The sequence below is a fragment of the Delphinus delphis genome, chromosome 2 (assembly GCF_949987515.2).
Source record: "Delphinus delphis chromosome 2, mDelDel1.2, whole genome shotgun sequence".
Classification (NCBI taxonomy): Eukaryota; Metazoa; Chordata; class Mammalia; order Artiodactyla; family Delphinidae; genus Delphinus; species Delphinus delphis.
The window spans coordinates 84,856,791-85,059,869 of record NC_082684.1 but is presented as its reverse complement, the minus strand read 5'-3'; the positions used below and the strand labels follow the sequence as shown (position 1 = coordinate 85,059,869).

The 203,079-nt window shown below is 42.0% G+C and overlaps 2 protein-coding genes and 2 long non-coding RNA genes across 5 annotated transcripts in view; 2 read left to right on the top strand and 2 right to left on the bottom strand.

Moving 5' to 3' along the window:
* Positions 1-22,197: 22,197 nt before the first annotated feature.
* Positions 22,198-36,623, bottom strand: LOC132420531 (uncharacterized). 2 transcript variants are annotated; one of them, XR_009518384.1, is made up of 4 exons: positions 36,552-36,623; positions 35,182-35,245; positions 34,129-34,259; positions 22,198-22,286 (listed from the first exon to the last, which is right to left on the bottom strand). It is a non-coding gene; the product is annotated as an uncharacterized lncRNA (long non-coding RNA). The 2 variants fall into 2 exon arrangements; XR_009518383.1 differs by lacking the exon at positions 22,198-22,286 and having other exon boundaries at positions 33,025-34,259.
* Positions 36,624-36,638: 15 nt separating this feature from the next.
* Positions 36,639-168,473, top strand: INO80 (INO80 complex ATPase subunit). Its single transcript, XM_060005019.1, has 36 exons — positions 36,639-37,177; positions 66,294-66,479; positions 66,738-66,907; positions 66,999-67,066; positions 69,125-69,298; positions 71,487-71,607; positions 72,695-72,909; positions 81,654-81,707; positions 83,331-83,534; positions 86,192-86,387; positions 87,290-87,357; positions 88,447-88,656; positions 89,136-89,216; positions 90,094-90,189; positions 96,459-96,518; positions 96,960-97,102; positions 98,265-98,349; positions 99,330-99,447; positions 100,370-100,455; positions 103,157-103,324; positions 103,554-103,687; positions 104,706-104,773; positions 105,509-105,602; positions 106,373-106,544; positions 120,272-120,412; positions 127,559-127,784; positions 131,925-132,052; positions 141,930-142,024; positions 148,130-148,202; positions 158,590-158,748; positions 159,384-159,486; positions 160,299-160,387; positions 162,511-162,666; positions 162,971-163,130; positions 164,219-164,434; positions 166,878-168,473. Exons 2-36 carry the CDS (start codon positions 66,337-66,339, stop codon positions 167,093-167,095), a joined length of 4,692 nt encoding a protein of 1,563 aa, XP_059861002.1. The 5' UTR covers positions 36,639-37,177; positions 66,294-66,336; the 3' UTR covers positions 167,096-168,473.
* An 18,954-nt stretch (positions 168,474-187,427) lies between these two features.
* Positions 187,428-189,914, bottom strand: CHAC1 (ChaC glutathione specific gamma-glutamylcyclotransferase 1). The gene is made up of 3 exons (XM_060005020.1): positions 189,562-189,914; positions 189,118-189,153; positions 187,428-188,684 (listed from the first exon to the last, which is right to left on the bottom strand). Exons 1-3 carry the CDS (start codon positions 189,781-189,783, stop codon positions 188,283-188,285), a joined length of 660 nt encoding a protein of 219 aa, XP_059861003.1. The 5' UTR covers positions 189,784-189,914; the 3' UTR covers positions 187,428-188,282.
* Positions 189,915-190,172: 258 nt separating this feature from the next.
* Positions 190,173-203,079, top strand: part of LOC132420527 (uncharacterized) — a 42,066-nt gene continuing 29,159 nt past the window's right edge. Inside the window, exon 1 of the long non-coding RNA XR_009518382.1 lies at positions 190,173-190,753. This is a non-coding gene — a long non-coding RNA (uncharacterized lncRNA). The remainder of the gene's footprint in view (positions 190,754-203,079) is intronic.

Genomic DNA, 203,079 nt, shown 5'->3' with positions numbered 1-203,079 from the left:
TTTTAGGTAACATAATATGGAAAGTAAATGGTTATAGCTCATTGTGGCTTTAATTTGCATTTCCCTAAATACTGAGATTGAACACTGCTATACATACTAATTGACTAGGAATTTTTTTTATGCCTGTTCAGATATTTTGCCCATTTTTCTCCTACTCTGTTGTTTCCTTTTTCGCTTATCAAGGTATCCTTTGATGAACAGAAGTTTTTAACTTTGATGATGTCCAGTATATCATTGTTTTCTTTCAGTTAGTGCTTTTTTGTCTTAAGAATGTTTTTACTCCAACTTTCTGAAGATATTTCCATTGTTATATCCTTTTGGTTTTGCCACTCACATTTAGGTCTATAATACACCCGGATTCACTTTTTATTTAATTTAATTTTATTATTTTTTTCATAATTAAAAAAAATTATTTATTTTATTTATTTATTTTTGGCTGCTTTGGGTCTTCATTGCTGCGCATGGGCTTTCTCTAGTTGCAGTGAGTGGGGGGCTACTCTTCCTTGCGGTGCTCTGGCTTCTCACTGTGGTGGCTTCTCTTGTTGCAGAGCACGGGCTCTAGGTGCGTGGGCTTCAGTAGTTGTAGCATGCAGGCTCAGTAGTTGTGGCTTGCAGACTCTAGAGGGCAGACTCAGTAGTTGTGGCGCGTGGGCTTAGTTGCTCTGCGGCATGTTGGATCTTCCCGGACCAGGGCTTGAACCCGTGTCCCCTGCATTGGCAGGCAGATTCTTAATCACTGTGCCACCAGGGAAGCTCCTGGGATTGACTTTTAAATATAATATGAGGTATGGATCCAATTTTACTGGTTTTTTTAATACAGATTCCTGATTATTTGGCACCATTTATTGGTAAGGCGCATTATTCCCACTATCAGATATCCAGTGTTGATATACTCTGTGCATCCAATGTCAATGTCTGTTGCTGAGTTCTCTCTTCAGTTTATCGGGGATTTGTCTGTCTTATGTCAATAACACACTGTCTTAATTATTATAGCTTTATAATAGATCTTGGTATTCCAAAACAACTCATTCTTGTTCTTCTTCAAAAGAATCTTTGCTCTTTTTGGCCTTTTGTATATCCATAAAAATGTTAAGATTGTAAGTGCCACAAAACTTTTAAGAGTGTTGATTGGGATTGCATTGAATCTACAAATTGCTTTAGGGAGAACTGACATTGTTACTAAATAATAAATTCTAAACCATGAATTTGGCATACCTCTCTATTTAGGTTTTCTTTAACACCTCTCTAAAAAGGTTAATACTTCATCCCATAGAAGTCCTACACATCTTTTGTATCTAGAAGATTGTGTGGCCTATAAGAGGTACTCTGTGAATGTTTGTTGAATCAATGAATAGGTAGATCCACAGAGACAAAAAGTGGATTAGTGTTTGCCAGGGGCTCATGGGGAAGAAGAATCAGAAGTGACTGCTTATGGACACAGGGTTTCTTTTGGGGGTGATGAAAATGTTCAGGATTTAAATAGTGGTGATGATTGCACAACCTTGTGACTATACTAAAACCCATTGAATTATACATTGTAAAAGGGTGAATTTTATTTATATCTAAAATTTTTAATTTGAGAAGTCAACAATAATATGAGGTATAAAGATGTTTGAGCCCTTTGGTTCTGTAATTCTACTTTAAAAAATTAAATCTAAGAATTTAAACTGAAATGTAGGGCTTCCCTGGTGGCGCAGTGGTTAAGAATCCACCTGCCAATGCGGGGGACACGGGTTTGAGCCCTGGTCCAGGAAAATCCCACATGCCGCGGAGCAACTAAGCCCATGTGCCACAACTAGTGAGCCTGTGCTCTAGAGCCTGCGAGCCACAACTACTGAGCCCATGTGCCACAACTACTGAAGCCAGCGCGCCTAGAGCCCGTGCTCCACAATAAGAGAAGCTACCCCAATGAGAAGCCCGCGCACCACAACGAAGAGTAGCCCCCGCTGGCTACTAGAGAAAGCCCGCGTGCAGCAATGAAGACCCACCACAGCCAAAAATAAATAAATTTAAATAAATAAATTAAAAAAAAAAACTGAAATGTAGACACATGTGTTAACCACAGCATTATTTTTAATTATGAAAAATTTAGAAATAGCTTAGGCATTATAAGAAGAGTTAAATTAATTATGGTAAATCTACATGATGCATCTGTTAAAATGCTTATGAAGAATTTTTAATAATGTGGAAAAATACTCATACTACATTATGTTTTAGAAAGCAATAATCAGCATTACAAATTAAATTTGTTTTTGAAAATCTATAGTAAAACAAGATGGGAAGAAAATGCACCCAAACACTATCAGTGGTCATCTCTGTGTTGTGGGATTATGGCTGATTTTTTTTTTTTTTTAAGCTCTTTACCCAATTTTCAGTAATGAACACATAGTAATACTTTTTGAATTCGAAAAAGAGCAGTGTGTACTGAAAAAAAAATTCATGTCTCTTGCAGGTAGTGTTAAAACCTGGAAGGAAGTGTATAATGTCAAGTATGTATTCTTAGTTCCCCATTTCATTACATTCTGAGAAGGAATTCTTGTCATTGTAGAGTATGTTCCAGAGAGACCTCAGGATTGGAACTGCAGCTGTTCTCTTCTACACTTAGGATGTTTATGATGGCTGATTTGCTAATGTTTTTCAGGCTGGTAAGTCTCTTTATCTGGGTTGAGAGAACTGAGGTAGTTCTTGAGTAAGAGTGATATAGTCGGTTTTCTAAAGTGATTTCCCTGAGGAAGAGGGAGAACTGACAACTCCTACTCAGGTATTCTGTCCTTCAGGAGAACTCTGATGTCTTCCCCCACCACCACCCCAAATTGAGTTAGGAGTGTCACTTAGCTCCCCATGCTTATCACTATCTTTGCACTCACTGCATTGAGTCATACTGATTGGTTTTGGGGTCTGTCTTCCTCAAGCTGCAATCTTTAAGCAAGAACCAGGTCTTGCTCAACTTTGTAGGCCAGTTGTCTGGTACATGGTCAATATTTGATATGTTTGATGAATAAAGAGGGAGCGAATGAATGAATGATGAACAGGTTGTAGGAGATGGCAGGCTGGTACAGTGGAATGGGATTTGATGCTATATCAGAGAGGGGATTTGGCAGGTGGTCACACTGGGGAGTTAAGGGAATGTGTATCAGATTTTAGAGGTGAGACTCTCAGATGGACCAAATGACACAAGGGAAAGCATTCCTTGTGATGACGCCAGCCAAGAGGGAATGACAGGAATTTCTACTGGTGAAAAGATAATTTCTCAAGTCTGTGTTTTTCACAGTCTGTCCCAGCACTGCCAGCATCACAACCACTGTGTGCTGATTTATCATACAGATTTCTGGGCCTCCTGTCAAGCCCTTCCAGTTTTCAGAACTGGGCTTAAGGAATTTGCCTTTGAAAAGCTCCCCAGGTGGTACCCTAAAATGAGGGGGCTCTGGAGTAGGTGATTTAGTGCTAGCATCTGAGCCCCTGTAATAATTTGCTCTGTAAAACTGTGTGTGAAGCCCCTACCCATACAACAAACACTGTGATTTTACCCTCAGAGATTGCTCCTCAGTGAGTTTAGGGTGAATCCTGAGAATACATGTAGTTAAAAAGTAGGTGTAGGGACTCCCCTGGTGGCGCAGTGGTTAAGAATCCACCTGCCAGTGCAGGGGACACGGGTTTGATCCCTGGTCCAGGAAGATCCTACATACCACGGAGCAACTAAGCCCATGTGCTACAACTACTGAGCCTGCACTCTAGAGCCCGTGCTCCACAAACAAGAGCAGCCACCACAATGAGAAGCCCGTGCATTGCAACGAAGAGTAGCCCCTGCTTGACACAACTAGAGGAAGCCAGCTTGCAGCAATGGAGATCCAACGCAACCAAAAATAAAAGAAAAAAATAAAAAATTTAAATAAAAAAGGTGTAGGACTTCCCTGGCAGTCCAGTGATTAAGACTCTGTGCTTCCACTGCAGGGGTCGCAGGTTTGATCCCTGGTTGGGGAGCTAGGATTCCACATGCCGCACAGAGCAGCACACACACACAAATAAAGTAGGTGCAAGCCCAGCAAGCACAGAATGTATTTGGACATACCTAGGTGTCCAGTTTGACTCGGGGTGAGAATTTTTTTCCCAAGCAATTGATGAAAATATTCTTGGAACCCTCTAATTTGTTATTTATTTTGGCCAGTCTGTGATTTATTTACTCTATGCAAAAAATGTGCTAAGTATTGTGAGAAATTAGACATAGCTTTTACGTTAAAGGCTCTTATAATTGGAAAAATAAGATGTTTGGAAATAATTGTTGTAATAACACAGCTCTCAGATTCACATGCTGGGACCTTCTAGTAAGGATCTAAGAATGGGGGAGATCAGGATCAAGCAGGGGGTGCTGGGATGAAGCCCCATCATTGAGTCCAAAGAACATAATTTTGGGGTTGATCTCTGAAGATCCCAAAGTGAGAGTCAGGACATGGTTGCAGGATTTCTTATCAGTGCAGATACTGGCCAACAAGTAGAAAAGAGAGAATCATATAAGTCAGTGTAAGCAATACTGCAAGAAATGATAGTTTGAAACTGTGTAAGGGGTCAGAGCTTCGGCTGAGAAATATGCTCCAGGGGCAGGCTGCAACCCTGGCAGGAAACTGGAGTGAGAACCAGGGACCTAGGCCAGAAGTCTTTGTCTAGACTGCACATTGGAGGAGTAAACAGGAAGACTCAATTCAGTGTTCCTGCAGACATCCGAGACTGTTCACACAAGGCCGAGGGCAGAAGACACATCCCTATTGGAGGAAAAGGAACAGAAATTGTGCCAGGCAAGGTCCTCATTAGTTTGGGGCTGGTGGGGCAAAGTCTGCAAGTAGCAGGCTCTCAGTGCCTACAAATGTCCAGAACGGGCTGGAACAAGCAGGAAGAAGTTCATGTAAGAATGGGACTTTTGCATAAGAGAGGTATAGATCCAATTTGACTGGAGTTAACAAGAGAGATGGGGGAATCAAAAAGAGTTTCACGGAGGAGTGAAAATTTGAAAAGAGCTTGAGAAATCAATGCTAAGTTTGAAAAATGAAACTTACCGGTCTGAGTTAACAAGGTCACATCTGGAGCCCTTCTTATGATTAAAATTATGTAGCAATTCATCAAAATTGTGGCCTAGTGACAGAGTTAAATTATTTTCATTATTTGTATGTAATTGAATCGTAGAATTTTTCAAAAACCTGAAACTGAGCAGGACCCCATGGGGCCCTCCTGGGTATAAATCCTCTCTGTGTTCCCCATTTCTTGTTGGAAATAGGCTTCAGCCCCCTAGACTTTCCCTGAGTTCCAAAGGGCAGGTTCAAACAATTGCTAATCATGGAAGTGAAGGGATGCAGAAACAAAGGAGGAGCAGTCAAGAAACAATAGTACATGATGGGGCAAGGTCGTGGTTCCTCCCAAACGAATATACCTAACAATATCTTTGAGTTCTGCAGCAACTAAGGCCCCCACCCAGGTGGAGGATGGTAACTTCAGGCTGAGCACAAGATTCCTGGAACACCGCCTTGTTACCTCACCACTAACCAATCAGAAGAAAGTCACACACATCCTGCAGCCCTCACCTCAAATTTTGCCTATAAAAACTCCTCCCTGAGAACCACTGGAGGCGTTTAGGTTTTGGGGGCCTGAGCCAACCATTCTCCTTGCTTGGCCCTGCAATAAACTTTTCTCTGCTCCAAACTCAGTTTGGACAGTTTGTTTGGCCTCACTGTGTAACACAAACTTCTGTTTGGTAACAACTTCTGAATATGTACTCTTTTATTCTAGTGACTTTTTTTTCCTGGTATAGAGACAGGAAGGAAGGGGGCAGGACACAACAGTTAAAAGAATGACACAGCTGCTGAGAATATGACAAAAACTGGTTAGAACCAACTAGGTCCAAGATGGCAGATTTGACTTCCAGTAGACCTTGAGACTCATTATAAGTTCACTGTAATATATTAGCATGGTAAATGACTCACCCACAGGTGCCATGACAGTTCCAAGGCTGACCATAAAAGGCCAAAAAGTGGGCGGTGGCCCAATTGCTGGAAATCCCTGCCCCTTCCCCAAAATAGTTAAAATAATCCTCCCACTCGTTACTGTATGAAATTACCCAGCTCATAAAAACTAACAACCCCATACCCCAGGGCCCACTCTCACCTTCTGAGAGGGACCACATTCTGCCTATGGAATGTGTATCTCTCTAAATAAACTTGCTTTCACTTTACTCTGGCTCGCTCTTGAATTCTTTCCTATGTGAAGTCAAGCACACCCTCACTTGGTGGCCCATCCCAGGAACTCACCTGAGACCTGGGAAATGACCATTCTCTCGCTCCCCCTTCTCCTGTAATAGTATCTTACTATAAAAATATCAAACATATACAAAAGTTATTTTACAATGAATACTACATACACCACCTAGATTCTACAACTGCCACCTTATATATATATATATGTATGTGTATATATATATATATATATTTTTTTTTTTTTTTGGCTGCGTTGTGTCTTTCTTGCGGAGCACGGGCTGTAGGCACATGTGCTTCAGTAGTTGTGGCATATGGGCTCAGTAGTTGTGGCTTGCGGCTCTAGAGTACAGGCTCAGTAATTGTGGCATGTGGACTTAGTTGCTCCATGGCATGTGAGATCTGCCCGGACCAGGGCTCAAACCCGTGTCCCCTACATTGGCAGGCGAATCCTTCTCTTTTTAAAAATAAATAAATAAATTATTTATTTATTTATTTTTGGCTGCATTGGGTCTTCATTGCTGCACATGGGCTTTCTCTAGTTGCAGCCAGCGGGGGCTACCCTTCGTTGTGGAGTGCCGGCTTCTCACTGCAGTGGCTTCTCTTGTTGCGGAGAACGGGCTCTAGGTGTGTGGGCTTCAGTAGTTGTGGCATGCGGGCTCAGTGGTTGTGGCTCGCAGGCTCTAGAGCACAGGCTCAGTAGTTGTGGCGCACAGGCTTAGTTGCTTCACGGCATGTGGGATCTTCACAAACCAGGGCTCAAACCTGTGTCCCCTGCATTGGCAGGCGGATTCTTAACCACTGCGCCACCAGAGAAGCCCGCCACTTTATATTTTGATGGTTTTCAGAGTAAGTTAAAGACAACAGAACACTTCACCCCAAACACTTGAACATACATAATATTAAGCAGTGTTCAGCATTTGGTTATTTATTTATGTTTAGGTAAAATTTACATACCATGAAATGTACAATCATAAATGTACCATTTGATGAGTTACAGCAAATATGCACAACTATGCAACCAAAATCCTCTATCAAGATTCAGAAGATCCAGAGCATTAGTCCAGAAAGTTCCTTCATACACCTTCTCAGAAACATTGCCTCCACCTTCCAGAAGCAACTTCTGTTTTTTCCATCAGAGATTAGTTTTGCCTATTCTAGAACTTCATGGAAATATATCACACAACATGTGCTCTTTTTTTTTTAAATGAATTTATTTTATTTATTTATTTATTTTGGCCGCATTGGGTTTTCATTGCTGCACACAGGCTTTCTCTAGTTGCGGTGAGCGGGGGCTACTCTTTGTTGTGGTACACAGGCTTCTCATTCTGGTGGCTTCTCTTGTTGCTGAGTACAGGCTCTAGGCGTGTGGGCTTCAGTAGTTGTGGCATGCAGGTTCAGTAGTTGTGGCTCACGGGCTCTAGAGCGCAGGCTCAGTAGTTGTGGCACACGGGCTTTGTTGCTCCGTGGCACGTGTGATCTTCCCAGACCCGGGCTCGAGCCCGTGTTCCCTGCACTGGCAGGCAGATTCTTAACTACTGCGCCACCAGGGAAGCCCTATCATGTGCTCTTTTGTGTAAGGCTTCTTTCATTCAGTGTAACGTTTTTGAGATTTATACACGTTGTCCTATGTAATTTGTTGCTTTTTGTTGAAGAACAGCATTTCATTCTATGTTTATACCACAGCTTATATTTTTTGGTTTGAATATTTTTTTATTTTGACATAATTTCAGGTTATAGAAAAGTTGCAAGAGTAGTACAAAGAATTCTAGATATCCTTCACCCAGATTTTCCAAATGTTAACATTTACCTATACTTGCTTTATCCTTCTCTTTCGCTCTCTTTTTTTCTGAACCATGTCAAGTTGCAGACATGACATCCCTTTACTCCTGAATACTTCAGTGTATTTTACCTAAAAACAAACAAGAAATTCTCTCATATAACCAGAGTGCATTTAACAAAATCAGGAGATGAGAGTAGTATAGTACTATTTTATAAGCTAAAGACTTTGTTCAAATTTTGCCAGTTGTCTTAGTAATATCTTTAATAGCAAAAGAAAATCTAAAAATGTGTGTAGCATTTGTTATCATGTCTTTTTAGTCTTCATTCTGGAACAATTCCTGAGTCTTTCTTCGTATTTCATGACATTGACAGCTTTTGAAGAATATAGGCAAGTTATTTTTAAATTAGCCTTTTATTTTGAGATAATTGTAGAGTTGCATCAGTTGTAAGGCATAATACAAAGAGATCCCATATATCCTTTACCCATCTGGCCCAATGGTAACATCTTGCAAAACTATAGCACAATATCAAAACCCAGATATTGACACTGATACAGTCAAGATACAGAACATTTCCAACATGAGGAAAGATCCCTCATGTTGCTCTTTTATAGCCACCCCCATTTCTCTCCCACCCCTACCCTGATAAGCAGTAATCTGTTCTCCGTTTCTATAATTTCATCATTTCAATGAGGTTATATAAATATAACTACCGTACATCGTATGCAGCCTTTTGGATTGGTCTTTTTCACACAGCATAGTTCTCTGGAGGTTCATCCAGGTTGTTGTATGCATCAGTAGTTCCCTCTTGCTGAGTAGTGTTCCATGGTTTGGATCTACCACAGTTTGTTCAACCATTCACCTGTTGACAGACATCTGGGTGGTTTCCAATTTTTTTAATGTTATGAATAAAGCTGCTATAAACATTTGTGTTCAGGTTTTTATGTGAACATTAAGTCTTTACTTCTCTGGGATAAATGCCCAGGAGTGAAACTGCTGGGTCGTATGGCAATTACATATTTAGTTTTTTTTTTTTTTTATGACCGCACGGCATGTGGGATCTTAGTTCCCTGACCAGGGATCAAACCCGCGCCCCTTGCATCGAAGTGCGGAGTCTTAACCACTGGACCACCAGGGAAGTCCCACATATTTTAGTTTTTGAAGAAACTGCCAGATTGTTGTTGAAAGTGGCTATACCATTTTGCTTTCCCAGTAGCAATGTATGAGTAATCCAAACTGTCAATAACACTTGGTACATACTGTCTGTAGTTTTTATTTCAGCAGTGTGAGTGGGGTGAGGTAGTACTTCATTGTGATTTTAGTTTGCACCTCCTTAATGGCTAGTGATGTTGGACATTGTTTCATGTGTTCATTTGCCATCTGTGTGACTTCTTGGTTGAAATGTCTCTTCATGTCTTTTGTCCGTGGATTGTTTGCTATTTGGATTGTTTGCTTTTTACTGTGGAGTTTGTTGTTGTTGTAGGAAGAGCTAGCATTTTTTCTTTTGACTGGTAGATGTTTAGAATGATCCATTCAAGGAAGATTGTTTATTCCAGGTTGATGAAGTCCATATCCTTTGTGTACTGACGTAGACACTGGTGGGACACATGGTATTTCCAGATCAAACTATGCAGGTTTAGGGAGCCCAGCAGCAACAGTGAGAATCTTGGCTGAATTTTCATATGTAACTCCAGTAGAACTGCTGCCGATACATCTTGTTTTCATGGATGCAACAAGACAAAAGGCTACTGGTGGGTTTTGAGAATTTTTTTTATCGTCTAGGAACTTGTATTTGTCGGATATATGGTTTGTAAGTATTTTCTTACAGTCTGTAGCTTGTCTTTTCATCCTCTTAACAGGGTCTTTCATAGAGCAAAAGTTTTTCATTTTGATGAAGTAAAATTTAAGTTTATTTTATGGATAACAATTTTGGTTTAAAGTCTAAAAACTCTTTGTTTTATTTTATATCCCAAAGATTGTCAGCAATATTTTTTCCTAAAAGTTGTATAGTTTTTTTTTTTTTTTTTTTTTGCCGTACGCGGGCCTCCCACCGCTGCGGCCTCTCTCGTTGCGGAGAACAGGCTCCAGACGCGCAGGCTCGGCAGCCATGACTCACGGGCCCAGCCGCTCCGCGGCACGCGGGATCCTCCCAGACCGGGGCACGAACCCATGTCCCCTGCATCGGCAGGCGGACTCCCAACCACTGCGCCACCAGGGAAGCCCAAAGTTGTATAGTTTTACAATTTACATTTGAGGGACTTCCCTGGTGGTCCAGTGGGTAAGACTCTGCACTCCCAATGTAGGGGGCCCAGGTTCAATCCCTGGTTGGGGGAACTAGATCCTGCACGCATGCCGCAACTAAGACCCAGCAAAGCCAAAATAAATAAATAATAAATAAATATTTTTTTAAAAACCAATTTACATTTGAGTCCATGATATACTTTATGTTAATTCTTTATGTGATGTGAAACTTAGGTCAAGGCTCATTTTTCTACCTATGGATGTCTAGTTACGCCAACACCATTTGTTGAAAAGACTCTTTCTTCCATTGATTTGCTTTTTGCAATTCAGTTGGTGTTTGTGATCTTGGATTAGGCAATGCTTGCCTAGATATCACACCAAAAGCACAAGCAACAAAAGAAAAAATATATAATAATTGGACTTTATCAAAATTAAAATCTTTTGTGTTTCATAGGATAAAATGCTAGATTTACACCGAAGTATTTCTTTTTTTTTTTTTGAGTGGTTTAAATGGTATTGTATTTTAATTTCAGTGTCCATATGTTTATTGCTAGTATATAAAAATGCAGTTGAGTTTTTTATGGTTTTCTTGTATCCTGAAACCTTGATGACCTCACATATTGCTTCTTAGATTTTTTTTTTTTTTTGGAGATTCTTTGGTTTTTCTATATAGACAATCATGTCATCTCCAGTGGGACAGTTTTTTTTTTTTTTTTTTTTTTTTTTTTGTGGTACACGGACCTCTCACTGTTGTGGCCTCCCCCTTTGCAGAGCACAGGCTCCGGAAGCGCAGGCTCAGCGGCCATGGCTCACGGGCCCAGCCGCTCTGCGGCATGTGGAATCTTCCCGGACTGGGGCACGAACCCGTGTCGCCTGCATTGGCAGGCGAACTCTCAACCACTGCCCCACCAATGAAGCCCCAGTGGGACAGTTTTATGTATTCCTTTCCAATTGGAATGCCTTTTATTTTCATTACTTGCCTTATTGCATTTCTTGAACTTCCAGCACTCTGTTGTCTTATATATTTCCTCTACATATATTTAGAACATCAGACAGTGATTGTCTTAGCCCATTTGTGCTGCTGTAAAAAAATACCATAGACTGGGTGGCTTATAAACAACAGAAATTTATTTCTCACAGTTCTGGAGGCTGAAAGTCCAAGATCAGGGTGCCAGCATGGCTGGGATCTGGTGAAGACCCTCTTCTGGGTTGCAGACGCTGGTTTCTCACTGTGTCCTCCCATGGTGGAAGGGGCTAGAGAGCTCTGTGAAGTCTCTTTTATAAAGCTTTTTTTTTTAAAAAGTATTTATTTATTTATTTAGGCTGCACTGTGTCTCAGTTGTGGCATGTGGGATCTTTTAAGTTGCGGCATGCAGACTCCTTAGTTGCGGCATGCGGGATCTAGTTCCCTGACCAGGGATCAGACCCAGGCCCCCTGCACTGGGAGCGTGGAGTCTTACCCACTGGACCACCAAGGAAGTCCCTATAAAGGTTTTTATAGAGCTCTTTTATTCACAAGAGCTCCCCCTCATGACCTAATCACCTTCTTCTGCTAGAGCCTAAAGACTCTACCTCCTAATACCATCAACTTGGGCATTAGGTTTTCAACATAAGAGTTTTGATAGTTTTATTTATTTATTTATTTACTTGGCTGCTCCAGGTCTTAGTTGTGGCATGTGGGATCTTCGTTGGAGCACTCAGGATCTGTAGTTGAGGCATGCGGGATCTAGTTCCCTGACCAGGGATCGAACCTGGGCCCCCTGCACTGGGAGCTCAGAGTCTTAACCACTGGACCACCAGGGAAGTCCCTCAACTTAAGAACTTTGGGGAGACACAAACATTCAGCCCATAGCAGTGATATAATTTTTGCTTCAACTGTGAAACATAATCAAGAGAAATATGTATGACAAACATACAACAAAAGCTGAGTCAAAATCAAGAGGAGAAAGAAAGCCTATTGTATTTACCTATATTTTTAATTATCATAGTTTTTTTCTTTTTCTTTCTGAGTTTCCACGTTTCCTTCTTTTATAATTTCCTTTGTTTAGAGAATTCCTTTACTCATTCTTTTAGGATAGGTCTGGTGACTACAAGTTCTCTTAGTTTTTCTTCATCTGACAATGTCTTGATTTCCACTTCATTCCTGAAGGGCATTTTCACTGGGTATAGGATTCCCGAGTTGTCAATCTTTCATCACTGGAAAAATATTGTACCACTTTCTTCTGGCCTCCACAGTTTCTGATAAGAAATCCACTCTCATTCGAATTATTTTTTTCTGAAAGGTAATGTGTCAACTCTGTCACCGTAGTGTTGGCTTCTATTGATTGTCTTTTTTCATTCAGTTTGAGATCTTCTTGGTTCTTGGTGATTCTCCACTGAAACCTGGACATTTTCATATTATGTCTTTAAATATGATTCTGGGTCTTATCTAAACCTATTTTATTTTTTAAAATTTATTTTATTTATTTATTTATTTTTGGCTGTGTTGGGTCTTCGTTGCTGCGCTCAGGCTCTTCTCTGGCTGCAGCGAGCAGACTCTTCGTTGTGGTACACGGGCTTCTCATTACGGTGGCTTCTCTTGTTGTGGAACACAGGCTCTAGGCACACAGGCTTCAGTAGTTGTGGCTCACAGGCTTAGTTGCTCTGCAGCATGTGGGATCTTCCTGGACCAGGGCTCAAACCCGTGTTCCCTGCACTGGCAGGCGGATTCTTAACCACTGTGCCACCAGGGAAGCCCTAAATCTATTTTAGTTGGCCTTCTCTGACACCACTCCAGGAAGGGAACATAGGGGGTGCCATCTTGTTACCGCCAGGTGGAGGTAGAAATCCAGGTTCCTCACTTGGTTTCCATTGATATTAAATGAAGGGGCTCATCATTACTGCTGATTGGGGGGTTGGAGTTCCAGATCTTCTCACCGTCTCCACTGATGCCTTGGGGTAGTGATCCTTGTTATTCCCAGATGGGGATGAAAGTCCTGGCTCCCTACTTGGCTTTCTCTGATGTCACCCTACAGGGTTGTTGAGGCACCTTGTTACAGGCTGCAAGGGTGGAAGTCTAGACTCCCCACAGGCTTTGCTGGCAAGAATATAGGCCGGGCCACGGTTTTCTTCTGTGGTATTTGGCTGGAGTTAAATGGTTACTGCTTAAAATTTTTCAGTCTTGCTAGGTGGCCCCTTTCCCGGTCCTTTAGCTACGAAGCAGGCTTTTGTTGGGTCTTTCTTATCTGCACCCATTGGTTTCACGGTTGCCAGCTTCTTCAGATCCATGTCTGATCCATGAGACAAAAAGAAAATCCAGGGAACTTGCCAACATGTCATTCCTTGGGTCCTGAGGTTCTCTCCACGTTTTAGAATCTTATGTTTGTTTTCTATATAGTGTTTAGGGGTTTTAGTTGTAATTAGCACAAGGAATAGGGAAATTTATCTATTCCACCTTTCTGGGAATCCAGTTATTTTGTGAGTTAATGTTTCTCTATCTGAGTTTCTCTGATATTCTCTCGTGATTACATTTGGGTTACACTAATTTAGCCACAGTTCCACAGAAGTGCATCACAGCAGAAGGCACATGCTGTCAATTAACATTGTTACCAGTGATACTAACTTTGTTAGCTTTGATTGGTTCGTTAAGGTGATGTTTGCCAGGCTTCTCCACTATGACATTACTTTTTTACTTTTTATACTTAATAAGTATTTTGTAGGGAGATATTTTGAGACTGTGTAAATATCTTCTTACTCTTCAAACTTTCACCAGCCAGTCTGAAAAACATACATTGATGACACTTGCCTGAATCAATTATTATGATGGGTTTTTAAAAAATGTTTATTGAAAAATAGGTGATTTAAAATGTGTTAGTTTCAGGTATACAGTAAAGTGATTCAGTTATACATATATATAAATATAAACATACATATATATTCTTTTTTATATTCTCTTCCATTATAGGTTATTATAGATATTGAGTATAGTTCCCTGTGCTATACAGTAGGTCCTTTTTGGTTATCTATTTTATATATAGTAGTGTGTAATGATAGGTTTCAAATGATGATTTTCCAATTCTATCATTCTTTCTTCACTTATTAATTTACATTTAACTAAAGAAGAGCTTTCCCTTCTCCACCATTCATTCACTCATTCCCTCATTTATCTATATATCCATTTATATCAGCTTATTTATTCTTATATTGTAAATAATAATCTCTCACTATTATTATTTATTTTGATGCTCAAATTGTCCCATATTTGACCAGTGGGATCCCCCCTTTAGTTACCTCCTCTCTCTCTGCGACGTATCTTTATTCAAAGACAACATGATTGTCTATGTAGAAAATCCCAAAGAATCTACCAAAAAGCTACTAGAACTATAAGTGAATATTACAGTGTTGTAGGACACAAGATTTATATATAAAAATCAATCATATTTCTATATAATAGCAATAAGCAACTGGAAATTAAAATGTTAAAAATACCATTTACAATAGCAAAAAATCACAGAATACTTAGGGATAAAACTAAGAAAATATATACAAGATTGGTATTTTGAAACTACATTAATGACAGAAATTAAAGAAGACTTAAATAAATGGAGAGACATACTTTGTTTATATATTGGAAGAGTCAATATTGTTAAGCTGTTAATTCTTCCCAAATTTATCTATGGATTCAACATAAACCCTATCAAAATCCCAGGAGCCTTTTGGGATGGAAATTGGTAAGCTGACTCTAAAATTTAATATGAAAAAACAAAGGATCCAGAATATTGTGGAAACAATTGGAAATCCATATGCTAAAAAATAAACCTTGACCCTTGCCTTGCAACAGATCAAAACAAACAAACAATCTGATATTAAGAATGGGCAGAGGAGCTAAATAGACATTTTTCCAAAGAAGACATACAAATTATCAATAGGTTCATGAAAAGGTGCTCAACATCACTAATTAGCAGGAAAATACAAATCAAAACCACAGCGAGAGGCTTCCCTGGTGGCGCAGTAGTTAAGAATCTACTTGCCAACGCAGGGGACACGGGTTCGATCCCTGGTCTGGGAAGATCCCACATGCCGCGGAGCAACTAAGCCTGTGCGCCACAACTACTGAGCCTGCGCTCTAGAGCTCACGAGCCACAACTGCTGACCCCGCATGCCACAACTACTGAAGCCTGCGCACCTAGAGTCCATGCTCCGCAACAAGAGAAGCCACTGCAATGAGAAGCCCGCGCACCGCAACGAAGAGTAGCCCCCGCTCACTGAAACCAGAGAAAGCCCGTGCACAGCAATGAAGACCCAACACAGCCAAAAATAAAAATAAATAATAAAATTAAAAAATTAAAAAAAAAACACAGTGAGATATCATCTTACACGTTAGAATGATTATTATAAAAAAGACAAGAGCTAACAAGTGCTGGTAAGGGTGTGGAGGAAAGGGAATATGTGCACTGCTGGTGGGATCAGAAATTGGTACTGCCACTATGGAGGGGCTTCAAAAAATTAAAAATAAAACTATATTATCAGTAATCCCACTTCTGGGTATATTCCCAAGGGAAATGAAAATGGGCTCTTGAAGGGATACCTGCATTCCCATGTTCAGTGGCATTATTCATAATAGCCAAGATATGGAAACAACCTAAGTGTCCGTTTGATATTTCCTCTTAGTTAGCTTAGTAGTCAGCTTACGAGTAGACAGAGAAAACTTTAAATGCCTTGAACCTATAATCCAGACCTTTCCAAAGGGCTGTGTGTGTGTTTTGAGGTATACCTCCAGTGTTCCAGCTTGGTCTTCTGGCTTACATACTGTCACTGGCAAAGCCCATTAACAATTTCCAGGAAATAAAAATAGAATCTGGGTAATAATATAAAACTAACTTTTTTTTCCCTTGTGCTTAGTCTAGTTTCACTTGCTCATTGTGTGCCATGTGCAGAGGCCTCCGTAAAGGGGACGTATACCTGGATGAGCCCTCCTTCTCCATCAGGGACCTGCCTCAAGGGGAATCCTGGAAGGTTGATGGACCCTGGCTGGGAATTTAGTCACACAAATACCACCAGATTCGACCCAAATAAGATTTCTGTTCGGGAGATTTGGAACCAGCCCCAAACTGTTAATGGATTGCTCAAAAGACCAAAATAGGAGCCATCCAAATGGTTCAGATCTGATATAGCTGGGGGTCTGCCTTGAATTTGTAACAGCCTGTGCTTAAGACAGTCCCTCCTCAGTCAGAATATCCCACAGGAGTTAAGATTGGACTGCCTCTGGTCCAGAGCAGCGTAGGCACGTTAGTTCCTAACCAACTTGGTCTGTTAGGGAGTGGCACAGCTCTCTGAATCAGGGGTCTTCTCTTTCCTCCTTTCAGCCAAAAAGAAGGTGTTTCAGACTTCCTACCAGGTGAAAGCTAAAAGCACGAGGGATTCCCATGGGGTACTCACCAGACCACTGGGGCAGCTGGTATTCTGTGCTGATACCAGGAGGAGAGCTCGTGGAACCTCGGTCGATAATCACCCAAGGTTCACCTCACAAGTTGCGGTGCGGGGGGGGCAGTGGGTGTTTCTTGTTCTGGCCAGCAGCTCACAGGTCTTCCAGATATTGGGGGTTCTGGTCTTACAAAGGGCTCACAGGGCTCCCCTGCCTACTTCAGAGGAACTAGCACCAGGCAGTAGGAAAAAAACCTGTCAATTGAAATAAGATAAAGGAAATCATCAGGAGCCAACAGAAGACCTTTCAGCATTCCTAGAGTGCCTCAGGCAATGCCTCCAAATGTATACCACCACTGACCTTGAGTCACTGGAAGGGAATGCAATCCTGAGGTTCTATTCAATTTCTCAAAGTGACCTGGACATGAGGCGGCGTAAGCTTCAGAAACTGGAAATAGAACCATATAGCCCTGCCTCTCGCCTGGTCGGGGTTGCCTACCAGGTGTTTAATAACCAAGATACAGAGGAGGAAAAGTCAGAGGATAAAAAGGTCTGGAGGCAAGTCCACTTGCTGGCTGTTGCCCTCCAATGTCAACTGGTCTGGACTAACTGCCCTCAGAAACTCTCAACTCCAGTGAGTGACTGCTGGCCCACACGGAGGGATAGCAAGGCAAGGAAAGCAGACCCAATCAGTGTGCCATATGTAAACAAGAGGGACACTGGAAGGGAGAATAACCTCGCCGCCCCAAAAAGCGACAGAAATGCCAGGTACCAGCCATTACCTTCGAAGGCAGATGATCCAAATAGGTGAAGAATGATGGGGCCAGGGAACTCCTAAGCTGGAACTCCAACTGACCCCTAAGGAACCCCTGCTGACATTGGACATAGGGAGAAAGCCCATCAACACCTGTGCCACTTACTTGATTCTGAGCACCAGATCAGGCAAACTCAGTCACAAGAGTTGTAAAATTATGGGGGTATCAGGGAAGGCCCAAGAATGAGCATTCATAGAACCATTCGAATGTAAAGTGGATGAACACATTCTCACTCATTCCTTCCTGTATGTCCCTGAATGCCCTATACCCCTGCTAGGAAGAGATGTCCTACGTATGTTGGGGGCTAACTATCCACCTAATGGGAGACAAACGAGATGGGTGTTCCCCTAGACAGGGGCACAAGGTGATAATGGTAATGGCTGAGGAAAAACCTCCCTAGACAGAGCAAGCAACCTCCTTGGAGTAAATCCTGAGGTCTAGGCACAGGGATGGGTGGGACTAGCTGTAGGAGCCAGTCCCATGATAGTCCATCTAAAACCCGGACATACGCTGCCGTCCCAGATTTAGCTCAAATATCACAAACTAGGGTGTCCTACCTAGGCTTCATTCTCACAAGTCAGAGAAGCCTACCCTAGAAAATAAAAGAAGCCCTTTGCAGCCTCACCCATCCTAAAACTGGAAGACAGCTTAGGGGTTTCCTGAGGATGGCTGGGTTTTGCCGCATCTGGATCCCTAAATATGGTCTAATAGTGAGGCCTCTGTATGAAGAGTTGAAAGGAAAGGATGATCCTTTTGAATGGAATTCAGAATGTAAAGGGGACTTTCAGGAATTGAAAAAGCAGTTACTTCAAGTCCCTGCCCTGGCCCTCCAAGATTTAACTAAACCCTTTGACCCTTACATTCAGGAGAGAATGGGAATGGCCCTTGGGGTATTAGCTCAAAAACTGGGACCTCTTACTCAGGGTTGCATTTCTCTAAACAATCCAATCACTATATGGAAGTGCATTTGAACTCATGTGTGGTAGACCCCTTCGCCAAGCCTGAAAGGACACCTTAACTCCCTTGAAATGGAACAACTCAAGTATGCCCTCCAGGTAGGAGAAACCATGAAAGCTCTCTTGGAATATGGTAACCAGGTACTGTTCCTGCCCACCAGGAGACTAAGTGTATCTAAAAACCTGGAAAACTGGAAGCCTGCAAGATCAGCTCACTCCTTAGTGGAATGGACCCTATTTGGTGATTCTGAGACAGGAGGGAAAGGGGCAGGACACAACAGCTAGATAAATGAAGAAGGGGCGCAGCTATTAGGATGCAATAAAAACTGGCTGGAACCAAGGTGACTTCGAGAATAGTCCAGTCATTGACCTTTAGCTCATTATATCTTCATTGTAATACTAAAAAATCATACCCCTTTTTATGCCTTGACAGTCCAAGGCAGACTATAAAAGGCCAAAAAGTGGGTAGTGGCCCAATTTCTGGGAAATCCCTACCCTTCCCTGAAATAGCAAGAATATTCCTCCCACTCATTAGCATATGAAATTACTCAGCCCATAAAAACCAACAGCCACATGCCCTGGGGCCACTCTTACTTTCTGAGACAGACTGCATTCAGCCTATGGAGTGTGTATCTAAGTAAACTTGCTTTCACTTTTCTTTGGCTCACTCTTGAATTCTTTCCTGTGTGATGCCAAGGACCCTCACTTGGTGGTCTGTCTTAAGGACTCTTGTGGGTCCCAGGACATGACATTTTCCTCTTCTGCAACAATGCTAACCACCCATTCTTTCCTGAAGTTGCAGGTTATCACACTGTGGTTACATCACCCTCAAGTAAAGAGGACCCCGAGCCCCAAACTCTGGAGAGACAACCTGGGGCAACGGACCCCTTTGGCTACTCATGTGAACTTCTCTCTGACCTGAAGCTTCTCTTCTGAAAAACAACAGAAGTGTTACCAGGGATATGCAGGCCATAGTAGTGTGCCTCAACATCAGGGCACACTTGCCTACAGTCAAAAGACCTAGATACCTGCATTTTCAGGAAAAATTTGCTCTTGCTAATACTTGAGCCATGTATCTTTAAATTTTTTATTTATTTATTTATGTATTTTAATTGGGCCATGTACCTTAAATTGTCTGGTGTCCCTTGTCTCCAAAAGGTTAGACAGGGAATTCCCTGGCAGTCCAGTGGTTAGGACTCAGTGTTTTCACTCCTGGGGCCCAGGTTCAATCCCTGGTTGGAGAACTAAGATCCCGAAAGCCGCGTGGCACAGCCAAAACAAAACAAGCAAACCCAAGGTTAGACAAATGGTGGTCACTCAGGGATATGCACAGTCAGGGCAAAGGCTTGGTGACAAACATATGTAAAGGTAGCTAGGGAGAAGTTCTGCTCCTCTACCCAGGGTTATGACGACTCCCCTGATCAGCAGAAAGAAGCTACATAAGTCGGACCTTCTCCCCTTAGCACCCCTCAAGAATGAGAAGCAAGACAAAAATCAGAGGAGGGATTTGTCACTGGCAAAGACCATTAACAGTGCTCAGGAAATAAAAATAGAGTCTGGGTAATAAAATAAAATCTAACTTTTTTTCCCATTTGTCATTACTCTAGTTTCACTTGTTCATAGGCTGCCGCATGCAGAGGCATTGCACCTGGCATTTCAGACCAGAGTTCCTGGTGCCAGATGGCTTCGATGGGCGGGCTGTGAGCAGAAGCCCTTGCCTGCATGACACGGCAATTCAAGATGGTGGCAGCGACAGCGGGCTGTGTGCAGAGACGCTGCACCTTACAAGTCTGGAGGCACAGCTGCGACCAACAGGAGAGAGCTCCGCAGCTTCCCTGCTGGCCAGAACCCTATAAAGCAGCCCCGCCCATGGCCTGCGGGGAGAGCCTGTGCTCTAGAGCAGAAGCTTGCACCTCTCCATTCTCTGATCAAAGAATAAAGCTTTCTTTTGCTTATGAACCAAACTCTGTCTTTTTCAACTGTCCCAAATGACACCGGGCAGGAGGACACTTTTTGGGGCCCGACTTGAAAGCATCGGTAATAATACCAGGTATGAAACAACTGACTGATGGTATTAACAAAATTGATCCCACTGAGCCACCCCACAGCCAGAAGATAAAATAGGAAATTGTTGAAGCCAGTACCTATGCATAGTAAGAAAACTGGCTAAAACCCAGATCCAGTAGCATTTCTGGTTGAAGTGCGGACAAGTTGCCCTAGTCAAACTCTAACACGCCCTGGATCAAGGCATAGAAAGTCACCCATAAGGGCTCTCCACTGAAACAACACTGTTTGAAGCCTTGCGTTGCCTCTACAGCCGACTAGTCACGTTGACAATCCCTATGTCTTATCCTCCAGGGGAAGGGTGGATTGGTCCCATCACTGTAGGTTGAGTGAAGACTGAGTTTCCAAGAGCAGTCACACACAAGTAGAGTGTGCTGAAACATACTAGACAGTATTTTTTTCCATTTTAAAAAAACCTTTTCTACAAAAATAAACAAATGGGACCTAATGAAACTTAAAAGCTTTTGCAGAGCGAAGGAAACCATAAACAAGACGAAAAGACAACCCTCAGAATGGGAGAAAATATTTGCAAATGAAGCAACTGACAGAGGATTAATCTCCAAAAGTTACAAGCAGCTCATGCAGCTCATGCAGCTCAATATCAAAAAACAAACAACCCAATCCAAAAATGGGCAGAAGACCTAAGTAGACATTTCTCCAAAGAAGATATACAGATTGCCAACAAACACATGAAAGAATGCTCAACATCATTAATCATTAGAGAAATGCAAATCAAAACTACAATGAGATATCATCTCACACCGGTCAGAATGGCCATGATCAAAATATCTACAAACAACAAATGCTGGAGAGGGTGTAGAGAAACGGGAACCCTCTTGCACTGTTGGTGGGAATGTAAATTGATACAGCCACTATGGAGAACAGTATGGAGGTTCCTTAAAAAACTAAAAATAGAACTACCATACGACCCAGCAATCCCACTACTGGGCATATACCCTGAGAAAACCATAATTCAAAAGGAGTCATGTACCAAAATGTTCACTGCAGCTCTATTTACAATAGCCAGGACATGGAAGCAACCTAGGTGTCCATCAACAGATGAATGGATAAAGAAGATGTGGCACACATATACAATGGAATATTACACAGCCATAAAAAGGAACGAAACTGGGTTATTTGTAGTGAGGTGGATGGACCTAGAGACTGTCATACAGAGTGAAGTAAGTCAGAAAGAGAAAAACAAATACCGTATGCTAACACATATATATGGAATCTAAAAAAAAAAAAAAAAGGTCATGAAGAACCTAGGGGCAAGACGGGAATAAAGATGCAGACCTACTAGAGAATGGACTTGAGGATACGGGGAGGGGGAAGGGTAAGCTGGGACGAAGTGAGAGAGTGGCATGGACATATATACACTACTAAACGTAGATAGCTAGTGGGAAGTAGCCGCAGAGCACAGGGAGATCAGCTCAGTGCTTTGTGACCACCTAGAGGGGTGGGATAGGGAGGGTGGAAGGGAGGGAGATGCAAGAGGGAAGAGATATGGGGACATATGTATATGTATAACTGATTCACTTTGTTATAAAGCAGAAACTAACACACCATTGTAAAGCAATTATACTCCAATAAAGATGTTAAAAAAATAAAAACAACAAATTATATGTTTGAAATTAAAAAATAATATAAATAAATAAAATGCATAACCAACAAGGACCTACCATATAGCACAGGAAACTCTGTTCAATGTTACGTGGCAGCCTGGATGGGAGGGGAGTCTGGGGGAGAATGGATACATATAATGTATGGCTGAGTCCCTTTGCTGTGTACCTGAAATTATCATAACATTGTTAATCGGCTATACTCCAATATAGAATTAAAAGTTAAAAAAATTAAAAAACCTTTTCTTACGGAAAATTTCTAACATACTTAAAAGTGCAGAAAATAATATAATAAACCCCCAGACATTACATCAACATTCTATCATTCTTGTTTCATCTATTCTTTTTTTTCTGAAATATTTTAAAACAAATTCTAGACATCATATAATTTCCCTGTAAATATTTCAGTGTATATCTCTAACAAATAAGGCCTTAAGAAAATAATCACACAGACTCTTTCATAGGACAAAGAAGACACTTCTAAATCATTTTGTGAGGGCAACATTACCCTGATGTAAAAATCTGAAAAGGACATTTCAAGAAAAGAAAAATACAGACCAATATTCCAAGCTCACCAGTTTGCCCATTCCTTGAAATATTTAGTATTCACCATTATCAACAGCAATAATCAGAACAACAGTGTCCACCCGAAATGTTCCTGTAATCATGTTTTCTGTGAGGAGCCTGTGGTCCCTCAAATTTCATAAGGGAGATATTTATGATGATATCATGTTTACGTTCAGCCTTCAGTTTCAGGACTCAGGTGTCTTCCATCTCAGCAGCCTCCTCCAATGCTCAGTGGTTCCCTTCTTGATTTCACCACATTGTAATTCAAGTATGGTGGCCCTATCTGAATCTACCTTTCTTCTGACTTTGATGTTAATGTATTCTTTTCGTTTCCCATTTGTTTATTGGGTGGCAAACCCATGAGAAGAAAGACCCCTCTCATGAACTGGCTTAAATATCTCTCCTCTGGAAAGTTTTCTCTAAAGTCTGTTGACAGTTATTGATGCCTCCTGTCTGCTTCCTAAGTACTTTGTACATACTTCTTTTGTTGCACTTGTTATGCTGTGATTAATCTGATGTCTCCCTCATCAGACTAAATAGCCAGTGATTAACACATTGCTTGGCATAAAGCAGTTAGCTTAGTAGATGTCTGCTGAATGAAAAAGTGAATAATAAAAATGCAGAGCTAGAGTTAGTGTAGATTACTTAAGCCCAGAAGAGTGTGCCTCTATAAGTAAAATGTCTTCTAACTTCAACACACATAGAAATCAGAAAGCTTCAAAGGCCCTTACAAAAGGATAGGTATATTTTATGATTTCATTTTTAATATAATCCTTTTAAATTATAAAGGTTAAGTAGATCCTTGTTAAAAAAAAAAGACTCAAACAAATCAGACGTGTTAAAGTGAGAGGTAAGAGTTCTCTAAAAGGATGCTGCCAGTTTAGACTTCTTCATTAGTGTATAGTGGTGTGTATGTCCCTTGGACAGTGCCTGTACTAAGCTTAATCTTTGCCAATTTGGTAAGTGAAAAACACTATTTCAATTTAAAAAAAAATTGTATTTATTCTAAGTGAAGTTGAGAATCTTTTAATATGTTTACTAACCTTTGATATTTATTTTTCTATGTTGTTTTTCTCAAAGCCACATCTCCAGTGCCTAGAACCATGCCTTGAATACACTAAGCATTCAGTAAATACCTATTGAACAACCGAATTGATTTCCTTTTTCGCCTCTTTTCCTATTGGGCTGTTAATTTTTAAATTTTGGTGTATAAGTGCTCTCTGTATATTAAAGAAATTGGCTTTTTTATGTGACTTGTGGTGATTTTTAGGTTGTTACATTAACTGTTTCTGTTATATTTATCAGCCTTTTCCCTTATTTTATTTTTTAAAAATTCATACTTATCTGTTTATTTTCAGTGAATTTTTAATTCTGGAATAATTTTATTTATTTTATGTTATTATTATTTATTTTTTAAATTGAAGTATAGTTGATTTACAATTAGTCTTTTCCTTTATGACTTCTGGATTCTATGGCAGGCTCAAAAGGGATCTTTCACTCCAAGGTTAAAAAATAATCTATGTTTCTTCTAGTACCTTTATGATTTTATTTTTCCATTTGACACAGTTTTGCTGCTTTGGCTACCCAGAGGAACACCCCATCTTTTTGAAAATCTCCTTCCCCCTCTACAAGCCCATGTGCTGGTAGTGGATGTCTATCAGAATCCATTGTTCCAGTGACTTCCCTGGTGGTCCAGTGGCTAAGACTCTGCACTCCCAATGCAGGGGGCCCAGGTTTGATCCCTGGTCAGGGAAATAGATCCCACATGCATGCTGCAACTAAGAGTTCGAAGGCCGCAACTAAAAGATCCCGCATGCAGCAACTAATACCCAGCGCAGCCTAAATAAATAAATATTAAAAAAAAAAAAAAAGAATCCATTGTTCCAGTTCAGCCAGCTGGGGACCAGAAGATCCTGTACATATATAGGAAAAGTACCCCAGCATAACTATAGATACCCAGTAGTTTCCAGTCAGCTTCTGGGTTTCTCCCTGAATGCATTAATGTATACTTTAACTATTTTTTAATGGTATAGCTTTGTTCTGTGTCAGAAGTCTTGAAAAATTAGAGTAAAGGTCTAAACCAAGGCTGCACTGACCTTTCAGTCTGCTGGATAGCCCATTACCAGCATGAATTCAGTGTCTCCCTGTGCCTCTCACTCCAGACCTGGTTCTCATTGACTGACTCCTTTTCACTAACTTTCCCTCAAATTTACAAGTTGAGTCCAGAGGCAAGAAAACAGAGAACCACAGAACCACAGTTCCTAAGGAAAAAGATGGAACACACAGATGCTTCCTTCTGGTTAATGTCCCCGTCCTCTGGGAACTCTGCTCCAATATGTTTTTACAATCCCAAAAATGGAGTTTGGTAGGGCAAAGGGTACTGTGGAAAGTGTGTTGTTGACTGAAATGGAACGAAGTGTCTCCTTGAGTGGCGAGGCCTAGCACTGCCATCTCTCTGGTGAAGGAAGAGCCTGAAAAACAGAGAGGACTTCTAAGAGTTGACTGTGGTGGAGAGGATGCTGGAAAACTGCCTGAATGTTTCATGCTTTTCACTTTTTTTTTTTAATTGAAGTATACTTGATTTACAATGCTGTACAGCATTGAAGTATAGTTAATTACTGCTGTACAGCAAAGTGATTCAGTTCTCTGTGCTATACAGTAGGACCTTGTTGTTTATTATGCTTTTCATAGAATAAGTGGACCTGTTAAGAGCTAGCTGGATTTGGTCCTCTTGGAGCAAGGGGTTTGCTCTCCCTGGGACTTGGCTTGAGCACATATCAATGGGAGACAAGCACATGGAAGCTCTTCTAGACCCTGCCCAGTATGCTCCCGACATGGGGAAAGAAAACAGGCTGGTGGTAGAAACAACCTAGAACCCTTGATTGAGTTTGTCTCTTGCTTTAAAACTTGAGGGGAACCTGTCTTCTCCTTCAGAGTCCATTGTGCCATGCATGGTTCAGTTCCAGCCTTCTTTGTCATGTCACTTCTAGCACTGGCATGAAGTCAAACTGGTTTCTCCCCTTTGTTAGATCTGACACACAACATTCCCCAGGCATACATTGCCTGCACTGGCAAAGAGAAGAGATGATGAGTAGTTATTCATCCTGTCCCTGACATCTGTCCAGATATGGTCCAGATTTATGGGGTATGAATTCAGATAAGGATAGGCCTGGGACATGTACAGGTACTTAAGGTTGCTAGGGACCAACTGAGGAATACTCTCTCAGCCTCACAGGACCTTTAGATTTGGGCTAGAACCAGACTGGTCTCTGGGCTGTCCTATTATCACTTTCTATTTGAGTTCAGTGATAACCTTGCTGGGATTATTCTGAACAGCTAAAATGTGGACACATCCACTAACAGATAAATTTAAGAAAACCTCTAGTTTTTGTTTTTGTTTTTTTTTCATTTTGTTTTGTTTTTAGCATTGTCTAGGAAAAAGAAGGGGGCCCTGGAGGATGCTGCTGGGGAGATCTGGTCTGTTCCTTTTCTTTTCTATTTTACAGCTTTATTGAGATATATTCACATACCGCACAATACATCAATTTAAAGTGTACAATTCAGCAGTTTTAGTATATTCACAGTTACATGCAACTATCACCACAATTTTATTTATTTATTTATTTATTTATTTATGGCCGCTCAGCGCCGCATGCAAGAACTTAGTTCCCCAACTAAGGATCGAACCCGTGCCCCTTGCAGTGGAAGCGCATAGTCTTAACCACTGGACCGCCAGGGAAATCCCCACAATCAATTTTAGAATATTTTCATCACCTCAAAAAAGAAACTCTGTACCCTTTAGCTATTACCGCCTCTTCCCACACTCTTCCCTGCCCTAAGCTATCACTGATCTACTTTCTATCTCTATAGCTTTTCCTATTCTGGACATTTCACACGCATAGAATCATGTAATATGTAGTCTTTTGTGACTGACTTCTTTCAGTTAGTGTAATGCTTTCAAGGTTCATTCATGTTGCAGCATGTGCCAGTACTTCATTCCTTTTTATTAATGAATAATATTCCATTGTATGGATATCCCACATTTGTTTACCCATTAATTGGTTGATGGACATTTAGGTATACCTTTGGCTATTATGAATAATGTTGCTATGAAAATTTGTGTACAAGTTTTTGTGTGGACATATGTTTTCATTTCTCTTGTGTCTAGACCTAGGAGTGGAGTGCTGGATCAAATGGTAGCAATGTACTTAACATTTTGAAGAACTGCCAGAATGTTTCCAGAGTGGCCCCACCATTTCACACTGTTATTGTCCTTTATTTCTTGTGTCCCACTTACCCACATGGTAAATTTTCATATTCTTCGGACTTCAAGGTAGAAACTGAGGCTACCACTTCAGATAAGATATATGAAAGCTCAAACTACATGGAAGACATTATCGGCATCAGAACTATCCGCTGCACCTACCTCTAAGGCAATATTAAATATTATCCTTCTATAGATATTTGAACACATCCTCATAACAATCTAACTCTCCTGGTTATATCTTTCCTATTACGAAATAACCACAAAGGAGAAAAGAAGCTAAATATGTAAAACTACTTGTAAAACTTTCTGTCAGTCATGTTTTATACACTCATGGCTAAATTTATTTATCCTTTTTACATCATCCTTCTTGCCAGGCTTCTGACTCTAGCACCAACTTAAAAGGGGTCTGTTGTCATTACCACTAAATATATTGAATTTTTTTTGTACTTTGTTTTACCTACTGTCTTAAAATTCTGGCATGCCCTAAGGAGTTAAAAATCTTTGTATTGTGCCTCAGAGCTTTTCACCAGAATGCTCTGAATTTCTTTCACATATCTTGAGTCAAGTCCTGGATTTACTAATGGACTAGTTTTGTGATTTTAGACTTAATCTCCTTGAGGTTCTTTTTTGTCATCTATAAAGCAGAGATGTTCATACTATCACCTTTATAATATCATATGAGATGATGAATATAAACGCAAATATATAACATTAATACCAGATACATGTGAAGTTTTTTTTAAATCTCTCCTTGCAATCAGTTTAGCTCTGCCTGTCTTATCTGTAGATGTTAAATGCTGAGAAACTTAATGTGGAAGATACTATTTAGGGTTAGGGTTAGTAGTTATTTGCTATTTCCCTCAACTTGGCCAAATTGCTTTTCTAGAAAGAAAACAAATATTTTTAGTAATGAGCTTCTCTAATTAATTCTTTATATTTCTCAAAGATTCTCCCACAGCTGCTTTGTTTTCCTTTTCAGAGGAAGGACTTTCCTGATGACACTCATTCTAAAACTGTCAGGACATTCCATCCTCCACTCTGAATATGCCTCTCTTCCAGTATAACTTTGGCTGTACCATGATTACCATGTGGTAAAATTCATTTCACTATTTCAATTGGGATAGTTCCTTCATCAAATATTTCTTAAGTGTTCACTACCAACTTACATTTGTGTGGAGTTTTTTTTGGCTGTTATTATTCACAGAGCACTTTTAGTTGAAGATGCATATACCCTATGACTCAACAATTTCAGTAGTAAGTGTATACCCTAGAAAGACTCCCGTAGGTGCACAAGAAAGATGTGCAATATAAAAGAGAAGACAACTCTTAACAGTTTGTTTATTACTATGTAAGGTTAAATAATATTTGAGAATGTCAAGTAATTAAGAATAAATCTAACGAAAGTGGTCTGAGGCTCCTACAGGAAAAACTATAAAATGTTATTAAGAGGTAGTAAAGAGGGTCTAAACAAAACTAATAAATGTAGAGCTACTATGTTCACAGATAGGAAGATTTAATATCATGAAATGTCAAAGCTCTCTGAATTGATCTATGGATTCAATGAGATACAATAACACTGCCAACCACATTTTTCATTAAAATTGATAAAATGATATTAAATTTAAATGGAAGAATAAAGGACCAAAAAATAGCTGAACATTTCTGAAGATGAAGGGAGAATGACTTGCCTACCAAGTATCAGAACTTATTTTGAAATTGTACTAATTAAGACAATGTGACATTGGCACAGGGACAGACAAGTTGACCAATGGAATAGAATAAGTCCAGAAACAGACCATCATAATGTAGAACTTTAGTAAAAAACAGAGACAGCATGTCAAAGCAGTGAGAAAGGAACAATCAACATTTCAATAAATGGATTTGGAAAAAATGGATCTCTCTATGCAAAAAGATGAATTGGATATTTACTTTTCAACATATTAAAAAATTCCAGGATAAAAGATCTAAGTGTTGAAAAAAAACACCTCAGTAGAATATACTGGTGGATTTTTTTTTTTTGATTGTGGAATAGGGAAAGATATCTTAAGCAAAACATTAAAAACATTTGATTTAGAAGAGAATATTGATAAATTTGGCTATTAGAATTGAGAACTTTTCTTTAAGGGACATTGAAGAAAGCCAAAAGATAAGTAGCAAACTGGAGAAAGATATTCACAATAGGCAGAAATAGCAAAGGATTTGTATCAAGAATAAATTAAGAACTCTTTCAAATCAATAAGAAAAGCGTGCGCACACACACGCCTAATAGAAACAGAGGCAAAAGACATGAACAGGGATTTCACAGAAGAGCAACACAAATGGCCAATAAACGTTTGAGGAGCTGTTCAACCTTATAAAATTTTGGAGAGATAGTAATCCACAATCTCTCTTTTTTATTGCTGGTGAGAGTGTATAATTGCACAACTACTTGGGAATATAGTTTCCAAATAGTTTTAATTATTTTCTTTACTTGAGCACTTGCATATTTATGATCCTGTAAGTCTACTATTATGTATATGCCAAAGAAAACATCTTGGACATGCATGCGCAAGACAGGACAGATACAAGACTGTTCAGACCAACACTATTCATAACAGTGAAAACCTGGAAAACAACCCAAATGCCCATCAGTGGGAGAGTGGGTAAATAAACTATGGTATAAACAAGGTAATATTATACAACAGTAAAAATTAATTAAATAGGGCTTCCCTGGTGGCGCAGTAGTTGAGAGTCCGCCTGCCGATGCAGGGGACGCGGGTTTGTGCCCCGGTCCGGGAAGATCCCACATGCCGTGGAGCGGCTGGGCCCGTGAGCCATGGCCACTGAGCCTGCGCGTCTGGAGCCTGTGCTCCGCAACGGGAGAGGCCACAACAGTGAGAGGCCCGCGTACAGCAAATAAATAAATAAATAAATAAATAAATAAATAAATAATCTATAGAGACAGAAAGGTTAAGTGGTTACATGGGTGGAGGTGGGGCTTCGGGATGGGGAGTGAAGCTCATAGCTCATGGGGATGGGCATTTCTTTTCCAGGAAAGGAAAATGTTCTAAAATTAGATTATGATGACGGTTGCACAACTCTGTGAAGATACTAAAAAACATTGAATTACACACATTTCAGTGGATGCGGTTTTGGGTATGTGAATGAAATCCCAATAAAGCTGTTTTAAAAACTACCAGCTCCAGTGACACCTAACAGTTTTATCAACATTAAGTGGAAAAGGTAAGTCCCAAAAGACTACGTATAACAGGATACCCAGACTTCCCTGGTGGCGCAGTGGTTACGAATCCGCCTGCCGATGCAGCGGCCACACGTTCGAGCCCTGGTCCGGGAATATCCCACATGCCGTGGACCAACTAAGCCCGTGCGCCACAACTACTGAGCCCGTGTGCCTAGAGCCTGTGCTTTGCAACAAGAGAAACCACCGCAGCGAGAAGCCCATGCACTGCAACGAAGAGTAGCCCCCGCTCACGGCAACTAGAGAAAGCCCGTGCACAGCAACGAAGACCTAATGCAGCCAAAATAATAAAAAATTTTTAAAAATTAAAAAAAAAGTAAACTAAATAGAAAGAAGCCAGTGACAGACTTCTGATGTGTCATGAACCAAAGATTATGATCAATCTGTTTTTGTGAATCTGAAGTCCCCCCAAATTAAAAAAAAATAAAAATATAAAATAAATTAAAGCTACACATATTAACATGGATAAGCCTCAAAAACATAATGTTGACTGAAAAGAGCAAGTGAAGATATATATAATTTTTATGAAGATATATATACATATAAAACATGGATGGGTATTGTTAATAACAAATTCAGGATAGTGGTTATCTCTGGGAGTGGTGAGAGAGGAGAAAGGGAATAAAAAGGGCTACATATGGCATCAGCTATATTTGTAATGTTTTATTAATAAAAACAAATATGACAAAATATTAAGATTTGACAAATCTGGTGGTGGGTACACAAATGTTTGTTATATTTTTCCCTATATTTTTCTTTGTGCTGGTATATATTTCATAATTTTAAAATAAATGAGTGATAGCATCAAAGATTACAGATAGACAACCAAGTCAGTAAAGCAAATTAAATTGATAAGAGCAGACGTTTGGTATAGTGTAAGAATACAGAACTTGGCCTCTGAAGACCTGGGTTTGAGTCCCTGCTTTATCACTTACTATCTGTGTGAGCTTGAACAAGTTACTTAATTATTACCTAATCAAGTTAAGCCTCAGTGCCCTTTTCACAAAATGGAAATAAAGGGCTTTCATGAAGGCTAAATGTGTATTGCTCCTAGAGCACTGCCTATAGGTGCTGACAAAATGTTAGCTATTATTATGTTTTTGTGCTTTCAAAACAGCATTTACTCACCCATGCTAATTAGAACAAAAACCATCTCAGCAAGAGTGACAAATTCAAACAAATAAAAATCTTTTATTGTAGGAACTGCAAGCTCAAATATCTGCAGAAGTTGGGCAGTTGTGGAAAGTGTCAGTGGATTGGGTTTAAGTAGTGTCACCAGTAGTAATAGGGACTCTGGTGAACAGGAAAGCATATACCATGCTTAAAGGGAGAAGCTACAGTTCACTTCCATTCAGCTATTGGACCAGTGTTGTTATTCTTAGTTTTCAAAAAAAAAAACCTCAAACAAAACAAAACACACACCTGGAGGCTGGTTATGGCCAAAGACCACCAGTTTCTGGCCCTTGCTTTAATGTTTAAAGTGTGTATGCTGCAGATACCAGGCAGAATGCACTTGCTCTTCACCTCCCTGTTTTCCCTGGAATTCCAGAGAGCAGTTAGGACGGTGGGAACTCTCCCTTTTCCGGATGGAGCTGATGGTTGGTGGGGGCAGTTTCACGGTTATTACTGCTCATATAGTGGCCATCTCCGCTACATCTGAGAAAAGGTTATGTTGATACTTCTGGCTCCTCTCAAGTGAAGTCCCCCTATGTCTCCTGTGATTTCAACTTAGCTAAGGAATTTGAGAAGAGTGTGTCTTAAAATAGTTTTGTACTCTATGTAAGTTCCTGCATATCCCTAATTTTATCAAGACCAGAATCCATGAACCAGTGGACTAGTTGCTGTGGTTATAAAAAACTGTCCAAAGTGAAGAAAACCAGGAGAACATTGTGATTCCAAAGTTAAGGGAAGACGGTATTTCAAGAATGGAGATGAATACAGTTGAAAAGTTAAGTGGAATTAAAAAAAATTTAACTTTTTATTTTGAACTAATGTTAGGCTTACAGAGAAGGTGCAAAAAAGATTTCCTGTATTATTTTTCACCCAGCTTCCCCAGCGTTAACATCTTACATAACCTTAGTATAGTTATGGAAACAAGGGAATTAACATTAGTACAATATTACAAACTAAATTAGAGACCTTATACAAATGTCACCAGTTTTCCCACCAATGTCCCTTTTCCTTTACAGGATCCTTTCCAGGACTCTACATTAGATTTACTTGTTATTTCTTCCCAGTCTCTAGCAGTCTGCAGTTGTCTTCAGGTCTTTCCTTGTCTTTCATTATCTTGACAGTTTGGAAGAGTATTGATCAATTCTCTTTTGGAAAGTCCCCCAATTTCAGATTGTCTAATGCTTTTTTCATGATTGGAATGAGATTATACATTTTCAGCAAGAATACCACAGAAATGATACTGTCCTTCTCAATGCAAAATATCAAGGGGTTCATGATGTAAATATGTCTTGTTACTGATGATGTTTATCTTGATCACTTGGTTAAGGTGCTTTGCTGAGTTCCATCATTATTTTTTAAAATTAATTAATTAATTAATTTTTTTGCTGCTCCGGGTCTTCGTTGCTGTGCGTGGGCTTTCTCTAGTTAAGGTGAGTGGGGTCTACTCTTTGCTGCGGTGTGCGGGCTTCTCATTGTGGTGGCGTCTCTTTTTTTTTTTTTTTTGTGCGGTCCGCGGGCCTCTCACTGCTGTTGCCTCTCCCGTTGCGGAGCACAGGCTCCAGACGCGCAGGCTCAGCGGCCATGGCTCACGGGCCCAGCCGCTCCGCGGCATGTGGGATCTTCGCAGACCGCGGCACAAACCCGCGTCCCCTGCATCGGCAGGCGGACTTTCAACCACTGCGCCACCAGGGAAGCCCAATGGTGGCTTCTCTTCTTGAGAAGCACAGGCTCTAGGTGCGCGGGCTTCAGTAGTTGGGGCATGCAGCCTCAGTAGTTGTGGCTCATGGGCTCTAGAGTGCAGGCTCGGTAGTTGTGGCACATGGGCTTAACTGCTCCGTGGCATATGGGATCTTCCCAGACCAAGGATCAAACGCATTTCCCCTTCGTTGGCAGGCAGATTCTTAACCACTGTGCCACCAGGGAAGTCCCTCACCATTATTAAGTTACTATCTTTCCCTTTGTGCTAAAATGTATCTTGGGTGAAACACTTTGAATCTATGTAAATCCTGTTTCTCCTCAAATTTTCACCTACTAATTTAGCATCCATCTGTGGATCGTGTCTGCAAGTTATTACTGCAATGTTTGCCTAGTGGTGATTTTTGTTATCCCTCTTTCCTTCTCCATTTATTAATTGGAATTCTACTCTAAGAAAGAGTTGTCCCTTTTCTCCCATCCATTTAAATAACCAATTATTTGTTTGTATCAGTATGGATGCATGAATATTAAAAATAAATACCATGGGTCCATGGGTCATAATGCAATATTGTCATTTTTATTTTGTTGCTTTGGCCATTAGGAGCTCTTTCAGATTGGCTGCTGTGTTCTTGTGACATCCTTTTTTAAGCATTATTTCCTGGCACCACAATATATTCCAGGCTCATCTGGTAGTTTCCCTGCCTCAGCCTAGGAATCAGTTATTTCTCCAAGGTTCTCCTTGTTCTTTTTATTGGAAAATGGTGTTTAGAAATCAAGATCTGGATGCTAGGTATCCTCATTGCTTCTAAATACTCTCAGCAGACAGAACTAGGAAATATGTTTATTAATTCACACATACACACCAATCTATATTTCTGTACCTATTTTACATATATTAAAAACCATGAGTTTATACAGATACCTCAGAATCCAATCCAACACCACAGCCTTCATTTTAGCTTTCCCCTCTTCCTTACTTAATAACTTTTTTCTCCAACAGTGAGAAACACAGCTTATGATCTACAATATATTTGCTTAATTCTAACATGCATACTGGAGAGAAATACTTACGATGTGGATCACAGAATTTATGTACAGTTCAGTTGGTTTATTCTTAGGTATCCAGTCAAGATACTGTTTCCCTCAGTACTTAGGTGAGTTCTTTTCCTCCCCACCCCTTGTAGAGTCGCTGTGTTACTCATCTGTAAAACAGTCAAGTTCATTCCTTAGTCTTTATATTCAGTTTTGGGTCTTTCCTCTACCCTGACACATAGTGGGTTTTCTTTTTGTTTATTGCTTTATTATTGGAAATAAAATACATATCCTAAATTGCACAGTTCCCTCAAAATTATCATTAAATGATCTGTTTCCTTTATTTTCTAATGTATTTTAAACATTACCCTAATAAAATTAAATATTGCATATTGAATGATTTTTCTTAATATTATGAACAGTTTTTAAAGAAAGCCAAAGAGATTCCTTTATTTGGATAGAAAACAGAAAATGTTACAATGAACTGTAAAATAAAATCAAGATATTTCTAGAAAACATTAAATCTCAATTTAAATCCAAATTACAAAGAAATTGTGGATTAAACTTTATGTGAGGTACTAAATCTCTGACGCAAAGAATGTACAAAGACCTTCAATCAATAATGCAAGATTAGGGAATTCCCTGGCACTCCAGTGGTTAGGACTCCGAGCTTCCATTGCAGAAGCCCGGGTTTGATCCCTGGTCCGGGAATTAGGATCCCACAAGCCACGCAGCAAGGCCAAAAAAAAAATAAAAAAAAGAATGCAAGACTGTATTAGAGATTAGAAAAAACTGGACTTTAATGTGAAAGTCATAGATGAAAGATGAGAGTTGTACATCAAAAGTTCTAGAACAGAACTGGGGGGGGCAGGCAGAATAATAGCCTTCCCCCAAGGATGTCCACAAAACCTGTGAATATATTAGGTTACAGACAAAGGGGGATTAAGGTTGCAGGTGAGCTAAAAGTTGCTAATCAGTTGATTTTAAAATAGGGAGCTTATCCTAGATTATCTGGGTGGGCCTGTTGTAGTCACAAGGATCCTTAAAAGGGTAAGAGTTGGTCAGATATGACATGAGAAGGACCCAACCTACCATTGCTGGCTTTTAGATGGAAGAAGGGAGCCAGGAGCCGAGGAATGCAAGTAGCCTCTGGAAGCTGGAAAAGGAAACAAATTCTTCCCTTGAGCCCCCAGAAAGTAAGGCAGCCCTGCCAACACCTTGATTTTAGCCCAGTTTGAGACCCGAGTCAGACTTCTGACTTACAGAATTGTAGGATAGTAAGTCTGTGTTAAGCCACTATATTTGTGGTAATTTGTTAGCACAGCAACAGAAAACAAATACAACAGACAACCTATACGTCTGAACTTTAAAGGACCATACAACTTGGTCCCTCCGCAGCTCACTGACTTTTCCCCCTTTATTCTTTTCTTTTTGATTTATGCTCCAATCAGCTGGTTGTTACTCAAATATTATCGTAGTTGGTTTTAGGTGTTTATGTTTTTGGGTATGTGAAACATATGGTTCTAAGAGACAGTCCTATATAAAAATATCTGCCACTCCTTTGTCGATCCTGCTACCTTGTTCCAATCCTCCCCTTCTTGCCACCCTTCTCACATAGGACATCATTCACCTTAACTTCTGGTTTATCCCTCCCCTGACAAATGAGCAGGTATTTGTGTTTTATGTCCCCTTCTTTCTTTCACAAAGGGTGTATATTATACTTTTGCCTTTAAGCAAAATTAACTTCTCAAAGTCCAGCGAATTTGGCACAAGAAGGCTACTTAGTGACCTTAAGCAAATGCTGTTCTGCTTACGTGCTAAGGGCCAGGCTGAAATGAATTAAAACATGAGACATGAGGGAACAGAAATAGAATAACTTTCAGTAAGTTCTTCTAATCCTTATCTGCAGTTAGGCTCTACACTAGGTACTTCTCATCACAGATGCTGGTAATTGAATTGCATTAACTTTAGTAAATGTGGGTAGTAGGGGTCGCAAACTATGGAGTTGGCACAGACAAGTCAAATTATTCCCTTTTCAGAGGCTCACTGGGTGAGTGTTAGAATAGGGAGGCATTTCTGATGACAGGTCTGTGTGTTCCCAAGTACTTGAATCCTAAAGCCTTCACCTTGGCGCCTTGCACAAATATGCCACAGCATCGCAGTCTTGGTCGCTGAGCCTAAAGTGGAGCCCCAAACTACTGTTACGAGAGGTTCCACGGAGCATGCACTTCCCCACAGTATACAACCCCACCCAAAGGGGCCAAAAACAGGATAAAATATCACACCCGAGCCTATACTTTCCCTCAGGTGAACTCAGCAGTGTTTGGTAGCCCCTAACAAACTAATCACAAGCACCCCCCACCCCAAGCTCCTGCCTGAGGGAACGAATATTCCCAGGATCCCGGGCCGTTTCGACTGACGTTACTTCCGGGAAAAGTAACCTTTCTTTGGCGGTTGCAGACCTGGAGAGGTCTCGCGACATTTGCTCCCGCGAGATCTGCTTGCTCACTCTAGCGATGACATCCTCCTCCTCCTCCCCGCCGCCTTTCGGCAATCTTCGGCAGTCCCAGCCCCGACCAATCTGCACTCAGATGGCATGGATCAGGATCTCCCCCCGAACCCCGGTCCGCGCGGGGCGTCAGGCTGTAGCGGCGGGGTGCGAGCTCCACGAGGCCGACCGCAGCTGCACTGCGGACGGCCACGGGCTGGCGACGAGCAGTGAGCGTGGGCGGGGCAGCGGTAAGCCCGCTGAGTAGCGGCTCGATTGTTCTGGCCTGGCTATGGCGCCTCTCCTCCCCCCCGCCATGGCTCCCCGTGTCCCTGCTCCGCTCCTCTCAGTGAGTGAAAGTGGCCGCCGCCGCCGCCGGCCCAGCGCCCGCAGCCGCCTCAGCGCCGCCGCCATCTTGGGGTCCCAGGAGCCGCCGAGGGAGCGAGCTAGGAGCGTCCACGCCCAACGCAGTCACCGTCCCACGGCCTCAGAGAGCGAACCGCAGCTCCATCGTCGGCGGGGCGACCCCCCCCTCCGGACCCCGCCCGCACCCCGCCCCCCCTCCGCCGCCGCCGCGGCGGCGGGGCCCGGCGGCCCGAGGTGAGGCGACTAGACGTGGGCGGGCAAACGGAGGGGGGGGGGTTGTGTAGGCCCCGTTGCGCCCCTCTCTGTGGGCGACGACTGGGCCGCGTCTTAAAGGGGCCGTCGCCCCCGGCCCTTGGATTTGTTGGGGTTAGTAGGGAGGATGGGTGTGGACACTCCCCGAAGGCTTGGGACCTCAGGGACCTGGGCCTCGTCCTTCCCCTCTCCTACCTCTGGAGACCCAGGGTCACGCGGTGACCTCAGACAGCTGAGGAAGCCCGTGGGGCGCCCACACGTGGGGAGTGTGTTAGACCAGGTGCACGTGGGACCCGGTGGGGCGGTGTCGGGCTAACACGTGTGTGGGTTTGGGGTGGGGAGGGGCAGGGCGGGGGCTGGTTGGGCTCGAGTGGGAACCTGGTGAGGGTTGCTGTGTCTGTCCTTTTAAACAAATGAGCCAGAGGGCTTGATAGTGTGTCAGTTTATGGTGAGCAAGTTGGGATCTGGGTGAATGGTGCATGCTGCTCGTTGGTGTTGGGTGGGGGCAGCCTAACACGTGCACAGACTTAGGAGTGTGTAGGTGTCACCCCTTCTAGTGTTTTTGGCTTTTGTAGGGCGTCTAGGCAAATGTCATCCAGTTTGACGTTCCTTCTTGAGCTTGCTGTTGAAAACTACTTCCGTAAGTGGAAGCCCCCTACAGTTTAGGAGTGGGAGATTCTAAGAAGGCACTCACTATTTTAGTTTAACGGCCAACTGTGCCGAATTCTTTGATTCGAACACTGTCTAGTTTTATGTTCGTGTACTTGTTGGTAGAATGGGAGAAAAAATAGGAGGTTGACTTTGCTAACATCACAGGTAACCAACTTACTTTTCTAGTCGATGACTTTCATAATTTCCTTTCCCAAGGAAATTTTCACTGTGGTTTACAAGTGGTGGCTTTTTGTTATTTATCTTTAAAGTAACACCTTTATTGAAGTATAATTCATATACCGAAAAGCTCAGCCTTTTAAAGTGTACAGTTCCATGATTTTTAGTATACTGATAGATTTGTACGGCTGTCACTGCTCTGTAACATCACTCCAAAAAGAAGGCCCCCTTAGCAGTTACTCCCCACTTCCCTTCCCCCAGCCCCTAGCAACCACTAGTCTCTTTTCTGTCTTTGTAGATTTGCCTATTCTGGATCTTTCGTATAAACAGAATCATACAATATGTGTCCCTTTGTGGCTGTCTTCTTTCACTTAACCATGTGTTCAAGGCTCATCCATGCTGTAGCATGTATCAGCACTTCGTTCCTTTTTATTGCCAAATAGTATTCCAACTCTGGTTGTGTTTTATGCTTGAAATTCTCAAGCTCTTCCTATAAAACATTAAGTTGAGATTATTATATATGGTAAACGTTGCATACTTACCAGATTCTAAAATGAATTTGTACTTTTAAGGATTAAATTCCATTATTTTAGTTTACTATGTTCTTTTCCTCTACATTTTGTTTCAGAAGAATCAGAATCAATTTTTAAAGGTCTGTGTTTTTTAATAGGAAATAACTAACTGTAAAGAACACAAATATTAGAAAGTTTATGACTAATAACGTTTTGAGTACATCAAGGTGGAAATGTGATTAAGTCTCAGCAACAGAGCATAAACTATGGTGTTACAGCTTCACTTAGTGAAAGTTTGTCATAGTACTACCAAGGGAAGGTATCATAACAGCCTTTGACTGCTGTTAACTTGTGTAGACATAGGACTAGGGAAGTACTAATAGACGTCTTTTCTGCCCACAATGTTAAAACTGGCTTGGAGATTTAACATGTCAACATAAAAGTTCACAAAAAATACAGATGCTGGGATGCAGTGAATTTTAGAGTGGACAGAATGGGATAAGGTTAATAGGAACCTTTGTGAAGGAAAATAAGTGAAGTTGATGACAAGTTTTTTTTGTTTGTTTGCGATACGCGGGCCTCTCACTGTTGTGGCCTCTCCCGTTGCGGAGCAACAGGCTCCGGACGCGCAGGCTCAGCGGCCATGGCTCACGGGCGCAGCCGCTCCGCGGCATGTGGGATCTTCCCGGACTGGGGCACGAACCGGTGTCCCCTGCATCGGCAGGCGGACTCTCAACCACTGTGCCACCAGGGAAGCCCGATGACAAGTTTTAAAGTTGCATCTTAAGCATAAGGATTTTGATACGATAGGCTGTAGCTTGCAGAAGATAAGAGCTTATTTGTTAATACTTACTAAACACCGTAAATGGGCACTGATCCTAATCATGAGGGCCTTTGTTCTACCTAATACCATCACCTTGGAGGTTAGGATTTCAATACATCAGTTGGGGAGGTGGGGGGGACACAAACATTTGGACCATAGCTGTACATTAAGTCAAATTCATTTGTACAAGCACTGGATTCACTTGCTAATCGTAATATAGTAGGTTTGCTTAGGGTTGAAAAGTTGGTCACAAAGAAGTTTAATGTCTCGGTTTAATAAGTACATAAGAGAGATTTCCATGTGTGTTAGGTTAGAAGTAGGAGATCAGTAATAGCAAATGTAATTGACAAATTAGATACGAAAAAATCACTGGGTCTAAATGCTATCCTTTTTGCTGCGCCGTGCAGCTTGTGGGATTTTAGTTCCCTAACCAGGGATTGAACCTGCACCCTTGGCAGGCAAAGCGCAGAGTCCTAACCACTGGAGCACCAGGGAATTCCCCATATTTTATTTATTTATTTGTTTATTTTGCGGTACGCGGGCCTCTCGCTGTTGTGGCCTCTCCCGTTACGGAGCACAGGCTCCAGACGCGCAGGCTCAGCGGCCATGGCTCACGGGCCCAGCCGCTCCGCGGCATGTGGGATCTTCCCAGACCGGGGCACAAACCCGTGTCCCCTGCATTGGCAGGCGGACTCTCAACCACTGCACCACCAGGGAAGCCCAGGAATTCCCCATATTTTTAACAAACTAGAGGACAATGAGTAAACTGTGTGACATGCCTTTGTAAACCTTCGTTACCAAGGATTGACAGATTGTGTGATGGTCTCTGGAGTAGCATTCTTACATTATTTATGTGCCCTAAACTCCTTTGTAGTCTAAAGAAACCTGTGAACCCCTTTTCATAAAAAGAATATGACTTTTTAACTGTGTGAAATGTAGTTCACCTTAAAAAAAATTTATGATGTAAGAAATTTGCTTTTTATTACTAAATAACAACTAGTGATAGTCCTGCTAATACTACATTCAGAATTGAAGGAATGTTAGTTTCAATTATAGGTTAGTGAAAATAAGGATGTAAGTTTTTTTCCATCCAAATTCTTGGACCCCAGTTTAAAGAGCCTTTGCCCTGGCGAGTCCCGGACACATAGCTAAGTCATTTCATATGCAGCAAACCAGGGGTTTCCGTAAGAAGTAGTAGGATTATTGGCTTAAAGACTTGAGTTAGAGTCCCGCTTAGCACTGGGTAAGTCAATGAACTTTTTTTTTTAAACAAATTTATTTATTTTATTTATTTATTTTTGGCTGCGTTGGGTCTTTGTTGCTGCACGCCAGCTTTCTCTAGTTGTGGTGAACAGGGGCTTCTTTTGTTGCAGAGCACGGGCTCTAGGCACGTGGGCTTCAGTAGTTGCAGCACATGGGCTCTAGAGTGCAGGTTCAGTAGTTGTGGCGCACGGGCTTAGTTGCTCCGTGGCATGTGGGATCTTCCCGGACCAGGGATTGAACCCGTGTCCCCTGCATTGGCAGGCGGATTCTTAACCACTGCGCCACCAGGGAAGCCCTCAGTGAACTTTTTTGAGTTTCACTTCTCCTTATGTGTAAAATGGGTACGATAATTTTCACTTCTGAGATTAAATGACATCAACTATAAGACAGCATATTGAGGAATGTTAGTTTATTTTCATCTTTGAAGAACATATCAAAAACTTTGACATACGTTTAGTTTTGATTTGGAAGAGGGGAGACTTACAGTAGGAAAGAACAACATGTATGTCATATAGGGTTTTCTCAGAGTATTCATGTATAGTGTTCAAGTTTTTGTAATGATACTAAAATTATTCATATTTCTTGTAAATATGAACAAGTAAGCTGCCTCTGGTTTTGCATGTGACAGCTACCTTTTCTGGGCAAGAAGTTAGTAGCTGGGTAGGATAAACTGTGGGTAAATCTTTCATTCCTTGTGCATAAACAGAAAAATGGCTAGTGAACATCAATGTGGTAAAAAGCATACTAGGCCAAGTGGTCAGTTTATCGCTGAGATTGTTGCCTGAATATTACCAGAAAGTCCATCAAAATGTTAGTCACTCCTGAGAGAGGTATGAAAAATAACATTTAGAAATGGACTGTGTTATCTTGGTAGGAAACCACGGTACATCCACTCTTAGACTATTAAATTATTGCACCTCAATGAAGAACAAATTAAGCAGGGGGGGAGGTTTCCAGTATAAATGATGAAGGCAACGGTGATGCTTTCATATGAAGATAAAGAAATTTGACTCCGCAGTGGAGTGATGAAGACTGAGATGGACTATGATTAAATTGTATTAAATTAGGAAAAACATGAAGAATAATCTGAAAATTAGCTTGAAAGATGAATATTGTTTGACAGGTGTGTAATGAGTGGTTTGTTTATGAAACTTAATAGCACAGAGAGTGGTTAGAGCTCAAGAACAGACCAGACCCAATTTAAAGGTTGCAAAGCCAGAGACTTTTTTCCAGCCCTAGTTCATTTCAGGTCAACAAACCATTTAATGATACTTGAACCTAATGGTTTATGAAACTCCTTATTCTCTTCATTCACTCAATAAATATTTATTGAACACATAGTGAATGCTCTTTGATCTCCCGACAGTGATTTGTTGAGCATCTACCACACTCAAGGGACTGTGGTAGACTCTGTGAGGGGTGTACAAATGAGTTAAACCAGTTGTATGTATATGTATGGAGAGTACAGAGTTGCTCTGCAAAGAGAAACAGAATTATGCAAACTCTAAGTGCCATAGAGAAATATAAACCTAAATGTTTCTCTTGAAGTGCTGATATAAATTACACTAGTACTTAGTTTTGTTTGTTTTTTTTAAATATATTCAGATATTCTTTTCATTTGTTTAAAGGCCCTAATCTGCCTTGTTAACAGAAGCATTGTAATCCAGTGGCCTTTTAGTGTAGCCAGACCCCTTCTAGGTTCTAGAGCCAGATGACCCGGGTTTGAATTTTAGCTCTTCCTCTTATTAATTGTGTGGCCTCTGGAGAGCTGTTTAAGCCTCAGTTTATTCATCTGTTAATTTAAGGTAATAGTAATACCTACTTCATAGAGGCCTGAAAATGGTTAGAATGGTACCTGGCACATAGTGCTCTCAACAAGTGTTAGCTATAATTATAAGTACTATTTTGTTTTGACAGTTTGATCTAGAGTTTTAGTTTGTAAAGTATTGAAATCAGAACCTTTTTATTATGAGTAGAAAATAAATCTTTTTTTAGATAATGCAGGTAAAAATACATCAATAAACTTATTATAATGCATTAACCTTTGTGTTTATGTAATAGATAGAAATGTCTCTCTATTTAAGATTATAACTGAAAGAGGTGATGGTTTACAACATTAAACTTTTTAGTTCAGGGTTTAAATATTTCTGTCCAGGTTGTCATTCTAATGTTAGTAATAGTTTGCCTTTTTTAGAATCATTCTTAGAATATACTAGTAAACCAGACTCTGCAGCAGGGCTTGCGAAAAGTTTTCTATAAAGGGTCAAATAATAAATCTTAGGCTTTGCTGGTCATGCCTCCTCTGTTGCAGCTACTCAACTCTGCCATTGTATTGCAAAAGCAGCCATAGTCAGTATGTAAATGCATGAGTGTGGCTGTGTTCCAATAAAACTCTATGGGTACTGAAATTTTAATTTCATATAATTTTCATATGTCCTGAAATATGTTTTCTTTCCAATTATTTCTTAGCTGTCAGGATTTATAAAAATGGGCGGCAGGCTGAATTTGACATGCCGGCCATACTCTGCCAACTCTTTTTTTTTTTGTGGTACGAGGGCCTCTCACTGTTGTCGCCTCTCTCATTGCGGAGCACAGGCTCTGGACGCGCAGGCTCAGGGGCCATGGCTCAGGGGCCCAGCCGCTCCGTGGTATGTGGGATCTTCCCAGGCCGGGGCACGAACCCGTGTCCCCTGCATCGGCAGGCGAACTCTCAACTACTGCGCCACCAGGGAAGCCCACTCTGCCAACTCTTGCTCTACAGTCTTGGCTTTGCAACTCCCTGACTCGGTGATCTTGTGCTAGTTAATATTATTAAGCCTTTAATTCCATCTTTTAAATAGGGATAATACATAATAGTGTTTACTTTATATATAGAGTTGTTGGAATAAATGAGATAATCCATGTGAAGTGCTTAGCACCATCCCTGACACAAAGTAAGTGTTTAATAAATGCTATAAATTATTACTATCTAGTTGAATCTCCCTCATTTTACAGTGAGGCTCTTGGGACTCTGAAAGGATAACTGTTAGTCCTAAAGTCTGTTTGTGGCTTGTTAATAGCATTAAACTTATAGCTCTTCAGCTTCTCTTTCTACCCAACCATGCTGCTTCCATAGAGGATTGTAATACCATTTAATTAAATTAAAATGCTGCTTGATAAACTATTCTATTGGATATAGTAGTGGTGGATGGATGACATTATGCATTTGCCAAACTCATAGGGCTTTATAGCACAAAGAGTCAAGTTTAATGTGTCCAAATTAAGTGAAAATCATTTAGGAGGTTCAAGGATTCCAGGAAGGAATGCAGATTGTGACAAGAGAATCTAATGGTATTACAAATGTATGAAACAACCTTACTAAAATGGGGAGGAAGGGAGTCCTGACCTGAGTAACATTGGAAATGAGTGGAATCTAAGACAAGGGACTGCACATGAGCACTGCAGTCTAATTCATAAAATTGTGTTCTATGGGATTGCCACTTAATTCTGATACTGAAATACATATATACCACAATTGAACAATTAAGTAAATGGATGGCTGGAGACAGGCTTCTCACTGTTAGAGTGAGAATTTACAGATAAGCAAGGGGAGGAGGCTACAGTGTTCCTTGTGGTGATGGATTAGAGTTGGAGACATCAGTATGAAACCGACACAGATGGTTGTGTATTGAAACATTTATAGACATGTACATACATGGGTTTATATACACACAGGTGTATTTCTGTACTCTGTCAGCTGAGAAGGTTAAAAGAAATCCAGGAGCATACCTATACCCAAATCTTGTTTTCTAATACCATTATCCAATAGAAGGAGCTAGAGCTCCTTGGAGAAATAGCTAATTGTAGGTTTGGGACAGGAAATATACAAGATGAGCCCGGAGCATCTTGTGCCAGAAGGTAAGGAAGTGCTCCAGCTACTACCACTACCACCACAACTCCACATTGAAGAGGATATGTCAGAGGAGCACAGGGGCCAACTGAAAGAGCTCCCAGTGGCCCAAACTGGAACGATTTGAGCAGCAAAATGAACAAAGCATCATTGAATTATAACCCATAAAATAAAATCGATATTTATGAATCTGTGTTGGTCTAAATAAATGATTGAATAAATGAATATACTGCTTGGAATATACTTCATTAGCATGGCTTTTTATGCCCTGGGAGCCTCTGGCTTGTGGGAGGTCCTTCAGATTAAATATTGGAGTAGTTAAGTATGTGGGACTTTGGAGTCAGACTTCTTGGATTCCGATCCTGGCTCTGTCACTTTTGGCTGTGTGACCTTTGGGGGGACCTTAAGGTTAACTTTTTTGTCTGTAAAATAGGGGTTACAATAGTATCTATGTCATAAAAGGATAAAATATGTGAACGTATATATGAAGTGTATATGCAAATAAAATATTCTGGCATGTGGCTCGCCATAGAAAGTGTGTACATAGTCTCCTTATTACAGTTGCATTTGATACAACAAAATCAAAAATTTGGATTCCCAGTTGGAATACTTTGTGATAAAGTCCCCCCACCCCCAGGCTTCTTGAATAGTGGAAAAAGTGTTTATTGAATGCCTAGTTTGATGTAAACATACCTGCCTTGTTCAAATTAACTGTGTATATTATACAGTGAAGACAATGAGAGTAATTATATATGGTGTTAATAAAATCATCACATGTCTAAGTGACCGAAATATCTGACAATTGAAAAGCAAGATCTGTTTAGTGTACAATTCAACTCATGCTTATTTACAGATGCTTCATCCCCAGGATGAATTACCTGAACCTTGATTTCTCAGACTTCCTATGGAGAACACAGTTTTAGACAACTTCTCTGTTACCACCCACACTAGTTAGTGTCTTCACTGCAAAAATGAAAACTGACTGTTAGTATAGGAAAACTAAATAGAAAAGTGAATTTTGTAATATTGGCTGTTTATGAATGTCTCTTAGTTTTTATTCTCAATAATAAACTCTGACCATCACTTTTGTAATAGTGGACAGTTAACTATATGGAACTGATAACTAAATGAGCGCAGCTCTTTGTGTGAATCTGTATTTTCACAAATATCTATCAAATAAGCTAATGTTAACTTCACTGAGGAATGAACTGATTTGCTCAAGATTTTTGGGCTGTGGATTCAGTCCTTTAGTTTCTCTTTTACAGGAGCATTTTTCTCAGCTATCTCATTCCCTGAAAAAGGTACGTGTTTTCATGCGTTTAGCTGTACAAGTTGTTGAAGTCACTGATTCTTCAGTAAGAGGGATCTTTAGCAGTGTTTTCAAATTTTTAATTTGATAAATTGTTATTAATTCAGATTGGGTGCTATTCACCAGAAGAGTTATGAAATACACTAGGGACCTCTAACATAGCCTAACTTAAAACAAGTTTTAAAAAAAAAATTATCATGTGAAAGGTCCACTGGCTACCTCAGGAAACATTTCCTCCCTTTTATATATATATATATCTATATATATATTTTTGGCGGTACGCGGGCCTCTCAGTTGTGGCCTCTCCCATTGCGGAGCACAGGCTCCAGACGTGCAGGCTCAGCGGCTATGGCTCATGGGCCCAGCTGCTCCACAGCATGTGGGATCTTCCCAGACCAGGGCACGAACCCGTGTCCCCTGCATCGGCAGGTGGACTCTCAACCACTGCGCCACCAGGGAGGCCCTCTTTTATATTTTTTGATTTAATAATATTTACACCCTAGATGCTTAATTAATGGAGATTAAACTTGATGTTGTGTCTGTGGTGTATACTACAGAACTCCCTGGAGGCAGTTGTGCTAGTAAGCTATTTCTTTTATTATTCTGATAAAAAGTAATTTGTTCTCCATCTTGTTGAAGATACTCTTCTAGGAAGTTGAAATTGTTCTTACCTAGAAGAAAGCAAATGCATTGTAATTGATTTTTTGTTGTTGTCATCCTTGGAAACATATTTCATTTGGTATGTATTCTGATTTCAGTGAGGAAAGAAAAGTAGGGAAGGGAAAATGTGGATAAGCACTTTTTTCTTTCTCACAATGTACCTATGAGGTAAGCCAAAATATCTTCTCTTTGCCATTTTAGAACTCACTGAAAGGGCCATCCTTTTTTAGCCAGGAGTTCTTCATTCCATTTAAAATGCAGGTGTAGGGACTTCCCTGGCAGTCCAGTGGTTAGGACTCTGTTTCACTGCCGTGGCTGAGTTCAGTCCCTGGTTGGGAAACTCAGATCCTGCAAGCCGTGCAGCGTGGCCAAAAAAAAAAAAAAAAAAAAAAAAATGCAGATGTAATTTTTGTCTCTGAAAACTTTGTGCTTGGGCTTCCTTGGTGGCACAGTGGTTAAGAATCCGCCTGCCAATGCAGGGGACGCGGGTTTGAGCCCTGGTCCAGGAAGATCTCACATGCTGCGGAGCAACTAAGCCCCGTGCCCCACAACTACTGAGCCTGCGCTCTAGAGCCCGCGTGCCACAACTAGTGAAGCCTGCGTGCCTAGAGCCCGTGCTCCGCAACAAGAGAAGCCACCGCAATGAGAAGCCCGCGTACCTCAACAAAGAGTAGCCCCCACTCACTGCAACTAGAGAAACTACTCACACAGCAGTGAAGACCCAACATGGCCAAATATAAATAAATAAAATAAATAAATTTTAAAAGAAGAAAAAAACTTTGTGCTTTGGGGAACTCTGGGCTTATTAAATTGTTCCTATGCTCTTACAGTAAGGAACCGTTCCTTTGGTTGAGGAGGTGGTTTCTGGCCTCCAAGTTGAGGGCTCTATCAGCCTATGCTCTTTGAAGGCAAGGTTTTCCCTCCTGCTGTTTAGTTCAGTTCTTGTACATAGTAGCTTCTTAGTGAATATGGATGGTTTGAATGGAAAGTTTAGGTTCAGCTAGAATATTTAAAGAGTGCTTAATGATTTATTTACCTCTTTCCACATGTAGGGTGACCAAAAATTTATTGTTCTAACAGGAATGTGCTCAAACAAAACGTGGATACTTTTGGAAGTGAGAAGAGAGAGACTATTAGTAATTATGTTTCAGACAACAGGCATAAACTTGAACTGTCTTGGGCAAACCAACTAGGAGGTAGGGTCACCCTAGTCTTTTTGTTGTTTTATCATAGCAGAGTCTGTGGTAAAGAATTGGGTGGTGAAGAATTGGGGCTTTTGAGTCACTGATAATACATCCGAGTTCTAATTCTAGCTTGGGCAAGTTAATTAACCTAACTAAAATGAGAACACGGTTTAAATTACTGTGAGGATTAAACGATCTAGTATTATTATTATTATTTTTTGCGGTACGCGGGCCTCTCACTGTTTTGGCCTCTCCCGTTGCAGAGCACAGGCTCCAGACGCGCAGACTCAGCGGCCATGGCTCGTGGGCCCAGCCGCTCCGCGGCATGTGAGATCTTCCTGGACCGGGGCATGAACCCGTGTCCCCTGCATCGGCAGGCGGACTCTCAACCACTGCGCCACCAGGGGAGAACCCAATCTAGTAGTATTAAAGCACCTAGGACAGAAAACTCACACTAGTGTGCTCTTATTCAGTGTTAAGTCCCTTGTCCTCTCCTCTCATCATGCCATAACGAGACTTTTTACTTTCAGCTGAGACTGGCTTTGAAAGCTTTTTTTATGGTTAAGATTATGTGAAACATTTCAGTGAATGCAGAACTGTTTTTTGGCTGAGCCATTGAGCTTATTTTTTGTTAAAGTTGTATAATTATGGTGGGCAGGAAATAATAGATCCTAGTTACTCTTTCTCAAAACATTCATGAAAAACTTTTTCCCTGATTATTTTTTGTAGAATTGCTAAAAGATATTTTAATAGTTTATAAAATATAAACTGTCTTATATAATATTTAATAGCAATAGAAAGAAGTCAATGGAATGATACAAGTAAGTTTTTTTGGTTAGAAAAAAATGATTTAAATGAGAATTTTATTAAGTTTCTGGTCAATATTTATACCATACAGAATTACGTATTTTCTTTTGGAATTTGAATTATTTTTCCCCCTGTATTTTTTATAGATTTCTAGTTTAATCCATTTTAATTACTTTTGATTTTAAAATTTTATTTATTTATTTATTTTTGCTGCGTTGGGTCTTCGTTGCTCTGCGCGGCTTTCTCTAGTGTGGTGAGCAGGGGCTACTCTTCACTGCAGTGCACGAGCTTCTCATTGCAGTGGCTTCTCTTGTCACGGAGCGTGGGCTCTAGGCACGCGGACTTCAGTAGTTGTGGCACGTGGGCTCAGTAGTTGTGGCACGCAGGCTCTAGAGCACAGGCTTGGTAGTTGTGGTGCATGAGCTTTGTTGCTCTGCGGCATGTGGGATCTTCCCAGACCAGGGATCGAACCCGTGTCCCCTGCATTGGCAGGTGGATTCTTAACTACTTTGCCACCAGGGAAACCCTAATTACTTGTGGTTTTTAAAAAAGGAAACTAAAGCAGTTTTTGTTGTACTTTGTGCCTTAATACGAAGATCTACATTGTGAACCAAAGGGAAGTATTGTGGTACTAAAACTTCCAACTACTTCTGGTATTGCATGTGATTCCTTACTTAGTAAACAACAGATAATAAGGTAATGCAGAAAGACCTAGGGTAAAGAACAATCACAAAGGTAATAGATACAACTAAGAAAACTAAGAGAAATGGGGATTATTTAGTATGTCCATTTAAGTATACAATAAATTGTTGCTGCCTGTAAAATACTGGAGAGTTAGGGAAGATACTCTTGCTAATTTTAACAGCAAGGGATGCTGGTTTAAGCACAGCATATGTTATGGGAGCTTTTAGTGTCTACTTACTTTTAGTACGTAGTAGCTTTTAGTATCCTGGTACTGGAGAAATACAAAAACTACTTTTAAGTGCCATGGCTAGAAATTGAATCCTAATCTAAGCTGCAAAAGGGAAAGTGTAATCAGGATCTGCTGGAGTAATTCTGGGTGGCCTTGGAACCCAGCAGACTTCATGAGAATCCTGGTAAGGTTACAACGTTTGTGTTAAAGGGAATTTGCACCTTTATTTGGCATGGATATAGCAGAGAGCGCCACTACCCCTGATTACATATAATTTGCCATAATACTCTCTCTACAGACTGATTTTTTTAATACCCTTGCAAACTGATAAAGAAAACAAGCAAAGAATGATTAACCATTTTTTTAATGTAGAAGTTTTTAATTTTGATGAAGTAGTTTATCAATATTTTCTTTTATGGTTAGAGCTTCCTGCGTCCTATCTAATTTTTACCTACATCAAGGTCACAAAGATATGTTCTTACGTTTTCTTTTAGAAGCTTTATCATTTTAACTTTTTATTTAAGTCTGATTCATCTCTCACTTCACTTTTGTGTATGGTATGAGGTGTAGGGGTTTCAGGTTCAATCTCTCCCCCTCCCCCTCCTCCATGTAGATGTCAAGTGTTCCAGCACCATTTGTCAGAAAAACTTTCCTTTCTCTGTTGAATTGTTTTAGTGCCTTTGTCAAGAACAGTGTCACTGTGTAACTGTGGGTCTCTTTCTGGACTCTATTCTGTACCATTGATTTGTCTATCCTTACACTAATGCGGTACCATCTTGATTACTGAAACTTTTAGTTAGTCTTGAAATCAGTGTAAACTCCAACTTTGGTCATCTTTTCCAAACTTGTTTGGACTATTCTAGATCCTTTGTATTTCCATAAAAATTTTATTTTATTTTAATTTTATTTTATTTTTGGCTGTGTTGGGTCTTCGTTGCTGTGCACAGGCTTTCTCTAGTTGCGGTGAGTGGGGGCTACTCTTCGTTGCAGTGCGTGGGCTTCTCATTGCGGTGGTTTCTCTTGTTGCGGAGCACGGGCTTGGGCTCAGTAGTTGTGGCTTGCGGACTCTAGAGCGCAGGCTCAGTAGTTGTGGTGCACAGGCTTAGTTGCTGCGCGGCATGTTGGATCTTCCCGGACCAGGGCTCGAACCCGTGTCCCCTGCGTTGGCAGGTGGATTCTTAACCACTGCGCCACCAGGGAAGCCCTGTTTTATTTTACGTTTAAAAATATTTATTTATTTATTTGGTTCCACTGGGTCTTAGTTGCAGCATGCAGGCTCCTTAGTTGTGGCTCACGGGCTCCTTAGTTGTGGCATGAGACCTCTTAGTTGTGGCATGAGACCTCTTAGTTGTGGCATGCATGTGGGATCTAGTTCCCTGACCAGGGATTTAACCCGGGCCCCCTGCATTGGGAGCATGGAGTCCCAACCACTGTGCCACCAGGGAAGTCCCCATATAAATTTTAGACAGAGCTTGTTCGTTTCTTCAAAAACCCTTCTGGGAGTTGATTGAAAAATCTATACGTGAATTAGGGGAGAATGTACATGAAGGACGTAATAGTAATACATATATCTGGCAAAAGAATTACATCTATGATACATCAAGGACTTCTATAACTCAGTAATAAGAAGACTAAAATTTTCTGAAATGTGGTCAAAAAACTTTAACAGACATTTCACAAGGGAATTTATACAAATGGCCATTAAGTGTGTGAAACGGTGCTCAACTTCATCAGTCATCAGGGATGTACAAATGAAAGCCACAGTGAGATATTATAATACCAAGTGTTGACAAAGATGGGAAGCAACTAGAATTCTTGCTTGTTGGTGGGAGTGTAAAATAGGAGAACCACTTTGGAAAATTGCTTGGTGGTTTCTTATAAGGGTAAACATATACCTACCTATGACCTAGAAGTTCCATTGCTAGGAATTTACCCAAAGAGAAACGAAAACCCAAATATCCATCAACAGGAGAATAGATAAACAAATTGTGGTTATATTCATTCTTGTAATGGAATCTGATTCAGAAACAAAAAGGAGTGAACTATATGTAGAAACATGGATGAATCTCAAAAGCATACTAAAAGAAAAAGAATCCAGACACAAAAGTATACATGCAGTATGATTCCCTTTATATAATAAATTTCTAGTCTTACAGCGGTTACAGGTGAGGACTCAGGAGTCAGATTGTCTAGATTCAGATCCACATTCCGTATTAAGTGGTATGACCTTGAGTAAGTTACTTAACGTGTAAACCTTTGGTTCCTTATCTGTAAGTGGGATAATAATAGTAACAGTCCTTTTAAACAGAAAATTGTTGGGTGGGTTCTATGTGTTGGAGGTATTATGCTACTGTTAGAATTTTGTAAGAACCCTCTATATGAGATTTAAATTTGTAAAGTGTTGCAAATATTTTTCACAATTTATCATTTACTTTTTTTTTTTTTTTTTTTTTTTGCGGTACGTGGGCCTCTCACTGTTGTGGCCTCTCCTGTTATGGAGCACAGGCTCCAGACGCGCACCGCGGCATGTGGGATCTTCCCAGACTGGGGCACGAACCCGTGTCCCCTGCGTCGGCAGGCGGACTCTCAACCACTGTGCCACCAGGGAAGCCCTATCATTTACTTTTTTTTTTTTTTTAATTTATTTATTTTTGGCTGTGTTGGGTCTTCGTTTCTGTGCGAGGGCTTTCTGTAGTTGCGGCGAGCGGGGGCCGCTCTTCATCACGGTGTGTGGGCCTCTCACTATCGCGGCATCTCTTGTTGCAGAGCACAGGCTCCAGACGCGCAGGCTCAGTAGTTGTGGCTCACGGGCCTAGTTGCTCCGCGGCATGTGGGATCTTCCCAGACCAGGACTTGAACCCGTGACCCCTGCGTTGGCAGGTGGATTCTCGACCACTGCGCCACCAGGGAAGCCCCATCATTTACTTTTTAACTGTATTTTTTTTTTTCTGTGCAGAAATGACACAGTTTAACATGTTTATTGAGATATAATTCCCAGTTGATAAAATTCACTATTTAAAATGTATATGGTTTTAGTATATTCATTGGTTTTAATATGTTCACAGAGTTGCAACAATTAATCTCAGTGTCAGTTTAGAACATTTTCATCAGCCCCCAAAGAAACTCCTGCTTATTAGCAGTCACACCCCGTTCCCCACTTACCCCTGTCCCAACCCTCTGTCCCACACAACCACTGATCATTTTTTTGTTTCTATAGAGCTGCCTTTCTGGATAGCTCATAAATGTAACCATACAGTATGAGGCCTTTGTTTACTGGCTTGTTTATTTAGCATAATATTTTCAAGGTTCATCTATGTTATAGCATCTGTTAGTATTCCATCTCTTTCTATTGACAAATAATATTCCATTATATGGATATACCACATGTTACTTATCCATTCATCAGTTCGTGGACATTTGTGTTGTGTCCACCTTTTGGCTATTGTGAATATTACTATGAAGATTCATGTCTAAGATTTTTGGGGACCTATGTTTTCATTTCTCTTGGGTATGCCTAGGAAGTGGATTTGCTCTGTCAAAGGTTAACATATGTTTAACCTTTTGAAAAACTGTCAGACTTTTCCCACATGGCTGCACCATTTTACATTCCCACTAGCAATGTATGAGTGTTCCAATTTCTCTACATCCTTGTCAACCCTTGTTACTATCTATCTTTTCTATTATAATCATTCTAGTGGGTTTTATTGTGTTTTTTTTAATATAAATTTATTTATTTATGGCTGTGTTGGGTCTTCGTTGCTGTGCGCGGGCTTTCTGTAGTTGCGGTGAGCAGGGGCTAGTCTTCGTTGTGGTGCGCAGGCTTCTCATTGTCGTGGCTTCTCTTGTTGTGGAGCATGGGCTGTAGGCACGCAGGCTTCAGTAGTTGTGGCACATGGGCTCAGTAGTTGTGGCTTGCAGGCTCTAGAGCGCAGGCTCAGCAGTTGTGGCACACGAGCTTAATTGCTCCGTGGCATGTGGGATCTTCCTGGACCAGGGCTTGAACCCGTGTCCCCTGCATTGGCACGTGGATTCTTAACCACTGCGCCACCAGGGAAGCCCTTTATTGTGGTTTTGATTTGTATTTCCCTGATGGCTAATGATGTTAAATCATCTTTTTATGTGCTTATTAGCCATTGAAATAGCCCCTTGGGAGAAAGATCTATTCACATCCTTTGCCCATTCTTAATTAATTAATTTCTTAAAAAAACATTTTTGGCTGTGCCGTGTGGCACATGGGATCTTAGTTTCCTGACCAGGGATTGAACCCGCGTCCCCTGCGGTAGAAGTGCAGAGTCTTAACCACTGGACCACTAGGGAAGTCCCCTTTGCCCATTTTTAAATTGGGTTACTTGTCTTTTTGTTACTGTGTTTTAAGAGCTTTTAAAAATATATTCTGGGAGACGCAAGAGGGAAGAGATATGGGAACATATGTATATGTATAACTGATTCACTTTGTTACAAAGCAGAAACTAACACACCATTGTAAAGCAATTATACCCCAATAAAGATGTTAAAATATATATATATATATTCTGGGTATCAGTCCCTTATCAGATATGTGATTTGCAAATATTTCCTCCTATTTGTGAGTTTTCAATTTCTTGATAGTATCATTTACAGCACTAAAGATATTAAGTCCAGTTTATCTGTTTTGCCATTTTGATTTTGCTATTGGTATGTATCTAAGAAGCCGTTACCTCATCCAAGGTCATGAAGATTTGCCCTTATGTTTTCTTCTAAGAGTTTTATAGTTTTTGCTCTTAAATTTAGGTCTGTGTTCTCTTTTGAGTTAATTTTTGTGTGTAGTGTAAGAGTTCCAACTTCATTCTTTTGCACGTTACTGTACAGTTGTCATGGCACCATTTGTTGAAAAGGCTGTTCTTTCCCCATTGGATTATCTTGACACCCTTGTGGGACATCAGTTGACTATAAATGTAAGGGTTTATTTCTGGACTCTCAATTGTTCCATTGATTTATATTTCTAGCCTTACATCAGCACCACACATCTTAATACCTACTACAGCTGTGTAGTAAGTTTTTTGTTTTTTAAGTGACTTCTGTCTCCACCTGTTTTTTTCTCTCTTTTTTTAAAAAATTTATTTATTTTTGGCTACGTTGGGTCTTCGTTACTGCGCGCGGGCTTTCTCTAGTTGCGGTGAGCGGGGGATGGCTAGTCTTTATTGCGGTGCGCGGGCTTCTCATTGCGGCGGCTTCTCTTGTTGCGGAGCTCGGGCTCTAGGTGCTTGGGCTTCAGTAGTTGTGGCATGCGGGCTCTAGAGTGCAGGCTCCGTAGTTGTGGTGCACGGGCTTAGCTGCTCCACGGCATGTGGGATCTTACTGGACCAGGTCTCGAACCCGTGTCCCCTGCATTGGCAGGCAGATTCTTAACCACTGCGCCACCAGGGAAGCCCCGTGTAGTAAGTTTTGAAATCAGAAGTATGAATCCTCCAACTTTGTCGTTTTCAAGATTGTTTTGGCTGTCCTGGGTCCCTTGCATTTACATATGAATGTTATTTTATTTTTATTTATTCTTTTGGCAATGCCATGGCTTGCAGGATCTTAGCTCCCTGACCAGGGATAGAAACCAGGTCACAGCAGTGAAAGTGCTGAGTCTTAACCATTGGACCACCAGGCAGTTCCCTGAATTTTATAAAAATTTATTTATTTATTTTTGGCTGCATTGGGTCCTTGTTGCTGCGTGTGGGCCTCCTTTAGTTGCAGTGAGCAGGGGCCACTCCTCGCTTTGGTGCACGGGCTTCTCATTGTGTTGGCTTCTCCTGTTGCGGAGCACAGGCTCCAGGCGCGCAGGCTTCAGTAGTTGTGGTTCTCAGGCTCAGTAGTTGTGCCTTGTGGGCTCCTGAGCGCAAGCTTAGCAGTCGTGGCGCACAGGCTTAGCTACTCCACAGCATGTGGGGTCTTCCCACACCAGGGCTCGAACCTGTGTCCCCTGCACTGGCAGACGGATTCCCAACCACTGCGCCACCAGGGAAGTCTCTCCCTGAATTTTAGAATCAGCTTGTCTATTTCTGCAAAAAAGGCAGCTTGGATTTTGTTTTGTTTTGTTTTGTTTTTTGCGGTACGCGGGCGTCTCACTGTTGTGGCCTCTCCCGTTGCGGAGCACAGGCTCCGGGCGCGCAGGCTCAGCAGCCATGGCTCACGGACCCAGCCGCTCCGCGGCATGTGGGATCTTCCCGGACCGGGGCACGAACCCGCGTCCCCTGCATCGGCAGGTGGACTCTCAACTGCTGTGCCACCAGGGAAGCCCGCAGCTTGGATTTTGATATTTTGATAAGAATTACATTTGCTCTGTATATTTTTGACATGTTAAAAATGTTAAATCATTTGATCCATGACCCATGGGATGTCTTCATTTATTTAGTTCTTTAATTTCTTTCAACAATGTCTTGTAGTTCTTTGGTTAAGTATTTTGTTCTTTTTGATGATATTGTAAATGGAATTATTTTCTTAATTTCATTTTCAGATTGTTCATTACAAGTATATAGAAATGTAATTGATTTTTGTATATTGATATTGTATCCTACAAGATTACTGAGCTTATTTATTAGTTCTAATCATTTTTTTTAGTGCATTCCTTAGGATTATCTATTTGTATACAAGATCATGTCATCTGTAAATAGAGATAATTTTACTTCTTTCTTTCCAAGCTGAGTGCCTACACTCCTTCCCTCCCTCCCTTCCTTCCTTTTCCTAATTGCCCTGGCTAGAATTTTTAGTCAGTTTTGTGGGGTTTTTTTGTTTTGTTTTTTGTTTTTTGTTTTACACGGACCTCTCACTGTTGTGGCCCCTTCCGGACGCGCAGCCTCAGCGGCCATGGCCCACGGGCCCAGCCACTCCACGGCATGTGGGATCTTCCCGGACCGGGGCACGAACCCGTGTCCCCTGCATCGGCAGGCGGACTCTCAACCACTGCGCCACCAGGGAAGCCCCTTAGTCAGTTTTGAATAGAGGTTGTGAAAGCAGACAACCATGTCTTGTTTCTGATCTTAAGGAGGATAGCATTCTGTCTTTCACTATTAGGTCTGATGTTAGCGATGAGTTTTTCATAAATGTCCTTTATCAGGTTGAGGGAGTTCTCTTCCTTTTTTTTTTTTTAATTTTATTTTTTGGCCGCACCGTGTGCATGTGGGATCTTAGTTCCCCAACCAGGGATCAGACCCGTGCCCCCTGCAGTGGAAGGGCAGAGTCTTAACCACTAGACCACCAGGGAAGTCCCGAGGGAGTTCCTTTCTGTTCCTAGTTTGTTGAGTGTTTTTATTTTGGAATGGTGTTGGATTTTGTCAAAGCATTTTTCTGTTTCTGTTGAGATGATCAAGTGGGTTTTATGCTTTAATGCAGTATAGCACATTGACTGATTTGCAGATATTACACCAACCTTGCATTCCTAGGATAAATTCTACCTTAGTAATGGTGTATTATTCCTTTTATATGCTGTTGCTTTCAGCATATGATACAGTTGACCCTTGAACAATGTGGGTTTGAATTGCATGGGTCTGCTTATATGTGGATTGTTTTTCAATAACTGCTTACTGCACCATCTATGGTTGGTTGAATCCATGAATGCAGAACTGTGGATATGGAACCTTAGTTATGGAACTGCACATATGGAGGGCTGACTGTAAAGTTATATGTGGATTTTCAACTGCAAGGAGGGTCAGTGCCCCAAACCCCCATGTTGTTCAAGGGTCACCTGTATTTTGTTGAGGATTTTTGTGTCTATATTAAAAGGGATATTAGTCTGTATAGTCATACCTCGGTATCCATGGGGAATTGGTTCCAGGACCTCCTGTAGATACCAAAGTCTGTGGAAGCTCAAGTCCTTTATATAAAATGGTGGAGTCAGCTCTTCATATCTGTGGGCTCTACATCTGTGGATATGGAGGGCTGACTGTAGTTTTCTCTTGATGTCTTTGCCTGGTTTTGAAATCAGGGTAATGCTGGTGTCATAGAATTTTTTTTTCTGTTATTTGGAAGAGTTTGTGAAGGATTGGTATTAATTCTACGTTAAATGTTCAGTAAAATTCACTGGTAGAGCCATTAGGCATGGGCTTTTCTTTGTGGGGAGTTGGAAGCATTAAATTTTAGATGATTGTATGCATCACACTTCTCATTTTCTGTTCATTTGATCATACAGAAGGATCCATATCCTGACCTGTTGTTTCCTCATTCAGAGTTGTAGGTGTTTGTAAATAATGCAGATTCCTCACTTAACATTAAACATAGTCTGACACTCATGAGTAATACTTTTTTTTTTTTTTTTAACCAGTACATGGGCCTCTCACTGTTGTGGCCTCTCCCGTTGCGGAGCACAGGCTCCGGACGCGCAGGCCCAGCAGTCATGGCTCACGGGCCCAGCCGCTCCGCAGCATGTGGTATCTTCCCGGACCAGGGCACAAACCTGTGTCCGCTGTACCGGCAGGCGGACTCTCAACCACTGCGCCACCAGGGAAGCCCAATGAGTAATACTTTTTTCCTGAACTCCCATGGCACTTTATCTGTATGTCTCTTAAGTGACTTCCCATGTGTGCTTTTTATTGTGGTTATTTATGTTTGAGCCTTAAATTCCCTATTAGACTAAATTCTCTGAAGGAAATATGTTTTTCTACACTACACTTAGAGTTGAGCAATTGAATAGCTGAATGAGTGAAATGTTGCTTTAATATTCATGTGAAAATAGCATCTCCATTCTTTTTTTGGTCTTATTTCTGTCTTTTAAAATCTTATGGAGTTTATTTATTTGGCCTGATCCTACTATTTGTGCCATAGCTCTGCAAATTATCAGTGTAGCCTGTAGCTCTGATTCAGTAAATCACATTCAGTCGTAATAGGTTTGGGTTACAGATTGCCTGAGTTATGGGGGAGTGCAGGTGGGAATGCCAGTTATTTTGTTACCTTAATACTTGGCCTTTTATGTGAGCTACAGCCTATAACCTGCTACAGACTGTCTTTAGTCCTTTAAATGCTTTAAAGCTATAGTTGTTCCCATAAGAGCTGTACCTTTACTCAGCCTTTTCTGTGCTAGTATTGATAAATTTAGGAATTACTTCTTTTTTTTAAAAATTTATTTATTTTTATTTAATTTATTTTATTTTTGGCTGCACTGGGTCTTCGTTGCTGTGCGCCGGCTTTCTCTAGTTGCGGAGAGCAGGGGCTACTCTTCCTTGCGGTGCGCGGGCTTCTTACTGTGGTTGCTTGTCCTGTTGCGGAGCATGGGCTCTAGAGTGCAGGCTCAGTAGTTGTGGCACATGGGCTCAGTAGTTGTGGCTCGCGGGCTCTAGAGTGCAGGCTCAGTAGTTGTGGCGCTCGGGTTTAGTTGCTCCGCGGCATGTGGGATCTTCCTGGACCAGGGCTTGAACCCATGTCCCCTGCATTGGCAGGCGGATTCTTAACCACTATCCCACCAGGGAAGCCAGGAATTACTTCTTAAAGGCAGTTATGATTGAACTCTCTTTAGATATCTGACTAATTCAGTGATTCTCAATCTGCTGTTCTCTGAGATATTTCAATGAATATTTTGCTGTAGAATGGTCAAATAAGTTGGGAATTTCTCTTGGAGAGAGACTAAGAGCACATTAGCATATTGAAGACTAAAGAATCTTAAGTCTGACTTCAGTGCATTAATATTTTTAATATTCATGGTCATTTGTTAATATCTTGAGGTCGTACTCAGAGAAGCAAACTTTGGGAAATGCTTCTCTAAATGATTGGTATGAAACCAATTTGGGGTAGCATTTATAAAGAGAAATCAGAAGTGAAAATAGAGTTAAGTATGGAAAGTCTAAATGTGTAGGTCTTAAGACAGATACTTAATGGTCATAATTGTGACTGACTATTTTATTAGGTGGTCATGATATATTATGTTCTTAACCATTGCTGTTAGGAAAAAAAGATTAAAAAAAATTAAAATCCAAGCTAAAAACAGTTTCTTAGACTAGGCTACCGTTTGAACGGTGCCTCTTAGCTCATCTCTATTCAGAGATACGGTGGATTTCCCTCCAAGTGGGTATCTTTGTTAGACTTTTCATTTGGAGGAAGATGGAAATTCTGTCCTCAGCTAAGAATTGGCAGTTGACGCAGGTGTCCTTCAGGTTCTTGTCTAGAAGTAACACCTTGATCTCTCACCTCCCTATATTTATCTAGGCTTGCCTGAGAGACAAATTTTAAGGAGGATTCCCTGAAAGATACTCAGTTCATGCAGTCTCCTATTCTTGTTCAACAAGGATGGATAATGAATGATTGAACACATTCTGCTTAAGTTACCCGACTTTTGTTATCTTTTGATTTGTCTTATTTAAACTTTTGTCCCCAAATCATGTGTCCAGGATATGAGTAGAGACCTATGGTCATTGACTACAGATTGTCTTTATACAGAAAGTAACATTAGAACTAGAGTTTTGTAGCCTTGACATTTAAGACTGTGCTTTGAAAAGCAAATTAATATGGTCATTTGTAAATATCAGAACCAAATAGATTCATGAGATAGGGACTCTTTGCCCAAATAGTTTAGTAAGTTTGTTTAGTAAGGGAGCTAAGGTGTGCATGTATACAGTTAATTGACTGTAAGATCATACAAGTGTCATGCTTTCCATAAATAACCATGCAGATGTTCAAAGAAGAGAATAGTCTTAGCTAAGAATAATCTAAAAGTGTTTCCTGGAACAGTGTATTTCACTCATTTTGTCTTTGAAGGATTTCATTTCAGCTTGGTGAGACTTCTCTTTCAGAGATGTTATTCATAGGATAAGGGCAAGACAGCATCCATAAAGGCATAGCAGTAATTAGAGAGTGCAAAGCAGTTCAGTCCAGGACCATATATGGATACAGGTAGGTAAGTTTGAGTATGATTTGAAGGCAGATACTTTACCATGGATATCAAGCTTAGTCAGGGGACCTAAAGGGTGATCATAGTCCAGTTGCAGGATAATCAGGATTAAAGAGCCAGAGTTCAGGGTATGGACCAGGCCAATCAATGGTGAATTGCTCTAACATCATGTATTAATCCTTTGAAATGGCAGTAAGAGCCTGTGGTTGGAGGAGTTTTAAAGAGCTCTTCACGTGAATATTGGGATGGATCTGAGAGGAAGTTACGAGACATTTTCAGGGTATTCTTAATTTGTGTCAAGTATAGGGAAATAGTAAAATTGGAAAAGTAGCTTGAAGCCAGATGATAAAGGTCTTTGAATCTCTGGTTGAGGAATTTAGACTTCATTGGATTTTGGAAAGCTATTGTGGGATAACAACATAATCAGAGTGATGTTTTGGAAATACTGATCTGGAAGTAGCTGCAAAGATGGATCAGAGGGAGAAGTACCTGGAGGTGGGAAGCCAAATTAGGCAGCAGTAGTCTGGGTGTGTGAGTACATGTGAATGTACTTAATGGCACTGAATTTTCTACTTACAAATGATTAAAGTGGTAAATTTTATGTTATGTATATTTTACAACAGTAAAAATCTAATCAAACACTTTAAAAATATTCCTTGACTCTCCAGATATCATCATAAGACTTATTCTTGTGGAGATATGTCATGAACTTCATGCACCTCCTCCTTTAGCCTTGTGGAAATAAGAAAGTGCTATTTTATGATTGCTATTTCAACTATTAATGGTGATATGCTACAGAGGTGATTCTGGGAGAATCAGACTATAGGATTGATGTGTACTTGGTGTCACAGGGGGCACATTGAGCATTGTAAGACCATACAAGTAACTCTGATCTTTCCTGGACAAATTGGTTTTGACTTCATGTTATTATGCAGCCCAGATACTGAGGAATTATTTTAAAAAGTAGTTCCTTTTGGGCTTCCCTGGTGGCTCAGTGGTTGAGAGTCCGCCTGCCGATGCAGGGGACACGGGTTCGTGCCCCGGTCCGGGAAGATCCCACATGCCGCGGAGCGGCTGGGCCCGTGAACCGTGGCCGCTGTGCCTGCGTGTCCGGAGCCTGTGCTCCGCAACCGGAGAGGCCACAACAGTGAGAGGCCCGCGTACCGCAAAAAAAAAAAAAAAAAAAAGAAAAAAAGTAGTTCCTTTTGAATCACCCAGTATTTCTTTGTAGTCATACCTTCATACCGCCTTAATTAGGACCATTTTATTATCAGCTAAATTAAGTAGAGCATAATATCAATTTTTAAAAATAAATTTATTTTATTATTATTTTTATTTTTGGCTGCACTGGGTCTTTGTTTTTGTCACGCGGGCTTCCTCTAGTTGTGGCAAGCGGGGGCTGCTCTTCGTTGCAGTGCGTGAGCTTCTCATTGCGGTGGCTTCTCTTGTTGCGGAGCACGGGCTCTAGGCGCGCGGCCTTCAGTAGTTGTGGCACGCAGGATCAGTAGTTGCGGCTTGCGGGCTCTAGAGCACAGGGTCAGTAGAGGCACACGGGCTTAGTTGCTCCATGGCATGTGGGATCTTCCCGCACCAGGGCTCAAACCTGTGTCCCCTGAATTGGCAGGTGGATTCTTAACCACTACGCCGCCAGGGAAGCCTGAGCATAATATGAGTTATTTTGTAATAAAATCTTAGGAGGGTGCCAAGCAACAATTTTTTTTCATTTTTTCATTCAACTACAGATGATTTACAATATTGTGTTAGTTTCAGGTGTACAGCATAGTGGTTCAGTTTCACACACACACACACACACACACAATAAATCCTGGTTGTTTATCTATTTTAATTTAGTGGTGTGTATCTGTTAATCCCATACTCCAAACTTATCCACCTCCCCCCTTTCCCCTTTGGTAACCATAAATTTGATTTCTATGTCCCTTGCCCCTTTGGTAACCATAAGTTTGTTTTCTATGTCTGTGAGTCTGTTTCTGTTTTGTAAATAAGTTCATTTGTATTATTTTTTAGATTCCATGTGTAAGTGATGGCATGTAATATTTGTCTTTCTCTATTTGACTTCACTAGTATGATAATCTCTAGGTCCATCCATGTTGCTGCAAATAGCAATATTTCACTCTTTCTGGCTGAATAATATTCCATTGTTTATGTATACTACATCTTCTTTTTTTTTTTTTTTTTTTTTTTGCAGTACGCGGGCCTCGCACTGCTGTGACCTCTCCCGTTGTGGAGCACAGGCTCCAGATGCGCAGGCTCAGCGGCCATGGCTCACGGGCCCAGCCGCTCCGCGGCATGTGGGATCTTCCCGGACTGGGGCACGAACCTGTGTCCCCTGCATCGGCAGGTGGACTCTCAACCACTGCGCCACCAGCGAAGCCCCGAATCTTCTTTATCCATTGATCTGTTGCTTCCATGTCTTGGCTATTATAAATAGTGCTACTATGAACATTGGGGTGCATGTATCTTTTTGAATTAGAATTTTTGGCTTTTCCGGATATATGCCCAAGTGTGGGATTGCTGGATCATATGGTAACTTTATTTTTAGTTTTTTAAGGAACCTCCATCCAACAGTGTAGGAGGGTTCCCTTTTCTCCACACCCTCTCCAGCATTTATTATTTGTAGACTTTTTGATGATGGCCATTCTGATGGGTATGAGGTGATACCTCATTGTAGTTTTGATTTGCATTTCTCTGATAATTAGCATTGTTGAGCATCTTTTTGTGTTCCTGTTGGCCACCTGTATGCCTTCTTTGGAGAAATGTCTATTTAGGTCTTCCAAGCAGCAATTTTATATGCTTTAATTTGTATGTATGTGTATCAAGATGAATTATATGTATTCTCTAAGGTAGTTTTGCTTTATTTTTAAAACCAAGTTTCTTTGAAATCTTCTGGAATGGGTACCTGTTAGGTCTCATTTTGAAAAGTAGAATTTATTGAAGTCCTTTATAAAAGACTTTTATTAAAAAGTCTTTTATAAAGACTTTTATAAAAAGTATTTAAAGTTTTTTTTTTTTTTAGTTAGTTTTGGCTGTGTTGGGTCTGAAAGGCTGCGCGTGGGCTTTATTTTTAGTTGCGGCAAGCAGGGGCTACTCTTCCTTGCATTGTGTGGGCTTCTCATTGCGGTGGCCTCTCTTGTTGTAGAGCATGAGCTCTAGGTGCGCGGGCTTCAGTAGCTGTGGCTCATGGGCTCTAGAGTGCATGCAGGCTCAGTAGTTGTGGCGCATGGAGCTGCATGTGGTTTCTTCCCGGACCAGGGCTCGAATCCATATCCCCTGCATTGGCAGGCGGATTCTCAACCACTGCACCACCAGGGAAGCCCTAAAGTATTTTTTAACCTCTTTTTTCTTTAACTGTTCCCAAGATTGATATTTTATATACCATGAAATTCACCTCATTTAAATGTACAATTCAGTGATTTTTAGCAAAATTACAAAATTGTGCAAACATCACCACAATGTGGATTTACATTTCTACCTCCCCTAAAAAAGATCTCTAGTATCCATTGGTAGTCACTCCCCCTTTGTACCCCCAGTGAACCACTGATCTACCTTTTGTCTCTATAGATTTCCTTTTCTGGATATTTCATATAAATGGAATTCTACAGTATGTGGTCTTTTATGTCTGACTTCTTTTACTTAACATAAAATTTTGAGGTTCGTTCATGTTATTGCATGTATCAATTGTTTATTCCTTTTTATTGCTGAATAGTATTCCATTGTCCAGACATGCCATATTTTATTTATCCATTCACCATTTGATGGACATTTAGATTATTTCACTTTTTGACTATTATGAATAATACTGCTGTGAACATTCACATAAAAGGCTTGGAGTGGTGGACATGTGTTTTTATTTCTCTTGAATAGATAACTGGGAGAGGAAGTGCTAGGTCGTATGGTAACTATATTCAAATTTTCAAGCAACTACCAAACTTGTCTATAGTGGCTATAATATTTTACATTTTCACCAGCAATGTATGAGGGTTTCAGTTCCACATCTTCCCCCAACAATTGTTTTTGTCTTTTTACTGTAGCTGTTCTAGTGGGTATAAAGTGGTATCCCTCTGTAATTTTAATTTGCAATTTTTGATGTTGAGCATCTCCATGTGCCTGTTAAGCCATTTGTATATCCTCTTTGGTAAAATGTCTGTTCAAAGTCTTTTGCCCATTTTTTAGTTATCTTCTTACTGAGTTGCAAGAGTTCTTTATAAATACATATCTAAAGTCATGAGGATTTTTTTTTTCTTGTAGAAGTTTTATATTTTGGGGTTTTACACCTGGGTCTCTGATCCATTTTGAGTTAATTTTTGTGCATGGTATGAGGTAATGGTTTAAATTCAACTTTTTTTTTTTTTTAAAGTGAGAAAAGGACCTATTTCATTGGTCACTGTGCAGATTTTTTTTTTTAATTAATTAATTTATTTATTTATTTTTGGCTGTGTTGGGTCTTCGTTTCTGTGCGAGGGCTTTCTCTAGTTGCAGCAATCGGGGGCCGCTCTTCATCGCATTGTGTGGGCCTCTCACTATCGTGGCCTCTCTTGTTGCGGAGCACAGGCTCCAGATGTGCAGGCTCAGTAGTTGTGGCTCATGGGCCTAGTTGCTCCGCGGCATGTGGGATCTTCCCAGACCAGGGATTGAACCTGTGTCTCCTGCGTTGGCAGGAGGATTCTTAACCACTGTGCCACCAGGGAAACCCCTAAATTCAACTTTTATATGTGTTACATATTCAGTTGTCCAGCACAGTTTGTTGAAGACTGTCCTTTCCCCCATTGAAATTGCCTTGGCACCTTCATTGAAAATTAATTGACCATAAATGTAAGGGTTTATTTCTGGATATTTCAGGTCTATTTCATTGGTCTGTATGGTTATCCTTATGCCAGTACCACACTGTCCTGGTGACTGTAGCTTTATGATATATTTAAAATCAGAAAGTATAAGTGAGTAAGCCCTGTACTTTTTCAAAATTATTTTGACTATTCTAATTCCTTTGTGTGTCCATATAAATTTAATAATCAGCTTGTCAATTTTTGGGGAAAAAAAGCCTACTAGGAGTTTAATAGGGATTATGTTGAATCTGTGGCTGAATTGGGAGAGAATTTTTAACATTCTCTTAAGGAGAAAGATTGTATTAGGAAATTTTTAAAATCTGTAATAAAAAGAGAAGACAACTCAAGATAAAGATGTTCTGGTTTCCTTTAAAGATTATACCTTAATTTATTAGATTATGAACTTTTACAAGTAATTTACTATTTATTGAGTACTCGCTGTATGTCAGATGATGGGCTGATTGCTCTGTGTTATCCCATTATTTAATCTTGGCTCGGCCCCTTAACTCTTTAAAGATAACCAGTTATAAGGAAGAAGATGCTACATGAAAGACAGTTGGGGGGAAGGTTGTTAACACTGATTGATTCTCTAGTGAAGATGTTCTTAGTCTAACATTGTCCTTAACAACATAAGGTAGCAAAGAGAATGCTCAGGTTTCTCACCCTCACTTTTATTCTCTTTGTTCCAGTTTTCTAAATCATCTCTAAATCTTTATACTATATGACATGTTTATAAGGGATTGTAAAATACTCTGCCAGTATATCTATTCCCTTGTAAGTGGACTACCTCACACATATGTATGAATGTAAATACAAAGTGAAAAAGGGAGCAGCTGTTTTGAAGGGTGATGCTGAGAACATGTGCTCCTCTGTGAGGTGTACAACAGTGAACTTGTGGTACAGATTTGGATAGTTGTGAGTAATTATTAATTGTAAGATGAAAGAGAATTGAGTATATATTTTAAGGCACTGCTTCAAAAAAGTATCAAGAATTTTCATTGTGACAGGTGACAGTATTTCTAGTTTGGTGTTTTTCTCATCCTTTTAACGTCTGCATTTGCATTAGGAGGCAATGCCTAACAAGAACTTCATCATGGTCTTTCTGTAGACTGCTGTATTCTCTTCTTGTGTCTAGAAGGTCTGATTTCTCTTCATATTGATAGCAAGCAGGCAAAATAAAGGGAGAATGAATAGCATTTCATCTTTCACTACTTATCTCCATTCTGCAGCCGTGCAGTCGGAAACCCTTGTGCATGAAGACAGATTTGTTCTATGGCCTCGGAGTTGGGTGCCGGGGACGATGGCGGCTTCACTGAGCTGGCAAAGCCCCTCTATCTTCAGTACCTGGAGAGGGCCCTCCGGTTGGACCATTTCCTGCGACAAACATCAGCCATCTTCAACAGGAATATTTCTAGGTATGGTATCCCATATTCCCAATATAACGTTTCACCACATTTCTGATTCCCATCATTCCTGTAGATTTTATGGTTAAAGTATCTTTTATGGGTTTTGGGATGTTTGATTTTTTTTTTTCCTTCTTTCTTTCAAATAAAATACAGTCAGCTTAATCAGAGGATCAATTTCTTCTGTAAAGTGTTCAGTCTGCTAACCATAAATTATAATATTTTGCTGGGTCGGCTGTTATTGTGGATTCACCATTCTTCAATTTATAGTGATGAAAGTGAAGATGGACTGGATGACAATAATCCTTTATTACCCCAATCTGGGGATCCCTTGATACAAGTTAAGGAAGAACCTCCAAATTCATTGCTTGGTGAGACTTCTGGAGCAAGTAGTTCTGGAATGTTAAACACATATTCATTGAATGGAGTTCTACAGTCAGGTCAGTGTGGTGTGAGATCCCTCTTTGGACTATCAGTTCTTTTGGGGCAAGTGTCCTTTCATTTTTTTATTCTTTATGTTTCTTTACACAGAAACAAAATCTGACAAAGGGAATTTATATAACTTCTCTAAGTTGAAGAAAAGCAGAAAGTGGCTAAAGGTAAGAGATAAGGCAGAATGTTTATAATTCAAATAACCTACTAAAATTACAAATAGAAGGAGAGGTTACTGACTAATTATGGCACATTGGCAGAGATTTTCCTAGACATGAGTCTTTTATTCTGGGTGTGGTTGGTTTTTTTTTTTGTTTGTTTGTTTTTTGTGGTACGTGGGCCTCTAACTGTGTGGCCTCTCCCGTTGCGGAGCACAGGCTCCGGACACGCAGGCTCAGCGGCCATGGCTCACGGGCCCAGCCGCTCCGCAGCATGTGGGATCTTCCCGGACCGGGGCACGAACCCGTGTCCCCTGCATCGGCAGGCGGACTCTCAACCACTGCGCCACCAGGGAAGCCCTGGGTGTGGTTTTTTAAGAGATTATAGAGAAAAATCTAGAGGACTCAACGAAGTTCATTTTAGCAAACATTTTTGGGAATGAAGCCCTATACTGAGCAAGGGAGTACAGAAATATATCAGATAAGATCCTTGCTCTCACTGGCTTGTAATCAGGATTATTAATCTGTTTTTTTTTTATTAGTCTCTGAGTAGTTCATTCATTCAACAGGTGTTGATTGGCACGTACTGCCTTGGGAGATACTATTGTAGATAGATAGAGTTCCTGCCCTGAGGAGCTTACATTCTAATGTAGGGAGGCAGTGAGTAAGCCTGTAAATAAGAAATAAATACAGTTTCTTTAAAGAGGTAACATTTCAACTGATTGCTGAATGATCAGAAGGAACTATGTGAAGGTTTAAGATAAGAGCATTTCAATCAGAAGGAACAATGGCAGAAGTCCTGAGAAAGGAAGCAACTTGGTATGTTTGGGGAAGAAAGGAGGTTGGTATAGCTGGAGCACAGTAAATGAGAGGATAGTAGAAACTGAGGTTATTAGCTGATCATGTTGGGCCTTGTACACTATGTTACGGAATTTGTATTTTAACTCTTGTTACAGTGCTAGGCAGTTGGAGTGTTTGTAAGCAAGGCAGTGACAATCTCATTTATACTCTTACAAGATTACTGTCATTAGCTAGACTGAATTAAGGTTAGCATTTCTTTTATTGAAACTAATTATTTCTCTATTTTATACTTTTCTTATGAAGAGCTCAAAGTAATTTAAAGGTAGTCTATTATTTTTATCACCAGCCCCTTTAAAACGCTCATGTGGAAAAGGCCTGATTAGCTTCACATCAATGAGGTTTTAAACTGTTGGGAATGCAGTAACCTTATGCTTGGCCATCACATTTTAAAAAATTGAGATGTAATTCACATGCCATAAAATCTGCCCTTTTAAAGTGTATAATTTAATAATTTTTAGTACTTTCATAAAGTTAATACAGCCATTACCACTATCTAATTCCAGAACATTTTCAACACTCCAGGAAGAAACTCTGTTCATTAACAGTCACCCTTTCTCTACTTTCCCCAGCCCTTGGGAGCCACTAACCTGTTTTCTGTCTCTGTGGATTTGCCTATCCTGGACATTTCATATAAATGAAAACATAAAATATGGCCTTTTATGTCTGGCTTCTTTTACTTAGCATAATGTTTTCAAGGTTCATTCGTGTTGTGGCACATGTCGGTACTACTTCCTTCATTTTAATGGCTGAATAATTCTTCGTTATCTGGATAATACCACATTTTGTTTATCCATTCATCAGTTAATGGATTTTGGGGTTGTTTCCCCTTTATTAGGCATCACAGCTTGTTTTCTGTATTATATCTTTATGCCCTATAGTAGCTTTTTAGGTTTTGTTTAGTTTTTTGCCTTGGTATTTGACATTTATTTAAATTACCTTATGTGTAGCGTATGTACTAAGTGAAATTTAGCCTTGTTGCTGTTGATAGCATTTCTCATGTTTTGGCGCTCTTTCATTCGTGACTACTAGGTTTAATTGGTATCTTTTTGTTTTTTAGATGAATTGGTAAAGAATAGTATAAGGGAAACTGGAATGACTATCCTCCAGCTGTTTTTGTCATTGTTTTGGGATCTGGAAAAAACCCTTGGATTATAAAAGGAATTGCTTCATATCAGAGGTTCCATTTCCATTTCCTCCCTTTTTCAGAGCATTCTGCTAAGTGATGAATCCAGTGAGGCAGATTCTCAGAGTGAAGACAATGATGAAGAAGAAGAAGAAGAAGAAGAAGAACTCAATCTCAGCAGAGAAGAACTTCATAATATGTTGCGACTGCACAAATATAAGAAACTTCACCAGAATAAGTATAGTAAAGACAAGGAGGTAAGGGTTTCAGGAGAAATCTCAGATTTTCATGCTGGGTATTTACCCTCTGGTTTATATTAATTGAAAATACATCATTTTAACTTTATATTTAGGTGGTGGTTGTGGTTGTTCTGATAATTGAAATATACTTCACATACCAAAAAAATTCAGCCTTTTAATGTACACAGTTCAGTTGGTCTTAGTATATTCATAGAGTTTGTAACTATCATCACTTTCTAATTTTGGAACATTTTCTCACCCCAAAAAGAAATCTCATTTCTCTTAGCTCTTGCCCCTCATTCTCTTTCTTTCTTTTTTTTTTTTTTTTTAAATTTTTTACATTTTTAAATTTTTTGCTGTGTGGCTTGCAGGATCTCAGTTCCCCTACCAGGGATTGAACCTGGGCCACAGCAGTGAACGTCTGGAATCCTAACCACTAGGCCAGCAGGGAACTCCCCCCCTCATTCTCTTCATTCCCCTCAGCCCCAGACAGTCATCAGTCCACCATTTGTCTCTATAAATGTGCCTATTCTAGACCCTTCATACAAATGGAACAACATGTGTCCAGCTTCTCTCACTTAGCATAAGGTTTTCAGGGTTCATTCATGTTGTAGCATGTATTAGTACCTCATTCCATTTTATTACCAAATAATATTCCATTGTATGGACATAGTGCGTTTTACTTATCCATGCATCATTTGATGAACTAATTGGATTGCTTCTACTTTTTGGGTTTTATGGATTGTAGCTATGAATAGTGACTTGTTTCACTTTTTGGCTCGTATGAATAATGCTGCCCTGAAGATTTGTGTGCAGATTTTCGGTGTGGACAGGTATTTTTATTTCTCTTGGGTATATACCAAGGAAAAGAATTGCTGGGTCATATGATAAAACTATGCTTACCCTTTGGGGGAACTGTCAGGCTGTTTTCCAAAGCAGCTGCACCATTTAAAATTCTTGTGGTTGCTTTTTAATGCAGTTGTTCTTTGGAAGTGTTCCTATCTTGGAAAAACTCCCTTTCTTCACATACTAACATTAGATTGATGATAGTTTTATGTGGCAACTATTTGAATGGTGTTACAAACGCCTTCTGATTTTTGTCAGGAGTGTAGCACTTTGTACATAATGAGCAATAGAATATTTGAAGACCTAAAACATTCCAGCAATTAGTTAAAGTCCAAAGTCAGTTCAGAAAGCTTTGAATAATATGCTAAAAGTTATAAACCTGTAGAAGTAATAAATAGTAAGATGTATGAAGATGTATGACTTTTGACTTAGACAAGGAGTTCCTTTTTAAAGTACAGTGCTAAGGCAGTTGGTGCTCAAAATACTTGGTCTTCTTAAAATTGAAGTAAAAGCCACATGTGGGAAAGTCCACAGATTTTAAGTTTACAGCTGTGTGAATGCTTTAACAGAGGACCTTGTAATAGTTCTCCATGTCACTCTTCTATCCTAGTTTCAGTCTTTGAACAACTCATTTGCCTGTAATTCAGGAAAGAGATTCTGCAGTGGACTATCTAATTTTATTTATCTTCGTATTTACCCGTTAGTAATAGGTCAGACAAAATTTGAGCTTTGGAGGTCAATTTGAATGAAATGTTTGAAAAGATTAAGTACTCTCTAGACAGAAAAAAAATAGATTATTCATATGTTAGAATTCTGGTAACAAAGACACTATGTATAATATTGTCAGACTCTTAGTGGGAAATGAAGAGAGAAGACTTCAGAGATTGAAGAATTGTCATGGCTGGGGACTATTCAAACTAAATATAAGGCTAAGAGCTGGGAAAGCAGGCATTAGAAACCTTAGTAAATCTGGGGACCTATCGGTAGTAGAAGTATGGTTTATTTCTTGTTGATGAATTGAAGAGGAGACCTTTCTGCAATGATAAATATGTGTCAGGACAAAGTAAATATTCTGGTGGAGAATCAGAATCATGAAGGTTTTTCTTTTTTGTTTATTTGTTTTTTTAAGTTATTTTCAACAACTTTCCATGTGCATAGCTAATGAACCCATTTTGTTCTGAAGTTAAGGAAATAATTCACTTTGATGTATTAAACGTTTATTGGTCTCTTTGTGGGAAGGATACTGTATGTAGGAATTATGTTTTTTCTCTGGATCAGCTTTCTTTAGTAAAGATAATTTGAAGGCTGTGCTGTAGGAAAGACAGGCCCTTCTAAACATCACTGTCTTTGCCTACTTCAGTTGCAGCAATACCAATACTACAGTGCAGGACTGCTCTCCACATATGACCCTTTCTATGAGCAGCAACGGCACCTTCTTGGACCTAAAAAAAAGAAATTCAAGGAAGAAAAGAAACTTAAAGGTGAGGATATTGACTTGCCTTCTACCTTTACTCATTCTTAGTTCCAGGTACGTTTGGGCTTTGAACATAATCCATGTAGTAGAAATTTGCTTTATCTGAAAAACCCTAGTCTCCCTTATCCGATTACTAGTTGTAAATAGTATTAAATTTATTTTGTATTTGGTTTATGATCTATTCTAGAATTATGAAGACATGAGAACTATAGATTCTTTGCCAGAGATTTAAGCCAATTAGGTTATTCCTTTTTTTCTTCTACATACTCTCCAAATATTGAAAATGTTCTGGGACAGAAAGAAGTTAGTTATACACAGGGAAGTATGTAGAGTCACCTGAAGTATTTGGAATAAGTTATCATTGTTGCTGTATGTAGTGATTTAAAATAGACACCTCCTGATGATCTTCTGTAGTGCTTGTTTGCACGTTTGCCAGGAAATGTGTTTTCCTCTCTGAGTTCCAAGCAGCTGGAAGTCAGGAAGGAAATAGGAAAGGAAAGTTTTAGACTATCTGTACTAGGCAGATTTTATTCCCCTAAAGGCATGAACTCTGTACAGAAACACTCTTTTCAGCCTTCTTCCCTTATTTCTTCCACATCCTCCTTGTTTATCTCAGTATTTTCTCATCCTTCCACCCTCCCTCTCAAACTAGATTTTTGTTTCATGTGCAGTTTTCTTTTCACAGGTCTCAGTGTCATATCAGTTAATGCATTTTTTTTCTTTCTCTGTTATTTTTCTTTAGTCACCTTACATTGCTACCAAGTAGAAAAGTTCCTTCCTCTGATCATGACTTGAGCTCATGATACTTCATAAGCCTCCTTTCCTATTGTTGGGTTCAAAAGAAATACAGTTCTTAGGTTCTCTTCTATTTCTCTTTCATGTAAACAGAGGGAGTATCCAGTGTTCTTTTTTGAGGTAGTGTTAGCTTCTTCTTGGAATATTCATGGACCTGAATAGATAAAAGGAGAAACATTGCCAGTCTCAGTGGAATGAGAAAAGAACCTTGATTTTTCTTAAAGTGATGAGGTTGTTTTGTGACTTTCTCCTGTGGAAGGGAAGAAATGCAACCTTCTGAGAGTCTGTTTCCTTTGCAGCTAAGTTGAAAAAAGTGAAGAAAAAAAGGCGAAGGGATGAAGAACTTTCCTCTGAAGAATCCCCTCGTCGCCACCACCACCAGACCAAAGTCTTTGCCAAGTTCTCTCATGATGCACCTCCTCCTGGCACCAAGAAGAAGCACTTATCCATTGAGCAGCTCAATGCCCGTCGCAGGAAAGTATGGCTCAGCATTGTGAAAAAGGAACTACCAAAGGTAAGTGAGTGCCTCCAGATAGAATGTTTTCTCTGCCTGCCCTCCAAAGAGAAGCTGTGAGAGGTAGATACCTTCACACGGTTCAGAAAGAAAACTAATCTTTTGGAATTAGGAAAATCCTGAATAGTACTCTCTTCAGTTAACTGATTTTCTAGAATTTTATCAAAATACATGAGATAATTGTTGTGTTATGCTCCTTGGCCAAACAAATGGAGGGAAACCTCTTTGAGGAATGCAGTTTTCTTACATAAAGAAATAGAGATTTGACAGCAAATTGATAGGTCATAATGCAGGAAATTAAAATAAAATGATGGACGTGTGTTTCTTAGACTTTATAAACATTTGGATGTTACTGAATAATCACAGGTATTAGAAGAAAATGTGAATGATTTAGGAAAAACATGTATAAGCATTCATTTTGCTCTTTTAATTTGCTTGAATGTTTTGATATACTAATTTCAAACTTAAAAGTTGCAGGAATAATGTCTGTATACCCTATTTATTTATTTATTTGTTTATTTATTTATTTATGGCTGTGTCGGGTCTTAGTTGCAGCATGCGGAATCTTTATTGTGGTGCGCAGGCTCCTCTCTAGTTGTGGCGTGCAGGCTCCAGAGTGTGTGGGCTCTGTAGTTGCTGCACGCAGGCTCTCTAGTCGTGGTGTGTGGGCTTAGTTGCCCCGAGGCATGTGGTATCTTAGTTCCCTGACCAGGGATCGTACCAGCGTCCCTGCTTTGCAAGACCAGTTCTTAACCACTGGACCACCAAGTCCCCTTATACTGTTTACTTAGATTCACCAGTGGTTTGCATTTTACCCAGTTAATTGCTTCATTATAAATTGAGTGCAATCTTAATAGACATATGAACAGGATATTTTATGAATTTAGAGAAGATGATTCTAAACTCAATGTGGAAAAAGTCAGTATGCGAGAATTGCTAGGGAAACAGTAAAAAAAGCCTTCCCAAACATTAAAACATACTATAAAATCTCTACAATTAGAACAGTATGGTACTGACACATGAATGGGCAGATAGATCAGTAGTACCTTTAATAAATGGTGTTGGGACAACTAGGTAGCCATTTTGTAAAAGATAAAATTAGGTCTGTATCTCACACATATACTCCAAATGGATTTGGCATCTCAGTGTAAAAAAAAGAAATCATACAAATATTAGAATAAAACAACTGCATTTCTATCTAACGTTTGTGTAGGAAAAGAGTTTCTAACTATGATTCAATATCCAGAGGTAATAAAAAAAATACTCTTAAATCTGGCCGCATAAAAATAAATTTTTGCATGACAAAAGACAACTGACAGGGGCTTCCCTGGTGGCGCAGTGGTTGAGAGTCTGCCTGCCGATGCAGGGGACACGGGTTCGTGCCCCGGTCTGGGAAGATCCCACATGCCGCGGAGCGGCTGGGCCTGTGCACCATGGCTGCTGAGCCTGTGCGTCCGGAGCCTGTGCTCCGCAACGGGAGAGGCCACAACAGTGAGAGGCCCGCATACCGCCAAAAAAAAAAAAAAAGACAACTGACAAACTGGGAGATATTATTTTTTTTAATTTTTAATTTTTAAAATTTATTTTTGGCTGTGTTGGGTCTTTGCTGCTGCATGCGGGCTTTCTCTAGTTGCGGCGAGCGGGGGCTACTCTTTGTTGCGGTGTATGGGCTTCTCGTTTTGCAGAGCACAGGCTCTAGGTGTGCGGGCTTCAGTAGTTGTGGCACACAGGCTTAATTGCTCCGCTGCATGTGGGATTTTCCCGTACCAGGGCTTGAACCCATGTCCCCGGCATTGGCAGGCGTATTCTTAACCACTGCGCCACCAGGGAAGTCTGCATTATTTACATTGAATACTACAGTCAAAGGGCTGTTACCTCTAATAATATGGAAAGAACTATTAAAAATTGAGGGACAGGGACTTCCCTGGTGGTCCAGTGGGTAAGACTCTGTGCTCCCAATGCAGGGGACTTGGGTTCAATCCCTGGTCGGGGAACTAGATATGCCACACTTAAGAGTTCACATGCTGCAACTAAGAAGCCCACATGCTGCAACTAAAGATCCCACATGCCACAACTAAACATGCCACAACGAAGATCCTGCATGCCTCAACTAAGACCCAGTGCAGCCAAAATAAATAAATATTAAAAAAAAAAATGGAGGGACAAATGACCACAGATTCAGTAGACAAATGGGAAAATGTCAAGAATAGACAGTTAGCAAAGAGATATAAAAATGGCTCTAAAACATATTAAAAAGGTTCAAAGTCTCTCATAATTGGGGTAATACAAATTAAAATAACACTTAGACACTATTTGTCACCTATCACACTGGCAAAAATTTAAAAATATGACAACACATTCTGTTAAGGAGCCTGTGGGGAAGCAGGTGCTCTCATAAATTACTGATAGGAATACAAATTAGGACTGTGTTGTGGGGTAAGTTGGCAACACCTAGCAATCTACAGATGCACTTACCTTTAAAATCAGCACTACCAGTTCTAGGAATCTACCTTAAAGCTAAAGCAACCATACACGAATACATGTAAACAAAGTTATTCATTGTAGCATTATGTGTAATTGCAAAATAACAGAAACAATCTAAATGTTCATACATGGGCCTTGAATTAAACGATGGTAGATCTCAGTGGATTATTATACTGCTGTTAAAAATAAAGAATGAAGAAGACCTCCCTGAACTGATTTGAAGTAATTTCGAGGATATACAGTTAAGTGAAAGAGGCAAAACACAAAAAAGTAAGTATACCCTTCATGTAAGAATAAAGGGAATACAAGAAAGTACACAAATATCTGCTCATTCATTCAAAAGAAATTCAAGAAGGATGAAGCAGAAATTAAAGTGATTGATTCCTTATAGAGGGCAAGTGGGAAAAGGGTGGAAAGGAGGGAAGGAATGGGAACAGGGTAGCAAGGATGAGGAGGAAGGAGTCTTTGAGTATATTTTGTATGAGGCTGACTTTTAGAACCATAGTAATGTTTCACAGATTTCTGATATACCTCCAGTATTAAACCAACCAGGATGTGGGTGGAGAGGGAGGTTGGGGGGATGTGTGGTCAAAATGGAATAAAAGTAGGAACAAATGAACTTAACTGTATTAGAAATGAGTAACATGATCAAGTTGCAGGGAGTGGGGAAGAAAGAACTCATCTAAGTAACTGAGGAGAACATTATTTTGATTGGGTATGTAAGGCTAAAGACTGATGGAACTATGCGTAAATGCCATGATTGACATAGTAAAAGTGTTTCTCATAGGGTAATGAATAGGTTAGCAATTTTGAAACTACTTTATGTGTATACTAGGATTGAACAAATAAGTAAATATATTGTAGATGAGCCAGTTTCTCACTGCTGGAGAAAGAAGTTATAAGTAAGGAGAAGGGGAAAGCTAAAATGAAGCCCATGAAGTTTGACTGGGATCAGAGGTATCAGTATAAATTCATGGTTTCATATATATATACACACATACAGATAGATAACTGAAATATACTTGGGTGTGTATGCATGGATTAGCATGCATATGTATATTTTTTCTGGTTCTGTTTGCTGAGAGGGCCTAGAAGCAGTGACACCCCAGTAACAATGAAGATACCTGGCAACCAGGTCGTGATTTCTTACTTACTTATTTATTTGTTTTTGGTTGTGTTGCATCTTCGTTGCTGCGAGCGGGCTTTCTCTAGTTGCGGAGAGCGGGGGCTACTCCTCGTCGCGGTGCGTGGGCTTCTCATTGTAGTGGCTTCTCTTGTCACGGAGCACGGGCTCTAGGTGCGCGGGCTTCAGTAGTTGTGACACACGGGTTTAGTTGCTCTGTGGCATGTGGGATCTTCCCAGACCAGGGATCGAACCCATGTCACCTGCATTGGCAGGCGGATTTTTAACCACTGCACCACCAGAGAAGTCCCTGGGTCTTGATTTCTAAACAACTTTTATTCTCTAATAAGAGGAACCAAGGCTCCTTGAAGAAGTACCGTATTCCAGAACTCAGCAGGGAAAATACAAAATGAACCTTGGGGAATTTTCTGGCGGTCCAGTGGTTAGGACTTTGTGCTTTCACTGCCGGGGCCCGGGTTCAACCCCTGGTCAGGGAACTAAGATCCCGCAAGCCGTGCAGGGCAGCCAAAGACAAAATGAAGAACATTTTTAAGTGGTGCCAGAAAGTAAAGAAGTTCTGAAGAAAGATTGGGGGGAGGTGGGGCTTGTCAAAAGAACACAGGAGGCAACCTGAAGGAGCGCCTCATGGCGAAATTTAGAATAATTTGAGCAACAAAATAAATAAGAATAATACTGGATTTTGACCCATAGAATAAAAGAAATATTTGTCAGTCCATACTGTTATAAGTAAATACTTGAATAGACAAAGTGTAGAAGGAACAACTCTTCCTTTCAGTAGGAATTCCAATTAGAAAGTGTAGAAGGAAATAAAATTATCTTTATGCAAATACCACAGTAATAATTGTTGCAGACTACATCCACTTATGAATGCTAAAATTAGAGGGCAAAAGGTAGAGGAGAAACAGAAGTTGCATAGCTTCAAAACTGGCAGAGTGGACCTTAACCAAATGATCAAAGTAAACATCACTAGTAATATAAATTTTGATATCATGAACTCCTTGATGTGATGCACTGAGAGGAGCACATCATCAAAACATCATTTCTCTGGTATTCTTGCCATAGTAAATGATGTCATTCCCATCATGAGGAGACAGCGGAAAACCACACATTTTGGGACACTTTACAGAATAACTGATTGGTGCTTTTCAAAAGTGTCAAGGACATGAAAGAGAAGGATTGAGGAAATGTTACATACAGGAAGAGATTAAGGAGAAGAACAACTAAATGAACGCATTGTGAGATCCTGTGTAGGATCCTGGAACAGTGAAAGGATATTAGTGGAAAAGTTGTTGACATTCAAATAAGATCTATATATAATTTGGTTAATACTTTACTGGTGTTAATTTCCTTGCTTTTTTTTTTTTTTTTTAAATTCGTAAGTGTCAAGAAGCATCACTTTTTTATTATTTTTTAAAGGGAACTTTAATTAATTTATTTTTGACTGCATTGGCTCTTTGTTGCTGCATGGGCTTTCTTTAGTTGTGGTGAGTGGGGGCTACTCTGTTGAAGTGCGTGGGCTTCTCATTGCGGTAGATTCTCTTGTGGCAGAGCATGGACTCTAGGCACATGGGCTTCAGTAGTTATGGCGTGCGAGCTTCAGTAGATGTGGCTCACGGGCTTCAGTAGTTGTGGCTCATGGGCTCTAAAGGGCAGTTAATTTCCTTTCTTAATAATTGCACTATGGTTATATAAGTTGCTAAAATTAGGGAAAGCGTGGGTGGGAAGTAGTAAGGGAACTCTACTATTTTTTGCATGTTTTCCATAACTCTAAAGTTAGTTCAGTTTCCTCACACCGTATACAAAAATAAACTCAAACTGGATTCAAGACCTGAGAAGATCTGATAAGATCTGAAACCATGAAACTCCTGGAAGAAAACATAGGCAGAACAACCTTTGACATAAGTTGTAGCAGTATTTCTTTGGATCTGTTTCTTGAGGCAAAAGAAGAAATAAAAGCAAAAGTAAACAAATGGGACCTAGTTAAATGTAAAAGGTTTTGGCCAGCAAGGAAAACCATTGACAGAACAAAAAGATAATGTATAGAATGAGAGAAAATATTTGCAAACGGTATGACTGGCAAAGGATTAATATCCGAAATATATAAACAGCTCATACAACTCAGTATCAAAAAAGCAACCTAATCAGAAAATGGCCAGAAGACTTGAATAGACACTTTTCCAAAGAAGTCATGTAGATGGTTAACAGGTACATGAAAAGATACTCAACATTGCTAATCATCAGAGAAATGCAAATCAAAACAAAAATGAGATATCACCTCACATCTGTCAGAATGGCTGTTAATCAAAAGGACCACAAATAACAAATGTTGGAGAGGATGTGGGGAAGAAGGAACCCTAGCACACTGTTGGTGGGAATGTAAATTGGTATGGAGGTCCCTTAGAAAACTAAAAATAGAACGGTAGTTCCAACTAGAGAAAGCCCGTGCACAGCAACAAAGACCCAGCACAGCCAAAAAATAGATAAATAAATAAATTAACTAAAAATTAAAAAAAAGAAAAAATATGGCAAGAATAATGCAAGGAACTGCCATGTGTCTTTTACTTGTATTTAGCACCTGTTTGCCTCATTTTCTTTTGCCATATAAATGCATAGTTTTTTCCTCACTCACTTTAAGGGTTAGTTTGAGATTTTGTGCTAAATTTACTCCTAATAATTGTGTGTTTCCGAAGAAAAAGGAAATCATCTAGTGCATAACCACAGTGCAGTATTAAAAATTATTATCTGACCCATAGGTTTTCATATTTCATCACTTGTTTCAATAATGTCCTTTATAGCACTTTCCCCATCCCTGAATCAATCTAGGACTATATGTTGCATTTAATTGTCATGTCTCATTAATCTCCTTTATTCTGAAACAATTCCTTAGCCTTCATCTTTCCTGACATTGTTATTTTGAAGAGTATATAATTTTGTAGAATATTTTTGAATTTGGGTTTGTGTGATGTTTCCTTGGGATTAGATTTGAATTATGCATTTTTGGCAATATTACTAGAGAGTGATATGTTCTTGACATACCTCATCAGGAGGCACTTGACACATCTGTCCCTATATTGTGATACTAGCTTTGATCCCTTAGTATGATGGTGCCTCTGCATTGTGCAATTACTTCCCCTCCCTCCATTGCAATTATATTTCTGGAGAGAGAGTATATGTTTGAGCATTCTTTTTTTTTAATTGAGATATAGTTGATTTATAATATTAGTTTCAGGTGTGCAGCATAGTGATTCAAAATTTTTATACATTATACTCCATTTAAAGTTATTATAAAATATTGGCTAAGTTCTCTGTGCTATACAATATATCCTTGTTGCTTATTTATTTATTTATTTTTTATTTTATTTTTTATACATAGTAGTTTGTACCTGTTAATCCCATACCTCTATCTTGTTCCCTCTCTTCCCTCTTCCCGCTAGTAACCACTCGTTTATTCTCTATATCTATGAGACAGTTTCTGGTTTGTTATATTCATTTGTTTTATTTCTTAGATTCTACATGTAAGTGATAACATACAGTATTTGTCTTTCTCTGACTTATTTCACTAAGCATAATACCCTCTAGGTCCATCCATGTTGTTGCAAATGGCAGAATTTCATTCTTTTTTATGGCTGAGTAATATTACGGGTGTTTGTGTGTGTGTGTGTGTGTGTGTGTGTGTGTGTGTGTGTGTATCACATCTTCTTTATTCATTCATCTGTTGTTGGACCCTTAGGTTGCTTCCATATCTTGGCTATTGTAAATAGTGCTACTATGAACATTGGGGTGCGTGTATCTTTTTGACTTAGTGTTTTCGTTTTCTTTGGATGTATACCCAGGGGTGGAATTGCTGGGCGATATGGTAGTTCTGTTTTTAGTCTTTTGAGGGCCCTCCATACTGTTTTCCATAGTGGCTGTACCAATTTACATTCCCACCAGCAGTGTGCTAGGGTTCCCTTTTTCCATATCCTCTCCAACATTTATTTGTGGTCCTCTTGATGGTAGCCATTCTGACAGGTATGAGGTGATATCTCATTTTTATTTTGACTGAATTTCTATGATAATTAGTGATGTTGAGCACCTTTTCATGTGCCTGTTGACTTTGTATGAACATTCGTGATGGGAAAAGTTACAGAAAAACTTGTTTCATACTTGAAGAGGCTTCAGATGATGCCCTCTGATGATAAGGAATTCAGTGGGAATATTTGAGATTTTTATCTTTAAAGTGGCAATAGTTGCTTTAGAATTAGAGAAAGTTTTTATTAAAAGCCCTAAAAATTCCCTTAGTCAGACAGTCTGAGGTGGGATTATTATCGAAATGGCTTTCAGGCCCTTTGTATAACTTCGCACCCATTGTTTCTTTACAGTCTGGGGGAGATCTCTTTAATAGTCAGAGAGCCACTCAGCTCTGCCTCTTCTTTCCCATATCAAATAAATGGACCATCATGGTTAAAATCAGGTATCTTTATTGAAGCTAGTTTTTTTTTAACTGAAGTGGTAGACATAATAAGCAGCTTGGGACTTGGTTGTGGGCTGCTGAGTCATATTGTGTTAGGTCTGCCTTGGAATTTTTGTTGAAGAAGATGAGGTCAAGTGGTGGTAAAAATTGAATAATAGTGGCAGTGGGTTTGCCTTGGCTGGAGGTGGGGCTAGAATCACAAACTAAGAAGCTAGTTTACCTTTCTCCTAATGATTTTTGTATCTGAGTGCCCTGCTGTCTCAGCTTCTTTGCATATTGGCCCTAGAAAGCAGTGTTCTAAATCAGGGTGGTGCTAGGATTAGGGTATGTTGTTACATTTTCCTAGTTCACTTCAAGCCTTAAATATAGCTTAAATTCTTTCCAGAAGGATACAGAAGACTCAATTTAAGGCAGATACAACACCAGTTTATTTTTTTTAATGAGGCTTTAGGAGCTTTATGTGTGGTTCTGAGTTGGTACATTTGGGTGACTCTTAGAAGTAATGTATTTTATTTTAATTGAAAGAAGTAATGTATTTTGACTACGCTTGGTTTGGCATTTTATTTTTTAATCTTTGAGGAGATCAGTAAAGTACGGTGCCAGTCTACACAATTGTATTTCAAAAAAGAATCCTAAATGAATTATTGTTTTTAACTATTTTAGGCCAACAAGCAGAAAGCTTCAGCTCGTAACCTGTTTCTCACCAATAGCCGCAAGGTACGATTATATTTCCCATTTTATGTTTTGCTGGAATGTGTTCTTATTATTTAGATCTATGGTTGCTGCTCTTGTCTCTTGTGACCTGTTGATACTTAATCTAATAGTACTTAAGAGAGTTTCTAAATGTTCTCAATCTATTTTCTTTTAACATCTTTATTGGAGTATAATTGCTTTACAATGTTGTTTCAGCTTCTGCAGTATAACAAAGTGAATCAGCTCTATGTATACATATATCCCCATATCTCCTCCCTCTTGCGTCTCCTCCCACCCTCCTTAGCCCACCCCCTAGGTGGTCACAAAGCACCGAACTGATCTCCCTGTGCGATGCGGCTGCTTCCCACTAGCTATCTATTTTATGTTTGGTAGTGTATATATGTCAGTGCTACTCTCTCACTTCGTCCTGGCTTACCCTTCCCCCACCCCGTGTCCTCAAGTCCATTCTCTACGTCTGTGTCTTTTTCTTTTTTAAAAAAAAATCTTTATTAGAGTATAATTGCTTTACAATGGTGTGTCAGCTTCTGCTTTATAACAAAGTGTATCAGGTATACATATACACATGTCCCCATATCTCTTCCCTCTTGCATCTCCCTCCCTCACACCCTCGCTATCCCACCTCTCTAGGTGGTGACGTCTGCGTCTTTATCCCTGTCCTGCCCCTAGGTTCATTAGAACCTTTTTTTTTAGATTCCATATATATGTGTTAGCATACGGTATTTGTTTCTCTCTTTCTGACTTACTTCACTCTGTATGACAGGCTCTAGGTCCATCCACCTCACTACAAATAACTCAGTTCCATTTCTTTTTCAATCTATTTTAAAAATAAAATTGCTCTTCCTCGCATTTCTGGTTTTCAAATTTTGGGGGGTAAGACCATAGCCAACTGCTAATTCCTTGGGCAAATCATGCCGTCATCCTGTGCTCAGTCTCTTCATCTAAGAAATGATGGTATTAATACTTTCCCTTAGAGGGAATTAATGCAACTTTCTTTGGGTATTGTGAGAATTAGATGAGGTAACCTTACTAGTTGTGTATCCCTGGGCTAGTCACTCATCCTCATTTCCTCATCTATATATAAAATATCAACTTCACAGTGTTTTTGTGGAGAATGAATTAGTTTAATATATGTTAAGCTTAGAATGGTGCCTAGCATATAATAAACACTGACAGCTATTATTATTATTATTATTAAAAAATTTTTTTTGGCCATGCCACACGGCTTGTGGGATTTTAGTTCCTCAACCAAGGATTGAACCCCCGGGCCCTTAGCAGTGAGTGTGCAGAGCCCTAACCACTAGACTGCCAGGGAATTCCCGAAAGCTTTTATTATTAATGTGTATGATAATATTTCAAAACTTCCCAGAACATCTTAGGTTATTATACTTTTTTTTCATCTTCTAAGGCAATGTATCTGTAGATTTCTCATCCCTGATATTACTTTGTGGTCTGGGACTGGCTCATAGGACTGTATAGAGACGTTAATCAGATTAGGGAGAAAGAGATGTGGCCATAGGAGGACTATATGCCCTGAACAGGTTGAGGGATGTTGTGGTTTAGAGTCCAGGGAGAACTGGCCCTGGTGTTGATCCTCCTCCAATGTGATAACATTGTTGTCACTTGCAGCTCGCCCACCAATGCATGAAGGAGGTGCGTCGAGCTGCCTTGCAGGCCCAGAAAAACTGTAAGGAGACCTTACCTCGTGCTCGCCGCCTCACCAAGGAAATGCTTCTGTACTGGAAGAAGTATGAGAAGGTGGAGAAGGAACACCGCAAACGTGCAGAGAAGGAAGCCTTGGAGCAGCGGAAGTTGGATGAAGAAATGCGGGAGGTAGGGCAATAGCATGAAATTTTGAAAACCATAATTGCTGCAGCCATATTAAGAGATTGGTTAGCATTTCATAAGTTATAAATCTAACTAATGAAATGGTTGAAAACATATTTTAAGACATAACTTGATTTTAGTCCAGTAAATCAGTTCTGTTTTTATTCTTTTAGTAAGGCCCTCTCCCTGGCCTTCACCCCTCTTCTGTGCTCACTTCCTCCCTTCTTTTTTTTTTTTTTTTTAATTTTATTTATTTTTGGCTGTGTTGGGTCTTCGTTGCTGAACGTGGCCTTTCTCTAGCTGCGGCAAGTGGGGGCCACTCTTCGTTGCGGTGCGTGGGCTTCTCATTGCAGTGGCTTCTCTTGTTGCAGAGCACGGGCTCTAGGCGTGCAAGCTTCAGTAGTTGTGACACACGGGCTTTGTTGCTCCGCGGCATGTGGGATCTTCCCAGACCAGGACTTGAACGTGTGTCCCCTGCGTTGGCAGGCGGATTCGTAACCACTGCGCCACCAGGGAAGTCCCCGTTTCCTCTATTCTTTGTAGCCTTATTCTTTTGAATATTTCTGGAGGACACCCTTCCCCAGCCTTCCCCCACAAAAAAAGAAAAGGAATGAAAGAAAAAGAAAACAGCTTAGAGCTTATCTGGGCTTGGTTCCAGATGCTGGCTGTAATTTCGATTTGTTGGAAGATGAGGGCTGGTTGCCAAATTTAGGGCCAGATAGGGACAATGGACAACTAGCTCAGTTTTCTGAGACACCTCCCCCCTCCCCACCTGCTGCCGCCTACTTTTCTGTTTTAACTTGCAGTCAGTTCTCTTGCTAAGCTTGGTATCAGCTGAGAGTATTATTCAGGGAAGCAAGAGGAGAGATTAAGAGGACAGAGTTATTATGTTGCCATTGGTAAGCCCATTGGGATGAGTGGAAGGACAGTTGAGGTCTGGAGGAGGAAGGGAATCAGGATTGAATGTTTTCTTTCGGGTATAGGTAGTACTCCTGTCAAAGCAGAGCCGTGGAGACTCTTTGGAGTTCTCTTCCCTCCTGTCTCATGCCTTTGAGGGGGAATATGGATTTTGCCCAGTTCTCTTAAGTCCCTGGGTGACTTGTTTCTTTGCCTGGAAGATAAACATATTATTGAGTTAGTAAACTTTTGATGCTAATGGAAATATTTGCTCACTGAGTTTAGAGGCATTTGAGTTAGTCACAGATCTTGAAGTTTTGAAACTGACTTGGCTTATGATCTAGGTTTGTGAGACATTCTCTCAGTTATGTTGATAGCTAACTGATGAGGCTTTCATCTGTGATTATGTTGACTTATGTGTCTTTTTCTCTGAATTTTTGAATTAAGACATTTTTGATGTATCCTTGTTCCCTTAATTTGCCTTCTTCATTTAGGCACATAGTTGACTTCCTTAAAGTTAAAGAAAATGTTACTTTTTATGGTTTAATTTAGAAAGGTTTTCTTTTAATTTTTGGCTGCACTGTGCCTCTTGCGGGGTCTTAGTTTCCCCACCAGGGAATAGACCCGTGCCCCCTGCAGTGGAAGCACGGAGTCTCAACCACTGGACCACCAGGGAAGTTCCTAGAAAGGTTTTCTTGACAGTACTTTAGCTTTAGAACATGAACATCTGTATCCTTTATGAAAATAAATCAGTTTTCTCTCAAACTCTCAGATTTTTTTTTCTAATCTGAATTTGGCTAAAGTGTTATAAAACCTTAAGGAGAAAGTCTAGTTTTGCGTAGCATACTTTGGGACTTATGTCCTTCCTGGCCATGTTCCTTATTTTATTGTTGTTTTTCTCTTGTGGAGGTGGATCAAGGATAAATCAAGTATACTTCATATGAATTTTATTATAAAATAGTTCATGCAGAATAATGATTCTTTGATTTGGTATTTATTGTGTATGCTGTATTTCATATAATTCAGTCTTTTGAATCATTTGCTTACTCATTTTATTGTTTATCTTGAAGAATTATTTTTACTGACAATGATTATTTTTCTTACTAGGTTATTTCAGAGGCACTTTGAATTTAGCTTTCTCATATTTTAAAAAAAGGTATATGTGCTTGTGATTTTGTATTTGGTCTATATTCATGTTTTATAGCTATCATTATCACAGATGAACAGTTGGCTGTTTTGGGGAGCATTTTCTTTTTTCATGGGCTTCTTATTCTCATATACCTCCTTCATTGACTTTCAGAATAATTTATAGCTCTTCGTCATTTATTTTGCCTTTCGGTGTTAGAGAAGATTTTTGGACACATTTATGTTTTTAAAAATAATAAAGCTGTACACGTGTATTTATCACCCAAGTTATTAAGTAAAGCATGTTGTTTGAATTTAGTTGGTATCTCAGTGCCATTAAAGAAAAGTAATACAGTAAAGAAATAAGCATTTTAGACAGAAGCCTAGTGGAAAAAAGATTTTATTTTGTAAAGGAGAGCAAAACATAGGTTATTATTAGGCTATAAATGAAGATTATTCCTTGCGTTTAGTACCACTGACTTAGTTATAATAAAATTTGTTCATTAACAATTTTTACCTTTCTAAAGGTAAATACTTTGTAAAGGAATTGTTTGCAAACTATGTATAGTGAATTCTGTTGACTACCCTTGTATGTGATTGGTGATTTGACTCTTTTCACTTTCATCTTTTTTCCCCTTTAGGCCAAGAGGCAGCAGCGAAAACTGAACTTCCTCATCACCCAGACAGAGTTGTATGCCCATTTCATGAGTCGCAAACGAGACATGGGTCATGATGGGATCCAGGAAGAAATCTTAAGGAAACTGGAAGATAGTTCTACACAGAGACAAATTGACATTGGTGGAGGGGTGGTAGTTAACATCACACAGGAGGATTATGGTGAGTCCTGAATCAGGAATGGGAGGAAGGAGATACCCAAAATTTTTTCATATCTCAGGTTATACTCATTAATTCTTGCACGTTTTGTCTTGATCAATAGGTAATATTGATCAAAAGGGGGATTTATTTTACTGGAGTAGGGGAAGTGTGAATGTTTGTATAAAATAAGCATATAAAAAAATTTTATTAAAGAATTTGAAAAAGAAAGGGTGTGGTTATAAGATCTTGCAAATTTGGGAATATTTTGTGTGTTGATTTGTTCGTAGAAATAAAAGATATTGTATCAGAAGAATTCAGTGAACATATCTAATTAGAGAAAATCATCTCTCACATAACAGGATTCTTGGTGATGTGAGTAAAGCATGAGAAGAGACTGTTTTGGTATTTTTGTGACCACACAGAGAGGGAGGAATTGGGGTAAAGTTTGAGAGGAAGTTCGCAGAGAATAGTGGTCAAGATCATGTTGAGTAAGAATAAGAGAAAATGAGAGTGCTTCAGATTATGTTGGGATTTACACAGTCTCTGTTTCTTCTTTTGGAATCACCTGGTGTAAATATATTACAATTTTGAATCCTCATTGTCTTGCTTTTCCCGGCATCGGCATTGCTTCGTGCAAGAAACGCAGGATTGGGAGACTGGGGCTCAGTCTCCTGGTGGCTTTTGTGAGGTGGCTTTTGTGAGCTGGCTTTGGCTCCTAGAGACCATGGCAGCCCTCTGCCTCCATTGCCACTTCCAAGTCCTTACCTCTGTCAAGTAATTTGAGCCTTTCTTCTCCCTCACCCTCTGTGAACTTAGGGATAAATAGAATGTGGGCGTCAGGGATCCACATATGCTAGTATAAATTGCATCCTTAAAGGAGATCAGTTAATGAGGTGTTATAATCTACACGTTTCCCTTTTCAGATAGTAACCATTTCAAAGCCCAGGCCCTGAAGAATGCTGAAAATGCTTACCATATTCATCAGGCGCGGGTGAGTCTTAAAAATGAAATGTTGGGCCCTGGAAATACAACTTTTTACTTAGGTGGTCTTCCTTTAATCTTAATCATATTTTCAGTTAAAAACATTAATGGATGTGTACATGTGTATGTGACTGCATTGGGGGTGTGTGTGTCTCTATTTACTTTAGAGTAATAGAGGAATACCTGAGGAAAGATGGGAAACGAGCATTCACTTGTCTGAGCTTTAAGAATGTGTTGATTGACGCTAAGACAGTTTGCCTATTTTTTTTCTTCTGTCCTTCCTGGTGATCATGGGTAATATAGAATGAAGTGGATCATGGTTGTTTAGTGAAAAAGTCCACACTGTTGCATGTTAAGAAAGTTATATCATGTATTAAAACTGCTAAGTTAGCACCTTCTTTTACTTTAGTAATAACTTGCTTGTTCATGATATAGTGACATTTAATGAAATCAGAAAGAAACTGCAGTTAGATCAAATTAAGTAAGGAAAATACAGTTTAATATACTGCATAGGAGCCCCTGTGTAACTTTGACAGGGTCCAAATCAAGGATAGAGACAAACTCAACCTATTCCTCACCAACCCCAACCAATCAAACAGGTTTTATATCAAATCTTAGTAAATTCATTGATGAAGCAAGTAATTGTGTAATATGGCTTACTGCCTGTCTATCAGAAATGTATTCTCAATATAATTGTTAAAATAATTTTAAAGTATTAGTAATATACTTTACGCTTGACCCTTGAGTAACTCTGGGAGTTAGGGGTGCCGACCCACCCTGCAGTCAAAAATCTTTGTATAACTTTACAGTCAGCCCTCCATACCTATGGATCCACATCCACATATCCAACCAACCACAGGATCAAGTAGTACTCCTGCACATACTTAGTGAAAAAACTTCACGTATCAGTTGACCCACACAGTTCAAACCCATGTTGTTCAAGAGTCAAGTGTATTATGCTTACATGTAATATATTACATTATATTATCAGAAAGTTTGTTCGAACTAGCACAAGTTAGATATATTGGCATTATGAATTTTATTTGAATTTAATTATTTTCCTCTTATATATTTCTTCTAATATATTTTTATTTTCCAGACAAGGTCATTTGATGAAGATGCAAAAGAAAGTCGAGCAGCTGCCCTACGGGCAGCAAACAAGTCTGGCACTGGGTTTGGGGAGAGTTATAGCCTGGCAAACCCATCTATCCGGGCTGGTGAGGATATTCCACAGCCTACAATTTTTAATGGCAAATTAAAAGGTTATCAGCTGAAAGGCATGAATTGGTTGGCAAATCTCTATGAACAGGTAAATTTTAGAACTATTCATACCCACTCTGTTTTGTTATCTGTTTTCCTAAAGTCGTTGGTTCAGTGTATTGTGAAATGAGCACAAGATAATGTTTTAGATTTCATCCTTTTTAAAAAGCTTTATCGTTTGACAAGAATCAGAAAGATGTCTGTATATTTCTAACCTGGAGATTTTATTGGGGATTATTTGCATCATGTATAAAGTTTGTCTTAAGTAGTCTTAGTAATAAACCTGATTACTTGTACCTGGATTAGATTAGCTGAAAAACTGGCTTTGGCGTGTTTGTCTCATGATTCAGAGTTGTAGCTGTGGAACTGGCAAAAGGAATCATTACAGTAGTAATAGTGCTGAAGCTGGGTATCTCTAGTCACTTTCGTTTGAACAAGTCTGACATTTTGGGTAGTTCTTTTTGGCAGTAAGTTGAACCCTGTGTAATGCAATGTGAGAGGTGTTGACTATGTGTATTTTTTTTCCAGGGTATTAATGGCATTCTTGCCGATGAAATGGGACTTGGTAAGACAGTACAGAGCATTGCCCTCCTTGCCCATCTGGCTGAGGTGGGTAGATGCATGCAGTCTTTTCTTCTTCCTCTCTGTCCATCCTAGGGTCATTTTCTATTGAGAATCAGCCATTATCAAGCAGTATGCTAGACTCCGTAGCATACCAAGACAGTAGGACTTGCTCCTTGCCTTCAAGGCCTTTACAGGGTGGGTGATACAGTGTGGTGAAACATTCTGGTTTTCAAGAAGACTAGGACAGTTTCTAAGCATGTGTGTTTTCATTCCCCATCTCCCACTTCTGTAGAGAACCACCATTGTAGTGGCAAAAACACTGTAGTTAGTTAGATCAGAAGACCTGGTTTCACATCTCAGCTCTGTGCTTACTAGCAGTGTAAACTTGGACAATTCACTTAGCCTCTTTTGACCTGACTTCACTTTAACTCTGTGAGGTTTAGTTTCCACTTCTGCAAAGTGGGGATACTATCTGCCTTACAGGAAATTTGTGAGAATTAAATGAGAAGAAATGCGTGAAAGCATTTTGAAAAATGCAGAAAACTCTATACCAATTAAATAATAGTAAAATAGTTGTGATCATCTAGTATAAGGAAAAGCAACACATACAAGTCAGTATGTCATAAGTGCTTTGTGAATGATATAAACTAAGACCCGTAAGGGCGGGTGGGGAGTAATTGCTTGGTTTTTTTTTCCTCAAGGTGTGTGCGAGCAACTTCCTTGCCTGTGTTATTATTAACATAGAATATTATTTTTCTTAACATAGGATATTATCATTGAGTGTGCAGGTATGGGAGATACGAACCATTTCTCTTGTTGTAATGCATCTCCTATTCTTAAACTCCTCTTGTCGTTAATTATAATTTTGAATTAAATTTCTTCAGTTTTCCTGCAGTTGGCTGACCCAGTTTTTCTGTTTCAGAGAGAGAACATTTGGGGACCTTTCTTAATAATTTCACCTGCTTCTACACTTAACAATTGGCACCAGGAGTTTACTAGATTTGTTCCTAAATTTAAGGTAAAAATCAACAAAATTCTCTTGCTTTTTAAAATAAACTTTCTGACTCCTTTTTTGCTGCCTTACTTACTTAATTGCTCATAATAGCTTTTAATTTCTTGCATTTTTTTTCAAAATAACCTTGCATACATTTCCTATCAAAGTTACTGATGGGAGCAATAAAAGAGCATATTACATCCTTATGTTTTATGAGAAAGACAAAGTCCAGTTTGAGTGATTTGCTGCATTGACGACATGAATTGTAGCTCCTAGTTGTACTGCCATAATAGAAAATGTCTGCGTTGCTAGCTTAATATAGGTTTTGATAAATCAAGGTACATATACTGTAATTTATGGCATTGTTGTCCACACTCCTCCCCCTTCAAATTTATTCATAGATTATCTATTTTCTTGACACTCCAAAGCCAGCTCTTCAGTCTTGGTCCAGATTATAATGTCTAAGGTAGATAATGTGAGAGTTGCATTTAACTAATTCAGAGGAAAAGAATTGAGATTTAGGTAGGATGTGATCAGCAGGGAAATATGCTGCATCAAGTATGGACAAGATTTAAATAGGGATTTAATTATGCAAAGTTGTTGGGATGTAAGAAAGAATGGGTAGGATTTTTTATATTATTTGCAAGTAAAAAGAAGGAAATGAGTTAAATATTTGTTTTGTCCCTAAAGGAATATAATGATAATGAAGTTGCATGGTAAGGAGGATTTTTTGGAGATATGTATCAAGAGATATTGACATAATCTCTGATCTTGGGTCTCCATAATAATCATGGGTTCTATGCAATTTAAGAGGTCATGGGGGAGGTGTTTTTCTGGCTTATACTTTATAAGGAATAGGGACATGTCTGGGATATTCCACTTTGGGGCACCTTTGTGTCTGTGGCCCCACCTTTGCGGCTGAATTAATAGACTTAGGAACTGTTTACAAGGCACATTAGGTATATGGCTTTTAGCTTGGCTGACTCATTCTTAACTTTCTAAGGAGGTGAGATCGTTCTAAGGCAATTTATTGAATATTTTCTCCAGGGTTTTTTCACATTGAATAAGGAGCCCCTCATCTTTTTTCTGCTTTCTTGTTGTTGTTATTGTCGTTTAGTACATGTCAAACAATTAGGAGCTTGAAAAATTGTCTTAAAATTTTCTTCCAAACCACTAAAGTTTTCAGTATTTCCTTCACTGGCCGATAGATGGCAATGTAGTACTACTTACGTCATTGGTACCTCTCCTTTGACTTTATACCCATGCCTGACACTGAGTTTTCATTTGCACGTGGAGTTTCCTTTTGAAGCTCTAGTCTAGGGGTCAGTAAAATATGGCCTGTGGGCCAATTGAAAGTGTACAATTCTGTAGTATTAAGTACATTTACAGTGTGGTACAATAATCACTGCTATCGTATTGCAGAATTTTATCATTATACCAAACAGAAATCTCCTTCCCATTAAGCAGTCACTCCCTATTTCACTTTCCCTCTTGTCCCTGGCTACCACAAATCTGCTTTATGTCTCTGTGGTTTGGTTATTGTGAATATTTTGTATACCTGGAATGTGGCCTTTTATGTCTGGCTGCTGCTTTTCACTTAGTAGGTTTTTCAAGGTTCATCATGTTGTAACATGTATCAGCACTTCATTCCTTTTATGACTGAATAATATTTCAGTCATAATATTATAACATATAATATTATAGTGAATAATATTTCATTATCTGGGTATACTGTATTTTGTTTATCCATTCATCTGTTGATGGGTATTTTGGTTGTTCCTTTTGGCTATTGTTAATAGTGCTGCTATAAACATTCATGTACAGGTTTTTGTTTGAACACCTGTCCTGTTTTCAGTTCTTTTGGGTATAGACCTAGGAGTGGAATTGCTAAGTCACTTTATATTTAACTTATTGAGGAATCCACCACGTGTTCTTTTGTGCAGCTTATGAGCTAAGAATAGTTTTTACTTTTTAAAATTGTTGATTAAAAAATATTTCGTAGCAAATGATATATGAAATTTAAATACATGTATATTGGAATACAGCCACACCTTTGATTATTTATTATTTATGGCTGCATTCACAGTACAACAGGCACAGTTGAGTAGTTGTGGCAGAGACTGTGTGGCCTACAAAACTAAAATTCTTACTATCTGGCCATTTATAGGAAAAGTTTAATGACCTCTGCTCTATTGATTCATTGTTTCTATTACCATTACTCCTTTGAATTGTCAGAAATGTGTTTGCTTCCCTGTAGAACATAGTTAGAAGTAGACTCTGCTCAGATTTATAATCTGGTTACATTCAAAAGATACTTAGATCTATGATGATAACATCAGAAAGTTCATTTTATTTGGCAGGTGTCTGAGTAACACTCATTTTATGGTTCTAGTATGATTACTGCCTCTGACCTCCTTTTCCTCATGAAATAAGATTTACATTTTTTCTCTAGTTAATGTACCACTTTTCATTCCTGAAATTGGCTATTCTGTATGTTTTGTATTTCATTTATTTCTGCTCTTCTATTATTCTTGTCTACTTTTTTTGTAAACTTTTTTCTTTTTCTGTCATCTTGAGATGGAGCTTAGATTGTTGATTTTCAGCTTTTTCTAATGTATATTTAAGGGTATTGCTTTCTAAGCATGACTGTAGCCATCCAAAGGTTTGATGTGTCACATTTTCATTATCTTACAATGCAAAATACTGTCAGCTTCTACTGTAAGTTCTTATTTGATTCACGGGTTATTTAAAAGTGTTGTTTTTACTCTCTACACAAAGGATGGTTTTCTAGGTATCTTTTTGTTATTTATAGCTTAAATCCACTGATAAGAAAACATGCTTTTTATTATTTTAATCCTTTGAAATTTGTTGCTTTGCTTTCATAGCTCAGCATATGGTCAGTTTTTATAAATGTCCTGTGTGTGTTTGAAAATAATAGTTATTCTGTACTTGTTGAATACAGTGTTGTATATATGTTGATTAGGTCAAGTTTGTTAACTTGTTCAGCTCTTTTTTATCTTTACTGATTTTTTTGTCTGCCTCTCCTATTACTGACTGAAAGAGGTGTGTTAATATTTGCAACAATTATGGATTTATCCATTCTGTTTTCTTTTGTTTTTGCTTTGAGGCTGTGAGATGTATACAAATTTATAATTTTATCTTCCTGGTGAATGAACCTTTTATTACTATGAAATTCCTCCTTTAAGACTTTTGCCTTAAAGTCTATTTTCTCTGATATTAAATAGCTTTCTTTTGGCTAGTATTTGCATGGTATCTTTTTCGTCTTTTTACTTTTAACCATTCTATAGCCTTACATTTAAGGTGTATTTCGTGCCTTTTATTTGGAATATCTGTGCTTACTTTTAATGTAATTATTGATATATTGTGTTTAAAACTGCTGCCTTGCTCTTTGCTTTCTACTTCTTTTTTTAAATAGGGTTGTTATTGTGTTTATGGTTTTTAGTTTTTAGTTTTAAAATATTTATTTATTTATTTGATAGTGCCAGGTCTTTAGTTGCGGCTCACCAGCTCCTTAGTTGCGGCATGCATTTGGGATCTCTTTCCCCAACCAGAGATCAAACCCGGGCCCCCTGCATTGGGAGTGCAGAGTCTTAACCACTGTGCCACCAGGGAAGTCCCTGCTTTCTGCTTCTTTCACCTGTTCAGCTTTACTTTTTTTTCCTTTTGAATCCTTTTGGATTGATTAGATTTTATCATTCCTTTTTTTTTCCTCTCCCTTTTAAACTTGCTAATTATATATTCATTCTGTTATTCAGTAGATACCCAGGAGAATACCACATGCACCCTTAACTTTTTCAAAAGTAATATAAATTAGTACTGTTAATACTTTCCAGACAGTACAAAGACCTTAGTAGAGTACTGTAACTACATCCGCCTTCTCTAGACTTACATGCTGTTGTTTTTGTATATATTTTATATTTTAAACCCCAGAAGACATTATTATTTATACATTTAAAACTTACTTAGATTTATTCATATTACTTACATATTCATTGCTCATTGATCTTCATTCCTCCTTGCATATTTGTGCTTTCATTTGGCTGACATTTTTCAAAAGAACAAAGGACATCAAGCTACGGATTCTAGAAGCACTTTGAGCCCCATAACAATAAAAAAAATGAAAGTCACACTTAGAAACATCACAGAAAAGTGCTGAATTTTGCATTCTTTTGTTTCTCCATGCTTTAGTCTGGATATTTCCTTCTGACCTCTCTTCAAGTTCACTAATCAGCTCTTCAGCTGATTCTATCTGCTGTTAAACTCGTCACTGAATTCTTTTTTTTGTTTTTAATTTTAAAATAAATTTTTGTACTTTAAAGATGTTCTGTGTTTTCCAGTTCTACTTCTTATGGTTGTTTTTCTGTATGTTATGTGTCTTCCCCGCCCCACCCCCGGCTACTTTTTTTGTTTGTTTGTTTGTTTTATTTATTTATTTTTGGCTGCGTTGGGTCTTCATTGCTGCATGCAGGCTCTCTCTAGTTGTGGCGAACAGGGGCTATTCTTTGTTGCGGTGCGTGGGCTTCTCATTGCAGTGGATTCTCCTGTTGCCGAGCACAGGCTCTAGGCACGTGGGCCTCAGTAGTTGTGGCACGCGGGCTCTAGAGCGCAGGCTCACAGTTGTGGTGCATGGGCTTAGTTGCTCTGCAGCATGTGAGATCCTCCCAGACCAGAGCTCGAACCCGTGTCCCCTGCATTGGCAGGTGGATTCTTAGCCACTGCACCACCAGGGAAGCCCTCGTCATTGAATTCTTAATTTTAATTATATTTTTTCAGTTCTAAAAATTCTCTTTGATTCTTTTATAGTTTCTAGTATACCACTGAAATTCTCAATCTTTTAATTCAATGAACAAACTTGCTTTTTTTTTTTTTGGCAGCATTGGGTCTTCATTGCTGCACGCAGGCTCTCTCTAGTTGTGGCAAGTGGGGGCTACTCTTCATTGCGGTGCATGAGCTTCTCATTGGGTGGCTTCTTTTGCTGTGGAGCACAGGCTCTAGGCACGCAGGCTCAGCAATTGTGGCTCGCGGGCTCTAGAGCGCAGGCTCAGTAGTTGTGGCGCATGGGTTTAGTTGCTCTGCGGCATGTGGGATCTTCCCAGATCAGGGCTCAAACCCGTGTCCCCTGCACTGGCAGGCAGATTCTTAACCACCGCGCCACCAGGGAAGCCCAAAACTAGCACTTTTTTAAAAGTTTGTTTCTAAAATTTTTGTTATCTAGATCTCCTGTGAGTTTGTTTCTTTTATCTATATTTCATGTTGGTTTTCAGTTATGTGGTCTAGTCTTTCCATATCTGATTTTTTGTTTTGTTTTGTTTTTGTTTTAATGCCAGACATTGTATAGGAAAAATTGTAGAGATAATTGTGGGCTCTGGATACTGTTTTCTTCTTCCTGAGAGAGGATTAATGTGTGTTTGGGGTTTTGTTGTGGATTTTTTTGCCTATAGTAATTTTTTTTCTGGGGCAATAATAATCCAAAGCCCCCTTAATCTAGTCAGGAATTGAGATGATTTGAAACCAGGATTCAGTACCTGATAAAGCAAGTGTATGTATAGTTTACCTTTACTACAGGTGTGTATCTATCTTTTTTTTTTTTTTTTTTTTGTGGTACATGGGCCTCTCACTGTTGTGGCCTCTCCCGTTGTGGAGCACAGGCTCCGGACGCGCAGGCTCAGCGGCCATGGCTCACGGGCCCAGCCGCTTAGTGGCATGTGGGATCTTCCCAGACCGGGGCACGAACCTGCGTCCCCTGCATTGGCAGGCGGACTCTCAACCACTGTGCCACCAGGGAACCCTGTGTATCTATCTTTTGATTCCCAACTTAAGGCCAGGGAGGTGGGTGGTTATCAGAATCCCTCCTCCTTGAACTACAGTTTTTGTTTTGTGGTCCTGTGTCTCTTTAAAAAAAAAAAACAAAAACAAAAACAAAAAACAACTTTTCAGTTTCTCAGCCTCAACTAGAACTTTTGGGAAGGATCAGTACCCACAGGGGGAACATGTTCCAGATGCCAGGCTTTCCTCTCTTTTCTAGATCTGGGCTGTATAATTCTCCACTGACTCAGTAGCTCTCTGAAGCCTTCAAACAAATGTTTTGTATCTGTGTTTTAACTTGGTCAGTAGGAGGAGTGCTAGTCCAGCACCTAGTGCGGCAGTGACAGAAGAGGAACTCTTATATTCATTCTATTAGGTTTTTAAAAAATCATTCTGAATAACGTATTTGTGATGATACTTTTAAGATTATCACTAGGAAATAATCTGTATATTGGTCCTTTTTCCAGGTGCTACCATATTGGGGAAATCCTCATGATAGAAAAGTTATCAGGAGGTTCTGGAGTCAGGTAACTTTCAGCTTACTGTACACGCATGCACACACACATATACATGTTCACACATATGTGCAGTCATTATTTCTCCAGTTGATTTGAGTAATTTCACTTACATAAAATCTTCTTATATGTTTCTGGACACTAGGCAAGTGTACTTTTTTTCTTTTACAATGCTTTTCCTGTTATAGACAATCAGCTGGACTTGAAGTCCAGGATTAAGTAAGAACTTTTTTCTTTAATAAGCTGAAGACTAGTTTTTAACAAGGTTTGTGGTTAAGGTAACTACCTTAAAAACAGTTATGCTTTTAATTCACTGCACATCTCCTACATTGGAGAAGTATATCTTTAGAGCTATCTTAAACTTCTTGGCCTTAGAAAATGAATTCCATTCCTCATTGTCTTATTATGACTTGTTAGGTATCTCTTTTCACCCTTGCCCTCTTATGTTTGCAGAAGACCCTCTACACTCAGGATGCCCCCTTCCATGTGGTTATCACCAGTTACCAGCTGGTGGTGCAGGATGTAAAGTATTTCCAGCGAGTCAAGTGGCAGTACATGGTATTGGATGAGGCTCAGGCGCTCAAGAGTAGTTCCAGGTAACATGAGTAGTAGAAATAAAGCCTGTGGACTGAGGATATATAGATATGTGTGTCTCATATACACACACATGTGAATGAAGATCAGAGAGATTTGAAAACATGGTATATGGCTTATATATGGTCTTAGGGTCTCTGCATAAGCCATATATCTGACCAGAAGACATAAATTCTCTTTTGCATTTTCATGGAATATACATATTAATGTTTAGAGTATAAAGATTTTCCTCAGCTTTTTTTCTCCCTATTCAATAATTATGGCATTTTAACCGATTTTTGTTCTTCAAGGAAATTTTCTGTGGAGGAAGGGGTGTCCGCTCATTGCTTCAGGGCTTATTTTAGACAGGAGGTCTTAGTAGGAAGTAGAATGTTACATTATGTGGATTGTAGCTTCTACTGTTTCTACTGTTTTATGTCTAGTCCCTGAATGGTTATTAGACGCCCAAGAATCCTTTTATTGGAAGTTACATGTTTAAAATGTTCTAATACCTTTAAGTTCCCAAAATGAATAGTAAATGAGTGGTTGACTAGAAAGTGTTACTCAGTGGTATTAGACCTTGGGTTTGATGGATTTTTATTAACTCTTGGTGAGCCCATAGGGCTTTCTTAGAAGTCCACGTTAACTGGCAGGATGGTATTTTCCATGGAACTTTCCATCCTCTAAAGAGCATTATTTCATATTTTACTCTTTTGAAGTAGGGCATGCTTGTGGCCAGGAGCAGTAGACTCACATTGCATTTTCTTCTCACACCCTTTCTCTTTCTCCATTGCTCCCTCCAAACTCACACTGGAAGCGCATAGAGTAATAATTTTAAAACCTACTACTGTAGATAATACTTTATAATTATATGGTCTGTATCAACAAAACTGACCAAAGGTAGTAGAGGACTTTTATCAAGCCAGAAAGGATCCTACTCTGCTATTCGAGGGCTTTTTTTAATGTATACCCTAATACCACGTTTTCAGTATAGAGTCAGTTCCTTTGAAATTTCCTGTCATCAGCTTTGTTGAGTAATATTTTTCAATTGTGTTCATGGTAGAGTATTGATACTTGATTTTGAGTGTTTGTTATTTTTTTGAAAAGCATTTTTAGAAATAAGGGGTCTCAATAGGGTGAATATTTACTGCTAACTTGGAATTTGTAATTCATCTTACTGGACAGTGTTCGTTGGAAGATACTCTTGCAGTTTCAGTGTCGGAATCGGCTTTTGCTAACTGGGACCCCCATTCAGAACACCATGGCAGAGGTAGGCACTAGTAAAGACCTCAGTTTTATGTCTGCATTAAACAGAGTGGCTCCAACACAGAATAAAATTCTTTACCCATGCCTACCTGGAGTGTTACGGCTTTGTATAAATTACAATCCCCACATAAAAGGAAGAATTTGACCATGGCTTGCCCTAAGTGGTTTTTTTGGGGGGGGCATCATTACTATTTTCTTATTCTCTGGCAAAAGGCAAATAAATTTCTTTATTCCTTTGTTTCTTATATAATAAATCATAATCACATTAAGAATGCTACTCATCTAATGCAGAGATATTTTTATACTAGAATAAAAAGGTAATATTCTTTGACACTGAGAGGAGCTAAAATTCTTTCTTTGGGGAAGATAATTTTATCTTCTAGAATAGGGGTCAGAAAACTTTCTGTAAAGAGCCAGATAATAAATATTTAGACTTTATAGGCCATATAGTCACTGCACAGCTACTCAACCTTCTATTGTAATGTGAAAGCAGCTATATATATATATATATATATATAGATATAAATGAATAGGTGTGACTGTGTTCCAATAAAGCTTGATTTACAAAAATAGATGGCAGACCAGACTTGGCACCACAAGGCGTAATTTGCTGACCCCTGATCTAGAGTTATTATTAGCAAGTTATGCTGCCTCAGACTGTGTTCAGTTGTGGAATGGATCTTTATACAAGATCTTTTAAACTATCTCACTGCACAAGCTGAGCAGGACTTGCGCTTTCAGACTTTCAGTGGGAAATTAATTGAAAAATAGTTTTTTGCTATAGTACCTTATAGAATTAGAGTTGGTTGATGAGGCAGTGTGCTTACACACTCATTCTCTCTCACTTACTCACACATACACATGCTCCTAGACACAGATACACAGACCTGCAACTTCACTCTTTCTCTCTCCAAACTCTCATCATGTCTTCACATACTGTCGTTTTGTTGCTCTATAGTTATTTTGCTTTTTGTTTGTTTCCAGCTCTGGGCTCTGCTGCATTTCATTATGCCAACATTATTTGATTCACATGAGGAATTTAATGAATGGTTTTCCAAGGACATTGAGAGCCACGCTGAAAACAAATCTGCCATAGATGAGAGTGAGTACTTTTATGAACATTCATTCTTTCTACCTATTAGTGTAGGCAACTACATAATTCTGTATTTTCTTGTATATGAAGAATTTTTCTTCTGGTATGCATAGAAGGATCTGAGAGAAAAGTTTTTTCTCTTTTAAAATAATTATGTGCTTTGTACATATTTAAAAGAGTCCAAAAAGGACTAACTCAAGTGATGCTCCTGTAGTGTTGACTGATCAAGGCAGAACAGGCAAAATTCACATTTTGGATTACGAAATCCTCATTTTCCACGTAGATCCTGAAAAATTTTATATTCTTTGTGGAATGGGGTAAGACTTTTTGCCTGTGATAAAACCAGAAAATATTAGAAGGATAATTTTTGTTATTTTCTCTATATATTAGGATTTGTTTCTTCTATAAACATTTTTTAACCTTGTTTATCAATTTCTTTTTACCTCTTGACTAATATTTTAAGAGAGTTATGAGGTATTATTACATAACATGAAGTGCCACCTACTAACTATTAGAAAAGTCTTTAAGTAATTTCTTACACTACATGTTGTTCATTTGCTGATATACATTGAAAAAATGACTTTTGGGGAACACTGGGAGTCCCAGATAGCTTGCATTAGACCTGTCTGAGAACCCTATTATTGATAGAATGTTCCTAAAACACTGTAAAGGTGAATTCTAATAAAAACAAAGCCATCCTTACTGGTTTGAGTAAATGAGAGCAAAATGCATTTGCACAATTGACTCCAGGAAGACGTTGTGGAAAGTTCAGATCCCTTGGCTTCCTCCTTGCGATTGTTTGTCTTCTTGTAGAAAATCATTGAGCCAAAAGGTGTTAGAATGGTTTAGTGAAGGGTGGTCATGATATTTCTTTTGTTTGTGTTAAATTGATATAATGTATTATTTGTCGGTGGGGCTCCTGGCATTTCAGATCAACTCTCTCGCTTACACATGATCTTGAAGCCATTTATGCTGAGGAGAATCAAGAAAGATGTGGAAAATGAATTGTCTGACAAGGTAAGGAAAGAAGACCTTGTGAGTTTATGCCTTAATAGGCACCAACCTAGGGTTCCAGGGTGAAAAGAAATTCCTCGGTAAATGTTTAGTTGAAGGGTAATTAGTTTGATTGATAGGAGACCTTTAAACTTGAGAGGGTCAAAGAAGACTTAAAATGAGTCAAATAATGAAGGCAAGTAATAGTTTTTTTCTTCTTCTTGTTTTATACTTTTTATTACAGAGAGTTTGAAACATTACAAAAGTAGAAAAAAGAGTATAATGAACTCCATATAGTTTAAATGATCAACTCATGACAATTTTTCACCCCTCTGCATTATTCTGAAGCAGATCCCAGTTGTCTTTTGTTTCATTTATAAATATTTTCATGGGTGTCTCTAAAAGATTTGGTGTTTTTTAAAATACATATTCACATATCATTATCACCTCTACTAAAAAAGGCAGTTATTTCATTGTAGTATCACATACCCAGTCAGTGCTCAGATATTCCCAGTTGTCTTTGTGTATGCTTTTTTCTTTCTCTCTCTTTGAAAAAGTATTCAGCTTTTGAAACCAGAATCCAAGCAAGGTCCACACATAGTATTTGGGTGCTATGTCTTTTAAGCATCTTTTAGTCCCACCCTACTTTTTCTCCCCTTGCAATTCTTTGTTGAAGAAACCGAGTTGTTTGTCCTGTAGAGTTTTCCCACATACTGGATTTTGCTGGTTGCATCATTGTGGTGTTGTCTAACATGTTCCTCTGTCTCCTGTATTTCTGCAGACTGAGAGATAGATTTAGAAGTTTAATGTGTTTTGGGTTGTAATATTTTTTCTCATAAAAAGTCAGTAATTTTGGTTTATAAATAATGTTTTTTTGGATCTTACCAGACTTCTGTAGTTTTCTATTATCTCTTGTGAATCCTCCCCATATTTTCCTTCCTTCTTTTTTCACCCAGTTCCCAGTCCTTTGGGGTATTTTCCCATCTCCCATAGATTGCACCTGTTCCTCACAGTTCTGCTGTCTATATAAAAAGCATCTTTCCAAGTTCTTGATAATATCAGGTGATTCTCTCTGTCACTGCCAGAAGGCTGGATCATTTTGAAATTAGTAACTCTCTTACAAGATTGTGGTGGAGATGTACACCTTCAAAGAGAGGAATAAAAAAATATATTAAAAAAATAAAAAAAATTAAAAAAAAAGGAATAAAAGTGTACCTTTGTTTTATTCCTTTTAAAAAAATCTTTATGGCTGCTTTGTGAAACTGGCTGATTTTAACTGAATAGTAGTTCACACAGATGTGTACCTGATAGAAAGCACTTTATAAAAAATGGATCCTTGAGGCCTTTATATCAGAAACAGCTTAAAAACAATAGCAGTATCATAATGTCTGTTATTTAGTGGTCATTAGGGAGGTGATCAAAAGACGTATGGTTCTTAACCACTGTGCAGAGTATAAATTTCTTAAACATCAGTAATGTTTCTAATCTGTTATTAAATAGTATATTATTTATAATACAATAAATAATAGTATTCATAGTATAGTTCAATAGTATTTATAGTATAGTTCAGTAGTAGTATTGAACTCTTACTGTCTGCCAGCAACTGGTCCGTAGAGATGCAGCTTCCAGGTTCTATTCAGATTTCCAAGGGGGATGAATACATAAATAGCTAGTACTGTATCGTAAGATATGCAATGATTATCTATGTGAAATATAATGGGAACATAGATAAGGGAGTAGTTCTATTAGGGAAGGTTAGAGAAGGTATCAAAGCAGAGATGACATGTGAGCTAGATCTGGAATAATGAGTTGGCATTTACTAGGAAAATATGGTAGGAAGGGGTGCTAAGCAACAAGAGTGAACAAAGGTAGAACAATATTCAAATAGGCAGCATGTTTGGCAAACATTATTCAGACTGTTGTAGCTAATATATATAGGAGGACTTGATGAGATTGGGATAATATGGATAGTTAGATTATGGGAGGCCTCTGCCTACAGGAGAATTTTTAATATTTTACTATAGGCAGTAACTTACATTGAAGGTTTTTCAGCAGTTGAGTACCTTATAAGATTTGTATGGAAAGTTTCTTGGAACCAGGAGAGACTAGAGGCAGGAAGCTCCCACAGTAATAGTATAGATTAGATATGATGAGATCCTGTATTAAAGCAATGGGAATGGTCAGAAAAGGTGGTTAGAGGTAGATTTCCAGGTTGAGTTGAGGGACTTAGGAAATGATAGAACATGGGGTATGAGAGAGAAAAAATCAGAGGTGACTGAAGTTTCTGTTTGGGCAACTGAGTGATAATGCTGTTAATAAATTAAGTAAATTGTGAAAGAGAATTTTTTTCTGATATGTCACAAATGCAATTGCTGCAGACTCTGAGTGATACTATTATGGTAGGTAGTTGGAAATATTGGGCTGGGGATGTTGGGAAATATATTTTTGCAAGTCACTGTGATGGACGGTAGTTGGGGTTATTAGAAATGGAAGAGGTTGCCCAGGGACAGAGTGTAGAGTGAGTGACAAGGGAAGAGGGTCAAAGAAGGCACATTTTTCTGGATAATTAGCCATATCACAGGTTTATAGAGATACTGAGTTTCTAGAAATATGTATATTGTTTTTTCCAATCATAATCTGCCTTGCATGAGTTTCCAACTTTATGCTGATACTGCGTTTTCTTACAAACTCTTTTCAAAATATAAATGTCCTTATTGATTTTTAGATTGAGATTCTAATGTATTGCCAACTGACCAGCCGACAGAAGCTGCTATATCAGGCACTAAAGAACAAAATTTCCATTGAGGATTTATTGCAGTCTTCTATGGGCTCTACCCAGCAAGCACAGACAACCACCAGCAGCCTCATGAATCTGGTCATGCAGTTTAGGAAGGTAAGAGCTTATGTCAGCTGCCTTGGAGTTGTCTTTATTATTAACCCACTTCAAGAAAAAAGGCTCTATCTTGCCTTGATGCCAAATAAACAAAGGCAGTTAAAAAAGGATGAAAATGGGAAAGTATATATTCATAAAGGTAAACATTTAGGGTTTGGGATTCCTCCATCGTTTCATAGAGTGATGTCTGCACATGACAATACTGTCTTATCATTTCCTTTCCTGTTAGGTGTGTAATCACCCAGAGTTATTTGAACGACAAGAAACTTGGTCTCCATTTCATATTTCCCTAAAGCCATACCAGATTTCAAAGTTTATCTACCGTCATGGACAGATCAGGGTCTTCAACCATTCACGAGACAGGTGAGCAAATATTAATATCTGTTTGCTCTAAGAGTGTTTTTGTATAATTTGGGGTTTTGTGGCTTAGATAAATTTAATTGAGAGTGAGTTTCACAACGAGGTATTTAAGCAATGGGTGGACCACTATTTGTTGAGAGATCTTGTGATAGGATCTGTGCACTATCAGGAATTTAACTGGCACTTCCAGTTGCCTTTCTGAGTGAGGAATGTGCACCTGTGTACAAATATGTACTTGTACCAAGAGAGATCAGCAAATGTCTCTGCCTCAGTACTGAAATGGCTTTGTGTTGGTTTATACACTTGGAATAGCACTTGTGGAAGAACTGATTGGATTTCAAATTAATCAAATTTATCTTCTTCCCAGAATCAGCAGTCACAGATTTGGTAAAAGTGAAGTGATTGTTAATGGTAATATGCTAGAAACCATTTCCATTCAGAAAATGGCTGTGTATGTACATTCTGCACCTCCGAGTGAGGGTGGCCCTGGCTTCTGGATTTTTAAACAAGCTCCCAAAGGATTCTTGCGCACACCTGCACTTGAGAACCATAGATTTAGAACGCTCCTTCTGTAGAGAGACAATATAAACAGTACTTTCAAAATAATCATCAACAACATCTAGCCTGATATTATTGAAATTGAGACACATTTCTTGGGTTTCATTTTAGGAATTCTTTGTCTGTGATAGCTTCAGGCGAGTACTTAACTAGATGGGCAGGGGGAAACAACCAGAGTTGTAGTGCTTTTTGTTTAATATAGTATATAGCAACTTGCAGTGCTAGAATTGTGCTTCTCTGAAATAAAATGAGACCACTTTGAACTTGTATTATAATCTACTACCTTTATTAAGTACTTAGTACTTTCTGACATATATGTTATGATTTTGTCTGGCAACAAACTTCTCAGAAGTAGAAACAGTTTCAAACCTTAAATGATTCTTTTAGTTTGGAACCTCCAGTTTAGTTAAGTTCCTGATATTTATATTTGGGTTTGGATTTATTTTATTTACTTACTTTACAGGTGGTTAAGGGTTCTTCTTTCTCCATTTGCACCGGACTATGTCCAGCAGTCTCTGTTTCACAGAAAAGGTAGGTGTTTTGATATTTGAGAAGGGAAGAATGCCAAGGATTTATCAGGATGCTCTTTGTTTTGCTAAGTTGGAACTAGTAGTGGCTTTGCGTGAATTCTAGGCCTTTATTTATAAAGTCTTGATAAGATTTAAGTAAATTACTTGTCTTCATCTATAGATGCTAGGCTTTTTGGCTATAACAGGAAGCAATAAAAATTTTTTTGGATTAATTGTTTTCCATTTTGATTGACCTTCCATCTTTATTTTATACCTGCCTCTTAAGAATTTTTTACACCCTCTGAATAGAGGTGTGATAGAGACAATGCAGGACTCTTGTTAGTGTGGGACTCTTAGGTCCCTCCTCCTTAGTTTAAGGAAAGGAAGCTGCTCGACTTTGAGCATTGTCCAAAGTATTAAGGCAGAGGTTCAGAAACACCTCTGTGTTTTCCTTTTCTTCTTTTTTTTCCTGGCACGATAAAAAGAGGAAGGCAGTTAGCCAAGAATCCAAAACCCCAGAGGTAACTGATGAGCCAACTCCACTCTGGCCCATATATGCCATATCTCATAGGTCTGCCTCTTCTACTTATGATTGTAGTACAAAAATATGACATACTGTCTAATATCAAAGTGGCTGTATTGGAACCTTTAAAATAGTTTTTGATTCTTAAGTCAAAATTCAGCAGTTCAGCAGGCTTTAGTTGAGTATTGCCTCTTGGTTTTCTGTTGGGTTTAACTTTGTCCTTTGATATTCCAGGTGTTAATGAAGAAAGCTGTTTCTCTTTCCTTCGCTTTATTGATGTATCTCCAGCTGAAATGGCAAACCTCATGCTTCAGGGACTTTTGGCCAGGTGAGAAGTTTGCTCATTGTTTGAGAGAGCAGTTGGGAATAATCAGGGGCGAAGGTCGAATACTGTGAAATTAAATATTTACTATTATATCATCTTACAGAGCCTCTCATTCTTTTTGTATTGTTAAGAATTAAAATTTTTATAAGGAAATCATACTTTTGATCCTTTAATAATTGCATGATGCTTTGTGATATACCTTAAATAAAAACTATTTAGGCTCTTCTCCCAAATGCTACCAGAAGGTCTTCAATTCTTCTTAATTTCTAGGTAGACTACTTTGTTTTATTTGTTTCTACAGGGCAAATGATGACTGATGATTCCTTTAGTTAGTAGTGATTGCAGCATAGCCTGCCTTACGTATTCAGGGAAGCTTAGTTCTCTTTTCTTATTCTTTGGAATAATGGCTGTTACTTAATTTATTACTTTGTATTTGTGTAAAAAATAGTGACCTCATTAGGAGAGGCTATCTCCTTAGTATAAGGATGTTTTTATTACAGTTTTTGTGATAGAGTTGAATATTCCTTAATTCTGAGAGGAGCTTTACAGAGGATTTTCATTTTCATAGTAGCACACCAATTCATGCCAAAGATAGAATTTATAGAACAAAAGTATGAAATGGCTTTATCTGAAAGTAGGAAAGAGCTGTGTCTAAAATGTTCAAGATTTACAAAAGAGACATGTTAATGAGAGACAAGGTTCCTCACTGCTATGAACTACCCTCAGCCCTCCATGGAGCACTGAATAAGCATGTCTGCTGTGGTTTGTTTCAGATGGTTAGCTCTTTTCCTGTCTCTGAAAGCCTCCTACAGGCTCCATCAGCTGCGCTCCTGGGGAGAGCCAGAAGGGGAGAGCCAGCAGAAATATCTGAGAAACAAGGATTTCCTTCTTGGGGTTAATTTTCCACTCTCCTTTCCCAACCTTTCCAGCTGCCCTTTGTTAAAGGTAAGCAATTGTTTCAGCATCAGTTATCTGTTTAGTACTCCCTTCCCTTTTCTTTGAATCAATAAAAGTAATAAAGTAAATGAAGACCTGAGGGAGTCAGAAAGTTCCCAGAGAAGTGGGAGCAGTGTAGTGTTATAGCTTATTACATATCACTTAATAGACATTTTATGTGTGTGTGTGTGTGTGTGTGTGTGTGTGTGTGTATATATATTTAATATATGTTTTGTATATAACTTTACTGTGAAGTACACAGATCTTAAGTGTACAACTCTTTGAATTTATACATGTGTATACACTTGTGTAACAACTGCCTAGATGAAGGTATAGAATACTTCCAGCACCCAGAAGTCTCCCTCATACTTCTTCCCATTTGAAACCTCTAGTTCAGAACAAATCAACAAATAAAGGTAATCACTATTCTACTGCTATCATCCCAGATTATTTTACCCTGTTTTTGAACTTAATGTAAATGGAATGATCCAGTGTGTACTGTTTTGTGTCTGGCTCCTTTCCCTCAATTATTATGTCTGTAAGATTCATCCATGTTGCACTGTAGCATTCTTTTTTAATGCTATGAAGTGTTCCATTGTCTGTTTCTAATCACAATTTATTATTGTACTGTTTTTATTTATTTATTTATTTGGCTGCATCAGGTGTTAGTTGCGGCCTGCAACTAAATGGGATTGCTGTATCATCATATATACGTATGTTTAGATTTAGTTCCCACTGCCAAACATTTTTCCAAAATGGTTTTTCAAAGTTAAACTCCCACCAGCAATGTGAGAGATTTATTCTTGTAAATCTTGCCTACCCCTGGTATTGTTGGCCCATTTATTTTGAATTTGTGGTTTTCAGTTGCATTTCCATGGAAAGTAATGATGCTGAGCACTTTTTCATATAACTGTTTGCCGTTGTATAGTAGGTAAGGGGAAAAGGGATAGGAAATAAGTGATAGGTGATAGGTGCAGATTCAGATCATGTGAGGCCTCATAAGTTAATGCTAAGGATTTGGGTTTTATTCTGAATGAAATGGGTGTAACACTGGAGAGTTTTAGTAAGAGACTTGTATGTTTATATGTTGTAGTTCTTCAACTAGATTAAAAGTTTAGAAGGTAGAACTTTTTCTTTGTATCCTCTAGAAAATTTAATGTGTCATCAGTCATACAGCTATCGAATGTAGGATGTTCTTTGGCTGCATCTGGTTATTTGCCCCCTGTATACTGGAGAACCCGTATGATTTCCTTTTCTTCTGTTTTCCCAGTTGGTTTCTCAAGCATTGCTCCATATACTTTTTTGGACTCTGAAGATAAGATCGTTAATGCAGAAGGAGAATAGAATTGGGTTCCAGCCTGTTTGGAATAATATAGTCAGTTGTGGCAAGGTGACTTCCTACTAGTGAATACTGATATGTCTAATGAAGAGTTGCTTAACCTCTGTAGACCAATTTCCTTACATTTGGTACTCTATATTACTACAGTTAAAATTTTTTTACTAGTTTTATTTTTGGTACAGAGCGCACCATTCTCCCAGGGGTTTTTTATGCTCTATTATGTAGATACCTGCATCTTACTTAACACTGAAAGATATGCATCACTTATTTGTAGTCTTCTGCTTTATGAAAATACAGTAGTATGTTCAGATCACCTGTTCAGTGAGGTCCTTATATCAGTTAATTTCCTGAGAAATTTAGATGTGGGCAATATGCTTTATGTGAAACTGGTTTTTCCAAAGTTAGATTCACTTCCATGTCCTCTTCTTTACTTTTATTTTGTGTTATAGATAGACCTTTGCTCTTGTAGTGGCTTAGAATGTACACTGAGTTACTGAGCCACAGGTAGCTGAAAGCTAATCATGTATGTGTAGAGATACTGTTCTGCTTTTGGTCTCACCATCCTTATCTCCAAAATACATATATTGAAATACCAGTGTATCTTGCCAGAGTTGGTTGGTATATCTGTTCTAAGAAATATTTGCTTTCAACTAAGCAGAATAATCTTTACATGATATCTAGCCTTAAAGGTTAGACTGGGTTCTGAATGAAGAATCATTTTGTTGAAGCTCCATGTGTAACAATAAAAATATAATAAAGCCCATTATATCTGTGGCTTTTGAAGTCTGACCATGACTCACAAGAATATTTTACACCACCTGTAGTTATGTAGATATATCAGATATTACATACATATATAAATATTACACATCCATAAATTTTTAAGACAAAATATTCACAAAACAGTATTTACCCTCCTTCAGTGCACAGAGTTTTTTCCTTTTGTTTTTCTTAATGTTAGTTTGGAAGCTACTAAAAAATGATTTCATGACCCTACTACTCACAGTTTGAAAAATACAGCATTCAGTGACTGCATGATATTAGAATAGCAAGGGGACTAGGTAAAGAAAGTCACCATATAGAAAGATTCTGGATCATTCTTTTTAATAGTAAGAAAGGAAAGAAACTGACATTTTGGGACTTAAGGAAGAAGGTCTCACTTTCTGAATATGAAAGAGACCACCAGAAGTCACTCTGAGATCAATATGCACATTTCATTGCAGAGTTACCCTGACATGTAGTTAGTGATCAAGGTCCATCTCTGTCTTAGTATATTTTGGCATGTACCTGTTATATCCCTCCTATTCAGAGATAATATAAATAAAGTTAAGTAATTTTGAAAAAACCCAATTCAGACTTGAGCAAAGTAGTTTATTATGAGAACTGTCCCCCAAGAATGGCTTTGTTAGAATATGCCTTTTACCACTATTGTACTGTTTCTCACACTGATTTCTCCAAACAGTCTTTCTTTCTCTCTTCCTCCCTCCCTTTCTTCCATTTATGGCTGCGTTGGGTCTTCTTGCTGCTCATGGTCTTTCTCTAGTTGCAGTGAACGGGGGCTACTCTTCATTGCGGTGCATGGGTTTCTCTTTGCGGTGGCTTCTCTTGTTGCGGAGCACGGGCTCTAGGCTTGTGGGCTTCAGTAGTTGTGGCATGCGGGCTCAGTAGTTGTGGCTCGCGAGCTGTAGAACACAGGCTCAGTAGTTGTGGCACACGGGCTTAGCTGCTCCGCAGCATGTGAGATCTTCCTGGACCAGGGCTCAAACCCATGTACCCTGCACTGGCAGGCTTATTCTTTTTTATTTTATTTTATTTTTTTTGCGGTGCGCGGGCCTCTCACTGTTGTGGCCTCTCCCGTTGCGGAGCACAGGCTCCAGACTCGCAGGCTCAGCGGTCATGGCTCACGGGCCCAGCCGCTCTGCAGCATGTGGGATCTTCCTGGACCAGGGCACTAACCCGTGTCCCCTGCATCGGCAGGCGGACTCTCAACCACTGCGCCACCAGGGAAGCCCTGGTAGGCTTATTCTTAACCACTGCGCTACCAGGGAAGTCCCGAACTGAGTTTTTCTCTTATTCAAGAAGTATTTTAGAGAATATTACATTGTCTGTTTTGCAAAGAAGGATAGAGAAGGAAATTTTGAACACCTAATCCTTTACAACAGATTCCCAAAATTCCTTTGTTAAGAGTATAAAAGCTAAAACTTAAGATGCATGGTATTTTAGCATACATACACACATCAGAAACACACATCCAGATTTCATAGTCTGTTGTAATCCTGCCAGTTTACAGTTTTTCACAAAAATATGATTGACAAAAATGAGCCTTTTTTCAAAGGTAACTCTTCAAGTATGGACAGCAGTGGTGAGACTTAAATGTAATAATTATCTGTCTTGCTGATGTTTGGATTTGTCATTTGGATTTAGATACAGGGTCTTGGATTCTTTTTGTTTGTTGCTTTGTGTGGGATAAATTCATCATGTATGTGCTTTGTGCCTTTTCCTGACATGACTTGTTTGTTGTCATTGAAATCTACAAAAATACTTCTGGCATTATTAATACAATTTACAGATCATCTGGAAGATTCCTTTACTTATACAGGGACGCTACTACTGTGGAATCAGAGAGAAAATTTTTTATTTTCACAGAAAACAAACTTAAAATTGTGCTTACTAGTTTTAGCAAATGTCCTGAAAATATGACTTGAGAGGTATTTGCTATCATTCATATGGTGAATTAGAACCTCAGGAAGACAAAGAAAAGTCTTGAAAGATTAGAAAAGGACTGACATATAAATGTGGGTCCATCTTTAAAAGCTTAAGGAGGTAGGAAGAAAACTTGGAAATGATAACCAGTAACGCTAATCAATTATTAGAGAGTTAAAATTTTTTTCTAATGAAATTAATTAATAACCGTTTGAATTCATGAGTCTAAGAAGCAGCTAAGTTGATTCTGAAAATATGACCATTTGCTTTCCTTTAGTAAACAACAGGCCAAGGAGATTAGAGAGACAGAGAGAAGTAATAGGTATACTATATTAAAAAAATATAAACCTTTTTCTTATTGCCTTGGCTATTCTTCTAGAGATACTAACATACATATAGGAAAGTGCACAAATCATAAGTGTACATACAGCTTGATAACTTCACAAAACACTGTTAGAACTTTACCTCAGAGGCCCCTTTGTGCCCACTTCCATTCATTGTTCCTCCCAGTGTCCTCCCTGTAAGAGTTACTATAGGCAAAATGTTTGGGTGGCTTATAGTTTTTATTATTACAGATAGTGCTGCTGTGAACGTTACTGTACACACCTTTTAATGAAAATTCATATGTATTTTGTGGGGTATATATATCTAGTAGTCAAATTGCTGGGTCATAGGGTATGCATATGGTAATCTATAATAGGTTATGCCAGACAGTTTTCCAAAGCAGTTGTGCCCATTTTCATTCCCATTAACAGTGTATAAGAGGTTCTAGTTGCTCCATGTCCTTACCAGAATGTGACATTGTTTTGTCTGTTCATTTTAGTCCTTCTATGTGGTAGTATCTCACTGTGGCTTTAAATTATATTTCCCTTATGAATAATGATATTGAGTACCTTTTCTAATGCTCATTGGCCATTTGGATAACCTCCTTTATGAAGTGCTTATTTGAGACCCTTGCTTATTTTTCTGTTAGTCTGTCTGTATTTTTCATGGTGTTTTGTAGTTCTTTATGTATTGCAGATGTCTTCTACTCTGTAGCTTACTTTATCACTCTAAATATTGTCTTCTGTTGAATCGTTAGCATTTTTTGTGTCCTGTTGAAGAAATCTTTGCCTTTACCAAGGTCATAAAGATAATTCTGTTTTTCTCCAAAGGTTGTTTTGATTTACCATTCGGATCTACAAGAAACTGGGTTTTCAGTCTGTGTTATGGGTTGTCATTTTTTGACTTACAGATATCCATATCCTTTTGACCCAAGTTCATTTGTTGAAAAGACCATCCTTGTTGCACTGCAGCATCACTTTTGTCAAACAGGTGGCTGTATATGTGTGGGTCTGTTTCTAGACCCTGTTCTATTCCATTAGTCCATTTGTCTATCCTTGACCAGTACCACTTTATCTTAATAACTATAGCTTCATAATAAGGCTTGATAACTGGTAGCACCAGTCCTCTAGCTTTGTTTTTCTTCAATATTGCCTTCACTGTTCTTGGCCTTTTGCATTTTCATGTAAATTTTGAATCAGCTTATCTATCTTAGTTTAAACTCTTTTCAGCAATGCCAGTAGCCCCATGTTTTTTGATTATGTCCCCTATTACTAAAACATTCTTTATCCATTTTGCCAATACCTATGCATTATTTCTTTTAAAATGATACATAAATAATAGCATATTAATATTATTTACATTGTGAAGCCTGCATGTAATTTCTCTGGAGACCACTGATCCAGGCAGTTAAAAGAAGGCTAATTGAGTAAGGAATGTTAATAGAGGGGAGGACACACTATTTACTGGAGAAAGTACTATTTTTTTCCATACACTCTTCACTCTTTCTCTCCTGCTGTTTTCACTTGTTTGATCCCAAGGGCCAATAGGATTGAGTGAATGGGTCCATTAATTTGTATGTATATCAGAAGAGCTTATTGATTGACTGAATCTTCAGTGGTTGACTGTGATCTTGGCTTAAGGGTTGGGGTTTTTCTAATGTTCTTTCATAATAGCCTCCTCCCAGTGTCAGTCTACTCCCACAGAGAAAAAGCACTTGTAATTAATGTTGTTTACAAACGTGTCACGCATCAGTGCCTATTGTGAGCAAGGTGTGTTAACAGTCATGGTCTCTTATTTTCTGGTTTGAAAACTCATTCATGTATATAGTAAAAAGACATGCACAAAGTTAAAAGGACTTTAAAAATAGAAATGATTCAAGATCAGAGATGAAAGAAAACATAATTAACTGCCAAAATAATGATAGATGATTAGTGGTAAAGTTCAGGATAGGAGATCACTTTAGGTTAAAATGGACAAAAAACTCTTTTATAGAAATGGTATTGTTTAAGTTGGATCTTGAGTGGTAGGGACCCTGGGTAGAAGGAAGGATTTTCCAAGTTGAAGATTTGAGCCAAAATACAGAGCAGTAGTGAGAAAAAAGGCCAGAAAGGTAAGTCACCTTTTCTCCCAAGGAATCTTTGAATGCCAGTCTATTGGGGTTTAGATACTAAACCAGGAGTTTCAGCCCTTTTTTGGCTCACCTTCTTCAATAGATGATACTGTTGTAATCCTGGGGGAATAAAGTTTTGGTGGCTACTGTCAAGCCATGGGAAGGAATAATCAGGTAGTTGGTTTTAGGAAGGCTGTTAAATCATTCAAGTCATTACAGCACATCAGTGGGGATCTCTGCCATTGGTACTTGATGACTAATCTCAAGAGTGTGATAACAAGAAAGATTGGATGTGGGAATCCATGTTAAGGAGGGTATTAAACCAAAGTTCCAAGTATCAGGTACAAAGGACCCAACAGAAATAGTTGTAACCAAAAGATGGTGAAGAAAGGGTGAATGGACTCTGATTTGGATATGGATGAGCATTGGCAGTGAAGGAATAACTTCCAAAACCCAGAGTTCAAGAGAGGATTCAGAGGGAGTGCTGAATTCTATATCAAGTTTAAAGTGAACACTTAGGAATGAATTAGGAGCTCTTTGATGTTACGAGTGCAGATATAACAGAGGAGGCCCAGGTGCAGGGATTTACAAGGAGAAGGATTCTGGTTAGGAAATAGGTAATGAAGTGTAACAGTTAAAAAGAATAGGAAGACATTTCAGGAGGGACAGTTGGTTTTAACTAAAAGCTGAGTTTGTAAGAGAGAGGAGACTCAGATTTGAAGACGAAAAAAGAAGAAAAGGCAGCTAAGAGGGAAATCAAACATGCACGAAAGATGATTGATAGTGGATGCAAAAGTGGTTAACTATCCTTTTTGTATGGTAGAAAACCAGTGAATACAGGTAGGAGCTCTATAATTAATAGAAAGATACTTCTCTAATACAAAGAATATTTTACAATGTGCAGAAAGACTGAAACCAAGCTTAACATGAAAAAAAAAAGTGCTGTTAAACAGTTCTGTCATTTTTGGACTTCCCTGGTGGTCCAGTGGTTAAGGCTCCACACTTCCAGTGCAGGGGGCACAGGTTCAGTCCCTGGTCAGGGAACTAAGATCCCACGTGCTGCGTGTCAGGGCCAAAAACCCCCCACAATTCTGTTACTTTTTTTCTTTCTTTTTTTTCTTCATTTCTTTTTCCCCCCCAAGTGTGAGAACAGAATTTAGATGTTTGGACATAGTCCCTCTTGTCTTTGTGGTCGGGTTATTTTAGGCACCTTGCACTTACAAGGTTAAATAAATGTTTACTGAATGACTTAGTAAGTCTTGGTGCATTGTATTAGTGTTGTTTTTCCCTTTGGAACTTTGTGTTTTGTTATCTGAGGGAATGTCCTCCACCCTAAAATTAGAAGTATAGTCTTCCTCTGTATTTAAAATAGAATTTTGTGAAGAGTTCTAACTTTTCCTTGGAGGTTGGGAAATATGGGTGGCATTGCTAATTTGTTTGATCATGCATTGAGTTTATTGCACATTAGTTATTTTTGCCCTGCATTTGAGCTGAGAGCTAGAGGCATTTCTTGGGAGTGAGAAATATACCAGCAGAAAGAAGCTACTTTTTAGACATCTTCAAAAGGGTATCAATTGTGGATATTAGCCCCTGTAGTAGTTACCTATACCTATATAACAAATTACCCGCAAATCTAGCAGCTTAAAACAATGAACATTTTTAATATCTCATCGTTTATGTTGGTTAATAACTCGGGAGCAGCTTAGGTAGGTGATTCCGACTCAGAAAATCTTATGAAGTTGCAGTCAGGATATCAGCTAGGGTTGCAGTTACCTGAAAGATTGACTGGAGCCGTAGTTTTTGCTTCCAGGTTAGCTCACTTATATGCCTGGTTAAGTTGGTGCTGGCTGTTGTCTGGAGGACTCTGTTCCTCGATGTGTGGACTTTTCCATGGGGCTGCTTCAGTGTCCTCATGGCATGGCAGCTGGCTTCCCCCAGAGTGAGTGATTCAAGAGAGAGAGCAAGGAGGAGCTTCAATGCCTTTTGTATTAGTTACTTCATTACCACGTTTGTTTTGGTATTCCCTGTTCTGAGATTTTGGCTTAGGCAACAGATGGGTTCTGACTGTGACGCTATGAAAGTTCATAAATTGGAAGGGATGCTGGTATCACCTCTCCTTGTTCTCCATGTTACCTGTCTGTTCACAGTTTTATTAGCTACTGCAAATGCAGTATAATATGTGCCGTTCATCTTCAACGGAAATTCATTGCTCAGAAGCCCTAACTCCTTGTGAGCAAATTTTTTTTCATTGCAAGCTCTGTTTTTTTCTGTATCTTGCATTTTCATTTGAGTTGCCAACTTAGTTCTGATTATGTAACTTTGATTATTTGTAAACATAATGGTGAAGAGATGCTGTTTCTCCAAATCCTTGTTTTGCTTTCTTTTGTGATACCGTGAAGTAGAGTAGCCTTGTTTAATACGTAAAGTAAACACAAATTTATGTTTCAGTGTTTTGATGGGAGAACATGAATCCGGCTTCCATGTTCAAGATCAGTCTTAAAAGTAAAGTTGGGGATTATTCTCAAGCAGACAAACCTGAGAGAAGAGACAAGGGGAAATGCTAAAATTGGAAGCGAGTGCCAGGTCTCTTGTACTATTCAAAAATAATTTTGAGTAAAATTCCTTTGGAGCTACCAGATTAACTTTGAATTAATTTTTCCATATTCACCTTTATCCTCTTATTGCAGAAAACCCTTCATCCTGTTCTCTTCTGTGCCTTCATTTGTTTTATGAAAAGTAGCTGTGCCTTCATTTGTTTTATGAAAAGTAGTAGGTATTGTTCCAGCAGCCTGTCTCCTAAATACAGCTTCCTATCATCAGATCAAGGTGAAGGCTTTGTTCTTATTCCTCTGAGGAGATAGTTAATGAATGTTGACTTACCTGCATGTTGTCATCTTGTTCGTGGTAAGCTGTCTTAAATCACATACTACCTGAGTTATATCCAGCAGTCTAATCCAATCCTCTCATCTTCCTTGCCACCCATGGACGTGAATGAATGTGAACAGTGAGATCTTCCCCTCACTGAGTGTGCCTATAAAACTCTTCTTCTTACCCTGCAGTGAATATTACTCTGCAGTGAATATTAAATTTGAATTCTGTGTTACAGAGTTCAAGGAAGTACCATTCTCATAATGCTGGCTTTGGGATGGTACAAAAACATCAAGGAACTAGGAACTAGGCTAAGGACATGGATCAGATGACACTTAGGGTACTTTGAACGAAGTTTAGGGCCTTTTAAAGTCTCTTACTTGACGTGAATGCTTTTCTGATTTCTTGTGATGCTTGTAGAACAAAAGCCAGCATGATTCTGTGTTGTCCTCTTAACCTCATTGTTCTCTACCCTGCTTTACTGGTGATGAGTTCAAGAAGGAATAGCATTTAGTTAAAAAATTTTATGAATTCATTCTCACAAATCTCCCTCCCCACTGTAGGCTCTGACCAGAGCTCCTTTCTTGTACAGTTTTACAAGGGTTAGAGTGCAAGTCTCACACATATGAATTTTTTTCTTTTTAATCTTATTTTGCTCAGAAGAATAAAGACAAAAACCAGAATCTGTAGGAAATACACCATTTAGCCATCTTTTGGGGAGGCAGAACAGATTTTATACTGTATCCAGTTAAATACTATGTTAAAAATGATAATTGGCAGAAACAGTACCAGCATTAACTTCATTTCCTGTCCCAGTGAAACTGTTGTCATGGTTATGGTCTGCTTAGGCATTATACGTGTTGAAAGCTTTATATACTCTACAACTCTAGTGAGCCAACTAACTTATAGAAATTGAGGGAATTTCAGATTTTGCAATTTAAAATATACAGGACTTTCCAGGTGGTCCAGTGGTTAGGACTCTGCGCTCCCAGTGCAGGGGGCCCAGTTTCGATCCCTGGTCAGGGAACTAGATCCTGCATGCCTCAACTAAAAAGAATCCCGCAGGCCGTAACTAAGACACAGCACAGTCAAAAAAAAAAAAAAAAAGATTTAAAAATATATATACAAAAGAATCTAAGCATAAAGAGTTATTTTGAAAAGAGTGGTGTGTGTTTTAAGTTTTAAACACTATACTCTATTAAATGCTTAGAGAGCTTAGAATGGCTATTGATGAAGAATCCCCCAAACAGGAAGTTTCCAAAAACTCTTCCACTGGAGGTTAATTTGCAACTGCAGTATCTGTATCATCATTTCCTGAGATCATGAGAGCTGCCAGTACCCCTTGTGGAAAGCTCTGGGAAGCCATTGTTTTCAGAGTTTTTCTGTATTTTATTTCCCCCTTTTTGTTTGGTTACTTAGAATATCTGTGAAAATAGAATCCATGCAATCTTAGCAATTGATCTATAAACATTACACCCTTTCATTTTAAGTGAGACCTTTTCTCTATATCTGAGTTTGACGTGTTCTTTAAGAGCAAAAACAGAAAATTAATTTCTAAGTAATGAAGACCTAACGTTAGCATAAGTATTCTTTTTAATTTTAAATAAGGCATGGAAAGCAAAGAACGGCCCCTTGTTAAGTGGACAAGTATGTATCTGAGGGGAAAACATCTGTGTGTTCTCTGTGCTCCACTGTGGCAGGTAGTGTACAGCTGATGGGCCTATCATACTGCCCTGTTATTTTTCACTTGAGACTTGCATGGTGCCAAAAGACTCTACAAAAGCCTTCCTTCACTGCTGTGTGTATATTGCAGTACTGGCAGCAAGACACACAGTTGCCAGTGCCTACAGGGTAGTAAGATACTCAAGAACACGAGGAGGGGACAACAGAAGAGCAAAAACTGTGACCACATTATTACCAAGTCGCATCTCTCATTGTGTGACATTGTTTCTTTTTTTCTAATTTGTTTTAGGCCAAAGTAGACTAAAGAAGTAATGAATCTTCTTTTCTGCACCCTCCCCCCCGCCCCCTGCATCCTACACAGTGGTGCCGAAGGTGTCCTTTGTGTTCTTCTCTATTAAGCATTAAAATTTTCTGTATCTAGCAGTACCTAGCAGTTCATGTCCTTATGTGAAGGGAATGTGGATAGTATGGTACCAAGGACCACCTGTGCTAAGGAAGATTTGATGGAACCAGTGTTAAGAGAAAATGATCTAGAAAAGTATAGATTGAGTGAAGTGTACTGGGGGTAGTCAGGGTTTCTCTAAAGCTAAGGCTTGTGTATGTTGAGCTAGTGAATCACTTTTTAAATCTGGAATCAGCTACAAATCACCTTGATTTAGTGACTGCCAATGAGAAGCCTGTCTTAACCTAACTGATATAAGACAAGTGAACATGTTCTAATTTAGGAATGACCACCCCGGAAATAAATTATCATTAGACTTTTTCCAGAAAGGTACCACAAGCAAAATATTGTGTTAAAATGACTCCCTATCGTGATTGTTGTATCCCTTATTAATAACTACAATGTTGGAGAGAAAATAATTGAAGGAAATGGGCATTCTTTCATCTCTTATCTGTTGGATTTTGCCATTTAAGAATACTGAAAATGAGGTTGACTTTAAGAGATCCCTCCCTGAGACATTGTTTAGATATTGCTCTTTAGGAGTATAAGAAATAGGAGTATAAGAAGCTCCTTTTACAAAGATAAAGTGATAACGGATACTGCTCTTTAGAAGTTAGTAAAGAATTCAGAAGTCTCTGGGCCAGCCACTGCTGCTATCTCAGCCACCCGGGTGGCAGTGGACACCCCAGCTAGCAGCCCTGAACTACGACAGATACGAGCAGCGGTTGCTAGGCTTGTGTCATCTCTTCACCCTCAGGAGGGGAAAGAAGAGCTATTACTAATAATCAGAAGTGAACTTTCAGAAAACAAGAAAATTGGATACATTTTTTTTTTTTTTTTACTTTCATCTATGTATCAGCAATAGGATTTTTTTAGTAATGATCCTAGCTCGTCAGTATTCAGTATTGGAAGAACAGGGTGACACCTGGTCTATTAATCTTCATAATGATCCTCACACTAGGCATTCAGGTGATAATGGAGATAAACATGTAGAGAGGTGGATAAATCTCAGTGCAGATGCTATCCAACATAAAGATGAGAACACAGATATTGTTGAAAAACGATATCAGAAGATTAATGTTCTTTTCTGGTTAATGATGGGACCTAAACATCTGGAGAAAAATGTCAAACATATCAAAGCTACATGAGTCCAGCATTGTACTGAAGTGTTGTAAAGACTTCCATACAGTGTGATTAGAAATCACTGAAGACGTCCCAACTCTGCGGGAAACATTTAAAGCCTTTCAGTTTTTTCATGCCCATTATTTAGAAGGTGCTGATTGCTTCATGAAAGCAGATTATGATACACCTGTCCTACTAGACAACTTGAGATGGCTTCTTTCAAACTGTGATCCTGAAGAACCCATGTACTTCAGGAGGAAATATATACTAAACAAAGAAGCTTTGAAGAGATTTGGTACTGGACACTTTCGGTATTGGAATTATAACTGTTATTCTCCTGCAGAGGGTCCTGGTTACTGTTCCTCGCAGTTTTTGTATTATCTTCATTCATATGATTATTTAGGTTACCAGCCTGCCTTGAGAAACCAGTAAGACAAATAAATGAAATAATCGAGAATGGAGATCCAAAGATAAAATGTCTAATATTGAACTGAATAAAGAACTGCACCTGCAATATATTGATACAACATTGTAATCCCACTGACAAATTCTTTGTATGTGAACATTCCATACTTGAAAATCTTTCATATGAATGGCTGCAAACTGAAGCTTTAACATGAGCTTTAAGTCTGTTAAAATGAATTGATACAGTAATGTAAGTTTTAAATTTTTTAAATGGTAGTTAGGTTAGAGGAACTAAAGAGATATTGTTTCCTGTTCCTGACCACTTTTATTGATACCTCCAAATAAATAGAACTTCTAACCTTGCTAGAGCTATACTGCACTGTTGTACACACATGAAATACTAAACAGATCTGCCTAAAAGAAAAATTTAGGAGGAAATATTATTGGTCATCTTTTTTAGCTCAAGACAAATGGGTTTGTATCCACAGTTTAACAAATGAACCAAACTTCCCCGACATACACAAAATGTTGTTTTGTCTAATGAAAATTTTGCTGTAACTATTTATAATAAACAGAATCTCTTCCAGAAAAAGGCAGAATTAGAGATGACATTTACCTAAGGTACATTAATAAAAGCACAGTTTGAAATTAGAATGAACCTTGATTATATGTGATATTTTTTCTGTTTTGCTTACATTAAATAATTGTCAGTAGCACTAATTTGCATTTTTGTTTTGTAGTCTCTGGTTTTCAGCAGCCACTGTAAAGCAGTGAGTGGCTACTCAGACCAGGTCATCCATCAGCGGAGATCAGCTACCTCCTCGCTTCGTTGCTGCCTGCTCACTGAGCTGCCATCTTTTTTGTGTGTGGCCAGTCCACGAGTAAGTGCCGCAGGAGGGAAGAGATAAAATAGATGGTGTTTGAAGAAATAAACCAGTTTTCAAGGGATCCATTTCTTAACCAGAACTGTTTTAAGCTATTTGGACCTTGAGAAACATATAAATGCTCGGTATTTAGAAAGGAGATCCGTGGTCCTGGCTTTCCCAAGACAGCACTCCTCACTTTGAATAGTGTTGGTTTGAGAACAGTTGTATGGTAATAGAAGTGACTTCTTTCCCTGATGTTGCTTCCGTGTAGTTCCTCTCATTTAGCCTGGGGCTCTAAACTACCATGGGAGCAAGCCATCTGTTACTAGGTAGGTTATCACCCAATAGCAGGGACAGGAACAGTGGAATATTTGAATAGAAGAGGGAGCCATTTGTCACCTGTGTTGAGGTTTTTGAGGGTTTTTCAGAGGAGGGGGCCCGATTAGGAGGGAGATTTGATCTGGCCTTATCGCCTCAGTACAGTCTCCAAATAACAAAGGGAAACATAACACTCCAGCATCAAGAAACTTCTTAGATGGTATTCTCTAGCTTTCTTCAGCAGCTCTGCCTGGACTGTGGTTCACAAGTGTGTTCCCTCTGAAAAGTGACTATTGGGCCATATCCACCAGTCAGTGGTAGTAGTCTTGTTCGCAGATTGGGAGTAGTTTCTATTGTGGTTTCAACTTTGAACAGCTGTTAGATCCTTCCTGATACCCTGTTTATCAAAACAGGGCACTCTGGTGATTGCCGACAGTGTTGCTGCAAAGGCTCCCCTTGGCACACTGTGGCTGTTTACTTCGCTTACATCTTCCACTCTTCATGTCTTTCTGATCAGAGCCAGACAGAAACTCTCTTACAACCATGAAGCAGTACATGAAGGGGGAGAGGCAGAGTAGAGATGTGGCCAGACTGCAATTAGAGCAAAAACAAGTTTGTCTTTCCAGCTTGTTTCCATTTGCTCTAAGGGCAACTTTCATTTAGCCAGGAGACTCTAAGAGGTTGACTTTTCTTACCCTTCTGTGTTTTTATCTTGTTTTCTTCGCTCATCCTAGCAAGTCTACTGTTTTCACAGTTCCATTCAAAGAAGGTGGAGACTTTTAATTCTTCTTTGTGATGATATTTCTCTACCATTATTTATATCAGCTTACATCCTTAACTTTATTAAGTTATCAAAGGTCAGAATCTGGCAGAGGATCCAAAGAAAGATGATGAATGGAAATGAGATGACAGTAGAGTCCCATTGATTTCCTGCCTGCCTAGATTTCTCTGCTTGTCCTGTGCTACACAAACTTGATTCTCTTACCATTATCAACTTTGTTTGATTTATATTGATTCTCCAGAAAGTATTTGGGTTTTGTAGGTACCCAGTTCTTCCAAAGCATTCTTGGTCTTTGAAGCTTAAGTTGATCTAGGGAAAAGCACTTTTTCCAGAAAACATCTAAAGCCAAGGGCTTGCATAGAAAGCAGCCTTCAGGCTTCATAGTTGCATGGTTGTTTCCTTTTTACTCTCCTAATCTGTTATGTACATGGAGAGGCCGATAAGAGGAAGCCTAGATTTTTGAGAGAGGGATGTCAAGACATTTTTTACTTCTCATATTCCCCGTGTTTTATAGAGCCAGTAAAAAGTGAATTGCCCAGGCTTCCCTGGTGGCACAGTGGTTGAGAGTCCGCCTGCTGATGCAGGGGACACAGGTTCGTGCCCTGGTCTGGGAAGATCCCACATGCCGCGGAGCGGCTGAGCCTGTGAGCCATGGCTGCTGGGCCTGCGCGTCCGGAGCCTGTGCTCCGCAGCGGGAGAGGCCACAACAGTGAGAGGCCCACGTACCACAAAATAAAAATAAAAATAAAAAAAATAAAAGCTCTGTAGCCAACCACTCTGAAGAATAACCCCACTCTTCTGACATACTTACATATACAGACCCCCACTGTACTACTTACGTATTGTTTCTGAGGAGCCTGAAGTCTAAACTATCATGCCTGGTACTGATGTTTCCCTAAAAAAACAATAGTAACTTGAAGAAGACTGTTAGCCTAAAGGTGTGGTGGCAGGCAGGAAGCAGGAGGAAGCTTTTCTCATCTGGCTGAGGGGCTCCTCCCCAGCACCCTTTCCTGTTCAGCCCTTCTCCCCACATTTGTAGAGTTTCTTCACGTAGCATGTGCTAAATCTGAAATGGGAGTAATCACCCCATAGTTAGGAGGACAGGAAGAAGAGTTTTAAACATGTCTGAATGTTTTATACACACACAAGATCTGTAGATCAGGCCGGGGGTGTGAATAAGGCAACATTTTATGAGGTATTTTAATGATCTTATATTGATTTCTAACCCATCTGCAGTGGAGAGAAACTGATTTCCTTTGACGCCTCAACCCTGGCATTGAGTTAACACAAATTAATTTCCATGGCACGTGCTGTGAAAACTTTAGGGTCAATTCAGGAAGAACTGTGTCACTAAGGAAGGAATTATCATTAGCTTAAGAAATCATTCTGCAGGGTTAATAAGCTAAGACCCTGGAAATTCATCACACAAAGAAACTGAAGCGCTTGGAGCGGTCACGCTTCCTAGAGCTAGAGCAGGAATATACGTGTCCTCAGGAAGGACGCGCTGAATGCTTGAGGAGGCAGCCCCTGAAGATACTATAGTTTAGGAAGTTAATGAAGCAAGAAGCAGGGGTTTGCTCATGTGGGACTAAAGGGTGTATGCATTTCCATTTGTGGGGAGGCAAGAATGGGTATGTCATGCTTCATCTGCTTCTGAGCAATCAGGAAGGCCACTTGGGGTTAGCAGAATGGGTGGAGGCTGTTTAGGATAGAGCTGACTTAGAAAGCACAATTTAAGTAGAAATGGACTTGTTTGCCTCCTTTTGGACCTCATGAGTTCACTGCTTACGTACTTACAACATGACACTGTATGATTCTGTATATATCTTGATCCAGGGCTCCTGCCAAATAAGCTTATCAAAACATTAAAAAATATTTCACTGGGCTTCCCTGGTGGCGCAGTGGTCGAGAGTCCGCCTGCCGACGCAGGGGACACGGGTTCATGCCCTGGTCCGGGAAGATCCCACATGCCGCAGAGCGGCTGGGCCCGTGAGCCATGGCCGCTGAGCCTGCACGCCCGGAGCCTGTGCTCCACAACAGGAGAGGCCACAACAGTGAGAGGCCCGTGTACCGGAAAAAAATAATAATAATAATAATTTTAAAAATATATATATATATTTTTTTTAATTTTTACTAAGAGTTGTGCCTTGCAAACCTCCTAGTTTGTAATCCTGGACTTTGAAGGCTATCAGTAAAATGAAATTGGAAAATAGGTGAAAGTTTATAACTGGAAAAAGTTGTGGGTTTTTTTTGTTTTTTTTTTTTGATTAAAGCAATTTTTATTTTTTCTCAGCTTTTTTGAGAAGTTGTTTTGTTTTTAAACTATTAGAGTGTCTAGAAATGACACTCTTTCCTGTGTCACTGTTCTCCCCCTATTCCTTCATGATTTGCTAGCTTTTGATTTTTCATGTCGAGAATATGGGCCCAAAGTTTTTATATATAATTCCAGTATATGTTCTGCTTTTCTTCAAAAAAAGAAAAATCAAAGTAAGAGGTGGTGGGGGAGGGAGGGAAGGATTGAGAGTTTGGGATTAGCAGATGCAAACTATTTTATATATAGGATGGATAAACAACAAGGTCCTACTGTATAGCATAGGGAACTATATTCAATATCCTGTGATAAACGGTAATGAAAAAGAATATATATATGTATAACTGAGTTACTTTGCTATGCAGCAGAAATTAACACGACAATAGTAGATCAACTATACTCCAATAAGATTTTTAAAAAAAGCAGTTATCTTTGAGTGTAAAATTCGTCCATATGAGTCTCTAATTAGAAAAGATTAAGTATGCTTACTCATCCAAGAGTGCTTGCTGTTTGAGCTATATAGAACTGGTCATGCTTCTGTGGTTCAGACCACTGCTTCTCAAACCATTTTTGTGGAAGTATAGCCACTATTGATTGTCACGTTCTGAAACTCATATCCTAGGTGGCAGATGTCTGCTCTGGTTTAGTATCTGCTGGTCTACTGCCAGGACAAGCCATGGCAGGAGAGACCTAATTTTTTTTTTTTTTTTTTTTTTGGCATATGGAAATTTATTGCTATCCTGCTTTTAACATCAAAACTTACGATCTTGGTCTTTCCTTCTTCCCTTTGTATAAGGCCAAAAGGGAGACATTGGCTACTTTGACGACCTTAAGAGCAGACTCCAGGAATGTCACCAAGAGCATGACCTTTGCAACCAGATCCAGCAACCAGAACTTCATCATTTTCCTAAATGATGAATAAAATTCAAACAACCATCATTGGGTACAAAGGCTCTGATTTTTTTGCCATTCTTGATGAGCTGAACCCTGACACACTTCCTGATGGCAGAATTTGGCTGTTTGGCTTCAACCCCTACTTTTTCAAGCACAATTCCCTTGGCATGAGAAGCACCTCCAAAAGGGTTGGCCTTCAGGGCTGTGCCAAATGGGCTTTCTTGTACTGTTTATAATGCCACTTCTAGTCTCGTCGGTGGCTATGGAGCTTCCTGGTAGTGCGAAGACTGCAACACTTGCCCATCCTGCCAGCGCCACGGGCCTGAGTGAAAGACACAACTTATTTATTTATTTATTTATTTATTTTTGCGGTACGTGGGCCTCTCACTGTTGTGGTGTCTCCCGTTGCAGAGCACAGGCTCCGGATGCGCAGGCCCAGTGGCCATGGCTCACGGGCCCAGCCGCTCCGCGGCATGTGAGATCTTCCCAGACCAGGGCACGAACCCGTGTCCCCCGCATCGGCAGGCGGACTCTCAACCACTGTGCCACCAGGGAAGCCCTATTTTTATTTTTATTTATTTAATTTATCCTGGTTGCACCAGGTCTTACCTGGGGCATGTGTGCTCCTTAGTTGTAGCATGCATGTGGGATCTAGTTCCCTGACCAGGGATCGAGCCCGAGTCCCCTGCATTGGAGGGCGATTCTTAACCACTGCACCACCAGAGAAGTCGTGACCCAATTTTTAATCACCTACTTTGTGTTTCGGTCTTTATTTGCCTGTGCTCAACTTTCGGTGGGAAAGATGAATAACTTGGAAGCAAGAGAACAAACTCCTTTTGGAGTGGGTAAATGTGGCATGAGACTACCAAAACCTATTCCTAGTACTAAGTAAGCTGATTTAATGCGTGAGCTTTTCTGGGTTTTGGAGCACCAGGGGCCCAGCTTGCTGTGACCCACTGTAGTTTTGCATGTGGACCATAGATGGCACTGCTCCCTAGCAAAATGAATTTAGCTTCATCTGTAAGCCAGAGTAGTGTAGTCTTTGGTTATTGGTAAATGATGCTCTTTCTCCAGTTTTGGTATCCTCCAGTTTCTAGCAGAGGTACCTGCAGCCCCACAGTCAGCTAGCTGATTGTTTATGTACCCCAAGGCAGTATTTCTCAAGGCTTGGCCTGAGATGCTGGGGTGCATGTTAAAAACCTAGAACTAGGGCTTCCCTAGTGGCGCAGTGGTTGAGAGTCCGCCTACCGATGCAGGGGACACGGATTCCTGCCGCGGTCCGGGAAGATCCCACATGCCATGGAGCGGCTGGGCCCGTGAGCCATGGCCGCTGAGCCTGCATGTCCGGAGCCTGTGCTCCGCAACGGGAGAGGCCACAACAGTGAGAGGCCTGCGTACCGAGAAAAAAAAAAAGATTGCATTCGCGGGCTTCCCTGGTGGCACGGTGGTTGAGAGTCCAACTGCTGATACAGGGGACACGGGTTCGTGCCACGAGGACCCACATGCCACAGAGCGGCTAGGCCCGTGAACCGTGGCTGCTGAGCCTGCGCCTCCGGAGCCTGTGCTCCGCAACGGGAGAGGCCACGGCAGTGGGAAGCCCGCGTACCGCAAAACAAACAAACAAACAAACAAAACCCTAGAAGTAGTGATTCCTACCTTAGGCCTGGATCAAAATCTGCACATTAGATAGGCTCCTAAGAAGGTTCTTATGCCCACCAAAACTTGACAAACCATTGCCCTAAATATTGATGGGCATGAAAATAGAAAAGTTAGTAGCAAGTAGATTTTCCTAAATGTTTAACTTCCAATAAATAATAGAAAGAATAGAACTACCTAACTACATACAGCCAGTACTTTATGTTCTGATCTTTCCCATACCTCTGCCCTTGCTCCTTATATCCACATTCTTCCTATCTCTTGGTCTAGCTCCATGGTTCTTCTGAGCAATTCGCTGCTAATAATGGGACCTTAGCATTTTTATCAACCTGGGCTTACAGGTAATCACAACCTCCAAATTTTAACAAAAGGTAACCTCAGACTCCTTATCAGATGATTTCACAGACATCTGAATGCATAGCTGCTTATTATAGTGGGAATAGACCCAGGTCATTAAAGAAGGATAAAACCTGTGTTTCTAAGTTGGCAGGAGCCTTCTGTTCCTTTGGGGGGCAGCATTTGAATGTGAGATAAGAATTTGTGCAAAGCCTCTGCCCTAGCCAGGAAATGAATTCACTACTCTCTGGCAATTGCTTTCTCTAATCCCTACCCCATAACGCTCCCCGGCAGCTTATGGCCTGAAAGAAAGATTCTCTTATCTTCCATTACGTTTGTCAGTCAGTAACCCGGTCAGGGAAGAGGAAAAAGAAATGTTGACAAACTTGGGAGCTTTGCCACAGAAGCCTTAAAGATAGCTTCAGATGCACCAGGAGGATGCTCTTTAGTTCTTTAATGATGACTATCTCCAGCTCCCTTTATGGCCTCACCATCCTGTGTATGGCTAATAGAACTTTGCCAAAAGCACTGTCTGGCAATGAAGGGAGATGACAAAGTGATTTTATATATATATATATATTTGTGATAGAATTATTCCTGACCTGGTATCCCAGTTTATCTGCAAACTCCAGCACTCTTTGGATCTTTAGTTTGTTGAAAATTCTTTTTATGGAGGTTGGCTTTTTACCTGGGGAAGCTCACTAAGTCAGTTATTAAGGACAGGTTAGTTTGTCAGAGCAGGGAAGTTAAAACCGCTAGTCTAAGAATTATCCACATTAGTCTGATTTCAGAGTCAAAGTTCCCAAAAGGCTTAGTGGGTGTGGAAAATGTGAAAGAGCCATCTCACGTGAATCTTTCACTGCAGGTCACCGCAGTGCCATTGGATTCTTACTGCAATGACCGAAGTGCAGAATATGAGCGACGAGTGCTGAAGGAAGGAGGGAGTCTGGCAGCCAAGCAGTGTTTGTTGAATGGGGCCCCTGAACTGGCGGCAGACTGGCTAAATCGACGGTCTCAGTTCTTTCCAGAACCAGCTGGAGGACTGTGGAGCATTAGGCCTCAGAATGGCTGGTCTTTCATCAGGATTCCAGGTGAGTCCTCCTTTCTCTTGGCATATGTTCCCGGCTTTGGCAAGGGAAGAACCAGGAAGATACTCCATGTGGTGGTTTCAGATATTCAGAATTCAAAGTTCTTGAGGTTTCTATTTCCTCTTTTACCCTTAGTGATTGTAGGTAAGAATGCTTAAGTAATTTGTGACTTGAGTGGAAATAGAAATTTTTTTTAGATTTCTGCCTAAATGCTCTCCTGTGACAAGCTTACAGCTGAGAGAGGAATATGACTCTTAGGGATGGGGGCGGGGGGTGAAGGGAAATAAACTTCGTAGGAAAGGCTTCAGGTCGAGTGAGTACAGTCGTCTTGTGCCATTGCCAGTGGAATGAATGAGAATGTCGTCACTCACAGAAAGCCTAGTTTAAGTAGCATAAACAGTGTCCTGCACGAAGCACTAGAGATCTGAATGATAACCAGAAGAAAAACAGTGTTTTGTGCCAAAATGCTAGCGGATTCCCAGACCTACTAGAGTCAAGGTCGAGGGTTGAAAGGAAACTAGGTTTTCATTTTTGCTTTAGTGAGACTACTTTTAAGGAAACCAAACACAGGGTTCATAGGCTTATGTTCCTTGCTTACACCTGCAGGCACACTGGAGTGGTAGCTTAAAGCTACCATGTTCGTTTCAGTTGTCCAAATTCTCTGATGCTTTGATTGTATTCATCTTACTGGCACGTAAAGGAAGTAAACTAGAGTTAAGGGTTCAAAAGAGAGAGTCTGCTATTTCTAAGAGATAACTGGGTTAAAGGCTTTAAGGCCTGGCTTTTCCATTTAATGTTAACTTTGTCAAGTGTCGAGGGACTTTGGGTCAACCTATTAGTTGCTTTGGGGGTACTTTGAACTGGAAGATACCGTTTTGTGTACAAGAGCAATATGTATATGGCCTCATATCTGACTTAAAACAGGTGAAAGCAGTGGGTGAAGGTATATTGTTAGAAAATAAGGGGAAAGCCCAGGTGTAAAGCAGGCCTGAATAGTAGTTGGAATAGAGGAATAGAAGCCAGCAGGTTTGGAAACCACAGAGTCCCCGGCAGAAGATGAGCACAGGTGTTAAAAGAAGCAAGATAACACCTTATTTCTTCTTTCTCCCTTTTTCATTTTGACTCCTAAGTTCCCAGTACAGAAGGAGAAGGCTTATTGCTGGCGCTGTGGGAATCTCTTGTGGCTTTTCCTGTTCTTTGAAAGAAAAATGGACCTTGTTTAAATAGCAGGAAGTGTCTGAGTTCTTTTTGCATCGATAAAAAGCACCAGCCTCACTGGCTGTTTACTGTGAGAACCAACCAGCTCCTCACTGACCCCATTGTGCTCGGTAGACTGGCTGGGCAGGGCAGTGGGGGGTGGAGGGGTCATTGGAACCTGTATTTTATCTCTTTTTCCTCTATACTTTTACATTTTCTGTTTCCCTGGGAAGGGTTGGTTTTATTATATTCCTTGAGAGACTGACCAAAATCTTCTGGATTTCACACCTTGAATGTCTCTCTGTGTTTCACCAAGAGAAGTGTGTACAATCCCTTCAAAAGTCTCCTCTCCTTGGAAAAAGGAGATATTATTTTATCTGTTACCCTAATTTTACTGCCATTGGATACATTCATTTTGTCAGTGACCAGGATCTTATACTGTGGTCAGTGAGAGCTTGTATCTAAGTGAAAATACTGTAAGATTGTGTACTGTAGGATTGTAGGAAAGATTGCAAGAAAGTAGCGTAGGTCTTTTCAACATTTTTCGAGCTTCTGTTTGAAAGAAGGGGCTGGGCACAGGTTTGACTTGGCAGAGTCAGCCTAATTTCTAGGGAATTGTGCTCTTCTTGGCTCTGTGCCCTGCTTAGCAACAGGTGGTGCTCTTGTCCAGTGCAACTTTGGTAGCTCCTGAAAATTGGGTAATGGATGCCAGGCCCAGAAGGCAACAGTGTGCAGTGAAAGAAAACTGTTTTTTTCTGCTTAAGTGTTTTAAGGCTGTTGCTGATGTCACTTTCTTCTTGGACTTTTTCCTTCAGGCAAGTCCAAAGAAATTCAGTCCATCCACTTCCACCTCCCCCACCTAAACAATAACAAGCTAACAGCAGGTGCGACTTCTTGCTTCTTTTAGGTGCATCAGAGTTCTCTTCTAAGTGTGCATCTTCATCTCTGAGTTTTCCTAATCCTAGCATCAGTTCGTTCTGCTTGCAAAGTAAAGCAGATGTGGGAAGCAGGAAGGTATGAAAACCATTAAATCATGATTTTGAGATGAATTGAAGCTTTTGAATATTCAGACACAAGACAGATTTGTATATACTTAAATATTTGTGTTGAGGGACTATATATGAATGGAAAGAGGAGATAAGCAGGCTGCAGAAATCTGATGTGCTTAGCTTGCCCACTCTCACTCAGTGACTGAAAAACATATGGGTTTCTTTTTTTCACTTTCCTGTGCTTTTAATGAGAAAAAAAGAAACTTACTGTCTGAAGCTGATTGGTACCTCTTTAGGGAATGTTTAGGAGCTATCAAAATTGAGGGACCCTTGGGAACCCAATTAAAGGAGAAGGGTAATTGGCAAGAAGAAACCCTTGAAGTTGTTACGAAAGCATTGCTGCCTGATCAGACTGGGAATTTATATAGGCCTCCTTGTCCGGTGCCAGCAAGAGGGCTTAGCAATCGGTTCTGTCCCAGCTGCAGTCATTTGATTGCGTTGGTAAGGCAGCCAACAAGGAGAGCATTCCAATAATCTAAACAGGACCAAACAAAGAGGCTGAACAAAGGTGTGTGCCACAGTGTCAGGGAGGGGGTGGTGGAGGAAGAAATGTGGCCTGGCAATGTTCCGAAGGTGGGAAAAGGCAGGCTGCAGTGCAGAGGAGTAAACATCCAGGACCTGTAGCTTTGTAGCAGAAACAGAGTGGCTGATGATTTGTTGTGGTGCTGTCAGCACATCTGTTCTCATTCGGTTTATACAATTAATTGTGCACTTGGCAGATAGTGGCGAGAACAGAGAAATGACCGTTGAAAACTTTTGGATTGCTCTGAACAGTCAGCTTCTGTAGTTCAGAGGAAAAACCACAGGTTCAAACCTGAAACTAAAGGTAGACAGTATGTTTTTCATAACAGTTTTCTTTTTTTACTTTTAGTAGTTAGCTGTGTATGTGAGCTCTCTAGCCTTTCTGTCTCTCTTTTTGCATCCCACAGCCACTTGCAAACATACTCTTACATCTCCCAGCCCCTTAAGTTTCATCTCTTCCCTTCCTAGTAGCAGCAATTGTTTAGGGTATGTTTATGGACCAGTCTGCAAACAGGAAACTCTACTTCCTGAAATGTGATGGGAGTTGAATGATACTGAATGGATCAGATGAAAATTTGTGAGTTAAGTGTTCTCTAAAGATCTTTGGCTGAAATGCCTTTTTTTTTTTTTTTTAATGGGAAGAGGAAGGAGGAAGCACAAATTAGTGAGTGAAAGCAGCTTCCATTTCACAGAAACCCAAAGTCAGTCTTTCTGAAAAGCTGAATAAGCCCTAGTGTCTTTATTAAATTACAGCTTAGGATAATGACATTTACCAGCCAACCTATTTGAAATCATCCAAGAGAGGAAGGGGTTTTTTTAATTTTGGTTTTGGTTTTGGTTTTTAGTGCATTTCTTGGTGTTCAAGTGTCTTTAGGGGCAGGCAAGAGCAGCCCTTGTTTCTCTACATTCTCATGCCTTTGGGAGGTAAACCATGTAGCCACAGAACTAGTAGAAACAGATACCTAGAGATAAGGTGAACAAAGGAAAAACAGATTTCTCAGGTCACTTACAGCAGGTTTGGCATGGATATTACTCTTAGATGTCCACATATACCTGCTGTCTCTTGAATAAAAATGTGGAGCGGGGGAAAAAAATGTGGAGCAGGGAAACTTTCAGATGCCTTAGCAGCAGATGTCTGATTGGGAACTGTCAGTTGGGAGGGGACCTACACTTCCCTACTTCAGGATATTTCTTCCCAGAGCACTACTCGATATGATTTAACAGTGGTTTGCATTCTTCTCTAGAGTACTTTCCTGCTCTCATGATGACAAGCGTCCTGGTTGCAGTAATTTTGGCTGCATACAGCTTTGCAGTGAGTGATTTTGCTGCTTCAATTAAATATAATTTCCCGCTTCCCCCCTTTTCTTCTCCCTAGGCAAGGAGAGCCTCATCACTGACAGTGGAAAGCTGTATGCCCTTGATGTCCTGTTGACTCGGCTCAAGTCTCAAGGACATAGGGTCCTTATCTACTCCCAGATGACCAGGATGATAGACCTGCTGGAGGTAGGAGAAAGAACCTTTGGGGACTAGGACGCTTTGACATTTAAATTGCAGGAATCGTAGCTGTATGACTAATGTCAGTCCTGCTTAATGGGAACCCAAAACTTGTCTTCGTGATTTGACCATCTATATGGGGAGGAGAAGCAACTCCTGGCGGATATGAAAGTGTGCAGAGGACTTCTTCCTCCTTCCTTGTATCAGTGAAACAGAATCCCCCTCCTTCCTTCCTTTACTAGTGAAGAAATTCCCAAATTTTAAAGCAGATCAGATCCTAGGAATTTCTTGAAAAGTCCTCTGAAATTCTGTATGGAAAACAAGATTTGGGATTAATTCTTATTAGAGAGCAGCTATTCATCCTGAGTTGGTGTAGTGGTTCTCAACCTGACTACATTTTGCAGTCTTTTGGGGGAGCTTTGAAAAATACTGATGTCCCATCCTCAGAGATACTTATGTAAGAAGTATGGAATGAGGCCTAGGCATTAGGATAAAAGTTCCCAAGGTGATTCTAATATATAACCAAAGTTGACAGCCATTGGGTTATGGTAAAAGATACAGCTCTGTCTTACTGTGCAGGGCAGATTTTGTTTCTTTTATTACTTCTGAGTTGACATTCTCTCTGCTTTCTTGTTGTTGAAGTAGTGGCTTATTATTTGAGGGAGAGAAAGTCATGGACATATAAACAGAGGAGTGAAAGTGAGGACAAATAATCACAGACGACTAGAGTAAGTTTTTCGTGCAAGAAAGTTGGAAAGCCATCTGTTGAGAGGCTAAAGCATCTGGATGTCAGTAGTGTATAAATATTCTCATGTTTTTTGGTGTGTTTTACATATTTAATAAGCCTTTAAATTTTAACCCTGCTACTCCAGGGACTAGTTGGTAATAAATAAGTGGAAATTGGACATTATTATCCCTATCTAGGAATAAGGGAGTAGAGATTCTATCAGTGCAGAAGGAATGAAGGGTAGCAGTAGGGGAGAATTTTAGGTTCTTCAGAAGCCAAGGCTGGCTCACTGAATTTTGCAGTGAGTTTATCTAAATTCAGTGGCAGGCTCTTAAATAATCAGGCAACTTCTTTTAGCAAGAGACATAACAAATAATATTTGAGGTCAATTTAATCACTGTTTCATGTTTAATAAAAAGTGTTTAGCCTCTGGAATGCTGTCAACAGGCAGAAGTTCCTGCCTTTTTGTATTGTGAGTAGGTCATCTATTTCTAAATGATGGAAAAAATGCTTATAAGTGACTGTGAGTCACCTTAAGAGGTGATTAAGCCGTTGTGTTTGATGTAAATCTTGACTATGTTAAAGGTCCTAACAACAATAATCCAAAATAAGAGGACTGCCTGCATCCTTAATATTCTGTTCAGGGACTTCCCTGGTAGCAGAGTGGTTAAGAATCTGCCTGCCAATGCAGGGGGCTTGGGTTCGAGCCCTGGTCCAGGAAGATCCCACGTACTGCAGAGCAGCTAAGTCCGTGCACCACAACTACTGAGCCTGTGCTCTAAAGCCCGTGAGCCACAACTACTGAGCCTGTGCGCTGCAACAACTGAAGCCTGTGCACCTAGAGTCCGTGCTCCACAACAAGAAGCCACCTCAATGAGAAGCCCACGCACCACAACGAAGAGTGGCCCCCGCTCGCCACAACTAGAGAAAGCCTGAGCAGCAACAAAGACGCAATGCAGCAAAAAAAAAATTTTGTTCAAACTAAATGATGTCGACAGCCAAAACAATATGAGTAACTTTCTTTCAGTAGGACTCTTTTTAGATAAAGTGCACTTGCCTTTTCCTGAAGAGTCAGGAAAGTATAGATGAAATAGTAATCTTTCACTGATAAGAATTATAGAAAAGGTAATATATGCTAAGGATTTTGTAAGAGAGTTAATAATCTTCTTTTTTCCCAAGGCTATATATCAGTATATTATAGAGTCTTAAAAGCTGATTCACATTATAAGGGAAGTTCCAAGGAAAAGGGGGTGAGCCACCAAAAAATAAGCTAGCTCTGGTAGATGAAGGCAAGTGTGGGTAGGTTAAGTGACACAGTGCTGCATTTTAGTCCCTTATTCTGTATATTGCACACTTCTAGGTACTCATAAGACTCACTAAGATAAGTAATTCAAAGTATGATAATGATTTTGTTCACGATGAGTGCTGTGAACACTACCCACCAGGGTCACTTCCTGTCTGTCTGTAATCCAACAGGATTTTTAGAGGGGATGTGGACTTTGTGGGTAGGCTTAGCAATGAAGGCAGCTTGAGAATCTTCTCTAAATGTAGTTGCATTGCTCTATGGGGAATTCTAAATTAGGGAAAAGCAGATTCAAAGCCTGAATTTCACAACTGCTAACATTCCTTAGCCATGTGTGTAACATGCTTCTAGGATGTTGAAGCCAGAAAATGTTGCAACTGTTTGTACTGAAAAATTAAAATGAAACTGTTGTCTAGTTTCCTTACTACTATACTATTCTTTTTCCTTCAACATTAAATTTTAAAGTTTCTTTTTTTCAGTCTATTTATTTGTTTTAATATTATTTACTCAAACGAACCACATTTTGTATTCCAAGAGTTTAGTCCTCCAAATACATATATATATATATTTTTTTTTTTTTTTTGCGGTATGCGGGCCTCTCACTGCCGTGGCCTCTCCCATTGCGGACCACAGGCTCCGGATGCGCAGGCTCAGCGGCCATGGTTCACGGGCCCAGCTGCTCTGCAGCATGTGGGATCCTCCCGGACCGGGGCACGAGCCCGCGTCCCCTGCATCAGCAGGCAGACTCCCAACCACTGCACCACCAGGGAAGCCCCTCCAAATATATTTTGTGGGCATAGAATTACAGTGCCCACAATGTTTAATATTTGTCTAATCATTTACAGAAATGTAAATGTATTGTGGATTTTAGGACAGTGCAGGATTAGGTCTACTTTTCATTATCTTTTCAAAGAGTATTATGGGTTTTTCAGTCACTTTCATGATGGAAGCTTTCATTGTAAACATTCATTAGAGCCATGTTCCACTTTAAAACATGACCTAGTATTAATTTAAAAAAATACCTTGACCCTTGGCCTTGCTTCTTCATTCTCAGAGTATTGTGGTTTTTGTTTGCTTGTTTGTTTTTTTAGATTAAAAAAAATGTTTTCAGGATTCTCTTTTTCCCTTGACATCTTGTACCCTGTATATCAAAGATGGAAGAAAAACTTCCAATAGAGCAGGAATTTGAGCTCACATGGGGCTGTTGAAGCTGTGCTGTGTAGCTGTGGAGCGTGTCAGCATCTCTTTTATCTAACAGCTTTTTGGGTTTTTTTTTGTTCTGTGCCTTAGCCTTGGCTATGTGTTTTTCTGTTTCTGTGACTCAGAAGAACTAAAAGATAGTAAAAATTCGCACACTTTTGTATGGCCAGGATTCCATTTTGTGAAAATACTAGTTCTAAGCACTTTGTATTTGCTCAGTATTTTCTAAAGTGATTGATAGCCTCCTTCTCTTGGGCAAAAATCTGACTTTAATTTAAATTTCAAGTGAATATATCAGATCTTCTTCCAAATAGAATTCTATATTCAGAAATATTTCATCTTGTCCCATGGTATCCAAATAGTATTTCCAGATAGGGGATTTAAAAAGGGGACTACTTAATTTCCAGGGCCAGGAATTTTTAGTGTGCCATGGGTAGAAGTCAAGGACATAAGGGAGGATATCACAGGTCACTAAGTTATGTTATCAGTTTATTTTTATTTCCTGAGTCACATACAGGGTCTTGCCTGATGGGGGTACTATGGACACAGACATAGCCCCTATGCCTTTGGGATGGTGGCATCCAGCTGGATGTCAGACAAAATTTTTCCCACCACCACCATTTTACCCTATAGTTTGGGATACTCCCCATCCCTCCCCATAGTTTAGTAGTTGCAGAGAGCTTTTAACTCACTACAGATGACTTACATTATCTCTGAGTCATCTCTTTTGAGATTCATTCCTATTGCATCAAGCAACTGAGTCTGTAGTTCAAGGAAATAAGCCTCAGTACTTTCTATGTGATACAGAAATACTTGGAAAGGGTCAGCCAACTGGTGCTGTATGTGTGATTGTTAAGTACTGAAACCCAGACAAATCTTGCACTACACCAATATATGAAAATAATGCAACACAGAATTAAATACAGATAATCCATAGCTAATGATGATATTTGAGACACTGGGTTGTGTAACTTGCCTAGTCAGCAAGTACCTCACTGGGGAAGGATTCATCCCAAACAGACATTCTATCATTTATGGGCTGGCTTTTCTTAGAACTCTAAGTAACCTTTGGGAGCTGTGATTCTGAACATACAGGGAAACTGAGTATTTTAAAACTGCTCCGTGGAATGAAAAGCAAATTGGGGTCACTGTTAACTAGCATTTTCATTAGGTCTTAGAAGTAATAGAAAGAAATGTGTCTGCTTACAACCACACTATATTTATTCTGTTTAGTCCATTTCTTTTTCATGTCAACTGTGAGCGAGGCACTGTGCTAGGCAGAGGTAAATACCAGTTAAATGTGGTCTTTGACTTTAAGAGATGAATCTAGTGAAGGATTTATGTATGTATGTATATATATGTCTCACACAAATAACTGTCAAGTGTACCCTGATACTAATGCCAAAAATAAAGCATAAAGAGAGCTGAAGATAGCAGGAGGGATGATACATTTATTTCCAACTGGGTCACTTCGGGAAGGCTTCACATACGGTGACATATGAACTGAACTTAAATAGAATTTCAACCATGAGGAAAAAGGGCATTTCCAGACTAAGGAAGCCAGATGTAAAAAGGCACAGACGTGGGAAGGTACAAGACATTGGGCAGTGGGGAGTAGTTTAGCGTAACTGGAGCATGTGGTATAGAAGAAAGGGGAATAACAAGTAGGGTGAAGGCAGATTATGGTGGGCCCATGAATGCTTTGTGATTGCTCCAGAGGGCTCTATATTAGATAAAGGAAGGATAACTATCATATTTCACTTGCTTGGTGCAATTTGCTTGGACAAAACAAAAGTTGTAATAGACCTTGAGGGGAGCCTCACTTTTTGCTGGTGATATACACCAAAGATGGAAAAGGGTGTGTCCAAGAAAATAAAGTTACACTAGGTCTGCAGGTTTGTGGATCATACTGAGTCTTCCCCTCAAATTTTTTTGTGACAGTGAAATTGGGTTAAAATGAACATCAGAGACAACTTTGAAATAGTGAAGAAGTCTCAGAATGGAAGGTTTGCATTAGGGATATATAAACATTTGCCTTTATTTTTTCAAGTGCCCAGTTACCCTTTCATCATTATAGTCATAATATATTAAGAACCTTGTGGGGCTTCTCCCTCCCCTTTTTTTCCGCTAGTGGTAGTGAGCTTCTGTTCTGTCTGGGAAGCAGTAGGTGGAGGGGTTAAGCTAAAGACTCTGGATCTAGTCTACTTGAGTTCCCATCCTAGCTCCATGCCTGCTGCCTGTGTCACTTTAGAGACCTTGCTTAACATCTGTAAGATATGGGAGTGACAATAATAACACCTACCTGAAAGGCTATAGTGAGGATTAGATAAGCAAAACCAGGTAAAATACACAGAATAGTGATTGTCACTTAGTAAATGTTCAGTAAATGCTAGTCATCATCATTATCACTACTGCAAGGTGAACCTAGACCCTTTGTTTTACACCCCTGGGTGTGTGAATGTTTGATTTTATTTAGTATACTTTAAAGGATTGAGAGGCACGTGCTGAAACTATTTTGAGTTATGCTAATAGCTCTGTTCACATGCTACTGCTTAAAAAGTAGGACTTAGGGACGTGTTCCAGAACTGACCTGTCTTCTCAATTTGTATTCTAAGACAGTGGTTTTTCAACTGATGGGGTTGGGTATAGGACAGGAGACCTAGGTGTAGACATTAAACAGGTGGGGCCTGGACTCCCTACCCTTCTTTGTTAGCTAGAATAGTAATTTTTTTTAAAATCTATTTTATATTAGAGGGATTCCATATAAGAGTTTTCTTGAAAAAAGTATTCCAGTGCTTTAGAAATAGCATAAGGGTATGTTCTATAACAGTGTAAATGTACTTACAAGTCACACCTCTTAAATGCAGATTTCGATTTACTAGATATGGGGTGTGCCCCTCAGTTCTGCATTTCTAACAAACTTCATGTGTTGCTCATCTGAGAGCCATGCTGAGATAGCATGATTCTAAGGGACCCTGCCCTGCCTTCCCTCTGGAGTGGTTGTTCTTAGCTCTAGAAATAGGGTGTCTATTGCAGTCATCTTTGGAGCTTTTTAAAAATAAACCGGTCTAGGCCCTAACCCAGACCTACAGAGTCAGAATTCCTGGGGTGGGACCCAGGAATTTTAATCCCGGCTGAAAATCACTACTCAGATGCCAAGAGTACATCTTGTCCATAACGCCTTTGGCTTCTTCAATAATTTTTAAAAATAGTATCTACTAGAACTGTATAGGTCTAAAGACTTCCTAAATGTTAAAAGCCATAATTTTTATTTTATTAGTTCAAGCAGAATTAGAGCTTACTTTGGTTAGTGGTTATTGATCCACTTGAGAATACTGGTGTTCATATTTATTTAATTAAGGGAGGATACTAAATTATGAGACTTCTGGGAGGGGAAGGTCTACATTTGGTTTCTCTTTTCTCTTTGCTGCTTTAAGTGGAAAGGAATTCTTGGTTTACAAGGTTCCAAGAAATTTAATCATACTGATGGATCATTTTCTGAGCTTTTCCTAAATAACCCAAGTAGACTTGGGTTAGAAATGCCCTTGGTTTCTACAGAGTGCCAAGTGTCAGGAAGAACTGGGTAACGGTTGGCCTTTCTGTACCATAAGCCCTTCTTAATGCAGAGGAGTGCTAACATGACACGGTTCCTACAAAACACAGTAAAGTCATCCAGCAAGCAGTAGTCATCCAGCAGTGGTCCTCAGGCATGGGAGTGAATTACTTACAGACTATTGGGGGATGAATGAGAATGCTGTGCCATCCTTGAAAGACATTTAAGGGACTTCAGTGGTGGTGCAATGGTTAAGAATCCGCCTGCCAATGCAGGGGACACGGGTTCAAGCCCTGGTCCATGAAGATCCCACATGCTGTGGAGCAATTAAGCACATGCAGCACAACTACTGAGCCTGTGCTCTAGAGTCCGCAAGCCTAGAGCCTGTGATCCACAGCAAGAGAAGCCACTGCAATGAGAGGCCTGCCTGCGCACCGCAACAGAGTAGCCTCCGCTGACCGCAACTAGAGAAACCCTATGCGCAGCAAAGAAGACTCAACGCAGTCATAAATAAATAAATAAATAAAGTTTGTTTAAAAATAGAAGACATTTAACTGCAAAACTCAGCAAATAGTTACTAATTAACCAGTCTCAGCTGCTGGCTTTGAAAAGAATATATTAAGCAAGACTCTTAAGATGGGTATTAGAAAACCATTAGAAAACCTTTTGATATAGAGATTGTTAAGTGGGGATAGATTTTTTTAAATAGATTTTTAAACTAACTTTTCAAAAGTGCTACGACTACTATCAAATCATTTGTTGTTAGAATGTCTTTTTATTTTAAAAAATAGAATTACATTTTATGTTAAATCATTAGGTGTTTTTAGGATCATAGGAGAACTGAACTAAGAATGGAACAGTTCTTGAAATTAACAACTGGAAAAAATAAGGCTTTTCTTTCCGGATGAGCATTTGATTAAATTAACTATCTTTCCCAAATAGCCTAGAGTTCTAGAGAGATGTCTAGGATAGCTTTGGTGTAGCCAGAATTTCTGAATGAAAGAAATACTGAATTGCCTTTTTAGCTCAGTCTTTTATCTTATAGATGTTTTTCTGTATTGTCAGGATATAGCTATTCCTCTGTTCTGCTTTTCACTGCTGTTTCCATGTCCATTTACTTGTTGTTTTGAAGCTATTTACTGAAATAGGATCTAAACTCAACTAAGCCTTCTGAAATCCCACTATTCCCCTGGGTGAGAGAGCAAAGGCTTAAAGCAGCAAATGGGAAAGATTCACTTCCGTTGCCTCAGTAACAGGTTGTCTATGATCAGTGTTGGTTTGATTATGGCCTAGGATTAATATCTCTAATGTTTTTCTGACCTTGATATATAAATGATATGAACAGCAAGATCTACAAGAAGGTTCATTCATCAGTCCTGTCACTAAAGTTGGAAGTTCTGGTTCAAAAGGCAAAAGAGTGCAGTGCCTATGCAGGAAACCCACCTTTTGGTTAAAGTTCAAATCTGTGGACTGTCTCTCTATGATCTAGGTATTTTGTTGTTCTGGATGGCAACATCTCCTGATTGGATTAGCTACCCAGGTATAGTGAGCCTCTAAAGACCATCATCATGCTGTCATTTTTCATCTTCTTTCCTGAATTCCTCATCCAAACACCCCCTACTCTTCTGCCATTAACCCATTCCCATTATAGGGCTCTACCACTAAATGTGAAGCTTGCTTTAACTGAATACTTTCTGCCCCCCCTGTGATTACCAAAGCCCTTAAAGAACCACCTGGAGACAGAAGGAAATAGTGAAAAAAGGAAGAAAAAGAAATATATACACACACACACACACACACACACACACACACACACACACACACATCAACTTGCTCTAAGAGTGCTGCCACATACACTATACCAGTCATACCAAACTGTAACAACCTTCTGTGCTGAAGTACCCAGCCAGGTATAAGAGGTCCATAATGAGAATACTACAGTGGAAGAACATTCGACCACAGAAAATTAATTAATAGAAACATCTCTCAAATGTAGAAATGATTTGTCTTTTTCAATAGGAAAAAGGTTTCTTTGAACTGAAAAAACTGCTTCATGGTGTTTCTTATAAATAGGCAGCTGTATTAGCTTTTTATTTTTTGGTTGCCTTGGGTCTTCGTTGCTGCGCGTGGGCTTTCTCTAGTTGCAGCGAGCGGGGGCTACTCTTCATTGCAGTGCACAGGCTTCTCATTGCCGTGGCTTCTCTTGTGGAGCACAGGCACTAGGCATGTGGGCTCAGTAGTTGTGGCACACGGGCTTAGTTGCTCCGCGGCATGTGGGATCTTCCTGGACTGGGGCTAGAACCCGTGTCCCCTGCATTGGCAGACGGATTCTTAACCACTACGCCACCAGGGAAGTCCCTGTATTAGGTTTTGGTAACAGTCCCTCTGCAAGTGGACTTTTTGAAACATAATCCATATAATTGGGGTAAAGAAAGGAAATCAGTGCTCATTTGGACATATCTGTAAGAGGAATTGCAGCTTCCAAGAATAGAGATACATCCCCTCTATTTTATCTTTTGAAATCTCTTCTCCATTCTTAAAAGTTTTAATTCCTCTTACAGATAATGCCAAGAACATTCTCTGCCATGGAAAGTTACCTTGTCTTCTGTTCATTCTGATGCTTAGGCCTCCCTTAACAGTGATGTATGCTGTGCTGGGAGAAGGGAGCTTAGGTTGTAAATTCAAGGACTTTGGTCAGCAAGAATTTGCTAGAGAGAAACCCACTGGGGTGGGTGTTGCTGAAAGAAAACTGGCTATTCCATAGCCATGAGAGACATCTGGTTAGTGACTGAAAAGCCATTTTGGTTTACAGATTTCATTTTGTTCAGTTTGTTTTTTTACAAAACCTACAGAAATCTGTAGGAATAAGATTAGTTTCTAAGATGAAATTGAGAGTTGTCGTAATCTTCAGGGTACCCTCTATTTTCGCACGCTGACAATAAACTCATTTACGAGTCAAATTCCTGTACTTCTGAGATTGCTTTCTCCTCATTCTGGATAGAATGACTTGCCCCCAATATGGATGAGGTGGGTAGATGCTTGTGGAAATTAGAATGCAGTAATTTGTATCAAACTTATTATATCTTTTTACTCTGATTGGCAGGAATATGTGGTTTACAGGAAGCATACCTACATGAGGCTTGATGGCTCATCCAAGATCTCAGAGAGGCGGGACATGGTTGCTGATTTTCAGACCAGGTAATGTTAATAGGAATTACAAAAATGGTCATTTGATTTTCCTCTAGTTGAGATGGTGAGTTAAAAGAAAGACCAACACATCTCAGATTGTTAAGCAATCATGATATAATTTCTGCTATTTTATGAGGTAGCTATATCTGCTTATAGTGGTTTAGATTTGTGTGTCTGTGAAAGAGAGAGGAAATGAATAGTTGGTAATTTTAGTGCCAAATCAGTGCCTGGTTCTTTGGGCAATAAAAGAAATGATTTCTGAGTATGAACCAGGATCCTTATGTGAATAATATGTACATAGAAAAAAGTCCACAAGGCTATATTCCTAAATGTTAACAATGGCTGTCTCTGGGTATTGACTTACAGTTGAATTTCTCTTTGTTTTTGCTTACCCATTTCATTTTGTATAAGTTTAAAGAAAAATACCTCCTTTTTCCTGCTTTCCCTCTAATATTGTAGTAGTACAGTGCAGTATGACAGATTGCAGTAGTGTGCAATCTATTCCTCTGGCAGCTCTCAGTTATAGTACTTCTCCCACCTGATAATGAGCCTATGAAATTTCAAATACTGCCTGCTGGATGCTGATGGCCTACAGAGCCATAATTATCCCAAGTGCAGGTTCTCATTGTAATAAGCAGGGTCTGCTTACTGCTCTCTCCAAGGAGAAAGCTGGCGTCTGCTAGTGACAGGTCTCCTGAACTCGACCCTTAATTTTCCTTAGACCTGGAGAACTAAGGAATAGAGTAAGATCTTAATGTTCTGTAAGTCAGAACAATTCTGAATTTTTGGTCTTTAATTGTGTAGTCTGTTAATATTTAACTTTGGAATTCTTGGGTAGAAAATTAAGCACATAGCCATTTGTATTTAGGTTGCAATTTTTAGTTTCTTTCATTTCAGTTTTAAAGCATGTTTTACTTCAGCATAAAACAAATCCGTAGTTCAACATAGAATATCCTCTGATTGAGAATTTTTGCTATTGCACGGTCCTTTATAACACTGCATGGGTAAGGAGATACATCCTGATGTTTTGGTTTGCAGTATATACTCAGACCAATAACTCCTAGGTTGAAACTACTTCTGCATTCAGGTGCCTGTTTGACCAACAATGGAGGGGAAGAGCTACTTTAGACCTATTTTAGTTTGTTACCTGAAGCAGGTGGTAGATGACCTAACTTAGCTTCTTACCTAGCAGAAGCTTTCGACCGATTCTTAAATTATTTGAGTGAGACATGTATAATCATAGTAGTGCCTCCTAGCACTCCATACTGTGTGCACCTCTCCCCACCCCCAAAAAAGTTTACCAGCTGATCTTTATCTTTCCTTGATTTTGAAATCAAATGAATTACATTTCACTATGTCCTTATCTAGTCCAACCTTCAGAGCTCCAAATGACAAGAATCTTACATACAAGATCTATAGACTGTATGTTTCCCCCAGGGTGCCTATGTTTTCTCCAGGAATGCCAGCACTTAAGTGATTTGGGCACATTGGTATGAGGCAGCATGAGTTATGTGTTAGAAGAAAAGCCATTAAGTAATAGATCTTTTGCCTATTACTGTTTGTGTTTTTTTCCACTAATATGTTTGATATTGTACATTTGAGAATCTCATTTATAGCAAAGCTAATTTTTTTTTCCAGTAACAGTTGGGGCCATTGTATATTATATAAAATGCCTGTTGAGGAAAATTAGAGAAATATTTGATGAAGAAAGTAAAAATCACCCACAATCCCATCACTGTTAACATTTTGGTTTATTCCTCTTGTCTTTGATGTGTGTATGTAGTTAGATTTATATGTTGATACCATATTGTAGAGATGACTGTATCCTCATTTCTTCAACTTAACAGTATATCATAAAGGTCTTCACATATCATTAAAAAAGTCATTGTAATCATTATTTTTAATGATCAATATTCCATTACATTGGATATACCACCTTTCTGTTGTTAAAATCTTGAGTATCTTTTTTACAAAGGTTTGTCATCATTTTAGATTATTTTCTTAATATAGATCCAAACAAGAGAGATTATTGAGTAAAGGAATATGAATGTTTAAGGCTGTATATTGTCATATTGCTTTGTAGAAAATTCTACTGGTTTAGAGTCCAGTCAGAGCTGTATTATGTTGACTTCTAACAGTTTTGGCTTCTGAGTTGTAGAGCTACAATTTTTCTTCTAGGTGAAGCAATTCCCAGAAAACTGGACTGTGAGATCCAGGGCTCACCACATTTTACAGTGACCTTTTAGTGGAAAAAATCAGTAGATGTATCTAATTTACTACTTCTAAAATCTCTTATTTAACTTGTGATTACTTGGGCAATCACAGTAGTACACATTAGTCTTGAAAAGCTTAGCTTTAAAAGAAGGGTATTTTCACCATTAAATTATACTAGATCTGCTTAGTAAATATCTTGTTTCTTTGCTTTCCTGGAAAACCTTACTTGAGCATCCAAATTCTACAACTTCTAAGAATTACTTAGGGAGCAATGAGTTTTATTTAGATACTGAGTAACAATCATTTTAACACCTGCATCTGCATCTAATATTAGGTAAAATGAAAAAACAGACTAAAGTCTTCTTCCCTTCCTACACATGAGCTAGATGGTAGAGTTAGGATTGTGGCTAGGAAATAATCTCCTACCTCTCACGTGTAGAATCTGAACTGTGCCTATGCTGATTAGGAGCTTGTCAGGCAGGTCCCTCCAAATGGTATCTAAATTTACAAATTTGAATGGCAACAGTAGCCCAATATAGAGAAAAAGACAGGTGTTTTTGAAAACAAAAAAGCATGACTTGCCAAATATTTTCATTATTATTAATGAAAAGACATCAAAAGAAAAAATTGTAGTTTCAACTGGAAAGCCCTGTGGCTCAAAGGTCAGCCAGAGTAAACAAGAACTCCTATAAAAAGCCATTTACATTCCCTTTATACAAGATTTATTTATGAGGGATCCTTCCAGGAAAGAGTCTGGCTGAGACTAAAGACTGTTTGGCCAGGATGTCCTGACTGGGCAACATTCAGGACACGTGACCAGTGCATGATCCTAGAAGCCATTCACAAGGTCTTTGCTCTGGGTTGCCTTGGCCTTTGCTTCCCTTCCTCCTACCCCATGACGTTTGCCAAATGGATCTCCCTGATTATCTGATTACTCGGGTGACCATTTGGAAAACATGAGAAAAAATGAGTGTAGTGTGGATTTTTCCTTCTTGGTGAGAGTGTAAAGCTCCAGTTTCTTTAATTCTGGCTCTTTTTCAGTCATTCAGCAAGTCTTCACTGCAGTCAGCTAGGTACCTAGCACTATTTGAGTATTTTGTTGCATAGTAGCCTCAGGGGCCATTAACTAAAGAAGAGTAAGAGTGAGACTTAGGCATGTCTTTGCTACATGATTTCATAGGCTCCTTCACAGACCCCCCTGAAACCTGGTCTCTATGGCCCCTTCCAATAGAGACCCTGAGTTGAGATTCCTTTATAGCCCCTAGAGGGCACCCAGACCATCATGTTGCCTTCTGGGATTCTGTTTTCTTCCTTTTAGTCAGCTCCCAAAACATTAATTCACATTATCAATACTAGATTTATTAAGTAGAAAGGAACTTCTCAACAGTTCAGTTTAGATGTGTTTTTGTTTACATATGATCCAACAGTGTGATCCAGGATGGACACTAATTTCCTTGATTTTTAATCACCCAGGGTTCCCATAATCCTTATTTTTCCATTACAGTATGATGAAATTACACTGAATGCAGCCAAACGTTGCTACTTACCATCTACCTCATCATTAAAAGCATCTTCTCAATAAATCGTTAATATCCCCAAAAAAACATTTTCCACCGTTAATGTTTCTAAGTTTTGCTTCTAATTTATTTTTATCTATATTCCTTTCTCTAGTGTTTTTTTCTGTATATAGTCCTTGTTTGTGAATGATTACCACATCTGGGGACTTACCTCTCTGACTGTCCAGACTATGGAAATGACCCATCTTTTTGCCTCTACTCTTTTACTATAGATCCCAGCTGCCTTCTGTCTCCCTCCCTGTGCCATCCCTGTTCCCCCATCCCCACACCAACAAGACGTCCTAGGCATCGGGTGACTCCATCAGCTCTTACACAGATATCGGAGAGAAGCCTCTGACCCCTGCCTCTGTGTCCACAGAGCAGGAAAGAGAGATGTATGGGACTGAGCAATCTTCCTAAGGCCAGAGTGGGAAGGATTATTCTATAGAGATTAGTATGGCCCTGGAAGGCTACATCAATTTTTATTTGAAACCTTATTGTGGTTAAATATTCTCCCATGGGCTGTGAGGTATCAAGCTTCCATTTATATCATCCCATATCTATGGGAAAATGTGTTTGTAAACTGGCAGATGCCTTTTAACTTTTTGGTTTGCCCTTTATGATTTAACCGTGAAAGATGACATCTTATAGATAAAATTCTGAAATATTAAACTTTATGATAAAATTCAAGGATAAACGAGCAGAACTTTCATGAGAGTACAATACTTTTGGAATTATGCCCTACAAGAAGCCTCCAAACATGATCTGTTATCCATGTCTGCCTCTAGGAAAGCTGTGTTTAATTGAAAGCAAATTAATGGACAGATTTCTACTAGGACCTACCCAGCTTAGGGATTAACCAGGATACTTATTTCAGAATAGTTCCTTCACTGGTATTCATGTTTGACATTGATATGTCATCATTTAGTCACTTCAACTATATTCAGAGCATCCTCATTTTATAGCACAGGAAACAGACCTTTAGCAGCCAAGTGACTTTACCAAGGAAGAACAGCATCAAGGGATGAGAGCATCCTGATGCCAGTGTGTTTCTTTTTTCTTTATTTTTTTTTAAACTGGAACCCACAGAATAAAATTCATCTTACGTTGGGATTTAATACATATCTACCATATCTGAAATCACAAAACAGTACTTATCCTTATGACCTTTGTTGTATTATAATATTTTCTAATCTGTTCTATTTCTTTCTTTAATTTATGTGGTCCAGACTCACCAAACTGATTTCATGACCAATGATAGGGGTGACCTGACCAATGATAGGTGTGACCTGCAATTTGAATAACACTGATATAAATGAATTTCTACTTTTATTCCTCATTATAGTCATAGAGAAAGGGGGTGAGCAGCTTGATTTAGAGGGCTGTAAAGTTTGTTTACCAGTATAAGGTAGTCCCTTTCCCTTAGAAGTGTTCTGGAAAATAACCTCAGGTGGCAGGAACATGAAAATGCAAGATAGTCTTGAAATATATTTATGTTATCTGCAGGAACTGGGCTCAAACCGAGCCCCTAGTTGTATGTGTATACATAGATAAATCTTACAGTCGAAGACTGCTGTTTGTGATCTGGCATGGCCCTTGTTCCTAGAAGATATTCAGTGAATATTTGCTGCCTGAATGAATGACAGTGGCACCTACTGATTTATTTGTAATTCTGGGTTTCTTTAATAGGATGTAGGATGTAGAGGGAAAATGAGAAAACTGTCTTGTTTCTGTTAAGGATTACGTTGGCATTTGTCAAAAAGTACTTTAATTTCAGCCTGTCTTCATGGATTGATCCTAACTTCAACGTAATACTTAGAAGTCATAATCTGAGTCTTAATCCTGACCTCGGGTCATTTTTCTGGGACTAACTTTCTTCATATGAATTTTAGTGCTTTGGAGTTAAAATCATTAGTTCCCAGATTGTTGGAAGTCATGATTCTTTGGGGAAACACCAGGAGATACTGACTTATTTGTCCCCTCTGTATGAACTGGGAATAGTTTGACTTGCTAAAAATATAACTGTTACAGAAAGAGAGGTCTCTACTTCCATAGCATATTTTTCTGTTACATTTGCCAAATGTTTATAATTATATTGCCTATCAGTCAATATTAGTGGGCAGCAAAAGTTTATCTGCAAATTGGAAGGTGACTGCCATGGTTTGATTTTAGCAACAGAGCACCTTTGTACAGTGTGTCAGAGAAACCTGGATCAGGTCTGGGTAACCACCAAAACTCTTTCTAGGCCTAGACACTGTTCTTCGTCCGGAGATCCCTCTCTTTTGCCACATGCCATTTTTCTTTTTCATTTTTTCCTCTTAAAATATCCCTCCCTCTTCTGCAGGAATGACATTTTTGTGTTCCTGCTAAGTACACGAGCTGGAGGACTGGGTATCAATCTGACTGCGGCAGATACAGTAAGTAACAAGAGCACAAAAATACACTGGCTATGTGGTTTTTCTACTATAAATATGTTGTTCGGTTGGCCTTATCCTTTATTATATGTCACAGACTTTTTATTTCTTTGTCTCTTGTTGTGTTAAAAGACAATAGTGGCACTTTGCCTGGAACTGGAACATTTCAGCTTTCCTTTTGGGCTTTTCTCTCCCTTCTCTTATTCTAAGTTTCTTACACATTTATTCAACACATATTTAGTAAATGCCTCCTATGTGTCTGATAGTGTTTTAAACACTTGGAATATGTCAGTGAATAAACAAACTGGAAAAAAAAACCCAGTCAACTCAACTAACCAGATGTGTTTGTTTTAGGAGCTATAAGTGAACAAATCAAAAAGTTGTTTTATTACTCTTATGCATTATTCCATCATAGGAAAAACTCATATTTTTGTATCCCGAACTTATAAACATGGTTGGAGAGCAATGAAATTGGTGATTTAAAAAATAAAATAAAAAGACATCCCATCAAATTATCTATCCTTTTATGCCCAATCTCCTTGGAGGAATACTTCAGCATCTGAAAGGGAGAAGAAAAGAGCATTCCTTTTGTATCTCAGATTTATTCCCAGGTTACAAATATATTTAAAAACAATATCAGTAACCCTGACACATAAAAATGCATAAATGGGCAATTGTTTTGTAGAAGGCATGATTCTGCAAATGTCATTTAATGTGATCGTTGCGGTACCTCTCTGTGAAATACAGAGCATCAGAATCCCCACAAATATGAGGAGGATGCAAACTCTGGAGGGTCATGGAGAAATGAATGAAGTACAAAGGTGAAGAAGCTTGAATAAATTCACAACAGTAGAGCTGGAACTAGATCCCATGTTTCTCAGGTTCCACTTCTAGGCTGTGTTCATTCTTTCTCCTTGTTAACTGCTACACCGTAGAACTGCCTGCCTTCAAGAATGAAAAACAGATTCTGTAACATCACCAAGTAGAATATCAACCATAGGATTCAGCTGTACCTTCCTCGGCATCTAAACCACTTCAGCCAATTAACCATGCTGGGACACGGTTCCAGGGCCTGGGGACTGCTGGAGGCATAACTGGGTAGATTCTGTATCTTATGTGCACATCATCAGCCTCAGTCATCTTAAGAGAAGGCAGTCATTGGTGGTAGTGTTGTTCTTGTGGGTTCTCTGATGAGGTAGCTCACTTGGTGTCATATCAGCAACCTTTCTCTTTGCCCCTTGGTTCTCTACTCTAGTTTTCAAGCATACTGTCCCAGTTAGTCATACTCTTTTTTTTTTTGATGAATTATTTTGGTTGTCAGTTTGTGGGTGATAGAGGGCAGATTCCATAGTTTTGGGGTTTCTTCAAATTAGAGAAATGAGACCTGGGTTTGAATCCCAGCTCTGCTGTTCACTATGTGAAAGTGAAACAGTTGCTTGACTGCTCTAAACCATAGTTTCCTCCTCAATAAAATGAATATAATAATCCTTCCTTCTCTCATGGTTGTGAAATGTCACCTAGAAACATGTGACCCCAGTGCCTGCACATTAATAGCCCTCAGGGATCCTGTGACCCTTGTAGCCCCAAATGAGAGAGCTAGGTCCAGGACTTCATTATTTATACTGGGCCCCAAATACCCCTCCTTTCCCCTAGGCCTTGTCTGCCTGGCTCTGTGCTCAGCTCTGCTGCTGTGGGAAGGCTGGGGATGGGAGTCCAGGGAAGGCTCTGGATTCCCAGGGCGGGTGAAAACAAATTCACACATGATGTGAATTGAAGGGCCAGAGTTGGGGATTGGGAGCCTCAGAGGAGGAAGAGAGCCGATTGGGGAGGAAATACTCCAGAGCCTTGCACTGGTTCAGCCCTGCTGTGTCCTGGAGGCATGGCTGGAAGAGAGGTGGAAACTCTTAGGGGCTTCCCAGGGGGCAGTAGCTTCTTCTCCGGCACCTTTGTTCCCCTCCAGGGTTGGTTGATATTCCTCTCCTGTGTCTCTGCGCAGCCCCCAGGAGCTGGGCCTGAGTTTATCTCTGGGTCTCCTGCTTCCCCTCCTCTCCACCCCCGACCCCGGGAAGCCTTTGTCTCAACATCCCAAGCACAGTTATCCTTAGAGAGGCCCAGGTACCTGTGTGAGAACGCCAGGCAGGTGGTGATCAAGCTAGGACGTGAACCCAGGAGTGAAGACTGGTAGTCCTGCCGCACCAGGGTGCTTCCCTCATACCAAGAGGTGACCAATGGGGGAAGTTGGGCACAGATTGGAGGATGAGTTATTTAGTTCCTTTAGGGGTCTTGAGACACTGTTTAGCATGTGGGTGGTCTCAGTCATTACATTTATGTAGTCTGGAAGGCCCCACGGCACCCCCCTTCACATCCCAAGCTTTACTCCAGCTGAGTGAAGCCAATGCATATTTTTTGTTTTGTTTTGTTTTTTTGGCTGTGTTGGGTCTTCGTTGATGTGTGTGGGCTTTCCCTAGTTGCGGCAAGCAAGGGCTACTGTTCATTGTGGTGCGCGGGCTTCTTATTGCGGTGGCTTCTCTTGTTGCAGAGCACGGGCTCTAGGTGTGCAGGCTTCAGTAGTTGCAGTGCGCGGGCTCATTAATTGTGGCTCGCGGGTTCTAGAGCTCAGGCTCAGTAGTTGTGGCACACGGGCTTAGTTGCTCTGCGGCATGTGGAATCTTCCTGGACCAAGGATCGAACCCATGTCCCCTGCATTGGCAGGCAGATTCTTAACCAGTGCGCCAGCAGGGAAGTCCCGCCAGTGCATATTTGAAACAGAGGGAGGAGCACGTAGGAACTGACCCAGACACAGATTCAATTCAGCAAAGTGAAAGTTCTCTCCCAGGTTAAAGAGGACTCTCTGACAGCTGCTTAGGAGTTGGCAGCAGTGGGCCCAATTAGTCTTACTCTTAATGTGAGTACAAGATTCATCACTTTCTGCTAGCTGATCTTTTGGACTCCAGTCTCAGTCCCTAGCCCCATACCTCCTCTGTTAGTTTTTATACCCTTTATTAACCATGCTACTCCCTGGCTTAAAACTCTTTAGGGAGTCTCTGTCATCTACAAGATAAAGTATAAGCTCTTTTACACATACAAGGCCCTTCATTTTTGTGGCCTTTATCTCCCTTTCCAGCCTAATTGCCAGACTGTTACTCCTTCCAAAATTTATGTTCCAGAGGCGGGGAGAGGTTGGGGGCCTAGCATGGAAGAATGGTGAAAAGAAGGGGCTTTCAACAGTTGCCTGCAAGGCACTGGGAGAGTGAGAATCTGCCCAGTGTGGCGCCAGGGCATGGGCCGCCTCTGCCTATGTCTAGGGGGAGGTACTGCTCTCTCTCGGGGTCGGTGGATTTCCTGGCGACGCAACCATCATTTTGAGGGGGGACTCGGAGATCTTCATTGCCACTCGCCACCTCACCAGGCACCAGATTCCAACCCACCCCCCTTTCTCCATACGATGAAGTCCATCACCTCCCACCTAGATCCGGATTTGGGTCCACTTGGCGTCTTGCCACCAGGTCCAGCCATCAGTGTGGGGGCAGTGGGTCAAAGACGGCGACACGGACTCTGAGATCCGGGACGTCAGTAACCTGAGGAGGGGAAGGCTGGTGCACCCTCCCTACTTCCCACCACCTCCCTCTGCTCTCTCCCTCCTTTCCAGTCCCAAACCAGCTCACCAGAGTTGAAGCCAGCCCTCCAACTGTGTGAGCGTGGGGCATGGGCTGGGGGTGGGGTGGGGGTGGGGTGGGGGGCTGACTTCACAGTGACTAGCAGGTTTGCTAAGGGTTGGGTCTGTTAGGCTCTAGGGATCTGGAGTGCCCTTTGGCGCTTGGCAGGTACAGGTGAAAGCTGTGTCCGGTGCTCTCTGAAGGGCCTGTGGCCTGTGACTTCCAGTGGTCCAGTGGATGGATGGATGGATGGATGGATGCACGGACGGATGGATGGGATGAAAGAAGTGTTCCCATATTGGGGTACAGGGAAATCATTCTGGCTCTGACCTGATTTCTGTGCTAACTACAACAGCCTGTTTTGTGGCCTCAAACATATATTATACATGTGCTTTAATCGTTAAAGAAAAGCGTGCATTGTCCAGAAACAAAGACGTCATTTTTCAAAGAAAAAAACAAAAAAAATTATGTTCTGGTAATAACAATTGACTTGTTTCCTGAACCCACCATACTGTATCATAATATTACATTAACAGCTCCCTCATCATAGATCTTCGTCCTGGGCACTTTGTCTTCTTCCACCTGGTAAACTTCTGATTGTTTTTTTTGCGGTACGCGGGCCTCTCACTCCTGTGGCCTCTCCCGTTGCGGAGCACAGGCTCCAGGCGCGCAGGCTCAGTGGCCATGGCTCACGGGCCTAGCCGCTCCGCGGCATGTGGGATCTTCCCAGACCCGGGCACGAACCCCTGTCCCCTGCATCGGCAGGCGGACTCTCAACCACTGCGCCACCAGGGAAGCCCTTTCTGATTGTTTTTCAAAACCCAATTCACGGTCAGGGGTTGCTGTTTTATATGGGCTGGTAAAGCCTCTCTGATAAGGTGACATTTGAACCAAGATCTGAAGAAAGTGAGAAAAGCAAGCCAGTTATGCATCTGGCAGAAAAGAATAGCATTCCAGGGAAAGGAGATAAGTACAGAACAAAGCCCTGAGGTGAGAACATCCTTGGCATAATCAAGCAATGAAGCAAGCCCTTTGTAGGTGTGACAGAATGAATGAGGGCAGAGTGGTATAAAATGAGTGGCAGAAGCAGATTGTGTGGGGCTTAATAGGCCATGGTTAGGATTTTGAGGTGGGAGGCTACTGGAAGAACTTGAACAGAGGAAGAACTTTAGCTTGAGCTTAAATGTGTCCTTCTGGCTTCAGGGGGGTGGGGTGGAGAAGACTATAGGGAAGGAAGTAGAAGCAGGAAGTTCAGTTAGGAATTAGACACAAGACGATGGTGACTTGGACAAGGATTGAAGCAGTGGAGGTGATGAGAAGTAATTGGAATCTGCATGTAGTTTTAAGGTACAGCCAATGGCGTTTACTACTAGATTGGATGTGGATCATGTGGATCAAGGAGAACTCCAAGGTGTTCAACCTGAGCAACTGGAATGATGGAGATACCAACGACTGGTTAAGGGGAAGGTGTGGGGAGGAACGGGTTTGAGAGGGGAAATCAAGAGTTTGGTTTGGGGTTTTTTAAGTTCAAGACTCTTAACCAGACATTAAGTGGCATTGTCACCCAGGTGGTAGAGCATGGAATTTAGGAGAAAGTTTGAGACTCAAGATGTATTTTGGAATCATCAGGTCATAGATAACATTTAAGGCCATGGAGCTGGATGAGGTCACCTGGGGAGGCCTAGCATTGGTTCATTTGATTAAAATATCTTTCCCTTCTTCTCAGCCTGCCTATGTCAGGTTTGGCCTATGGTTTCTTAAGGAATAGTTCACCTAGTCATTCATTTAAATGGCCAAAAAATAAGCAGGTTTGAGTGGGGCAGATCTGCATCATGCTTCTGGTTTTCACAGTTTGCCTTATGCAGGTAAGCTGGTCCTGCCAGTCAGAAAGAACCAAAGTAGGCCCCTAACCCCATAGCTAGAGGAGTAGAAGTAGGAATTCTCTTTATATCCTGGGGCGTAGAGAGAGGCTCTGAATATTCTGAGTCCCCAATTCCAAAATAATTTACATTTAATTTTGAGGGGAGGGCTGAGGGACTCATAAATTAGAACCTCCTGGAATACTCAGAAGAAATGAGACCACAGGATTGAAATGAGTGGGCTTCCCTGCTGGCGCAGTGGTTAAGAATCCAGCTGCCAATGCAAGAGAGACAGGCTCGAGCCCTGGTCCGGGAAGATCCCACATGCCGCGGAGCAACTAAGTCCGTGCGCCACAACTACTGAGCTTGTGCTTTAGAACCTGTGTGCCACAACTACTGAAGCCCGCGCACCGCAACAAGAGAAGGTACCGCAATGAGAAGCCTGCGCACCACAACAAAGAGTAGCCCCCGCTCACTGCAACTAGAGAAAGCCCGCGCACAGCAACGAAGACCCTATGTAGCCAAAGATAAGTAAATAAAATAAAAGATTTAAATGAGTTGCTAGATAAAGCTTTGTGTGGAGTTAAGTTATACTTGCTGTGTGTGTATTATTAGAGAAACAATAAGCTTAATTGCTTGCCTGGCATTTTTCCTTTGTTCTGAGATTTGTTCAGCTTTGGAAGATCCCCAGAACCATTTATGGACAAGGAAGAGGTTAGTCTGCCTAAAATGTCAGGAAAAACTTAATGTTTTATGATTGAGAGTGCATTTATAAACGTGTATTTGTAAACATTGGGATTATGTCTGGCTCACTCTGTTAGTAAAAACATGATTTTAGCATGAAATTAATGGCAACTGCCCCTCACTGCCTGTGTTGTTCTTTGTGTATTCTTCTTGGAGTAGGGATCTCTTTGCATTTGACATTGTTTAGTGAGAAATTGTTATAAACTGCACTGTTGGTTTTGTTTGTGTGAGATCTGTTTTAAATGTTTATGTGTAGAGAGAGATTGAAGAGCTTTTGTCCCTTAGTAACAGTGTGAGAAGTCTTATGTCCTGTGAGACAACATGGGGCAGCTTTCAGCCCTCCCAAGGGACTGAACTTCCACCTGTTCTCTTGGGGAAAAAAAGAGTGAGTTCCACCCTCCAAGTGTTGGTCAGCTTTTTCCAGTTGTTCCTCTAAATTTTCCTGTTTTCCATTTCACTCCCTCATCCCCTGAAACTCCCTGTTATATTGACCTGTATAGCCAGGCGCCTCCACCCCATCTCAGCTCCCACCTTCTTCCCTTGCTTCCCCTCCCAGTGCCCGCCCAGCTTGGTGTTTACAACTTCATAAAGGTGCTGACAAGTAATTTATTTCCCCTTAGTCATTGTTGGGCCACACATTGTGGACTGACTAGCTTTAATGTTTCCTAGTTAAGTCAGCTGTTGTAGTTCTTTAATTGTTATTTTCTCTAGAATGTCTCACTGAGCTCCATAAACAAAGATGTCATCTCTGTCCTATTCTAATGGGCATGGTCTCCCCTGACTCCCTCTCCCTGAGTTCATGTCATGGTTGATTCAGTGTTCATTTTATTGTCAAGTTAGATAATAACCATACATCGAACTTGGTTTTTAGTTCTCTCTGTTCTTATCTTAACCCACTAGCTTACACATATTTCATATTCTTTTTCCCTGGGTCTTTTTCTAAGTAGAATCTTTCTTTTTTTTTTTTTTTTAAACATCAATAGCTTATTGGATAGGGTTAAGTAGAATCTTATTTTATTCTCTCTTTCTCCCCAGTTCCTCACCTCTTTTAATCCATTTGAATGATAGATAGCCACTAAATTGGGGGAAGGGGGGACTTTAAATTGCAAGCCTATCTCTTAGGCTTTAATCTTATTGTTTATGATCTCAAAAGAACCCAAGTTGAATCAGGTTTGGTTGCCACTGAGACTTCCAGGAAGAAAATGTAAATATGGAGGAAACACCTATGAAATGATTCATAATATAGGATTCCCCATTATGAATTCATGCTGAACCATTGCCTTAGGCTTGGACTACTAAGGTACTATCTTTGGGATGTGACATCAACTCTCATTTTCCACATATGTAGGTCATGTTAGGTATGTTGGGCAAATAATGACCCTCCCCCCCAGTCCAATTGGAGGTCTCCTTTTCTTTTTTTTTTTTAAAGATCAATTTTATTTTTGGCTGCGTTGGGTCTTCGTTGCTGCGCAAAGGCTTTCTCCAGTTGTGGCAAGGGGGGCTTCTCTTGTTGTGGAGCACAGGCTCTAGGTGCACGGGCTTCAGTAGTTGTGGCATGTGGGCTCAGTAGTTGTGGCTTGTGGGCTCTAGAGTGCAGGATCAGTAGTTGTGGCGTACGGACTTAGTTGCTCCATGACGTGTGGGATCTTCCCGGAATCCACTGCGCCACCAGGGAAGTCCAGAGGTCTCATTTTCATTAACTCTGTCTTCTCTTCCTTTGTTCTCCCTGAAAGTTTAAACTGAATTTTCTAAAATTTTTCATATCCTGTTGAAGTTCAGAATATCCTGTGGCTAAACTCCTCTACAAGTGACAAACATTGTGTACTTCCAAATCCTAGATCTGTGGACACTGTGGATTAACAATAAGCTTTCATAATGATTTTCTTTCTTTGGCAGGCAGTTTGTAATTTTTTCCTCAAGGATTCTAACCTACACTATAAAAACTGAGGGATTATACCTCATATGAAAGCAAGACAAAAGGAGCGCCAGAAGAAAGAGCCAGTGGGGGTCCTTATTAGTAGAGGCAAGAGCATTGAAAATACTGATGCCTTTTATCCATCTTTACCTCAAGTGAATTCTGAAGAAAATGGCAGAAGAATTGCTTCCATTTTTAAATGAGAAAATAAATTACTTAGGAATGGTGTTAAGCAAGGGAAAAAGCATCTAGAGGAACAGTGTCAAGAGAAATCAATCACTCTTCAGCCTACATTTTTTTTTTTTTTTTTTTTTTTTTTTTTTGCGGTACGCGGGCCTCTCACTGTTGTGGCCTCTCCCGTTGCAGAGCACAGGCTCCGGACGCGCAGGCTCAGTGGCCATGGCTCACAGGCCCAGCCGCTCCGCGGCATGTGGGATCTTCCCAGACCGGGGCACAAACCCATGTACCCTGCATCAGCAGGCGGACTCTCAACCACGGCGCCACCAGAGAAGCCCCAGCCTACATTTTAAGGCTCTATCTAGTTTTGATCACACCTTAGAGATTCTAGTATCAATTGACTAATATTTGTAGAATTCTACTTTGTACTGGTGGATGGTGTCTGTCCTCAAATAAGACTAGACAGGAAGATTTTTAAAATATGTAATACACACAAAACAATTGGTCACCTTTAGAAGGTAGCAGTTAAGTGGGAACTTGGACCAGGATAGGTGATGCAACATTTTGCTAATAGTGCACGTTGCGGAAGGAGACTATTAGGATTGTGAACTCAGGCCAGTCTCTTCCTAATTTGTAAGATGAAGGAAATATATAAGGTTTTTTTGAAAATTTAGTGAGATATGTATGCACATCTGTTTTAAGTGCTCAAAAGGTTTCAGCCAGTGTTACTTCTAATAGGAATTCATGAGGAATAGGAAAAGGAGACGTTGTTACAGGCAAGAGAAATCAGGGAGGTCTTCCTGAAAGTGGTGAAGCTTAAACTGAACCTTAATCAACAGAGAAGAGTTGAAGGATTGATTGTTAGTCAGAAAATCAGCTTAAGCAAGAAGTAGTACAAACAAACGTAATATAAGTGAGGGATACCAAAGAGACCTATCTGACAAAAGGGAAGGGGTGCTTTTATATTAGGAAAGAATAAAAATGAAGTTGTCTTAGTATAGCAGGACCTGATTATTGAGGGGAGCTTGGACTTGGTGTGTAACAGCATAATCGACAGAGAGATGGAATGGACTCCAGTGGTACCCCAAGTAGACTGAAGAAGAAAGAGACGGATCTCAGAAGCCTGCTGGTCTAGAAACATTAGTGAGCCAGATGTAGGTGGTGAGGGCCTGGTCAAGGAGGACAGTGGACTGTAGAAAGGATAGGTTTGTTTCTGAAGAAGCACTGGCTGGATTTGGTGACTTGGTTGAATGTAGAGGAGGACGCATGAGAGATAGGGGTCATTTTGAACTGGCTTTCTTTTTAGGAGGTCTACTGTATTGATAGTAGCCTCAGGGCTGAGGACCCAGGAGTCTGTTGGTTTTAGGATCACTGGTGGGGCAGGGGAGGGGGGGGTACATTTTGTTGTTGTTTGTGTTTGCTGTTTAGCAAACTAGAAGTAACTTCCAGAGAACCCTTTAAACATTTCTTGCCTGGAATTCAAGAGACAGGAAATGACCCTGTTAATGAGAACCTGAGAATGCCAGGAAAGCCATGTCTGCCTCTTACAAGGTAGGCCTAGGGTTAAAGAGAAGGCTTTCACATCCCTCACATCCCAGGCCCACTGCTTATTTAGGCGGTGTGATCTTGGATAAAATCTCTTATTCCTCTGTGTCTCAGTTTCCTCATCTATAAAAAGGGGGTTTTAAATAGTACCTAAATCATAGTGGTAGTGGGATTTAAGTGAGTTAATACACATAAAGCACATAGTTCAATGACTGGCAAATAGTAAGCCCTGAGTGTTAACTATTAATATTGTTGCCACTCCCTCTTTTTAAATGAAAACCCTGAAAAACGCTCAGAGTATGTCTCTTTTGCCCAGGGCAGATGAGGGAATGGCTTGGTTTTATGAGTAGATAGATACCTGTTCATCTTTATATCGTAGAAAAAAATCTGGCATCAGACTATTGAAATAGATGAGTGGCTGGGTTGCTGTCAGAATTCCTAGTATTGCCCTGAGAGTGCCTCATTTTTGCTGTATTCTTGTCCTGCCTATGCAGGTGATTTTTTATGATAGCGATTGGAACCCCACTGTGGACCAGCAGGCCATGGACAGGGCCCACCGCTTGGGGCAGACAAAGCAGGTTACCGTGTACCGACTCATCTGTAAGGGCACCATTGAAGAACGCATTCTGCAGCGAGCCAAGGAGAAGAGTGAGGTAAGCAGAAGGCAAAGGAAGTATTGTGCTGGTAGAGAAAATAGTCCAGCCACATTGACTGGACTAAGACTAAGACTGACTTGGCTTTCGTTGGTCATGAAAGCACTAAAATTTCTTGTGAATAGAAAATAAAATGAGGTCCCATACAAAAGCAGTTTACTGCCCTGGCCATTCCTTACTCCTTTTCTACCAGAATGGTGTCTACAACCTACATTCAGCTGTTGTTCATGTGAAGAGGACCCCAAGTCATGGCCTTTTCCTATTTGACATGGTTTCACATTCAGGGGAAGAAGGAATGGCGTTTGCTCTCACCCTAGTACTCTCAGTGTGACCGGCCTCTGAGTTGTGTGACAAATTTGCTGGTTTCTAAAGAAATGATTATTTGGGGTTCTTTTCCTTCTTGATTCAGTATTATTGGACCTTATAGCTATCAATTAACAGTTGCAAGCAAAGAAGTTCTCCTTTCTGTTGGACAAATGACCTGGATGAGCCAGTCACACGAATGAAAAAGAAGTAGGAAATCCAGGGGCCTCACCAGAGAACAGATTAAGAAAGATGTTTCTTTCTTTCTGAATATTTGTCATAAGGGAATGGATGCCTGATGGTGGTGGTTTTTGATCTGCTTTGATATTCAGATTCAGCGGATGGTGATTTCTGGTGGAAACTTCAAACCGGATACCTTGAAACCCAAAGAGGTGGTTAGCCTTCTTCTAGACGATGAAGAATTGGAGAAGAAATGTATGTACTCTAGACCTCTTATTAACGCTCTCTCCTCCTTACAGAGATGTTTCTTTAGCCCCACTCTTCTGGAAATGAAAGGCACCCTTGACTGTGCCAAGGGGAGGCAAAGCCAAAGACTGTTTGGGGAGAAACATTTTTTTGGTTAATATTTTATATTAAAACTCAAAGAAGGATGTATTATGGAATAGAAGGAAAAATTCGTGTGTATTGTTAGAGTAATATGACTTCAAATAAATGGGTACCAGGAAGGCTATATCCCTTGACACCTCAGCAGTAATGAATTTACTCTGTTCTATCCAGAGAAATGTTTTTATGGAAAAGTTGGAAAAGCACACTGCTGTATGTAACATACAAACGCTTCTCCCAGTACTTCTGGCTTTTGAGAACAATGGGTTTCAGTTTCAGACTTACCTTGTAAACCTCTGAGGACTTCGGCAGCATCACATCAGAAAATGTGATGAAGCACCTTTCTTATGGGGCTCACATTTGCCACCACCTTCTAAAAACCTTTCAGGACTCTGTGCAATGCAGAGATATTAAAAGACTGAAAAGAAAAGGAAAAAGAATAAAAGGCAAGGAAAGGCCCATGACAGTGTCACTGAATCGTGATTTGAACCCCAAAACTGTTAAGAATCCAAGGAACTCTGTTCATTCTCCAAGTTAGAAAACCACCAGTTACCTGCCTTAGATGGATAGAAGTCATACCTTCAATCATAAATATAAAAGAATATGGCCACCTTAATTTCAGAGAATGAGGATTAGGATTGCCACAGATACTTCATCAGATCTTTTTAAAATTTTCTTGACAGTGAGACTCCGACAAGAAGAGAAACGGCAGCAGGAGGAAACCAACCGAGTTAAAGAGCGCAAGCGCAAGCGGGAAAAATACGCAGAGAAGGTATGTCAAGTTTGGGGTGGTGGACAGGGACTGATGGGGGTGCAGAGTGGTCCTTACAGAAGAGTCTTCAGGGTACAGGCTTGTCGTCTTGGTTACTGGTTGGTGTCCAGCTCCATCTACGTGTGCTATACAGCATTCTGTCCTGATAGAGAATCAAGCAGGAGAAATGCAGCCTTGGTAGAACTGTACTCCCCACACAGACATAATTACATGTGTCTGTGGTTACATGTAATTATGGACACCATTTGTTGGGACTGTTAAAAAGCATAAGTCTAATAAATGTAAGATGGATGTTACATTATTAGATTCCGTAGAATCTTAGAAGGGACCTAAGAGGTCATTAGATCCAGTCTTTCTGCCATAGTTCTGCTAGTGCACCATTCATTGTCATCTACTACTGGAAAAATAAATCGTTGGCCAGTCTGTTCATCTTTTTCTCCAATTCATGCCAAGGATTTGAGTTGTTTTTGTCTCCCTTCTGACATTTCCTACTTGAGCCCACCAGGCTAGCTGCAAAGTGGGATGTAGTTCCCCTACATTTCTCCCTGTCTTGCTGTTTCTACCAAAGTATATCAGTGATCCTTACCCCTGATCTTTACTGATATATAAATCAGAAATGAGGTCTCCAGGACTTACTCTTGTTTCAGGAGTCAGCCCATTAGTTCTGACTAGGTTCCCAGACTTACCATGCCTAAAGACTGTTGGTTTGAACAAATAAATAATTAGTTAATTAATTTAAAAATAAATAAATAAAGGCTGTTGGTTTGAAACCATTTTATTACCTTCCAGAAAGTGGCTCCTAATTTCTTCTGGTGGGTTTGGCTTACCTTTGGGTTGTGCTGAAGTTCAGGCATTGCCATAGCTCTGGGCCCTCAAGTCAGACATTTGTCCATGTATCATTTCCCTGGACTGTTTGGTTTGTCTGAAGCATGTTGTCTAGTCACATGTTAAAGCTGGTTGTGCTTTAAGTGGAGGTCCACTTCTTCCTCTTATGCAAGCTTGTATAGGGCCTCGTGTCCCTTTGGCTATATGGCCCTGATGGTCAGCAGCCTAGGAGCCTGTCTATATTATATGTTCATCTTCTGATAGACACACCAGCTCAATCCACACCCTCGATTGTACCTTCTGCTAAGCAGAACTATTTCTAGCCTGAAGGATGCCCTTGGTACTCACTATATTTACAGAGTTGAAAAAAAATCTTAGGAATGAAGGCTCACGTTCTTCCTAGTCTGGGCTGCTATTTCTACTCATGTTCTCAGGTTCTCTTTTATGACTCCACTTTCAAATTTCTAACCCATTGCTTACTACTATTCAGAAACAATAGCAAAGAAGAAAGGGTGGTTTTCTTCAACAGGACATTGTAGGATTTACTGAGTTTGCATCAGGTGCCATCCCTACTCTGAATAAGAAGTTTCAGATAAATACCCAGTGATAATATAAACTACACAAAGACATACCGTATTAACCCTAATATAGGTCTAGATACAAATGCCGTTAGGTGCAGTGGATGGGTGTGATCCCCAGAATTTTCTAAGCACTTTCTGTTCTTCCACATCTCTCATCTGTGACAAAGCCCTCCTGAACTTGGCTCTAGAACTGTTTAGTGTAGCTTAGTCGCTCAGTCTTTAAGCGTAAATTGAGGAAATAATGAAAAGCCACTTCAGTATTCCTTATGTGTAATAAGAACCTTCATTCCCCTTATACATATTTAAAAAGAAGGCAGAGTGAAAACAGATGTGCGGAAAATATACTAAGAGCACGGGCCCTCCCTCTTGTGGGGCTGCATCAGTTCAGCCCCTGAGAAGTGCTGCAGCTTGGCCATGCTGGAAGCTGACCATGCACCCCGCCCTGTGAGGATTAGGTTTGGCACAGCTTCAGTTCAGTGTGACTGGCCTTTCAACTCTGTATTATTGTGCCAGAATATGCATAAACTCTTACTAAGCCATCCCTTTCCTCCTTCCTTAGGATTTTTTCTTCCTTTAATAATATGCTAATTGAATAAAATGAAACCTAGAACTTTACAAAGAGTCAAATTTCTGTCATCACTTTCTTCTCCAACCCCACTTTTCTCTTGGTGCCTATCCTCATCCTTTTTCCATATTTCTTGATTTGTGTGTTCCCAGAAGAAAAAGGAAGATGAATTGGATGGGAAAAGGAGAAAGGAGGGTGTGAACCTAGTGATCCCATTTGTTCCTTCGGCTGATAACTCCAACCTCTCTGCAGACGGGGATGACTCCTTCATTAGTGTGGACTCAGCCATGCCCAGCCCTTTCAGTGAGGTGAGGCTCCTTTTAGATGCCTTCATCACAGCAGTGGGGACTGTGTCCTGACCTGGTAGCCTTTGCTTTTCCAGGAGTTCTCCTGCCTTGTAGAAGGGGTTACATGTGGAATCCATGGGAAGAAAAGCAAGTGAGGACAGGCTGCCTTCTTTGGAGCCAAAGCAGGGGGTCTAACTCTCAGGAGTGAAGCCAGGCAGGAGAGGCAAATGGTGGTGAGACCTGAGAAGCACATACTGATGTAGGCACGAGGGCCATGGGCTGCGGGTGCTAGGAGGGGGGGTGATCATGACCCTTTTGCCTCTAGATCTCCATCAGCAGTGAGCTGCACACCGGCTCCATTCCCCCCGACGAGAGCAGCAGTGACATGCTGGTCATTGTGGATGACCCAGCCTCCTCAGCCCCTCAGTCTCGAGCCACCAACTCTCCTGCTTCCATAACGGGCTCCGTGTCAGACACTGTGAACGGTAAGTGATGCTGCTGTCCCATACAGCTTGGGTGAGGTCCTGATTCCTTCTTGGATAATGCCGTTTTCTACTTTCTTTAAAGAAGAGTGGAGTAGAGCAAAAAGAATTGGTAGCCTCATTCTTTCATTAGTCGATTCAAGTGAAAGGGAGAATGAGAAGGTTTAGGGAATGTAAAATAAGAACTTCATAAAGATTTCAAACTTCTTTGTTTTCTAGCCATTCCTGTCTTTCATGTTTCACCCTTATTTTTGCCAGTTTTTAATTATAGTTAGCTTTTCCAGGCCTTTCCTCACTTTGTTCTGTGGGGCCCAGTGTTGCTGCTATTTCTTGAGGACTTCTAAGTTTAAAACCTGGAAGTAGGGACTTCCCTGGTGGTGCAGCAGTTAAGAATCCGCCTGCCAGTGCAGGGACACGGGTTCGAGCCCTGGTCCGGGAAGATCCTGTATGCCACGGAGCAACTAAGCCCATGCGGCACAACTACTGAGCCTGCGTTCTGGAGCCCGCGAGCCACAACTACTGAGCCGGTGTGCAGCAACTACTGAAGCCTGCGTGGCCTAGAGCCTGTGCTCCGCAACGAGAGAAGCCACCGTACTGAGTAGCCCGCGCACCGCAATGAAGAGTAGTCCCCGCTCGCTGCAACTAGAGAAAGCCTGCATGCAGCAACGAAGACCCAACACAGACAAAAACAAAACATAAATTAATTAATTAATTTAAAAAAACAAAAAACAAAAAACCTTGGGAGTAAAAGTTGATTCTCCAAGGCAGGAAAACATTGGAGTGTGCAGGTGAATCACAGGTGCACGTCTCTGGAGTTCATTTAGTAATGATCTAGTTGAAAGAAGAAATTCAGGAGTAATGGCACCACTCTTAGAGAATGAAAAGCAGCTTGAGGTGTCAGGCTGTTGTAGCTATTTACAGTTCTTACTAACGCTGTGTGATGCTGTGTCCCAGCCATTAAATTGAGGCGTAGACCTCCCTGGGAGTCCTGAAACAAACACCCTGAAAGCCATCTTCCCTGTCCAGGAGAAGAGTCTGTTAACAAATGAAGAAATAAACTTTTTTCCCTCTTGGCCCATTTGTTCCCATAGGAATTTCCATTCAGGAAATGCCGGCTGCAGGACGTGGTCATTCAGCCCGAAGCCGAGGCCGCCCCAAAGGTTCAGGAAGCACAGCCAAAGGAGCAGGGAAGGGCCGGAGCCGGAAGTCCACCGCAGGCAGTGCTGCTGCAATGGCAGGAGCCAAAGCAGGGGCTGCCGCGGCCTCTGCAGCTGCCTATGCTGCATACGGGTACAACGTGTCTAAAGGTGCGGAAGCCCCAGGGGACTACGGGCTCCATTCTGGTCGGGGACAGTCAGAAGGGTCTACTGAGCATTCTGCTAGGTAGAGCAAGTAGGACACCTCCAGGCCCAAAGCTCCTTCCCAAGCCCATGTTGGATTCTGCCTCAGCATTGAGTGGTCCTGACTCTCTCCTTGCCCTTGTGACTTGGCACAGTACTGCCTTCAAAGCGTAAGTAACTGTGAAAACAGAGAAAGCTGAATTTTAAACAGAATTTCTCCTGCTTTGAGAACTGATTTTTTTCCCCCGGACCCACATTTTAATAATTACATTTCAGTAGTCAAGTTAACTTTTACCCAGCCTTGTGCTCCATCACCTTAGGGTTAAACACCTGCTGTAGGGAATTCCCTGGTGGTCCAGTGGTTAGGACTCCGTGCTCTCACTGCCGAGGGCCCAGGTTCAATCCCTAGTCAGGGAACTAAGATCCCACAAACCACGTGGCGCCAAAAAAAAACCAAAACCAAAACAAAACCAAAAAAACAATACCTGCTGTGTGCATAGGAGTATAACACATGGACCCCGCACCTGAGTGTATAATGAAAATTAGAAGGGGAAGCTGGGCATAGAATTTGTTTAGCAGCAGTACAAGGCAGTATGCGTGTCCTGAATGAAGGAAGAGGGAAGGCCTTAATTCTGGTTGTAGATCAGAAGAAGGAGGAACCGTGGATTTGATGACAAAGTTGCCAGGCTAATTCAGAAGGAAAGAGAAGGATGGTGAAGGATTTAAACTGGCGACAGAGAGTTAACAGTGACCAAGGCACGTTGGGGGTCACTGAGCAGGTCAGTCAGGCTGTGCTGAAGAGGAGCTGCGGGAGTCAGGGTTGGAAGGACCTGCTGGGCGAGAGCTTACCCGGTGTGTGACCAGGGGCTCTGGGAAGTTTGAGAAGGGAAGTAGCTAGCTATTGTGACCATGAGCTGTGGAGGATAAGGGTAGCGGTGGAATGTAGGGCATCTGAGAGCGGTGAGAAGGGCACCCTCACCATGCACAGACCTCTCTCCCATTGGAAACGCGGGCTTAGGATTTAGGGCTGCTGCAGCAAGTAAGGGGAATTTTTGGATAGAAAGTTCTCAGTAAGTGTTAGGCTACCTCCCCTTTCTCCTCCAGGGATAGCGGCCTTTATTTATCTGTTCATTCAACAAATATGAAGTATGATAGCCTACCCCAGTGTTTCTTAACCTCTTGCCAGCTCATCACACCCTTGGAAAATAACAATCATGGCAGTGGTCAAGGCTGCCATGGCAGGATTTCACCCATGGATGGGGCAAAGCATGACACTCATCATGCTTTCTCCCGGAGGCAACAGGGGGTAGAGTGTCACAAGAAAAATTGACAGCGCTTGGTGACTGGGAACGGAAAACAAGGGAAAGGACTGATCTGGACATTACCCACAGCTCCACTGTGGATGAGAGGAGACATGAGTCTGCCTGCTGAGAATTCATTCTTAGGAATGTTCAAAAGAGTTGTTGCCCAGGAAGCCATCGCTGGAGATGGGAGATTTGAACCAGGTCCTTAAAGTGGCAGGGCTTGGAGAGCAGGGGTAGCTGCCTCCAACACAAGGAGAATGCATGAATGTAGACACAGGATAGAATGGGCAGCCTTGTGTCCTCTGGCCAGACTGGGGAGTAGAGGGCATCTTCTGAAATTACGAAGGAAGCAGCTGGGACTTCCTTGGTGGCGCAGTGGTTAAGAATCCGCCTGCCAATGCAGGGGACGTGGGTTCGAGCCCTGGGCCAGGAAGATCCCACATGCCGCGGGGCAACTAAGCCCGTGAGCCACAGCTACTGAGCCTGTGCTCTAGAGCCTGCGAGCCACAACTACCTAGCCCACGTGCCACAACTACTGAAGCCCTCGCGGCTAGAGCCTGTGCTCCGCAACAAGAGAAGCCACCGCAGTGAGAAGCCCGTGCACCACAAGGAAGAGTAGCCCCCGCTCACCGCAACTAGAGAAAGCTGGCACATAGCAACGAAGACCCAATGCAGCCAAAAATTTAAAAATAAATACATAAATAATTTTTTTAAAAAATAAAGAGGGAAGCAACTAATCACAAGTGGTGTCCTGAAAAGGAAGAACGAATGTGTAAGAAAATACATTAGTGCCTGTAAGTTACGGCTCATCCTGCAGCCTTGGCTTTCCCATGTTATATAATGTGTGCTCTGCCCTTCAGTGCCAAGGTGACATCTTTACTCCCTGTTGATGCGGTAATGTGGAGAGAGCTGGGTAGGTATCATTTTTCTCTTACTGAAAAAACAGTTGACAGGAAGAGCAAGCAAATATGCCAAGAAGAGTGGCAGGGAGGGGCTTCCCCACGACCTCATCTCCAGACCAGACTCCAGCAACCGAGGTCAGGCACTGAGGCACTCAGACAGGACTGGTGCTTATGCTCGTCTTGCCTCTCTTTTCCTCCCTACAGGAATCTCCGCCAGCAGTCCTCTGCAGACGTCCCTTGTTCGGCCTGCTGGCCTTGCTGACTTTGGACCTTCAAGCGCCTCTTCTCCCTTGAGCTCCCCTTTGAGCAAAGGAAATAGTGTTCCTGGGACTCCCAAGAGCCTCCACTTGACCAGCAGCCTAGCCCCAGACTCCCTGGTCCGGAAACAGGGCAAAGGCACCAACCCCTCTGGAGGACGGTAACCACCTGGCCCTCCAGCTTCCTTCAACCAAACCGGGGGCTAGAGTCCTGGCCTGCAGATGGTCTTTGGATGGCTTGCCCAGTGCAGCATCTTTCATCCCAAGCCAGAGGGCAGCGATGACCAGCTGTAGCAAGGGAAAGACAGGCAGGTGGTTGGCGTGAGCACTTTGATCACCTGTGTCTCAAGAGGAATGCTCTGGGGTTGCCTGTAGGAAGAAGGCCCAAGGACAGGGATCAGGCCCACAGCATCTCAAAGGAATTTATAGGCAAGTCTTAAACCTCATACTGGGGAAGGGCCTGACAGAGACCCTGTTTAGATGCTCAGGCACACAGTCTCCATCCCCATTCCACTCTTCGGCTCTGGCCATGTTCCTTGCAAAGGCTCAGCAAGTGCTGTGAAGAGCCTTCCACAGTGGAGACTTCTCTTAGGGCTGTGATTTCCTGTGGGGCTAGGAAGGGAGGAAATCATTTATGTGACGTCCTCAGTCGTGGGCAACTCCCCAAGTCTCCAAACCCCATTTGCCAGAGTGTCACGGTTGAGGAGAGCAGCGAATGCAGAAGAAGGTAGTGGTCTGTGAGGATGACAGAAGGCTAGAGGAAGCATGCCTGGAGGCAGTTGTTTTCCCAGCATTTCCTCCCCTGTCCTGCATGGTTCGCATCAGAGAACCTTCAGGTCCCACCAGCAACAGTAGCAGCAGCTCCCACTCCGGGACTCCCAGAAGCCAGTAAACAGACCAGGAGCCACCTCAATCAGCAGGACATCCTCACTGCCCCTCTTGCAGGCTCCCCTTGCCCTTCCTGAATGCACAGTCTCCCCACCCTTGCCCTTCAGCCCCCTGCTTGGCTGTATGCACTGTCTGTATTGCACTGAGAAAGGAAGGGATGGCGGAGTGAGCTGGAGAGGATGGAGAGAGGGCAGGCTCAGCACCCACCCTCCCAGCCCGGCCCCACCAGCCTGAGCTTGCTTCCCTCCAGGAGAGGCAAAGGGATGGTGTTGGCATGGGTGGTGTTTCTGCTTGCCCCCAGCCTGATGTCCCTGGTGGAGCAGGTGCTTCTGGGCGGGCCAGCCTCTAATTTGCACACCTGAAAATCGCGGAATTGAGTTTAGATAGATTGATTTTTAAAACTTTTTTTTGGGAGTAGGAGTGGTAGGGGAATCATTTAATTTAAATCATAAGATTCCCCTGCCCAAATCCAGACTCCTGTGTACAGATGCTATTTAGAGGGAATCAGAAAAATGCCAAGCCTTTTTTCTCTTTGAATGTGCTGTCTATTTTTATAACTGAACTTGTACATATGTATAAAGAGAGACACATCTTTCTTTTACTAACTGGAGAAAAAAAATCTTAAATAAAATGGAGTGAGATAATTTTATGTAAATTGAGGTGTCTGTGGTCTTTGCAGCCGCCTCTCCTTGTGGGCATTGTAGGGCTCTTGGGGGAGTGTGGCAGGATGAAGGGGAAGCAGAGCCCCAACATCGTCATGGTTCTTGTGGTCAGGACACGTGGTCAGTGTGACGAGGAGTGCCCTGTGGGCGTAAATTGGGCATAGGAATTCGCCTCCAGCCATCAGAGAGGAGGCTTGACCAAGTGCCTGTCGGGCCAGGGCCCTCAGGGTGTGGGCTCCTTATGACTCCAGACCTTGCCTCCAGGACTTAGGCATAGGCAGCTTGACCTGGTCCACCATTAGGCAGTTACATAGTGGTAATCTTAACACTGACGGATTCTTTCCCCAAAACCCACAAGTGAGAGATTATCCTGGCAGTGTATAATATATAAAATCCCCAACTAATAGAAACTTTATTGTCCCAGTTTCTAAAACTGTGATGTGTGTACAAATGTGTGCATATAAACCCCAGAAACCTACCCCATCTGCAGTTCCAGTACCCACTGTCAATCAGTTAAGCCAGCAGAAATACTAAGGAACTGTGAAACGAACTCAGTGTTATCAAAGTTAGCTGTACTTGTAAGAATCATGAAGGAAAACAGTGAAATATGTTACTAGGGATTCCAAAGACATCCAGGCTTTGAAAACTTAGCTCTCTGATCAGCTGGAAAAGAATGAGTTCCCAGCCTGCACTGGCAGTGTTTCTCTGATTGAGTTAAATAAAACACTCACATATGCTCTTGCGTCACCTTTGAGCAGGGCTCGTGCTGTTCTGAATGTGCTGGCTGTGTGGCCTCCCAAGCCTTGGCTAACCCTGCACACCCTTGATTGGGGTGGCTGGCTCCTGAGAAGCTGCTGCTCACCCCGTCACAAGGGTGATGAGCCTTGTCTTCATTTTGTTGATCTTAAGTAGCACTGTCATATATGCTGGCTCTTTCTTTTCTTGCTGGTAAACTTGACCAAGGCCTCACACAGAGCAAGCCAGTGTCAGTTTCCCAATTAGCCATGCCCTATTGTCGTCACCACTGTGGCTCCTGGTCCACAAGCCCACTAGGATGGATCCTTTCCAGTTCTCATTACCCAGTAACAAGACTCTAGAACCTTGTCAAGGTCAGCAGTGGTCGTCTCTCTAGGGACCTGACAACTCAGATCCTCGCGTAGCTTCACCCAGATGCAGATGGGCTAGTATCCTCTCTTGAAAAGCATGTAAGTCTTGGATCAGAGCTCTCCAGTCTTCTGTGTCCCCAGACATGGTGCCATACCCCCCTTTTACCCATTTTCAATCCAGTCCCTGAAGAAACACAGCTAACATTTCATCTTGAGGGGTGCTCGCAGCCTTAATGTTGTTCCTCCTCACCTGTCCCTCCCTTACCTGAGGGTTCACAGATGGGGCTTGAATCTTAAAAGCAAAGGCTTCAAACTCGTTAACAGCTTGAGTCCTGTCTCCAAGTTATGACTTATGCTAGCCTGTCCACTCTCTGAAGACTGCGGCTCTCAGACTGTGGGAGATGGACAGCTCTCACCTGTGAACCCAAAGAGCCAGTCCCTTAACATAGAAAAAGACTGGGGAGGGCTCCTGCCTGCTAAAAGGAGCATCCCTCAGGGAGCCTGGAGGTCCAGTCCTCCAGTGCAGATCTCACTGGATCACAGTGAGGCCATCTTTTCGAACAGGTTTCCCTTGCCACATGAGCCAGCTCTGGGGCCCTAGGTAAGCAGATTTTAAGATTGTGGGCTGCCCCATGAGCAGCCCTGGAAATGTGGAGTCTGCACTGGGCTTACTATCACAGTTTCCATGCCTAGGGCTTTGTTGAAGCACTCAGGAGTCTCTGGAGATTCCCTGGACCTAGAGTTTTAGAGATCCCCAGATGTGCCTCAAGGGCTGTTGTTAGTGATAAACAAAAAGGGATATGGGCCACCCAAATTAAACAGAGCAGCTCTGCTTCTACTGCTAGCTAAAGATTTTGTGTGGAGTTAAACTAAGTTTAAGTTAAATTTTTTTTGAAACTTCTGAATCATCCCTTTAAGTAATGCTTATCAAACTTTAGTATAGATATGAATCACCTCGGATCTTCTTAAAATGCAGGTTGAATTTCAGACGGTCTAGGGTGAGACCTGAAACTGAATCTCTAACACACCTCAGGTGATGGCTGCTTCGCCTTGGACCACACCCGGCATAACAACGCTTTGGGCACCCTCCAGCCATGTCAGTCAGAATAAACTCTGATCTCTGCTTGTATGCCCCCACTCCAGCCAGGAAGCTCTGTGCAGGAAATACAACTTGATTTTTTAGGTTACTCAATCCACCTGATGAAAGAAAATGAAAAACTAACCTTTCCAGGAAAAGTAGGTCCCATACATGTTTTCTCACTTCTTTCATTTTAAACCTATCAATTCATGATTTTCTCCATCGCCTTTTTCCCCTGGGTAGACCTCTGTTAGCAATGTTAGGTATGAGAGAAGATCTCTGATCTGCTGCTGCCCCTCTGTCCTGTGTAGCCTCCACCAAGTTGTAGCCTCTTTAATTGCTGGAGGGTCTACGATCCCCGGACTCACTATTTTCTCTGCTGCATGTGTCTCCTTCTTGTGACCACCAGACTCCTCAGGGCCAGTCAGCTTTCTGAACTAACTCCTAAGCCCTTTTCAGGGGCATGGTGAAGTTTGGCAGGTCTCCCATGCTTCTCCGAGACTGCCAGAGTGTGGGAAGCCGTGCAGTTTGGGAGGCAGCCATGGCCACTGCTGGCTGCCCAAATCAGCCATCTTCATGGTGCCTTCAAACCACTTGGATGTGGAGGGCATAGGGAGGGCAGGCTCTGTTCTAGACAAAGCAGGGCCTCTGGCTGTCTTAAAACTGTGTGTGCCCAGGTACTCGCTCTATGGTAGCAAATAGTGCTGCTAAGAAAGGTATCTGCCTGGAGGGGAGGCCCCTGCATGGAGGCTTCTAAGGACTCTGGGGTGGCAGGAGCTTGAGCTATGTCAGGCCTCATGGAAACAACCCCTTTTGTCATCCTGGAAGTGTCTGGGGCAAATAGTGTCATGGCTGGACTACAGAGATGCCAATCCCTGGTGACAGTCCCCAGGGCTGGGTCTAGGGGGAGGTAGAAGGAAAGGGAAAGAGGAGGGAGGACAAGTCTGAGGCCCACTTCCTGGGTCCCTGAGGAAGCTGGGCGCCTCCCTTGTCACCAGGCCCCTGAACTCTTCCTGTGCTCCTACTTCTTCCTTGCTTCAGGTCCTGAGACTCAGCTGGCTTCCCCTTCCTCTTTAAAACAGCCCCCATCCACTCTCATTCCAGTTTCCCCTGTTTACGGCAAGCTGCTGGGGGATGTACTCCTGGTCCTCTCCTAACTGCTGCCAAAAATGAGCATCTTGCTTTTTTTTTTATATTAAGGGTTTTCTTGCTCATCAAAACAAAGACACCAGGTAAAGGCAGAACTGGACATAGGGAGTTACAAAGCTCAAGATCTTTTCCACAGTTCTCAGAGTCCCTGGTCTACAGTTCCTGGCACCTTGGTTAAGAGAAACAAGGATTCCTGAGAGAGAGGCTCTCTCTTAGAGAGGTAAGAGTTTCTTCCCAAAGGCCAGGGAATGGGCTCTAGTGGGCACCCCTGCAGGGCCCATGCCTCTCTCCTCTCCTGCCCTTTGGGATTTTGAGGTCCTGAGACCCAAAGCCCAAGAATGAATGCCTGGACCAAGGGCTGGGGTGACCTCTCTGGGTCTGACCTGGACTGTGGATTAGGCTGCACAGCCTCTGAAGGGAAAAGGAAGCAGGGGCACAGAGGGTCCCAGTTGCAGGAGACGGTGGGGAGTTTTCTAAGCTCCCCCAGCCCGGCTGATGGTCCTGAGAGCCACTCTCTGGGAGATCACCCGGGCCACTCAGAACGTCTCATGCCCTCCATTACCACCACACAGCCCCAAGCCCCACCCTGAATCAGGCCTAAATGCAGCTGTTCCTGCCACCAGGGAAGAGGGAAGGGGCTCCCTTCACATTTCCCAGGTGAGGTGTCCTGGAAGACCCCAGGCAGCTTCATGCCTTGCACCCTTGAAACCACTTGCCTGGGAATGTCTGAGGAGGGCAGTGGGGTGTGTCGGGAGTTAGGGGTTGAATCCAGTGGGTTGTGAGGGCCACGCGGCTTCAGTGGTCTCAGTTTGTCCTCAGCCCCGTGGATTTGGAAAGGGCAGCATGAGCTCTATCATGCAGAATCTTTCTGAATAGCTTAAGTCTTTCAGAGAGCTGATATTTAACCCTTTGAAACACCAGAATTTATCTTGGTTAGGACTCTTTTTAAGAGATCACAGCTTAAACAGACCCTACTGAACATATCTTAACCTTTCCTGAGAACCTGGGTCACACGAGCATCTGGTGCTCAGGCCCCTGCGCTGTGACTACCGAGTGCCCGATGCTAAACCACACGGGCAGCTGCACTGGTATGCGTCTCAAGTCTGCTTTGAATACGACCTGTGTCCCCTTAGTGTTTTTGTGCTGATATCTAACTTACCTCCCTCTTCTAACTTACCTTTTCCAAATTCTTGGGGGCTTGAAAACCATTTATCCTGATTCAGAACTTCTGAGCCAGAGAAAAGTACTCCGAAGGAGGAACTGCGGGGTCTCCTAGGAATAAAGTGATTGACCTTCAGTGCGTGCCTCTGGCCTCTGCTGGGCTCCAGTACCTGAGTCCTGGATAAGCCCAGTGTTCTAGATAGGCGTGTTCTGGTTTGAACCAGTTCACTAAAGCTTATGGATTTTATTTTACTCTCTCTTTTTTAAAAAACCAAAAAACATGTTGATTAACTTAAATACCTAGGAACAGTTCTGCCAAGGAAGAGCTGGAGGCAGTCTGAAGGCAATGTAAGCAAATGTAGTCCATCATCAGGGTTCAGTGAGAGCAAGGAAAACGAACTGTGTGATCTCAAAGGCCAGTGTCACTGAACCTGATCTCCTGATCTCCACTCCCCCGTGCTTCCCCTTTATGGGGACGGGCTGGTCATCCCTAGGGACTGTCCAATTACAGATCTCCATGGGTTGAGCGATAAATCCTCTGATCAAATAATGTCACTGTTTACATTGGTTAGGGCAGCATACACTCTGTAAGAGAGACTCCAAAATGCAACTGCTCAAATCAGATGTAAATCCACGTCTCCCTTAAGAATTTGAATTTGTTCTACACAATCATTTAAGGTCCCAGTTTATTTTCATCCTGTTTCTCTGCCCTCTCCATGCTTTGTTCTCATCTGCATGGTTAGTGCTGGTTTGCAGAAACATCTGATAGGAAGGGGAAAGTCTGGAGAGGAGGTGCCCCTGCTGTCTTAAAAGTTAGACCCTTAAATGGCTCACAGTACTTTGGCTCACATTGTATCAGAGAGAGCTCTAGATGCAAAGACCCATCCAACTGCAAAGGAGGCTGCCATACAATTAAGGAAGAAGAGAACGGATTTTGAATGGACAGCTCTTAGTCTTGAACACAATGCCCCACAATGGGCAAAACCACTTATTTGAGGTCTATTTGTAAACACTTTCTGTATGCTGGGCACTGTACATGCATAGAAAATGCACACAAATACGCAAATGGGTAATAATCATATGGGGAAATGTTTACCCTCATTAATAATCAAAGAAATGAGAGCTAAAACAATGAGATTCCAAGCTTTTCCTATCAGATTGGCTGAGGTTTGCTTTTAAATAACAATTGCCAGGGACTTCCCTGGTGGTCCAGTTGTTAAGAATCCACCTTCCAATGCAGGGGATGCAAGTTCGATCCCTGGTGGGGGAACTAAGATCCCACATGCCATGGGGCAACCCGCGTGCTGCAACTACTGAGCCCGTGTGCTCTGGAGCCTGCACACCACAACTAGAGAGAGGCCCATGCGCCACAACGAAAGATCCCGCATACTGCAACTAAGACCCGCCACAGCCAAATAATTATTAATTTAAAAAAAAACAATAGCCAGAGTTGGGGAAGATACACAAAAACAGGCTTTAGCACCAACTCCTGGTGGAATCAAAGGCTGATTTACTATGAAACACTGTAGTTTAAGCTTCCGGACTCCTCACTTTGTAGGCTTCCTTTGCACGGATGGCATGGAACACTGTTCCAGTCTGGGGGACCCCCTCTGTGCCTTGGAAGAGGTGGTCCTGGGGCTGTTCCTCTACCTCCAGTGACAATTTGCCCTTGGTGGCCCTCATCCAGCATCCAGACCCCATTGTTGACCCTAAGGAGAATGATCTAAACAAGACACTGTCCCACTATGGCCCAGGCTTCATCGCTAGTAAGCCCCCAAAGACTGGCATGGTGGGATCACCAGATCAGTGAGGACCTGGCTGGCTGGACCAGCTGCCATGGAAGACCATGCCTCCTGAGATCAGTGAGCAAGGCCTAGCCTGAACAGGCATCTCTGAGGAAGTTACAGAGATGGCAATAGGGCACTTTCTAAAACTATCAGTAATGAAAAATTTATATCAAATATGCTATTTTAAAAAGACTATACTAGGGTTTCCCTGGTGGTGCAGTGGTTGAGAGTCCGCCTGCCAATGCAAGGGACGCGGGTTCGTGCCCCGGTCCGGGAAGATCCCGCATGCCACGGAACGGCTGGGCCCATGAGCCATGGCTGCTGGGCCTGCGCGTCTGGAGCCTGTGCTCCGCAATGGGAGAGGCCACAACAGTGAGAGGCCCGCGTACCGCAAAAAAAAAAAAAAAAAAAAAAAGACTATACTACATTTTCTTTATATTCTTTCTATAGAAAGTGAAATTGCAATATTATTTCTTGAAGCCCTTCACACCCACTAGGATGGCTACAATAAAAATGGTAATAGGGCTTCCCTGGTGGCACAGTGGTTAAGAATCCACCTGCCAATGCAGGGGACATGGGTTCGAGCCCTGGTCCGGGAAGATCCCACATGCCATGGAGCAACAAAGCCCGTGTGCCACAACTACTGAGCCTGCACTCTAGAGCCCATGAGCCACAACTACTGACGACCGTGTGCCGCAACTACTGAAGCCCACGTGCCTATAGCCCGTGCTCTGCAACAAGAGAAGCCACCACAGTGAGAAGCCTGCGCACCACAACAAAAAGTAGCCCCTGTTCTCAGCAACTAGAGAAAGCCTGCATGCAGCAGCGAAGACCCAATGCAGCCAAAAATTAAATAAATTTATTTTTTAAAAAAAAGGTAATAGTGTTAACGAGGATATGGAGAAATTGCAATCATTCATTGCTGGTGGTAACGTAAAATGCTGCAGGTGCCTGGGAAAACAGTTTGGCAGTCCCTGAAAAAGTTAAACATACACTGTTACTGCAATTTTATGTATCAACTTAAGTGGGCCACAGAGTATCCAGACATTTGGTCAAACATTATTCTGGGTGTTTCTGTGAGTTTTTTGGATCAGATTAACACTTAAGTCAGTAGACTGAGTAAAGCAGATGGCTCTCCCTAATGCTAGTGGGCCTCCTCCAATCAACTGAAGACCTGAATAGAATAAAATGGCACTCCCTCCAGTAAGAGAGAAGTCCTCCTGCCTGACTGCCTTCAAACTGGAACATTGGCTTTCTCCTGCCTTCAAGCTGGAATTGAAACAGCGGCTCTTCCTGCTAGCCTTTGGACCAAACTACACCACTGGCTCTCCTAGTTCTCCAGCTTGCAGACTCATCCTGCAGGTCTGCAGACCTTGGGAACTGTCAGCCTCCATAGTCACATGAACCAATTTATTTCTATCTATCTAGCTATCATCTACCTATCTATCATCTATCTATCTATCTATCTGTCTATCTATCTATCTATCTGTCTATCTATCTATCTGTCTATCTCTCCTATTGGTTTTGTATCTCTGGAGAACCCTAACAATATGACCCAGCAATTCCACTTCCAGGTGTACCCAAGAGAAATGAAAACATGTCTACAAGAAAACTTAGACATGAATCTTCATAGCAGTATTCACAAGAGTCAAAAGGCGGAAACAATGCAAATGTCTGTCAACTGATGAATGGACAGATAAAATGTGGTATATCCATACAATGGAATATTATTCAGCAATATAAAAAGGAATGAAGTACTGATTTGTGCTACAAATAGGATGAAGCTTGCAAACATTATGTTAAGTGAAAGAACCCAAACACCAAAAGACCAAGTATTATATGATTATGAAATGTCCAGAATGGGCAAATATATAGAGACAGAAAGTAAATTAGTGGTTGCATAGGGTTGGGGGATTGGGTAATAAGAAGTAAAGGGTGTGAGGTTTCTTTGTGGACTAATAAAAATGTTATAAAATTGATTGTGGTGATAGCTGCATACCTCTGTGAATATGTAGTAAAAGCCATTGAATTGTACACTTTAAAAGGTGAATCGTATGGTACATGAATTATATTTCAGTGAAGTTGTTAAGAAAACAAAGGAGATGCAGCCAAAAATATACAGGAAAAGTTTTAGGTTGAACAACATAAAATTGCTTTTTAATCTACAAATATGGCAGTTTCATATGTTTCAATCTATTGATAAATAATAATGTTATTTTATGATTTTTGAGGTATTTGTAAGCTTTTTCTTTTTCTATTCTAAATATTCACTTTTGTGCTTAATTTTGTATTCTTTTTCTTAAAGAGGGCTTTCCCAAATTGTATAAGCTTTAGGCCTCACACACCCAGATCCAGGGTGGGAATGTAAAGTGTTAGGGCCTTGTGTGGGACAATCTGACAATCTGTGTCAGGAATTTTAGAAATATCCATGCCTTTGACCCAGCCACTCTAGTTTCAGGGATCTACTTTCAGGGAATAATCAAGTTTGCTGTAGGGCAAGGCTTCTCAACTTTGAACCTTGGATAATGGAGCAGGAGCCCAGACTGAGCCTTGTCAGAAGTTCCGTTCCTCATAACTTTTTTTTTTTGTGGTACGCGGGCCTCTCACTGTTGTGGCCTCTCCCGTTGCGGAGCACAGGCTCCGGACGCGCAGGCTCAGCGGCCATGGCTCACGGGCCCAGCCGCTCCACGGCACGTGGGATCCTCCCGGACTGGGGCATGAACCCGTGTTCCCTGCATCGGCAGGCGGACTCTCAACCACTGCGCCACCAGGGAAGCCCCCTCATAACTTTTGAGTTTCACCAATAAGTCCATGGCTTGAGCCCACTGGAACTGGATTTTCTGTTAAACGCAACTAAAACAAAGGTTTCATGGCAGCATAACAACCTAGCAAAATATTGGAAACAACCCAAATGGAAACAATATAGGATGGGTTGAATAAATTTTGTACATCACTATGTTGAACTATTAGGTGGCCATTAAAAATCATATCTTTAAGAATATCTGATGACATAGGAAAAAATGCTCACAATTTAATCTTAGGTGAAAAAGTAGGACCCAAAATAACTGAAGTTTATTTTTTACCTACATATGTATATATGTAGGTTTTTTAATAGAGTAGTAAGAAAGAGGAATAGAAGGATGCAAACTTTCCTGGATGGAGGAATTATGAATGAATTTTAATTCTTTATACCATTCTGTATTTTCCAAACTTTCTACTATGATCATGTGTTATTTGATATATAATTATAACAAGCACTTTAAGAACAGAAGTGTGGGGCTTCCCTGGTGGTGCAGTGGTTGAGAGTCCGCCTGCTGATGCAGGGGACATGGGTTCGTGCCCCGGTCTGGGAAGATCCCACATGCCACAGAGCGGCTAGGCCCGTGAGCCATGGCCGCTGAGCCTGCGCGTCCGGAGTCTGTGCTCCGCAACGGGAGAGGCCACAGCAGTGAGAGGCCCGCATACCGCAAAAAAAAAAAAAAAAAAAAAAAGAACAGAAGTGTGGGGGTTTTTTTGGCTGAGTTGGGTCTTCTTGCTTCACGCGGGCTTTCTCTAGTTGGGGCAAGAGGGGGCTACTCTTCGTTGCAGTGCGCAGGCTTCCCACTGCGGTGGCTTCTCTTGTTGCATAGCACAGGCTCTAGGCGCGTGGGCTTCAGTAGTTGCAGAACGCGGGCTCAGTAGTTGTGGCTCGCGTGCTGTAGAGGGCAGGCTAAGTAGCTGTGGCTCACGGGCTTAGTTGCTCCGTGGCATGTGGGATCTTCCCGGGCCAGGGATCGAACCCGTGTCCCCTGCACTGGCAGGCGGATTCTTAACCACTGTGCCACCAGGGAAGTCCAAGAAGTATGCTTTTAAGGGAAATTTAGAAAACACTCAGAAGCAAGAAGAAAGTAAGATATTTCCCACAACGAAAGCTTTCTTACAATGTGTCTTCGGATTTCAATTCAGTTCTCATGATAAAATGGTAGCATCCCCCCAATACACCTTAATAATTTCAAGGGGACTTTAGAGAAACTGTACTTCAGGGAAGGGCATGGACTGGAATTTCAGACACTATGGAGAGATATTTTAAGGCAGGTATGTCTTTTCTGAGCATCAATATCTGCTCCAGTTTGCAAGCCTGGTGTTCCAGTTTACCTGGGCCTGGGGCCAGCTTTAACCCTGGGTAGAAAAGGGAGCACCCTGCATGGCCCACCACCCAAATCAGTGCTCTTAACCTCTGAGGGGATGTCCAGAGCCTCTTTGTGCCCAGGCCTTTTCTTTTTCAGATCTGCATTTTATTACATATTTGACTGACTTATGAATAAGTAATAAATTTGCACAGTTCAAAATCAAAAACATACAAAAGGGCATAAGAATAAAAAGTCTCTCTTCCATCCCCTCCCCTGGCCCCCAATTCCCCTCCTGGGAGGCAAACTGTGTTGACAGTTTCTGGTAATTCCTTCCAGACATATTTCTATGCCTTTTAAATACATGATTGTATTCATACTATGTGTCTAACTTTGTATGCTTTTTTTTTTCACTTACACACTAATGTTAAGGAATACTGTAAAAAGAGTAAAATGTTTTCTGAACATTAATAAATATTCTTCCTAAACATTCTTAATTACTCAAATATGCCATGGAAGGGAGATGGGTCATTTGGTTTCCTATTGCTGGAAATTTTGGACTTTCCCCCCCTAAGTCCCCTGAGTCTGTCCAGATGAAACTGTCCTCCTGGGTTCAGCCAGCAATTGCATTTGGTTTGGGACCTGATTAGCCATTGGCTCCCTGGGGACACAGAGCTCAAAGGTCAGGAGGAGGCCCAGGGCCCAAGCCAGAGGGAAGAGCGGGTGGTCCCTGGCCTTCAGGAGCTGGCTGTGTGGTCCAGGCCAGCAGAGGAGATATATTTAGCTGGGTCAGATGCTGCTGGCTGTATCATGACCCAGGAGGACTGTGCTATTGGTAAACAAACCACAATGGCCTGGCTTTCATTCAGTCCTCCTTTCTCGTCCCTTTCCCCACTTGCTGGCGGGGCAGGAGCTGTGAGAGGTGGAGGTGGGCACTGACCAGGGAGAGGGCTCATCTGGAGAGGCCACCGGCAAGGCACCCAGCAGAACTGTGTGGCCTTGTTCTCATGGCCCCACGTTTTTTTTTTTTTTTTTGTCAGTCCTCCTCCTGCCTTTCTTCATCCACCCTCCCCAACACAGCAGAGTGGGGCAGCCCAGGGAGCACCCCCTTCCTCCTCTGCCTCCACCCCCTTTTCCCTTTCTCCTTCTACCCATCAACCTGATTTGCCCTCAGTGCTCTGCTAAGTGAATAGAGTTCATTCATACAGTCATTCAACCAACTTCATTTATCCATTTATTTGGCCAGCAAATATTTTTTGAGGGCCTGAGATAAGCCAGGCTCAGTGCTGGGCACCAAAGACACAGCAATGAACAGGGAGGTGCTGGCTCTGACCCTTGTGGAGATTACACTCTAGTGAGGTTAGAGATAATCCAGTAACTAATTAGGTGCTGGTGAAAAATAATAGTGTTAAACAATAACCAACATTCACATAGTGCTTTAAATTACATAGGGACTTCCCTGGTGGTCCAGTGGGTAATACTCCGCACTCCCAATGCAGGGGGCCTGGATTCGATCCCTGGTTGGGGAACTAGATCCCGCATGCATGCCGCAACTAAGAGTCCACAGGCCGCAACTAAGACCTGGCACAACCAAACTAAATAAATATTTTAAAATAAATAAAGTATATGAGTCTTTCACCTGATAGCACATCTAATCCCAAGAATCTAAGAGATAGCTATGATTATCATTCCTGCTTTAAAGATGAAGAAATTGCAGCTCAGAGATATTAAATAACCTGGCCAAGGACTCACAGGATACGTGGAGCCCTGGTTCTTGAGCTCAGTCCCTCCGACCCCAAGCTCATGTCCCTCCTGAAAAAGAGGAGCCACTGGAACTGGATGGGAGCAGGTTTCTGGTGCAGCTCTTCATTTTACATTTGAGGAGACAGAGGCCCAGAGAGAAGAAAAGTGCCTTGTCTAAGACACAGACTTAAAACAGGACTGGAACCTCTGGATCCCAGCCCAGTGCTCGTTCTTTGCATCTGAACAGCAGTTCAATGTCCTGACCAGGGTATGAAGCCCTGGCAGATTTGGGGTGGCGGTAGTCATGGTAGGTCCGCCTCCTCCCCTCCCCTGCGCCCCCCCAGGCCCCCACCTCTGCTGCACAGTCCCTTTTGTGAGGAGAGAGCACAGAATGCCCTCCGCAGTCCCCATCCTCCCCTCGCCAGTGCCTGCTTCTTGCTGAGTGTGTGGGCTTTCGTTCAACAAACACAATGTGAGCACCTACTGTGTGAAGGCTCTGGGAAGCACCTCAAGGGCCCACAGTCCACTGGGAGGCCAACAACGAACACAGTGCCATCAGATCTGCAAGATAAAAAGCAGAGATGTCAGAGATGCGTAGCAGGGCCCCAAAGCCAGGCCTTGGTGGTCGGGTAGAGAAGGTTCAGGGAAGGCTTCCCGGAGGAGGGACATCTCAACTGAGTGCTGAAGTCTGAGTGATGAGTTAGCCAGGCCAGAGCTGGCAGGGAAGAGGCTTTCAGGGTGGGGGAATGGAGGGTGCAAGACAAAGCAAGAAGTCACCCTGCATGTTGCAGGCATTTTGCAGGCTTCTGTCAGGTCCGTACAAGTAGCCTGTGAGCAGGAACTTGGTCTCCCTTCCTTATGGAAACCTCCACGGGTGAGGACCTACTCCTGTGGATGGATGACTCGGTTACCCCACGTGAGTAGCTTTCACTGCCACGGACTCAGCATCCTCCCAGCCAGAGCCACCCTCCTGACCTGGCGTGGACATGACAGCCCCAGGAGGGGCTGTGCCTGGCAGGAGTCTTTGACTGCAGCAGGGGGGAAGCCGCAGGTGGGCACATTACTGTCCCCTTCTTCCCCCAGTCACCAGCACCCTCAGGTTGTTCCCAGGAGGGTCCAGCTCCCCTCCCGTGGGGATAGGGAGCACCACCCCATGAGACAGGCACAAACAGCCCTGCAACTTAGCACCCAGAGCAGGGAGGACTAGCAAGGGCACCGACCCTGCCCCTGACATGCCTGCCAAAGGGTGGCCCTTCCTCTGGTGTGTGTTTAGGGCCTGACCTCTCTCAGACCAACGGAGGGGCTGAGAGGGGGCAGCCCAGGGTGGGTCAGTACTGCCCCAGTCAGGCACGTGCTGGGTCTGCCCTCACCCCGGTGGCTCCCAGTCCCACATTCCTGGGCTGTGCACAGAAACATTCACTTTGAATATTAGCCCGAGGACGCGGCTTGGCACTCTCCCTTGGTGGTGACAGGTTTCCATGGGTCCTTTCCCTCCAAGGGGAAACGTGACATTGCGTTCATAAGGGGTGTCTCATTAAACCCGGTTCCCCATAGGTCCTCTGAGTTCCCGTGGGGCCCCAGAGCTGGGCAACGAGCTGGGCGACATTCAGTTCCTGCCTTGGGGAAGGGGGGGGGCGTGCTGAGCCTAGTGGGGACAGATCTGCAAGCAGATCACGTCAATACGACGGGCTGGGCTCAAAACGGGAGGGGGCGGGGGGGGGGGGCACCAGCCAGCCCCAGCCCAGGTCCACAGCAGCTTATGCAGGCACAAGGCCGACGCTGAGTCCGGAAAGATGTGAGAGGGCTGGGCAAAGTGGTTAGCAGGGGGAAAAGAGTAGGAGCAAAGCCTTGGTGACCAAAAATAGCCCGAGGTGGGAGGAGACAGCAGGCAGGCGGCGGGATGGAGGGGCGTGGCGGGGGGAGCGCGAGGCCGAGGCGGGAGGGGAGAGCAGGCGCCGGGGGCCGAGTTGCATTTTACATTTTGTAGGAAATAAATATCCGGGAGGGCACCAAACTGGGGAAGGCGGATCCCTTTGGAGGGCATGACTGTCGTCCAGGGAAAGAGGGTGAGCATTAGGGCGGGGGAGGTAGGACGGGACAGGGAGCCCCAAGGTCCGGTAAGGCAACGGAACGCCTGAAGGTTTGAGGAAGCAGACTGGGCCCACGTTTAAGGTTTGGTGAGGGGAGCGCTCACCCCGGGCTCTACCTTCCTTGGGGGCGGGAAGGACCGGGGAGCCGCCGAGCCGGAGGGGCGCCTGCGGGCCAGGGTCCCCAGATGAAGCGGGAGGGGCGGGCACAGCAGGGGGAGGGCGCGGAAGCGCGTGGTGCCCTCTCCCTCTTGGAGGGGTTGGGCCGTTGACAGGAGAGCGGCGTGGTGGTGGAGCCTTCAGGGTGTGTCCGCTCTCCCTCACAGCCCAGGGAAATGCCCCGCACGGGCCTGAACCGGGAAGGGCAGGCCTGGCGGGACTCTCCAAAGGCACCCGGGAAGGGAAGAGGAGAGCGGCCTCCACGGGCCCCTGGGCAGGGGTTGAGGGCCCAGGAACAGGGCAAGGAGGGCAGAGGGCAGGTGTGGTCAGAGGCTTTGGTCAGCCTCTTCTGACAGGCGCCAGATAAAGCAATCCTGCTTGGGGACTTCCCTGGCCCTCTTCCCTGGTGGTCCAGTGGTAAAGACTCCACGCTTCTACCGCAGGGGTCAGGGGTTCGATCCCTGGTCGGGGAACTGAGACCCTGCATAACGCATGGCGCAGCCAAAAAAAAAAAAACAATCCTGCTCGGTTCCAGTTTCCACAGACACCATGCCATTTAAACACTCCAAACCTCGAGGCTTTTGAGAGTGAAAGTAATAATTACCTCAGGACAACAGGAGTAAACTAGGCCCCTCCTGGGCACACTGGGATATATGGTCACCCTAGCTGTGGGGCAGGAGGCTGACCCTCCTGCTTTGAGCCTGGCCCTCAGGGACACTCTCCTTGTGACAGGGCCCCCCCAACCTGGCCCTGGAGCACCCTGACCCTCCTCAGAGCCAGGCCTGGGGAAAGACAGGGTCTCCGCCTTTTGAGGTCCATCTCCCCACACCCTTTGGTTCTCTGCCACCACTGTCTTCAGGGGAACGAGAGCCCTCAGAGGAACGTGGTCCTTCCTGGAACCCAGTGGGGGGCAACCTGGAGAACCCCTACGAGTCTGTCAGCCCTAGAAAGGTGCTCAGAGGCCGGAGTGGTGTTTGCCCACACGCCCCCAAACTGTTTACGCCCCCTCTCGGCAAAACCCTGGGGTTCCCCAGTCTCCTCCCTCCTGCCTGTCCCCCGTTTTCAACTGGCTGCCAGGCAACGTCCCCATGTTCCCTGCTCCTGCTTTTAGTTCATGCCTCCCCAGCACCTGCCCGTCTTGCGGCCTTCCCCTGCCACCAGCACAAGCCTCCTTAAGCCCAGACCTGAACACAACACTTGTCTGCTTGACAAGCAGACAAAACAAAAAGAACAAAAACAAACAAAGACCCTTTTGTGGGAGGAAAAACACATGAAAAAATTAAAACATCACCACAGAACTCAACTTCCCTACAAGGTAAAGTCTAACACTTCCTCCAAGAACTGACTCCAAGTGTACAATGGAGTTTTCCAGAACTATATATGAATTTGCCACAGAAGGAATGCAGAAACAGCTGAGAATCCAACTGCTTCTATTAAAGTCAGACATTAAAAATATAAAACAGGGGCTTCCCTGGTGGCGCAGTGGTTGAGAGTCCACCTGCCGATGCAGGGGACACGGGTTCGTGCCCCGGTCCGGGAAGATCCCACATGCTGCGGAGTGGCTGGGCCCGTGAGCCATGGCCACTGAGCCTGCGCATCCGGAGCCTGTGCTCCGCAACGGGAGAGGCCACAGCAGTGAGAGGCCCGTGTACCGCAAAAAAATACATAAATAAAAAATAAAACAATGCCACTCCTTTCACTAAATTTGTTCTGGAAAATAGAATCATTTTTCCTTTAAAATATGTTAACATATAATGGATTTATTTTTAAAATTTAATTGATAAATATGTTTTAAACTTCTCAATTCCTAGTACACTAAATGTTGTCAATCGCTATATCACACATCAACGAAAGCTCTTGGGGTCCTGAGACTCCTACTCCCTGCCCACACCTTCAATTACCCCTTTGCTTCTCTCTCCTCTTAGCAGCCAACTTTCTTGAGAGCTACTTTCCTCCCACTAGCTTCTCAGCCCTACTTTGTGGTTTCCCACCACTGATCCTGAAACTGCTCTCACTGAGACCACTGAGGACTGCCTGGCATTTCATCCAGTGGACACTCCTGTGTCCTTGTTTTCCTTAGCATCTCAGCAGCGTGACCCTGGCTCGCGGAAAACCACGCTTTCCTGTTTCTCCTCCTGCCTCTCCAGCTGCTTGTTCCCAGCTCTTTTTTTTTTTTTAAAGAAGATGTTGGGGGTAGGAGTTTAGTTATTTATTTATTTATTTTTGCTGTGTTGGGTCTTCGTTTCTGTGCGAGGGCTTTCTCCAGTTGTGGCAAGCGGGGGCCACTCTTCATCGCGGGGCACGGGCCTCTCACTATCGCGGCCTTTCTTATTGCGGAGCACAGGCTCCAGATGCGCAGGCTCAGTAGTTGTGGCGCACGGGCCTAGTTGCTCCGCGGCATGTGGGATCCTCCCAGACCAGGGCTCGAACCCATGTCCCCTGCATTAGCAGGCAGATTCTCAACCACTGCGCCACCAGGGAAGCCCTTCCCAACTCTTCTTGCTTCGCTCACCCCACCAGGGCTGGGGGGCCTCAGGGTTGGACTGGGCCTCGTTCTCTTTTCTCTCCACTCCCAGGTCTTCAAGGACCGTCTTGATGGGTGTGGCTCCCACACCTCTAACTCCAGCCCATAGTACTCTCCTGAGTCCCAGACCCCCGTATCCAGCTGCTCCTGAACATCCAGTGGATGCCACTGCCCCACAGGCCCCCGCAGGGCAGACACTCTCACACAGGACAGATCTCCACCTGCACCCTTTCCAGCTCTGCCTCTGCACCAGGAACCCTGGCCCTCTACCCTCGTCCTCACTCTCCTCATCAACCAGCCACAACCAATCCTGCCGACCTCACTCCCTAAATCGCTCTCAGATCCATCCTCCTGTCCATTCCCACTGCACCCCTCAGCTCAGGCCACCTCCCCTCTCCCTGGCCTTTGACCTTCCTCCTCAAATCTGACACAGCAGCCAGTATTCCTTTTTAAGCAGTCTCTTCCCCACTCAGAATCCACAGGGGTCCCCAGCGACGCAGGAGGAATGCCTCCTCCACAGCACAGCTCACCAGAGCAGCCAGCAGGATGAGGTCCTGCCACCTGTCCCGCCCCATGTCCCCTTCCCCATGCCACTCTGTCCCAGCTGGTCTGACCTTGCACCCGCCTCTGGTACAAGTTGTTCCGTGCCTCTGATCACTAGAGACCCCCTCTCGGCCCCATCATTCTCTCCTCTGGAAAGCCTACCCTGACCTCCCTCAACCTCTCAGGGTCAAGAGCCCTTTCTAAGCTGAGTGCCCTATTCCCACCATGACACTTTTCCTGCTGAATGGTCACGATTCAAAGTTCCTTGAAGAGGAGGATTTCTTCTCTGCTCTATCCCCAGTGCCTAGATCAGTGCTTGGCACGTAGCAGCAGCTTAGTAAATACCTGCTGAATGAATGGCTTGAAGTATGCGAGCCCATGTGCAGCTGGCAAGCAACCTTCCGAACCCCCAGCGCCATTCATATAGAGCATGGCTCTGCTCTGAGCACCCAGACTAGTTGTCTGGCCCTACCGTGGCATAGGAGGCGGCTGTCCAGGGCTCCCTGCCACCCGCTGCCTCCTCCGGATGTGTTGTCCTGACCGAGCTCCCAGAAGAACCTGGCTGGACTCCACACTTTTCCCATCAATGGCCAAGACATGAGGCTGCCAACAAATGGGCACCCTCCCCAGGCACAAGGGCCACTCAGCTTGGTCGGAGCTGACCCTGCTGGGGACACCCAGACCAAACCAGGACACCAGCCACAAGAGGGGCAGCAACACATACCACACAGCGTCCCAGTGTAAACTGAGTCTCAGAGGCTGAATACTTTTCTGGAGGTCACTGGGCAAGTGAGGGGTGGGCTGGATTGGAGCCGGGCTCTACTGCTGCAAAAGCCCTGTACCCATTCTGCAGGTTCAGGAGTAAAGGCTCAATCCACTGAGGGGCCACTCCCAGTTGAGGAGCCCAGGGCCAGACTGAGACCTTGAGGGCTGGGATTTGCACCTGGAGGGCCAGGGTGACGGAAGAGTAGCCAGGGGCAGGCAGATGGGGAACAAGCAGCAATCCACAGGGTGCCCGGCAACTCATCCCATCGTGGGCTTGAGTCCTGGTGGGTCAGGGTAACGGAGAAGGCACAGCCCACACCACAGGCACAGGAGGCAAGAATGAGCACCTAGACCTCGGAATTCAAAGGGCCACCAGGTCCTCCAGGCCTGCACTGTCAGCATGGTCTTACAAGTTGTCATCACCTTACCCTTCAAGCTCCTTTAACCCACATGGCTCCTTTAGCAGGAAGCCAGAGGTCCAGCCTCACTGTCAGGAAGAGGCAGCTGCTGACCCTGCAACTGGAGGAAGACCTGGTCTGAACTGCAAGCCCGGCAGCCCCTTCAAGGCAGCTGGGAGGAGACACCGGGTACCAAGTCGGTGGCAAGGACTCCTCACAGGCTGCCAAGTAGAGCTGCCCAGGCTGAATTTGCATGCCTCAGCGGGGGCATTCTTTGTGTGCACTAAGACGTGAATCGCGATCACAGGAGCGATGTAACCTGGTAGTCCTGCCTGCTCAGCTGCCCCCTCTCTGGGACAGAGGCATGGGGATGAAGAGGGAGCCCTTTCCCCTCTTATGAGCCTTCCAGGGCTTCAGCACCTCACTCACCCCAACCCCCCATCTGAAGAAAGAATCACATTCCAGCACAGCACCGATAATGAGATCAGTTTATGGATTATAGTATGGGACAGACTGGGAAGGTGCCACGGCCTATACCGATGAGCTTCCCAGAAATAGACCAACAGACAGACAGGAGTGGCCCAGACAGACAGACAGAAGGACAGGGAAACAAAGCCAAATGGGTAAGAGGCCTAGGCCCAGCCTCAGCAGCTGTGTCTGGCCTCCAGATCCAGCTCTGCCCTGGGGACCTGGGGGATGAGCAGGGCTGGCAGGGGCCTCAGTTCTTGTAGGGCCCCCTCTCCTCACTCCCTCCTACCCTCACCAGCAAGCTGGGACCTTTGGTGGGTGTTGTTTCTGGGGCTAGGGAATGGTAGGTCTGGAGTGGGGGGCAGAGGGTCAAGGCTCTTGGAGGCTCCCTGGGGAGGTGGAGGCCTGGGTAGTATGGGGATAGCAGCAGCACTGGGGGGAATCTGGTCAGGCACCAGGCGCCTGGGGTGGGGCACCGCTCAGCAGGGCCCCTATATCTAGGGCAGGTCCCCCACCCTGCCCACCACACCAACATGGTGCAATAAATAGAGTTTCAAGTAGTAAGTCAGTGTCAGGTAGGAGATCTGGGGCCTGGCGGACAGGCAGGAGCTTAAGAGAGGCCCCTGTCGGCCCACCAAGTCTTCTCAGTGGGCTCCAGCTATATCAAGTCTGTCTGTGTGCACTGGAGTGGGGACCTGGCCCCTGTGTCCATGTAGGGGCTCAGCCCCTCAGACCAGTGCCAAAGCCTGCTCAGTGGGGCAGAAGCAGGGCAGCATGGTGCCTACAGCATCCACGATGGCTGCTAGGTGCTCGTCCTGTGCCTGGGGCCCACAGAGCTGCATGAAGTCTGCCAGGCGCAGCAAGTACTCAAGGTTGTGGCCAGAGAAGCCTCGGCAGGCCAGGATCTGCGTAGCGATGGCCTCCTCAGGCGCAGGGCCCAGGTAACCAGGGTTCTGCGGGGTGGCCACGTAGGCCAATGCCTTGAGTGGTTGGTCAGGGGTATCTTGAGGGTAGAAGGTGACCTCCTTGGTATCATAGCTGCCAAGCACTGCCTCCCGCACATTCAGGTACTTCAGGGCCTCATTCACCTGCTCACCTTGCACCTGGTACGCCACACCCCAAGTGCAGCCCTAGGAGAAAACATGGGCACTGGGGTCAGTCACACAGCTCCTTCTGGTCCCACCCCAGTACTGTGCTTGTAAGGGAGGCGGGCAGAGCGCTGGTGAGCCCTCTAGTAGCAATATATCAAGCCCTCATCCTCCCTTAACATGAGTTGGTAAGGTGGTCTAGCCCCAGAAAGAACAGAAATCCTACTCAGAGTATGGTCTGAGAAACAATGGCATCGCCTGTAAGCTTGTTAGGAATGAGTTTCAGGCCACTCTAAATCTTATTAAAATCTGTATTTTAACAAGATCCTCAGGTGATTCTTATGAGAAGCACTTAGCTAGACCCACCCTTCCCCTCAGCCAGCGGGGCATCTAATCTAGCCTGCAGCCAAGGAGCCACAGCTCTGTCTGTCTGCACCCCTCCACGCTGTGTCTCTTTCTTGACTCTGGCACTTACCTCGCGATCTTCAAGGAGGGTCACCACACGACCAGGCTGAGGAGGGAAGAGAGATTTTGAAAAACAACAAATTAGAAATGAGCTCTGCCATCATTGGTAGAGAAAACTCTTAGTATCCCTTCTGTCCCAGGCCTCAGAGAGCCCCACTCATCCAGGGGGATGATGCATAGATGTAACAGGAGTAGACACATGGCAGTGGCCCAGATTGATATTCAGAAATATTCATCAACACGGTGATCCACAAGATCAGCCTATAGCCATCACACAGTGACCCACTGGGCACACAAATTTAAGCCAAAATATGTAAGCAAGGTTTACATATTTCCCCCATCGGGACGGAGTCACCGTCTGCCCAGATAGACCCTGACATTCCAGGGCACCAGCGCGGTGCCCACTATCCTGTCCCCACCCCCGTCATTCACCCGGGCATGGGCAGATGCTCACCATCTTGTCGCTGCCCCGATGGAAGGTGTCTCCCTGCCAGAAGCGGCGGCTGTAGCCGCGCACGAAGCCCACACGGCTGTCGCTGTAAGCGAAGTCGGGCCTCCACACCAGGGAGCCGTACCCGAAAATCCACAACGCTTGGGGGTCGCAGTCGTCCTGGGGGTGCTGCGAGGGGGGCGGTGAGATGGGCGGGGTGTTCTGAGCTGCAGACTCCTGCTTCATGGTGCCGGACACAGGGACTGGCCTGGGCGGCCTCCGGGGCTGGTCTCCGACGCGGGCACGGAAGGACCACGGACGTACCCACCTAGCCTGGCACCGCTTGGCTGCTCCAGCTGCTCTGCCCGGTCCGAGGTCCCCTTTAAACCCTCCGGCCGGAAAGCCCCACCCACCGCGGCCAGCTGCCGCGGTTATTGGGGCGGGGCAAATTCCATTTTGGCCAATCACCTTAGGATTTTGCTGCCAGGTTGACCGCGCCGCCCCCTGAATGGGTAACTGCGCGTCCTGCGCTGGGCCCAGCGCGCCTGCTGATTGGTTCGGCTCCACCTCCGTAGCAAACCTGGCAGGAGTGATGCAACGGCTGGGGAGGTTTCCCCAGCTCAGCCGTGCAGCAAGGACGCGCCAGATTGCGTCAGGCGGCCGGCAGTGGGCACGGAGGAGGGCACCGGTCGTCTCCCCATCAGCCCCTTTACGGCCTGGGCCCTTCAAGAACCATGGCGGGCCGGCCCCAGGAGGGTGTCTCTCAAGCAGTCCTGCCAGTGCACCTGGCCGAGTCACTGCCACCCCAGGCAGCACGGACTCTTTACCAGGTCCAGTGCAGGACACGTCCAGAAGGAGGGCTCTGGGCGGCGTAAATGACCGTCTCTGGGGTTTCGTCCGGGAGCACGAACTCTGGAGAAGCGTCCGAGGCACCTCCGCCTTCCGCACAGGTGCCTCACGCTGTTGGCGCGCGTGAGCAAATGGAGAAACTGAGTCACGGGGCTCACAAGGTGTTCTGCGGAAGCTGAGAGACTGAGTCAGACCGATCGGTCAGAGCTTGCGGGTCACGTGAGGGCTACGCCCCAGGCCAGGTGTGGGACTTCCTGAGCCCAAATAGGCTCCGCGAAAAGCCGGTCAGAGTGCTTGGAACTGCCGTTGTCACTTTGGCAGTGGTGTCCCGACCTGCGGAGAGAAGCCATAAAGACAGGAAAGTCAGGTCAGTCCTGCCCCAAGGCGATGGGTTTCGTTCTGCCTGGACAGGAGAGTTTTGCAACAATGGTTGGGTTAATCTTAGGCACTGAGGCTCTGGAAGTGGAGAGCAAGGAGGGCCCAATTAAGGCCCCCCAGAGGGCTGTGAGCAGCTACCGGCCTTCGCCCTTGGCTACTGGCTTCCCAACCCACAGAGGGTCCGCAGGTCGCCTGGGGTTGACCCCTAAGCAGCAGCCAGGGGAAAGGGAAACAGAGGCAGCAGAAGGCCTCGCAGAACTGGCTCCGAGGGACTGCTGCTTAGGTCAGGGGACTGTTGATGAGGAATAGGGAGAGCCCTCTGGCAGGGAAAAGGGGCAGTATTGCTTCTCATTCGATTCTAATTAGATATTTAAACTAAAAATTATCTGCACACTTAAAGTAATCATTCCAAAGGTGCCTAAGATATAATCTCCAGCAGGAATGTTTCACTATGTTGTGTATAGTATGAAGCTAGATCTTTAAAAACAAGTTATACATTAATATTAGTAAAAGAAATAATATGGAATAATATACATAAACTGTTAGCAGAGCCTGTCACCAGAGGAGGACTTTCCATATTAAATGTAAATATTTATGGAAAAGTGGGTTTCTTACAAGGAGCATGAATTACTTTTCCCACTGGAAAAAATTACAGGCAAATGGTTGTTTCTGGTTATTCCTTTCTCCTTCCCTCCATTCCCCATGTTCACTCTCCCCTCTTCTCCTCTCTCTATCCTGTCTCCTTTAGTCCACCTCCTTTGCTGCTTAGGGAAAATATCCCCCCTCCATCTACCACCTTTGATAGTGGCGTGGGAGGTGAGAAACTGGTACTAACACATTGCTGAAAGTATCTGAATTGGCACAAACAACCCTTTGAAAAAGCAGCTTGGTGATACAAATCAAGAATCATAAAATGTCCCTGCCCTTTGACCCAATACTTCCACTCCATGAAATTATTCAAAATATGGGAAAAGCCATATTCCTCAAGATTTTTCAATGCATTGTTACTTATTATAGCTAAAACAAAAGAAGAAATGCTACTTAAATATCAAAAAATAGCTAAATGTTTAAGTAAATTATCCACATGGTGGAGAAGTACACACACACGTATACACGACTTTAAAATCCTGCAATAAATGAGTAGTTACATAAATTTGATATAGACATAAAATTAAATCTGTGCAGTCATTAGAAACAATTATGTATGACTACTTATTGACTTGGAAACCTATCTATGATGCATATATAATTAAGTGAAAAACAAATTATAAAATAACCTAAAATAACTTTTTAAACTTAAAAAGTATATATGTGTTTATTTCCAAAAAAAAAAAATCTAGAAGAACACATAAAAATGCTCAGTGATTATCTCTGGGTAGTAGGACTACTGAGACTTGCACTTTCTTTTTTATACCAATTCAGACTGGGAATTTTTTAAGAGAACATAATCCACTTATATTTAGGAAAAACAGTTTAAAGTAAAAATCCATTAGGAAAACAATGTAGTGAACATGCTTATGATTGCATAGTAAGACAAAAATGCAAAACAGGAACTATCACATGCACTATGATTAAAACGATTGGGATTTCCCTGGTAGCACAGTAGTTAAGAATCCGCCTGCCAATGCAGGGGACACGAGTTCGAGCCCTGGTCTGGGAAGATCCCACATGCTGTGGAGTAGCTGAGCCCATGCACCACAACTACTGAGCCTGCATTCTGGAGCCTCGTGAGCCACAACTGCTGAGCCTGCGTGCCGCAACTACTGAAGCCCAAGCGCCTAGAGCCTGTACTCTGCGACGAGAGAAACCACCGCAATGAGAAGCACGCACACCACAACGAAGAGTAGCCCCCACTCGCCACAACTAGAGAAAAGCCCTCGTGCAGCAACGAAGACCCAATGCAGCCAAAAATAAATAAATAAATAATTTTTTTAAAAAAAGATTAAAAAAATTCATGAGGAAAAAGATGGGGCATCATATACTAATGAGAGATGGATTGGGGGATGGTGATTCTTTTCTCTATTTTGCAAGGCTTATGAATTGTAATTTTTAACAATGAAGAGTTACTTTTAAAGAGTAGTTAATGGTTCTTGGTGGCTCAGGGGCAGATAGCATATCAGAATCACCTGGGCAACATCTTCAAGATGCCCATTCTCTGACTTCCTCCCAGCTAGACCAAAGCCCCTGGTTTAAATAACTCCTTTAGTGAGGTCATCAGTAACCAGCTCTTGCTCCAGGCAGAGTTAGGCACTCCTTCCTCTGTGCTCCCAGACCCCTTACCTCACTTCTGTCCCTTCCACTTCATGCTTATAAGAGAAACATTTATCGAGTGCTTACCATGAGCTAGGCAGTTCGCTAAGTGCTTTTACATCCATTCTAATTATAAACTTCTCCGCTGCTTTGTGAGGTAAATATCATTTCACAGATGAGCAGACTGGAACAAAGGAAATTTAGGTAACCTGCTACAGTGACACAGCAGCAAGTTGTATAGCCTGGGGCCCAAGGCAGGCAGTCCAACCCCAGAGCCTCCTTGTTGATGAGCATTTGACGTCCTACCTCCCACGAACTTGAGAGCTCCCAGAGAGCAGACTTCATCTTTGAAGGCCCCGGGGAACCAACACAGTCCTGGCTCATGGAAGGTTCTCTGCAAAGGTAGGTAGAAGAAGTAAAGCTCTTGGAAGAGGCCAGGGCACCCTGGGGTTCAGAGGAGGAGGAATCCTGCGAGACAAGGGCTCAACCTTGACCCTCTCAAAATAGGAATCTGCACAAAAGTTGGCCCTGAGGTCTTGGCCACCTTCCCAGGAACTTGTCTCACCTGTTCCCATTCCTTGCTTATCTTTGCCAACATCTATCTCCTTCCCTCCCCGTGGGACACTCCCAGGTAGTAAACCACCCACCTCAGCCAGTTCCTCTCCAACATCAGCAGCAACCATCCCATCTTTCCTCCTAAAATCCCCTCAGGGAGGGGCTGCAGGTGTCATGCCCACAGAGGTGCCAGCTCACAAGAGGTGATGAGAGTATCATTTCCACCTTGCAGAGTTGCACATGATGTACACATGGCGTCTTCCTTCTGTGAAACTTTCCCAAATTAATCTTTCCTATTGTCCCTTCAGGTGGTCACTTCTAATTTCCTTATGATCTGTTCCTCCTCATTCCAGTCACTGTAATCAACTCCTGGTGTTAGTGGGAACCACTGTCTGAAACAAGGGAAGGGTGGATTTTAGGAGCCAGGGGATCATGTGAATTTGTTAAGCTAAACGTTGAAGTTGCTTCATGAAGCTGCTGATTCCAGAGGGATGAAAACCTTCTCAGACATGGGCTCTAAGCCCAGCTTGTCCAGATTTGAGCCTAGTTCCACCTTATACCATCTGGGTGACCCCAGGCACCCTGTCTCTGGTCCTCAGTTTTCTTAACTGTCAAATTGGGAATAACAGTACCTACTTTGTAGGTTCTGATGAGGATTGAAGGAAATAAAACCTTAGCCAGCACCTGGCATGTGTGAGCACTCAATACATGTTTCTCCATATTATTTTTACTCCAAATGTTTCACTTTCCTTTTTATCCAGGGTATTACCATGGTCTAAGGTGATATGGTGATTTATAGTAAGTATATATTTGGGTTTTGTTATATCATTTTTAATAAGCAAGTAATCTAGTAGTAAATTGTGTTCCTGAGTTCTATGATCCATTCTAGCAAATTAATCTAACCCAAAGAGAGGGTCATAGGAACCTGTGATCTACAGCCATTCAGTTAGAAAGACAGGAAACACCTGGACTTGCAATCGGCATCTGAAGTGGGGGCAGTCTTGTGGGATTGATCTGTGGAATCTGATGCTATCTCCAGGCAGATAGTGCCAGGCTTGAGTTAAATTGTAGGACACGGAGCTGATGTTGCTGAATTGTTTGCTGTGTGGAAAACCCCCAGGTCTGGTATCAGAAATGACGTAGTGCTGGTAGGAGATTGAGAGTGGAGGAGATGCACAGAAGAGCATGTTTTCCTTTGCCTGACCTCTCAGTCTGACACAGCTCAGAAGAACCGAGTGGGTCAGGAAAGTGACCAGGGTATTTTTTTTTTGAGTATTAAACATTTTATTCAATTTCTTTTTTAATATTTATTTATTTATTTTTGGCTGCATTGGGTCTTAGTCGCAGCACGCGGGGTCTTTTGTTGCAGCACGCGGGCTTCTCTCTAGTTGTGGCTTGAGTAGTTGGCTCAGTAGTTGCTGCATGTGGGCTCAGTTGCCCGGCAGCACGTGGAATCTGAGTTCCCGGACTAGGGATCGAACTCGCGTCCCCTGCATTGGCAGGCAGATTCTTAACCACTAGACCACCAGGGAAGTCCCCCAGGGTAAGTATTTTTGATTCGGTGGTGGAAACCTACAGCTCTCTCACCCTCCATTCTTACCATACAATTCACAGATTGTACCAGCAAATAGGATGTTAAATGAGAGTTTTTAAAAGGCAGAATAGGTGATAGTGTGCCCCGAGCACACTATTTTTTTAATTGAAGTATAGTTAATTTGCAATATTGTTTTAGTTTCAGGCGTACAACAAAGTAATTCAGTTTTATTTATGTGTATATATATATATCTCAGATTATTTTCCATTATAGGTTATTACAAGATACTGAATATAGTTCCTTGTGCTATACAGTAAATCCTTGTTGGTTACCTATTTTATGTATAGTAGTTTGTATCTTTTAATCCCATACTCCTAATTTCTCTTCTTTCCCCTTAGGTAACCATAAGTTTGTTTTCTATGTCTGTGAGTCTGTTTCTGTTTTGTATATAGATTCATTTATATTATTTTTTATATTCCACATATAAGTGATATCATATAATATGTCTTTCTCTATCTGACTTACTTAGTATGATAATGTCTAGGTCCATCCATGTTGCTGCAAATGGCAATATTGCATTCTCTTTATGGCTATTATGCCATTGTGTTATATATATGTATATATCTCACATCTTCTTAAACCAGTTGTCTGTTGATGGGCACTTGGGTTGTTTCCATGTCTTAGCTATTATAAATAGAGCTGCTATGTACATTGGAGTGCATGTATCCTTTTGAATTACAGTTTTAGTTTTTTCCGGATGTATGCCCAGGAGTGGGATTGCTGGATCATATGGTAGCTCTATTTTTAGTTTTTTAAGGAACTTCCACACTGTTTTCCATAGTGGCTGCACCAATCTACATTGCCACCCACAGTGTAGGAGGGTTTCCTTTGCTCCACACCCTCTCCAGCATTTATTTGTAGACTTTTTGATGATGGCCATTCTGACCAGTGTGAGGTGATACCTCATTGAGGTTTTGATTTGCATTTCTCTAATAATTAGTGACGTTGAGCATCTTTTCATGTGCTTGTTGGCCATCTGTATATCTTCTTTGGAAAAATGTCTATTTAGGTCTTCTGCCCATTTATTGTTTGGGTCATTTGGTTTCTTGATATTGTGTTATATGAGCTGTTTGTATATTTTGGATATTAACCCTTTGGCAGTTGCACTATTTGCAAATATTTTCTCCCCTTCCATAGGTTGTCTTTTTGTTTTGTTGATGGTTTCCCTTGCTGTGCAGCAGCTTTTTATAAATTTTTTTTTTTTTTTTTTGGCTGTGTTGGGTCTTCGTTGCTGTGCGCAGGCTTTCCCTAGTTGCGGTCAGCAGGGGCTACTCTTCGTTGCAGTGCGTGGGCTTCTCATTGTGGTGGCTTCTCTTGTTGTGGAGCACAGGCTCTAGGCTCATGGGCTTCAGTAGTTGTGGCATGCAGGCTTCAGTAGTTGTGGTTCATGGACTCTAGAACGCAGGCTCAGTAGTTGTGGAGCACGGGCTGAGTTGCTCCATGGCATGTGGGATATTCCCAGACCAGGAATCGAACCCGTGTCCCCTGCACTGGCAGGCAGATTCTTAACCACTACGCCACCAGGGAAGTCCCTGCAAAAGCTTTTAAGTTTGATTAGGTTCCATTTGTTTATGTTTGCTTTTATTTCTTTTGCCTTTGGAGACGTGATCTAAGAAAATATTGCTATCATTTATGTCTGAGAATGTTTTGCCTATGTTCTCTTCTAGTTTTATGATGTCATGTTTTATATTTAGGTCTTTAAACCATTTTGAGTTTATTTTTGTATATGGTGTGAAGCAGTATTCTAATTTCATTGATTTTTTAAAAATTTATTTATTTGGCTGCATCAGGTCTTAATTGTGGGATCTTCATTGCGGCACACGGGCTTCTCTCTAGTCGTGGCATGCAGACTCCAGAGCACATGGGCTCGGTAGTTGTGGCATGCGGGCTCTCTAGTCATGGCACATGGGCTCTAGAGCATGCAGGCTTGGTTGCTCCATGGCATGTGGGATCTTAGTTCCCCAACCAGAGATTGAACCTGCATCCCCTGCATTGGAAGACAGATACTTAACCAGTGGACCACCAGGGAAGTCCCTAATTTCATTGATTTATATGTGGTTGTCCAGCCTTCCCAACACCACTCACTGAAGAGACTGTCTTTTCTCCAGTGTATATTCTTGCCTCCTTTGTCATACATTAATTGACCGTAGGTGTGTGGGTTTATTTCTGGGCCCTCTTTTCTGTTCCACTGATCTACATGTCTGTTTTTGTGCCAAAACCATGCTGTTTTGATTACTGTAGCTTTGTAGTATTGTTTGAAGTCTGGGAGGGTTATGCCTCCAGCTTTGTTCTTTTTTCCTCAGGATTGCTTTGGCAATTCTGGGTCTTTTGTGATTCCATATAAATTTTAGGAGTACTTGTTCTAGTTCTGTGAAAAACGTTACTTTGATAGGGATCGCATTAAATCTGTAGATTGCTTTGGGTAGTACGGCCATTTTAATAATATTAATTCTTCCAATCCAAGAGCACAGGATATCTTTCCATTTCTTTGAATCATCTTCAATTTCCTTTATCAATGTTTTATAGTTTTCAGCATATAGGTCTTTCACCTCCTTAGTTAAGTTTATTCCTAGGTATTTTTTTAAGTACCTTATATTTATTTATTTATGGCTGTGTTGGGTCTTCGTTGTTGCGCGCAGGCTTTCTCTAGTTGCGGCGAGCAGGGGCTACTCTTCGTTGCAGTGCGTGGACTTCTCACTGCGATGGCTTCTCTTGTTGCGGAGCACGGGCTCTAGGTGCGTGGGCTTCAGTAGTTGTGGCACACGGGCTATAGATCACAGGCTCAGCTAGTTGTGGCGCACGGGATTAGTTGTTCTGTGGCATGTGGGATCTTCCCAGACCAGGGCTCGAACCTGTATCCCCTGCGTTGGCAGGTGGATTCTTAACCACTGCACCACCAGGGAAGTTCAATTCCTAGGTATTTTTTTGACACAATTTTAAAGAGGACTTTTTTTTAACTTTCCCTTTCTGATATTTCATTGTTAGTGTAAAGAAATCCGAGCACACTATTAATAGAAGAGTTGCTTGAGCAAAGAGAGGGATTTTCTTTGTATGCTTGGGGGGATTGGTAAACTAAACAAACAAATAAATAAAACAATCCCCATCTATGAGGAGCTATATCTCCTGCAAACCACTGAGAAATAAATGTATCCTCAGGTCCTTGGCCCATGTGCAAAAGGGACATAGGTCTCACCAATGCTCTGGCAAAAGTATGGGAAGGAGTAGCTGAATGCCTCGATACAGTCCACCTCAGAAGAGGGAGAGAAGAGAAGACAGCTGCTCTGCTGGTTATACCAACTGAATCCAGAGCCAAGCGGGGGAAGACTACTTGGTCCCCTGCCCACAAAAGCAGGGGCCGTAAGGGTTCACTCACGTCCTGGCAGAGGGGTGCATGGGATAGTGGGAAAATCTGGCTCCTTGCCCATTTCTAGTTGCCGAGGAGGGAGGAAGACACAGCTGATAGGGCGCCCTGACCTCAGGCCTGGTCCTGGAAGGCGAGGGGCCAGGGCTCCAACAGAGCATTGGGATGGTGGGGCCCCTCTCCCAATTCCAGAGAGAAAGAAAGGCGTAGTCTGTGGGGGCAGGAAGTGGCTGGCTCCGGGCTGAGAACTGCAGTGGGGGGCACTTCAGTGGAGTGACAGGGCTGCACAGAGGGGAGACCCATGGAGTCAAAGTCGAACATCAGACCCCACAGAAATGCTGGAGTGTGGTAGGACCTGGCTTTAGAAGAGAACCTAGAAAAACAGCCCATGTGGAGAAGTATGACTGCACAAAATGGGCCTGACTGTGGAGGCAGACTCTGAGAGCCAGAGGTAAAGCCCCTTAAATGACAGCAGCTAGGACACCACCCCCGGGGGCCTACTGCAAATGGGCAGATCCCAGAACCTTTTGGATCTCTTTTATCAGAGAGTTAGAAGAGGACGCCCTGAGTGAAGGGAGTCACTGGTGGAGGTGAAACTGAACAGTCCAGGCATAGTAGGACGGGCCTGGCCCAGACATCTGCCCCTGTGGGAAAGGGAAAACAATCCTCCGACAGGTGCAGTGGCACGCACCTGTCTGCCTACCCCCAGGGCCTTCTTTGCCTCCAACCTGAGTCAGGAGGAGGGATCACTGGAGATAGACAGCTGGCCATGCCTGGCAGGGCTCTGGCTCTGCCCTGCAGGGGGTGCCATGACACAGGACAGCCTTGGGCCCAGAGCCGACCTGTTGCTAAATCCAGACTCCTGAGATGCTAGTTACCCTGTGTCTGACTGTAGCCGCAGCTGGCTTTTCTTGGACCCTGCATCATGGCCTGAGAGGGTCTTTGGGGATAAAGGGAACGTGCTGAGCCCACTAGGGCCAAAAGCCACTTGTGGCGGATCTCCAAGGGGATGGGGACTCTTGAGGACTTGGGGTCCTGCTGTCACTTCCCACAGCCTGGGTCTCCCTTCCACTACTCCCCACATCAGAGGAGGTTGACCTAGACAAGTGGTGCTCCTTAAAGACAGGGACACAAAGAGAAGAAAGGGTGGAGGCAAGCCGGCATCTCAGCTGCCTTCTTGGTCCTAGGGCTACTGCTGGGACTATCCGGCCAGACTCCAAGCTCCTCTCTAGCCCACCCCTATCTTGTGAGCTGGACTGTGAAAGCTCCCGAAAGTGGTTTGCTGGCATAAATATAAGGATTAAACAACCTGTGGGGGGGGACTCGTTGCTCACAAACTGTTTTTCATACACTAACTCATTTCAACCTCATAGTAATATGCAAGAAGTATTATGATCCTCTGAGAGGTTAAAGATAATTAACTAGACGGCCAGCTTCCTTGGGCAGAGACCATGTTTCATCGCCAATGCCTGACATAATAAAAGGTGCTCAATCAGTGCGAAAAGAATGAAGAAATGGATGGACTTGTCCCAGGTCACCTAGCAATGAGAGGTGGTGCTGGAAGGGAGCTTCAGCCTCCCAACTCAAACCCGGTTCCCTTCCATTCAAAGTGAGGGCTGGGATGAGAGGGCGCAGAGGACCGCGAGGTGGGGAGGGCGCTGGCTGCACCGACAGCTCAGAATTTGGTAATGGGCCGCTTCTCTGGATACCCTCTAACATATTTAGGGGAAAGCATCGCTCTGAGCTTTCTCCAGTATACTCCCTCAGCTTAGGGGCCCGGGGGCCGGAGAGAGCTCTGCGCGACAAAGTCTATCACTGAACTCGCATCCGGCTGCTCCCTCTCCGAATCGTCCCGGTGGCCCCCAGGGCCAAGAAGGGCTGACCCCGTGCCTTGCGGGGTGACGGCGGTCCCGGTCCGGGAGCAGCCCCGCGGCCGCGCAGCGCCCCCTGGTGCTGGGCAGCGGGGCCCGGGCGGTCCCGCCCGCTGTCCCGCCAGCTACGCCGGCTTCCCGCGACAGCGGCCCGGCGCGGGCTCCCAGGCCGAGGGTGGGATTCGGGGCTGCAGGAGGAGGAGCCGAGCGGGCGCGGAGCCTCCGAGAAACTCGCGGCCTTCGGCGGCTTCCCGGCCCGGGAAGTGAGCCGGGGTCGGGAGGCCGCAAACAGGAAGTCGGGCTGTAACAAAGAGCTCGCCGGGGGGGAGGGGGGGGCGGGGAGCCGCGGGACCTCCGGGGCGACGGCAGGTGGAGGGCTGACCCGGGCCAGCGCGTCGCACTTGCCTCTTCCGCCGCCGCTGGGGGTTCCAGGCCCGCCGGGATCCGGCCGTGCCGTGCGCCCTGGGCGCGAGGGAGGGCGCGGCCGCCTGAGGGAGGCCGCTGGGACCTCCCAGGCGCATCCTCTCCCCGGGAAGGGACACTCACAGTTCCCTGAGTGAATCACTTCCATCCCTTCCCGGAATGCGGCGGGCCACGTGGGGTGGAGGGCTGGGTTGCCAAACTGCGGACCCGCGGGAGAGGCGGGGAAAGCGTCAAGGAGGGGAGAGCCCTGTGGGTCCCCGTGAGAGGTGGAGCGTCCGTGCGACCTGAGTTTAGTGACCTAGTGGCCTTAACTAGCCCGGGATGGGGGGAGGTAGGAACCACTGTCCTTTTTCTTCTATCCCCTGACCAGTCTGGCCCCGAGGCCGGAGAGGGACCGCTAGCTGAGCCAGCAGCATAAAGGCATTCTTCACAGCCTCTCCCTGCCTGACGCCCCACAGTGATATCCAGGTGGTTACCAGCCAGTGGGCTCTGGAAATGCAGCTGTCTTCAGACCTGGCGGTCACCGTGGGGTCAGACTTGTCCTTTAGACAGGACACTGCTTCCAGGCTAAGGAACTGCTATGCTCTGAATTGTCTTATGAAATACCAGTGCAGATTAAACATGGGTATTTGCTAAGCCAGGGAGAGCACTTCACAGTGAGTCTAGAGCTATCATCTGGCCTTGTTTCTGCCAAGCCTAGGACCTCTCCTGTACACCTGCACACTCCATCAGGAAAGTCTTGGGTACCTTACCTATGAGAAGGGGCTGGACCCTCAGGGAGTGACCTGGAAATCCTGGAGAGAGAAGGGCTTCCACTGTGGCCTGTTCACACCCCAAGTGCCTGGCGCAGCTTTTGCATGTCACTAGAGGTGGAACCTGGCACAAGCTACGGGTTGGAGCTGCCCAGACCAAGTCCATGAAGGGATCCCCTCTTTTCCCAGAAAGCTGGCATGGTATCAGAGCCGGTGAGTGGGTTTAGCCAGCCAGCTCCCCTCCAGAGCTCTCTTCTCTGAGGAGCTGGCAGCCTGTGTAGCCCAGCACAGCCTGGTGGTGTGGACGTGCAGGGCCGCGGGTGTCCTACCTGTCCCCCACATGGGAGCCTCGTCATCTCGCCTTCGTGTCCCAGCCCAGTTTCCCCCGCCCCCCAGGGCCCGGGAGCTGCTTTCCTGTTTCATTTTGGGCAGGAAGAGTGAGGTCGTGTTGTTCTTCCCCCTGCTGCCGGCTCAGGCTGTGGGAACGGTTCCCTGAATGCTTTCCTGTTTGATACCCTGTGTGTGCAGTGAGGGGAACAGGGAGCAATGGGTGAGGCGTGGAACGTGTGCACTTGGGTGAGTGTGGATGAGCCTAGGTCTCTTGCTCCCTTGTCTCTGGCATAAGCACCCAGATTAGGGGCGGGCATGCTCTATGTGTCAGTGAGAAAGGAAAAGGGAGGCAAGTAGCGCTGCATATACTTGGACTCCACTGGGGGCATCTGCTGGGTCTGTTTTGCTTTACTGGATGGGCTGAGAGCTGGGAGCATCTGCTCAGCTTTCTGTCGATGGCTCATTTTTTCATCACTTGCTCTCCATGGAGTATTTTTGTGACTGTAGAGAGAAGACTGTGGCATCCTAGGGACCATCTTACGCCTTAGAGGAAGCTAGCCATGAAGTAGAGACTGGAAACTCTCTCAGTAATGCCTCAGCCAGAGAAACCCGGGCTCAGGGAAGCCTCCCTCTTCTTCCTCCTCCCCTCTCTACAGTCTTCAATCAACTCTAGCAGCTCCAGGCAGACCAGGCGCCCAGAGCCAGCTCTCTTGCCCAGCTGCAAGGAGGACAGACCCGAGGCAGATCCCCCTGGCACAAAGACCAGTGCCCTGCCGGGGCTTAAAAATGAGCAGGGTGCCAGTCCATCTAAAACCCTGCAATAGCAGGAGGAAGAGCCCAGATGTCATCATGGTCAGAGACCCCGCTCTCTGACAAGAGAATCCTTTTGAAAAGAGGAAAACAGGCAGGTTTGTCTCCTTCCCCCAAATTCCTGTATCCCCCAGGCTGACTAGGGTGTCCGTAAGCTTTTTCAGACTTGAAGGGAGAAAAGCGGGATAGATTCAGGTTAAGGGGGCATAACCCCCAAGGAATGGTGGGAGCATGAGGGGGAAGGGGGGCTGCAGCCAACTTCAAGCCATAAGACAGAGGAGGCTGGCCCAGGCTGGGGACTAAATGGGTGAGGCCAAATTCCCCAAGAACTAGAAGAGGACAAGGGCCTAGAGCACAGTAGGCCAAGTC

What these genes read in the sequence shown, in the direction of transcription:
- CHAC1 (XM_060005020.1), bottom strand. Translation starts at nt 189,783, where the DNA reads ATGAAGCAGGAGTCTGCAGCTCAGAACACCCCGCCCATCTCACCGCCC. An exon ending in ATCGGGGCAGCGACAAGATG is followed by an intron (nt 189,154 to 189,561) that starts GTGAGCATCTGC and finishes TTCCCTCCTCAG; the next exon opens with CCTGGTCGTGTGGTGACCCT. An exon ending in CCCTCCTTGAAGATCGCGAG is followed by an intron (nt 188,685 to 189,117) that starts GTAAGTGCCAGA and finishes GTTTTCTCCTAG; the next exon opens with GGCTGCACTTGGGGTGTGGC.
- INO80 (XM_060005019.1), top strand. Translation starts at nt 66,337, where the DNA reads ATGGCCTCGGAGTTGGGTGCCGGGGACGATGGCGGCTTCACTGAGCTG. An exon ending in TGGATGAAGAAATGCGGGAG is followed by an intron (nt 83,535 to 86,191) that starts GTAGGGCAATAG and finishes TTTCCCCTTTAG; the next exon opens with GCCAAGAGGCAGCAGCGAAA. An exon ending in TTCAACCATTCACGAGACAG is followed by an intron (nt 103,688 to 104,705) that starts GTGAGCAAATAT and finishes CTTACTTTACAG; the next exon opens with GTGGTTAAGGGTTCTTCTTT.